Genomic DNA, 270,950 nt, shown 5'->3' with positions numbered 1-270,950 from the left:
CAATGCACTAAATACCTCGATCGAGGTATAAGCTCTGATCGCGGCTCTCGGCATAGCAGACCTCTCCACCAAAACTAAGCCAATTAGTATCAATCTTAGCACCTCTCCACCAATAATAATGAAGAGCAATCTAAGAGCAATCTAGTGGATGAGTTGAGGCTCTCTATAAGACACCACGTTTTGGTTCATTTCACCCATTCTTAGCCATTCTTGCCTCCTCATCACTTTGTCACACCTTCCATCCTACTTTCATTGAGAATGGGTTCTCAAAGCCGTAGAGCTAGTAGACGTGAAAGATGTAGGAACCCCCCCCCAAATCTCATTGACGAGGAGCGCAAACGGAAGGCTCGTGAGCGCAAGAGAGCCTCTAGAGCTCGAGCTCGCGCTGCCACCACTGATCCACCTCCAGCTCTACCTCTACATCCCACCTCCACCCCCACCCCCACCTCCATTGTCCCCCCATGCTCATCCGCTCCCCTACCTCTAGCCTCCGCCCTTCCCCTAGCCACCTACATTTTGGCCTCCACCTCTACCTCTTCCCCCTCCACCCTCCCCCCTCCCCCTCCCCCCGCTCCGCTTGGCGCCTCCCTTCCCCCGTCCACCCTACCATCTCCCATTGATCCCGTTGCCCCACCTTGCAGCAGCAGTGTTGCTTCACGACGTGACTTGCCGAAGTCCACTATCCGTCGTCGTGCTAGCAAGATTGTGCAGTCTTTTTTTTGTGACCTCACGCCAGCTTCGCAGTCTTCTCTTCTTACGTCCCTGATTGATCACCCTGACTTGGTAGAGTGTAGGAGGCTTGCTGGTCTTGGTGCACGTAGAGATAGGGTTGTATCTAGCGAGGTCCTTAGCAGTGTTCGACGTTCCTATGCTTCTATTAAGCATAGGAACTCCAGTGATGCCTTGGCAGCACGTCGTGCTATTGTGGCTGCCATTAGTAGACCTCATATGATAGGCCATGTGCGTACCGCTTCACGTCTTCTTCAGATTGCACCGCGCACATTGCGAGCAGGCATCATTAGGAGGCAGAGTCTAGAGGATAGTGAGACTGATGCTCTTTGGGCTTCGAGTGGTCGTGCACCTCGCTGCGATCGATTGTTGGATGATTCCACTAGGTCCTTCATACAACAGTTTTGGGAGGAGCATTGCAGAGCATCCCCGGTGTTCAAGAAGGCATTGCGGAAGAGGGTGTCACGCGGTGTGTACATTGAGCATGGTGCATGTTTTTTGGAGTGTACCCAGACTGAGTTGTACACTCAGTTTGTAGAGGCGCACCTGGAGTTCAAGATTGGGCAGAGGTCATTTGAGCGATGCAGGCCATGGTTTGTGCGATGCTCTCAGGAGCGTGACACATGCTGTTGTCGCTACCATGTGGATTTTGGATTGATGTATGACGTATTCCGTTCCCTTGATGGTCATAGGGGAGTGGTTCCTACTAGCCCTCGCGACTTCATTCATTCCATATTGTGTACACGAGATGGTGATGCCTTATTCCACTCCCTTGATTGTGTGGAAGGCACGTGTACTTTGTGTGGTGACTTTGCCAGAGTGCCACGAGTTGCACTAGATACTTGTGATGTGCAGATGGTTTGTTGGCAGCAGTATGAGTACTGTACCTTGACATTAGATGGTGGTGCACAGTCGAGGAGGTTGCAGCTTGTGGAAAAGGAGACACCACGTGTTGTATTCATTGACTGTTTTCGAGGGAAGCTGTACCGCTACATACGCCACTCGCACACTGCGAAATGGGAGGATCGTCAGTTTCGTGCATGTTTGAGGACATTTCCTATAGGGGTGGTTGTCTCAGTGGTGGACTTTGCGGAGAATTACACCTTTGCACCACAGCATGAGATCCAATCGGAGTATTATTTCTCCGAACAGGTGACGTGTGATTGAGTATTGATTTTTTCCCCGCCTCATTATATTGAATTATTTCAATAGTCATATTTTTTTTTCAATGCCATATTGCAGGTTGCTATATTTGTGCACATTAGCTATCGTCATGCACAGGCTCATGTGGATGGCATTGATAGCACCATGGACTCACGCATCATTGTGCGAGAGTATCACTTCTACATTAGTGATGATCGATCGCATGATGCCCATTTTGTGCAGCATTGCTTCACTTTGCATGATAGTTTCTTGAGGGATCATGGTGTCACATGGCAGCGGCGCTGGATTTGGTCAGACGGTTGCGGCGGTCAGTTCAAATCCGTTAGACAGTTTTATTGGTTCTGCAGATGGCACCGTGAGACAGGCATTCCGATCACATGGAGCTACTTCGAGACAGGGCACGGTAAGGGAGAGCACGATGGTGCAGGTGCTTGCGTGAAGCGTGCTTTGCGTCGATACCAGTTGCGTCACAGTGCCGATCGCTTCAAGGATGCACATGATGTGGTGCGGTGGTGCAGCCAGCACTTATCCACTAGTGCTACGTCCTCGTTTCAGTCGCGTGACGATAGGGTGGTGAGCCGGTATTTTTGGTGCGTGGACATTGGGAGTCTTGATCGGTCGAGGCCTTTCGATTGTCGTTCTGTGCCTGGCACTCTTGATTTCCATTCCATCAGGAGTGTAGGTGAGTCTCACCCTGCGATCTTTTCTCGACGGTTTGCATGTTTTTGCTCTGCATGCATTGATGATGATTGGGGAGGGTGCTCCATGATACCATGGGCCGATCCATGGGTACGGCGAGTGCTTTCTCCCTTCCAGCCTTGGGAGGAGATACATGATGATCAGGATGCGGGATTCAGTTCCTCTAGAGATTATGACCAGCTTACAGATATTTTGCGTATTGGTGATATCTTCGCGGTTATTGCTTCGGAGGGCAATGAGGAGGGTGTGGATTATTACTTGTTGCGATGCTCTATGCTGAAGAGTGTGCTGAATGAGGATACAGTGGATGGGCATGGGATGCACTTCAATGCTCATAGCATGATTGTCGGTGGCCACTATTTTCAGCAGATACAGAGGCGTGGTCGCTATATTGAGTTCCAGGAGTACATGGCAGATCAGGAGGCATACATGTATTCTCATCTTGTTGTTGGGATCAAGATTACTTTGAGTCGTGTTCGCACTCGCAAGGCGACGTCCACTCCACGATGGCGCCTTGCAGTGGCGGATCACGAGAGCATACTTGCAACTATTGGCATGAGAGCTGATCCTGAGGAGTAGCACATTACATATCTTATTTTTTGGGATCATCAGTTGATCAGATTGATTTTTATTGGGTATCACTAGTTGATTACACTTTTTTGTATTCGATATGTATTGGCTCACTGTGTGACCGTACCATTGTAATTTTCATGGACTCATATTTTGTATTTCACTATGATGGCTGTATACACGTTCATACACATCATTGTATTAGATTCTATTTTTAACATGATGTCCGATGTCTTCTCAATGGGATTTGTTGTGTTTGTAATACAAAAAATTATTTATTAGTAGTAATGTTGTAATTTGTTTTGTGCATTAGGACATTTTAAAAACGTGACTAAGAAAATAGCGCACGTACTAACGAAATACGCGTGTGGACTTGCTTGTTGGGGATGAAACTTTGCACGACTCTTAGGCCACCCTAGCCAATAGTCCACGCGAGATTTGGTCTGAATTGATTTGGTGTGCGCCACGTGGAAGGTACAATGCGTACATTTTTACAATCCCTACTAGCACTCGTGACTACGTATGAGCTATGGCGCATGTACTAACGAAATGCGCGTGTGGACTTATCTGTTGGGAATGAAACTTCGCACAACTCTTAGGCCACCCTAGACATACATCCACGCAAGATTTGTTCTCCAACTTATTTGGTATGCGCCACGTGGAAGGTATAATGCGTACATTTTTACAATCCCTACTAGCACGACTACGTGTGAGAAATGGCGCACGTACTAACCAAATATGCATGTGGACTTATCTGTTGGAGATTAAACTTTGCACGGCTCTTAGGTTACCGTAGACGTACATCCACGCAAGATTTGGTGCCCAACTGATTTGGTATGCGCCACGTGGAAGGTACAATGCGTACATTTTTGCAATCCCTACTAGCACGACTACGTATGAGCTATGGCGCATGTAATGAGGAAATACGCGTGTGGACTTATCTGTTGGAAATGAAACTTCGCACGACTCTTAGGCTACCGTAGGCGTACATCCACGCAAGATTTGGTGCCCAACTGATTTGGTATGCGCCACATGGAAGGACAGTTGCGTACATTTTTACAATCCCTACTAGCACTCGTGACTACGTATGAAAAATGACGCACGTACTAATGAAATACACACGTGGACTTATCTGTTGGGGACGAAACTTCACACGCCTCTTAAGCTACCCTAGATGTACATCCACACAAGATTTGGTCTCCAACTGATTTGGTATGCGCCACGTGGAAGGACAAATGCATACATTTTTACAATTTCTACTAGCACGACTAAACCCTAAACCCTAAACCCTGGACCCTAAATCCTAAACCCTGTTGGGCATGAAACTTCACACGCCTCTTAGGCTACCCTAGACGTACATCCACGCAAGATTTGGTCTCCAACTGATTTTGTTTGCGCCATGTAGAAGCAATCCCTACTAGCACGGCTAAACCCTAAACCCTAAACCCTAAACCCTGGACCCTAAATCCTAAACCCTGTTGGGGACGAAACTTCACACGCCTCTTAGGCTACCCTAGACGTACATCGACGCAAGATTTGGTCTCCAACTGATTTGGTTTGCGCCACGTAGAAGCAATCCCTACTAGCACGGCTAAACCCTAAACCCTAAACCCTAAACCCTGGACCCTAAATCCTAAACCCTGTTGGGGACGAAACTTCACACGCCTCTTAGGCTACCCTAGACGTACATCCACGTAAGATTTGGTCTCCAACTGATTTAGTTTGCGCCACGTAGAAGCAATCCCTACTAGCACGGCTAAACCCTAAACCCTAAACCCTAAACCCTGGACCCTAAATCCTAAACCCTGTTGGGGACGAAACTTCACACGCCTCTTAGGCTACCCTAGACGTACATCCACGCAAGATTTGGTCTCCAACTGATTTTGTTTGCGCCATGTAGAAGCAATCCCTACTAGCACGGCTAAGCCCTAAACCCTAAACCCTAAACCCTGGACCCTAAATCCTAAACCCTGTTGGGGACGAAACTTCACACGCCTCTTAGGCTACCCTAGACGTACATCCACGCAAGATTTGGTCTCCAACTGATTTAGTTTGCGCCACGTAGAAGCAATCCCTACTAGCACGGCTAAACCCTAAACCCTAAACCCTGGACCCTAAATCCTAAACCCTGTTGGGGACGAAACTTCACACGCCTCTTAGGCTACCCTAGACGTACATCCACGCAAGATTTGGTCTCCAACTGATTTGGTTTGCGCCACGTAGAAGCAATCCCTACTAGCACGGCTAAACCCCAAACCCTAAACCCTAAACCCTGGACCCTAAATCCTAAACCCTGTTGGGGACGAAACTTCACACGCCTCTTAGGCTACCCTAGACGTACATCGACGCAAGATTTGGTCTCCAACTGATTTGGTTTGCGCGACGTAGAAGCAATCCCTACTTGCACGACTACACGTTAGCGTACCACCAAAGTCAAAAGAAAATAGTAAAATTAAATTGTGGCCTAACATGTCACACCTTCCTTGTACTCCCATACATGAGTGGAGTTTAAAAGGGAGAAGTGGGATTGTTAATATGTGTATATTTTTTTGGTGCATAGCCTGTGCAACAACCCTTTCTTTTTACATAAACCAAATACCAACACTTTTCCTTATACCAACCGCCAATCCTTTCTCTTGTACATAAACCACTAAATGCAAAAGAAAATAGTGAAATAAAATGGTGGGCTAGCATGCTACACCTTCCTTGTATTCCCGTATACATGCATTAATTGCCAATTGTGTTGATTTCTCTTCTTTATGTTCATTATCTTTTATACATGCATAATAATTAGATTGGTGCATTGGCAAATGTCATATTAAGGAAATTGAAATAGTCCTTAGAAACTTGGAAGGCATATGCGATTGTGATTTGGAAGGCACATGTGATTGTGGTTCGAATATGACAAATAATTAGGTCTTGTTTTCTTTGATCACCAATTAGCACAAGTATTGTTAACAATAACAGACAAATTAAACACCGAGTCATAATAAATAATAGCAAAATCATGTAGAGGACAAGTCTAACTCCATTTTTGAAAAAAATCCCCTTAAAATTTATATTTTTTAAAAATTGTAGGGACAAAATATACGCTTCATGTCAATAATATTAAAAAACTAGAATTGTGAAAAAAGAATGCATAAAATATTACTTATATTTTATTGCAGAACCTAAAAATGTCTAGTATTACCATTTGCAAAAAGTATTCTCTCCTTTAATTTAAAAAACATGACAAATTGCAAAGGAGAAGAAACTGCTTCATTCAACTAAGAGAGTTGCTAGAGCTTTTTCTTTGAAATACCAATCGTTTTCTATGCAAGTGCCCATATCAAATTGAAAGTTGGTAAAATTGATGTTACTTTAATATCTAATTTCATTTGATGAAACAATTTTACATTGGGCTATGGCATTGTCCAAAAAAAGTAATTTTCTTTTTATACAAATTAGTTTATCAAATGGTTGAATTTCAACATATTTTGATATTAAGATCGGAAGGCTAGATTTGGAAGCATGAATATGACAATAGTTGTCTTTTTGAAAAATTGATGAAAATTTGGATTTTGAAACACACTTTATTGACAAACATGAATAGAATAAAATTTTTGTTTAAGAAATGAAAAACTTTTATCCGCAAAATAAAATTTTCATCCAAAATAATATGAATTTTGATATGTTTAATGTTTAATGTTTGCAATTAATGTTTAATGTTTACAATTACTTCACATGGCATTCTTTTTTGAATACCTTATGTATTAAACAAACTATAAACTGAGATAAACTGAGATAAACAAAGTGTGAAGAACATCATGAAAGTACGAAAATGCTCATACATCATAAAAGTGGGAACAATATCATGAAAGTACCAAAATGAATCTGTACATCATCATCATCATGCTACAAAAGTGCATCCCTATACAAGAAACGTGTGAAGCCTAAACAATCAATCTGAATCTGAATCTGATAACTCTACATATGATCCTCTAGTGGAACGCTGACGTGGCTCCTGTATGACTCGCTGCCCAACCGTCCGCTGTGTGCCCTCAGGCAATGCCGGCTCAGATGGGCCAGCCTCATCACCTGCATGAGATGGGCCAGCCTCATCCTGATGAGGAGGAGGGCATGCTGCACGCGCCACTGCTGCCATCTCTGCATCCCTCGCCTCCTCTATGTACGCGCGTCTCAGCTCCCATAGCCGTGCATCTGCGAATACTCGTGCCTCAAATCCAGCGCGAGTAATCGTCTCTACATGTGAAATACGCTGGTCTCGGCCCCGCCCTAGCTGCTGCTCCACCCACTGCTGCAATGATGTCTGCAGCTCTGCCTCTCGCTCAATCCGGCGTGCCTCCTCCGCTCGTGCCTCGTCACCTGGCATGAAGTCACCGTACGAAAAGCGGCGTGGAACGCATGATGCAACCACTGATGTATCCGCACCCTCCTGCATCAGCAATGCTCTCTGTGCCTCCTCCCTGTAGTGCTCTGTCAGGACTACATGGGCGAATGGATCAACAGCCTGACGATGACCAGGATATAGATCATCCATGCCCAGTCCTCTGTATGTCGCCACATCAATGTCGGCAAAGCATACCGGGCACACTGAACGTGCCACCATGTGGCGGGTCATGCAGTGGAGATGTGCGATGTGGCCGCACCCTAGACCAAACCACCCTACGGTGTCAAAGTCCTCGTGGCAGAGGACACAAGTGGAGGTAGGAAGCCTCACTACGACTGCTGCGTCTATCGGTGTCCTAGTCCGGCACATCTACAGGAGGAGCAGGGTATAGGGCCACACTGGGGTCGATCCTATGGCGCGACGGATCACGACTGATATGCCTCAACTGCAAGATATAGTGCTCTGCGCGATGGTATGCTATGCGTGTCCGAATCCTCTGCTCCTCCAAATCTGTCTGCAAGAGTCGTACGCGAGACTCCATCTCCTGACGCAAGAGTCGTACGCGAGACTCCATCTCCTGACGCAATAGATGTGCCTGCAATGCAAACATGTCGCGTACATGGTGAGAATTAACCAAAAAACTTTAGTTCAAAACATGCTACAAAAAAATAAACTAACATAATCAAAATAACTAACCTCATCCCTAGACTCGGCCAACACAGCCTCCAACTCTGCAATCCGTCTGTCTCGAGCCTCCAACTCGTGCTGAGGCGCCGTAGATGTGGGAGGTGGTGTAGATGTGGGACGCTCCATCGATGACCGAGGTGGGGGAGGTGGAATCGCAATAGATCTCGATAGGGCCGAGACCATGTGCTGCAAGGATGATGCCACTGAATGAACATCTCCCCTAATCTGTCCTCCCACCGCTCGCAGTGCCGGTGCAGGGATGGTGTGCAACTCTGGTCCCTCGCGTCGACGCCGAACACCTACAATCTGCCGCTCCTGGTGCCCCATCCTACCACGTCCCGCTCCTGATCCTGGACGGGTACTGAGGTAGTCCACCCGATGACCAAGGACAAACTCAGCATAAAGCTGCATGGCAAACGACCTCGCTATCTGGCGGTTGTGAGGCAACCGACCACCATTCGCAGCAAGATATCTCGGATAAATGTGTGCTGCTATGATGGGGTGCCTACACCGTAAAATATGCAAGGGGAGCCCTGATCGTGGTCGCTGGCCCTCGGTGTGACCATCCCAAAACATGTCGTCCAAGGCCTCCCTGTGATGTGACTCCCGCTCAAACAACTGTCGAATCGCTCTCCAAACCAAGCCACCACCAGTGATCTCCGCCTCGGCCTGTGCCTGAAAGCTATCCACAACATCCTCAACTGTCTCCAATCGACTCAGAGCCTCAATAACTGAATCCAGGCTCGCCACCAAGTGAGGGGGTGCCCTAGCATCCTGCAGTGCCCTCATCTCAGCTCTCAGCATCTCTATCTGCATACGAATAGTGGTGCTAGAACCTGTGCGCTGGCTGGCGCATGCACAAAAAAAACACATGGAAATTAATATTCTATTTGGGTAATGAAAATAATATTCTATTCAATATGACTTATAATCTATTTACGCAATGAAAACTATTTGTACGTACTCCTTGATGAGGTAGATCCTGTGCACCTACCGACCGGTAGATGGGCCAAATGTGTGGCTCAATATTAATCAATATTATTAATAATTCTTAATTTTGATTAGAATTTTTTCACTCTAGTCGTTGCATTTTAAAACTTAGATGTCTCAAGTATTTTCTCCTTATACGTTTCCCTTTTTTCACTTTTTATCCAATATGAAACTTTTCCACATGTGGTGTAAGGACCACATTGTCCACTAATGGCCCCTATACTAAGGACAGATAGTGGAGAGGTTTGGTTAATAAGACCTTCTTTGAATGCTTTACTGCCTTGGGTTTGCAATAGATATGGAGGAGATAGAAGGATACCTAATACATTACTTTGAACGATACACAAGCAAGGTGCATCTAGTATTTCTCGGACTACACATTAAAAATGAGAGCGGGTTCACACTACAAACCTTTTAAAGTGAGAACTTTGAGAAAATAATTAAGCCTTCTCAATATTATCTATTTTGGTTGGGCAATCCACCTCAACTACTGGCCATTCCTATAGATCATCACTTGGTTCAAGACATTTTGTATAAGACTCACTCGACTTCTAGTTGTAAAAATAGTTTTGGAATGAGATCATCCACATACGTAGCAACAACAAAGGGCACAAGATCCCTAGAAGAGGATTCAAAAACTTTGAAAATTAAATCCTTGGATGTCCCTATGCAATGGGAAGGGTTGCATACGATAACTAATGTTAATTTTGGTTGAGCTCAAGTAATAAGCGTCACCGTTGCCTATGGTTGGACTAGCAAGAAAGAGACCACCCTTGCTTACAATGAAACTAGCATATAATTCCTTGAGCATGTGGTTGACATTCCATGTGTGACATAGTTTCAACGAGGGAAAGGAGATATGTAGCATCCGCACTATTTTGGTTATGAGGTGGTTCACGTGATTATTGATACAAAGTCTTTTTGGGAAAACATCTTAGTCGTTTGTAAAAGACAAGATAAATGTTGTTAACATTAGTCATAGGTTTCCCTACGGTGCAAAAAGGGATGTATGTGTGCCACATGGCGAGCTGCCATGTAGCAAACAACATGGAATGGGATGCTTCAAATGTCGACTCTTGAAGGTTATGGAGTTCTCTCTCTCTTAAGTCTCTTATCTATGATCATTAAGGGATGATTAGGAGAGATTCAGTCATTAACAGGCTCTATTTGAACTTAGGTCTATAGTTGATCAAAACACTTGCATATATTAGCATGAATGTGGAATGAATATAGATCCACTAGAGTCCCATGTGCAATGAATGTTAGGTATTCTAGTTAAACTTTCAGTTTCTCTATGGCGTATTTCTTTCTTCTTATACATATAAGAGAAGTAGATGAATTATGGAACTAGACAACAAACATGATCAAAGTGCTAGATCTAAAGCATGCCATAGTGATAGCATAAGAATCTCAAACAGTTTATAGGCACAGACCGTAATATTCGAGTTCTTGAAGACCCATCCAAATATTCTCAATCTTGTAATATTCTTTTTTCAGTTATGCTAGAGTCTATGCATAACTTAGAAGAATTAGACATTTGCAACTCCATGTCTTCTTAAGGTCTAAGCCACTATTTCATGTCTTCTTAAGGGATATTGAAGATTTGGACTAAGCCACTATCTAGGCATTTCCAAGCTATAGCCTTATCATGCATGCTTAGTCTAATCAATCTATTGACTAATAGGGGACATATGCCTTCGACTTATTTCCTAGTAGAATCGATCCTTACTAATTGCCAAATAGTTAAAGGATGATTTATCATTAGTAATTTCCCAATATATTAGGGATGATTACCCAAGCTTAAACCTAGTTTCCTTCTAAAGAACTTGCTTGTCCCAAAGTGTCTAGTCAACTTCAAGCTTTGGTCACCAACCATGTCACTAGTCAATCTTTAATGTCCAACTCCAATAGTTGACTAGTAGGTTTATGTTTGTGTATTAATTCGATAAGTCGAGCGAGTCTTATACAAAATGTCTTATTAATTTGATAAGTCGAGCGAGTCTTGTGCCTCATTAAACGTTTTTTAAATTTAAAATTTTCACATTTTAAATTTTAAATTTTAAATGTCGTAATTCAAAAAAAATTAATAATTTACAAATGCATTTCAAATTTATAAATACTTAAAAATTATTCCTATGAACGTTTTTTATTTAATAGAAAGAGCTCTATTTAACAAAAAAAAATCTCATTTCACATTTTAAATAAAAAATGTCATAATTTACAAATTTCAAAAAAACATTAAAATGCATTATAAATTTTGAAATTTTTTATAATTTTCCTTATAAACTAAAATTTAATTAAATTCTACCAAAAAGAAAATGCTACATTAAAAAAACAGAAATATAGAACTCCTAATTCAAAAATTTTAAAAAAATTTACAAATGCATTTCAAAATTATAATATTTTATAATTATTAATATGAACGTTTTTTTAAAATACAATTTCATATAAAAAAGCTCTATTTTGAAAATACAATTTCATTTTCACATTTTAAATAAAAAATGTCATAATTCATAAATTTCAAAAAAACATTATATTGCATTTCAAATTTAGAAAATTTTTATTATTTCTCTTTTAACCTAAAATTTTTTATTTTTTCTCTTTTAAATTCTACCTCATAAAAAAAACAGAAATATTTAACATTTTCACATTTTTAATAAAAAAAGCCTCATTAAACGATTTTTAAATTTTAAAATTTCACATTTTAAATTATAAATGTCGTAATTTAAAAATTAAAAAATAAAATTTACAAATGCATTTGAAATTTATAAATATTTTATAATTATTAATATGAACTTTTTTTATTTACTAAAAAAGGCTCTATTTAAAAAAAATAATTAATTTTCACATTTTAAATAAAAAATCTCGTAATTTATAAATTTAAGAAAAACTAAATTTATAATGCATTTTATAATTTTTCTTATAAACTAAAATTTTAAATTACGTTTTTTAAAATTAAAATTTTCACATTTTAAATTATAAATGTCGTAATTTAATAATTAAAAAAAAAATTTTACAACTACATTTCAAATTTATAAATATTTTATAATTAACTGCAATCAACGTTTTTTTATTTACTAAAAAAAGCTCTATTTAAAAAAAAAATAATTAATTTTCACATTTTAAATAAAAAATCTCGTAATTTATAAATTTAAGAAAAACTAAATTTATAATGCATTTTATAATTTTTCTTATAAACTGAAATTTTAAATTACGTTTTTTAAAATTAAAATTTTCACATTTTAAATTATAAATGTCGTTATTTAAAAATTAAAAAAAAAAATTTCAACTACATTTCAAATTTATAAATATTTTATAATTAATAATATCAACGTTTTTTTATTTACTAAAAAAAGCTCTATTAAAAAAAAATTTTTAATTTTCACATTTTAAATAAAAAATCCCGTAATTCTTAAATTTCAGAAAAACATTAAAATTTCAGAAAAACATTAAAGTGCATTTTATAATTTTTCTTTTAAACTAAAATTAAATCAAATTCTACATAAAAGAAAATGCTACATAAAAGAAAATGCTACATAAAAGAAAATGCTACACAAAAGAAAATGCCAACCTGGACTCTCCCGCTCCTGCTCCGTCCATCTCCGTCGAACTCCGTTCGTCGCTCTCCGTCGCTCGCGCTCTTCTGTCGAAGTCCGGCAAATCCGAAATCGGTGAATGAGGCAGAGCTCGATCGAGGTATGTGGAATGAAGGGGGTCGCTCTCCTTTTATAATAAAAATTAGGGTTTACCTACCTCGATCGAGGTATTCTTTCCATGCGCATACATCACGGTACATATACCTCGATCGAGGTATTGGCATGCCACGATACCTCGATCGAGGTATTCTTGACATAACCATGCATCTCGTTGGCATGCCACAATACCTCGATCGAGGTATTCTTTCCATGCGCATACATCCCGGCACATATACCTCGATCGAGGTATGGCCATGCCACGATACCACGATCGAGGTATTGTGACATGCCCATACATCTCGGTACATCCACGTTGATGGAGGTTTTGACATGCCACGATACCTCGATCGTGGTGTGTTGGCGGAAACGGGATGCCAAGTCATGTGTCCACGATACCTCGATCGAGGTATGTCATCCGCCCTGTTGGCTGCCCTTTCGGATGGCACATACCTCGATCGAGGTATGCTGGACATGCCACGTGACCTCGATCGAGGTTGAGCTGGATGGCCACAATACCTCGACGAGGTAGATGTGGCATGTGTAGCTAGCCTGCCAGCAAACCTCGATCGAGGTACAGGCTCGGTTCGGCAAAAAAGCTAGGTACCTCGATCGAGGTATGGGCTAGGCTCGGTTGTGCTCGTGTGTGATTTTCATTGGAGCTTATACCTCGATCGAGGACCTCGATCGAGGTATAGGAGACCGAAGCAAAACCTTTGTATTTTCACTCGAGCGGGTGTCACACTCACCCGAAAGTGGTCCGGAAGTGGACACCCTTAGCTTGCTACCTCCCAGTAACGTAAAGGCAAAGAAAGGAAGATACCCACTGAGGAATAGAGGATTTGGAGCACATTATAGACCTTTTAGAGTAGAATTGTTTGGAATCAAAAGTGATTCTAGTGATGCCACATCTTAAAATTCCAAGTTTATTGAGGAGCACCAGCAGCTCAAGCAGAAGGGACCCGAGCAGCTCCCCTCATTCAAATCTTGCTCAAAGAGTGTAGTCCTGGGCAATTGTGCCCCTCAATGGGACCATGAGTGGGTGCGTGAAAAAAAGAGTTTGTCAGAGACACATCAACTCCACATCAACAATTTGTCCACTTCCATTTCCTAGTTGTAACTTTGTAATGATGGGCAGCAGAGATTACAGCTCCATTAACCCGCGGCATCATATCCAGGTCAGCAATAACTAAGACATCAAAGTCATTAAGTTTTTCTCTACAATGAAAAGTTGAATATCCTACATCAACATCGAAACATTAACTAAGATGGGTAAAAAAGTAAATATAATCAAGGATGAGAACCTTAGACATCAATGCTATGTTGCTTGTGACAAATATATCAAAACCTGTTGAAGGAGCAACCCAGTCAGAAGGATTCAAGTTCTCAATATTGTCATCTTCTAGGGAGGTTTGATTATGCATAAAGTGTATCATCCATTGCTTTGAAAACTTCATGATGTGAATGAATATTTCCTACTAATGCAATGTTGACTATTTCAGCATATGGGAAGTTCATGTAGAATTTTTAAAAATCTAACTTCCATCAAGAAAGGATAACAAAATCAATTGAAAAGCAATCAATATGTATCACATTTCCTTAACGTTTCATGGAGAGAGTTATGTAATAGATCAATATACATCATTAAAATCAACAATTGGATTTATTTAGATGCAATCAACTTCAAGGAATCATAATTGAAATTTATTCACATGCAATTAGCTTTCAATATGACAAGCAATTCATTATGAGGTCAAATTTGAAAAGGAAGATCAGTCCACAAAAGTCCCCGGAATACATCAAAAGCTTTTAAAGTAGCCAATGCCCACATGAGATTTTTAGCTTTCATTCTTTTTCAATTGATATCAATAGAAGGTGGTCAGATCTCAATAAGACAACATCGAGAATTGGTAAGTGATATACACGTCCACATCATCAAAAGACATAGCCATTTCATTTGCATGAATAATTTTTAGAAGATAAAATCAAGGTTGGGGTCAATGAATGAATGTTATACCATATGTCTAACTTGGCCACAATAGGATTAGGTCATCTTGTCCTTGATCCTCATCTTCAACAACTTACTTGCAACATAGGCTTGACTTATGCCAACCACACTTGTGGTTTTGCTAGAGCATTTCTCCTCATCAAGTCGTGAACACATAAGGTGCCAAGACACAAAGACCAATGCATCACATAGAATTAACAAATTTGGAATACAATAAGAGAAATACATAGAATCTTAACTCCATGAATATAGATTTTACATGAGAAAGTCTCCCTAACAAAATGAATGTTTTCAAAGGGGAAGTATGAAATACCAGCCATTCATCCCCATTCTCTACTTCTAGTAACAAAAAACTCAATCTCCATCTCAACGAGATGCAAGAATAACCTTGTTGAATCCTGAAAGTAAAGGGGTCTAATAACAAAGTGAAGGACTTGATGAAGCACATTAAGGTCAAAGAGAGCCTTTGGCCAAAGTATGAATCATTTGGACCATCCAAGAATGAAGTCTAGATGTAAGGAAGGCAATGCGCTAAGGTTTATTCTTGATATTTATGGCAGTTTAAGGCCAAAAAGCTCAAATAGCCCTTCGTACACTTCTTAGGTTGACCTGGCAGAATAATTTTAGCAACAATTGTATCTCCCCGCATTGACAAACAGTAATGACCAGTAGATACTCTTTACGGAGGGGGGAACCATTGCAACCCAAGCCTGCACAGGTGCAAGCACATTAGTTTGTGTGCCTTTCATTTCATTACATGCTTTCACACTGCCCTTGTATGTCCTTGTCACCCTTTTAGACTGTGCCAAGGTCATGTATCCTGCCCTTGTCCAAGAAAGTGTGCCAATAAGAGGTGACAGGGTTCGTGTCATGTTTGCAGATACTCAAGATATCCCTACCTCACGTGGATCAATACCTGGCAATAAAAATAGAATCATCTCAATAATCAAGGAGTATACCTGATGCGTATGTCAATGGAAGACACCATGAAGGAACCATGCCAAGTGTTTTGGCAAAGAAGTCAAGATCAAGTCCTAATCAAGTACCGAGGAAATCTACAACAAAGGTGGTTTTGGCAAAGAAGTCAAGATCAAGTCCTAATCAAGTACCGAGGAAATCTACAACAAAGGTGATTGAGCAACATCAGAGGCGAGATGCCCAACCTGGAGGGCATGCTAAGCATGTTTAAGGAGGAGGAGTCAGTGATTGTGGTGGTGATTATTGTTGTTGGCATGGAAAATCTACAACAAAGGTGATTGAGCAACATCATAGGCGAGATGCCCAACCTGGAGGGCATGCTAAGCATGTTTAAGCAGGAGGAGTCAATGATTGTGGTGGTGATTATTGTTGTTGGCATGGGTGTTTTCATTGCTATTACAAATAGTTGTGTGAATTATTAGCACGTGTGAGTGTGGCATTGAAATGGCTTGTGGAGGCATAGGCATTGTACTGAATAGATGATGGGTTGTTGAGAGTGTGAGTCTAGCAAAGGAATGGGTGTGTAGAGTTTGTGTTACGTCAACCATAATCACGGAAGGGTCATGACATGATTATGGTGAGGCGGGGAACCAGAGGGCTTGACAACACCTACTTTTTGGTGTGGCTACAAAGGCTTGGGTCTCGGCTTATACTTGGCTTAAGCATACGACGGGTGCAAAAGCGGAGCCCTCTCTAAGGTTCCTAGTGGGACACATGGCACCAGACAAGGAGACACTTGGCAAGTGTTGCGTTCAGGGGTGGATTCTAGAGGGAGCTCACAAAAGGTATGAAGGCAAGAGAAGGAGCTCACGTGAGGATCCGACGGTGGCTAGGTGGTGAATGAATCCAAGCCCTCCTTTGAGTTGTAACATTGGTATCAGAGACTCCTCATCTTTGTGATGATTCGTAAAGTTGCTGAAGTCGCAAGCCGCTCGGGTTACAAGCTTATTCTACCAACAAGCTTGGGAGTTGTTGTAGCTGATTGCCTGCGGTAAATAAATCTATGCTATTGTCACAACAAATTTAGCAACCCATAAAGCTTCCACTATATGCGCCATCGCCGTTGTTACGAGCTCCTGCATACACCATCTTCGAGCTCCTTGCGCTACTCGCGGCTCCTTTACATGCTCGGCTACTCCTTTGCGTTATTTCGATGCAGCTTCTCGTCGGCCGGCCCTTTGTCATATATGCTGCTGCTGCTCTGCACATCGTTGTCTGGCTTTCTTCCAATAACACAACCGAATGTCCATTCCGCGTTGTGAGCGATCCGTAGAGAAGAGCCGACTGCGTGGAATTTTTTTTAATGATCTCTTTTAGGGTGCCTCCTTGCTATAAGTGTTTGAACGGGCAATTCATTTGCATGCTGGCAAAGATTTGCGACCTTGATTACGAGAAGCAGAGAGAGCTTGTTTAGAAGCGAACGAGCTGTGTGGGAGCAAAAGCGTATGCCAATCGATTGAAGGAGCCTGTGACACTGATTTTCCAAGAGACGCGATGCGACACGAACTGTTGATTTGCCCGAGGAAAAGAAGGCAAGAGTACATGGCATTGCCGCTTTCAATGCAACCTCACAAATAAGGTCTATCAAGATAGAGATATGGAGAAGAGAATTATATACTCGTAGGTGTTGGTGTTTAGTCTTTCTAGCCTTAAGGTATAGACTGTTACGCTAGACAAACATTCTACTCTCTTGAGGTGAAGGAAGATATCGAGAAGGAAACTTTAGGTTCTATGGGAACACCTTGGGAGATGTGTTTCCTATACTTTGGACATCGGTGCAATTGAGTTGATGATTGTATGTTTCCTTGAAGAAGGGATTCCTTTCTTGCAGATGATTGTATGTTTCCTTGAAGAAGGGATTCCTTTCTTGTAGTGCGCTTCGCCATACAGTATAAACTTGATGTCCCCCAGTCCTTGTGATTGATAGGCCTTTTTTTGAATACTTCCTTCGTGATTTGCAGTGCTTGTTAGTCACTTTGGGACCTCTCAAGTCTTGCACCAATTGGTTAAGCTCACGGGGAGACCTATATATTTATTTATACTTCTATATAATCATATATAAAGATAGATAAATATTTCTAATAAATATATTAACATATAATATTTATATATATATATATATATGTGTGTGTGTATGTATACATATTATGTATATATATGTATACATAATATGTATACATATACATATATATATATATATATATATATAATATGTATACATATACATATATATATACATATACATATATATATATATATATATATATATTTATTTATATATATATAGTCTCTGTCTCTGTCTCTCTCTGTCTTTCTCTCTTAGAGAAATCAAAATTTAATATCTCTACATATATATATATACATATATTTATTTATTTAAATATAAATAAATACACATATTTATATATTTTTATATATGATCATATATAATGATAAATAATATTTATAATAAATATAATTTATATAAAAAATATATATATATATATAATATTATATCTATCTATGTATATATTTATTTATATTTATATAAATTCTATGTGTCATATATATATTCGTTTATATTTTTATATAATATATATAAATATAATATTCTCTCTCTCTCTCTCTCTCTCTCTCTCTCTCTCCCCTCCCCGCCACGTCATTTGGAGTCCTTGATTGATAGGCCTCCGTTTGAATACTTCCTCTTGCACCAATTGGTTAAGCTCATAGGGAGACAATTGTATAATACAAAATCTCTCTCTCTCTCTCTCTCTCTCTTTCTCAGAAATCAAAATTTTATATCTCTACATATATATATGTGTGTGTGTGTGTGTGTGTGTGTGTGAATATTTAAATATAAATAAATGCACATATTTACATATTTTTATATATGATCATATTTATAATAAATAATATTTAATATATATATATAAAATATTATATCTATCTATCTATGTATATATTTATTTATATTTATATAAATTCTATGTGTCATATATATATTTTTTAATCCTATATATTTGTTTATATTTTTATATAATCTTATGTAAAGATAAATAATTATATATAATATTTAGAGATATTTATATACTCTCTCTCTCTCTCTCTCTCTCTCTCTCTCTCTCTCTCTCTCTCAATTATTAATCTGCCATGTCGGCAAGTCTGTCTCCTCACCATGTCATCGATCAACTGCAACCCTAAGCTCACGAGGAGACAATTATATACAAAATCAATTTGTGTGTGTGTGTGTGTGTGTCTCTCTCTCTTAGAGAAATCAAAATTTTATATCTCTACATATATATATATATATACATATGAATATTTAAATATAAATAAACACACACATATTTATATATTTTTACATATGATCATATATAAAGATAAATAATATTTATAATAAATATAAATTATATAATATAATTTATTTGTAATATATATATATATATATATAGTATTCTCTCTCTTGTTAATCTGCCACCCTTGCGAGTCTACCTCCCTGCCACATCATCGATCATGCGATCTCCCTCGCGACGTGTGCCACATCACCTCAGTGGCACAATCCATCCTCTGCTTGCGTAGTCTATCCAACCCGCCAACTCAACATTGCTGTGAAATCCGTGGCCTCGCTGTCCACTCCGCAGCCTGCGTGACTTACTCTCCGCAGTCTGCGTGACTGCATGAATTCAATAATGCGTTGTCTACAGTTATGCTCTCTTATGGGAATTAATTATTGAATTTAGGTTAGATCCTTTGCGTGACTGCTCTACTCTCCGCAGTCTGCGGCTCTACTTTACTCTCTGCTCTCTAGCGTCTGCGATTGCGCGACTGGTAGTGTGGTTGGTAGGTGGACATGTGGCGCAAGATGGTATTGGGCGACATGACGGGGACACGTGGTGCAAGACGGTGCGACATCATTGTGGGATGACACATAGTCTCTTCTCCCTTCCAGTAGTTGCCACCTCTTCACGTTAGTTTGCCTCTCCTACACGTGGCATCACATCACAGCTCTCCTACCCAACCCTCCTCCAAAGCTTCCCTTGCCCACCACGTGGTGCAACCTTTGAATGTCACATGGATCCTCTCCTTAAAGAATAGTAAGAAGACACATCATTGAAGGTTTCTAAACCTTAGAAAAACCCGCGTCACACAGGGATTTTCTTCTCCTTTAAGGTCCCAAAACCCCCTTTACTTTCCAAAGGTTCTTTGCACCCACTCTCCCTCTCAAAGTTCATTATCCATAAGCTCCAAAACTCCTTAGCCTCGCCATAAATAAGGAAAGAAAACTAAAAGTAGAATTTCGAAGTTCGAGATCGAGGGAAGTGGAAGAAGTGGGATCAAAAGGATCGTGAAACTAAAGAAAGCGAGAAGTTGTGGGTGGAAGAAAGCATGAAGACTAATCCAAGACCATTGAACAAATACCACAGAAGTGAGCATTGCATTTTTCTCTCTAGTATAAAGCTTCTTGCGTTATGATTTTTGGAAAAATACGCATTTTTTATAATGACAACTCCAAAAAGAGATGAAATGGTTAGGGAGAGCGAAGAAAGGCTAGAAAAGGAAAAGCTATAGTTGGAGAGGAAATACATGAGGAAGTACATAATGAAACTCAGGAGGATAACGTGGAAATGGAAGACATAGAGTATGGTGATTATGGAAATCCGTATAGAGAATTCATTAAACTTGAAGCTTGAACACAAAACATGGAGACACAGTTAGGAACTATTAATGATACATTGAAGTCCCTAATTGAAGCCAAAACCAAGTTATCTAATTCTCAATGGAAAAATCACTACTTCTCCTAATCAAGCTGAGAGGTCCACCTCTTGACTTAGAGAAACCTCTAACATTCTTAAGGACTTGAAACCACTAATTTTCAATGGGGAGGAAGAGGAGCATAATAAACATGCGATTAATACTTTCTTGCAAAAATGGCAAGACTTCCATTGACTTAGGAATACCCCTTTTGAAAATCAATTCATGGAAGCAAGTCTTTCCCTTGGAAACAAAGCCCATAAATGGTGAGGTATTGGGTTGAGTTTGAACAAGCCTTCTTAAAAGAGTTTTTTACCAAAAAATAAATTAGAAAGAGCATGGAAGGCTTGGGACAATTGCACTATGGGTAAAAACACTCTAGTCTAGTATATAGCAAATTATAGGGAGGTAGTCCTTAAGCTGAAAGGAATTGATGAATTCCAAAAGATAAGGGGTTTCGTCAGAGGTCTCAAAGACACTTATAAGGTTGAGGTGAGAAGAAATTCTCCCAAAACCTTTGAAGAAGCAATTAAGTATGCCCAAATATATGACGATACAATGGGGAAATCCATAGTTGGAACTTGGAACAAATAGGTTTTGTTCCTAAGTTCAACAAATTTCCCAATTTAAAAAGGAACGGGAACTTTAAGAAAGAGGCTTCTTAGGCACCACCTAAGAAGCTTCAAACACAAAATTATCCTCTCTTGAAGAAAGAGGATTATGAAAGGGCAAGGTAGGAAAATATTTGCTTCAAATGTTTGGGCAAAGACCATGCTGCTTGTAACTACCCTAAAAATAAACAAGCGGGAGCTAAAGCCCCAAATAGACCTCCACAAAAACAAGTACATGCAGTGCAAGTGTTGCCACTTAATGATACTAAAAAGTACACTGAGGTAGAGGTCTATCATGAGGATAGCACCCACATGTTGTTAGAATATGAAGCCAAGTTGAGGCAGTGCGGTGTGTTCTAGTCTAGTGTGTCCTATGGATGCCATGTGTCACATTAGGAGCTATCCCATATGCATTGGTGTTCATATGTGTGTGTGTGCTCTATATAAGAGTCGTACTTTTCTATTGTCAAGTCAATCAAGTATCAAGGTACAAGCTCTTTGGTCTACATGTGAGTAGTCTCCTTTTGTTCATTTCTCCAGTCATTTCATTTCCATTTCATTATGTCTCCTTTTGAGTATCACTTCCTCTCTCCTTTTGAGTACTAAGTGTATTCAAAATGAAGAGTGTAAAAGGCCAAAGAGCATGCAGTGCAAACCAATACAATATGAATGTTATGCTTAAAGAAGGATGCAAGAGCTCATTCTCGACAAGGATATTTGCAGAGAAGAAAGAATGTATTGTGGAAGTGAATAACTGAACTACTAGAATTGTCACTTGTGACAAGGAAATCCAAGCCAAATTGTATGTGGGTAGCTTTTGTAGTTTGTAATTGAATACGCTACCAAGGGTAGTAGAGAGGAGGGACTACAAAAATGCCAAAATAGTCAAGGCTTTGCCTCCAAAGGGAAAGGACCAAGAAGCAACCAAATTCATAAAGGAAATGAAGGGATCCATGTTCAACAACATACTCCATGAAAATGGGAGATTCATCAAAGAGCCCACTAACAACTCCAAGGGGGAATCTATCTACTAGCAATGGCAAGACCAAAGGGTAAAGATCAAACTTTGCACTCGATGAACCAAACCAGACCTTTTTCTAGAGATCCTCTTATTCCCATCTCTTTAAGACTCTTGTTTGGCTCCTTCTTTTCTATCTATGATGGGTAGTTTTTGACAACTAGCTTCTCTTCTTCTTTGCTATGCACATCTAGAAGATTAGCTTTTTCTTTCTTTTGGGTTTCATAATGAACCTCTCCTTGATCACGATGCCTTGTTGTAGCAATTCATCATATGTCCTCACTAGAATCATGATTTCCATGTTCCTCAACTCTACACCATTGTTGAGGCCACTCACCAACTCTAAATAAGTGTTGTGTTGTCTTCAATGCTAGAAAATGTATTGGTGAGCCCCCTCATTTGGGCCGTAAAGTCATACACTAATTATGTTGACCTTTGAAATCACATATTCTTTGTTGACTTGTGTTGATAAAAACTTTTTAGGAAGGCTTTCTTCAATGCAATCCGTGTCATGAAATGACCATCAGGATACTATCAAACTACTCGATGGTTTTGTCTAAGACCATTGTGGGGAAGTACAAGGAGTAATCCTCCTCTATGTTGCATTGTAATATTGTTTTCATCCTGATGGAGCGCGACTATGAGGTCAAGGTTACATCACAAGAAAGACCCAACAAGATGAGGTGAATAACTTCTTTAAATTCCTAGCCTAATGAATCTAGTTCAAATTTTTGGATACATGTATACCAAAGTAGGTTGTTCAAAAAGCCATGAAGGAGGCAAAGGGAAGAAAAGGTAAATTTGGTGAATCTACTCACAATGAACATCAACAACCAAGTCAAGAAGTTGAAGGTAGGTAAATAATAGGTGTGCTAAGTCGGGATGCATCTTTACCTATTTGCACAAAGAGAAAAAGAAATCACATTGGAATAGCCACCTGCAAACAGGCAATGTTCTAGAGGACTTATTCATCAACAAGCCGCCTCAAGGGACATAAAGCCAGAGATAGTTCCAAAAGAAACAACACAAGTGCGATTAAATGAGAAGTGGTTGAAGAGATACAACATGCCTAAACAATTAGGGATGAGTGAGGATTATTCCCTTTAAGGAGAGCTAAGCGAGACTCCACTTGGCAAGTATCTGCCACCAAATATGTGGATCTCGTATGACAAAGAAGGCTTACCAATGATCCCTTGCATCACCGTCAAGTCTACTATGCAAGATCTCAAACAATAGAGTGACATATTTACAAATCTTTTGGCAAGTTATCAATTGTACATGTCCAAGTAAATGTACAATGCCTTGGCATAATGCAATTTGACCTACATGAAGCAAAGGCCAACTTGTAGAGACTTAAAGAAATTAAAGCATGAGATCATTGCAGTGACCTAAATAGAGGAAGAGAAGAATTGAGAAATTGGTAGGGCATGGGGGCAAACCCTAACCCTAACCCTAAGGGGTTCACATGTATATCTTCATGTTATTGTTCAATACAACTTAGTGTACAAGTAGCTATATCGTGTGCGCTCCTCTCTCTCTCCCTCTCTCACTTCTGCTATCATGGTGTTAGAGCAACCGTCAACAACTGTGCTCCATCTTCTCCACGTACCTTCAGCACCACAGCAAGACCCGGCCTTAACAACCAACCCTCCACAGAGGGTCGGCCCTCAGTAGACTCGCAGCTCCATGCCTCTACGTTAACAACCCTAGTGACATCCAACCAAACGGCTTCACTAGCCTCCAACAGCAAGGTAAGGCTTGACACCCATTGCTCCTACTATTGAACCATAGCCCAAACATGTTACTATGCAGAGCTCCATGCAACTCCATCCACGGGCTGACTACGGTGACTCCTTTCTCGATGCTACATCTCCAAAGAAGCAGCACAAATTACTCACAGCCAACATAGTAGGGAAACAACCAAAATTCCAGTAGCCAGCAATGCAACAACCTTCTCTTCTACTGCAGACCATCCACAAGAGAGACCAGACAAACTGCAACAATGTAGCTCCATCAGCTTTGCGCCAACCACCACTGAGCTTCAATGCTTGGCTCTTCAACGACGTGCAGGGGGTGACGACCAGCTCACAGGTATCCTTCAATGACCTCTACTAGAAGGCAGCTCCACAGATGTAACAACGGCAAGTAGCCAAACAACGAGCCACAACTATAACCCGCCAAGCTCCCAGCAGCTTGTGGACTCCAACGAACAGCTCACGCATGAGCTACAACGGGCAGCCTGCATGCAAACGGCTCTTCAGTGACCTCCTACGAGCTTCTCTGCCACATGACCTGCTAAGGCTCCCAATAGCCTCCTCGCTCCTCTGCCACAGCCTAGAGCTCAGACAACTCGAACAGCTAACGGGCCTTCAAAGCCCGGAGCGGTAGAAACTCACCAACACACGGATCACCCGTTGAGCCAACAGTGCTCTAGCCTCCGCACACCCGTGACCACAAATGCATGCATCAACGAGAACGGTTGCCATCTACATGCAGACCAAGACGCTCCTCAATGGGCATTCTTCATCAAATGGGCTCCTAGAGAAGCACAATCTTCTATAACAGCTCCACACAAGCCGATGTCGCCATAGCTTCTTCTACTTCTCCAAGGTCTCAAACCTTTGGAAAAAGACACGTGGCAGATAAGGCTCAACTTAACTCACGTTTAGTTAACCACGGTTAGGTGTGTTTGAACTTGTGTCAACCATGGTTAGGTGTATTTGATCTTGGGTCAACCAAGAGATATGGATGGTTAATTTAACTATGGTTTAGTCAACAGTGAATTAACCCAGGGACCTTGGGTCACATAAGGTGGGTGAGTCCAACCATGGTTGAGCTATTGGTCAATTTGGTGACATGTGGCAACCTCATCCCTTATAACCACATCATCTTGCAATGTAAGCTACCCGATCAACATGCCTAGTCAGCATGCCACATGGCAGAGCCTCCTTCTAGGCATAGTTGCCTCTTCATAGACACAGTTGTATTTTGCATGTCCCCCTCAATCTGCCACATCATCATGTGCCACCATCACCCCCACTTGTGATTAGAATCTGGCTATCCTTTTGAGGGCCATATCTTTTGATCCAGAGGGAATTTCACAGCGCTCCAAAAAGCAAAAGTGCTTGCCAGCTTGCACTCTACATACTTGTCACATCATATTCTATTTGCATAGGTTAGCATCATCAAATCCTCATCATCGGAACCACCTCCTGATCCATTGTAGCGTACCCAGCACTTAAAATGAATCAAGATAAGAGTCATTTGCTATATTTTGCACATCGACGTGTAGTCTAGCTGTACTAGCATCGCCATCTAGGAGATACAACTCCATCAAGCCAAGTCAGCCATTGCTGCATTACTAGATTAGTTACCACTGGCTTCAGTCCCCATGTCCCCATCGGATCTATCATCGGTGTACACACTTACACATCTGACATCGGATCAGTTCCCTTGGCATTTGGCTTTTAATGCCTCAGTGTGACACTTGGCACAGTCATCTCCATCTCGAATTCAAGATTGTTGCATGCATCTTGCACGCACATATGCCACCCATGTACAATCACATTTGTTTACTATCTTTGGCATTAGTTCTTGCATGCATACACATCATCCTTGTATAGCCTCTTGGCCACGCTTGACACTCGTTTGTTATCTTCATTTTGCAGGCTTGATCCTTGGCACACAACAATTCTCACATGACTTGGTTTTGACAGTTTAGCGCAAGCCCCCCAGTGGAAGCTCTCACATAGTGTTCTCATGGGTAGACACTCTCGTTCGATACATGGGTAAGCCTCTTGCACAGAGCACCAGACTGCCTCCATCATGGAGTTTCTCACATCATGTAGGTGATGATACACCAGTCATGACTCTGGACAAGATCTATGAGTGAAAAGAGAATCTTATTTGACCATTCATTGCGACAGGGTATGTACCAGTGTATGATGCCGACTCGAGCCTCATTGGTCTTGAGAGATCGGATGCAGATTCTCTACATGTTAGCATGGATTAGCCCGCAGTTTTTTATCATGCACATTCCTCGATAAGCCCTCATCATGAGGCACACTTCTCGATAAGCTTGCAGCATGAGGCGCATTCAGAGGCGCATTCAATAGTAAGCCCTCAGCACGAGGCATACTTGATGCTAAGTCCTCAGTTGAGGCAACCCCATCGACATCAACACAAACTGATTCTTATGATGCACAGGCATCATCTTTATGCATGGATCCAACTCCATTTACTATCGTTGCTAGTGTCTATGCCCCCAATGTGGAGGGGAGATTTTTGGAGGTGTCTCTGTTCTAGTTTGATAGGCAGTCACTGGTTAATTAGAGGTGACTGGGACTTTACGAAGGGGGGGACTGATAGATCTCACCCAGGGATTCTCCTCTTAGAGGGATGATTGGGAGAGACTTTGTCTTACCCATGGCTTGATCAACTATGCAAGTCTTGCATCAGACGATCTTGAAGCCTTTGTGTGGTCCAATAAAAGAAAAGGTGCGGAGTTCAGAGTTGGAAGGATTGATAGGATCTATGCGTCACAGGAGGGATGGTGGGTGAGAAGTTCATTCAAAGGGGAGTGCATGACTGGCATAGGGCTATCTGACCTCCTGCCAATTAAATGGCCATTTAGTCTGCCTCTGGTGCAATGTAGACCATTAGATATACCTTTCAAATTTAACAATAACGTTTTGAATTCAAAAATGTTCTCTTCTGTAGTAAGAAAGTCTTGGTGTGAATTCAAAAGAGACCAGACCAATGCCTGTCCGAACTGGGACCTTATAATTCGTTAGATGCATTTAAAAGCCAAAGAGCTTGAATGTGATTATAGAAGGGCAAGGAAGGATCTAGTTACTTCTCTGTCCTCTTGCGTGCAACAATTGCTTTGGTCAGCCTTGATGACACCCCTACTGAAAAACTCCTTGCAACCATCCTGGTTGAAACACAATCGGCAATGCAAGTTTGGGAATTAGAGGAAGCTGAAAAGGCATGCATCAGGAGCAGGCAACTACGTCTAGAGGTCAGGGATTTCTTGTCAGAGGTATTCTTCCAATTGGTTAAAAGGAAGCATCAGCACAAGATGATTGGCCATGTGCAGGATTCCTAAGGGAATTTGATCATTGAGTTTTGGAAGGTTGTAGAGACCTTCAGGATAGAGTTAAGTTCCATTGTGGGTGCAACGACAACGCTTGATGATCAACGGTCAGGTTGTCTCAAAGAAGTGCTATCTTGGTTGAATCCTAGGGTATCTGAGGTTCATCAAGCTATGCTAGCTAGGGACTTTACATTAGAGGAACTTGAAGATGCCCTCAAACAAATAAAGAGCGACCACTCCCTTGGACCAGACGGGTTAACTGTAGATTTTTTTTGAGAATTTTGGGATTTATTGGGTTGTGACCTTGTAGCAATGGCCGACGAGGTAGTTCCAAGAGGTTTACTTACAAAGGATGTTAATGTTGGGTTAGTTAAGCTCTTCCCCAAAAGGTAGAGCATGATCAAATTTGGTGATTTGAGACCAATCACAATGTTAAATGTCTCCTAAAAAATTATTGCAAAGGCCCTAGCAATTCGGGTGAGGGAAGTTTGCACGGCCATGGTGGATATAAAGCAAAACGGATTCGTTAAGGGCAGTGACATATTCGAAAACATTATGAACATGGCTACCGCAATGGATTATGCTTGTAACTCAGGTCAAAAGGTAGTGTTTTTTGGATTTGATCTTGATAAGGCGTATGATCAGGTTCATTGGGATTTTTTGCTAAAGGATTGAGCAGACTTGGGTTTGGCTCTAGAAGATGCTGGATGGTGTCATGCTTGTTTGGAAATGCTTCTTCCATCCTATGCCTCAATGGAGGTGTGGTTGGGAGATATGAGTTGAGAACGTATGCTAGGCAGGGGTGCCCACTGCATCCCCTCCTTTTTGCAGTTGGGACCATCCCTTTCATTAACATGCTTCAGTCAGTGATTGGAAATATAGGATCTCTGCAGTTGGGACCATCCACCTGGCTAAGTAATATGAATGTAGAATTCATCAGAAGGGGTGAGATAGCATGCTACTTGAGGTCACCAATTGGTTTGGGGGTGTTAATTCATCAATGCTTTGATTGGGTAATGGAAAATCTCAAGTCCAAGCTTTGTTTTTGGCATGGTCTAACCTTGGGGTGGAATGCAAGAGCTGTAATTTTATAGAATGTGTTAGCAGCTTCAACTACCTACATAGCTACACTCTAGCATTTCAAAAGGTCACATTGGACGGAGGTAGAAAGGCTTTTCTGCTCCTTTCTTAGGGTACAGGAGGGAGGTCATAAGAAGATGCATTCAATCCCCTAGCAAGCGCTTGGGGCTGTCCAAATCAGAGGGTGGTTTGGGGATCCTCGACATCTACACAAAGAATGTGGCTCTTATCTGCAAGTGGATACCTAAGCTATTCACAAGTACTTCACTGTGGGCTGTCATTGTGAAGTATTTCTTGGAAAAGGCTAAGGGTATCAGGGTAGGCAATTGGCCGAGCCCCACTTACATGGTATGACAAACTAATATATGAATTTCCTATTCGTATTGCTAGCTTTGCAAGGTTATTAGAAACCTGGAAGGTTAATGTGGCCAAGCTCTCTTGGAAAGGTAGAGGTGGTTTGAGAGCCTGGGCGCCAACTCAATATGTAATATGTTACTACCCTCGTCCAAAATCCAGGGTATGGGGGGACAAGCTCCATATATAATATGCATGGATTTCCTTAAAAGATTTCAAATATGCAAGGGAAAAATATGAAAATGTCATGGTCCCCCTCCCACAAAATATAAGGTATATACGTTGAAAAATATGCAAGATTTTAAGATTTGTACATATTTTTCATAATATCTGAAGCCCGAGGGGGGGGTCTTTTGGTTGAGGGGGGGTAAAATAAAAATTACACTAAAATATGAAAACCCATCTCCTTTTAAATTAATGTAACTTTTTCATGTGTTGCCCAAATTTTAAGGTGTAAAGACATATCTGAAGCTCTTTTAGTGTAGAACACAATCATGTTAATTTGAACAATTTCTACTCATGGCATATTTTTAAATTCATCTCATACCCAAGATTTTGATAGGTTTTCTTACTAAAGGGAGTTGGTGCTCCAGGTTTGAGAGGTGATGCGAGTTTTTTTGAAGGGATATGGTGGAGCAGGGTAGCACATCCCAATGGGAAACTTTTGCTTTACATGAACTTCGTAGGGCATGATATCTATTCAAGAAGGGGATCAAGATGTGGGATAATGTTTGGAATTCACTGGCTCCAAGCTGATTGGTATTCAATGGAATCATTGCATTTGCAATTTGCTCTAACTGATGGTGAAGCTGACTTACTACGTGGCATCCTGGAGCGTATTCCCAATGGCTGGCCCTCCAACTATTTGCTATTATAGGATAGGAGGGCCAGTCTCATCAATGGCAGTTTGTCAAAACATGCCTCAGTAAAGTCTCGGCTAGGGTGACCTACAGACGCCTACTCATCATTGTTTTTGCTGATTTGAATAAGAAGTGGACACTCCGCAAAACCCCGACTTGGTGGAGGAAGAGGCTGCATAGCATTTGGAGGGGTTGTGTGGGGGGTAAAGCCATATTTCTTCTTTCGAGATTGCTCTTTCAGTGGAAACCTATCAAAGGGAAGCTTGGCAAGCGGATCCCAGTTAACCCCGTGTGTCCAATATGTAGGAAGTCGATTGAATTTGTGCGTTACCTTTTTTGGCTCTATCCAGTAGTTCGGGAGGTTTGGCAGAAGGTGGTGGATGGGGTGATCCACAAGGTTGGCCTCATGTCCAAGTTTTGTAGTGGTGGCAGACCCCACTGTTGGGAGATCTTTCAGGTTTACCATCTACCTTGGCCACATGTTGGCCTCTTGTTAGAGAGGCGGTTTGTCAGGCAATGTGGGATCTACGCAACCATCTGATCTTTAAGCAGAGTATCTCTTTCATGAGCAAAGAGTCAACTATTTTGGTGGAACTTAAAGCTAATCTGAGGGACTTCAGCTTATTAGTTGGGCCCAAGGACAAAATGATCAGTAAAATTTGGTAGTTTTTACGGTAGGTAGCCTAGGGAGAAGTTTGGGTTTTCTTAGGTCTCCTTGAGCCACTTGCACCATTATTAGCCCTTGATCTTGGATTGATCCTAGGGCTAGAGTGTTTTCTAGAAAAAGCTAGCTTCTTCCTAAGGTCTAAAATTGAGCAACTATTGGAAAGCACGTTTGCTCGATGGATTTTCATAATGGATTTTGCATGTCTTTGGTGATCGATTTTGGCAAGAGGTTGATAGAGGTCGCAGAGCAAGTATGACACCAAGTTTTTGGCAAAAGAGTTGAAGGCCAATCTCTCAACGGCCTTGGAAGCTACAATCACAATACTTGGCATGAGTGATAAGGCATCCAGAGCTAATTGTTGAAGTGAAACTATGAACATATGGACAGAGGTCTCAATTGACAAATTGAGCGCCAAAGAAAATCATGCATATATGCAAGACTGGGAGGATGGGAAGATGAACAACTATGCCAGCCAAAGAATTCCAGGTGCAGTCTAGCATGTATGAAAATATGTTTCATGCTTCATACTGTAGGAAGATATGCTACAGCTCCTTGTGCTTGCGGTGTCACCACCTACAAATCTCCTCACGAATTTAGATGATCTAAAATTTCCTCATGAATTTAGATCTTCTAAGAAAAGCACCGAACGGGTGTCTAAGAGATTGTGGGATAAGGAAAAGTATTGAAGATGAAGGAAGCTGCTTTGGAACGGCCAAGGACCTTGCCGTTATGACCGCCAAGTCTGTCGAGCTTTTTGCACCGTGTAACGATTTTGGTGAGTCTGCTCCTCATAGTCTTTTGAAGCTTTCTCTTGATGGCTCATTTGCGCTTTGCTGATACTTACTGCTGATCACAATGCGATGATTTACCAGCTAGAATACAGTCGTCATCTCCTTGTGGATGTACCTCAACATCCCTGTTGTCCAACCAAAGATATTATTGTTGTTGCGTTCAAAGTTGCTTGCGATGCTTGTCAAAGCTGTTGAGCCACAAGGGACTTGTAACTGTTCCCCATATAGGGAAGACCTCACAAACTAGGTAAAATTAAGAAATTTCCTAGATAGAAGTAAGCATTCTAGTATGTCTATCTAGGCAATCTCATTCTCCACATAAAATGCAACCTCTATCTAGGAAAAGAGGTGGCCATCTAGGAAATTAGATGAGTGTGGTACCTAGGAAATCTCATTCTCTAGATAACAACTTATACCCCTATCTAGGAAAAGAGGTGGTGATCACCTAGGAAATTGAAAGAGTGGCATGTTTAATTACATTCCTTACATAGGTAAAGTTCTTTCATCAAGAAATTAAAGGGGTATTAGCAAGTTCCATCACATTTACTACATAGGAAATTCTTCTTGTCAATCTATAAAAACAAATGGCCACTTAATAAATAATGAAATACACATTTCTTATACATAAAAGCTTTTTTTTAATGTCAATATTAAATTTGACATATAAAAGATAACACAAATGGCTTTCTTATTGAAAAACATCATTGAGGGTTTTAAAATTTAGGTTGATTGCTTTAGTGCACATTAAATTGAGCCAAAATACATGGATGTTATAAAATGGCTTACTTGAGGCCAACCTAAAATATAAGGATATTACTATCACCATGCAAACATAAGTATTTATGCCAAAATTTACAAGCTTCTCTTTGCGGATGAGATAGAGTCATGTACAAGTATTGAAGCCACATACTGATGTAACAATATTTTAGGAGGCTTGAACCGCCCAATTTTGGTGCATAGGCCCTACATTCTAGATTGAAGTAAATATAAGAATGTTAATTGCAACATGAACGATGTAATTGGGACCAGAATTTGTAAGTCTCTCTTTGTGACTAAGATGGAAGGATGTTCAATATTTTTTCCAAATGGCCCAATTTCGGCATGTAGTTCTTACATGAGATGGAGCCATAATTCATGAATAATGTTACCATGGCCATGCACATGTATGTGATATGATGCATTCCTAAGAGCCTACTCACACTTGCTGCTGGCTAGTTCGATGAACCAAGTTTTGGATGACAAGCTGGATTGGTAGATAGTTCGTTGTTGTGCTTGGAGTACGTGCGGCCACACATACTTTACACTGTAGTAATTTCGTTAGGAATAGGTGGTGAAAAGACAGCTCACACCAATGGAAGGGCATACGTGGCAAGGACGTGCAACACTAGACCCATGCTATGGCATCTTGCTAGAGTATGGCCTCTACTCCGCTGGACCTCTACTCCATATGGCGCAAACTTCCAAATCGGTAGGTGTGGCCACTCTAGTATTGGACATACTTGTTGCCCTCCAGAAAAGGCACCACGGCTTGGCATCCTGGAGCAACATAGAGCGTGCAACCTCCTCCAGAAAATTTGCAACTTGCTGTCGACACCCACTTGCAACCTCTCCTTCCCCATTCCTCTCTTGCTCTCTTTCATCCACGACCACATGAAGTTGTCGCTACTGGACCTCACCATACAACACGGGCCTTTGTAATCTATCTCTAATTCCTATGTCAAGCCACGGAGATTGGAAATTGTCGAACCACTACATTCAATTCACACGTGGAGACGAGGCCAGATTTAATGAGATTTTCCTTTTGCCCATTTCTTTGTTCTAGGATTTGTGCACTCTTTTGTATGACAACCTGCAACAAGGTGACATCGCTTCCCCTATTGCATCCATAAGTGATATCTGCAGAGAAGCAAGTGGATGTGGGATTGCTACATCTTGCTAGTTGTTACCAAATGGTGGAGCTAAGTGATCACTTCGAGCTAGACAAGTCCACCATTACCAAGTGCACCCATAAGTTTGTCACACTGCACTTCTTTCACATCACTCCACCTCATTGCAGGCCAATGACTTTAGATGCTTGGGCTCAAGATATGCAAGGGTTCCAACAACAACTAGGTTTTCCATAAACACATTGAGTGTCCTGGTGGGGAGAGAGGTCCATATTAGTATGATCACAATGAGCGGTTCTCCATGTGCTTGTAGTCCATTGTGGTTAGTGAGATGAGGTCTTTGAATGTTCTTGCATGGTGGCTTGGCTCTAGCATCGGTGTCCGTATTTTTAAGAACTACTCCTTTTGCTTGGCTATTATGTGAGACATGTTGCTAGATGGTATTGATTTTGTTGATGGTGCTTTTCGCATTCAGGAGTACATCCTTGGAGATGGTGTATATGTACTTAGACCATGGTTCATCACTCCATATGATACCCCTAGCATAGACCTACAATGCAAGTTCAAAATCTATCTATCCTCTACCTACATTGTTGTGGAGTGTGCATTTGGTCGATTGAAAGGCCAATGGCATTATCTCAATAAGAACTTCCTAAATTTGAAGCCCAAGTTGGTTGCAAGGAGTATAGTGGCATGTTGCATAAATTACACAATCTGTTATCAAATGAAACAAATTGAATAGAACTCATCGACTGAACTATTTGAATGGTCCCAATTTGGGGCAGTCAGTGATCTTATCAAGTCACCCCACATGACTTTGTTGAAGGATCCCCCCTTTTGATGGGTGTATGCATGCTAGGAAGGAATACATGCAACTTGACAAATGATTCCGCTATGGTGGATGCATGAACTTATCAAAAGAGCTTATCAAATGATTCCATCATGGTGAATGCATGCAATGAAGGGACGCTTGGTGAACTTATCAAATAATCCCACTATGGTGGATGAATGCATGGAAGGGATACAACAACTTATCAAATGATCCCACATTGTTGTGGGTCTATGCAAGTGAAATAATTTGTGTCTAGATAGGTAACATGGCAATACCTCAATAAGAACTTTCTAAACCCGAAGCCCAAGTTGGTCACAAGGAGTATAGTGACATGCTGCATTTTGCACAAAATGCTTATCGTAGCTGGGGATGTGCCAGGAGATGAAGATTTCTCTAACGGACCACATGATGAAGATATATGCCATCGAGTAATTGAACCCATTGCTCATGTTCGTAGGGCTACAGTTCGAACAAGTGCACAACGAGATGCAAAATGAATGATCCCCTATTTTGATGGGTGTATGCATGCAACGAAGGAATACATGCAACTCAACAAATGATTCTACTACATGGTGGGTGCATGAACTTATCAAAAGATCTTATCAAATGATCCTACTACGGTGAATGCATGCAAGGAAGGGATCCATGACCTTATTAAATGATCCCACACATGCATGGGAGGGATACATGGACTTATGGTGGATGCATGCAATAGGAAGTTGCGATACATGAACTTATCGAATGATCCCACATTTTGGTGGGTCTATGCAAGGGAAATATGGGTGTATGGATCTGTGACATGAAGGTAAGTCCTGCATGAACTGTGACAATGAATTAAAATCAATATTCATTGAGTTTCCCTATTGGAGGGGCATGACATGTGGTGATAACTGGCACATTGTCATTGTTCATTGTGATTTGCGTTGCTTATTTTGGTTAAACTATAAATCCTATTTTGAATCAGTCACATCCACAAGCTTTTGAGAATATTGGACATTTTGAGCTTATAAATGCATTCGATTTGTGATTTTAGGTGGATTGCAAAAACATTTCTCCATCCTAACGTTGTTGCACCTTTTGAATACATATTCATCTGGGATGAAGATTTGGATGTGGAACAGTCGAGGAGTAATTTAAAGCTATGGATTTAAAGATTTGCCTACCATGATGGCAACTGAAATGCTTGACTAAATGCTAAATCTAGATGCAAGATAATACACTTAGAGCAATACTCCCAACCCCATCCTCCCCCCTGCCTTCTTCTTTTTGCCCCCTCAAGCCGCTCCCTTCTGTTGTAGTCACTCTCACTGCTTGCTCTCCCCTCGCAACCTCTCTACTTCCTTCCCCTTCGCTCCATAATAGTCTTAGCTACCCCTACTGTAGACACTCTCACTTCCTGTCAACTCTTAGCTTTTAGCATGTTCTCATCCCTATGTAGCAATTACAACCACCGGATCCAAATCATATGCCCCAACCATGGACCTAGCCCTCATCAGGCAACTTGTTCTCCTAGGTTCCAGGCTTGATGTGCCACCTTGGCAAAACTATTCCATGGGAATTTTGAAGGCTCAAACCATTGAACCGATATACCATTGAGTAAGATCTTCGAAGGGTTTTGTTTGATGGTACTTGGGTTGAAGGGGAAGGGTTAAAGGGGTAAAGGCAAAGGGTTAAAGGGTTTGTTTAATAGTACTTGGGTTGAGGGGGAAGGCTTAAAGGGGTAAAGGGGAAGGGTTAAAGGGTTTGTTTAATGGTAAGGGGCAAAGGGGAAGGGTTAAAGTATTTTGTTTAATGGTACTTGGTTAAAGGGTTTAGACAAATGGTGCTTGGGTTAAAGGGGAAGGTGCCAAAGTTACATTTTGGGGAAAAAAATCCCCCCAAAATATTTCCTCCTTCCTTCAAATGGCTCCTCAACGGAACAGAGCACGCCAAAGTCATACATATTGATTCAGTGGAGACCGCTAGCTTGTATCATGATTCTCACTACCAGAAACCATGCAGGCTTGCAATACTCTTGCCTTGTACTTGCAGCCTGCACCTTGCTTTGTACCTATTTGTCCCTTCCCTAGCTAGTGCGCAGGCGCTGTACATCAGCAACCCACGTTTGCTGCTGCTGCAAGCGCTGCACCATATTAGCTTGTATATTTGCATGGCGGCCCAGCAGCTCTGATTTTTTGGTGTCATTTTTTGTCTGGTCGGCCAGCAACTACACTACACTGTGCCCAAGCCAGTTCCGTTCACCCGACAATAAAAGGGTCTATACATGTGTACTAGCGCACCATTCGAAGCAGCTCGCGGGCATAGTAACATAAGGAGGAGAGCCCGTTGCCCATGACTCTATGAGCAGCTGCAGCTCCCAAGAGGATTGCGACATAAACATTGGGAGGATCGAAGCATTAGGGTACATTCTCAGGTCAACTCTCAATAGGTCGATTGCGACGCGGTTAGCTCACCTTGGGCAGCAATTTCCAGGTACTAATTCGATCCATTTACCAAGGAATGTTCCAGCATTAACCCCCATTTTCTATCCTAAAGTAATCCTATCTCTTAATATATATGCCTCCCATGCCACAAATCCTGTCAAAGATGTTGCCATAAATTTGTATATGCCTAAGCATGTTTTGCCTATGTCTATGCTTCTATATTTCTATAATATGCTTGTACATTTTTATTCTTCTATATTTATATAATTCTATATGCTTCTATATCTTTGCTTTATGTTTCTATATTTCTATAGGCTTCTATATCTTTATGTTTCTATTTAATGAATGCCATTGCGTGCCTTATTTTATGCTTGATGTTTATGCCTTATGCTTCTATGCGTGCCTATGCCTATACTTCTACACTTGCCTATGTTTCTATATGCGCTACTCTACGCTTGCTTATGTCTAGAGCTACATGCTTTATGTGAATGCTAGTATATGCTTTATGTGAATGCCTATTAAGTTTATGCTTTATGTGAATGCCTATTTGCCTATGCTTCTTTAGTCTATGCTTCTATGCCTATTTAATGAATGCTTTATGTGAATGTCTATGTCTATGCATCTATGTTTATGTATGCCTGTTTTATGCTTTATGCTTTATGGATCTACTCTTTAAATGTTTATGGATGCCTTCTTTATGCTTAATGCCTATGATTTAAGTTTATATATGTCTATGCATCTATGTTTATGTATGCCTGTCTCAATGCTTCTATATGTCTATATGCCAATGTGAATGCCTATATGCCTATGCTTGTTTGGAAATTATGCTTATGTGTAGGCATGCCTATGCTTCTATGCCTATCATGCTAAAGTAAACCTTTGCAATTACATGCATGCCTTTACTTTTCCTTAATTTTAAAGTAATTTTAAAATAGGCATGTATGCTAAGATCAAAAGAGTAGATTGGAACAAATTTAGTTTTAAAGTGTATATAAATATAAAGCTCATGTTTAATTCTACGATTGTTAGAATGCTTTTGTTTTTAAATGTATAATATAAAGCTCATGTTTAAAATCTTTATGCTTCTATTTATGCTTCTATGTGTTTTTATTTTAAATGTGTTTATACACGTTTATAAATGCTATGTCTCTATGCTTGTGATGGACTTTGTTGAGCTTATGTAAGTGTTTGTTCTCTAGGGCGTTTTATTTATAATTTCATGTGCCTTATTCCAGATGGCAACAGATGATAGCCTACGGAGATGTAGATACAATTATAGGTGTAGGCATTCGCCTCTTGGCTATCAAGATGTGAGCCGGAGGACGTATTATGTGCATTTGCAACAAGACTCCATTGGAAACTTACATGCATCAATTTTGAGGAATGTGAATGAGGAGAACTCTATTGACAATGATACTGTAGTGAATGAAGAACTCATTGAATCATCTAATTGACGGAGGCAGGTATGGTGTAGATGTGAAACTTATTACCATGGTGGCCGCTTGGTCGCTCCGTCAACTTATGCAAGGCATATACAAGTTGATGAGCGATTTGAAACTATTGCAAAAAATCTTGGTTTGCATGCTCCACACTTTAGCTTTTCTCGACCTGAAGAAGAGGAGAACAATGAGCCTATGCATCAGATGGAAGGGAACGATGAATTTACTAATATGCATGAACAGGATAGGTTGGATGATGAAGAGGATAACATGGATGCTTTAGGATAAGATAGCGATTTATCTCTCGCTGATAAAATCATACAAAGATTGATTGAGTTGCAAGCTGTTTAGGATGGACATCAAGCTTCAGTGGAGTTTCAAGATAGTATGCTTAAAATTCTATTTGGAGATATGGGTGGTCCTAGGTCTACAACACATGAAGGCGCAAAAAGATCAAGTCTGAGTAAACTATTGGTCCAACTTCCAGAAACATGGGATGGAAGTCTAAATGGAATAACTATTCCCACATGTTGGGAGCAATTAACTACTATGTTGACAAGGCTTGGAATGGTTGAATCAAAGAGATATAGAATATATCAAGGAAAAGAGGATTCCATACATGCTCCAATACTCTATCTACCAAGCAAAGAGGACGCTTATAGTGGTAACACTGTTGAATGCCAATGTAATAGAAATGTCACTGGAAAGACAAAATTAAAGCGTGATTGTTTAACATGTTGTGAGAAGTGTGAGAAATGTGCAGTGCCTAGAAAGGAAATGTTCTGTTTTGACTACATTTCGATTGGTGAACAATTGAAACTACTTACTAAAAGTAGATCTTTATGCCACGAATTATTGGAAATGTGGCGAAATAAAGACAAATGGTCGGTATCGAACAATTCTAATGAAAATATTAGAATTGATGAGTTTTGGGATGGTAGTAAATGTAAAAGTGTTAAAGAGTTTTGGGATCAAGAATTGGAGTTTGAGTTGCCATTGGTATGTGAGAAGGGGTATTGCAAACAAGCTTATACAGCATGGCCATCTTCACTCAAATCGGAAGCACTTTTGGAGGGTTGGAAAGAACGTGAGAAAATTTACAAATTTGTTTGCAAGGCTTGTCGAGCTTTGATACAAGGTCCCCAAAGACTCTATAAGGTAAATTTTTTACATATATACTATGTGTGGTCTCTAATTAATTTATGTTCGAGGATTCCACGTAATGTTGTACTCTAAATGTGTCTTTGTTTACATATACAGGGAGATCCACACAATTTTGCTCTCTTATTGCACTGGGATGGGTTCTAGACATCAAGAACAACCCAAAAGAATTGTGGCGTCGTCGAGATAAAGGTTCTCAATTGTGGAAAGAAGTCCATAATTGGAGCAATACCAGTCTTGTTTATTCCATTTAGTTGCAAAAAAATTATAGGAAGCTCAAGCAAACTCTTTCATGTTTTTATGAAACCTTTGATAGATGAATTAGAAAGTTTGTTCATACATGGAATTGATATAGATTTCAATTATCCAATGCCTTTAATTTTTGGGCATGATAGCTCTTTTTCCCAAACCTTCAAAGCACGTGCTATGCTTATGATGGTGACTGGTGATCATCTAGCTCAATGTAAGATTGGAGCTTTTAAAGATGGTGGCCAAGCTTTTTGTCGTAGAGACAAACCTACAGCTACTTTAGAATGTGAAGGATCGAGTCGATACCTTTATGACCAAAATAGATTCCAATTCAGATATGCTCCAGCCAAGAGGTCCACAAAAGATATGTTGAGAGACTTGCTTCTTGCAGAGCGAGCAAGCACTCAAACACAACGTGAAGACATTCTCAAAGAGGCTGGTCTTTCAGGTAGATCATGTCTATGGAGATTATATGATCTTTATGGGTTCGACTTATCTCTTGATCTTGTGTACGATTGTATGCACATACTAGCATTGAATATGTTTTCAAAGTACATGAGCTCTTTAATGAGAGATATCGATAATAGAGTGAAGAAAGAAATCGATGAAGCAACTCATAGAATGACATTGGCCACACCTTATTCCATTCGATATGGTCGATGGCCAAGGTTTCCTAGCAAGTATTTTGAGAGTTACAAGGCAGAGGAAACTCAAAAGTTTGTACAATGGTGTCTTCCTTATGTCCTGAGTGAAGTCCAAGGTATTCCTAAGAAATTCTATGATTTGGGTCTCTTGATCATAGATATTGCTCATGCCTTTTATAACTATACTAGAAGTAACAGCTGGTCTCAAGAAGACATAAACACTCTGAGGGTATTGCTTGCTTCTTGGAGAGAGAGATCAGAAGAGTGGATTGGAAGAAACTCAGCTCCATTAGAGCATGTTGCAGGTTTCGAAGAATTTCTTGATGATATTTTGTGACATGGTAGCCACGATGGGTTTTGGTGCTACATATATGAGCGTATGGTCTCAACATATGCTAGCATCAAAACAAGCAATAAAGACAATGAGATTTCATATGCAAACTATCATCGAACGAGATTTTTCACATGGGTCTTTCTACATATTCAAGAAGGTCTTTCTACATATTCAAGAAGATGCTGATAGGTTGTTTCCTCATCAAAGGATGTTGAAAGATTTTCATGGAGTTCTTTCAGTCCCAGATGGATATTTAGTGGACAGACATGGATGTTATGACTGTCCTCAATGGCATTCATTAGGATTAATACATGTATCATCCATTGAAAAAGCGAAACATTTATGGAGTTTAGCTACATTGCATGCGAAAGACTATCCTTGCCAAAGAGTCATTGGCCAAAAGGGTATTGTGATAGCAAGAAAGAAGCCAAAAGTTAGATACGTAACAAGTGAGGAAAGAAGGTATGTAGAGCAAAATCTTCAATTCGGGATTGAGAGAGTAACGAAATACAAGAAAATTATGTTTAAGGGTGAGGTTTATAAGATTGAAGATAAGGTTATCGTAAAGTCTGAAGAGGATGCAACATTAGTCTCTAGTGTGGGACACTGGAAAGCATGTATAGCATCATTTTTTTCCTTTCAGCATAATGGTGACATGCAACTATTCTTTGGAGCACACTACTATAGGCAACGCATTGTTGTTGAAAGAGGATATGAAAGATTAGATGTTGATGGCACCACTGGCATGAGTGTCCTATAAAATGCATATTTGCCATACACCTAGAATTGTATAAGGCCAATTAGTTCTTTATTGCATAAGTTTATTCCTCTACAGCATGGAGGTGGTATCATTGCATATGAGACAAAAGATTTAGGATTGAGAACACGTTTAATCCAGCTTGGTTGCATTGGATGTATTCCTCCTTGGCTAGAGGAGAATGATATTGTTTTATTGAAGTCTTATCTTGATACAATATGCTCACCAAATGATAGTGCCTCTAAAGTCTTATCTTGATACAATATGCTCACCAAATGATGAGTAAAGATGCAAGTTTCCTTGGACTCATGGATTCCATGGTTAGTTCAATTAAAGGTATGCCATTTTTTGTTGGATTTGTGTTATGCATTTGGAGAAAGAAGGGGTTAAACATATAGAGAAGGTGCTACGTGGTTGATGAATGCATGGCATGTATTCACTGCATTTAGAGAAAGAACGGGCTGATTTTGTAAGCATGTATGTTATGCATTTGGAGAAAAAAGGTGGTTGAATTTATAGCATGTATGTTTTTGCCTTTAGATGTAAGGCAGGGGGTTGAATATATGGGAGAAGGGGGCTGAATTTACGGCATGTATGTTTATGCTTTTGGATGTAAGGGAGGGGGCTGAATTTATGCATTTGGATTTAAGGGAGAAGGCTGAATTTACGCATTTGGATTGAGTTTGGATTTAAGGGAGAAGGCTGAATTTTTGGGTGAAGAGAACTGTTTTATGAATTTATGGGCTATATTCATTGCATTTAGAGAAAGAAGGGGCTGATTTGTAAGCATGTATGTTATGCACTTGGAGAATCTAGGTGGCTGAATTTATATCATGTATGTTTTTGCCTTTGGATGTAAGGGAGGGGGCTAAATTTATGGGAGCAAGAGGCTAAATTTATGGCATGTATGTTTATGCATTTGGATGTAAGGGAGGGTGCTGGATTTATGGGAGAAGGGGGTTTAATTTATGGCATGTGTGTTTTCCATTTGGAGAATGCATGTGGCTGACTTTATGGCACGTATGTTATGCACTTAGAGAAAGAAGGTGGCTGAATTTCTGGCATTTATGTTTTTGCCTTTGGATGTAAGAGGGGGGGCTGAATTTATGGCATGTATGTTTTTGCATTTGGATATGAGAGAGGGGGCTGAATTTATGGCATGTATGTTTTTTATATAGGGAAAATGCCTATGGGAGATGCATCAAAGGATGTGTCCTTCAAAGAGAACAAGGAGCATCTCTCTTTGCAAGATAAATCTCAAGTTTCTGTTCCTCTGATCTCAGGGGCAAGTTTTACACCTACATATGATGAGGTGTTTAAACCACCCAAAATGAATAGTAGGGATAAGAACAAGCTATGTGGGAAAGAGCTCCTAGAAAAGTGCTTTAGAGATCAACATTCTCTATTGTTAGAAAACTACCATTGTGTACGAAGGTGGTTCGAGGGAATAGAGACTGTTATAGATCTACGGCATAAAAAGGAAGAACAACAGCATATTAAAGGCATCATCCATGAGCGTCATCATGAAATAGTGCCTCTAAAGTTTAGTGGAGTTGAACATAGCTGGAAAGAGGAAGATATATACAGGTAGTGGATCTCCTCAAAGCAGTCTAGTGGGAAATACTCGAAGAAGAGGACCCTTGTACATAATGTGAGTTGGCCTTTCAATTTTGTGATATTTTATAAAATTGTATATTTGTAATATAGATATGATCTAGTCAATGTATTCTACTGTGTTTCAAAGGACGAAATGAGCAAAGTTCAGAGAAATCTAGAGCTTGAAGCAACTAGTCCTTATATTGACAAGTCTCCACATAATTCAATTTCAAAGAAGGTATGTTCAATACATTTAATGGTTCTCTAGCATGAAGTAAAAATTTGTATTTATTTGCATAATTTGTGTCACTTCTTACTTGGATTATTTAACTCTTTAGCAGTCTATTGGAGATTCTATTTCTATTAGAGGGAAATTTCATGAATAGGGATATTCAACATCTCAGGCTGTTGACGCATTTGAAAGATATGTTTTTTCAAGAAAAATTAAGAATATCGTATACCAATTGAACTAAATTCTCATTCCTTTGGATTTCAAAATGATATATAAGAGTTTAATAAAATTTTGTATGTCTATTTGAAACTTTCTAGAGAAATATGGAGCCTCAAGCAACTACTCCTTGTATTGACGAGTCTCCATGTAATCCAATTTCAGAGAAGGTATGTTTATATTAATACCTTGAATGGTTCTCTACTTTTAGTAAAAAATTATACTTATTCGTGTAATTTATGTGACATCTTACTTGGATTATTTAATTCATTGGCAGTCTATTGGAAATTCAGTTTCTATTGGAGGAGAATTTTATGGACAAGGATGTCCAACATCTGAGGTTGTTGAAGCTTTTCCAATAAAAGATATGTTTTTTATTTTATAAAGAATATAAAATGTTTTCTTTAATAAAATTATATGTTCTTTTGTGTAGATAGATAAGTTCATGGCGAAGAGATTCGAAGGGTTTGAGTATTATCACTCTGATCAGGTGTGTAAGTTTCAATCATGAGTTGTCTTCTATTTTGAAAAAGTATTATTAACCATTCAGTTATTCACAATTCATCTATCTTGAATATTTTATATCAGGATTCTTATGGTGAAGCGAATGCTGATATGAATGAGATGACATTTTCTAAGATGCTTCATGGTGACATCACTACAAATGAAGATAAGGTATGAATTGCCTTTATCTTTTAGATATGCTTATGATTGAAGCTATTTTCTTTGATTTGATTGTGTATTTATAATGTCACATCTATCAACATCTTCTTTTTAGACAAGTTTTAATTTAATTTTGTCATATTTTTAGGATCCAATATGAAATGTGATTAATTCTACGAATTAAATGTCTAGAAAAAGTGAACGAAAGAGAAAGGTAAAGGTTTTCGTTTATGCAATACCCTTTAAAAGTAAAGCAAGTACTTTGTATGCTTGTATTCTTTACATAATTCTTTCCGATGGCATTAACACTACTTGTTGTTTATCATTCATAGGTGAGTGAAAAAATGAGAGATCACTTAGAACAGAAGACTGTGCAAAGAAGTGATAAATCCCAAGGAAAGAGATGCAAGGTATTCTTATATTTAGAATTTATTTTCTATGATTTGAAGTCTTTATACCTTGATTTTAATCTCAATTTTTTATTTGAATTAGAACTTAAAAGATATTCAAGGTACAGACATGGATGTAACTATGATTCAAGCGAGTATAAAAGAGTATGTAACAGCCTTTTACATTAGACTTGATTATTTAAATCATTTGCTTCGAATTTGTTAATATATTGTCACTTGTTTTGTTATTATGCCCTCAGGAGGATGACATTTCAGAAGAAAATATGGAGACGATACTTTTGAAATACATGGGAGTCCACACAATTCATGATATGTACTTTTCCTTAAAAAGTACATATGTGAAGCTTAAAAAGATGGAGAGTAGCTTCAAACAGTACTCTACAGACATCAAGAAACTAGCCAGTAACATTATGAAAAGGGACATTGTGCATTGGCTTATTGAAAGTCAAAAAGTCAGATTCATGGAAAAATCTGATGTGCTTAGTTTAGAAGATATAGAGATTTTGATATGACATTTAGCTTGATTCAAACAAGTCTTTAAAGATGTTATGTAGAGCTCTTTTAGCTCTCTTTGGTTGTCTTATATTTCTTATAGTAGAAGTTTTTTGCTTTTTCTTTTGAATATTGTAATAACGAATGGACTTTTTACCTTCTTATTATTTGTAGAAATATTGAAGAGAACTCCATAATCTTTTTGATGGTTTTGTTGAATCTTAGTGTAGATAATGTGAGTTAAGGTAATTATAGTAACAATTGCTTGTTGCTCTAGGTACTTTAAAAGTTCAAATTGCTACATATAAAAATGTGAAACATGAGCGCTTCATTTCTTAAATGATAGAACTTAGACAAAATCACTTATTTCGAGTTCTCCCTATAGAGTCCCTATATAGGGAAATAGAAGATTCTCAATATTGTTTACTAGTTCATAACCAAAAGTTTGCAAACTATGAAAAATGGGGCATTTTCTAGTTTGTCTTACAAAGAAAAAGAGGATTCTCTATATCATTTACTAGACTATAACTAGGAAGTGTGCAAACTAGGGAAAATGGAACATTTCCTAGTTAGACTATGTAGGGAATTACTAATGAATTTCACTATCTAGGAAAATTTTCCTATATGATGAAATTCTCTAATGATTCCCTGCATTGACTTGCATAGGGAATTTTTTGATTGATTCCCTAGATAAGGTAACTAGGAAGTGTTCCATTTTCTCTAGTTTGCACACTTACTAGTTATGTTCATTTCAAACTAGTAAATGATATAGAGAATCCTCTCCTTTTCCTATACAGAGAATGTCTCAAAGTTCCTTGTGAGCGACTTTTGTCAAGCCCTCTCGATTGTGCAGCTATCGATGAAACAAGAATTCTTTGTGGCATTGATACTGAAGCTCTATCTCCCATTGTGCAACTCTCGATACAATGATTGTTGTCCGTGCTCACGACGAGATCATCAGCCAAACGACTGATGCAAAGTTCCTCCTCATCCTTCACAGTCGAAGATAGCTTCGATGCTGCTATTGTGGAGGGTGCGGTGATGCAAATCGTAAGAACTTGAAGCAAGCTTGCGGTTTCCTATGCTGATGTTGCAAGAGGGTGGTAGCCCCAAATAGTGTCAAGAGAGTCAGGCCATGCTCAGGACGAAGAGCACAATTGCTTAGCAAAAAAGATGATCAATCAAAAGAGAGCGGCACATTGGCAAACTTGTGGAGTCGCTTAGCTAAGTGCGATTCATTCAAGTTTTTGTTGTTGCACTGACTTACTGATAAAAATGAGTTGTATGAGGTTATAGACAAGGATTCAGCCTTTGCCTTCATCGACTTAACTAGAAATATATAAATATATATGTTCTCTTCCATCGCTACAATTCAAGGTCGGCTGGTCTACTGCTGAAAAGAAAGTGCAAGATCTTATTTATCTTCGATGGAGGTTTGTGCCTATTGGCATTGGAGCGAAGTTTGTGTCTGACCTTTTTGCAAATCCCTTCGTTCTGTAAGCTTTTGCACCAAGCGGTTATGAATTTTGGAGTTTTTGCTTGATTCCTGCATGTGATTCTAATTTTTGGATCACATAAATTTGTTACTACTCATAATCATCCTTTTAGAAGCTCAGAGAACAAGTTTTTGCTGTCAAAGTTCGTGCGCATGTCCATTAATTTGAGTTTCGGTTCAGTGAAAAAGCTGGACAGCTTTTTGCTTCTCTGATTTCAATTGAGAGAAAAATTAAATCATGGGAATGCCAAACTAATAGCACTCCGGCTTTTCACAAATAAATCACATGCTGGACACTACATCTTTTGTACAAATCAATCATCGGATGGAGCTAGCTCAAATAACATAGTTGCTCGGATTTTCTTTCTAGTATCGTGTATGCTTTTGTCCCGGTGATTGCCGATCCGGCGTCTGGCTTGCTGAATCAGAAAGTAGGTTGGAGGCTATGTTTCCTAGCATTTGCTTCTATTATGGACTCCTCGAATTGAGAGCAGAAGGATTGCGACTTTGGAATAACGTTCTTGAGGGGACTGTTTAATGGAGCTATGGTGAAGAGGATATTGTTGATGTCACTTTGATTTTGAGACAGGTCGATCTTATAAGCTGGAAGTTACAATGATTTAGTGCTTGATCACGAGCTGCAATTTGATGTTCTTGTCCGCCATGGTGCTGGGCCATAATTCGTTGTGTTGTGGCTATGCATTTTTCAGTAGCTGATTTGGCAAGGGGAGGTTTATTTTCCATAGTTTGGTCAGCTTCAGAATTGAATCCCAACACACTGAATAAAGATGGGAACTTGGAAAGGCCAACACAGACCTCTTAGGGGAAGTAGACCCATGTGAGCAGAAGGATGATGCAAAGCTTTACGACGACAACGAGAATACTAATCTTTCCAAAAATGAGAGCTAGGGTGATCCCCATGAACAGAGGCATATGGATCTTGGCAAACTGCGACCCCGAAACACCATCCATGTGATGATAGATAAGGTAAGGTAAGATGGATTGCAATCGAGAGGTAGCAAACATACTGTGCTGAGGATTTGGCCGGTGGGGAAGGACATGGAGCGGTGCAAGATGGCATGTAGGAGGGTGAGGCAGAAGGACTAGGCAGTGCAGAGGCCAATGAAGGCGACGGTGAGTGCACGGAGGAGGACAGAGATGCTACTACCAAAGGCGAGGCAAGAGTAAGTGCGGAGGAAGGCGCCATAGCCAGTTTGGTCGATACCAATGAAAATCCATTGCAAATCTGACAAATGATGACCACGTATACTTCTTCTTCCAGAGCTTCTATGGCAACCATGGATGACAAGTAGCAGTAGTTGTGGCCTCCGCCAAGTCTCAAGGGCACCTCCTACACTCTACTCAATCCTCTGTCCTCAACTTCTTACGTAGTTTGTAAATCTCCCTTTGACATCGCCACCCAATTAGCTCCACAACAAGCTCACGATGAGTCCAAGAGCAAAGAAATCAACAAAAGATGATGACAATTTGAATTGCACCTTGTGCAGCACTTGCGGGATTTTCGACGAATCGATTATGACTATGACTATTGGCATTCAATTAATATGCCAGTATCTTATCCATTCGCGATAATTAATATTCTTGGCACTTATATTCTCGGTGCACAAGGGCGGGCCCCTTGCCTCGAATTATGACTCTTTGGGCAAGATCGAAAGATATCGATACCTTTATTTATATGATTGTAGTCCATGTGACAATATTGTATAGACTGCAAGCAGTATTAGTTATGAGCTCTTGTCAGCGTCACCTTATTCAGGTATTTGTTGGGCTTCAACTTGCAAAACACACAAATAATATGGCCAAGTCAATAATAAATCACCACCCTTGACATTTATAGGGGTGATTGGGTCCTAATGGACCCTGTGTCATGTCTCATGTGCACATTTTTACTCATTTCCTTTTTTCCTTTAAAAGTTTCATAAAATGCTACGATCCAAGTTCAATTTCGTACAACGTAGGTCTAAGGGCTCCATGCCCAATGTCGACCACCTTTTGTATTTTGGGCGTTTTTCTCTGAGGCCTTGCCCCCCTCCCTGATATATTTGGCTCTTTTTATTCATTTTAAAAAAAAACATGCAACTGTTTGATATGAAAAATGTGACTATGTATGACTGATATAGATAATTTTTATTGATTGATGCACTTACTTTCGTTTCTATCCCATAAGTCTTACAATGAGAGAGACAAAGACCAGGTTCTCCACGACCCGTTAATCATAACATGAGAAGGTCTACAGACTCAGAGAGACCATGTAGTCCACAAAACGCTGAAAGTTTTGAGAGAGACCATGTAGTTCTATTATGGAGTGGTCGAATTGAGAGCAGGAGGATTGAGACTTTGGAATAACGTTCTTGAAGGGACTGTTTAATGGAGCTATGGTGAAGAGGATATTGTTGATGTCACTTTGATTTTGAGACAGGTCGATCTTATAAGCTGGAAGTTACAATGATTCAGTGCTTAATCGTGAGCCACAATTTGATGTTCTTGTCCGCCATGGTGTTGGGCCATAATTCATTGTGTTGTGGCTATGCGTTTTTCAGTAGCTCCTCCCTTTTTCTATTGGGAAGACAGATTTGGCAAGGGGAGGTTCATTTTCCATAGTCTGGTCAGTTTCAAAAATGGATCCCGACACACTGAATAAAGATGGGAACTTGGAAGGGCAAACACAGACCTCATAGGGGGAGTAGACCCATGTGAGCAGAAGGACGATGCAAAGCTTTACGATGAGGACGAGAATACCAATCGTTCCAAAAATGAGAGCTAGGGTGATCCCCATGAACAGAGGCATATGGATCTGTGGCAAACTGCAACCCCGAAACACCGTCCATGTGATGATAGATAAGGTAAGGTAAGGTGGATTGCAATCGAGAGGTAGCAAACATACTGTGCTGAGGATTTGGCCGATGGGGAAGGACATGGGGCGATGCAAGATGGCATGTAGGAGGGTGAGGTAGAAGGACTGGGTAGTGCGGAGGCCAATGAAGGTGACGGTGAGTGCACAGAGGAGGACAAAGATGCTACTACTGAAGGCGAGGCAAGAGTAAGTGCGGAGGAAGGCGCCATAGCCAATTTGGTTGATACCAATGAAAATCCATTACAAATCTGGCAAATGACGACCATGTAAACTTCTTCTTTCAGAGCTTCTATGGCGACCATGGATGATAAGTAGCAGTAGTTGTGGCCTCCGCCAGGTCTCAAGGGCACCTCCTGCACTCTGCTAAATCCTCTGTCCTCAACTTCTTATGTAGTTTGTAAATCTCCCTTTGACATCGCCACCCAATCACCTCCGCAACAAGCTCACGATGAGTCTAAGAGTAAAGAAATCAACAAAAGATGACGACAATTTGAATTCCACCTTGTGCGGCACTTGCGGGATTTTCGGTGAATCAATTATGACTATGACTATTGGCATTCAAGTAATATGCCAGTATCTTATCCATTCGTGAGACTTATTCTCGGCGCTAATATTCTTAGCACTTATATTCTCAGTGCACAGGGAAGGGCCCGTTCCCTCGAATTATAACTCTTTGGGGAAGGAAGCGCACCACCTCCCTGCCCACACTATGTGATTATAATAATTATATATTATATATTATCATACAAATATTTTCAATTGCTCATCCATTCAAAATTTCTTGTTTTTAATTTGAATTCTTACAAGATTCCTTGGTTTTGATGCATGTTCTCGATGCGAGGAAGTAAGGAAAACCAAGCTGGATGCAAGATCGAACGATATCAATACCTTTATTTATATGATTGTAGTCCATGTGACAATATTGTATATACTGCAAGCAGTATCAGTTATGAGCTCTTGTCAGCGGCACCTTATTCAGGTATTTGTTGGGCTTCAACTCGCAAAACGCACAAACAATATGGCCAAGTCAATAATAAATCACCACCCCTAACATTTATAGGGATGATTGGGTCCTAATGGACCCTCTGTCATGTCTCATTTGCACATTTTTACTCATTTCCTTTTTTCCTTTAAAAGTTTCATAAAATGCTACGATCCAAGTTCAATTTCGAGTCAATAGTTACGAGCTCGATGACGGAAAGGCTACCTACCGCAACCTAGTTTCCTTTTGTTGGGGTAAATCTATTGAGTACAGCGTAGGACCAAGGGCTCCATGCCCAATGTCGACCACCTTTTGTATTTTGGGCGTTTTTCTCGGAGGCCTCGCCCCCCTCCTTGATATATTGGGCTCTTTTTATTTATTTTAAAAAAAAACATGTAATTGTTTGATAACTATGTATGACTGATATAGATAATTTTTATTGATTGATGCACTTACTTTCGTTTCTATCCCATAAGTCTTACAATGAGAGAGACAGAGACCAGGTTCTCCACGACCCATTAATCATACCATGAGAAGGTCTACAGACTCAGAGAGACCATGTAGTCCACAAAACGCTGAAAGTTTTGAGAGGAGCTGCCTTCCTTGTGGTGGGCAGCTTTCATGGCGACTGCACCCAAGCTTTGAGCCCTCTGCCTCACCACCCTCCCCTTCTCTGCCTGCATCAGCTCTCTCACCTTCTCCTCTACCTCTCCCTTGCCTACAAAGCCTCCTTCAACCGTCTCCAAGCGTAGCCCAACTTTCCACCCCTCCACTACACACTTGCAATTCATCTTCTGATCCGAAAAGTATGCCCAGCACAACAGCGGTACCCCCGCTGCTACGCCCTCCAGCGTCGAGTTCCAGCCGCAGTGGGTTAGAAATCCGCCCACTGAAGGATGTCGCAGCACCTTCAGCTGCGGTGCCCACGACACGAAGCTGGCTCGGCCTTTCGTTCTCTTCAGAAAGCTCTCGGGCAGTACCGCAGCATTGCCGTTGATGAGGTCCTTGCGAAGCACCCAGAGGAATGGCTGCCCGCTTGCCTCTAGGCCCTCAGCGAACTCAAGAAACTGTTCCGGAGAGATGACCGCAATGCTACCAAACGAGACATAAAGAACAGACGCCGGGAGCTTAGTGTCTAGCCATTTCAAGCAGTCCTCTCTCTCATGAGGAGAGGTCTCTGATAAAGGCTCGAAGAATTCAAGCGGTAGAAGTGGGCCGACTGGTAAAATGTTGTGCTCCTTCGGCAAAGCTTCAATCGTTTTAGCCTCGAGTTCGTAAAAGGTGCTCAACAGAACCCATTCAGCTGCTTCAATTCGTCGGAAAGGACTCGCAAGGAGGTTGAACATGATGTCAGTCGGATCAGAGCATTGTAGAAACGGGTTGATCTCGTGTTGCTCCAGTGGTGGTATTCCGGGGACACAAGTGATGAGACCATTCGCATCTGGCACAAGAACGATCAAATTATCAAGAGACGAATCCATTGCCGCAGGTGTGATCCACGTATAAGAAAAACTACCAGCAAAAGAATTACCTTCTGAAGGACGGCATCCCCGAGCTGCTTGTTCCATTAGCGTGTAGCTGGCAGCCGACTGAGTCCAGAAAGCAACGTAGGGAATGGAGAACGTGGTGGCGACATCTTGGGCAAAGAGCAGGAAGGTATCGCTGATGATGCAAGTGACGGGGCAATGACCAGCTTGGGAAGTGCGCAAGAATGCTTCGAAGGGCAACTTCATGCCGTCGGTGTAGGCGATTGATGAGCGGACAAACTCGGGCACGGAGGTGGTGGAGCGGGAGGGGGGAGGGGGGAGGCCATGAGGGAGGGAGACGAGGGTGAAGGGAAGGGAAGGGGGGACGGATAAGGACTGTCGTTGGGCGTCGAGCTCGGTGAGGACGAAGGAGACAGTGATGTCTGTGCGGGCAAGGGCGAGGGCGAGGTGCAGCAAGGGGTTGAGGTGCCCTGCGCCTGGGAACGCCACCACCAACGCATGAGGCTTGCCCATTTCTTCTTCACACTTACTCTCTCTCTCTCTCTCTCTCCCTTCTTTAGAGGCTTTTGTTGTAGCACTGCTCTTCTTCTAGCTCTCAACTCAAACTCTTCACCGCCTTGCCTCTCTGGCTACGCATCCCAAGACCGTTGAACTCATCAAATACGTCAAGACAAAGAAGAACAATATGAACGACCTTTCTCATTGAGAAGGCCTCCTAATTCTACTCAAATACGTCAAGACAAAGAAGAGCAAGATGAACTACTTTTGTCATTGAGAAGTCCTCCCCAAAATGTAAAATCACACATTTTATCATTGAGAAGGTCTCACATGACCTTGGCATAAGCGAAAAGCCAAATTGAGAATCCTAGATTAGAGCAACTTTGTGGAACCAAGAAGTACCCTATCAGAGCAAAGGCTTCATTGATCCATAGCACGAGAAGTGCGCAAGCCAGCAAGGAAAGCTATGAATGGGGAAAATGTGAAAGAAAGCGGTACAAGAACGAGTGGAAATATTTTTCCTTCCACAAACAAAAAAAAGTGCAAGCAAATCCGAAGAAGAAAAGCGGAGTGGCATAGAAAACGAGCAAACAAAAAAGTCGTCAAAAAGAAGTTAAGACAGCGCAACGCACAGAACAGTTGAAACTCAGCGCCGACCGGCCGAAATTGCATCAAAGCATCTGGCATGCATGTTATCTTTTTCGATTGTGAGTTTCGAAAGATTGTGCATATATGTGTGTATAGCTTTCGTTGTGGTTTTTAGGATTTATAGGTTCCTGATCAATTCTCGTTGTAGTGGCATTAGAGCAAAGGCTTTGTTGATCTGTAGCACGGGAAGTGCGCGGGTTTGCAAGAAAAGCCATGAGCAAGGAAAACATGAAAGAAAGCGATACAAGAATGACGTGAAATATTTCACCTTCCACAAACAGAAGAAAGCACAACCAAATCCAAAGAAGAAAAACAGAGCGGCACACAAAATGAGCCAAAAAAAATCGTAAAAAAGAAGTTAAGATTGTGCAGCGAAGAAGAAAAGTGGAGTGGCACAGAAAACGAGCAATAAAACAATCATAAAAAAAGAAGTTAAGACTACGCAACGAAGAGAATAGTCAAAACTCAGCGCTGACCGGTCAAAGCTCCACTAAAAGGCAGTGAGACCAAGGCATAGTCCTTGGCATACCTAGCACCATTGGTTTTAACAATTGTGACTATCCACTAGGTCAAGTCACTTTGTTGTTCTATGCTCCATAATATTCGAACATAAAGATATCGTTCAAGGGAAAAACTATAAGCAAGGGAGAAACCCAAAGGATTTTGGAAGCGGACAAGCAGGTGTTTATAAGAGCAAGACACAAACTACAAGTGCTATTGGACACGAGCTTTGCTTTGTACGGGCTTTGTACTTTGCAACGTGAACACATTTGTAAATGTACTCATTGGATTTGTTTGGGGCTGAGTGGCCACAAAGTACCTAACAAATAGCTACTTTCAAGCTTGGGAACCGAATCTCGAGATAAGTCTTGTGTCTGTGTGTATTTACTTTCATAGTGATTTTTCTTTCTTGCACTGTGCACAATTCTAACTATGTCGGGAAGGCATATTCTATCATAAATAGGTCATCCTGAAGACCTACATCATATCGAGGATGTGGGAAATGATCACTGCTAACTACAGATAAGTCCAATACTAGAGAAACTTACTGAGGAAGGGTGGCAAGCACTCTATCACCATGAGAAGCGACTTTGTCAAGACACTGAAGATTTTAGCAGAGGCATGTTTTCGAATCCTTCTCAATACCAATCAATTTTGACATTGGATGCATCAAAGAAGGATAAGGGTGGAGCAATACTAGTGACCTTCAATGGTCAAAACTTTGCTTCCTGCCTAGCAACTAGCTACTCATTTACTCTTCATGCAAAAGTTGGCATATTGTTGCTGGTATAGAGAAGAAGCCGAAGGAGCACTCTCATGATGCAGATAAAATGCTTTAGAACGTGAGTACTTCCACCACCTTGATGTGAAAGCCACAACACCAGAGAATTGGCAAACACTAGAAGCTTTATTCCGATTTCGCATGAAGCACTCGAAGTCGAATCTCAAACAAGATTTATTTGATCTCCAAATAAATAAATTTAAGACACTGGGTGTGTTTCTAAACTGCATCCAAGCTCTTCTAAGGCAGTTGAGTGATGTAAGAGCGTGAGTTGAGGATGAAGATAAGAAGGCTATCTTGCTTAGAAGTTTACCTATGGAATAGTTTGGTGAAATAGTTTGGAATTTACATCTTGTTAATGATCTGGAGTTCCTAGACTATGGGAATGCTCTTAAGTGAGGAGAAGCATACCTGCTTGTCTATTTACGATTCAAGAGCTTACTTGGCTATCGACAAGAAGAAGAGAATTGTTCGAGACACTCGACTACCTTTAAAGGGAATCTAGGTGTATCATGACATGAAGGACCAAGAAGCAATACCGACCAAATCCATAAAGGAAATGAAGGGATCCATGTTCAACAACATGCACCATGAAAATGGGAGATTCATCGAGGATTCATCAAAGAGCCCACTAACAACTCCAATGGGGAATCTATCTAGCAATGGCAAGACCAAAGGGTAAAGATCAAATTTCAAAAGTAAATAGGACAAGAGGGTGGCAATCCTTGTTTTAATTTGCAAACATTTTCATGAGATCATGAGAATGAAAACAATATTGCAATGCAACATAGAGGAGGATCATTGCTCCTTGTATTTCCCCACAATTCTCATAGAAAAAACCATCGAGTAGTTTGACAGTATCCTGATGGTCATTTCATGACATGAATTGCTCAACATAATTAGTGACTTTACGGCCCAAATGTAGGGGCTCACCAATACATTTTCTAGCATTTTAGAGTTGGTGAGTGGCCTCAACAATGGTGTAGAGTTGAGGAACATGGAAATCATGAGTCTAGGGAGGGCATATGATGAATTGCTACACAAGGCATTGTGATCAAGGAGAGGTTCATTATGCAACCCAAAATAAAGAAAAAGCTAATCTTTTGGATGTGCATAGCAAAGAAGAAGAGAAGCTAGTTTGTCACAAAATACACATCATAGATAGAAAAGGAGCTAAACAAGAGTCTCAAAGAGATGGGAATAAGAGGATCTCTAGACAAAGGACTAGTTTGGTGCATCGAGTGCAAAGTGGATGGGCATACCAACAAGGAGTGTCAGCCAAGATGAGATTACAACATATACAATCATTCAGGCCATGCAACCAAAGATTGCTAGTTCAACAAAAGCAAATGGTCCACAAAGGTCCATTAGGTAGAAAGGGAGGGGAAAAGGCTCTATAGAACAAGAAATCCAACTTGTTTAAATTTAGTCTTTGCCATCCTTGCCCCGCCCTCCCCTTTTATCTTTTAATGTTTTCTTTAGGGAGTTCTTATGCAAAACTGGAAATTGCGAGTTCAAATGCTTCATAGAGAACATCTTTCTCCTAAGATGAGAGCAAAGTAATGTAAGTTTGAAAAAAAAAAAAAAATGGTTCTTATGCATATTTAAGCATATTGATATTTGTTTTGAAAAATTTAATCTATGCACAAGAACATGTTAAATGGCCCTTGTAAGCGAGAACAAATGGATGGATAAAACATAAGCTAGTATGTTTATCTAGTGAGCACTTAGCATAAAATGGAATGATTGGGCCTTAGTGCATGTGCTGGCTCAAGATGGGGAGAGGATGGGTTCATTATTCCCACTTCAAACCCATTTTCAAACCATCTAGAAAAAGAGTGAAATATGGCACACTTTTTTCCGTCTTGAACACGGGGAGCCTCTATACTTGAAGCGGGTGTATGAAATGCCTAGTCACTAGAAATAGGAAGGTGCTAATCTAATAAGCCCCCATAGTTGTAGATGAATAGAAACGAAACCTAAGGAGAAAGTAGCCCGCCTCCCATGGCTAATAGTTGAAATAGTGAACCTTATCTTGGACGTGTAATGGGTTGAATTCTCGTATGTTAATAAAGAAACTTTTAAATTTCAAGTGATCTTGGACTACATCTTGGAGGCACTGCAGAATTGTTGAAGCGGAATTGTGCTACAAGTGAGGGCTGACTGCCCAGCCTCACCCGGAGTTATTATCAAAGAAAGCTGCCAAAAATAGTCATCTTCCTCATACAGGAAGAGGCCAAAATTGTTAATTGTGTTGGATATGGTAGATTGGAGCAGTTGTGCGCTTCCAGAATTCTTAAACGGATGGGGCTTTGTTCTTCTTCTTCTTCTTTTGATCAGATTGATATGAAGCTTCTCACAGCCCGAATCCATAAGGAAAAAGAGGAACGTAGTGCTTGTCTCCCACGTTCATGGGTACCTGATCCGCTCTCTTGGAGATTGGGCTGAGGGCTGGGCCGTGGTGGTGTTGCTTGGTTGCTAGGCAATTGATGGTCCAGTGGATTGCATTTGCAGGGGCTACTGAGAGATATTCTAAAGGGAGCCTAATAGTATAGAGATTCTTTATTGGTCCATCCCTGTTTGTTGGTATGCCCTATGGACCGCTTCAGTGTGTAGCTCAAGGAAATTTGCTACTCATCATGGAGTCCACTCTTGCCTTACTCTTGAATAACCTTGCCCTTCTGTAGCTCTTTTGCCTTTTAATTTTCATTTTCCCTCTATTCTGCATGTGCCGCATGCATTTTTTATGCCTCCTTTTTCGCCTTTTCTTTCTCCTACTGCTCCATGTATTCCTTGTATTCTTTTTCTTCCTTGGCCTCTTCTGCCATCTTGGTCTTGGCTGCATCCTCTGGCCTTATCCTTGGTTTACTTTGTTGGCATATGGCTGTGGTACCTTATCTTCTGTGGTGGCTATAAGATTATCAAGGGCTCCTAGGATGTACTCTTTGGCGGCCAAGCCCAATGCTCCACGAGGGAAGTCCCTCTCCCCCATCATGTGAGAAATAATTGACATTAACAACATTGGGTTTTTAATTTTATTCTTGTGGTGGTTATAGAAGTTTTCGAGTGCTTTTACAAAGAACATTGCCAGTTTGTGGGCTGGTGTTGGTGCAAATGGGCCAATAGATTCGGTGTGACATTGCTAGGATGATCCATCATCTCCACCTTGGTTAAGAATTGGGGGGCTCAAGAAGGCCTTCCCAATGTGGGAATCTGGATGGTGTCAAAGGGGATTCTACCTCTATGCTTCTTTGTGGTATAATCCACCACCCCTTGTAGCTTCGCAGGCATATTATTGATATTCTTATATTCTTCTGCTACCACCGAAATTCTATAGGCATCTCACACCATGTCGATATTGAGGTGGTGCTGAGTGATCTAGACCTCCTTGTTGTTACGGAGGATGAAGGTAATGTCCATTGCTACATTGTAGTTATCTACAAACTCTATAATCAATTACATGTCAATGCAATATGGCAATAGGTCAACCAAGTTATGCAGTCCAAGTGCTTGTAGGTGAGCCTGGACCTCAGGATCTCAAAGGGCTTCATAGCATGCTGCCGTGTGGTAATATAACAAATATTCTCCTATGGTACGAACTTGTATTTGGCCCGGTCGCCTAGCTCTTTAAGCCACTCTGCACCCAGAGGAGAGTGTGTTGTTTAGAAGATAGCATACTCACTATCTATGGTAGGTTCCTTGGCCTCATTTGTCCTTTTTTTTAAAACTCCGATGACCACCTGCTAACTCTAACCTCATCCTTGAGTCCTTCTGCATTGACATGGTGTGGGGGCTAAAGGCCACTGTGCTTCAATCCCTATTGTTTACAATACTCAAACACACACATATATATATGACATAGAAGATTAGGGTGTTCTGCACCCACCAAAACTTGTGTGGCTCTCTCTTCTAGCCCTCCCTCTCACCTTCTTCCGTTCTACTTCCATTGTTCAGATCTCTCAACTTGTATCAAGTTGAGAGATCTTGTGTGGCTCTCTCTTTTGGCTCTCCCTCTCTCTCACCTTCTTCTATTCTGCTTCCGTTGGTATCAAGTTGAGAGATCTCTACAGGCAACCTCATTAAACGCTGCGTTAAAGATAACGAGACAGCATTATAGATAACGACACACCGCGATGCTATTGTAACATTTGGTTAGTTGCCGCTGTGTTAATGGGATCTACATGAACATAGCATTATGGCTATCTCCACGGCATCACATCAGGTTCATCACGCCGTGCGTTGTGTGTCATCGCCCATGTGTTGCATTAGCTAATACTACGGGTGCTATGTTGAATTTATTATTACATGGGAGTTGACTTTTTATTACAATGTGGGTAGATGGCTGATAAATGCCAATTGGTAGTGTCATGGTTAGGTGAATTATTGCAACGCCCGTCGTGTTATATCGCAATGTCCCACTACTATAACCAATTACAACATATGCTGCATTAACATTATTGCAATGGCTTCTCTGCATAGTTCGTCGACGGGAGTTTGATGATGTTTTTGATGATTTTGAAATTCTGTGCAAGGTTTATGAGCTTCTAAGAGTTCTATACTAGCTACTCTACCTATTGAAACCAAAAACAATAACAAAGAACACTTTTGGGGGCAAAAATGGAAAGTTTTCAATGATGTGTAGTTTCGGACTTCTTGAGAACTCGAAATTCACCCAAAAGCATCATTTCACAATGTTTTTCTTGGGATTTTCTTACATAACACCTTAGCATTCCTCTAAGCTAGCTTCAATTAAGATTTAACAACACGAAACACCAAGCAACAACTCACCTTCAAAAATAACTTTTCTTCTTTCTTCTCAACCACGCCCTATTCTCCAAAAACAACACTCCTAGTTAAGCTAGAAAGCATTGGGCAATGGGTAATAACGGAAGAAGACAAAACACACTAAAGCATACTTGGATATACCCAAAATCGAAGCAAAAAGTGTGTAGTCTCACGATGGATCACGTGTCATGGGGATGTTGCCGCCAATACACCGGTGAGTCCATGGATGCTTTCACGGGTCGATATAACCCAGAGATGGTGGTAACGAGGAATCGTGGCCACAAGAGGGAGGGGGATGGGAATGAAGGGGGAGAGAGGGGGAGAGAGTGGAAAGAAGGGGAAGCTGGGGGGAGAGAAGAAGAGGGAGTGCAATCACAAAGGGGCAACAAGGAAATAAGAGAACACTCTAACAACTCATAGAGAGAAAGAGAGTTTGTATTCCAAAAGTGCAAACAACAAGAGAGAAAGAGAGCTTGTCTAAAGTGCATTGCCATGTCTTTTCTTTACTTGAGATGATTTAATAGTGACCTTACATCTTCCTCATTGATTGCTTTGGCATGTCCTTACACCTTTCTCATTGATTCATTTTTTATACTGATCATCATATGCCAAGTTCTTGATTTCTTTATTTGCAACACGAAGTCACTCTTCTTGGCCCAAGGGGAAATAGCTTCCTAGGTTCCTTATTATCACTATTATCTTCATTTCACCTTTTTCTATAATTAATTGGTGGGAGTTTTGCCTTTTCCAACAGAAATATCAATAGCTTGTTGCATCAAACAGAAATATCAATAGCTTGTTGCATCAATGTTCTAGTCAGATTCATGATCTCCATCAATTTGAAATCTAGATGTAGGCCACTTGATAGACAAATTCTAATTGTTATCATCAATTTTCTTACTAAGCTAACTATCCTCATTCTAAAGAGACAAAGTCATACATTGTTCTCGCTTGCTTGTTTTGAGATTGTTTAGCCATGTTCTTATATCTTCCTCAATTTATTTTTGGTAGATCCTCAAGAAGGCATCCTTCATTTGATCCCGTCCTTCAAAGTTAAATTCTATGTCTCATTGAACTACTACTGTTGTCATATAGTTCATGTAAATGTCCTCCTAGTTGTTGTCATATACAAAGCACTTCTATAGAAGCTTTAAAGGAGGCTGAAGGGGATGTTCTTCATCCCATAGTCCTTGGAATGTCAAAAGTATAAGCACTAGTGGCTGCATTACTCCACAAACCTCTAAGATCAACTTTAATCCTTAATACCATCCTTATTGCTATAGTGTTCTTGAGTTCCTTTCTTCTCTCTCTCAATTTCTGTCCTCTTTGGCCTTCCTAATGGAAGGTACTCCTCTATTGGTCTTCTCCTACCACTCAATCTAATTGATCTTGTTCAAGCTTCTTAAGCCTCATAGGGGAGGTTCCTTTTGTGGTCTTTTCTTACCACTAGTTAGTCATCCTAGGATCCTTTAGGGTCTTTACGTGCTTGTCTTCTCCAAACTTGTACATCTTTTAGATGCTTGCTTTTGTAATCTAGCTTATATGAGTAGAATTAATAAGAGCTTATTAGGTTCTCATATCACCTCCCAATTTCCCTTCTCATGCCCTTCGAGGTCCTTCTCATGCCCTCTTTTGGATCCTTAGGTTGTATTTGGGTTTATAGCTTACTCTTGTTGGCTCTCCTACTCAAGCAAGACTGCATCCTTCGGAGGATCTTGAAACACGACTATCAAACAAAGTCTATTTTCCCTCTTTCCATTTGCTCATTGCTCATGGATAAAATGAGCTAGCAATCATTATTATTTTTTAATGTCTCACTCACTCAACCCTCACCCAATCCCTAGTGGCTAATGATCGAACACACGCACACCCTACACTCACCCACATGTTCAACTACCAAGCCACTACTCTGGCCCTAAGCTAGCAATCTTTAAACTGTATTAGTGTGCTTTTCCATCCATACCTTGTCCTTTAAGCGAGTTGATATTAGAAGTTTGTAAAACAATATATGTTAACTATGCATAAAGTGTAGATAAGAAATAAAAAATAAGTTGCTTGGTAGCTTGTTTCACGAGTTTAGATCATTATATATGGTAACTTAGGAGGAAGTGTGAGCAGCAAGTGCAAGGGACTATACACGCAATAGATTCCTTGACTCATGAATGTATTAAATCATTTATGTGTACATCATATCGAGCCAACTCTTGACTAGAGCGGCAACTAGTCGGATTCGATGTCCCCCTATCACCAAGCTACATCATGGATACAAACTTTTTAGGTTGTAATGTTGGCCATGGTCTCCCAATTGCTGTCTCAAGCATGTCTCTGAGAAAACTAATCTTTTGGATCTACCATCTGGCCTCTTCGTCCATCCCATTTTCAATGTAAAGTTTAGCCTTTGTTTTTGGTGGAATAAAAAGTTTAGCCTTTGTGTCCCTCTCCCCTCGTCTCACATGATCTTAGTCCCTTTTAGCCTTTCCTTACCCCTTTTTGCTCACTTGTCAATCCATACCTTGTCCTTTAAGAGAGCTATATTGGAAGTTTGAAAAACAATATAAAGTGTACATAAGAAAGAAGTTGCTTGGTTGGTTGTTTCACGAGGTTGGATCATTATATATGGTAACTTAGGAGCAAGTGTAAGCAACAAGTGCAAGGGACTATACATGCAATAGATTCCTTGACCATGAATGTATAAAATGCTTGCATGTCATAAATGCTACTTATTAGTCTTCTTGAAACCCTCCATACCTCATTCCTAGATGGAGGACAAAGTGTACATGATATCGAGCCAACTGTTGACTAGAGTGGCAACTAGTCCAATTGGATGTCCCCCTACCACCCAAGGTACATCATGGATATAAATGTTTAGGTTGTAATGTTGGCCATGGTCTCCCAACTGTTGTCTCAAGCACGTCTTTGAGAATAGGATATACCATCTGACCTCTTCCTCCATGCTATTTTCAATGTGAAGTTTAGCCTTCTCCCCTGTTCTCTCAAATTATCTCACCCCTCGACATTATTCCTCACTTTCAACTACCTCTTGACACGGATACCTTGCTGGAGGTAAAATCAAGAGCACTTAAACAAGGCCATGAGACTTCTACCTTCTAGGTAAGAAGGGCATGTTGCCCTCACAAGCGGTTTGGTTGGACCATGACTTAACTTTCCAAGAAGATTCCCCACCTACTTGATGCTATGGAAAGCATTAAGCATGGGAAGGGAGAAAATGATGATAGTCACATTTCCAAGTGACCATCTCTTTGAGTGCCTACTTACTCCATTTAATTGACTTTGCATAGCATTAGTATCCATTTAGTTCACCAAGTGTGTGTTTTATTGGTTGAAGCATGCCTTGTTAAAGCTATTAACGACAACTAGGAAGTAATATTTGTTATTTCAAATGTATCATTACTTTTGAGCTAGCCCTTTAATAAGTATCCAAGCCATCAACAAGCTGCAAGTGTTGGAAATCTATGGAACCTTGTGTGAGGTTTGACTTACCAGCCTAAAATATATTTTTGGAGTATCTTTGTTGTTCTTTACTTCTGTCTATTACTCCAAATTTAAGTTTTAATAAAAGAATCCTATGGACACATGGCACATAAGGTTATATCTACTTGAGTACTTTCCATTGGTTCAAAGTCCCTGCTACATCAAGCTATATGCCAACTCACCTTGTAGCCATTGGTTGCGTATTTCAAGCCACCATTGAGTCTAGTGTCTAGAGCATAGTATCTCTCTAGTAGAATAAGTATACTGCCATACCACATACCATTTAAACATTCGAAATGGTGTGAAGTATAATTTCAATGTTTCTTCCTTTCACACGTTCTTTGCCATTCAAATTTAGTATTCATGATATACAAGATTAGTTTCTCTTGAAAGATGGTAACTGTTAATGAGCATAATGTGTCGTGTGATTGAAATGTGAATGTGGTTATTATTCAAATTAACGTTCGTGAAGGATTAATTGCTAGAGACATAATCCTTGAGTCATCGTAAGTCTGCTAGTTCAAGTTCATTGACACAAATTTTCCCTTACCAATGCCAACCGAGATGGGGGAATGCAATAACCTGGACACTCAAGGTAGTAGGTAGGTGCATACTTTTGTGTGTGTGTGTGTGTGTGTGTTTGGGTTCGCTACTGGGCACTATGGACTTTATCGACATACAAGAATTGTAAAGTCTTTGGTGATCCTACTTTCTCTCTGTTTGGCTTTTTTAGGCGTTCTCTGCAGTAATCTTTCTTTGATTGCTTGCAGACCCGCTGCATAGATCATGAGGTCTTTTTGGCATATACTGAAATTTTCAGTTGATGTAATTGTAGCACCTTATTTTGAGGTTGCTACTCAGATAATATCATCAATCAAAGATTTCACCCAAAAAAAAGTGAGAGAGAGAGCGAGAGAGTCTGTCTGTGATAAAAATAATCGCTTGAAAGCTTACAAATATATACATGTAATCATTATACACCCCGTCGTCAACAAGACATTACTAGGGAAATTTACACTTACAGTTGAACAAGGATTCTTCCCTCCCTAAATGACGCTTTTGCAAACCCCTTTTCAGCATTAATGGGTCCCTCGTGATCGACCTTTTACTATATGCTCCCACCCAATCATGCGCTGACACATTGTGCATTTCAAATGCTCGTTATTTTTTGTGTTTTGAGATGACAAGAGTTCTGCATGAAATTTAGCTGAGCAGGTTGATTGTGCAGCTTGAACTGACACTGCCCAGCTGTTTTGAACCTGAGAAGTTGCATATTCACCTGACTCAGAGTTTACTTGCACCCAATCAACAGTAGAGTTCTCCACAATTCTTCTGAATTTCTCCCAAGCCAGCGCTTGTTCTTCCTGTGTAAGCTTCTCATCTTCTCTGTCTACCAAGAGAGTCTCGTGCTGATGAATTCTAACAATCCACCTGTAAAAACAATTAAATTGTGCTGCATTATGGTATTTGTTGTTGAGCTGTAATGAGTTCATTAATTGGTCAAGCGTACTAATTAACGAATTATGTACCATGTCCTGTTTAACAATAAACCGACAATCATCACTGTGGAAAACACTATCATTACAAAAGCAGCATAGAATAGAACAGTGGAGGAACAAGTTAAGAACAGCAATCGCATGGCAGGAAACTTATTCAAACACCTTGTAACACGACCTTTCGATATTCATTTAAATACCAAGGTGTCCTTCAGGTTTCAAATTGTAGACGAGGTCAAAAACATACGACCGCTGCAGCTCCTCCCCGTCGTGCACCCTCCCTCCCTGCTGCCTTTCCCCACCGACCTCTAGCTGTCTCTCCCCACCCTTTGCTCACCCTGCTCTCTCCCCTTGCTGCCTCTCCCTTCCGCCTTGCTCTCACACTCCCCGCCCTGCTTGCTCTCCCCCCTGCAGTCTGCTTCTTCCCCCCGCTGCCCCTCCCCTTTAGTCTTTTGCTTGCTAACCCGCCCCCTACCCTCTGCTCTCAGCCCCCTCCACTTCTTTTTGTCTCCCTCTCAGCCCCTCCACTCCTCTCATCCCTTCGCCTCCCCTCTCTCTCCCCTCCTCTCAGCCCTTCCCGCCCCCCCCCCCCCTCTCCCTTCTTAGCCTCTCTCTTCAGTGTCTCCTCTCTCTCCTTGTACTTTTCCAAAAGACGAGTTGCTGCTGGTTCAAAACGTGTCGCGTTTGAGAGCTCCACCACACTCTTTGCGCACATCCATGTGCCCCACCTCTCCAGGTCACAAGCAGATAGGGACTGCATGCTTGCTGCATTACCTTCATACCCCTGGCCTTTCCGATGCTCGATTATGGGACAAGGTTTCTTTCCGGTGGCTTTTTTCTCTCTTGGAGCTAGAAGCACAGCGCTCCAAGCTAGTCAATGGTTCCAAGAGGATCTTCCTCGCACCTTTCACGTTGAATTTCGACCTTGTAGAGGAGGACAAATGGGTCACGTCACCTTCCACAGGTTTATCGCCGATTCCTCATCAAGATTAGAGCTTCTTTTGGGCTGGTTAGAGAGATCTCAATGTTAGGGTCATCGTGTCTGACCTAACATTTCAAATGACCACATTATGCTCTAGCACTGCGATGGCTCTCTTTTTCATCAAAGAGTCGAATTCTGGGCAGGTAAGATTAGTGTCGGATTTGCAAGACTTTGGGCATTTTGCTAGAGATCGGCCAAAGAAAAAGAAAAGGCCCAAGAAGTTTTTTGGTGTGGCCCCTCCTCGTAACGCTCCTTTGGCACCTATTGCACGTCCAACATCAACTGCAAGTCTCGCACTTGCTGCCCCCGTTGGGTTTCTATTTCTCCTATCACTCCTCTCGGGCCCAGTCGGTACAACAGGGGGACAAGATGATGAAGCAGTTCTTTCATACCACTGGGCACCAATCGGCAAGCACACAATTGTAGCGTCTACGGGATCCGCAGGGCATCATGCACACTAATCCGCAGGAGATTTCAGACCTGACCAAAAGTTTTTACAGCCATCTCTTTCAGATGGAGAGGATGACTCCAGATTGTATTGTGGGCCGTGAGTTAGTTTGGGATCATGTTCCGATGGTAGACTCGCAAGATTTGTGCAGGAGTCTGGAGAAGCCTTTCACAGATGAGGAGCTTTGGGAAGCCCTCAAGGCTCTCCCAACCCAGAAGTGTCTTGGCACGGATGGCTTTGAATCTGGCCTTCTTCCGGAACTTCTGGGAGATCGTCTCCACCCCTTTCCGCCTAGCCTGCCAGGAGACCTTCGACACGGGCTCCCTTCCTCAGTCCCTGAGCAGAGGGTGGATTTGTTTGATCTTGAAAGGGGGAGAGACATCGGGCAATGGAGACCGATCACTTAGCTTGATATTGCATACAAGATCCTCGCCAAGGTCTTGAGTTCGCGGTTACGGCCCCGTCTTACTTGCTATTGCTGAAGTCCCAATGTAATGGGTAGCCTGTATCTGCTTTCTGAAAACAGTATTTCTTCTATTGATGACATTTGATTCTCAGTTCCTCCTACTTTACAAATTGCTATCGATTGGAATCAGCACTGGCAGAGGATACATATTCTTCGCTGAAATCTGAGCCTAGGAATCGATAGGCAGTAATTCCACTGTAACACATGAGGATTGGGATTAGGTACAAGCAGGAGGTTGATGAAACAATTTAGCTCTAGGATGTTTTCAATTTCTGCTGGCACTTCAAAACAAGATACTAGATCTTCTGATTTGACAGGTGGCTGGGATGAACTATGAACCTCAGGACTGGAACTATCCAAAACCCTCTTACAGAGCCTCAATTTTAAGTGACAATGGATAGTAAAAAGTCACAACCTCATATATAAGGCAAATAAATTAGCTAGACCCATGTAGCAATATGCAAGTATAGTCTCTCAAATGTAATTTGGTGTTTGACTTGGTACAAAAGCAGATGGAGGTTTCAAGTCATAGAAAACCGTCAGATTTTCATAATGCCGAAATCTGTATTTTTGCTCTGCTATTGCAATAAGTGGACCCTATAAGAGTGAATGCAAAACCAATATTGTATAACACAAGTGTCACTATCTTACTTGGGACGATGGTCGATCAAAAGGCTGGTCATAATATCATCTTCAGGTGCCTCGTGATTAGAAACATCAAAGCTAGCCAAAGATGTGCTCTGATGGTTTTCCATTTGAAGAGGGGTCGATCCTGCCATTTCTGGTCCCACCTGCCCCTCTACAGAGTCGATGGCATTGCTAAAAGGAAGATCCATATTGTCATCATCAAGTTTGAAAAGCACTTTGAGCTCCTCCATCTTTGAGTGTCGACTAACTTGCTGCTCATCAAGCACCCTTGCAGCCAAGCCTTCCTTTGCCACCTGTTCAACAATTCAAATAGATCTACCTTTAAGAGTTCTCACCCTTCAATTTATGATAATGTGAGCCCGACAAGAAAATTACTGCTTGCCTGTCGTTTGTAAATTTTTTCCTCTGCTGTCCCATATGCCAATAATCTGTACACGACGACTGGCCTTTTCTGTCCAAACCTGCAGAAAGGCAGATGAAAACAGTATTCACACATTCAGACTTACACTGTGCTTGAGAGTATTTTACATATATAGAGAATACAACCTCTCACAAAAGAAAATAATTAATAGCATTACACACCCTTTGTTTACAAATTGAATGTATTGGGGACAGTCAGCTCCAGCCTTTGAGACAAGAGCTCAGGTCTATATATACTTTCATAGTGAATACAAAATATCCAATTGTACGGAAAAAACAATAAGAAGGAAAATTGGGGGGATAGGAAGGGGGTTGGGGCCTTGGGGGTGCGGCACACACATTTATACACACACCTCATAGGCCTGCAAGGCTTCCCAAAGACATTCTTTGTTTCTTTCTCTTTAGAGGTGGGGCAGCCATGGAGCACCGCAACAAAGCACTTAGCCTAGCACATAAACTAGCTCAACAAATACTCACAGAATAGAAAGCTTTGTAGTGATTTCATACACTGGATGTAACTGACCACTATTTGTCTAATAGTGGTCACTAGTCCCATAGAACCTACTGGCTCTCAAGAGGACTTTAATACAATCGTATCATGTCAAGAGGAGGAGGAAAGTCAAATAGACAGCCCATGACAGTGTCGGGGCCTTGAGAAAAGTGCACAAAGTAGAATACAAATGGCTGTGTGGAATTGCAATGGAGCCCTCTGGTCTGATCTTTTGGGTTTCTCTGAAACATAGACTGACAGAGATGTGATCTTTTACACAGAGACCCGTGAGAGCCCAGAGAGGGGACTGCCTATTGTGACAGGGTACATAAAGGAGGGAATCAGTCCATAGAAAAGAGACAAGGAGAGACAGCGGCATACGAGGATCAGGGAGGGGTGGCAGTCCTTTTCAGGCCACACTTGAGGCCCTACATATCTGTCATAGGAACGAGGAACACACACAGCACATGTGGGTACAGATTCAGCCACCTGGTGCATGCCCGATTTTCTTTGCAGTATGCTACTTCCCTCTAGATACATCCATCATCGTACGCACATGAGGTTGCCAGAGAGGGCCATAGCCCATAGGAGACGAGATCTGATGATGTTCTGGAGTTCTCCAGACGGGGGAATTCTACTTTTGGGTGACTTCAATACACGTACAGGGGTTGACTTTGAGGCTGATCACCTCAGAGTGCCAGAGATAGATCCGGCTGAGCTTGGGATTACGAGACGATCAGATGATGCACCAAATGTTACTGCAAATGGTCGACATCTACTAGATATGGGTGCAGTTCACAATCTGATTATTTGTAACGATCTTCTCAGATGGCCGTTGTCAGGGGGGCTCACCTGTTTCCCACATGGAGGGGGATCGAGTACAGTGGACTACCTTTTGGGATCCCCAATTTTTGTCACATATAAACGATCTCAATGTACCCACCCCCCCACTACGTGCTGACCATTCCTATCTGACTTTCAACCTTTCGACCCCCATGCTGGCCATTGGGCAAAGCCCACCAGCCTCCACGGGTCCATGTACACTTTGACCATGCCCTTGACACAGTATACATGAGTCACCTGCCAGAATATCTTGGGGACTATGCAGATCTTGCCCATGCCTTAGACACTCTAGTATCATTGGTTCAGGATGCTGCAGTCAGATCTTTCCCCACCTCACGCTCCCTTGCAAGGAGGATGCCCCAGAACCCATGATTCGATGATGAGTGCCGAGAGATGAGATCCTATGTTACACGGGAGGAGGCTGTGGGGCGTCTTACGAGAACTGCGGCACAGATACTACGTCGAGTGACTCGTCAGAAGAGACAAGTTTTTCTCTCACATTGCATGGATGGGGTGATTAGGTCTTTTCGAGGGAAAGATCCCACCTTTGCATGGGGGCTCCTCTGTGAGGGTAAGTCACCCATCCCTATCACTGATGTAGGAGTTTGGCACACATATGCGACCTCGCTCTATGATGTCAAGATGCAGACACCGCTGTGGAGTTGTCTTCATTACCCAAGCCCACCACATCCTCTTTGTTCAATACATAGAATGTACGGACTGCATTACATCAACTGCACACCCAGAAAGCCATGGACCATGAGGGGTTGAGGACAGAATACTTTGCACATGGCCAAGCGATCCTGGATCTGATCCTAGCATAAATGTTTAACCATATGGTATATCGTGGCTTCCCTCCTACCTAGAGCACCACTACCATTGTGCCGATACACAAAGCAAGAGACCCAATGGATACGGGAAACTACTGCATGCTCATGATAGGGCATACACTAGCCGAGATATATGGATCAGTGTTAGAGTGAGAGATCAATTCCTATATTGAGGCACATGGGCAGGGAGCACTAGGACAGGCAGGTTTTCAGCGACATCACTCCACCCTGGATCACATTTTTACCTTACAAGCGGTCATTGAGGAGGTGAGGTCCAAATCCCAGAAAGTCTATGCGTGCTTCGTAGACTTTCGAAAGGCTTTTGACACAGTTCCATGAGACCAATTGATACCGAAGCTTCAGGAGATGGGGATACAAGAGGACATGATCTGGGGTGTGATGAGCCTATATGAGTCTGTCATAGGGAGGGTACATTCACCTAGAGGTCTATCAGATTGGGTCGAGAGCACGATCGGGGTGAAGCAAGGATGCCCACTCTCTCCACCTCTCTTTGGGCTCTACATTGACGAGATCACAACATTCATTGACAGCTTGTGAGGAGAGGGATCCCTACTTGCACATTTGATGATACAAATCTTACTATATGCCATCTTGTGAGGAGAGGGATCCCTACTTGAAGTATGCAGATGACATAGTTCTCATCTCCTCCTCTGCAGCAGGTTTACAACATAATCTTGAGGCTCTAGAGGTATTTTACACAGAGAGAGACCTGACGGTTAACCTTAGCAAGACCAAGGTTATGATTTTCAACACTTCACGAGCAGTACTTTGGCGGCACAGCTTCACGTATCGCGGGGAGCCAGTGGAGATAGTACATACTTATACATATCTTGGAGGAATTTTCGTAGGGCCTATCTTGACGATGACACATGCAACTAGGGCACGACTCACACGAGGACAAGGAGCCTTAGAGACTGTGCTTCCAGGCACACTTCCAAGATCCCCCGACGAAGGGGCAGCTTTTTGATACACTAGTGAGACCGATAGCCATGTACGCAGCACTCGTTTGGGGATGTGACTTACCGGCATCTGAGTGGCACAGATTTGGAGACTACATGTCATGGAGTCCAGGATAATCAGGAGTAAGCCATCGGTTCCTCACCAAATCATACAGGCTGAGTTCACTATAACACCATTGCAGATTGATGTCATCTTCCAAACAATTCTACACAGGATGTGGGAGATTACCGAGACTAGCACTAGAGCCATCCAGACGGCTAGCTGAGAGCGGGATCACCACAACTTGGTATGCACATATCTCCAAATGGTTTTGGTCTCAGGGCATTCAGATGGACCGTCTCCCCCCCTTTCAGCATAGTCTGGACTCCCCATCCCTCCAGATCCCACGACATGAGAGCAAACGCATCATACGGTTGGATCTACTTCAGCTACATACCTCACGGACTTGGGGAGGGAATCGGGAGTTTCCTACCAAGATCCTGTTTTATCGGGACCATTTCTTGAGGATATCAGGCGATTGCACTGATCATCAGGCCCCAGTATCTGGAGGACAGGCGAGTTACCAGAGGAAAGATGCGAGTCTCGTCTCACCAACTGAGAATCGAGGCATGGAGAGCTGCAGGCACACCTAGAGAGAAGCGGATTTGCAAGATATGCACATTGGTAGTAGTGGAGACGGAGGAGCACTCCTTATGCATTTGCCCTGAGATCCAAGGACACTACCAATGCTTCTACCAGGAGGGGTGTGGGTTCATACGACTCTCCCGATTGATCCACTTCCATGATCAAATGTGTGTCGGCCTCTTTCTGATGGACATACGGCGGCTCAGGGAGACTTTGCTACACCATATCAGGCAGCAAGAGGAGACAGTACCACAGGATACTAATCGAGTACAAAGATATGTCACCGATTTTTATGCCTTTGAGTCAGCCCTGAGACACATCGGAGTAGAGGATGAGGAGATCGCTAACATGAGAGCAGACTAGACCACAGGGTAGAGGAGAGGGCGCCACAAAGGAGGACCACAGCATGCACAATAGAGGTTCTGCCCACCACCGCCTTACTCAGAGGAGACCGACCAACCCAAGGTGTCACCCTTGATGCTGCCCACCGGATACAAAGATCCCGAAGACCACGACCCCCGCCACGACAACAGGCAGCTCGACAGCTACAGATATGTGACATCCTTGCTTCCTATTGGAGAGATACAACGACTCCTGGATATGTCATCGAAGCTTTCACACTACCCATTGGAGTTTCTGAGTCTTTGAGATCATTAGCTTGGTCTAGCATTCTCAGCAAGGGCCTTAGAGAGCCCTTTGCTTCAGCCCATGGTAGCTGGTTGAGCCACTTGGTTGAGGCCTCCCGAAGCTGTCTTACTCTCTCACCTACAATCGATGCCTCAGGACACCGAGCTAGACCGAGCACAGACACGCGTCATTGGTTTTTACTCATCTGAGCCAGCACCAGATGAGATCGAGGGGGAGGATCTTGAGAAGACGAGAGCACTATGGATCAGCAGTGAGACCCGTCACCAGGACGTAGCTGGACGACAGACGCAGAGACCACACACGACAAATGGGCACGCACGATTGAGGTTCGATAAATCTCATCCCTCCTCAGAGGGGACCACCAGAGATGAGGCATTACTCTTGATGTAGCCCATCGGATACAGAGATCCAAAAGAGCGCGCCCCCCACCACCACAGGAGACAGCCCGACAAACAAAAATATGTGAGCTCTTTGCATCACATAAGAGGGCAATCAAGGAACTAGGTTATATAGAGCCTCCACATGTCTTGGAGCTCTGGTTCTGAGCCGTACTTGATTGCTCTTTTTTCCTAAAATTATTTTGTACTAACTTTTTGCATTCTTAGCACTTAGCACTCAGCAAGGGCCTTAGTGAGCCCTTTGTCTTCAAGAGCCCTGTATTAATATGAGATCCGAGGCCGCTATCACTCTTCGAAGATGGTTTTGGTCCTCTCCCGATTCCTCTCCTATCCTAATTAAGGATGCCTAGCTGCCTTCATCCATAAGATAGTTAGGCACGGAGAGTGCTTACTTAAAGCTTCGACTCGTGTGCTTGCTCCCACGCTCACCGCACCTTCAGTGGTATCAGATCTCCTAGGAATTGCTATCCTGCCCCCGGACCTACATTGGTCCCTGCTCCCAGCTCGAGTTACGCCCCCATCCGTACAGTTCGTACGACTGTACGGATGCCCGTACAGGTCACGTGCTTTGCTCGTTTATGCCTCGCATATTCCGTCAACTGCCCTTCTACTTGCAGTCTAGTGCCATCCGTACAGTGGTACATGCGTCGTACAACTATACTTGCATCATACTACCATACCTGCATACATACCTACGTCGTACAATTGTACTTGCATCATACAAATTGTACTTGCAAACGTACCTGCCTCCATACAACCGTACCTACAGACTTACTTGCTTCCGTACACACGTACCTACCTTCCGTACAGGCGCACTTGCCTCCGTACAAGAGTACCTACAGGTGTACCTCCATGCGTACAGCTTGTACCTGCTTCGGACGTTCCGTACAGGTTTCACACGTGCGAATCTATCTATAGGTTCCGTACCTATTAAGGCATTGGCTGTGAACCAAGTTCTTGGTTCTTGCTTACTACATCCTTTTTTGGGTCTCACTGCAGTCAGCTTGTACCTGCTTCGGGCATTCCGTACAGGTTTCACACGTGCGAATCTATCTACAAGTTCCGTACCTATTTAGGCATTGTCTATGAACCAAGTTCTTGGTTCTTGCTTACTATACCCTTTTTTGAGTCTCACTACAGTCATCTACAGACATTTGCAGTTTTGGGACTTTTGCAGGACATTGGCAAATTTGGGATTTTCAGTTCATTTCCCTTGTTTTGGTTGCAACTTCTTGCAAGACATTGGAGGTTTGGGATTTGGATTGCAATTTCTTGTTCAGATTACAAGACTTTGGGTCACATTTGCAGGACAATGGGTCAGATTGCAAGACATTGGGTCACATTTGCAAAATCTCAGCAAAATTTGGGGCTTTTCTGTATTTGCCCTCTTTCTAGCTTTTTTGCCCTCATTACATTTGGGGCTTTTGCCAGATTTGCTGATTTTTGCAGTAGTCATTGCCTGACACAATCACATTTCGGTCAAATTTGCATTTGCCCTTTGATTTGGGCCGAAAATTTGCAGAACATTTACTTGCAGACATTTGCTGTCATTTTTTGGACAGCCAGCTCTTTGCAGTGATAGCCTTGAGGCTTTTGTGTTTTCAGGTCATTTCTTTTTAGGGTATCCCATTTGCAATGGCTGGCAACAATCATGATCTATTTGGCATTCTTCGTGAAGATGATAAGTTGGATGGCACCAACTATCCAATGTGGTCTTATCTCATGAAACATATTCTTGTTGCAAGGCATTTTTGGAATATTGTTTCTGGGGTTGATCTGAGGCCAGCTAATGCTACAGTGGCTACCCCTACTACTGCTGGTCCCTCTACAGAGGATACCCCTCCTGATGCTTTATCCTCTAGCACCCCTGCTGCTGCTCCAACTCGGGAACAAACAAGATGGGATGCAAGAGATGCAAATGCACAATCCTGTATTGCTTTATCATGCAAGAGAATCATTATTCCACACATCCGGTCTTGCAAGATAGCAAAGCATGCTTGGGACAAATTGGCTTCTCTTTATCAGATTCCCAATGAGGCACGTGTTGCATATTTAAGTAAATTGCAGGAAGTCAGTATGAATGAACGTGACTCTATGTGTCAGTACCACATTGAATGGACTGCCAGATACATATCAAGGGTTTGCTACAACCCTTCAATTAGTGGCCATGGGTAATGCAGACTACTGCTCTTTTGATCATCTAGTCACTTTGTTTTTACAGCAAAGTGAATACGAGCAAAGTCGTGCTAATAGGCAAGCTATTATTCCTGATCATGCATTTGCTTCACAGCAGACAGGAAAAGGCAAGGCTTCCAAGCCTATGGGCAAGCCTAAATATGCGCCTAACAGTGGCAATTCCTCCAATGCATCTAAAAATACAGCAGATAAGTCAAAGAAGAAAAGATGCAACTATTGTCGCAAGCGAGGGCATGAAATTTCAGAATGCAGGAAGCGCATTGCTTCGGAGAAAAAGAACGCAAGATTGACAGTTAATGCCTCACATACTATTGAGTCCCACGAGCCAGCAGATGCCTTACATGCACATGCTCTCCAAGATGATTGGGCATGGGCTATCCATTGCTCCTTTGATCCCTCCCAAGTTGATGCATTCTTTACTGCTAATGATGCTCAGTCTTGGTATTTTGATAGTTGTGCTTCCAAGCACGTCACATCTTGCAAATAGTTGTTTCATTCCTTAGCTAATGCACCTCGAGGAGGGACTGTCACATGTGCTAACAATGCTTCCTATGCTGTAAAAGCAATTGGAGATGTACAGCTCACATCCATTTCAAGCCATCCTGTCACTTTGACTAATTTTCTTTTTGTGCCCGGAATTGAAGTCAACTTGATTTCAATTTCAGCAATTGCCACTTCAGGTTTCAGAGTGATTTTTGATGGATACAGATGCCTAGTATATGATCTTCGTGATGACAATGCCATAGTTCTCACTGGCACTTTGAAAAAGGGGCTTTATCACCTTGATGATCACTCAGCTGCACTCTCTATTGAAGCATTTGCTATTTCAGATTCTTTTTTTTTTTTCCGAAAAAACAGTGCTAATTATATTACTTTGAGAACAAGATACAAGGGGTCAGCTTATAGCTGACGGCTGCGGTCACAAATCGGACACAGCCCTAAAAGGTAGCAAAATAGAAAACCATCCTCTCACGGAGGGAGAAAACGAGTATGAACGAACAGCCATCGGGGTGGTGAGTAGTGCCACCGAAGGCCCTGCGTAGTCTGCTCGAAGAAGAGGCCCTGTGTGTCCCAAGTCCGGAGGAAGCGTCTCCGCTTCTCCTGACCGGCCCGGGAGTCTCCCTGAATCTGGTCCCACTGGCCTCTGAGGGTATGGATAATCTCACTCCAAATCTCCGCCATGATCTGGGCAGTCGATAAGGAGGTGCCACCGAGGATCTGCGCGCAGCGCGAGGTCCAGATGTGCCACCCTGTAATGCTGCTAATAATCTCCCATACTGGCTGCCTCTCCCGAACTCCTGTGTCAGCCTCTGCTAGGTGCTGTGGGATACCCTCGAGCGGTCCCCACGTGCCCTGTGTGACAAGGAAAGTGGGGTCCTGCTGACATGCCTCAAAAAAGTGATGAAGACCAGGTGCGGTGCTGCACCAACAGAACGCGCCCCAAGTGATCAATCCTAGCTCTGGTGCTGCGCGAGTAAGAATCCCAAAAGTCCACCTCCACACTTCCTGGGCGCGAGTGCAGCTCCACAGGCAGTGCTTTGGTGTCTCCTCATCCGCATGGCAAATCTGGCAACATCCGTCCTGGCCTATCTACCTCAGCCAGCTCCCCACTGGAAGACCTTTGTGGGCAAGAAGCCACAGGAAGTATGAGATCTTCCGTGGCCGCCAACTCTCCCACAAGGCCTTCCAGAATGCCTGTAAAAAGAACCTGGAAAGACCCTGTGCGTACCAGCTGGGTCGCTGGGTGGGGGGGCGGCTCTGCATCCTCCCGAGAACTCGCCTGCCCAAAGTCGTACTGTAGGCGAAGAAAGAGGTCGGCCCCTGACCTGTCACAATCTCTGGCCACCACCACTCTCCTGGATCCCAATCAAGCTCTGCCAAGGCCCGCCCCTCCCAAAGCCAAAGACGCCAGAGCTGCACCTGGTCCTGCTCGATGCTAGGGTCGGTATGCCAGACCTTCCCCAAGAGGCCTACGACCCGAACCCTCTGCCACGGGAGTAGGGGGTCGATGAGCGCACCCTCTGTCCTGAGTCGTCCCTCCCCAGAAACCGCGAAGAAGGAAATAGAAGAGTCATCCAAACGTCCTGCGATCACCAGTGGAATGCCACGGGGGGTGAACTGTCCCAGCCATCGGGTGTCACCAGGCATGATGATCTGGGGCTCAGGTGGGGCCAACCAAGCCGCTGGGATCGCTCCGTCGATCTCCATGCGTCTCGCCTGGGCTCCACGTGCACCTCCAGCTGCGTCTGCAAGATCTGTCATCTCTAGATGTCTGTACGTATCCCTCCAAACACGCAGGGATCGGGCTGGGCCCCTCATCCAACCGTCCCACCTGATATGTGATCTCTCCCCCAACTGAAGGCCCTCGGCATCTCTGACCTGACTGTTCCAGATAAGCGGCTGGCGATCGATCTCCTCCTGACAGCTGGGAGGGGACTGAATGAGACTGAGACGGAGCCGCCTCCAGACCATGAGGAGGCTACGAACTAGAGGGGAACGGGGCTGAGTGAGCGGGGCGGAGGTGAAGATCCACCTGAAGGACGGTAGCCAATCTCCACCTCGGCGCGGGACACGAGCCGACTCCCTGCTGAAGTAGCATCTTCCACGTCTGCCCCCCTGGGGTCAAACCGCGAATGACAAGCTTGCCTAACAAGGCCTGACTCTGAAGCTCTGGATCAATGACCCCCAGGCCACCCTCAGCCTGCGGAAGAATGACTGTCTGCCACGCAACCCTGGCTCTGATATCTCTATGACCATCCTCCCCAGACCAAAGGAAGTTCCGAACCAACCTCCTGAGCTGTGCCACGCTGGATCTCGAGAAGCACCAGCAGGAAGCCACATACCAAGCCGTGGCTAGGAGGACCTGGTTGACTACCAAGGCACGACCTGCAAGAGAGAGCTTAGCAGTGCTCCAGAAAGCCAGCTTCCGTCGGATGGAATCTAGCACCGGGAGAAACTGCTGAGCTGGTGTGATGTCTAGGCCAACCTGGAAGCCAAGGTATCTAGCTGTCTGTCCACGTGGAATCCATCTGAAGCCCAAAAATCGCCCCCACTGAGAACACGCCCCAGGGTCTGTGAGAAAACCAACGGATTTGTTCCAATTGATTTTCGCCCCAGCGGCCGAGCAGAAAACCTCCAGGGCCATCTGCACCCTCTCTAGCATCCGCTCGTCGTCCTGGACATAAAGGGCTGTATCATCTGCGTACTCCGAGTCCAAGAGCTCCGTGTCCTCCCGGAGTGGAAGGCGAATACCCCTGAGCCCTGTGGACCTCGCCCGAAGGTAGTAAGTCATGGCCTCGGCGAAGAAGAGAAACAAGTAAGGAGCCAGGGGGCAGCCCTGACGTACTGATCTCTCCAAGCTAAAGCGCTCGCCCAACCTGCCTCCAATGATGACTCTGCTAGACGCTGTCCTGTACAAAGCTGAGATACCCTGAATCCAACCTGCCGGGAAACCTAGCCGCTCCAGAGTCCCCTTCAAAAAGGACCAATCCACGCGATCGTAGGCCTTCTCGAAATCGAGAAGTAGAATGGCAAGGTGTGATCCGCTGTGCTGAGCCCACTCCGCCGCCTCTGAAAAGGTGAAGACGTTATCCAGGATACTGCGATCCTGGACAAAGCCTGTCTGAGTGTCATGGACGAGGTCTGAAAGTAGAGGCCGAACTCTGGCACTGATCATCTTGGCGAGGATTTTGTAGGCAGAGGTAAGGAGAGTGATCGGACGCCACTGGCGAATCTCCTGTCTATCTCCTCCCTTCGGGATGAGGCAAATCAGTCCCGAGGAGAGGCTCTCTGGCATCCGACCGCTGCTGAAAATCCCCTGCAGAGCTGCAAGGAGGGGCTGATGGATCTGGTCCCAGAAGGAGGTGAAGAAAGCTCGGGATAGCCCATCCTCACCTGGGCACTTCTGACCATCAATAGCCATCAAGGCCTCCAACATCTCATCCGAGGTGAAAGGCGCCAACAACGTCGCCTGCATGCTAGGCTGGACCAGGGATGGAATGTGCCTCCACACCTCCTCACGGGCACGACTGGCACGAGGGGCAAGCGGCTCCTGCTGGAAGAGGGTCCTGTAAAAGTCCGTGGCCAACCCCAGGACCTCCCCTGGATCCGTAACGATGTGACCATCCGCTGTCCTGAGACTCCGAAGCTGATCACCTGCAGCTCTCTGGCCATGCGTCCTAAAGAACTCCCTGCACATCCGGTCACCCTTTCGGGCCCAAAAGGAGCGAGAGGCGTGAAAGGAAAACTCGGAACGACGCTGGAATGTCTCCTCCAGGAGGGCTCTGGCTCGAAGGGCCTGGATCCGCAGCTCCTCCGAACCCGGGGAAGCCTGCTGGAGTCGCTGAATGGAGGCGAGGTCCCTCCGAAGAGCTCTCTCTCTGCCCCACCAATCCTGTCGAACCTGTAAAGCTGCGAGCTGGCAGATCTGGCTAGACTCCTGCAGAGCCTGTGCGACTGAGTCTACCAGATCCACGCCCTCCCCCCAATCTCTGTCCCAAAGACTGCATATGCTGCTGCGCACGTCCACCCTCGAGAAGATGGAGTCGGGAATCCTGCATGATCGGGAGGGGAGGGTCTGGGCTGCCGAATCTAAGGAAAGGAGCACAGGCGCATGATCGGAGAGTGTCGTCCCTGGAACTATACCCGCCTGGCCGCCTCTGCTGATGGCCCAGTCACTGACATAAAATCTATCAAGCCTCTCCAGGAGTCTGCCTCCTTCCCTGCGGAAGCCCCAAGAGAAGTCCAGGCTCCCGTGCCAACGCCGGAAGGACGGGTCTCTCCAACTGTCCCTCCCTCCCGTCTCGAAGATGAAAGAGTCCCAAGCTGACTGCTCTGCCTGAGCCATACCTGTGAACTCCGGGCCTCTGCCCTGCTGGTCCTCCAGGGTCTCCAGGTTGTTGAAGTCTAACGACCAATCACTGCAGGCTGAAGTTCCTGCCGCAAAATGAGCTTCCTGGGACCACGGGTGCCAGAGGAGTGAAACCCGTTCACATTCCAGGATACGAGGTGTAAGCTCATGGAGAGGGATGGGTGGCTGCGAACAACTGTCTGCTCGCGGTCGAAGTCGAAGAAGAACCAGACGTATCGGAATGGAGGCGCTGCCGCTTATGAGAAGGTTTGGAGGGGGAGACGGGGTCGTCCTGCCCGTTCTTCAACACCTTCAGCAAAGGCGAGAGGCCTTTGGTGCCATGAGCAAATGCTTTCTCGAGCCAGCTCGAGATCTCTGAAGAGGTCATCCCGTAGAAGGTTCGGAGTTTCTGCTGGGACCAAGCTCTGACATCCTGGGGGAGAGGCCATGACAGGGGAGGTCGGAGGATCACTATCAGTCGGAAGCGTTTGGCGGCGCAACGCCACCGCAAGCGCACGTCGCCCTCGGACCACTGAGTCTCGAGGAGCTGCCCACCGGACGGGCCTATCCAGAAACACACCTGGGCGTGCGTCTGCTCTCTGAGAGCCTCCCAAACCGAGTCGTCTGTCCAGGTCTCGGTGCCATCACTGAGGAACGTGAAAGCGAAGCTAGGGCCATCCCTGGGAGCCAAGGCACCAATCCTCCCATCCGCCCCTTTGCGGAGCAGGAAAATACTGATGTCGAGACAAGCCGGGAAGGTCCCAAGGTCGGCCACATCCAGGTAGTCCCAGGGGCCAGATCTGTAGAAGTCTTGCGGAAGCTCTCTCTCATGGAGCTGAGACCCAACTGAGTCTACCACTGAGGGGCTAGCGGGAAGGGAAGCCTGCTCCACCGGTGGTGTAGACTCCGGGTGTCCTGCCAGCGAGGGGGGAGGGGGAGGAGGCTGAGGGATAGGCAGCTCTGACTCCACGGAGGCGACTGGCGGAGGAGGTGGAGGAGGTGGAGCGGGGGCTGCACACGGCTGGGAAGCCGGTGGTGCAGCTAACTCTGAGGGAGAGGCGAGGGGGACCAGGGGGGGGGGGATGGGGGTGCAGCTGGAGCTGGGGCTGAGAGGGAGGAAGAGAAGACTGAGGAAGAGAAGGCGGGGGCTGAAACTGCGGGTCGGGCGACGGGGGGGGGGGGGGAGACTGGGGAGGGGGCTGGGGCGGGGAGGAAAGGGGCGGGGGAACGGGAGAGAGGGGGAACTGAGGCTGTGGAGGGCGGGCTGCCGTCGAAGAAGAAGCTCTCCCAGACCCCTGGGGCGGCTGCTTGACAGGTCTCTGGGGTGCTGCTGCAGGAAGGGTAACCTCTGCCTCCTTGCCTTTATCCGAAGTCTTCTTGTTCTTTCCCCTTTTCCTTTTAACCTCGGTCCAACCGCCCACTACCTCTGGACCCGACTCCTGCTGTCTCGGCTCCTCCTGACGTGGCTGTCCAGGGGGTGGGGGTGGGGGCGGAGGGGTCGGGGGCGGGGGAGGTCGAGACGAGCTGGCGAAACGTGGACAAGCAGCCGCCAAGTGCCCAAAGCCGTGGCACCGCAGGCACTGACCTGGCTGTCCGGTGACTATCATGCTCTGGGTGATGCTGCCGGCACCTGTCACAATCTCGATCACAGCAGGGAGAGTCGCAGGATCCGCCACCGCCACTCGGACTCGGGGGGCTCCTGCCGTGGTCACCGCGTCGGCAAAGGTGTCGTGCATAACCCAGCCAAAATGGGAGCCCAAGTCCCTGACAATCGGGCGCAACTCTGCAGCAAGCCCTGAAAAAACAAGTGTCACTGGGTGTCGAGGTATGCGGAACCGAGCATCAAACTCCGCTGCGCTGAATCCACGGTACCACGGGACTATCATGATAATCTTCCCATCCACCGAGGTGGGGGAACTGGCAATCAGGTTGCTCGCAGCTTTCTCAGTGGAGAGTTTGAGCCAGAAGATGCCCCTTCCCATAAGGGCCACCTCCTCAATATGGCCATCCTCTAGCAGGAGAGTGGACTGGAGCCAGTCCCTGATGGCTAACCTGGAGGGGGAGTGACCAATGACTCTACCGTAAACAAAGGTACGCGCAAAGTCAATGGCAACCTCCTGAACACGAGATGACTGTCGCTCTGTCAGGATAACGCGGTAGGCATCTGGAGAGGGAGGGTCCGACTGGGCCTCCGGATCCGGGCAGGGGGCCGCCATACCGCCAAGACTAACTGCAAGCTTCCGATGGGGAGTATGAACAGGCTGCCACCCCAAAAAGGGGGGACGAAGCGGGAGGTGGAGCCTGGGGGTGAGGCGGTCGAGGCGAGGTGAGGGGGCGGGGGGGGTTGGAGCGGAGGGCGGGGTGAAGGGATCGGGGTGCGGGGAAAAACGGGGGGGCGCGGGAGGGCGGGGGGGGTGGCGGGGACGGAGAGGTAAAGCGGGGGGCGGGGAGAGCGGAATGGAGGCGGGGGGGCGGGTGAGGTGAGAGGGGACGGCGGGTGAGGCAGAGCGGGGGAGGGAGGGGGTGAGGCGAAGCGAGGGGGGGGGAGGGGTGAAGCGAGGTGGGGCGGAGGGGGGCGGAGTGGATGAGAGCGGAGGGGGGGTGAGAGGGCGACTGAGACGAGGGGAAGGGGGGGGGTGGAGGCGTAAGGAGGGGGCGGCGAGGGTGAGGTGAGAAGGAGCGGGGGAGAAGGGGGGAGTAGAGGCGAAGGGAGGGGGCGGCGGGGGTGAGGGGAGATGGAGCGGCGCGGCGGGGCGGGGCGGGAGAACAGTGAGGGGGGCGGGTTGGAGCGGAGCGGCGGGCGAGAGAGAGCAACGAGGGGGGGGGCGAGAGCGAGGCGAGGCGAGGGGAGGGGCGCAGCGAGGTGACCGGCGGGTGAGGGGGAGGGGGGGCGGGGGGCGAGGGCGGAGGGGGAGGGAAGGGAGCGGAGGTGGTCGCGGCGGGGGGAGGAGCTAAGGGGAGGTAGAGCGAGCGGCGGTAGGGAGGGGAAGCTCACAGGAGCGAAAGCTATTTCAGATTCACAGCTTGCTGAAATCATCTTTGGCATGAGAGAATGGGTCATCTCAATTATAGAGCTCTTGCCAAGTTACATTCACAAGGCATGGCAAATGACTACCTCAAACTCACACAGTTTCCAAACATGTGTGTGAGGGTTGTCTTTTGGGTAAGATGCATCGGTTTCCTTTTCAAAAGAATTGTCCAAAATTCTCACAAAGGAAATTACAGCTAGTGCACAGTGATGTCTGTGGCCCAATGAGGACAAATGCCATTGGAGGGTACAAATATTTCATGACTCTAATTGATGACTTCACAAGATATTGCTGGGTATATGCTTTAAAAGCTAAATCTGAAGTGTTCTCATGCTTTCAAAGGTGGCTGAATATGGTTGAGAATGAATCAGGAGACAAGCTTGTCACCCTCAACACAGATAGGGGGGAAGAGTGAATGTCAAAGGAGTTTGATGCATTTTTGTCTTCACGGGGCATTGTTCACTCATGCACTACTCCTTACGCTCAGCAGCATAACCATGTTCATGAAAGGAAGAACATGTCCACTATGGAGATGGCCAGATGCATGCTTAAGGCCAAGTCCTTGCCCAATAAATTTTGATTTGATGCAGTGATGTGTGCCAACTATGTGCTGAATAGATCAGCTACAAGGGCATTGAGGACTGTTACACCTTATGAAGCATGGAAACGCAAGAAGCCTTCACTTTCACACATGAGAGTTTTTGGGTCTCTTGCATATGTTCATGTACCATCTCAGCTGAGACATAAGCTTGATGACATGGCACTCAAATGCATATTTATTGGTTCTAGCCAGGAGAGCAAAGGGTATCGGTTGTATCAACCAAATACTGGGAAGATTATTGTCAGTAGAGATGTAATCTTTGCTAACCATTCGGCTTCTCCTCTTGTGGACTGCAAAGCTAAGCCAGAAGTTGACATGTTTGATGCCTTTGACTCTTGGTTATCTCTGCTTCCCTCAGAGGGGGACTTTGACCCATAGTTAGGGGAAACGGAAACGGGGAAACGGGGAACGGAAACGGAAACGGAAACGTTTCGGGATTTCTGGGAGGGCTGAAACGGGGAAACGCCACGTCAGCAAGGGAGGGGAGTAGATGATGATGGAGGGCTGAAGCAGGCTGCAGGAGAGAAAGGAGAGGAAAGGAGTGAATGGGGCTGAAGGAGGGCTGGAAAACCTTGAGGATGGAGAGAGTATGAGGCTGAAGGAGCCTGGAGACCAAAATCAAAAGCAAAAAGACAAAAAATGTGATTTTGGAGACCTAGCAGCCTATGTTGTTTGAAACGGCACGTTTCAGGGCTCTGAAACGCGTTTCAGACTGGCTGAAACGTTTCAGCCAGCCGTTTCAGGGTCCTGAAACGTTTCAGACCCTGAAACGCGTTTTAGAAACGGGGCTTCTCTGAAACGGCGTTTCAGGCCTGGCTGGGCTCTGAAACGCGTTTCAGCATAACTGTGCTTTGACCAGCAATGATCAGCTAGTACCCCATGCTGATTTGCAGGCTTCTCTTCCAGCACAAAATGATCCCACTATTCATGATGCAGTGATTGAAGAAAGAGCTGTCAATAGACAGCAAAGGTAAGTTCACAGATGGCTTCTTGACACATTGAGGGACACCAAACAAGATCAACCTCTTGCTGCCCGGACAAGATTAGGGAATAGATAGATGCATGGTCACATTCTTGAGTTTGCCCTCCTTACTATAGCTTGCAATGAAGAGCGTGCCATAAAGATGCTTTTGACAACAAAGGTGGATGGATGCAATGAGAGCTAAGCTGCAATCTATTGCCAAAAATGACACATGGGAATTAGTAGATCTCCCTCCTGGCAAGCATGCCATTGGTACCCAGTGGGTCTACAAGTTAAAAAGGAAATCTGATGGCAACATAGATCGACACAAAGCCCGTCTTGTTGCAAAAGGGTATGCCCAACAAGGCATTGACTTTGAGGAGATTTTTTCTCCCACTTCCAAGATTACTACTATTAGATGTGTTATTGCCATTGCAGCCCATCACCATTGGCAAGTGCACCAGCTTGACATCAAGACTGCCTTTCTTCATGGGGATCTGCAGGAAGAAGTTTATGTGACATAACCTCCTGGCTTTGAGGTTGTTGGTTCGGAAAACAAGGTATGCCAGCTGAGAAAAGCCCTTTATGGTTTGAACCAGGCACCCAGGCCATGGTATGCCAAAATTCATGCACACTTACTATCCCTTCGTTTTTAGAATAGCCCCTTAGAGCCCAATCTTTATGTCTGTGGGAGTGGCTCTGATTTTTTAGTGCTGATTTTATATGCGGATGATATGCTGATTACGGGCCCCGATACTCAGCATATTGCAACTTTCAAGGCTGATTTGGAGCAAGATTTTGAAATGTCCGATATGGGACAGTTGCACTATTATTTGGGCATTCAGTTTGCTCATGTTGAGGGGGATACATGATGTCACAGTCCAAGTATATTGGACAGCTCCTTGATCGTTTTCAGTTTGAGGATTGCAAGCCAATCTCTACTCCAGTGGACCCTGGCTTCAAATTTTCAGCTCATGATGGGAGCCCACCATGTGATATCACTCTTTACCAACAGGCTGTTGGATGTCTCATTTACTTATGCCCAGTTCACAGCATTGGCAGGCAGTGAAGAGAGTCTTCAGATATCTCAGAGGCACTCAGAATTTAGCCCTCTTCTATGGTGATCAGGATTCACTTACCGTGCATGCTTACACGGATAGTGACTGGGCAGGTTGTTCCGACACCAGAGTGTCACATACCGGCAAATTTTTTTTGCTTGGCAGTTCATGTATCTCTTGGCTCAACAAAAAGCAACCAGCAGTTGCCACGTCCAGCTGTAAGGCTGAGTATAGGGCATCCTTCACCGCTACAATAGAGTGTGTCTGGCTTTGACAATTACTTGCAGATCTTGGTATTCGCCAGACATCCTCGACTATGGTCTACACTGACAACCAGAGTGCTTTGGCCATTGCGTGTAATCCAGTGTTTCATGCGCGTACCAAGCACATTGAAGTTCACTATCATTATGTTCGAGAGCGGTTGTCAGCAGGAGACAGAGAGTTGCCCTATCTTCCCACAGATGACAACATAGCAGATATGTTTACAAAGGCACTTCCTCGTCCCAAGTTCGAAGTCTTTCGACATGCTTTACACTTGGTTACCTTTGTTACATGATCTGACATACCTTGTACATTCATAGGTGGCTATACCCTTTTGAATGACCAGAAAATACCAAGTATTCTGAGTCGTTTCCTGAATACTTCAACCCATACCATGGAGGGGGGTTTGTAGGCCATCTTCTCCCAATCGTATTGATGCCCTCTGGGCCCTGGTATCTGCCATGTAGCTTTAGTTATTGGCACTTAGGTCACCTAGTACTTTTAGTATCTTATGACACCTAGTACTAGTGGTACCACTAGGACACTAGGTCCTAGGGTTCATTCAATTTCCTCTCAGTAATCTCAGTCAATTTAGTGAGATCTTTCAAGGTGGTTGGGTTGAACATTTCAACCTAATACCTCACTTTCAGGGTTAGGGTTGCTAAATACTTCTTCCTTCTATCATTCTCACTCTTCTCAGGTAACTCTAAAGAGAGTTTCCAAACCAAGCTGTAAATTCAGCGTTGCTCTCGTTATCAAATTGCCTGAACCTTTCCCAGCGGAAGGTCAATTCTTCTTCATGCCTCGAAGGCATAAAACTGGCCTTAAGTTGCTCTACGAATTTGGACCATTGAAGAATAGGCTCTTTTCTCGCTTGTGATAAGGACCACCACATCAAAGCATCCTTCTGTAGATGTAGTGTAGAGTTGGTGGTACTTATCCGACTCCCGCTTTGCTTGTGTCAAAAAACCACTTCAAATTACCTCTTCTTCCTTCTCTTTTAGGCTTTTCTTCTTGTATTTCTGCTGTAAACTGGTGTGATCCGTTTGGGCTACTTATTTTGAGTGGATTGAAGCTCTACATACCGTTATGGCGGTACTTGATGGGTGGATCACCCCGTTAAAATCTTGTTCCGATCCGACTTAAGAGGGGGGGGGGGCTGTCATCCCGTTCCCCGTCCAAATACCCAAAAAATCAGTAGAAGCCCTTACCTCAGAGACTCTAGAATCCAAAGATTGCAGGGTTCCGGAAACTCCTTGCTCCCCGTGACTCCTTGCGAGATGACAATCTGTAGGTGCGTCGCACTTTGCTGCCAGCCTTCTCCAAGGTGCTTCTACGCCACCCGGCCTTCATGCACAACCGGCGTGTGTCGTGACTTTCCTTCCGTCCCCGCCTTTCCTCACATGCCCTTCTTGGGTGCCTCTTCTCTGCTGCGTTTTTTGTGCGGGCTTCTCCCGCACATCGCTGCCTTGTACAGTTCCCTTTTTGCACGTTCTTCTTCTACATTGAGGTTTCCTGTCCGTACCTCTGTCTCACAAGCTTTCACCTTCCACCCCGCACGTTCTCCTGCTGTCCCAGTCGTGGATTGTTGCTGCTCTAATACCAAATGTGAAGAAACATCCTTCTCAAGTATGCAAATGTGTGCAATGCATGCAGAATTTTGAATGCTGATTTACCCTCCAATGGGGAAGAGCGCCCTCGTGAGAGTACTTGTTTCTATTTCGACCTACATGCAAGGTGGGAGAGAGATGGCGGATGAATGCAAGGTGAATAAACAATGCTACGTGAGATTCACAATGAAAGGGTGATACCCTTTCATAAATGTCCCTTGAGATCACTCAAGTTCCATCTTCCCATTTACACCTACCCTTAGCCTATGACCCATGCATCTACCATTCAATGCACCTTAATGCACCCTTCCCTTCCTATTGCCCCTAGGACCTAGAGACATGTGTGCACATTTTAATTAATAGAATAAGTGTCACATGTCCAAATTCAGTGCCATCTAAAGCAGTGGCTCCAGCTCCACTAGTCCTAACTACTGAGATGATCCAACATAACAAATCAGTCGGTGTCCATCATAAATACAAATACATGTTACATCATTGGCGTATAATCTATAGTAATGTTCTAATGTCTACTGATCACGGATTAGTGATTCATCTTGTCATGACAACGTTCATGCCCCATTTGAGGCACCCTCATTAGAGCCTCACAGCGTTAGGCTACCTATGATGCCCACAGGTTCATCCCATAAAGCAGAGCATGGGGGGCAACGGTAGATCTCAAAACAGGACCTCCGATGGGACCCACACAGAGCTCATATTACTCATGGATGATACATGACGACTCTTTATGCACATTCAGAGTATTTTCTACATCTACTTTCAGCTTCATATTACTTTAGATCTCTAGAGGTGTCCTAAACACCTCTAGTTTACCCACCTAAACTGTTTCTTCCTGATGTAACTCAAATTTGTCCTCATAGGACTTTCCGCATTGAAACGATAAGGACTTTCCGCATTGAAACGAGTCCTACAGGTTACCAGGCAGGATGTACTTTCTCCCAAATGCTGAAACAAGATTTTATGAGCTTTATTACATAGGCATTTCAGTTTTACCTAATAAAATAACCCACCATAACACATACGGTTTTAATGCATGATTAGTTGTATAAGAACAGTTCATTTTCTCTACGTGCACAAAGGATTTTTTTTCTCTATGCAAAAGCCAAACACATTTGCATGTCACTAATAAAAATAATAAAAATAATAATGCGCATCGGATGCAAAAGCAAGTAATAAAGGTTCACAAGCAGTTGTAGCTTGAATGAAGAGATTTTGGACGTTCTATAAACAGACCTCCATGCTCGAAATAATGCTTGTATATCATGTGTTGGGTTCCAAGATCCATCAATGATTACAACTCGGTTAGCAGCTTGCAGATTGATGCCTAATGATCCAGCTCTTGTAGAAATCAGAACGCATTGAACTTTTGAATTGCTACTGTCATTGAACTGTTTGACCAGTCTTTGCCTTTCCTTTGCCTTAGTTTGCCCATCAAGTCTAGTAAGAGAAGACAAGAAGCACATCCAAAAAGAGAGATCAGATGCATCATTTTATATGCTTTTAGAATACCGGCTGTTCTATTTGCACAAATTAGCTAGCACATATAAATAATGCTGTTGATTATCAGCTTCTTGAATCCAGCTATTTTCTTCCAACAGTGTAATTTTTTGGGGGATATTTTGCATCATAATCACACTGGAAGTTCAAGAAAGAAGCTGCATGCTATATTTTCTGCAAATATAAAAGGAGGTGGCCAAATGATAAAGCCTGAATCTTGAAGTATGGCCATGATTGCTTGACACATTTAATGCAGAAATGCAGCCTCAGAATTTCAAGCTGAGACGTGAACAAAGCCATCCATTTTACCCACAATTCCATCAAGCCTATAGATCTTTACACTGCATGGTCAGCTCTCACTAAATAAAGGGCAATGACCCACTGCTTACCTAATCTCCCTACCACACCGGTCCTCCACCACTGCAGCAAGCCGAGCATGTGGACCTCTGAAGGGTCTCTGAAACTGCCAAAGTCCCACAGCAAGTGAAAGCCTGCTATAGCAATGTGAAAACCTTCTCAATTATGCCAGCTCATCTTGGCCACCGAAGCCACATGATACCTCTTCAATAAGTGGTGTGCCCTCTTGCAGTTGGCAGCTGAGCCTCCACCAACACGGCTGTGTCATCAACATGGCTGTGTCATCCTAAAGATCCTTATCATGTCACCATCGGAAGCCGCATCCCCAGCACCCCTTCCTCTTAGAAACTAAGAAAGCAGCCCAAGCCTCATAAACAAGACTGAGCATGAAAGAGAGGCTTCCTCCCTTGTGTGGGGGATACTAGCATCGAACTCCAGCCGTCGAGACAACTCCTCTAATCCAACGAGTTGGGATCCAGACTCCTCAGTAGACCCTCCTGAAATGTCCAATCCACCATGTTGTAAGCCTCCTCGAAAACCACAAGTAGGATCAATAGCCAAGACTAATCAATGGCCTCCCAAAGAATAAAGAAGATGTTTCCATGCATGCGCCCCCCACTCTGCCCTAGGGCTGTCCCCCCCCCTTCCTTTCCTTCACTCTGCCCTGCTCAGCCACCCCATGCCGCCCCCCCTTCCTTTCCCAACCTGGCTAAAAAGGGGTCTCGTCCACAAATCTCATCGTGGATTGGGCAACAGAAGATAAAGTGCTCCTCTGACTCCACCCCATGGCGCTCACACAATGTGTAGATACAACTCTCTCTGGGTATCCCCTTTGCTCGCCTGCTCTCGATACAGAGTCGGTGCAATGGCCCACGTAACCGTCCAAGGGGATCCTAAGTGAATGTGGTAGATGGATCTGGGTTTACCCCAGTGGGATGATGAAACCCTCCCCTTCCTTTCCCAACCTGGCTAAAAAGGGGTCTCGTCCACAAATCTCATCGTGGATTGGGCAACAGAAGATAAAGTGCTCCTCTGACTCCACCCCATGGCGCTCACACAATGTGTAGATACAACTCTCTCTGGGTATCCCCTTTGCTCGCCTGCTCTCGATACAGAGTCGGTGCAATGGCCCACGTAACCGTCCAAGGGGATCCTAAGTGAATGTGGTAGATGGATCTGGGTTTACCCCAGTGGGATGATGAAACCCTCTGCTGAAATGTGCAAGTAGTGGTTCAAATAGAAAATGAGCTTCACAGTAAGCTCTGCATGTGCTAGCCAGGTCTTGAATGTGTGTAGCTACAGGAGGTCTTTCCAGATGATTGGGTTTAATTCATTGCCCCGGAACGGGACAAATGGAGCGTCAATGCTGTACTAGAAGGGTGGCAGCCTATCTATATGAAAACCCAATCTCTCAAACCACCCACATGTGCGTTGTGTAACATCTCTGACACCCTGAGCTGCTAATGCCATAGAAGATGCTAGTGCCAACCGAGGTAGCCTGCGTCGCCCTGTGGTACATGAGTCATCAGCGCGTACGCGGTAGAGGTAAGTGATAGTCTGGAATGCCGCATCTAACTGCAGTGGGGATGCCCAGAACCCAGCCTGAATGATCAGATGAGGGACAGTTGGCTTACTACGTATCATTCGTGATAGTAGGAGAACCTGTAATCTTTCCACTCGAGTCCACTATGTGTCGGAGAGGTTTGGTCCCCAACAAGTGCTAGCATACATGCCCGCACGTCGGACCAAGGAGTCGAAAAGAAGAACCTTCGTTCGCGGGTCATGAAAGTGCAATTGGAAGCATTGTTTCTCAAGTCAGGCCATGGAGGCATAACCTGTACTCGGGCGAGCCTACATCGCCGGTCTCATCGTGAAAATAGATCCAAAGAACAGAACTCTCACTCTCAAGTATGTGTATGATGAAACCATCTCAACTGGTGGCTCGTCAAAAGCTAACTGTTGTCTGTGTGCAACTGCTCTAGAGGTGTCGAAGATCATAACCCTGGTTTTACCCAGGTTGTCCAAGTCATGGGACTCAAAAAGCCAGTAGTGCGTGTAGATGTCTCTGGAGCCCTCAACGGACGAGGATAAGAGCACCACATCATCAGCGTACAAAAGAATTTGGAGCAAGTAACCAGCTCCTCCTAGCGTCCTCATGAAAGACTTAAGCTCGTCTATGTAGAGGCCAAACAAGGTCAGTGAAAGTGAACAACATTGTTTGACCCCAATGGTGCTCATGATATCGTCTGTCCATTAGCCCCCCATATGAACCCTGCCAAAAACCATCTCATAAAGTGCCATAGCAGCCCAAACTATCTCCATCCCATACCCTAGCTCCTATAACCGCCTGATGAGGCGTGCTCGAGGTACTGTATCGAAGGCTTTGCGGAAATCCATCAGATATGCCTTGGTATGGCCTAAAAGCTACTAAGACTTGGAAGATACAAAGGATAAGATGAAAAGTAAAAAGACTCCTACATTTCAGAGGCTCTTACAAAACAAGGCCTAGAAGTCTTTCCATCAGGTCAACCGTCATAGAGTTTGCTAGAGTGAGCAATGGTCAAATCAATGTTTGATTCAAAATTAAACACTAGTTTTACATGCAAATTAAAAGTTAAACAACAAATTAACTTTGAGTTTCGATAAGCTTAGAAACAACTTTTCAATTATTTAAAAAGCACCCAGACCCTATTTTATAAGCCTACTCTAATTTAAGCAAAGCTTGCTTTTCCTGCAAACTGACGCAAAACTCTGGCAGTCACCTTCATTCTACACCTGGTTGATTGCGACTTGCCTGTAAAATATCTCTTGCTTGCTCTCTAGCCTTCCCTTGCATGCACAGCTTCTACATCAAAGCTAGATGCAAATCAACTTACCTACTTACTGTCACCTGCAATTTCAGTAAAGACATTGCTTCACCAAAACCTCTACCCACATCCTCTGGATGTTCCTAGGATTCTGTGCAAGCCCCTGCTAAAAAATCCAAAATTTGACCTTCCAAATGAAACTACAATTTGTATCTGATTCAGGCCTTAAAATTTCAAACTGCAAATCTCCTCCTTCACATGCCAATCTGCTACAGTTATCTGAAAAATACAGATCAGACCACAACATACTGTGCACGTGTTTTTGTTTACACTTAGAAATATGTGGATGTTTAACTTTCCTAGAAGTTGCCCCTTCCCTAATATACCCTCTCTCTCTCTCTCTCTCTCTCTCTATATATATATATATATATATATATGTATGTATGAGAGCGAGAGAGAGACACGCACACGCACACACACTCTGTGTGTGTGTGTGTGTGTGTGTGCTTCCTATGCCACAGCATTGTGATGCCTTCACTTGTCAAATTTGGGTTGATCATGCTTTCACACATTCGGATCATGCTCCTCTTTGGTTGAGGCTTTCCTTACATGAATTTCCCACTGACAGATTGCCTTGCCGAAGGCTTTGGCTGATTAATAATAGTTATCTGGAGCATGCTGACTTTAAAGCCTTGGTCTCTGATGCTATTCAGCCTCTCTCTCGTCAGATACACATTGGTTTGGATTATGCTTGGCAGGCTTTTGTTGCTCGGATGCAAGCAGTTATTTGAGATTATGGCAAATCCTATATGCAAGCCACAAGAGAGACTGTAGCACATGCCAAATTTACATGTCAGAGTTTGACTGAGCTTGCTCATCTTCACCCTTTGTCTTCAGAGGAAAGCATGCTCTTATGTCAGGCTCAATTCTCTCTTCAATCTAATGATCGCAGAAAGCTTGCTAAATGGGAAACTCGATCCAGACAACAGTCATTTTTGGATAAAGGCTGCTCTTCCAAGCAATTTTGTAAGAGTTTACACTACAAAAGATAGGCTGCCAATATCTGTCGGATCTGGATGCCTGATGATTCTTGGTCAACATCTCGTTCAGAGCTTGCTGATTTATATGTGCAGCACTTCTCCACTCATTTTGGGCATCTGGATACTCTTTCTCGTCGGGTCGTGTCTGCACGTCAGCTTCTTTTGCAGCATGTTCATCCAATTCTGTCTGATGCTGAAGCTTTGGAACTTGAACATCCCTTCATTGAAAGGGAATTGTCTGATGCACTGAGATCCTGTGGCAGATGGAAATCTCCAGGATGGGATGGTCTCACTGTTGAATTTTTTCTTGCATTCTGGGATCTTCTTAAATTCACCTTGCTGCAAATGGTAAATACAGCATGGCAAAATCAATAGATGCCTTTGTCATGGAAAAAGGGTCTTCTCAAGCTGATTCCAAAAAATCAGCTATGTGATTCACTGGGTGATTGGAGGCCAATCACACTCACGCCATTCATTTACAAGATCATTGCCAAAATGGTGGTTGATTGGATTAAAGGTTATTTGCATGATGGGTTGCATCCCTCCCAATATGGCTTTGTTCCACGTCGCCATATCACAGATAACATTGCCAATGCTTATATTGGGATTGAATATGCCAAATACACGCAGCACGATGTTCTACTCTTGCAGGTAGATATTGCAAAAGCCTTTGACACAGTTCAATGGGATTTCATCTCGCAAACTATGTGAGCTTTGGGGTTTGGACATAAAATGCAGCAGGTTATTTACTGGCTTTACAGAGATAGCAATGCGGCTTGCATTATCTCTGGGGATATCTCTGATGAGTGGACTCTTCGTTGTTCGGTCCGTAAGGGATGCCCTCTTAGTGCTTTACTGTACGCCATTGCTACTCATCCTATGCTGCAATATATTGATCATCTTGTGGCTACAGGATCACTTCATGGCTTGGAATTGGATGCTAATCGCAGCATGGTTGCTCAAGCTTATGCTGATGATTCTTTCTTTACCCCGAAGAATACGCCCCATGATCTTGGTGCCTTGATGCAGGCCCTCTCTATTTATGGTTTGGCAGCTGGTCTTCATGTTAATTTTCAGAAGTCTAAGCTGCTCCCTTTGCATTCCAAAGCCTGGCATAGTCTATTATGGCTAGGGGATATCATTCCACCCACTCAGTTTGTTCGTCATCTTGGTTACCCTTTGGGGTGGGAACTCACTCGCCGACAACAAACTGATTGGGTTTTGGCTAAGCTTCGAAAAAAGCTTGAGTATTGGAAACTGGTAACCTGGCCTTTGCACGTTTGTCTTCGAATAGTGTGAAACCCAAGGTTGAGGCAAAAGGATTTTATACAATGCAGATACAGTAATCTGAGACAGCCTCAAAGGATTCTCGAGAAGTCAAAGTCCAATCTTCCAGTCGGTCCTGGAGTTCCAAAGGAGGAATCAGAACAAAGGGCGAAAGCATAGAAGTAATCAAGAAGCAAGCAGGAGACAAAAGGGCATCTAGGCAAAGTGCCATCAGTGCAGCCAAAAAAGAAATCCCAGTGATCGAGTTGCCAATGACCAAACGCAGAAATATTGATATGAGTGACCAGAGTCCTAATCATAAGAGCCCAAGCCTCATCACCTTGCAGAAATTGCAGCAACATTTTCTCCCTGTGGGCAAGAATATGCGCATGAATATCCATGATGTTCAATCCACCATGCATCTTGGGAGAACAAATGTGATGCATCGAAAGCAGCCTGAGCCTTTTTCTGCCATGTTTGGATCGCCAGGCGAGTTCCATAAAGACAGACATGAAAGATGTAAGATCTGCCTTAGTGAACATGATCAATGGCAAGTAAAATTGAATATATGCCACAAGGATGGACTAGAGAGAGGTGATTCCGTTTGGCGAATGCATCGCCCAGCCAATTGGTGGAGGAAAGATTACAGCAACTTTGGGCCTATAAAGTACCGCTTCGGCAACAGGTTTTCTTTTGGCAAGTTCTTTTGGGAGTGTTTCCATCTGGACAGCTCTTAGCTCATCGACACATTGCTCCTGCACTTTGCCATAGATGTTCTGCTTCTTCGGAGACTGTGCCTCACTTGTTTTGGCATTGTCCGTGCTCTCGCGAGTTTTTTGATCTGCTTCGACAGCACCTGCGAGCGAGATTCCCATCTGTTCCATTTGGAAAGTTATTCTGGCTATTTGGGTTTCATCCATCCAGACCGAAGTTTCATCTTTTCTTCGTTTGGGTTCGCTACTGGGCACTATGGACTTTATGGACATATAGGAATTGTAAAGTCTTTGGTGATCCTACTTTCTCTCTGTTTGGCTTTTTTAGGCGTTCTGTGCAGCAATCTTTCTTTAATTGCTTGCAGACCCGCTGCATAGATCATGAGGTCTTTTTGGCATATACTGAAATTTTCAGTTGATGTAATTGTAGAACCTTTCTTTGAGGTTACTACTCATATAATATAATCAATCAATGATTTCACCCAAAAAAAAAAGCGTGTGCTTCCTATGTCTTCGGCCTCTCCATCTCAAGTAAAGGGAAAAATTTTGAAAGAAGGATGGCAAACTCCTCGCAAAGTTCTCTCTCCTAGGAGACCTCTACCATCCAAGACTTGGAATGGTGCATCTTCACAGGCCAAGACACCAGCTGAAAACTCTGGCATTGGCTTGACTTGGGCTGCAATCACTGCAAATCATACCCTCTTCCCAGAAGAGGATGTTGTTGCTCTGTTTTCTTCCCCTGAGGCTGATTCTGCTTCTCAAGGCAGAGGTCCAGACATTGAGGTGGAGATGAAGACATAGTAAGTTTGTTTTTTGATGTAAATAACTGTACCATATCTATCAATATGCTTGACCACATCAAATCCGTTGCACTCAATGTACAGGGTTTGTGTGATCGTAGAAAGTGGAAGCTTGTGTGGATGTATATCAAACAATTGCAGCCATAAATAGTGGCTTTGCAGGAACATAATCAGCACATGTATGCTCGTCACACAGGACATTTTGCTGGTTATGATATTTTCTATCCTGCAGAGCACTCTTTCTTTGGAGTGGCTTTCTTGGTGAGGCATGATTTTCAGCCCGTTGTGGCTCTCAATGATCGCCATGGTAGATGGATTATTATGTAATGCCTGGTTCAAGGAGAAATATTTCAATTTGCATCGGTTTATGCTCCTCAATCTTCCAATGATCGAGCGTCGATATGGGATGCCATGCATAATTATCCGTGGAGACACTATGCATTCATCTGTGGTGATTTCAACAATGCTCCGCAACCAGGAGATAATACTTTGGGCCACACTCATATGTTGGCTTTTGAACAGCAGGCATGGTCTGACGTTTTGGTTCAGCTGCGTTTGGTGGATCTCTAGAAGGAATTACAGCCCACACTTCCAGGCTATACCTTTCAACACAATGCTCAATCTTCCTATTAGTCACGCCTAGACAAATGGTATCAGGTTGATCCGCAGCATTGTGATGCCTTTACTTGTCAACTTTGGGTTGATCATGCCTTCACGTATTCTGATCATGCACCTCTTTGGTTGAGGCTCTCCATGCATGACTTTCCTGATGACAGATTGCCTCGCAGAAGGCTTTTGTTGTGGTGAATAACAATTATCTGGAACATGCTGATTTTAAAGCTATGGTTTCTGATGCCATTCAGCCTCTCTCTTCTCAGATGCTTTTTTATCTGGATTATGCATGGTAGGCTTTTGTTGCTCGAATGCAAGCTATGATTCAGGATTATGGTAAATCATTTATGCGAGCCACACGGGAGACCGTTATGCATGCTAAACTCAATTGTCAAAGTCTGACTAAACTTAGTCACCTTCGGCCTTTGTCTTCTGATGAAAGCATGCACTTATGTCAAGCCAAATTTTGTCTCCAATCAAATGATCAAAGAAAGCTTGCTAAATGGGAAACCCAATCTTGACAAAGGGCTTTTTTGGATAAAGGCTGCTCTTCGAACCAATTTTTCAAAAGTTTGCATTACAAACGACAGGTTGCAAATATTTGTCGGGTCCGGATGCCTCATGGTTCTTGGTCTTCATCTCGCTTTGAGCTTGTTGCTTTTTGTGTGCAGCACTTCTCCTCCCATTTTGGGCATGTGGACTTTCCTTCTCTTGAGATTTTGTATGCATGTCAGCTTCTTTTACAGCATGTCCATCCCTCCTTTCTCAAGCTCACGCTTTGGAGCTGGAAGTTCCCTTCATTGAAAGGGAATTGTCGGATGCAGTTAAATCCTGTGGTAGATGGAAATCTCCAGGATGGAATGGCCTCACTGTTGAATTCTTTCTTGCTTTCTGGGATCGCCTCAAATCCCCTCTGCTGCAAATGGCTAATTCAACTTGGGAAAATCAGCAAATGCCCCTGTCATGGAAAAAGGGACTAGTAAAGCTCCTTTCTAAGAAGCAGATGTCTGATTTTATCACTAATTGGAGACCAATCACGCTCATGCAAGTCATTTACAAGATCATAGCTAAAATCCTTGTTGACCGTATCAACGGCTATCTGCATGATGGGCTGCATCCTTCTCAATATGGTTTTGTTCCTTGCAGGCAAATATTGGACAATATTGCCAATGCTTATGTTGGGATTGAATATGCCAAGTACACGCAACAGGATATTTTGCTCTTATAGATTGACATTGCCAAAGCTTTTGACAAAGTTCAATGGGAGTTCATCTCACAAACAATGCGATCCTTGGGCTTTGGAATAACAATGCCATAGGTTATTTATTGGCTCTACAGGATACCAATGCTGCTTGTATTCTTTCTAGAGACATGTCTGAAGAATGGACTCTTCGTAGTTCAGTTCGTCAGGGCTGCCCCCTTAGTGCATTATTGTATGCTATTGCTACTCATCCTATGCTGCAATACATTGATCATCTAGTGGCTACAGATTCTCTCCATGGTTTGGAACTGGATGAAAATCGCAGCATGGTTGCTCACGCCTATGCTGATGATTCTTTTTTTACTCCAAGGAATACTCCACCTAATCTTTCTGCTTTGATGCAAGCCTTTTCAGTTTATGGTTTAGCAGTTGGCCTTCATGTTAACTTTCAAAAGTCTAAGCTGCTCCCATTGCATGTTAAAGACTGGCACAGTCTCTTATGGCCACCCACTCGGTTAGTTCGACACCTTGGTTATCCTTTGGACTGGGGACTTACTCGTCGATAGCAAATTGATTGGGTTCTAATCAAGCTTCGGAACAAGCTTGAATATTGGAAACTCGCAACCTGGCCTTTACATGTTCACCTCCGAATAGTGCAGTCCATATTGGTGGCATACATTCAATTCTATTTGCCTTTGATCATGTTCACCAAGGCAGATCTTGATTCCTTTATGTATGTCATTATGGAGATCTTTTGGCATTCCAAACATGGCAAAAAAAGTCTCAGACTGCTTTCGGTGCATCGAATTTGTTTCCCTAAAATGCATGGAGGTTTGAATATCACTAATATCCAGGTGCACATCCTTGCTCACAGAGGAAAAATGTTGCTGCAATTTCTAAAAGGTGATCAGCCCTAAGCTCTCATGATTCAATCTCTGGTCACACATATCCACTCAGTGGGATTTCTTGTTTGGATGCATTGATGGCACTTTGCATGGCTGCCCTATGATCTACAACTTGCTTCTTGACTGGAAGCATATTCTGTCTCACTTGGAATGGCATGGTCGACAGTCTCTGATGGGTAATTATTTGCGGGCTGAAAGTGTTATGCTCTAGCCGAGATAGCATGACCTCGGATAGATCGGTGGGCATTTTCCCTTGGATGACCAACTTTTATAATAGTTAATGTGCGTAATTGAAATGGTCAAGAGAAGTAACTGCCAAGGTCCTAGGTGAGGGTGGAATGGCATTGACTAGGTAGTTCTGAGTGCTAAGGCCTAGGTGCACCTAAATGTGCAATAATGCCAAGGGGCAAGTGGTTTTTAATGTGCCCCGAGAGAGGGGTAAAAAGGTGCACCAAGTGGAGAGGCTAAAATGATGACATTTGGCAAGGAGAACTATCTAGGGAAATGAGGGTCTCATGGATAAGCATGAAAGAAATATAGAATGTAATCTGACGATCTGCGATCCATGAGAGTTTGGCTGGGTGGAACAACAATAATGCCATCGCCCGTGAGCTGAGCTAAGGTAGAAACAGAAAATCAGGCTAGAGAGATAAAGTTGTTTAACAGTTGGTATCAGAGCTCAAGGTAAGGGTAGCGACGTGAGCGTCAAGCAGATCGACGCGGGTCTATACAAACAGATCGATGGAAGCCCGTGAGGCGTTGACGAAGAGGAAAGCATCGATGGCGTTCCGGATGGTCAACGTGAAAGGCTAGTGGAGGTCCTGTAACGCGCTGAAATGCGATTGGTCTATGAATCGTGGGCGCTGGACTATTGCGATGGAGGTCGTCAAGGTTGACGATGTTTTCCCAAGCGGATCTTGAGCGCAGGGGACGTAGCGCAGGTGGGCTACCGTGGCTTATGAAGCATTTAAATTAATGGACGGCTGAATTTGGGACAACGTAGCGGTTCGGCAGTCGATGGGAAAGAAAACCAGACGGGTTTTCTAAATTGAGATTGGATCGCATTTGGACGAGGATTAGCGCAGGGTGGTTGTAGGTAGACTCGCAAACCGTGAGTTCGTTGTTGGAGCCTCGCTGCATCTAAGAGCCAAGTTGGGTCGCACCTACGAATAGCTGGAGCATAACATTAGTCAACAAGCCTGTTAGCATAAATGGAGTATGTTGTGAACGATTGACGCTGAGCAGCCGGGATCGTTGCGAAACAACCAAGGAGCCCTTTCTTTCCATGCAGTTTTTTTTTGTTTTCATATGGTCATGCTATTTCTGTACCGTAGAAAAGAAAAAAAAAAACCAGGAAAGCAGAACAGAAGTGAAGGGTGTATATATTGGTTATTTGGGTTTTAGAAAAGACTGAAAAAAAAAAAAAAAAACCCCATCTTCCATTGTGGAACTATGGAGGCAGAAGGGCAGAATTCTAGGGTGAATCCTAGTGAGTCTAGAGTGCAGTCTACACAACAGATGTCACATCATGCAACACCTACTCTGATTGGTAGGATTTCGATATTAGAAGATGCTTTACAACAGATTATGAACCAGCAGCTTCAAGTGAATGCTGGTCAAAATGAGATCAGGGAGATGGTGCAAGCCTTGTCGGCTAGACCGTCTAGAATTGATAAGGGCAAAGCTCCAGCAGAGCCAAAGCCCAGTATACATTCATTAGAGCGCGCAAGGGTCAAAGTGCCCAATATCGCTAATTATAGACCGGAGAAGTACGCTGGTCGGATGACCTAGCGCAGCTATGATGTGATCGAGGTTTAGTTACACAAGTGGGAAGAAGCCTTCGCCATTTGTGAAATTAGATCCGATCTAAAGAAAATCCGCGAGGCCACCCACCTATTTATTGAGGCAGCGGACAGATGGTGGATAAAGCAACAGAAGGATCAAGTTGCTCCAACCACCTGGGAAGGGTTTAAAGCTGAATTCAAGAAACACTTTCTTCCACCTGATGAAGAATCCCGAGCTTGGGATGCTTATAGAAATCTTCGTCAAAGGAGTCTGCCAGTGGCAGAGCACACTGACAAATTCAGGGAATGTGTAATGAAAATAACAGACCCTCTCCCTATGTCGGTTCAGTTAAAAGACTATATCTATGGACTGAACGACAAAATTAAAATGGAAGTTCGAGCTAAATATGTGACTACACTAGATGAATCTATAGCAGTAGCCCTGAACTATGAGGATGCCAGAGGTAGATCTGGTGGATTTATGCAAGCAGGTTCACAACCACAATTCTAGATGCAAGGTCAAGTCTGACAGAACTCCAAAAGATGAGTTTCATCACTCATCCAAAAGCAATTGGATTTGTTCCAATTAATATCCAACCCGCCAGTCCTTCGCTTCGCTGCGCTCAGCAAAGGTTTAACCTTTGAGCTCGTTCTTCGAGCCTTGCTTTTTTTCCTTGCACCTGCCGCAATGCCAAAAAAATCCAACGCCGTCCTGAATGATGTCAGTGTCTATGGAGTGGCATCCAAAAAACAGCCGTACAATCTTCCAACTCACTGTCTAAGAGTTCATCTTCCTGCCTCAATGGAAGTCTAAGCCCTATAATATCAGCTTGAGCTTTCTATTCATGGAGGGATTGCAGTGAAACTGTGGAGATCTAGGTTCGGGGCTGACCCTACTTGTCCTACTTGCCACTTAGCAGTTGAGTCAGTATAGCATTGTCTTTGGGAGTGCAGAAAAGCAAGGACGATCTGGAAAGGTGTTGCTAGGATTTTCAGCATCTTTCATACATGACCTTTCTATAGGACTTGGGAGTCAGTAGCATGGTTATCTCTTACTAGCCCCCAAGTGTTCTTCAAGGGGCATGATCCAGATCCAGCTTTCATTGTATGGCGACACTCAATGAAGTCTTGTTCCCTCCAAGATGTTCCCTTCACTCCTTTCAGAGCTGCTCACGCCTCAGTAGACACATCATGGGAGATCTGGCTAGCATTGCAGCTTGGCATATTTGGAGAACCAGGTGTACAGAGGCGATGGAGGGTACCCAGGTTCACCCCTCTCAGACTATGGCCAGTATTTGGACCGACACAGTACACACTCTGATGACCATCTGGGCAAGCATGCAAGGATCCTCTAGAGCAGCCACTGCCAAGAGAGTTACTTTTTTTAGAGTTTGGAGAGGATCTCCTTTCTTCTCTGAGTCTTCCTCAGGGTTGAGGTGGCACTTTCAGCCTCCGCCTTGGATTTTTATCAGCTCCTTTTGAGCTGTTTTCCCCTCATGCATAGCATGATGTATTCCCGCATTTGAGCTTGCTCTCGCGGTTTTCAATCATACTTAATGAAGTAATTTTCTTGAAAAAAAGAAAGAATCTTACTCTCTTACAGTTAATAATGTGGCTATGTGAAGTGCCTCTTATTAGGCTGAAACGAGGTCTTTTTGCTGGCACTTTCTTTGAGTGCACAAAATTTGGGCATATGGCTTTGCAGTGCCCTTTGGTTCTACATGAAATGCCTCCAGATGCCATGCTTCCTCAAGTGCCAAACAAGGATGCGCCTGGCCCTTGTGCATGTGAGTGAAAAGACTAATAATTCCTCCATCTTCAGAACTAAATTGGAAATTTGCAATATAGATCATAGCCTAGTCATGTTGTCCTGGAATTGCCAAGCGAACATGATTAGCCTCGGGATACTTTATATTTCCCATCATTCTTGATTGGTGGGAGGGAGTCTCTCTTGTCCTCTATATCCAGTGTACTTCATTCTAGGGAATTTCGTGTTTGTCTATATGATTGTTAGTGTTGAAATTTATTGTCCAATTTACAAAGGTCTAAGTTGAAATTGATCAAGTATTTGCAAGGATTTTACACCATTTGTGGCCCCGTCTAGTTTTGGATTCTGTTTTCTAATCCTGCAATTCATTTCCACAAAAATTTGTCATTTGACTAATCAGCCTCAAGGCCTGAGCTCATCATATGCGTGTAGAAAGCTATATCCATCTTAATTACCAGCATCTATTGTTTATTTTCAGAATTGTACAGAACCAATTTTCTGTACAGATCTCACTATGCTAAATCCTTAGTCTACTCTTTTGGTTTGCAGTAATAGATCAGCTTTTAATGTCACATACCACTTCGTTAATCAGAGTCACACAAGCCGAAAAAGTAAATCCAGCTCAAAGAGATCACATAGTGTCAATAAGCTCACAAGCAGAGAAAGTCTGTGTATACCTATACCACTCCTTATCTCGTCTCCAGTTTCCATTCTTCCCTTTCGGGCGTGGCATCTTTGCTAGAAAGGTCTCGATAAGATTCAAAGTTGGTATGCTTTGACTAAACACTAAAGCCTTTTCCCCTCTTGCTGAACTCATAGTCAAAATATCCACCAAAAGCACCAGCTTTCCACTATTTTCCAAGACTCCATGCTGTGTATCACTTATTAGGTCACTACACCAGTCGAGGCTATTGATCTGCATGAAGATGACATATAGGTGAGTTTACCTTCCCTATGTCAAAAATAATAGGCAAGAAAACAAAAGAAGCAGAAAATGACACATACCTCATTCATACCATCCAGTTCCTTCTTCCTAAAACCATGTTGACAATTTCTTCTATCTGCAACAAAACCAGTACAGCACAGACCATAACATTAGCTCCTATTCTGCTGTTAACCTTTAAAAACTCAATAATCTTCAATGACAGAATTATATCAAAACAAAACAAAAAGGGTCCTGAAGCAATTGAGTTTTCAGGGAAATTAGATGCTTCAAATTTTATCAAACAGGCAAGATCAGATATGAAATACTATGTAGCCTTGCAGCAATTGAGTCCTTTTAGGGCAACTAGGTGCTTCATATTGTATCAAACTAGCAGGAATATTTCTGGACTATTGCACTTAATGCATACCAAAAGTAAGTGAGCTCATATTGTCGTGGATTTCATCAAAGGACAGCCCTATACAGGCAAGTACGTATGTGGTGTTCAACACAATCACCAAACAATCCCATTTCCATTTGAACAAGACATAATAGTCAGCATCTCAAAATGCCTGCATGTCAATGATCGTGTGTCCAAGCACTATGGACTTCCTTACGAAATTTTCAGCGACAAGTATGCAAAAAAAAAAAAAAAAGAACAGGCACCATACTCACTCCAAGTACAGCATATGGTGGAAATTTGGAACCAAAATTTCACACACAGCCTATGTCAGTCCCTCTCTCAAATAAGAACAGTAAGCGTGCACAGTGAACAGATTTGGCCAGTTGAATAGCAAAACTCACTATATCTTTCAACCAAAATTGAGTTCATTCTTACACGTCTTGTTGCTTGCATACAAAACTGTAGACATATGCTTACAACATGGCTCAGCCTAGCTGCTAGACACTTGAGCATCTACTAACACTGTCGCAGCAGCCAACTTTCTAACAACATGACTAACACAGTCACGCCTACAGCACGACTCTCATTGAAGACACTAACTTGTAAACCCCCAAACATGGCTGAGAAGATTGTCTCGCAGCTCAACCCCTCCACAATCATATGTCTCTGCCAAGACCTTGCATGCGCTTCTCATCGCCACGTTGCACATGCATGGCAACCTCTTAACCTACCTTTGATTCATAGTTGCACGAAACTCTGTTTCTTGCGGCTGAAACGGAAACGTAAACACCAGCCATTTCCAAAACAACCAAACAGCGTTTCTAGTTGCCTTGTTTTTCTTAATTTAAAATTCTTTTTTTTAATTGCGCTTTTCTAAAACACCCTCCAGCCTCTCCTCCTCTACCCTCTCCATTCTCCTACTCTAGCCTCTCCACTCCCATACCCTCTCCATCCTCCTACTCTAGCCTCCCCACTCTCCTGTCCTCTCCACTCGTCTACACTAGCCTCTACACTCTCCTACCCCAGCCTCTCCATCCTCCTGCTCCTCCTCATTCTCTTGTTGTCCCTCCTCTTTCTCTGCATACTCTCTCTCATCCTCCCGAGTCCCCATACTCTCCCCCCCCCCCCCTCCTCATACTCTTCCTCCTCCTCCTCCTCCTCCTCCTCCTCCTCCTCTTCCTCCTCTCCATCTCCTCCTTGATTCCTCCTCCTCCTACTCCTCATACTCTCCCTTCCCCCTCTCCTCATTAATTTATTATTACACATAAGTTGTACCATATTGCCGTTTATCGTTTTGCCGTTTCGGCTCAGCTTGGAAACTCCGTTTTCGGCGTTTATGCCGTTTCCATTTCGACATCCAACTATGCTTAGGTTCCCCATATGAGGGTTACATTTCTAACAATTCCCACCTTAAGCTGAGTAGGGGAACAAAACATGCTGCTGCTGAGCTACCCACACAAAGCAAAGATCTATCATCAAAACTAGTAACACAAAATTCCCCACAAAGGGCCAGATATAAAGTGAAATATCTTGAGCTACCCACACAGGGCTGAGCTCTAAATATGAAATGTGACCACCTACACAGGGCAGGGCCAGCAAGAAAATTTGACCACCCATACAAGAAAGGCTGACAAAAAAATTCGACCACCCACACAGGGCAAGGCCGACATAAAAAACTGAAAATCACTTGAAATTTTTAAGAAGTGTAATCCCTGTCATCCAAAGATTCATCAGCAACCACCAAGCTTGTAAAATCTTCAGCTGTGGGTGCTTCTTGCCCTGGTTTCTTTGCACTGCGCATGGTCTTCTTGTGGCAATAATTTGCTAGGTGAACTTCTTTCCCGCAGTACTCACAAACAAGTTTGATCTTGCTATTACTGTTCTTTGCCTTCTCTTCATGCTTTACTGCATATGCTAGTTCTCCTCCAGGAATTATTGCTCAGACCGACGTTCTACACTCAGAAGCATTGTAACGATGTCATTAAAATCCATGCTTTTTGAACATACCCACAGTATTGTGACCAGTCTTCATCCTTGACTCTCGAAAGAACGATTGCTTTTGTGTCTTCCTCCTCCACTCTAGAACCAAGTGCATGCAATTGCTTCAGAACAGCTTGCATTCAATTGAGATGTGTGCCCGAACCTGCCCCTTCAGCCATGTGTAAACCAAATGGTTCTTGCTTTGACAACAATCTTTGAACACTTAACTTTGCTCCAAATAAGGCCTTGAGAATATTCCAGTTCTCTCCTTTGTCTTTGATACCTTAACATATGAAAATAATGAGGTCCTAAAGCTTTGCCAAGCAGGTCGAGGGTCTTTTCATTCTTCTACTCCGAGGACGATATCTTCTCTATCACTTTGATATTGACCTTCAACCAAGGAGCTCTGCCAATGACAAAGGCGGTTGCAAGCTTCACAATACGGAATAGCTGCAACCTTAACCGAATAGCTGCAAAGGAGCCAAAACAGACCTTCCACCCTGCTCGACCAACTCCACACAAGAAACCACAAGCCTGGCCAGCTCCACAACTAGTCGCAGCCAAGCAGGCCAGCTCCACAACTATTCACAGCCAAGCAGGCGAGCTCCCAATGCAACCCCAATTGTGGGGTTGGCAAGCAAGAGTAGTCCACGACCAAGAACAAGTCCAAACGGCTGACACAAACTGCTAGAACACCTCCAAAGGGAAGTATTGCCAGCTGAATGCTGCCAGGAGGAAGCGCGACATGCAAGAGAACTGGAAGCAACTGTCAACAAGGGCATGCCACATTTGAACAGCTACCACAACCATTGGAACGGCCACAGCGAGGCGACCAAAACTGAGGGAAGGGGGGCAGAACGGAAGGCTGAGGGCTTGAGGTGAAAGGAGGGCAATGGTGTATGAGTGGTGAAGAGACACAGCCGTTCAAGCATCTGAACCATTGCAGATAGAAAGGTCCCCAAAGTCCACTGAGCACTCCATAGCAAATTGAAGGGCCCAGGTCATAAACAATCACCGCGAAGTCACAAGGAGCCAATAAGAGTTTAACGCACTGAAACATATGGACCTATACCACATTTCACTAGACACTTATACCCATGGCATGGCCCAAGCTAATGAATACACCCAACAATTACACCAACCACATATACCTAGATGAATCCGGGAACATTCCCAAACTCATCCTTTAAAAAGACAACATAGTGCAGTTTCAATCTCATGATAGTCGCTCACAAGGTTGAAAACCATAAACTCCATCATGCATAGCAAGGACTAGCTACTATGACATCCCCACTGACGTCATCAGCGCCCAACAGTGGGTGTAGACCATAGTATAAAAATATGCTCTCACATATACAAATCCACACACCCACACATACTTGAGCATCCATTTATACAAAGTCTTCGTACTGAGTTTCTGTCGGCACTCCGGAGGTGAAGGGCAGACTCAGCCATGATGAAGGCTAGCACTAAAGGAGAAGGCTAATCAAAAGGTAGTCCAAAATATTTCATTCAAGCTACAACTGCTTGTGAAGTCTAAACATTTTCATTTTAGTCTCTCCCCAACGAGCATCTAAATCTAAATCTAGCTGATAGGGCAACGCACCATTTAAGATAGAAAGAATTATCACAATTACACCAACCACAAATTAACACATAATAACAGAGCATAAATAATAACAATAATTTTATTTTTCGCATCTCAAAACCACAACCTTCACTAAGGCCTACCCATGGCAGGCCAAAAGTCTATTAATGTCCACAAAAGACCAATAGGTCTACTCAACAACAAAAAACCACCAGATACATCCACTCAAGAAGGGCACAAGGCACCTCCAAGGAGTGCATAAAGCCTCCTAGTTAATTTTTTTCCAAAAAAAGGAACCTTCTATTAATGCTTGAAAAACCTCATAGAAAACACTGGGCCCAAACGTGCTGATCATGGAAAAAAACCGGGATAAAGGCTAAAAGAAGAAAACCCAGCCTGTTCCAAAGAAACCCAACTCACTGCCTAGGGAATCTCTAGTACAGCGGCTAACAGCCAGGTGGGGGGACTATACAACCAGCGAATCCCTTAGAGTGAAATTGTAGAAAAGTCCTGCAGGCCAAGCCTTGCAGAAACGTGTGCGCCTCGTGACAATCGCCCTAGAGCTCGGGGTCCCACGCTCCGAGGTGGAGCATAGGGTAGATGATATCTTCACAGATGGCGACCAAGGTAGTCGAGGGTAGAACCGGATGCTCACCCATCGCCAGACTACAACGAGCAACCCAAATGTTCCACGCCGTGATACTGGCTACTACCTCCCGCCATCCTCTGGAGGGGAATGAGGATACGGGATATCAGGAGGGACCACCTCATGGAGCTCTATCCGCTGAATGCTATGACCCTATATCCAGTAAACTAGAGAGGCCTCATAAATCTGGAACACGTGACCTCCCTCAGTGAACAAGGCCACCAACCCCAAGGTCTAGTCCCTCTGCAGGCTATGCATTTGGGTCATAATCCTAAGGGCTCCCATCCATATCCTCATTGCGCTATGACAGCTCCATAGGCAGTTAGGGATCGTCTCACGAAATGCAACAAAATAGCAGTGACATTGCCCCTCCACCGGCCAGCCTCTGTAGGCGGTCAACCAAAAGAAGTAGGAGATCTTCCTCAGCTACAAACTGGACCATAGACGTGTCCAAAACCTGGAGCGTACCTCCTGGGGTACCGTCTCCGCCACCCAATGCCTCTCCCTCGAAGGAGTCCAAGTCAAAGAGTCCATCTGAAGCCTCCTGCCAATCCAAGTGGTATAGGAAAAGAAGGGCACCTCGTCCACCTGCTCGGTGACGCTAATCCTAGAAGGCCAAAACCACTCTCGCGGATCCCACTGGACCTCCCTCAGGGGCTCACCTTCCCAAAGCCAAAGACGACATCTGCGGGGATCGTGCTCTAGGATGCTGGGAGGATCGAAGTGCCACTTCTTTCCCAGTCGACCCACAACTCTGATCATATGTCAATGAATCCCATCCAGACTCCAGTCCATCTTTGAGTCTCTCTCAATGAGTGCCTGAAGTTGGCCTCCACGCCGCCCTACACGTAAGAAGCTAGGCTGAGTGCTGCCTTGCTGAATCAGCATCCTCAAGGGTACGCCAATCCAAGAGAACTGACCCAACCATCTGCTGTCCATCCACATGCGGAGTCCCTCCCACCAAGGCTCAGTGAGGGCTAGGTAAATCTCCCTCATCCATTGCCTTGTCCCTCGCTTAAACGTCGCCTCTGCCTCCATGGGTAATTTGCTCCATCTGCCAAAGGAGCAGGTCAGGCCACTGTCCCACTGTGCCCATGCAATGTGAGTGGCTGCCTGGGCATATGTCCATCCTGATCCCTCATCTCCGAGTGCCAAATGAGGGACTGATGCTCGAACTCCTCACTGCAACAGGGTTGAGCACGAAGCAGGCCCCTACTAATCTCTACTAGACCCTATGGAGGCTCCTTATCATGGGGGAACCCTTCCTTGTAAGGAGGGCCTCTGAAAAGATCCATCTGTGTGAATGCTGCCACTTCCCCTAGTGCGTGGAGTGTTTCTGAGAAGCCCTCGCTACAAGAGAAGCTTGCAAGGCTCCCAAGCGTGAGGCTGCGGACAACTAACTTGCCCAAGAGGGCTCTACTCTGTATCTCCAGATCAATGATACCCAAGCCTCACAATGCCTGCGGCATGATCACCGTCTGTGAAGCGACCCGAGCTCTGGTATTCCTCATGCCGTCCGATCCTGCCCAAAGAAAATTCATAACCAAACATCGGAACTGTCCAATGCACCCTCTGTGAAAACGCCGGCAAGAGGCAATGTACCAAGCCGTGGCAAGAAGGACCTCGTTTGCCACTAAGGCACAGCCCACTAGGGAGAGTCTGGACAAGCTCTAGTAGAGAGCTTGCGCCGTACAGTCTTGAGGACCGGGGTTGATCTGTTGCTCTGCTGTGATATCAATACCCACCTGGCATCTGATGTATCTCGCTATCTAGCCCCGCTGTATCTAGCAGAAGCCAAAGGCACTCCCCACTCTCGGATCTCCTATGTACCTCAAAGCCTGTGAAGAAACCGATGGATTTTGTTCAGTTGATCTGTGCACCCAAGGCCTCACAGTAGATAGCCAGGGCTCGCCAAGCTCACTGTGATGCCCTCTAGGTACAAGGCTGTGTCATCTGCAAACTCACAGTCTAGCAACTCCTCCTCCTGTCTGATTGGGAGCCTCAACCCTATGAGGACCGCCACCTGCGATCTCAAGTAGAGAAAAGGCCTCGCCCGAGTGTCCACCGACAAGCATCTGACTAAAGCTCCCCGCATAAAGCACAGAGACTCCTCTAATCCATCTGTCCCAACCTCTACATAGAACCCTCCAGAAAAGACCATTTCACCATGTTCTCAAAATCCAAGATAAGGTTGGAAAAAAGCTGTGACCCCCCCCTAGCCCAATCCACTAACTCCGAGAAAGTGAAAATGTTGTCCAAGATGCTACGCTCTTGAACAAAACCGATATGCGTGTCATGGATGATGTCGGTGAGATGAGGCCGCAGCCGCGAACTCAAGACCTTAGCACGGATCTTGTATAAGGTGTCGAGCAGGGTGATCGGTCTCCACTATCGAATGTTTCACCTATCTCCCCCTTTCAAGATCAAACAAATCCACCCCCTGCTCAGGGATTGAGGAAGGGAGCTCGTGTCAAAGATCTCCTGGTAGGCTAAGCGAAAACGGGTGGAAATGATCTCCCAAAAATTTCGGACGAAGGCCCCAGTCAAGCCATCTTCACCAGGACACTTCTGGATCGAGAGGGCCTTGAGGGCTTCCCAGAGCTCCTCATCTGTAAAAGGCTCCTCCAGACTCATGCACAACTCCCATGAGACTACCGTCGAGACGTGGTCTCAAACTAGCTCACAAGCCACAAGGCAAACTAGAGTCACTGTCTCCACCTGAAAGAGCTGGCTGTAGAAAACTATGGTCGATGCCATGCGGATCCCGTAAACATTGTAGCTGTGCACCTACCGATCGAGGCCCGGTGCTCTGAAAGAACAGCTTTGTCATCATCTCCCCCTACTGTACCCAACGGGCTCGGGTGGAGTGGTAGAAGAACTCAACCGACCAAACCTCCGTGCCTTGGAGCTCAAGGCGCGCGCTCTCATATTTGTTACTAAGCCACTGGGATCCAGGGCCCTACTCCCTGAACCTCTCTATCGAGGTGAGCTCTCAGAAGTGCACGCTAGCGCTCCTAAAGAGCGCTCGTCCGTCTAAGGGCGTGAGACTGCAACTCCTCACTGCTCCTCTGAAACGCATCTGCCACCCTTGAAGCCCAGACCTCGTAGGGTGCTCACTCTGGCTGCTGCCAAATCTCTACCATAATGTGTTAAACCTCCTCATGCTGCTAGAGGTCCTCTGGAATGTGGACCCCCTTTTGGGGAACACCTCGACGGGGCTGCTCTAGGTAGAGTATTGTTGGAGAGTGGTCTAACATCATGGTGCCTGCTAGAATCCTTGTAGAGCTGCCTCTGTGGAGTGTCCAGGGGCCAGTCCCCAACGTATAAGTGATCAGGCCTCTCAAGCAGTCCATCGTGTCTCCTTTGGCCGAATGAGAAGAGGAGGCTGCCATGTATCCTGATGAACCTTAACTCTCGCCACATGTCTCTGCCACTAATCGTGAAGATGAGTTGCTCCCACATGCTCCCCTCTGCTGCTTGCATTCATCTCAAAAAAGGAGGCACCACCCTGCTTGTCCTCCCCAAACTCCAGGTTGTTGAAGTCTCCTCCAACAATCCAGGGTCAACATCTGACAAACACTCTCTCAGCCTCCTCCAAAAGGCAAAAAGGTGCTATTTGCACGCTGGGGGATACACATTCAGGATCCCAATCTTGGACTCTCCCAACCTCACTCCCATCCAAACTGCCCGCCCTGATCGTAGACCTCTGGGCCACGGCTTGGGAGATCGAGATGCAAAACTCTCCGCTCCGTCATAAGGCAAGAGACCACACCTCCGGGCCTCTCGCACGAAGAAGGTGGTGTTGCCGTCTAGTGTCTAATGCTAAGAACATGTGCTGCTGTATCAAAAGGAAATCCATTGCTCGCCCTAACAACTGCCCTTTCCAACTCCTGCCGAAGGAATCAAGTACTGTGGCTAAAAACGTGCACGATCATGGAATCCGTGCACGTCCAACTCACTATGGTCCAACTCATGAGGACAAGGAAGCAAGAAACAAGGCTCGCCTGTGGGTGGGTGCCTATTCAAGAAAAACTGCCTTTTGTGGCTTTGAGGGGAGGTAGAAGGGAAAATAGTTCGTATCTGTACGAGCATACCGGCTCTCTACCAATCTTATGTGTCCACTCTAACATGAAGGAAGCGTCCACTCCAATGTCTCCGCACACTTCTGGAGTGGCTAGTAGTGTGTTGGATCAATCCTTGCCTTAGGCGGCAAATCTGATAACCCCTACCGGCAAACCTTATGCTACGCATTGCCCTGGGCTCATGGAGGCTGTGGCTCTATGGAGGTGTCTCGATTAAGTTTTTGCAGTGGGACCCTGGGGAATGGGAGTGGATAGATGAAGGGCACCAAGAGAAGGGCATCCCCTTCTTTCGTTACACGGTCAGTAATGCCAAGAAATTCCAGCTCAGCTGTAGGGGTTGGAGGCCCACCAAAGCTCCTCATTGGGAGAATTTTCAGATTTCTGCAAACTTTCAGAAAAGTTTTTGGCAGAGGCTCTGGAAATCCCACCAGAATAGAAAAATCATCTCTCTTCTTTTGGCTTTCTATTCATGGTGGGATAGCAGTGAACCAATGGAGATCCAGGTTCGGGGCTGACCCTACTTGCCCTCGTTGCCTTTCTGCTTCGGAGACAGTACAGCACTGCCTTTGGGATTGCAGACAGGCGAGAATCATATGGAAGGGGATTGCAAGACTTTTCAGCACTTTTGTTCGCCTCCGCTTCTATATGACCTAGGGATCAGTGGCTTGGCTCACTCTTTCACGGCCCCAGGTTTTCTTTGAGAGACATGACTCGTCTTGGGCTCTTCACATCCGACGACACCTTGTGGAGTTGTGCTCTCTAGACGATGTTCCAGCCACTCTCTTCAGGGTTGCTCATTCCTCGGTTGACACTCCATGGGAGGTTTTAGCTAGCATTGCAGCATGGCACATTTGGAGAGCCAGATGCACATAGGCTTTGGAGGGGTCTCAGGTTCACCCTTCTCAGACCTTGGCCAATACTTGGATACAGTACACACTCTGATGGCCATATGGGCGACCATGCAAGGATCCTCTCGAGCAGCCTCCTCCAAGAGAGTTACTTTTCTCAGGGATTGGAGAGACTCTCCCTTCCTTGATGAGACTTCTCAGGGTTGGGTTGGCATTTTCAGCCTCAGCCTTGGTTTCTTTCTACCTCATTCTCCCAAGGTGGTTTTTTATTACATGCTTAGCATGTTGTATTTCCGCACAGAGCTTGCTCTAGTGTGTTTCTTTCTTACTTGATAGAAGTTTCTTTTTTGGGGGGGGGGAAAAAAAAACCACAAATTCCCTTCTCCCGAGTGAAGCTCAATTAGAAGTTCACTTCAGCACCATGGAAGTGCCAAAGATCTAGTCCCAGTGGACCCATCCAATCGTCCATCATGCATGAGATCTGATCCCCCATCATGGCATCAAATACACCGGGGATCTACTTCTCCAACCCTGTGGAGGCGAACTGAATCTCCAAACTTGATGTGTATGGGAGCTCACTACGTTGATCGAACCCCCTTTCCGAGGCTACAAGATCATGAGCGTCACCTCCAGTGGTAGAGGGTAAGAGTCTGGGATCTCCACGTAATTCCAAGGCCCAAAAAGTCTCTCAGAAGAGGATGCCCAAGTTGAAAAATGAGAGTTGTTGATCGGAAGGACAAGCCCCTTCCCTCTGAGAATGGAGGGGGACAGGCCACTCAGACGAGGAAGCGCAGAGGGATGTGGCCGTGCCTTGCCTACTCGCAGGGGAGTCGGGGCATGTTTGATAGGGGGGGGGAGGGAGGGGAGGCTAAAGAAGCTACTATGGAGGGGAAGGCCGAGGCTGAGGGAGGGGGGGACAAGAGAAGGGAGAGGGGGGTGGGTGGTGAGGATGACCATAGCAGGAGTAGCGAGGGGGGGAGGACGAAGGGGGAGCTTAAGAGGAGGGGGAGCGCGTGGGAAGGGAGAGGGGTCCGAAGGGAGAAGGGGGGGAAGGAATACAGGCAGTCACAGGCCTGTTGATCAGGCACACCTGGGCTCTGAATCCCCGTCTCCTCAACTACTATCGGGCTACCCTCCGCAGCTTCTGCCATCGCAGCATCCGGAGCTCCTCAACCACACTGCTAACGCAAGGGTGACTGTGGTTGGTGTACCTTCACGGATGGAGGATCTCCAACCAAGGGGGGGAACCAAGGCAAGGAAGGGTGGGCTCCTCTGGCTGGTCCTCCGCACGTCTCTCTCTCTCTCTCTCTCTCTCTCTCTCTCTCTCTCTCTCTCTCTCTCTCTCTCTTTACCGTAGCACCCGCGACGGAAGTGGAAATGCTAAAGAAAAGATAGGTTGATCAGACCCCAGCACTTTCCAACCCGCTGAGTTCTACCTACCATGATATACACTTTGATCGTCATCACTCACCTACTTACTCTAGCCCTTTGTACATACTTCTCGCCTACATTAACTTCATACCCCTATTGAGAATCGTGCTGCCCTAGTCACCCGCTCACTACACGAGGCTGCTCTTCACGCTTTCCCTCACCCCACCCGCTCCACCCGCCCACCACCCCCTAGGACCATAACCTGTAATAGCTGGTAAGATGATGAGTGCAAGGCTTTATGCCGCCAGCTTAGATTCGAAACCAAAACCAATCTTCTGAGCAAACCAGAGCCGCTACACGAGTACCGTTGACTGGTATGCAGAAAGAAACGAGACTTTGTTTGCTAGAACAAGGAGGAGCTACTTAACATTTTGTTCGGTAAGAACTCTAGGGACTTTTGGCGGAGATTTCTAGAGGGACGGTCCCCCTCACCACTCACTAACACTCAGGTGTCGTTTGATTATGCACACACACTCTATGATATCCCAAATCAGCCAGTCCCTAATCTCTCACATATGCCACGCCCCACATCGTGCACCCTCTTCACTAGGAGGGGAGTAAAGCTGTAATGAAACTTCATAATGGCCGAGCAAAGGATCATGGCAATCCATGCTAGGGGCCAGATTTGTTGGATACAGAGTGGGCCACGGTGAAGCGGCTATAGGTTCTCATGTTATCAAGGATGATCCATGGTAAGTCATCCGTTCCTCACCAGATCATTCGGGCGGAGTTTGGGTCACCCCCATTACAGCTAGATGCTGCATTTCAAGTCATCACGTATCTGTACCGAGTCAGGGAGTATGGGGATTACACCTCTGGGCGTGGCAAGCTACCATGGCTAGCACTGTCCTCTTCTATGGACTTGCAGCAGGAGGAGACCAGAGGTGCTGGTATGCACGCACAAAAAGATGGTTTCAGGGACTGAGGCTCCACATGGACAGACTACCTCCATTCCAGTACAGTATGGATGCTCCGTTTTCTCCCCTCCTATCACATCAGGTCAACCAGCTTATCCGTGAGGATCTATTACAGCTACACACACTCCGGGCCTGGGCCCGAGTGATCTTCCAGTGAAGTTGGGCTTCTACAAAGATCACTTCATACATATCACAGCGGAGGGTACACTCAGATTCACTTGCCCCACTCACTGAGGATCTCTCTTGGGCAATTCCGGGTCTCTTCACATAGACTTTGTATCGAGAGCGACAAAGCAGAGCAACTACCTAGGAGAGGTGCATATGCACTTTGTGTGACATGCAGGAGGTTGAGACAGAGGAGCACTTCATCTTCAAGTGTCCTGTTTACTATGAGATCCGCGGACGTTTCTACTGCCTCTTCAGAGACAGCTATGGGGTTTTTGCCAGATTCATCTCCTACCCAGACCAGCGATGTTTCGCAAGCTTCGTTCATAAGGCACTCAGACACCGCGAAAGGATACTTTGAGCATGGAAACAGGAGCATACTTTTTCCTTGGTTGATCCCTCTCAGAGCTCTATCACAGAGTGATTTCTAGCCATATCACATGGACACCCACGGCACGAGTGCTCGACATGACCAAGACCCGGAGCCTGTAACCCGACAGCTCAGACAGAGGGTTGACACACAGATCACACTTGGGGACATCCCCTCCATTTTTAGAGTCAGGTCTGGCCCGACGGGGGTCACAGTAGCCCTGGTTAGACGCAGAGCTATGACCAAGAGACATGCCATCGCTACACATTTGAGTGACCGACAGCACTCTATCGCCGATTTCATCCCCCCATTGCCTCATCCATCCTGATGTCTTGATGATGATGATGATGATGATGATGATGATGATGATGAGATAGTCGACTACCAACATGACATGACTATGTTGTACTTAGGATGTTGTACTTAGGATTTAGTACTAACATTCTACATTTTTTGCATTTGCATTGGTGTGGATGCTCGTTTAGTAGCTCTACCAGCACAGCTCGTTTGTACCACATTTTTCACAGTCTCATAGACCCATCGGTCTTCTGAAGAATTTAATAAACTCTCTCTCTCTCTCGGACGTTAATATATCTTTCTTTCTTTCTTTCTCCCCCCCTTGCATCTATCTCTTCCTACGTCTATCCCGTTTCCTGCAGCGCTTTTGAGCAAATTTACTTCGTTTCTTTTTATTTTTTCCCACCTAGGTCCACTCTCCCTCTAAAGGTGTCACCGAGGGGGTTTGGTATTCCTGCTGCTCCTGTCTAAGAGGGTGTTGGGCACTGGCCTGCTGACTTTGCCGATCCTACGGGGGTGGAGGGGAGGACTCTGTCCCTGACCACGAGGACAATTGCGGGCTAGATGGCCCATCCGCCTGCAACGAAGACACTGGCTGGTAAACCGGAGATCTTCACTCTCTAACGGAGTGTACCCCCCTCGAGAGTCTCGAGAAGGATCAACTCTAGGAGGGACTCTAAGCTCTCAATCGCCAATCTGATCCTAGGGACCCCATCATTTGCTACCATTGAATTTGCGAAATCTCTAGCACCATGCCAAACGCTCTGCCAATGGAGGGAAGGATGGCTTTGTACTCCTTTGGAAGCCTCAGGAAGCAGAGCATCATTGGGAGTCGGGGAACATGGTGTGTCGTGTCCATGTCCTCCACTGTGAAGCCATGCTACCAAGGGAAGAGATACACCAGCTACCAAGGGAAGAGATACACCACGTGCGGGCCAAGGAGGATGCGGCTCTGCTCCACAAGTGTCAAGGCGACAGCACGAGAGCTCAGCTGGATGAGGAGGCTGAGGCGGGAGCTCAGGAGCAGCAACAGGGATCTGCCGAGCCTCTCCCAGCGACTCCTAGTTATTATAAGGTACCTACATTGCAGTCTGAAATAGTAAGACAATTCTGGCCACATAATACTTGGGACTGCCGACTTAATCAGTCAAAGGTCTCAAAAAACGAGTCTTCCTCCTTGTTCAAGCAAACGGGAAGACCCCCAATCCCGATTTTAAAAGCATTATCATGCCTGGCCTCATGCTCCTTCATCTCTTATTTGACTTTCGTATCCACCTCTACAGTAACCTCTGTCTTTATGCACTGAAAGTCTGCATTAATCATATCCTTGACTGTAGAAACCACCTGAGGGCTAGGGGGAGATGTCTTGCATGTTTGTATTACCTCATCTATCACAGTTTCCTTCCGGGGCCCTTCCACATCTTGGAGACCTGATTACCTTGCTACTAAACATAAGTTAAGCTCTCAAATTTCTTGCTGTAACTGAAAAAACTGTTTTTGGATCCAGTAATGAAAAGATTTCACCCCTGATATGTTTTGCATATGGACTAGGCGTGTGGCAGAATAAGAGATTCTACTCAGTGAGGGGAGATCAGCCCAATTCAGGGTTGGGGAGCCAACTAGAGAGGCTGTAGGGGGAAATCAGAAGTGGACGGAGTTGATGAAGCAGAGGGAGCTGCAGCATGAAATATCAGATTCTTAAGACTGCTATGTATTTTTACACAATTCATTAAATACTAATAAAAATAGTCTTCGGCTGGTAACATGGCAAAAGACATTGCAGTTCTTAATAACCAACAGCACAAAGGCTTGCAATGCGTAACTCTGGATTTGTATCCTACCTTCCCTCTTGGAATCATAAATTGCATCATCGCTTGATATCCCCTCTTCATCTTCACAGATAAGATCATCCAGACTATCTTCACTAGGCATATCCCTCTCTCCTTTTGCAACCAAAAGCAAATCTGGATGATTCCAGACCTGGACAGTGATAATTTATTGAGCATAGAAAAGCTTGAACTGGGGAAGAGCACAAAAAATTATGAAGACAATGTGATGTGTTACCTTTGCTAAAGCATGGTAAGTATTGAAAAGAGATTTGCGGGATCTTATCACTGAAGAGCCTTGTTCATTTGATAGCCAGAAAAGTTGAATAAACCTGTTGTAAAGTGCCCGCTGCAATGGCGAAAGCCTTACAGATATGACATAAATATATTTCGGGGGTAGCTCTTTCTCAACTACACTTGCCCCCTTCCTTTGTACAAAACCTGTTAGCTGTTTATGTAGAACATGGGTTCGCTCCTTCATGCACCTAACATCATACTCTGTAGAATCAGCATGCTGGCCATTCTCGATTGGATTCTGGAACCTGGCAAAACGAAACACATGTATCAGTGCACAAATTAATATAAGAAACTCAAACAAAAGGATTTGAGAACAATCATAGAGTGCATTTTCTCTTGCTACTATAAACTTATCAGGGTTTTAACTGTATGCTTGTTAGCTCTTTTACAGTAGATCCTTCATAATCATTCATGATAAGATTATTGTCTATTTTCCCCCTCACAAAGACATATCATAATCCAATAAACCAGTAAAAGGAGCCTCCAAGAAGCCAACAAGCCAAGAAGCAAGGATAGCATGAGGTTCACCGATTTTTAAAATCTTGAGGCCTTCCCAGAAATCCCTCTCTGACAAAATCCACCATCTGCTCCACAGGAAAATGACTTTAGCGCGCAATTCTCCATAGAGAAAAATTCGGGCAATCCCATCATAAAGGGAAATGAACATATAAGTCTTACACAATAATATTCCATTAGATTATTCTGTAGAGGTGACCCTGTCAAAGCTATTCGCCTTTGAGTTTTGACTTGTTTCAAAGCCTGAGTAATATCTGCCTTTTTGTTCTTTATCATGTGTGCCTCATCACAAACAAGTATATCTGGTCCTGGATTCTGAAAACCACAACCAACAAGAAATTACCATAATGCAAATTTATCACTCAACCAAATCTTAAGAGTTGTATGCATTAACTTATGAAACTGCTTTTCTACGCTGGAAGTTAAAGTTATCTAGTGGTCCTTCGAATGGTAGGGCATGGGCATTGGAAAAACAACTATGAACACTTTTGACACTTTTGTCACCAGGATTGTGTACACAAATAGAAGCAACAGGATATCCACATTCAGACAACCACATCAAAAAAAAAATCTCAGCTTCATCCCCCCCCCCCCCCCCCCAAAACACACACACACACAAAAAGAAACCACTTCCAACGGCCTACATAATTGTACCAAAGAGAATAGAAAAAGGACTGAAGTCAAAGCACTCAAAAACTCTGGCATGTACATTAAGAGATGTAGAAGAGATGTAGTAGGGCAATTTCTTTTGAAAAGTGGTTTTCCCGCCAGGCCGTAGAGTTGGATCCATCACTAAAGATATTTAAAGCTTCATCAAATCTCCATTTTCAAAAGGGTTCTCCACTCTCCTGCATGCTAATCTCAACTAAGAAGTCTTGCCCTTCTCCCCTTCCATGTGCAAGTTCAATCCCCAGCTGCATAGAGTTGGCAGTCTGTCCACTAAGAAGCTAATTGCCTCAACCCAGGTCATCATGCATGAATAGAAACACTCAATAAGGGTTCATTCCATTAAAGCTACAAAATTGTCACACAAATTCCCAGTTTAGTGCTGGTTGTCACAACATTAGTTTTCAACATGTAAGGAAGTGCAAGATGTGATGTATGCACCAGTTTCTAGAGAAAACATATACAGTTACCAAAGACAAATGATTACCCGCAACTAAATCAAACCACGGTTCATCCATCCACAGCATAATGCAATGGGAGACCATATGATGACTGCTTAGGAAATACATCCAGAAAATCATGCTTAATACATTGTATTAACTATTTTCATGACTGACATTTTCAGAAGAACCATTGTACACTTCAGCATTCAATGTAAAAAGTTAAGAATTATTACAATCATAAACATCATAAAAATGAAAAGCTTCTTTCAAATACTGACCAAACTGAACTTATACATTGTATTCAACCCAACTGCAGTTACAAAAGCTGGCCACGAAATGTCAATATCATTGTATATGATAAAAAGATACTTATTGAGAACAAATGATGTGACATGAGTCCTCATCCTTATCATAAAACCACTCTTTTCCCAGATTGCATCATACTGATCCAAGTTCATCAAATGAGACTTCAAAAATGCACGATAACCCGAACTTGGGGCTCAAAGTTTGGAGCAATATTGTCCCAAATTTCCAACTTCCGCCCTCCACATAGTTAACGACATACCAATAATCACTTACTTTGGTTGGAATTTGAGCTTCTGCACCAAAGAACAATCAATGAAATTGTGAGCTGATCCATTATCATACAGGGTTCCTTTTTGGGTTCTTGTAAGGACTTCGGATTGCTGGTCTATAGAGCATTTTGATCCTCCCCCCTTCTTCGGGCCCTAGGGTTCGTTCCTTGGCTCTCTCTTTCGGGGCCTCAGGTCTTGTACAAGAGAAATCGGTTTGACGATATTAAGTTGAATCAGGCTCTATAGATGTCGTTCCCCACTTTCCTTATAGACTTGCACAAGCCTCGCTGGGGATACTTTTTGGGAGATTCTACATGCAGATTGGCTAGCATTTGGACAGATATTGTACACTTGATGGCCATTTGGATGGGGTGTTCCCCAGGATGTCCAACAAGAAGACTACTCAGGGAGTGATTCCCCATTTTTCTCGGAGTCCACAACAAGTCACTTTCAGCCTCAACCTTGGTGCTCTCCCTATTACTTGCCCACTTAAGGTGTTTTGTGCTCATGCCTCGCATGATGTATTTCAGCCAGGGGCTTGTTCTTGAGGTATTTTTCATACTTAATATAAGTCTTTTCATTGGGGGGAAAAAAACAGGAACCGTAAACTCTTATAGATCCGATTACATGGACTAAATCATTAAACCCAAAAATCGAGGTACTAAACCTACCCATAACATTAACTATCGCTCGCATGTAATACATGAGAAAATTCATTCGTTACTTGAAACCTCCAAAAATTTGCTTCAAGATGGGACATCATGAGCTAGATGGATGGGTCGCATGTACTTGTAGCATAAGTTACTATTTGCACTTGGCCATCTTTGTTTGCTCTACTTTTGGATGCTTGAAGGTTGTAGCAGGATTCACAGATGTAGTAGGAATATGAAATGCTACGGTCCCTTGAAACTTTACTTTCTATCCGAGTGTGATAGGTAGGGCTAATAATCCTCGTGGCTAAGAAGGCGGTAGCTAGTGTCTAGAGGAGGTCTAGGATGAGTTATCAAAGCCCAACTAGATATGGGGATGTGGCTATATATGTGGCTTAGCTCTCACTATTTAGGAATCGATCTTCCTAATTCCTCAGTGACCATAGGGTCTACTATTGGCAATCTTAAGTCCTCACAACCACCTCTGGTAAAGCACGTAACTAGAGACAACATAAGGTTTGATAACAGATGACATACAATAGCCAAACACCAAGCTCACCTCCCAGCCATAGTCCCTGAGATATGCCAGATCACCCATGTGCTGAAGGTCTAGGGTTCCACTCTCAAGATCTAGTTGGCTATAGGAAGCCACAGTGTTCCACACGACTATAAAACCACCAAGAGAGTCTCGTGCCACTCCCAAACTCAAACCACCAAGAGAGTCTCGTGCCACTCCCAAACTCTATAGGCTGTCGCTGTGGAGCCCAGTATCCAGCAAGATTGATCCCCGAATAATGAGAGTTAGGCCACAGTTCACTTAGGTAGCCACATCCCCAACATCTATACTTAGCCCTCCCTACTTATTACGCCTGGGTCAGATACTTATTTATTTTCAACTCTAATACTTTGTGTTATTACTGTTGCTCAGGTGTTAGTCTATGTGGCCAAAAGCAGCCAATGCTCATCTTGACCCTGCTTTAGCATGATCCTTCATACAATAATACCCACTTGTATTATTGTTGTTCCATAGTGCTCACAACTCACAAGCCCTTACATAGTGAGCTGAGAAGTTTCTGAGGTGTCCGCTTGTGGTACTTTTTTGCACAATTAATTAGCCCCTTGGTGGCTTTATATAGACTTACCTCAAAACAGGGACCCACATCCTTGGCCCTCCACCCTGTTGTATCTATTTTATTTTTCATTTCTGTTTTTGTCCTGTACGATTTGAACGTGCTGGCCTCCAACGTGGTGCAATTTTTTTAAAGGCCAAACGTTTGCTTCAATTTCTTGAAGAGAGAATTATGAATGAGATTGAAACCTATAATAAAGGCCAATGTCAGTGCTATTCCAATTTTGAGCAAGGCAGTGCAAATTCAAAATAAGAAGTGATTTCTGCATCAGGATCCATTCAACATAACCAACAGATGCTGGAACAGAGCAATTGAGCATTCTATGAAAGGCAAAAAGTTTCTTTTCAACCATGCACCTTATATTAAGTTCAACCTACAGAATGAACAGATTCACAAAGAAAAAGAGTAGGATGGGAAAAATAAACAAGCTCAACAATTGTACCCTGAGGAAGTTTTATCTGTACATGTCCTGCACGATACAATAATGGAAGCTCAAGCACTCAAAATACCTGTAAAGCCGTGCAAATCGTCTCCTTAACTGAAACCTTTTTTACATGTTTACCCACAGACAATAACCGGAAAGCTGTATAACCGATCATCATTATTCCGCCAGTTTTCTGCCAGTTACTCAGCAAATCTACTCTTCTGTTCCTGTAGCAGTATGTATAGTCAGTTGTCTCAGAAGATATAATCAGCATATTCAATGATCCAAATAAGCATCATATATACAGAACAGAGCTACAAATATTTTAAGACACATTTGACATTAAATGCCCGCAATTTATCAAACAGTTTGAAGTTTGGAAGGTCTGAGAAAACAACCCTGCCAGCATTAAGAAACTGAAGTTTCCCCTTTCATCTATTTAGATATTGCTTAAAAGTATTGCACCTTAAACATTAGCACCAAAACACAACTTTTTATGTAAATACTAAACAGGCGTATTTGACAGTAATACCACGTCTATAATTTTCATGATTTTAACAACTGCATGCACGTTTTGTGTTAACTATTAGTGTAATGATATTTCTCGTTTGAATGGCATATAGTCAGATACCAAAGCACCTGCTAAGTTCATCAAGAATGTAAACACGTAGTGGCTTCATTTCTGGTGGGCTCCACTTCTCAAACTCATCCGGCCAATTATGTAGAACGTTGACAGGTGTAACAATCAAGGCTGTTCTTAAACCCAAGTGTTTCCTCTTCAAAACTGTGTACAAGAAAGCAATGACCTGTGCATAAGATCCAATTCACCAAAAGAAAAAAGATGTTGATTAGCAGAGGCATGCAAATTGCCACCAGGTTGCATACTTCAGGCACTGTTTAGACATCAAACTGACATGGGATTCAAATACAACGTTAAATTTAAATGATAAGTGCATTCGCCTCTCACTAATGGACTGAATAAACAAGGGTAAAAATTTTGCAGTATGAGGAACGTTGGTATGAACGAACCTCCAGATGGTTACGTTCGCAAGGCATGCCCCCATCTTGCAATTGACATAGCAGGAGATACATCAGATTATCCAGGACGATCTATGGTAGGTACACATCCGTCGGACATGGATCTCTCCCTTGCAGCCACTCACAACCAAGATGACCTTCTATGGTAGATATACATCAGCTCCTCACGACCAAGATGACCTTGTTGGAAAGACTCATGAACTACGGAGTTAGTTCACTCCGGCATGCCACTAAGGTGTCCTATAGAAATCATTTCCTCCACCTCACTGCGGGTCATTTCATTCATCCATCAAGACACTTGTAGATTCAACTATCGCATGTAGATAGCCATGGGCCAACTTCAAACATCATCTCACAACCTCCACATTAAGACTCAAGGAGAAATCGAGGCCACAAGATCCCACCATGAGCTGAGACTATGCACCCTATGCGATTTGCAAAAGGTGGAGACCAAGGAGCACCTACTCATGAGATGCACTTCGTTATACTTTACCCAATCTGCATCATGCACAGTCTTTTCTGCTACATGTGATAGCAGGGTTTGGATGTCCCGGATGACAGCAACATGGGGAGCTAGGTTGGGGTTTTCGAAAGTTTGTCATGGAGGAGGGCATTCCATTTTTAATCTGTTTGAAAAAAAAGAACCAAATACAGGCATATAAAACACATTACAAATCATATCAGGGCACTCATTCAAGATATGTAAAAGATATGTGGGAGATACCACTATGTGTATGAGCATGGGTTTCAAGACATATGACTGGTCACTAACTATCTAGATCAGAAATGAGCCGCTCTCTTTGTCAAGCACCCTCATGTGACCAGCACACAACCAAGACCACAAATAACAACGCATCACAAACTAATTCTTCAAAAGAGATGAGCCCACTGTCACCACAATCTAAATGTCCTAAGTCAAAGTACAGTTGACCATTTATTTGATCATAATTAAAGAGTTTTCATATGTGTTAATTATGGTCAAAGAGTTCTTTTAATGGTCAAAGAATTGACTACGGTCAAAGATACTTGACTCTGGTCAAGTAAACCTGACTTCGGTGGGGGAGACTTGGTTTATTACCAAGAGGGTTAACTACCGTTAACCAGAGAACTACAGAGCTGCAGAGTGTTGACTTCGGTCAACCAAACTTGGCATACGCCAAGACGGTTAACTACGGTTAACCAAGATGTGCCAACTTCGGTTGGAGAGTTGTGCCAACTTCGGTTGGAGAGACTTGACTATAATTAAGGCGCCTCGACCCTTGGTCAAAGCCCTTAATTATGATCAAGAGTGTTGAATTCGGTCAACAAGAGAATATATATATTTATTTATATTTGTTATGTGTGCACATGTGTTCAGTGGGGACGCCCACCGTGACTAGCATTAGTCCACAGTGTATTATTTGCATGCAAAGCGCTAACAATTAATGGGTGCCATGGTGGTGCGCTTTAATTAATTGTTGCAGGTACTAGGAAGAGTTATTTTCCTAAGCGCTACGGGAGCCTACCAAGAATCTAGGAGGCGGTTCGCATGACCAAGTGCTTCGAAGACTCCAAAGTTGCCTTTAGTGGCTAAAGTAGAAATTGACAAGTGGCTTGTTGCCAAGAAGGGGAGCCTTAGAGCTCATGTGATGATTCATTTTACGTTTGGATTTATGAATGTACAGCTTCTACCCTAAACTCATGTACTCAGTTTTCTCTCAAGTAATAAAAACCTTCGGGGGGGTCCAGCCCGACAATTGTCCTGGGCCCTAGTGTATCTGTTGAGAGAGGGGGAGAGGGAGAGAAAAGAGAGTGACTTTGCTGTCCTTTATGAGTAACATTTCGTAGAGAAACAAGAGTGAGAGGTTTTTCATGCTTTCGGGATTCCATTCGTATCAGAGCGATGGCTCATAGCCTTTCAAGCTGTGACGATCTAGGAGACAAGGAGGAAAAGAAACCAAAGACCCATCGTGACCATGTAAAGCATCATGTCCGTGAAGGTAACAAGCGCGGTCACGAGGTGTTTGCAGGCGATGCGAGCGTCCTTTCCAAGAACTGGCTCTAGCGTTGGGAGATCACAGGGAGCTAAAGAGCCATCATACATTCCAGGCTTGGCAAAAGAAATGAAGAAGGAGATCTTGACGGGATGCCTAACATCGCACATCTGACGGAACACAATAGGCGTTAAGAGGGTTGTAGGAGTGAACGTTGCTCATGGACGATGGACAGAGCGATAGATTTATTGTGTTTTCTTTGTCGTGATGGAGATTCGTCATTTATGGTTAGGCGTGAAGAAGGTGCGATAGAGTGGACCCTGTAGACGGAGACTTTTGCCGGGTTTCGTATTCGCGCGACGCTGACGAATGTGCAAGGAATTCAAAGAGCGAGGTAAATATGTCAAGTTTATGACCTACAATGGACAGTATGGTCATACAGACAAAGCATTGCAGTTCATCAAACAGTTTGATGTTGCATTCGGTACAGAAAAGTTTTCAGAATCCTCCAAGTTGAGAATGGTTAGTTTGCACTTGACAGCGACAGCTAGTGCATGGTGGAGTGCACAGACCACAGATGGGTCAGCCCTAAAAAAGTGGAAGGACTTCAAGAAAGCCTTCTACCAGCAGTTTATGCCTAAACAGTTTAGAGATCATGTTCTTCAAGATTGGGACACTTTGCATATGGATGCAGGAGATACAGTGGATGTGTACAACCAAAAGTTTTGGGATGCTTATTTGCAGGTTGCACCTTTCAAAAAGATCTCCAAAATAACTAAATGAGAAAGTACAGAGTAGGTCTCAGTCTATGAATCCAGGCAGTAGTGAATGCTTTGGGGGCAAAGAACATTCAAGACCTTATCCATTCAACTTCAGTAGCTAGTCTTGTGCCGTTACAAGATCCATCCACACTGCTATCCTTGCATGCCGGACGTCCTGAAAGAAAGAAAGCTGATTTTTCAAAATCAAAAAAGAAAGAGTATCCCAAGGTTGAAAAGAAAGGGTTTCAGCCTCAGAAGCCGAGGGGTACTCAGTTTTCAAAGCCATATAAAGGCAAATCCCCATTTACTCCTGAACAAATAGCTGAATTCTGTAGAGATGGGAAATGCTTTAAGTGTGGGAAAGAGGGGCATATGGCTGCCCAATGCCCTAAGAAGCCTTCGGGTTCTAAGGAGCAGAAAAAGCCACAAGTACCACCGAGGCCGATGGTGGGAGCAGTCCCAAATGTTTTGGGGAGTACCTTAAACCCAAAGGAAAAAGAGCTTTTGCTATCATGGGGAAAGATAAGAGATCAGCAAGCATTAATCCTATTTGATCCAGGGTCTACAGACAATTTCATATCTGAAGATTCAGCCCTGAGATTAGGGATAAAAACTAAAGAACTAGGCAGAGCTCTTGATGCTAATCAAATGTTCCAGGGGAACCCAGTGCAAGTTACTCCTTTGATTGGAAAGCTTCGTGTCCATGCGCAGAGCTATGTAGATCAAGAGGACTTCTTAATCTCTCCTCTCAAGCAGCATGATGTTGTACTTGGTACACCGTGGTTCCATCGAAAGGAAGTAACAATAGAATACCCTAAGAGGGTACTAAGTTTTATCCATAGGGGGGAAAACCAGTTGCCAGGAATAAAGGGGAAACTATCCCCATTGTATCTGATGTTACATGTAGTAAAAGCAATAAAGTCTGCAATTTCCGCGTACATCATTTTTGTAAAAGAAAAAGAGAATGATATGCATGCTGAAATGAATGATGCAGACAAAGATAAATTTCAGTTTCTTGTAAACTTTAAAGATTGCTTTTTAGATGCTTTGCCAGGGGAGTTACCCCCAAAGAGACCAAAAGATCATCAGATAGAGTTAATGCCTGGTAGTGAGACACCAAATAGACCACCTTATAGAGTCAGTGCGACTCAAAGAGAGGAGATTATGGCCTAGGTACAGGACTTGCTGTCCAAAGGGTTGATTCAGCCCAACTCGTCTCCTTTTTGGCCGAGGTACAGGACTTGCTGTCCAAAGGGTTGATTCAGCCCAACTCGTCTCCTTTTTGCTCACCAGTACTTTTAGTACAGAAGAAAGATCGTTCTTTTTGAATGTGCATTGATTATCGTGCATTGAATAAGATGACCATCAAAAATAGATTTCCGATACCCCGCATAGATGATGTGCTTCATCAACTAAGAGGAGCAACAGTCTTCAGCAGGATAAACTTGAAAAGTGGCTATCATCAAGTCAGAATACAACCGCAAGATGTGCATAAGACAGCTTTTCGCACTACATTCGGGTTGTATGAATACTTAGTGATGCCTTTTGGGTTGGCAAATGCTCCAGCCACATTCAATAGAATGATGGATCGCATCTTCCGAAAGTACAGGCATTTCACGGGTACTTTCTTTCATGATATCCTAGTCTTTTCAAAGACAGAAGAAGAGCAGAGGGAACATCTTCCTTTGGTATTTCAAGAACTTCAAATCATCAACTTTTCGCCAATAGCAAGAAAAGTGAATTCTTTTTGGAAGAGATCCATTATCTGGGGCATATAATATCCAAGAATGGGATACAGATGGATCCAGCAAAGATCCGAGCTATCCAACAATGGCCTAAGTTGAAAACTGTGCATGAAGTCTATAGTTTTTTGGGACTTTACTCCTATTACAAGAGATTCATCAGGCATTTTGTTGATATCGCAGCTCCATTACATGACCTTACTAAGAAAAATGCAGCCTTCACATGGGGAATATCACAGAAGAAAGCATTCAATACACTCAAGGAGAAGTTGACTACAGAGCCTATTCTTATAGTCCCAGATCTTTATCAACCTTTTGATGTTGATTGCGATGCTCGTGGAGAGTGTGTTCGGCTGCATTACATCAGAATGGACATGTAGTAGCATACGAGAGCCGAAGATTGTGTGATGCTGAAAGATATCTGGGAATCTATGAGAAAGAGTTATTGGTTGTAGTTCATGCTGTGAACACATGGAAGCATTACCTTTTGGGTGCAGATTTTACTGTTAAAACAGATCACCAAAGCCTAAGATATTTTTTAACTGAGACAAAACTTTCCGAGAAGCATATGAAATGGGCAAATATGCTGTCAATGTATCATTTTCAGATTGTCCATACCCCAGGAATTTGGAACAGAGTGGCTTATGCCTTGTCCCGAAGACCCCAGCTCAACAATGTGACTATTGCTTATCATCAGGACCTGGAAGCCATGAGGGAGCAATCTGCTAATGATGCAGATTTTGGCGAGATTTTACAGCAAATGCAAGAGGGGCAGTCCACCAGTCATTATTCCCTGAAAGATGGGTATCTAATGAAAGATGACTCCCTATGCATCACCCAGGAGATGAGGAAAAAGATTTTGGAGGAATGCCATGCACCTCCGTATGCTGGACATAGAGGAATTACAGCAACAACTCTAGCACTAGAGACGTATTTCTTTTGGCCAGGGATGCGAAAAGATATACATCAGTTTGTTACTGAATGCCTTACGTGTCACAAAGTGAAGTATGGTAAACGGAAGGTACCTGGCCTACTTATGCCTCTTCCCATGCCTCAGGCACCGTGGGAAAGTATTACAATGGACTTTATTTTTTATTTGCCAAGATCAAAGTCAGGGAATGATGGGATTTGGACTATCATTGATAGATTAAACAAGCTCGCTCATTTCATTCCGGTTTGCAAAACCATAAAGGCAGATCATATGGCTAAGCTTTTCATGGCACAAATCTTTAAGCACCATGGTATGCCTAAGTCCATTGTCAGTGATCAAGATCCCAGAATGACCAGTCTATTCTAAAGAGCTTTATTTGATAATATGGGGACGAATTTGAATTTTTCTTCTTCTTTCCATCCCCAGATAGATGGTCAAAGCGAACTAGCAAATTCTACAGCATTGGATATGCTGAAATGCTACGTGGGTGACCAAGGTTCAGACTGGGAAAAAAACCTACCATTGGTAGAGTTTGCTTACAATAATACAGTACACAGCTCTACAGGGAAAGCCCCCTTTGAGGTCATCTATGGAAAGGTGATTCTGCCACCTATCCTCAGGACCAAGGACAAAATATTTGCAGCTGATCAGTTTGTGAGAGACCTCCACACAGCTTTCAGCCAAGTCCAGACAGCAATCGAAAAGTCTCAAGAGAAACATAAAAGAGCTGCAGATAAGCATAGGAGACAGTTAGATCTCAAGGTACGGAATTGGGTACTTTTAAAATTCGAGAAAGCTAGGCTCCGTAAGTTTAAAGGCAAACAGAAAGTGTATGCAAAGTTATCTCCCAGATACTATGGCCCTTTCACGGTTACCGAAAGAATAAATGAGGTTGCATACAGGTTAGCATTGCCAGAGCATTGGAGGATTCACAATGCATTCCATGTGAGTTTTCTAAAGAAATTCCAGGGTCCAGAGCCTACAGAGCCAGTATCAAAAGATCCACCAGAAGTGGATGAGCTGGAGGAGGTCCTTCAGCCAGAGAAGATTGTGTACCATCCTGTACACAAAGGCTCTCAGGGCAAGGAGTTTTACAAGTATCTTGTAAAATTCAAGAATTATACGGCATTAGATGCCAAGTGGATGGATGAAGACATGTTATCCGATCATCCACAGCTTTTAGATGTTTACAAGAAAGCTTTTCAGTTAAGGTCAACTGAATAGAAGCCAAGGGGATGTCACCACAATGTAAATATCCTAAGTCAAAGTACAGTTGACCATTTATTTAATCATATTTAAAGAGTTTTATATGCGTTAATTATAGAGTTCTTTTAATGGTCAAAGAATTGACTACGATCAAAGATACTTGACTCTGGTCAAGTAAACCTGACCTCGGTCGAGGAGACTTGGTTCATTACCAAGAGGGTTAACTACGGTTAACCAGAGAACTACAGAGCTGACTACGGCCAGAGAGTGTTGACTTCGGTCAACGAGACTTGGCATACGCCAAGAGGGTTAACTACGGTTAACCAAGATGTGCCAACTTCAGTTGGAGAGACTTGACTATAATTAAGGTGCCTCGACCCTTGGTCAAAGCCCTCAATTATGATCAAGAGCGTTGACTTCGGTCAACCAGAGTTTTTTTTTTTTTTTTAATGTGTGCACATGTGTTCAGTGGGGACGCCCACCGTGACTAGAATTAGTCCACAGTGTATTATTTGCATGCAAAGCGCTAACAATTAAAGGGTGCCATGGTGGTGCGCTTAAATTAATTGTTGCAGGGACTAGGAAGAGTTATTTTCCTAAGCGCTACGGAAGCCTACCAAGAGTCTAGGAGGCGGTTCGCGTGACCAAGTGCTTCGAAGACTCCAAAGTTGCCTTTAGTGGCATGTAATTAGGAAAGTAAAGTAGAAACTGACAAGTGGCTTGTTGCCAAGAAGGGGAGCCTTAGAGCTCATGTAATGATTCATTTTACGCTTGGATTTATGAATGTACAGCTTCTACACTGAACTCATGTACTCAGTTTTCTCTCAAGTAATAAAAACCTTCAGGGGGGTCCAGCCCGACGATTGTCCTAGGCCCTAGTGTATATGTTGAGAGAGGGAGAGAGGAAGAGAAAAGAGAGTGCCTTTGCTGTCCTTTACGAGTGACATTTTGTAGAGAAACAAGAGCGAGAGGTTTTTCATGCTTTCGGGATTCCACCCACACTCAGTGGCCACCACAAAGCACGGGATCCTGAGCTAGCTCTTCCACATGCCAGACCCACATTAGGACATCTATTGGCACAACAAGCAGATTTCCTATTCAAGGTACCCTATTTGCAGCCTCACGAAGACACACCATCTCATGTCCTCCGAGAGTTGGACCTACAAACAAGTGAAAACCATAAACTCTATCACGCACAGCAAGGACTAGCTACTATGACATCCCCACTGACATCATCAGCGCCCAACAGTGGGTGTAGACCATAGTATAAAAATATGCTCTCACAATACAAATCCATCTTCAGTCCCTCATGATAGAACAACATAGAGTGTTTCTGCTACTCATCGTCAGCCCACTTCTCAACTGATCTAGCACATTTCTCCTACACGTGAGACACATGGCATATCACATTTATAGCCTCAACCACAAGGTTACATGACTCCATAAGAAGCTCACCTCAATTTACACCACCACGTGGAGTTAGTCTCGTGCGGTGGACCAACAAGATAGTCGCCATGCAATCACCTATGAAGGAGACTATTAGGTGGGTGGGCCTTGCAAAATGGGAGCCCACAAAGGCCACCGTTTCAGCCACTATACTTGAGCAATAGCAAAGAGCCAACACGGCTCTCAACATCAGAGTCCAAGCGATCCCATGCACGTCCCCCACTTCCTCCCCATTTGCGGATGCCACTAGATTTGAGACAATCACCCTAAGGTCCAAGAACATGGCATTGAGGAAGCCTAGCACATAGGTCATGACGCTACTCAAGATCACCCTTGGCCATCCATTTTAGTGAAACTCAAGCCTGCCTTGCAGCACTATGGAAACGTACAGTACTCAACCACCACCACCCCATTCACATGGATAAGATTTCACACCTCTATAGGTAGAGGAGAGACATACCCTCCTACAACAGCGGGATGTGCCCATAGCAAGGGAAAGTCGGCAATACGATATTGAGTGTAAGGCATTACGTCGCCAACTCAAATTCAAAACCAAGCATCTTTCAAGTGTCACAAAGACTATGCGAAAGTATCGCCATTTGCTACACTAAAAGAAGCAGGCATTCAGCTACCAAAACATAATCAACCTCTTTAACAGCAACTCCAAAGACTTGTTTCTTGAAAGACTCTCACCATCTGCACCCTTTGGTACTCCTATGCACGTACACTACATGACATTTCTCCCCAGTTGTCCCCGACCTCTCACAGCTACCTCGTCCAACTCTTGGGCATTGCTCACCATCGGTGACATCTGACCCGCAACCCTGAAACTACATACCGGTCGAGACAAAGATCACATTGCATATGGACTCAATATCTAAGCCTCAATCTTGGCAAAGCTTTTCAATGAAGCGGTTTGCACTCCTCACCCCTAGACCCTTAATACCATCATGCATATCCACGAGGTAGGGGATCCCATGAGCTTGGAACACTATAAGACCATAATTTGGGCATGTCATGTCCAATATCTATGTCTCCGTACTCGACACGTAGGTTGGCCAATTTGCTAAGCGTAAGGGACTCAAGAGATGCTAAACAGGCAATCTTTCGTATTGATCACGAGACTGTGGACGTGCCTCTCATAAAATAGCTGAGGACCTGAAAGGAAAAGCCAAGTAACTAAACCCCAGGTCATGAAGAAAGAGTGGTGGACAATGGTGCTGAAGATCCTAGCAATCCCTTTCCAAATAATTCTCCACCATGAATAGAAAAGCCAAAAGAATAGAGTGATTTTTCTATTCTTGTGGGATTGAGTCTCTTCCAAAAGATTTTCTGCAACCAGCTGAAATCTGACATTTCTTCCAACGAGGAGCTCTGGAGGGTTTCCAGCCTTTGCAATTGATCTAAAACTTCCTTGCATTACTTACAATATACGAAAGAAAGGGAGGCTCTTCTCTCGATGAGCTAGATACATTCATCGAGACACTAAGAGGCATAGGCTCTAGCTAGATTCTTGGTTCATATTCTCTTCTATGCAGACGATGTGGTCTTTCTTCTTTTGCTAAGGGTCTCCAACGACATCACACTGTACTTCAGATGTTTGGTGGGACAGATGACTTGAAGGTCAACCTTGGTAAAACCAAGGTTATGATCTTGAACACATCCAAGGTAGTCATGCATTGACATCAAGTCACTTTGGACAGGTTGCTAGTAGAGATGGTTGCGTCCTTACATATCTAGGAGAGCTTTCTCCAGCTCAAGCTTAACAATGAGACCAGTTATGAAGGCCGGATCGAGCAAAGGCTATGCCACACTTGCCACGCTCAAGTGCTAGTGCTACTCTTATTTCCACATTCCCAAGACGAAGTCTCTTCTCTTTACTCTTTGATCAGCTCCCAGCGAGTATGTATGGCATGCCTTGGGGCCCCGACCAATCAAAGATAAAATTGGGCTCGGCTTTAGGTTTTACTTCTTGCATGAATGATCCACAGTAAGCCTCTGATTTTACACTAAATTCTCCTAGCTGAATTCAGAGCCCCCCCCCCCCCCCCCCCCTCCACCTTGGCGTAGGCTTTCAAGTGATCAAATATCTCCATCGACTAAGGAGGTTCAACAAATCTTGGATTTGGGGGCCGTGTTAGGCTTATGGTCGATTCTGTGAGGGTAGCCACCAAGATACCAAGGCTGCCAGATGGGCATTTCTTCAGCTCGAGGCAGTTGGGGACCGAGAGATTAATGGGGCCTTCGTATGGTTGAGAGCTAGAGGATCGAGTAGTCAGCCATTTGGGCAAGGTATGGACCATTGACCCGATTCCGGTCTTGGCAAGGCACGAGGGAATGTGGTGGTGTCTTTGGTTATGGGAGGGACAACCTCTTTAGGAGCTGCGGTGGGGTTTGAGGGTGTGGTTTTGGCTTGCACGAGTAGGGCACTCGGATAGGGTGGAGAAGGTGCCCTTCTGTTGAATGTACACCTGCACTTGGGTGCAAGGTGGCAACTTGCTACATCGACAAGTGCAAGTAGATCCCTAATCTAGGCGATTTTGTCGTATGCCGTGACCCAATTGTGAGCCCTAGTCCAAGGACAATTAGGCACGAGCTACGTAGGTCTATCTCTCAAGCCTTAGATCAGTCCTTGTTCACTAGTACCCACAGGAGAACTCAATAGGTTAGTGTTTCCATCTTAGGGTTTAGCTAGGTCTAGGTGTCAGCCTAGGGTAGGAGCCAAGAAGGGCCCCTAGGGCTGGACTAAGTAAAGGGGACAGCAGTAGTCAAGGTAGCAGCCCCAGAAGGGCCCCCCCTGAGGCAGCTCCTAGCAAAGGAGAAAGGGCTGGGGAGGGCACCTTTTATAGGCTACCCTTCTCCCCTCCCTAGACAGGTTAAGGGCTGGCTTCAATGGCCCAACTAGCCAACCAAGCCCTACAGCCCCCTATAAAAAGGGGGTCCAACTCGCAATTCAGCCGCCTCCTCCAATCCACAGCAGCCTCTAGCCCCTCCAGAGTTCCCTGCAGGACAGCAGCAAACTCAGCAGCCCTTTGGTGATTCCAGGAAGGTGCCTACGCAGCACCATAGCCCAGGTTCTGTTTCAGCAGCTTTCTTTTCTAGTTTTCAGCTCTTTCTTGGCTCTATTCTCAGCTCTCTTTAGCTCCACATCTCTCAGCTTTCACACAGTTTCTGAAGCTCCAAATCTCTCAGTTTTCCGTCCTCCATTAACCTCTCTCACTCACGCAGCACTGCTACATGCCCGGGGACAGCACAAGGTTCTTCTATAGCCTTGCACAGTGGTCTACATCGATGGTGTGGGCAGCATTGGACTTTGTCGAGATTGGGTTATTTCTCAAGCATTCGTGGGTCAGCTCTCACTGTCAAAGGGTCATCCTCAAACTTACATCCCAAGCTCTCTGAAGGAGAGTGTTTATAGTTCTCCAAGTATAAAGCAAATTCTTCCCTCCTTGGGAAAGGGGGCCCTAAGTGGGTACAAGGACCCAATCTGGTGTCGTCTACATTTCTCTAACCCTAAACCTGTGCATACGCATGTGCCTCAAAATACGGTTTAAAGAAGGTCTCACGTGCATTAACCGTTGCATGTTACACCTCCTTCTAGAGAGGATACTGGGTTCAGCAGCAGGCTCCCCAAGAGACTATCTCCGGATTTTGCTCACGCTCCTGGACAAGTCGCAGACCACAAAAGATTTCTTACTTCTTCTAGATGGTGGCCCATGGAGTTGCCCATTGGAGAGGATTTGGATGGGGTCCTTCCGGATGGTTGCAAGGACACAGAGGATGCAGCGTGACTTCACTTGGGGGGTGGCTGCCTTTCTGACGGAGGGAGGCCATGCCTTCTCCATCGATCCGGTCTCTCCAACATACAGGATTCAGGGTAAGCGGGTCTTACGGATGGAGGCAAATGATGCATTACCTCCTTCCCTTGCCAGAGGATAGCTTTGGAAGATGGTATCCAGCATCACTGCTTAGCACAACTGGGTTGCCCGCTGCAGTTTTGTGATGGGAGGCCACCAGGTTCCCCACCATATAACTCAGCCAAAGCATATGTGAGACACATCCGGCTTTCGCAACCAAAGGTCACATGCATATGATATGAGGATTCATTCTTCGTACCAAATACACCAACTCTCCCATGCATATGTGAGATAAATCCACACTTTCATAGCCGAAGGTCACAAGCATACTGATATGAAGATTGTATTATTCAACCACATACACCAACCAAAAGACTAAGTTTCTACTGCCTCTATTGAGGTAAGGGGCATAATGTCAGAACGAAAGAGCAGTCCTAACAATCTTGGGCAAATGTACCACAAAAATCAAAAGTCATAACAATCTTGGGCAAATGTACCGCAACAATGAAAAGCATTTTTAAAAAAGGACTTTTAATAAACCAAAACTTGAACCCAGTTTCATCACAGACCAGACGCTGTTTCTTTTCAGATGCAGCAGACAGTACTTTACTACAGCCGCAACACACTTGTTAAAACCATGATATACAACTTTTCTTGTTGACATTGAAGAATATTTCAATCTAGTAATCTACCAATATCCTCTCAAATCATAAAACGAATGCAGCACATAAAAAAGTTTCATGCTTACTTGCAGTGTTTTGCCAAGGCCCATGCTGTGAGCAAGAATACAACCATTTCCTGGATCTCCTGACTTCACTTTCTTTAAAGATTCGATGCAATTCTCCCACATAAACCGCACTCCTTCAATCTACAAGAATTCCTGGTTAGTTTCACAAAAACTAATTTTCGTCATGTTTAGCAGTAAGACCTTCTTTTGACCTTCCTGTATTATAAATGCTTTGCTAAAGGGTTAGCCTCATTAAACAAGTATCACACTACTTAGAATGCACAGACCATCGTCATCTCCTAGACTCCACTTGGGAGATCATTCCAGTCTTACAAATGGCAGATTTGGAGACCCAATGCACAGAGGCTTCCAGTCAGTTTAAGGGATCTGGCAAGATATTGTACACACCCTCATGGACACTTGGAACAGGATTCATGGCTCCTTTGGTGCTGCATTGGCTAGAAGAGCTTCCTTCAGGAGAGAGTGGGATCATGGTGAATTCTTCATGTATACACCCACAGCACAGCACCATCGTGGCAATTCCACTATCTGGATTGGTTACACCAGCCTCATTCCTATTCCGCATGACTTGGTATGAGGTGTTCACACGATCTTATTATGTCTCAATGTATTTTGGTCATACTTAATAGACATTCACCTTCCCCCCCCCCCCCCCCCCCCCCAACAAAAAAAACAACAACAACAACAATAACAAAAAAGAGTCACTACAAAACACGTTTTGGTGGGTAGCAGCCATCAGCACATTTCTAGGGAAAAATATTTTGCCCAAACAAGCTGAAACTCCATACAGCTGGCAAAAGCTTAAGTACTCTCTCTCTCTCTCTCTCTCTCTCTCTCTCTCTCTCTCTCCATACAGCTGGCAAAAGCTCTGCCCCCTCCTCTCCTGCTCCGCCCGCTAGCCTCCCCTCCCGCTCCTGCAGCCCCGCCCTTGCTGCTCTGCCCCTGCCCTCCACCCTTCTCTGCCCGCACAGCTCCTCCTCCGGTGCTGCTCTCCTGCCCTCCACTCCTGCTCCCCGCCGGTGCCTCAGCCTGCAGCTCCCGCTGCTCCCCGCACCCCTCCACCTGCGCTGCTCCTCCTCCCTCCTGTGCTGCTCCCTCTGCCTCCCGCGCTCCTACCTCCTCCCGCGCTGTGCTGCAGCTGCTGCAGCTCCCTCCTCATCCCGCAGCTCCCTTCTCCACCACTCCGCTCCTGCTCCTTCCTCCACTTCCCCCGTTTGCAGCTCCGCTTGCTGCTCCCCCCCGCGTCCTTCTCTCCCCCACTTCTACTCCACCCCAGCCCCTCCGCCTGCAGCTCCCTCCCTCCTCGTCTAGCCTCGCCAGCAGCTCCTCCTTCTCCGCTTACACTTAGCCCCCTTGGGGGTTCCTCCCATCATTTGGGGGGGGGGGGGGGTACATGCTCCCACCCTACAGTAAGACTAGGACCTACACCGAACACGGGTCTATCTATCAAACGAAATGGGGAAAGGTGGCAAGGATACGGATAAAGCTGCCAGAAACAAACACAACTGAAACTCGAAGATGTGAACACACACTACAACCACAATGGACTCGGAGTGGACAGCAAGGCAAAGGCAGGACCCACCTCTGCCTCAGCTTCAATCACAGCTTCAGCTTCAGTCTCAGCCTCGGTCTCAGCTACATCCTCATCTTCAGCCTCAGCGCCATCCTCAGCTTCAGCTTCAGTCTCAGCCTCGGTCTCAGCTACATCCTCATCTTCAGCCTCAGCGCCATCCTCAGCTTCAGCTTCAGCGTCGTCAGCTCTAGTTCCAGTTTCAGATACACTTTCAGTTCCACTTACGCCTACAGTTACAGCTACTGCCTCTGACACACCCCTACCCATGACATCGATTGCTCCACCCTCCCCTAGAATAGAGGGATTGCCTCTGCCACCATCTCTCCCTTCTTCTCCCACTACAGTTCTCTCTCCGATTATGACACCTACTTTGGAGGGGTCATACACTGTCCCACACTACTCGACCTTTCTCTCCCCTCTGCCTCTCAGTCAGCCCATGCTCCCACACCCCGTTGGGATCGCCTCCTCCAGGTCACTATCGTCTCCGTATCGCACCCATCTTACCCGGTCATCACCCAGCCTCTAGTCTCATCCTCACATTTTCAGGCCACAGTCCTTTCAGTTTCCGTTAGAGCATGGATGAGCTGACCAATCAAAGACTTGGGAGTACTTGCTGATGGAGGTCCAAAGCATTCGAGAGCGCGAGAAGGAGATGTCACACTTCGCACAGGAGCAAACACGCTTCACCAGGGAGCAGGCACGTCTCATACAAGAGCAGTCTCAAGTTATCCGAGTCCAGCCTGATCTTATTCAGGGGCTCAGACAAGAGATCTCACAGCTCCGACAGGAGGTCACTGCCATACGTACAGTCCCAGGGAGCACCCTGGTTGTGGAGGCACAGATTGCAAGCATGCAATATGCCATCGAGGAGACGTCCAAATGGGTTGACGTAGCCAAACGGGAACCTACAAGGGTAACCCTTCGGCTACCCTCCTAGAGTAACGGGAGAGCCAGCAAGGCTCTCAACATTAGAGTATGTGGGATTCCCCGCACTGAGGCTACACCGATGGCAGATCAGCAGGCCTTTGTGACCACTACCCTAGGGGCGACTGAGCACAGGATTGAGAGAGCATGGCGAGTTGGGAGGGACCCCAACCGAGAGCAACCACTAATCATACGGTTCCATGACGCCCAGGCACAACTTTCGGCTTTACGTCGTAGGTCAACCTTACGAGACCAGCCAGCGATCTCCATGGATGAGGACCTCACTCCACTACAGGTTGAGGAGAGGCGTTTTCTATTGCAACAGTGAGATCAGGCCCGCAAGGAGGGAAAGTGGGCAATAGTACGAGATGGACGACTCCTTACAAGCCCCCATTGGGCACCCACCTCTCCTACCGCATAGGAAGGCGAAGTCTATGAGACCCAGACATCCGAGACCCTATCCTGTACCATCTGGAAACTTCTCGCAATCCTATATAGGTCACGACAGTCTTTTACATGAGACGAGGGATACATGACGGGTTCGAGGGTCAAGAGGAGTCGTAGTCCTTTACAGATCCACACTTTTGGGGGCCATCTCAGTGGAGCAGAGAGATCCACACTCTAGGTTTCTCTGGATCCAAATTCGACACATGGATAGCCGGGATTTGTTTATTGCAATTTGCTACTTCCCCCTCGAGACCACCCGCTTTGCCAGAGATACTCAAGGGGAGGATGAGACATCCCCATTCGCTGCTCTTTGCCAGTCCATTGTTGACTTCTCTAGCCGTAGCAAAGTCCTCCTAGTTGGGGACTTCAACGCGAGGACAAGGGCTCGTTAGGCACCACTTCTCGACTTCATGGATGATTCCACTCTACTACCAGACATTGACCTTGAGGAGGCAGAACCCAGGTCTACCACGAGTTTCAGCTGACAGACGAGGACCGCTCACATCTTATGGGCAGGCAATTTTAGACCTCGGCAGGATGCATGATCTTATTATCTATAAAGATCTTGACAGATGGCCCGCATCAGGTGGCTTCACTTGCTTTCTGCATGGGGGAGGTTGCAGTGTTGTGGACTACATCATGGGATCCCCTGCCTTCACATCTCACATCATTGACTTTACCGTAGCACCTCTCCCTCCAGGGGCTAATCACACCTATCTTTTCTTTAGCATTTCTACCCCCCGCCACACAGCACTTTCTACCCCGTTGAGCTCTTACTCCACCTACCATGATATACGCTTTGATCGTGATCACTCACCTACTTACTATGGCTGTCTGTACATACTTCTCGCATACACTGACTTTATATCCCTATTAGAGAATCGCGCTGCCCTAGTCACTCGCTCACTACACGAGATTGCTCTTCACGCCTTCCCCCATACCACCCGCTCCACCCGCCCACCACCACCTGGAACAATACCCTATAATAGCTGGTACGATGATGAGTATAAGGCTTTACGACATCGACTGAAATTCGAAGCAAAAAACAACCTTCCGGGCGAACTAGAGACGCTACGCGAGTACCGTCGTCTAATACACAGGAAGAAACTGGACTTTGTGCGTCGGAACGAGGAGGAGCTACTGAACATTATGTTCAGTAAAACCTCTAAGGACTTCTGGAAGAGATTTCTAGATGGACGATCCCCCCCTCCCTCACTTACACTCAGGTGTGGACCGATAATGCACGCACGCTCTATGATATTCCAAATCAACCAGCAGCCCCTAACCTATCACATATGCTACGCCCCCCATCCTACATCCTTTTCACTAGGGGGGGAGTAAAAGATGCCGTAATGAAACTTCATAATGGCCCAATGAAGGATCATGAGGGACTATGCACTGAGTTCATTGGATATGCGATTAACCTCCCAGCCCTGATCTTAGCCAAGCTATTTAATGAAGCCGTTTGCTTAGGGTTCCCATGCACCTGGACCATCAACACTATCTCACCCATCCACAAGGCAGGGGATCCCAAGAACTCGGAGAACTATAGGACCATTATGATTGGACATGTCATGTCCAAGATTTATGCATCAGTACTTGATTCCGAGGTCAGCAGATTTGCGGAGTGTCGAGGACTCAGAGTAGCGGGACAGGCCGGTTTCAGGTGGGATCATGGGACCATGGTCCCTATTCTCACGCTTAGATGTATCATCAAGGAGGCAAGGGCACAAAAGCAAAGGGTTTACTCTTGCTTTGTCGATTTCCGCAAGGCATTTAGCATCGTTCCGAGAGCCCGCCTCATACAACGCCTATAAGATTTGGGTTATGACTAGGAGATCATTTAAGCTGCCATGGCACTTTATGAGCGAGTTTCAGGCAGAGTCCAAACAAGATCTGCATGGACAGACAACATCATGAGCACTATAGGGATCAAAGAAGGGTGCCCATTATCACCTACCTTGTTTGGCCTCTACATCGACGAGTGATGCAGGCACAGGGTGGGGTAGGTTGCTGCCTCGCGAGCACGCTGATCCAGATATTACTTTACGCACATGACGTGGCTCTCTTGTTCTCCTTAGTAGAGGGGCTCCAGAGACACCTTGACACACTACAGTCCTTTTGTGAGTCTCATGATTTGAAGGTCAACTTGGGTTTAACCAAGGTTATGATCTTCAATACATCTCGAGCCGTTATGCGAGATGAGCATTTCACATTTGATGGGTCCCCTGTTAGGATAGTTTCATCATAAACTTACCTTGGGGTTGTCTTTTCCGGACCCATCTTCACCATGAGACCTGCGATGCGTGCACGCCTGGGCAAAGGATATGCTTCATTGGCTAGGCTAGAGAGACAACGCTTTCTCTCTCACTTTCAGGATCCACGGACCAAAGGGTTGCTCTTTGACTCCTTGGTCCGCCCAGTAGGGATGTATGGCGGTCCATGCTGGGGACCAAACTTGTCGGATATACAGAGTGGGCCCGGGTGGAGCGGCTACAGGTTCTCATGTTATCACATATGATCGTGGTAAGCAGTCGGTCCCTCACCAGATCATTCAAGCAGAGTTTGGGTCACCCCCATTACAGCTAGATGCCGCATTTCAAGGAGTATGGGGATTACACATCCGGACGTAGCAAGATACCATGGCTAGCATTGTCCTCTTCTATGGCACTTGCAGCAAGGGGGGACCAGAGGTGCTGGTATGCACGCACAAAGAGATGGTTTGCAAGACTCTGGCTCCACATGGACAGACTGTATCCTTTCCAGTACAGCATGGATGCTCCTTTTTCTCCCCTCCTATTACACGAGGTCAACCAAGTTATGCGTGAGCATCTACTACAGCTACACACATTCCGGACCTGGTTGGGCCCGAGTGATCTTCCAGTGAAGCTGGGCTTCTACAGAGATCACTTCTTACATATCACAACAGAGGGTTTTTTTGATTCACTAGGATACACGCAGATTCACCTACCCCACTCGCTCAGGATCTCTCTTGGGCAATTCCGAGTCTCTTCACACAGACTTCGTATTGAGAGCGACAGAGCGAAGCAATTACCCAAGAAGAGGCGGATATGCACACTATGTGACATGCAGGGGATTGAGACAGAGGAGCATTTCATCTTCAGGTGTCGTGTCTACTATGAGATCCGAGGGTGTTTCTACTGCCTCTTCAGAGATAGTTATGGAGTTTTGACCGTTTCCTCTCCTACCCAGACTAGCGATGTTTGGCTGCTTTCATTCATGAGGTGCACAGACACCGCGATAGGATACTCCGAGCGCGAGGACAGGGGCAGACTTCCTCCTCGACTGATACTTCTCAGAGCTCTATCACGAAGTTCTTCCAGCCAGATCACATAGACCCCCAAGGCGAGGCCTCGACATGACCGTAACTCGGAGCCTGTGACCCGACAGCTCAGACAGAGGGTTGACTCACAGATCATACTTGGGGACATCCCCTCCTTGTTTAGGGTCGGAGCCCAACCGACACGGGTCACAGTGGCCCTGGTCAGACGCAGAGCTACAACCAGGAGACATACCAAGACTCCACCCTTGGGGGGGCGACAGCGCTCTATTGCTGACCTCATGCCTCCACTTCCACAGCCCCATCCATCATGATGTCCTATTGCTATTGATGATGATGATGATGGTTATGATGATGTCGATGTTTATGCTGAGATTGATATATATATATATACAGTCAAGATATGACTATGTTGTACTTAGGATTTAGTACTGTCATTTTGCATTTTCTGCATTGGTATGGATGCTCGTTTAGTAGCTCCACTACCACAACTCATTGTATCAGGTTTCTCAGTCTCATACACCCATCGGTCTTCTGAAGACTTTAATAAACTCTCTCTCTCTCTCTCTCTCTCTCTCTCTCTCTCCGCCTTGGAGCTCCTCCCCGCCATGCTGCTCCCTCCCTCCCCACCTTGGAGCTCCTCCCCGCCCTGCTGGTCCTCCTCACCACGCTGCATCACCCTGCCACTCCGCCGCACCATGCTCCAACTCCAGCTCCCCGCCATGCTCCACCTCCCCGCCATGCCTCAGCTCCCCTCCTCTCTAACCTTGCTTGGCTCCGACCTGCTCGCCCAGCCAGCCTCCCCGCTCGCGCCCTCTCCCCGTCTGCTCCTCTGCTGCTGCCTGCCCTGCTGCTTTCACCCCCCCCCCTCACACTATCGTGCTGCTCCCTTCCCCGCACCGCTTGCTTGCTCTCTTCCCCGCTCCCGCTTGCTTGTTTCCTCCCTTCCTCGCCATTGCTGCACTTCTGCCCCGCCCCGCCATTACTGCGACATTGCCCACCACGGAGGCCCATAGCAGCTACTTGCTTCTTGCGAAGCAGCCTTGGGCTGCAAAACACCACGATTGAGCTTGGTAGCCAACCCCCCCCCTTTCCCCCCTCAGCCCTCGTAATCTATGCCAAGAAGACTATCTGAAGACTATCAAATCAAGAAGTGGTGACACTATGGAGACAAAGGAGAGCTCACCCGACCAGAAAACAAGGGGTGACAAGGACCGGAGGTATAGCCTCATCTGGACGAAGGCGGAGAAAATAGAAGACGCGAGCGCCAAGGCTTGCATATCAACACTTTAGGAAATATGCAAAATGCAAGACGCAGAAATTGAAGGACTACGCAAGAAGCTGAGAGAGACTAGAGAACACGAGCTCTCAAACCTTCAAGCCCAAATGCACGATGAAATGAAGAAATGGCAAGAGGAGATGCAAAACAAATGGACATGTGAGAAAGGTAAAATGATGCAGGACATTACTCGTGCTTTGGGTGAAAAAAACAGTATTTGACCTCAAAAATTGAGACATTGGGAGCCCATGTTGATGCCCTCCAAAGTGAGAATGACAAACTGAAGGCAAGTGCTCATTGGGAAGAAGGGGAGTTTCAGACACCTTTTAATGAGGAGCTGAACACCATTAAAGAGCAAATGCAGCAGCCAAGAATGCGAAGGGGACGTCAGAGGAAGGGTACAAGATCATTGATATGCTGAAATCAGAAAATGAAGAAATCAAAAAGGAAATGGCGGCTTTGCAAACAACGGTACAAGGGAAACACACCGAGTTCACACAACAAATTACAAAAGGGAAGGCTGATATGCTTGCATGGAAAGATGTACTCAAGAAAGACAACACAAAAGAAAAGGGAGCTCATTTCTGAAACAATAGAGGAAGAGAAACGACGGGACAGCAAGAGTTTGAATGTGCTGTTCAAAGGCCTAACTGTAGGTGATAGCCCCACATCAAATGCCAAAATCCTCTTTCACAAGATGGGAGTAAACCTCACTTGTGAATCAGCCTAGAGAGTGGGTAAAACAGATGCACCAACGAGGCCTTTGGTTGTAAAGCTGCGAACAGCTACAGATAGATCCACCCTTATGAGTACACGGGCAGCACTGAAGGGGACCAAGATCTTTCTAGATGAAGATCTCACACTCCTACAGTAGGAACACAGAAGGGAAAGTGATCATTCGAGAGAGGGTAGAAAAAGAAGTACTAGATGCAGCAGGAGAAGGGGACAGCACATGACGGTGTCTGAACGATGGGGCAAGTATGCAAAACAAATTGAGGATGGCAGAGTGGAATTGTAATGGCACCCTACGGTCCGACCAGGGGGGTTCTTGGAGACATACCATAACAGAGATGTGATCTTCTACACCGAGACACATGAGAGCCCAAAGAGAGGGCTACCCACATTGACACGATACACATGGGAATCTGCCCACAGGAAGGAATTGAGGAGGGAAAGTGGGGTACGAGGATTCAGAGGTGTGGCTGTTCTTTTCAGTTCACATTTGAGGCCACTCCTTTCTATGAGGAGGAGCATGCACGACACATGTGGATTTGGGTCCAGTTACCAGACACACAGCCGACTTTCATTGTAATATGTTACTTTCCCCCAGACACATCATCCTATGCACGAGAAGTCACCACTAACGGGCATAGTCCATATGAGACTATTCATGATCATATCACGGAGTTCTCCAAACACGGGGACACTCTCCTCCTTGGTGACTTCAATGCACATACTGGGAACAGACAGGTGGGCCTATTAGATTTCAATGAGGATTCCCTCATAGTACTGGAGATGGATGCAGCAGAGTTCGAGATCGTGAGGCAATCAGCAAATTCAGATGCACCAATGACAGCGTATTGGAGACATTTACTCTAGCTCGGGGCCATGCATGACTTGATCATATATAGCGGTCTCCGAAGATGGACATCATCTAGCAGACTCACCTATTTCCCATATGAAGGGGGGAGTAGTACGGTAGACTACCTGCTCGGCCCACTAGCATTGGCCCCACGGATAGATGATTTTATTGTGCCGCCCCCCTCCCCGCTTAGAGCCGACCACTCATATCTCACTTTCTGTATATCGGTCGCCATGCCAACCATGAGGAGGGCCCCCCAATCACCCACTCGTGTTCAAATCCATTTTAACCGTGCTCTTGACCCGGTGTACATAAGCCACCTAGCCTCTGAGCTTCCAGTACTACTTGGTGATGGGATGGACCTCGCAAATGCATCAAACACTCTTATATCGATGATACAGGATGTTGGCGTCAGATCCTTTCCCACGACACGATTTGCACGTGTTTCAAATGGGAAGATGCCCCAAAATCCATGGTTTGATGATGAGTGCAGAGAGATGAGAGCCCACCTTAAACGTGAGATAGCACTGGAACATTTGACTCTGCCAGAGGCACACCGGATCTCACGCCGAGTGACATGACGTAAGAAGCGGGCTTTCCTCATGCACAAGATAGATGAGGTGATCAGTTCTCTTCGCGGAGGAGATCCTACCACGAGAGGGGGACTCCTATCAGAAGGGAAGTCACACATTCCCATCACAAATCCCGCAGTCTGGGACACATAATCTTGCTCTCTGTATGATGTCCCAAGTCAAGCACCACCTGATATGTCCTCTATGCCCAGACCCACCACATGTCATCTGTTTACTTCACAAAATATACAAGCTGCCCTTCTTCGGGTTCATAACCGACGATCACCAGATCATGAGGGGCTATGCACTGAGAACTTTGCGCATGGGCAAGAGATCTGACCCTGATATTAGCACAATTGTTCAATCATGCCGTACGCCATGGCTTCCCACCTACTTGGAGCACCACCACCATAGTACCGATACACAAGACAAGTGATCCCATGGACACTGGATGCTATTAAGATTGGCCACACTTTGGCTAAGATACATAAATCGGTCCTAGAGAGGGAGAACAGCAGCCAAACAGAGGGTCATGGACAGCAGGCATTTGGGCAGGCAAGATTTTGAAGACAGCACTCCACCCTAGATCACATTTTCACCCTGAGGGCTATTATTGAGGAGGCGAAGTCAAGGCATCAGCATGTCTACACTTATTTCGTAGACTCTCGTAAGCCATTTGACACGATCCCACGCTCTCGCTTGATCAGGAGGTTACATGAGTTGCAGCTCCCAAATTGATGGGAGCAAGGAGCGGAAGCAAGAGGGAGATGGAGAAAGGTGAGAGAGCAAAAGAGAGAACACAAGTTTGTGGGAAGCAAAAGTCTTCAATGTGACTTCCCTTATTGCCTTTTATACAAAGAATAGATAAGGTGATGACGTGGCATTATAAGTACCACTTATACAAGGGATAGCACATTATGCCTTTATCCCCAACAATCTCCCACTTAAAGGCAATGTGCCCAAAAAGAGGAAGAAGTGTACATAGAAAACATATACACAAAATACAAGAGAATCTCAATCATGAGAAACTCAGCCAACATCCATCTGTACTCTGCAATGTGCAAAGCGTTGCGGGTTGAGACTCTTGGTTAAAAGATCTGCAGGATTGTCATCAGTGTGCACTTTGACAAGCTGAATACGCTTATCCTCAAGCACCTCTCTGATAAAATAATATTTCACCTCGATGTGTTTCGTTTTGGCATGAAACACAGGATTACGTGCTAGCTGAATAGCACTCTGACTATCACAATGCAAAATAGGAACCTCTCCTGATAAACCAATATCTCTCACTAGACCAGATAACCATATGGCTTCTTTGCACGCCTCTGTGGCTGCAACATATTTTGGCTCTGTGGTAGATAAAGCAATGCATTTCTGCAACCGAGAGATCCATGAAATAGCACCACCACCTAAGGTGAAAACATATCATATAGTAGACTTTCTTTGGTCTACACAGCCTACAAAATCTGAGTCTGTGAACCCATGAAGAAGCAAGTCTTTCTTCCCCAAGCATATGCACACATGCATTGTGCCCTTAAGATATCTCATGATACCTTTCACGGCTTCCCAATGCTTCTTGCCAGGTGTTGCCATGTATCTACTGACAACTCCCACTGCAAAGGCAATATCTGAACGAGTGGCCACCATTGCATACATGAGACTACCAACCGCGGATGCATAAGGAATCTTGGCCATTTCAGCCCTCTCATCGTCTGACTGTGGGCTGTCTTTCTGACTGAGTTTCACATATGGAGGCAATGGAGTACCAAGAATCTTTCCTCCCTCCATATTGAAACGCTGCAAAACCTTGCCAACGTATTCCTTCTGAGACAAATAGAGCAATTTCGGATTTCTTTCCCGTATGATGCGCATCCCTAAAATGTGATTTGCATCACCAAGATCCTTCATATCAAATGTCTTATGCAGTCCCATCTTCAATGCATCGATCTCATACCGAGATTTGCCTGCAATAAGCATGTCATCAACATAAATGATGAGCAAAATAAGGCTACCATCCTTTGCTTTCTTGGTATAGAGACAGTGATCAACATCACTTCTCCTAAACCACTGAGATTGCATGAAAGTATGGAATTTGAAGTACCACTCCCTTGGAGCCTGCTTCAACCCATATAAGCTCTTTTTCAGCTTGCATACCAACTTTTCTTTGCCTTCACTGACAAACCCTTCTGGCTGTACCATATCAATCTCCTCATGAAGATCACCATGGAGAAATGCAGTCTTGACATCCATCTGACACAAGTCCATATCTTCATGTGCAACCAATGCCAAAACAGCCCTCAATGTTGTCATTTTCACCACAGGAGAAAAAATTTCATCAAAGTCAATGCCCTTCTGTTGCTTGAACCCCTTGGCAACCAATCTTGCCTTGTATTTGTTCTCAGCATTAGGAGTGACCTTGATCTCATAAACCCATTTGCATGGTAAGGCATTCTTTCCAGTTGGTAGTTTCACCAAATCCCATGTTTTATTTTTTATAAAAGAATCCATTTTTGAATGCATGGCCTTCTCCCACTTTCTCTTATCATGCCTTCTCATTGCTTCCTGATAACATGAAGGCTCACTACAATCTGTCAGCATGACAAAATCAGCCACGTAGTTCTGTCCTGGAACAAAAACCTATCAGGAGGTTTGGAGACTCTGATGGATCTTCTTACCCAATCATCTTGATTGGCTGGCTGTTCAGCCTGCATATCAGCCATATTATGTGGCTGTGCCACCTCCTCTGGCTGTCCTACATCACACAGATGTGGCTCTATCTGTGGCATATCAAAGGCAATTTGATTGGGCTGATTCTCAGCCTCTATTCCCTGCACATTAGGGACATTTGCAGCAGCACCTTGCTGCATATTATTGGGCATATTTTGCTGTCTATTCACAATGATTTCTTCAAAGACAACCTTCATATTTTCTGATTTTTGAGTGGGTTGCCTGTGCATGCTTTCCTCATGAAAAATCACATCATTACTATCACCATATCCAATAAAGATGCATCTATTTGACTTTAGTTGGAGTTTGATGCGCTGCTCTTTTCGTACGTGCACATACGCATCACAGCCAAACACTCTCAAGTGTTTATATGAGGGTGGCTTGCCATACCACTGTTCCTCACGTACTTTACCATCCAACCGATTATTCGGTGACCTGTTGATGACATGAATGACTGTTTGAACAGCCTCTGCCCAAAAACCATGGGGTAAGGCAGCATGAGACAGCATACTACGGACTCTATCTTGAATAGTCCGATTTGTTCGCTCTACAACTCCATTCTGTGGAGGATTATGAGGGCTTGTGAGTTCCCTCTTTATCCCTTTCATGTCACAAAATTCCTGAAATATTTTGGAGACATATTCTCCTCCATTATCAGAGCGTAAGCATTTCAACTTCTTGCCTGTCTGATTTTCAACCAAGGCAACAAACTTTTGAAATGCACCAAAAACTTCTTCCTTACTCTTGATGAAATAGACCCACACTTTCCTTGTGGCATCATCTATAAATGTAACAAAGTATTCATGACCACCCATAGACAACTGAGACATTTGACATACATCACTACGTACCAAATCTAAGGGTCTCAATATTTGTTGCAATGTCACTTTATGTGGTGACTGTGAATGCTTACCAAAAATGCAATGCTCACAATGCTTAAATTCCGAAAATTTCAGAGACGGTAAATAACCCAATTGAGATAGTACTTGCATTCCTTTAGCACTCATGGGTCCTAACCGGCCATGCCACAATGAAACCTTTGGCACCTCAGTTACGGCAACCACATGATTCTTTACATCAGAAACATGCAAAGTATACAAAGTATCACACTTGTACCCCTTTGCAATGACTCTGGCTCCCTTGGTTATCTTCCACCTACTATTACCAAACACAGTGTAGTAGCCTTGATCATCCAATTGACCAGTACTAACCAAGTTCTTTTTCAGATTTGGCACATGCCTAACATCATGAAGTATAAAATGTGTGCCATCAGAAAATGCAAGTTTCACATCTCCAATCCCTGCAATAGAGCATGCATAATTGTTTCCAAGATGCACAACACCCTCTAAACCACCATTATATGAGCAAAACCACTCCCTGTGTGGTGTCACATGAAAGGAAGCACCTGAATCAATGATCCAAGTGGTCATGTCACCGTCTTCTTCTGTGACCAAAGCATGTGCATCAAGTGATGAAACAAACAAAATGTCATCCTCACTCTCATGAGTGACTGCATTTACCTCTTCAATCTTCACCCCACTATTACTACTCTCTACTTGCTTGCCTTTATCATATTTGGCATCCTGATTGTTGTTGTTGCTCTTTTTCTGCTCTCTTTTCAGCTTAAAGCAATCTTTCTTCATGTGCTCCTTTTTGCCAAAATGAAAACATTCAATATCCTTCTTAGGACGTGACTTACTGCGGGATCTGTTCCTTTGGTTGTCATTGCCTCTATTCTGAGGTCTTCCTCTTGTGTTAAGGGCAGTGGAAGACTTACTTGAAGAATTGTTCTTCTTGTTCATCTCCTCCATGAGAAGCTGACTCTCAACATCTGCATAAATAAGAATAGGATTTGAATTGCTCAAAGCTGTTCTGAAAATATCCCAGCTATCAAGAAGAGTGCAAAGCAAGAATGGTGCTTTAAACTCATCATCGATGTTGAATTTCTGATTTGCCAACTGCTTGATGATACAGTTGAACTCATTGAGGTGCACACTCATAGTTGTGCCCTCCATCCTAAGATCCATGAGCTTCTTGAGCCAATAAACCTTGCTTGCTGCACTTTGTTGAGCATACAAATCTTCCAACCTTTTCCACATATCCCATGCAGTGTTCTCATTTTCAACATTAAATAGAAGCACATCTGAAATAGAAAGCATGATTGTAGAATGTGCCAATTCATCAACACTTTCCCAATCATCACCTGATATATTTGCCGGCCTCACTCCCTTTTCCTTGATAGGACGGGCTTGATGCTTTTGAAGAAGCACATTATAGCACTGCTTTTGCCAAATGGCTAAATTGTGTGCTCCTTCCAACTTCTTGATGTTAAGAAGTGAACCACCTTCACTCACACTTGAAGCCAAATCTCAGCAAATAAAAAATCAGCAAAGGAAATTAAAAAAGCCTGTAAAATCTGTCCTCTACTGGAGAGAACTTGCAGCCACTATATATTCCAACTTTGAATGCATAAACAGTACCAAAACTGTAATTAAATTCCTGCACTGATATAACTCCAAAACTGAGTGAAATATGCCTGCAAAACTGAGTGTAACTCACTCAAAATTCTGTCCCAACTTGTGACAAAGATAGAGGCATCCAAAACTCAGAGAAACTGTCCCAAAATGACAGTAAAAACAGTCATAAATCTGCAGTAAACAATATTCTTGTTTTTCTCAACACAAAGGCATCCAAAATTGGCATCCAAGACACTATTCCAGTGTCACAAAAATTGCTGAGCACTTGTGCACCAAAAGCCCCAATTTCTGAGATCAAAAGTCAAACTTTGACTACCACAAATGTGCACAACCCAAGCATAAAGGAAATCAGTACCACTTTTGCAACAATGTCAATGCATCCAAGTGCTCCAAGCACTACTTCACAAATGCATAACCTTTGGCATCAAGCTCAAGGAATATTCTTGGAATATTCTGAATTCTTTGAGATTCCCTCTTCCCATGTGTCCCAATTTCTTGCTTCAATGTGCAAGAGCAAGCCTTCCAATGCATAAAATTGCAAAAGCCCCAAATTTCTGTGCCTTATCCACTGCCACGTGTCACTTTCTGACAGGCTGAACCCTAAAAGTGATGATAACTCTGCACCACGAAGGCGAAATTCAACCAAACTTGGTAGACAGTGTCCCTTCAAGTAGGCGATCACTTTTATGATGTCAAATCAGCAGTAGAATGTGCGAAATCCACAGATCTGCAACTTGCCCTGTGGCTGGAAACTGAAAATCAGCAAGAACTTCGCAACGGGCAGTCAAAATCCAACTAAACTTGGCAGGATTCCTCTATAGGTGTAGGCAACCAGATTTAGTGCAAAAACTGGAGGAAAAACCCCAAAATGACAGACGAAATTCAGCTCTTGTGTGGCTGAAAACTGTCACCCAGCATAAACAGCACCAGATCTGACCAAATGTGATCCAACTGGAAAGTGTCCTTGTCCACTTTCTTTTGTCGATCGACTACACGGAGAGGGCTTGCTCCTGGCTGACCTGATGGTGCAGATATTGTTGTATGCTGATGACATGGTCCTCATATCATCCTCAGCAGGAGGGCTGCTGAAACATCTAGAGACTCTGGAGATGTTCTGCAAGGAGAGAGACTTGACAGTTAACCTTGGGAAGACCAAGGTTATGGTCTTCAACACCTCGCAAGCAGCGTCCCGTCATCATAGTTTCACATACCGTGGCAGAGCCTATGCAAATAGTGCAATCCTACACATATTTGGGGATAGTGTTCACTGGACCAGGTTTCACGATGATCCATGCGAGTACACCACGACTGATGCTTCTAGGCACACTTCCAAGACCCCCCGACAAAGGGCTGGCTCTTTGACACACTGGTGAGACCGACTGCCATGTACGCAGCACCTTTTTGGGGGAGTGATTTTTCAGCAACGGAGTGGAAGAGATTTGAGAGATTGCAAGTGACCATGGAATCCAGGATGATTCAGAGTAAACCCTCAGTCCCCCATCAGATTATACAGGCAGAGTTCGCCCACTCACTGACACTCAAGTCTGGCATAATTATGCACGCACGCTTTATGATATCCCACATCAGCCAGCTCTTAACCTCTCACACATACCCGCCCCACATCTTGCACACTCTTCACTACCAGGGGGGGTAAAGGATGCCGTGATGAAACTTAATAATGGCCGAATGAAAGATCATGAGGGCCTATGCACTAAATTCATTGCATATGGGATTAATCTCCTAGCCCCGATCTTAGCAAATCTCTTTAATGAAACTGTTTGTTTGGGCTTCCCACGCACCTGGATTGTTAACACTATCTCACCCATCCACAAGGCATGGCATCCCATGAGCCCAGAGAACTACAGGACCATTGTGATCGGACATGTCATGTCCAAGATTTATGCATCAGTGCTTGATTCTGAGGTTAGTCGATTTGCAGAGATGTAGGGACCTAGAGCAAATGAACAGGTTGGATTCCGACGTGATCATGGGACCATGGATCACATTCTTACATTTAGGCATATCATTGAGGCGGCAAGGGCACAAAAACAGAGGGTTTCTTGTTGCTTTGTGGACTTCCACAAAGCCTTTGACACGATTCCGGCAGCCCGCCTCATCAGGCATCTGCAGCACTTGGCTTATGACCAACAGATCATTTGCGCTGTCATGGCAATTTACGAGAGGGTCTTAGGCAAAGTTCGGATAGGGTCCGGATGGACAGATGAGATCACGAGTACTATTGGGGTCAAACAAGGGTGTCCTTTATCACCAACCCTCTTTGGCCTATATATTGATGAGCTTGAGACAGTTATGCAGACACTGGGCGGGGATGGATGCTCTATCGTTGGAACTCTGATTCAAATCTTGTTATACGCAGATGACGTGGCACTCTTATCTGCCTCTGCAAAGGGTCTCCAGAGACACCTAGATGCCCTACAGCCCTTTTGTGGTTCCCATGAAACCTTGATAAAACCAAGGTCATGATCTTCAACACATCCCAATTCGACGGGTAGCCGCTTGAGGTTGTTTCGTTATATACATATCTAGGGGTTCTCTTCTCTAGACCTAGCTTTACTATGAGACCGGCGATGCAACCGACTGAGCAGGGGATACGCTTCATTGGCCAGATTAGAGAGGCAGTGCTTCTGCTCACATTTTCAGGACCCGCGGACCAATGGCTTGCTTTTTGACTCCTTGGTCCGCCCAGCGGGGATGTATGACAGCCCTAGTTATGGGCCGGATCTGTCAGATATAGAGTGGGGCTCAAGTGGAGCACCTACAAGTTCTCATGCTATCACGGATAATTCGCAATAAGCCGTCAGTTCCTCACCGGATCATTTTGGATGAGTTTGGGTCATCTCCACTACAACTTAATGCAACATTAAAGTTATCACCTACCTATATCGGGTCGGGGATATGGAGATTGCAATTCTGGACGCAACAGATTACTGTGGCTAGCATTGTCCTCCTCTATGGCATTATCAGCAGCAGGTGATCAGAGATGCTGGTTTGCACGCAAAGAGAGATGGTTTGAGGGACTGGGACTCCATATAGATAGACTCCCCCCCTTCCAGTATAGCATTGACGCACTTTTTTCCCTAACCTGTCTCATGAGGTCAACCACGTCATTCGTGAGGATCTTTTGAGCTTGACACATTCAGAACCTGGTTGGGACCGAGCGAGCTTCCAATGAAGCTCAACTTCTACGAGGATCATTGTTTACATATCACAGCGGAGGATTTTATCGAGCCACCAAGATATACGCAGATCCACCTAGCTCATTCATTGAGGATCTCTATTGGGGAGTTTCGGGTCTCTTAACATAGACTTCGCATCGAGAGTGGCAGGGCCAAGGGTTTGTCCAGGGAGAGGTGCATATACATATTATGTGACATCCAGGAGATTGAGTCGGAGGAGTAGTATACTATGAGATCTGAGGATGCTTCTATTGCCGCTTCAGAGACAGTTCTAGGGTATTGTCCCGCTTTCTCTCCGTTCCAAAAACAAAATGCTTGGCCGCCTTCATTCACAAGGCAGTCAAACACCGCGAGCATCTACTTCGATTATGGAGACAGGAGCAGACCTCCTTGATAGACTCTTTTCAGATTTCGATCACTGAATTCTTCCATCCAAACCATGCAGGCTCCCACACCGCAAGGCTCCACCATGATCATGACACACAGCCAACAACACGACAGCTCAGACAGAGGGTTGATGCACAGATTACGCTTGGGGATATTTCTTCTCTATTCAGAGTTCCAGCTCCACCGGCAAGGGTCATTGTAGCCCTTATCAGAGCTATGACCAGGAGACGACATAGGACCTCGTCTGTGGACAGCTGCTAGCACTCTATCTCTAACTTTAGGCCCTCACTACGTCATCCCCCTCGACGCTCTGATGATGAGGATGTTAGTGTTGTGTAGGCGATCATCATTCTAACATGATTATGTAGCACTCAACACTTATCATTCTGACATGACTATGTAGCACTCAGCACTTATCATTTGCATTCTGCATTGGAGTGGATGCTCGTTTAGTAGCTCCACCCACACAACTTGTTTGTATCACAACCTCATAGACCCATGGATATTTCGAAGACTTTAATAATCTCTCTCCCTCCCTCCCTCCCTCTCTCTCTCTCTCTCCCTTTCGAAGACTTTAATAAGACATGCCAAGAGAGAGCATAATATGCCAATTATGTGACCAGGGTATGCCAGAAACAGAAGAACACATGGTAATGATATGCCCTTACTATGCACACATTAGGAAAAAGTTCAGCTCTCTTCTTGAGGGACATAACAGAATGGCTGATTTGCCACATAAGGCGTCACCCTCAGCTTTAGGAACATTTGTATCTAAGCTTTTCAAGCACAGAAACTCACCTAGACATAAAGATAGTTTCTCTTATTACTTCCAAAAGATCTCGGAGCACGGTCTTGTCATCAGACCTTAGTAACTTGAGGACAGGAGAGTTTCACATGCACTGAGGATTGCCATTGGGGTCAGTTGCGAGTCTCATCGCATCAGCTACGGAGAGAGTTGCAGGCATACCCAGAGAGCAGAGGATTTGCATACTATGCCAAATGGGGGAGATCGAGACGGAGAAACATTTTCTATGTGTTTGCCCAGTCTACTATGAGATCCGAGGATGATATCATTGCCTCTTTCAAGAGGGACAGGATTTTGGCCCACTCACACGGTTGATACATTTTCACGATCAGGTCTGTGTTTGGCTCTATCTGTATGAGATGCACCAACAGAGAGACACACTGATGCGACAGGCCAGAAAGCAACATGGGCTGATGCCACAGGTCACCATTGACCTTTGTCACATACTTTTATGCATCTGAGTCAATTGCCAGCGTAGCCGAGGGAGAGGAGCTTGATGAGATGAGAGCATCATGGATCAACAGTAGGAGTGCCCACCACGATGTGGCTAGACGTGGGACACACACTCCACGTGCGACACGGAGAGAGCCCACAGTACACACAATCGAGATCTGGTCTATCTCGTCCCTTCTGAGAGGCGACCGCCAGAGATGAGGCATCACCCTTGACATAGCACACCGGATCCAGAGATCGAGGAGACCACACCCTCCCCCACGTCGCGAGACAACTCGACCGACAGATATACGAGAGCTTCTCACATCTCATCAAAGTGCCACCAGGTCACCTAGATATATGGAACCTGAGCACATACTAGGAGTGCTAGCCCTGAGCGCCTGACACGCTCTTGTTACTTTGCTACTCTAGTATTTTGTTCACTAGCTGAGCATAGTAGCGTTTTAGCTTTTGCTTTCAGTTTTTCAGCTTTTAGTTCTCAGCAAGGGTCTTAGTGAACCCTTTGCTCCAGCCCCCAGTGGCTTGTATGAGGTACTTCTTGGATCCGCACTTTGTCTCATAGACCCGCAAGGCCTCTTGCAGACGTTAATCTCTCTCTCTCTCTCTCTCTCTCTCTCTCTGCAAGAGGCCTTGCGGGTCTAGATTAACGTCTGCAAGAGGCCTTGCGGGTCTAAACTAGCTGAGGGTGGGGCAGACACATGGTATGCACGTATATTCACATGGTTTCCCGAACACGGGATTCAGATGGACAGCCTCCCCCCCCTTTCAGTATAGTTTGGATGCCCCCCCTCAGTCGATCCCGCGAGATGAGATTAGGTGCAGACCCAAGTGTACAGCCAAATGCTATGGCCGTGATGCAAACTCAGATGGCTTCTGTGTTGTAAGTTTTAACTCAGCTCACTCAGAGCTTTGCTGAGATTGTACATAATCCAGCTCTAATGCTGAGGGCAGAGGCACAGCCCATACAGGATCCACAAATGCATGTGGGACAGCCACTACCAGAGCCATAGACACCAGTGGTACAGCCACACACAGAGGCAAGGACCAAATGGGAATGAGCATGGTAGCAATGCTCAGAATGTGCAGCGGCAGCAAGCCCAACCACAGTATGTGGTTCAGCCAACTCACTTTGGAGGAGGATCTATATTTCAGGCCATGACCTCACAGCCAGCCCCACATTATTTGTATGCTAATGTGGGAATACAGCCTGGAATGCACAGAGGCAACATACAGTCCCTACCTGCTTCACATACCTTAACATGTGAAGGATTGGCCATTGTAGCATCAATGTGGCCATGGTTAATCCTTGAAAAGATGCTCAAAGTTGCATACAAAATGAAATTGCTAAAGGGTTGCATAGTGAATCAAAGTTTCAAGTAAAGGTTATCTGTGTTGGGTGATTCAAGGATTCAAATACTTTTGGATGTAGAAACTAAATGAAGAAGTGGTGCCAAAACAAGAACATATATTTGGAATAATATGAGGTATGCACAGCAGTAGAACAAGGTATACACAGGAGGTAAGATCCTAACCATGCTTCTCGCACAAGCCAGGGTACCCTTGTAGATGCTACTTATGATTCCATTTACCAGATTCCAATTGACCCCAGCAAAGAAAGACACTTCTAGCAACGTTCTCAAAAAAGAGCATGCTGACAACCACTAGTTTCCAGGGAATTTGTCATGCAGCATTATTAAATTTATTTGATTTCCCTTTCTGGAAATGATGAAACATCTTAGTAGTAAAAAAGTGTGACATAGGTATAAATACATCACCGACCAAGTGAGCAGGCATTTTTAGAAACCTTCCCGTATATATATACCTTTGTAAGAGTAGAATATATCCAATCGTACAAATTCAGATTTTTGTATAGCCTAACAGACACTATACCAAAATCTAAACATCACACTCAGGTAAAGGCATCACATAAAGCAAAGTGGAACAGATTTTTGTGTGTTCCACTTTGCTTTTTGTGTCCATGTAGACATGTCCACATCTTGAGTATCTTAACATTTCAGTGTTACCTATCCACCCAGAAATACACATGTCCACCCACGAGAATCACACACCACCACACAAAAAGGTGTCAGTGGGAACAAACCTGATGGGGCTTCAAAAATTTTGAGATCCCAAGAGGGATTAATACTTCCTCCTCATCTGCATCCCTTGCAACATTCACCACACACTCTTGTAGTGTAGAACTAATTGCCATAGAACTGCTGGTGCTTGCCATAGCAGACTCTCGCAGCCTATCCAGTCGCTCCTTCCGCTCCTATTTAGTCAATTAATACACAAATTGGCTTTAACTTATCAAATTAGTATTTTAAGAAACAACATACTTGACAACTGGCCCACAAGCAAACATTTACAGCCCATCTGCAGGCTACATGGTAGACTCGGTTGACGAAACATAAATGCAATTCTAAGCCTTACTATGGGCACACCAAGTTTTAATCTTTAAACTTCAAATCAAGGATTGACCCTTGAGGTACAAGCATGGCAGACTGGAAATTTGGACAGCCAAGTCACAGGCAATCCACAACAAGCATATCATCTTGTTTAAAACTGACTGTGTCTTTAAGGTAGACAATTGTTAAAAACTGGAGAAATGGAGAGTTTTTTTCACGCAATGCTCCACCAAAGAGAAAGGGTTCTACTAGCTGGCATACCAGGGTAAACTTGTCAAATGTAAACCTAACAAAACCAAATACAAGTTAGAGATAGAAGAAGGGATGAATCTCTAGTCCATAATGGGAACAGGTGCAGCGCAGAATTGTTTTATCCTAGTATCTAACTTCTTTAAAATTCCTAAAGCGAGATTCAAAATACGTTGTGCAGCAGCTTTCATAAACATTGTGCAAGCACAAGTTCTGGAAAGCAATGCATGCCATAAGAACTTTCATAACTGAAAATCACTGTAAATAAACACCGTCATAGCAATTTTCATTTTGTCACACAACTTGCTTTGTACAGGCTATTAGCTTGACAAAGTTCCTTTAAATCCCCAGATGTTGTAACAAGGGAGTATACTGTCATTAAAAGTGTCTACTCACAAATCGTCAGCCCATCATCCATCAGCAATGGTGTACTTAGTAAGTTGTACTGATGGTAGTATGTGGTAAGGATGGTTTTTTATACAAGCAAGAGTGTTCTTTTCCCTTCATCGATGCTATTCTTTCTCCAATCGGAAAGGCAGCATGAGCATCATTTAATCAGCATTTAAAGGGATCATGAGTATAGCTTAATCAGCATTTAAAGCCTTAGAAACAAGATTCAGCATCATTGCCAATACATTATACAATATATATCTGGGAAACAAATGGATGTAATGTGTGCACATTTTGCAAAATAAAACATTTTATCGAGGTCATTTCCAATCCAAATCACCAGAATCCACGCATTATTAACATTATCTGGGAAACAAATGAATCTAATGTGCAAAACAAAACATTTATCAAGGTCGTTTCCAATCCAAATCACCAGAATTTCCACGCATTTTTAGCCCTTTATTAGCAATTCATATAAACCTTCTGCACCCGCACATCTGCGAGTGTAACAGACCATCACAGACTGCAAATGTATCCACCTGATTTATTTATTATTTGCCTGATGATTGCATGGTTTTCACCGATAAGCTTGTGTTGTATGTGTTTGTAAATGTCAACATGACATTAACGTTTCCTTGCTATGTCAGAAGGCTCATGCATAGGAAGTGGATTGTGTTTGATAGGATTGATCAAATGGTAAACCCAAGAGGAATCTTGTAAGCAACCAGAATATATACCTAGATGAATCCAGGAACATTCCCAAACTCATCCTCTAAAAACACAACATAGTGCAGTTTCAATCTCACGAGAGTCACTCTTGTAAGCGACCAAAATAGGCCACATGTCAAACCAGTGTGCACCGAGTATGAGGACTCCCACAGCTCTGTCCCTCCTCCATATCCCAACAAAACTCAGCGGGACAACAGGACCTATCAACACTCCATTACATCCAATGACTATGTCATTACAGTATTGCATATGGGACTAAAGTCCACGTGGAGCACAGTGCTGTAAAGAGGCATTTTAGCCTCCAAAGTCACCAATTTACAAGCCATGAGGGGAAAGGGACAATGCACCAACAATCAGGCAAAGTTCGCCATCCACAACAAAGGTAGTCTACACAACAAACAAGGGTCATGCGAGGCAGCAATCGGAAGGCCAGGCCAACCAATTGCATGGGGTAGTCATCCCGAAGTGCAGCCACCAAAGTGCTGCCAGTGAGCAGTCACAAACCAAAGCTCACACCACATCAAACAGCCAGCCAGACAACCGGGCACCATATGAAGTCTACAATGTGCACAGGGTTGCAGTCCAAATAGTCACCAGAATCATAACGGCTCTGATGCCATGTAAGCGACCAGAATAGGCCGCGTATCAAACCAGAGTGCACCTGGTACGAGGGGTCCCACACCTGCACCCCAAGCCACCTCCACATGCCAACAAAAGCCAGCAGGACAACAGGAGCATTTATCACCACTTCATTGTATCCAATGACTACATCATTACATATTGCATATGAGACTAAAGTCCCCCGATGTGTAATGCAGCACAGCGCTGGAAAGAGGTATTTTAGCCTCCAAAGTCAGCAATTTACAAGCCACAAGGGACGAAGGAAATGCGCTTACAAATAGTACCCTTTCCTGAGTAAGCTTTTGGCTTGTGTGTGCACTTTCCACCCTCCAAAAGGGCTTGTAGCCAGTGATTGGCATTTCCATTTGCAGCAATTCATTGTGTCTGTGTGCATCCTACCTATGGAAGTGTGTAGACACTTCAGATTACAAGGCCTCCACCACCATGTTTTCTTTCATGGTGTCAGAGCCATCCTATTAGACCTGTGTATCGCCACCTTGGGCAGTCACCTAACAAAAGGCACACACACAGGCTGAGCAATTCAGTCTAGAGGGTTTGTTTGAGTATGCGTGTGCTTTCTAAGTTAGAAATGTATTTTTGACTCTTTGTAGGAAACAATACATAAGTGTAAAGGACCATTTAGCTTTTTACGTTTTAAATAAGAGTGAGAGTGAGAGTGAGAGTGAGAGAGAGAGAGAGAGAGAGCGAGCGAGAGAGAGCGATATTCCAGTTTTTTGGAAGATTTTGTTTCTTGACTTGCTTGTTTATTTTTGCTTAGTCACCTACTTCCTTTCTTCTTTATTTCTTGTTTTCTTTCTCTTATGTTTATTTGACGTATTTTAGTAAGCATTGGGTTTGCCCAAGAGTCTCCGCGGGTCTTTAGAAACCCAGTATAGCTGCTTATGCTTGGGCACTGATGACGACATGAGTGTTGCTTTGCTTGCTAAGTATGTCTTCCTTTTGTTTTTCTTAAAAGTGTTTGTTTACCTCTTTTTTCTTCTCTTTCATATTCTCTTTTATTTTCTCTTTTATTTTCTGTGTAGATTTTTTATCTTTAGAACAACAAAAAATCTAAATTTGTATGATTGGACTTATTCTAGCCTTACAAAGGTATATATATATAGAGGGCACTTCAGTCTAGAAGGTGTCCACAAATGCGTCTTCACGGTATCAGAGCCATCCTATTAGGCCTGTGAATCCTCACCTTGGACGGTCACCTAACAGATGGCACACACACAGGCAGAGCCTGAGTACTCAAGCTCCTCAGTAAGCCTCGGCCCTCAGTAAGAAGAAGAGCCTATGCCTTAGTGCAAAGAAGGCCTAGGCAGCTCTAGGTGGAGGCAAGCTCTCTCCAATCACTGCAGAGAGAAAAGATCTTCTGTAGCACATGACCTAGAAGACCAGCAGCAAAGGACCTGATTCCTGCATAAGATCTCTGCTGGAGAAGAGACCTGCAAATGGTGAGCAGATGTTCAGAGAAGTAACACCTGCTGTATCAGACATCGACTTGAGGTAAAAACTCTGAAATGGATGAACATTATCAGAGAGAGCTAATACGACGCAACAGAGCTGGGAAAATCCTTGTGGCGGGCAGTGACATCCTCTCTGCCCTTCTGTGCTGAATCAGGCGAGTCGTGATCATGACCTGTAAGTGACACCTATCTGCAACTACATTGACATAGCGCAACCAGCAAATGCTGGCAATGCTTTTCCCCCACAATTGATATCTGCAAGGAAACAAACGGCAGCTATCTGCATCGATCCGCTGACCTACATACAAAGACAAGAAGGATCTGAAAAGGCGCGAACACCACCAGCGGCAAACCATCGCCACAAAGAAGCTATCGCAGCCTCAACTGCCCCAACCTGCAACATCAAGCAAAGAGTGGTTGTCTGTTGCAATCAAAAGAAATCATGAGCGTGAGGCCACAAATCAAAGATCATGAACGATCAATCGGCATCACAATCTAAGCAATCAGCAATTTGAACGGAGTTGACAATATCAAAGTGCTATGAATCAGCGGTGACCTATAAGAAGATACATCAGCAGTGGACATCGATATAGGGCAGATCACAGGAGCAAAGCAGAAGACCTGCATCGACAAAACTTAAGGAGAAAGCTGCCATAGCACAAAGAAATCAGAGGTTTTCAAGGTAGACGTTGACCAAAATTATTTCAACAAAATCCCATTTTCACCACCAACGAAACTTGACGAAAATCTGTTACAGGTCTTTAAAGTCTGGTCTTTTAACAGATTTAAGCATCTGAGATCACCTTAAGGGCCTACACAGGGTGTCCCTTCTGTTTTTTCTGGCTATAAGGCCATACCATCCTCACCTTCAAGTATTCCCCCCTCTCCTCGCCATTTGGAGGCCCGTTTTGCACTATTTCAAAATCCATAAGCGCCTCGCATTGAGGGCTTACAAAGACACATATTGATTGTGTATCCGCCTCATCATCGAGAACCAACCTCTTGTACCATATACCCTAGTTCATTGCTTGTCGAACTGCCATTTGTAATTCATGGGCCCTGCTTTACCCAATGACCCTCCTCATAGAGAACTACCCTCGTGTAATCATCTCACACCCTGATATCCTCTTAAGGGTTTATGATAGCCAGTATATCTTCTCACACTAAGAGACGTGATTACAATGGCCAAGAGATCCTCTCACACCAAGAGAAGAGCACCGGCTGCTTGGAGGTGGTTTTGGGTTTGAGGGGGAGCATCATCATCATTCATGGTCAACTTCAATTAGAGGTAAGGGCTTAGGCCTTATTTGGTAGTTAATTCAACTGTGCTTTAATTAGAAGGTCTCAATCGTTTTCGTAGGTGTCTTTACTTTTACTTGATTGATCTATCCGATTAAAGCACACATCGCACTCACATAATCTTTGCGACCTTTGCGATACACCAATTAAGATACAATCAGACAGGGATGTCCCCTTCCAAAAAATGCCATGGTGCCTTAGTCATAAAAGGAAGTTGAGCAAGCTTAGAATGAAAGGGGGCCAAAATATGAAGGACCATGTAAATCAGCTCAAAGACCAAATAGATCTTTAAGCAATGCATGGTGAGAAGATGCCTAATCAACCTACAATTAATATTCTTCTTAAGAGTCTTCAAGACTCGTGGGATAATTTTTTCACCACGCTCTCTTACAAAGTGCATTCTCGCTCATGATCTCAGCTCCATGGTTACCTCATCACTAAACAAACCAAAAGGCAGAAAAAGAAGTTAGGTAATAGGGATAATACAACCTTTATGGCTAAAAATAGAAGACAAAGTCAAAAACCCCCATGCAATCCTAAACCAAAGGATGACTTTACTTCACAATGTCAGAATGATAATAAAGATCATCATGACCTTGCTTTTACAACGGGAAACCTCGACACTTTGCTTCTAGGTGTCAAAATAAAATTGCAAATATGGCTAAACGCGGGTCTGAAGCTAGTGGTAAAGGCACCACTAGTATAGCTATGTTCCAAACTAGTAATTTGAGAAAGCCTTAAGTATGCCAAAACCAAATAAGACTTGCTAAGCTGATGAGTCATGGATTAATTACTTCGAAGCCTCCAATCATTTCATTCCGCACAAGGAGTATTCCTCTCAGTTAGAGAGAGGTTATAGTGACCATCTAGAACTAGCAAACTCCAACTTAATAAAATTAAGGGTATTGGTAAGCTATATTGCATCAGCTCCACAAATAAAAAGCCCAGGATCATGAGCAACTATAGACTGAGCACTTTGCACATGGACAGGAGGTCTTGGCCTCGATCTTGGCACAGATGTTCAATCATGCTATATGCCACGGCTTCCCCCTACTTGGAGTGACACCAAATGTGTACTATTCCAAGCAATTAATAAAGAGAATATATTTGACTTCTACCAAAGAGCACTATCTTTGACCCTTGGCCATGGTCAAGGTAGGTTGACTATGATCAACCTAGGCCACGAGGCTGAGAGAGAGAAAGACTTTCCACATGTAAATTCTACCTGGCAATCCTCACGTGGTAGAAGTCGAGCACAAGTGTCACCACAATGTAAATATCCTAAGTCAAAGTACAGTTGACCATTTATTTGATCATAATTAAAGAGTTTTATATGTGTTAATTATGGTCAAAGAATTGACTACGGTCAAAGACACTTGACTCTAGTCAAGTAAACCTGACTTCGGTCGGGGAGACTTGGTTTATTACCAAGAGGATTAACCACGGTTAACCAAGATGTGCCAAGTTCGGTTGGAGAGACTTGACTATAATTAAGGCGCCTCGACCCTTGGTCAAAGCCTCTTAATTATAATCAAAAGTGTTGACTCCGATCAACCAAAGAATAAATATATTTTTTTAGATTTGTTATGTGTGCACATGTATTCAGTGGGAACGCCCACCGTGACTAGAACTAGTCCACAATGTGTTGTTTGCATGCAAAGCGCTAACAATTAATGGGTGCCATGGTGGTGCGCTTTAATTAATTGTTGCAAGTACTAGGAAGAGTTATTTTCCTAAGCGCTACGAGAGCCTAACAAGCATCTAGGAGGCGGTTCGCGTGACCAAGTGCTTCGAAGACTCCAGAGTTGCCCTTAGTGGCATGTAATAGGACTTAGTCTAGATTTTAGACAAGCGGCATGTTGCCAATTTGAAATGAGCTTGAAGCTCTTGTAATATGGATTCACGTTGGATTTTGTATTAGGCAGCTCTACGATGAACTCTTGTAACAGATTCTCTCTTAAAGAAATAAAATACCTTCGCGGGGGTCCAGCCCGACATGTTGTCTTGGACCCTGTGAGAAGGGGAGAGAGCAAAGTGAGAGCAAGAGCAGGAGAGTAAGAGAGCTGAAAACGATAGTTGCAATTAGATGAGTGTTGTACAACTGAATAAAGTGATAGGTTTTGTCTAAGTGACAAAACCTTATCCTTCACTAACCATAGTTAGTGAACTAACTGTGCTTAGGGAAAAAAATCTCTAAGTGAGGGAAAAGTGCCCCTAACCTACTTATTACATTACATTGGTCACTGCTAAATTATAGCAATAATTCTAACACCCCCCTGCAGTGCCAATGTCATGTACAAGGAAATGATCAATCACCAAAAGGAGATAAGTTCAGGGCATTGCGAAATGCCTCAAACTTTTCACGTGGAAGTGCTTTGGTAAAAATGTATGCAACATTGTCATGTGTTGACACATAGATCATGCTGATCTCTCCTGCATGCAACTTCTCTCTGACGTAGTGATAGTGAACCTCAATGTGCTTCGTGCGAGCATGAAACACAGGATTCTTTGCCACTGCAATAGCACTCTAACTATCAGTGAGAATTGAAGAAGGACCCTTCAATGAAAGATGAAGATCAGCAAATAAACGATGCAGCCAAACACATTCAACTGTCGCTGTGAAAGCTGCCCTGTACTTAGCTTCACATGAAGAGGTAGCCACTGTAGATTGTTTCTTGCTCAACCAAAAAATACAAGCTTTACCCAAAAAGAAACAATTGCCACTTGTGGACTGCCTAGTGTCATAATCTCCAGCCCAATCTGAGTCACTGTAGGCATGCATCTGCAAGTCACCCCCCCTGGGAAACATCAAGCCAAAAGACTTGGTACCTTGCAAATAACGGAAGATGCATTTTACAGCCTGCCAATGCATAGTCTTTGGGCTGTGCATATATCTGCTCACCTGAGAAACTGCAAACTGAATATCAAGTCCTGTATTGCAGAGATAAATGAGGCATCCAACAGCCTGACTATAGAGTGTGACATCAAATGATTCACCTGCTTCATTCATTGTAAGCTTCAGCCCCGGCTCCATGGGAGTAGCTATGGGCTTACAATCCTGCATGTTGAATCTATCCAAGAGTTTTTGCACATACTTGGATTGAGACATACCGATGCCCCTTTGCTCTTGAGTGAACTGGATCCCCAAATAAAAGTGTAGCAGCCCCAAATCTGACATGTCAAAAGTGGTCTGCAATTCAGCTTTAAAATCTGCAATATTATCTTCATTTGACCCTATGAGTAGTAAGTCATCTACATAAAGAATGATGACTAAAATATCCCTCCCATCCTTCTTGATGTAGAGGGTGCTTTCAATTGGACTGTTGTGCAGCCCCTTGCTGGTCAGAAAGGTCAGAAAGGCATGAATCTTTACATACCATGCACGTGGGGCCTGTTTCAACCCATACAAAGCTTTATTTAGCTTGCATACCTGAAGTGCATTTCCTGAAATTTCAAAGCCTGGAGGTTGTTTGACATAAACCTCTTCCAACAAGTCTCCATTAAGGAAGGCTGTTTTTATGTCCAACGAATGAACATTCCACTGAAAATTTGCAGCCATTGCGATAACTGACCGAATGGTTGTCATTCTGGATGTAGGAGCAAAAGTCTCCTCATAGTCTATGCCCTTTTTCTGAGCATATCCTTTTGCGACCAGCCTTGCCTTGTACCTGTCAATGGTGCCATCTGGCTTTCTTTTAACTTTGAAAACCCACCGTGTACCTATGGCATGTTTACCTAGTGGCAAATCAACAACTTCCCATGTCTGATTTTTTTGAATGGACTACAACTCATCGTGCATGGCATTCATCCAATGCACATTATCCTGTGCCTCTTCAAATGTCTCATGTTCCTCCTCATCAAGAAGAGTACCTGCATAAGCTGATTCAACTGAAAGAGCACCTCCCCCATGCCTTACTGCACTCCGAGTTCTGCCAGGTAATGGAGCATCAATTTTACTCTCCCTGAGAGTCTGTAACAGCCAATTTGGGACTGTTTTTGCTGCATGTATATCTGCAATTTCTTGCTGAACAACCTCTTCCACGGCTTGCGGAGGTGGTATGACATCCTATAGCTAGATTGGAGCATGTGGAGGTATCTGAAAATTCTGATTTTCATCAGATATATCAGCAGGGGAACCCAAGGCAATGGGTAGTAACCCCTCAAAGACATCACCGGAAGAAGAAGGCATATCAAATTCAGCTTGAGTGTGAGCTGAATTTTCTGAAAATATTACATCTCTACTGACAATAATCTTGCGTGTGACAGGATTGTAGAGACGGTAGCCCTTGCTCTCTGCACTGCACCCAACAAAAATGCATTTGATTGCCTTATCAGACAATTTATGCCGAAACTCAACAGGCACATGAGCATATGCAAGGCATCCAAAGACACGGAAATGATCCACAGAAAGCTTTCTCCCTTGCCAAACTTCATAGGGAGTCTTGGTCTTTAAAGCTTTTGTGGGTGCCCGATTCAAACATAATTGGCACACATGAGACCTTCAAGCCAAAATTTGTGAGGCAATTTTTTGCTTTTTAGCATACATCTATCCATCTCCATAAGAGTACGATTTTTCCTCTCACCTTTGCCATTTTGCTGAGGAGTTAGCCTCACTGTAAGCTGATGTACAATGCCCTTGTCTTTCCAAAAAGCATCAAAATCTGCAGACAAGTACTCCCCTCCTCTATCTGTGCGTAATGTCTGTATCTTGAGTCCGGATCATGCCATAACTCCGCATTCTACATAGCAGCAGGAGTGGAAACTGCAAGAGCATGTGCTGGCCTTTTCTCATACATGTCAAGCTGAAAAAGACCATGCAACAAAGTGCCAGACAATCTCAAGGCATAGTCATGCTCTCTATCATGGATTGCACACTTGTCATCTTCAAAAATGACCTGAAATCCAGCTCTGTTAAGAGTGGACACTGAAAGTAGATTTTTTGTGATACCAGGCACATACAAGACATCAGAAATTCTCAATGTTGAGCCATCAATGGCTGTAAGTTCAACTTCTCCTGTACCACGGACTGAATAGGAGGAGTTGTTGGCACATGTGACCTTTTTACCTGTTGTGACCTTTTTACCAACAGGTGGTGGATGCAGAGATGTGAAGAGACACTTCCTAAAAGTGATATGCTTTGAGGCACCGCTGTCAAAATACCATGTATTATGTGTCTCATTGATACTGAAAGCTGATGCATCCTTGGAAGAATCATAACTGCATGTCAGAAAAGCATAAGTGTCATCATTACAAGTAGCTGTACTATCCCGAGCAGCCAACTGAGAGTCTGAAATGCAAGACAAGAAGGCATAGTCGTGCTCCACAAAGTTGGCTGTAGCTTGCTCATTGTCAGATGCATGAGGAGCTGAATCTGAGACAGCCATACCGGAGCTGTTTTTCTTTTCTTTTGCAAGCCTTTTCTTGCATTCTCCAATGTAGTGACCTGGCTTTTTGCAGTAATGACATATTCCCTTCTTCTTGGGCTTACCTGCATCACCCTTAGCCTTTTGAGAAGGCTGTCCTGAACCACTGGAAGGCTGATTTGCTGAAGTCTTTGCCTGTCCCTTTACTTTAGGCTTGAATTTTGAGAGCATGGCATGTTCACCTGCTCGTGAAGCCATGTTTTTCCTGGTCTGCTCTTCCTGCAGCAGAAGTCCTATCAACTCGTGAAAAGTGAGAGGATTTGCACCCCCCCTCAACGACAAATTCAGCGAGGTATGAAAGCTGAGATAAGACTCAGGAAGAGAATTCAGAGTAGTGGTAATCATCTCTGAATCAGGAATGATCTCATGCAGCTGTACCCTGTGCACGACCACTGCCTCCTCCTTGTTGGGGAGGGGTATTAGGTGCCACATTTGCTGGCCGGAACTCATCCCCACTTACATAGTCCCATAAATTACGAGAAATCAGAATATTGCGTACCATAAAACTCCAGAGGGAGTAGTTGGTACCATCCAGCTTATCCTCTTGTGAGAGACCACTGAAACCGAAATCATTCTGATTTTGTTGGGCCATGTCTGAGAAAGAAAATACAGCAAATGCAAATCTGAATTCCCTTGCTGGGAATGGAGTGCACAATCCCAAAAAACACAGCCAAACACTGGCTAAAGATGCAACTCAAATCTCTGTAATGTCTCTGTCAGTAATCTACCAGAGCATCCAATTTCTCCCAAAACCTGCCAAAAGCGCTTCAAAACACTCACAGAAAGGCAGTGTGAACTGAAACCTGTCAAATTGCTCTCCCAACACAAAAGCCCCAACTTGTGGCTTGAAATTGCAACCAGAAAAGGGCAAATGGTCTGAAAGCCCCAAATGTTGCACAAATTGCTCTCTATCTGCAAAAGCCCCAAATTTCACTGCGAAATTGTAGTGTAATTGCAAAAGCCCCAAATGTTGAGGTGAAATTGAGTTGAAATTGGGGCAAATCCAAGAAAAGCCCCAAATTTTGCAAAATGCCCAATTCAAATAATATGCTCAAATCTGCCCAAAAAAACTGCTCTGCCAAACAATGGCTTCCTGCAAAGTGTACCTGCCAAAAAACATCTGCAAGATTCACCTGCAAGTAAGAAAACTTGCAGAATGTACAAACACCAAATGTGTATTGAGCAGGTACAGTCGTACGGACGGCACCCTGCAAATGTACAATAAATGTACAGTGGAGTACACTATACGATCAGTGCTGACGCAGATGGGATACGGGCAGTGGCAGTGAGCTTGTACGGACAATCTACATACGGACTGTCAGTGAGCTAGTACAGAATGCGCCTGTAGTACTGACGACTTGGAACAGTATGGAACAACCTGCGATTGGACTGTACGGTTGTACAGAATCCGTACAGTCGTACGGCTTGAACAGAATAGCAACAAAAAGGTACGGGTTGTACAGCATCTGGTGCAGGAGCTGGTACGAGCATCGCAAGTACAATACGGGCTGTACGATATCTGATGCAAGAGCTGGTACGGGCATCGCAAGTACAGTACGAGCTGTACGGAATCAGTCCGTACAGATTGTACGGAAGACGAGCTGTTGGAAGACGAGAGCTGGAGGCGAATGTGCAGTAGGAGCAAAAGCAGGAAGAACCTGCTCTGATACCAAATGTGAGAAGGGGAGAGAGCAAAGTGAGAGCAAGAGCAGGAGAGTGAGCGAGCTGAAAACGATAGTTGCAATTAGATGAGTGTTGTACAACTGAATAGAGTGATAGGTTTTGTCTAAGTGACAAAACCTTATCCTTCACTGACCATCGTTAGTGAACTAACTGTGGTTAGGGGGAAAAAAGTGCCCCTAGCCTACTTATTACATTACATTGGTCACTGCTAAATTATAGCAATAATTCTAACAGGCCCTAGCTGTGTGTGTAGAGAGAGAGAGCTCTTATGAGTGTTTCTGCAGTAAATTATGAGCGTGAGGTTCCACGAGAGAGCTAGCGATTGCATAAAGAAATGAGAGTGTCTCTGCTGTATTTTACGACTAAGGTTGCATTGGTATCAGAGCCTGGTCTCATAGTTTTCCCAAACTGTGACGATCCAAGTGCAAGAGAGTTTCTCGAGATGATAAGTGACGCTTGGGAGAGTAGCGTGATTTTGATCGGTGGTTAGCTGAAGAGCCCTGCAGGCCAAGAACCGAGATGCAGTTTTGCACCCAACGTATTAGCAATGAGCAGCTACCTTGCTGAAGGAGTACACGTGTCATATTAGTAAGCTATTGCGTGAAAAGTAAGGCGCAGGTGTTTGTCTATCTCGAGCGCTAATTGGGCGTCGTGATTACTGCAAATGCTGTGCATATCACAAGCGTTGGGCCTGTGCCTACTGATCGGGATTATGCTACTGGAAGCCTCTTGCAAGCACCAGCAATTATCACGCAGAGGGAGACGCCCTCTCGCGTAATGACTTTTTCATTGCCTCCGCCAGCGGTATCCGAAGATGACTACAGATCTGCGCCTCGCTTAGTTCCGATCGCATTAATTATTTTCAAAGTCCCGTGTGAAAATCTGTAGACGAATGGCGGAGACACCGACGGGCGCTGACGGACAAATTGAGGCACCCAAATGGGTGCGATGCGCGACGCCGTAGGAAAAAAAAATCCGTCGCCCGTATTCAGCCCAAGGATTTGGTGGTGGCAGGCGCTGACGTGGCAGGCATGTGCAGTGATGACATGGCAACACATGTGGCAGCCAGCTCAGCAGATGCCGTGGCAAGACACGTGGCAAGCTGATGTGGCAGACCAATGGTTAAGTTAACTCTGGTTAGTTAACCCTGGTCAGGTTCAGTTAGTTGGTCTAACCAAGTCAGACTGGTTAGACAAACCAGGTTTGGCCAACTAACCTTGGCTGTAGTTAACCAAACCATAGCTGGTTAACTAGACTACAGTGGGTTGAGTTCAGTTGGGAGCCAACCAAACCAGACCACAACTAGTCTGGTTAGTGTAACCAGCCGGTTACCCATCCAATTACTGTCCCCCCCCCAAGAAAAAAAAAGACAGTTGCAAAGACTGTTTCTGCCAGCAGTCTTCACCTATCTAAGAGAGTATTTACTGTCAGAAAAGCAGCAGAAACACAGTATAATCAGAGATTTGCAGAAAAAGAATATGCATGCCTTTGTGCTCAGGAAAAGATGAGTCAGATGCATTCTGAATGCTTTTTGCAATGGCCAAAAAAGGGGCAATATAGTTATTGATGCCTTGGCAACTTTGTGGGTATATGCCTTGAGTTGACATCCCGGTACTGGCATAAGTTGTGAATGCAAGACACCTCTTATTGAGGTAATTTTTCCCTTTGAAAAGCAAAGACAGCGTTCATCAGTTGGATACACAGTGTGTGTGAGAAACTTGCAGATCTCAGACGAGTTGTAAGAAAATGGCTCAATCACCTATCTAGTAGGATTCACAGGTAGGGATGTACATCCAAGACAGAGAAGTGTGCAGCAAACTCAGCAAGAATTTGAGTAGATGGTACGCACTCGTATACAAGAGATGGAAAATCTCAGAAAGGATCCAAGGGCTCAGCATTTGTTTCAAGCAGAAGCTATGCCTAATGCAGATATGATGTGCCAATGCCAGAGGCACACTCTCGTGTACAGCCAGAGAAAGAGAGATCTCATAGGGGACGGTCTCATAGCAAGAAGAGATCGAGGCATCATCACCGATCTCCTAGTCCATCACCGATCTCCTAGTCCATCACCGTCTACCTCGAGTTCGACTTCTGTATCTTCTTCTTTATCATATAAACCATCAAGGAAAAGAAGGAAACACAAGAAGTCCAGGAAGAGTAAGTCTTCCAGAGAGACCAAGGAATTCAAAGAGGGAGGTAAATCTATCAGGTTTACGACCTACAATGGACAGTATGGTCATACAGACAAAGCATTGTAGTTCATCAAGCAGTTTGATGCTGCATTCGGTACAGAAAAGTTTTCAGAATCCTCCAAGTTAAGAATGGTCAGTTTGCACTTGACAGCGACAGCTAGTTTGCATGGTGGAGTGCACAGACCACAGATGGGTCAGGCCCAAAGAAGTGGAAAGACTTCAAGAAAGCCTTCTACCAACAATTTATGCCTAAACAGTTTAGAGATCATGTTCTTCAAGATTGGGACAGTTTGCATATGGATGCAGGAGATACAGTGGATGTGTACAACCAAAAGTTTTGGGATGCTTATTTTCACGTTGCACCTTTCAAAAAGATCTCCAAAGGAACCCAAATGAGAAGTACAGAGCAGGTCTCAGTCCAAGAATCTAGGCAGTAGTGAATGCTTTGGGGGCAAAGAACATTCAAGACCTTATGCATTCAGCTTCAGTAGCTAGTCTTGTGCCGTTACAAGATCCATCCACGGTACTATCCTTGCATGCAGAACGTGCCGAAAGAAAGAAAACTGATTTTTCAAAATCAGAAAAGAAAGAGTATCCCAAGGTTGAAAAGAAAGGGTTTCAGCCTCAGAAGCCGAGGGGTACTCGGTTTTCGAAGTCATATAAAGGCAAATCTCCATTCACCACTGAACAGATAGCTGAATTCCGTAGAGATGGGAAATGCTTCAACTGCGGCAAAGAGGGGCATGTGGCTGCCCAGTGCCCAGAAAAGCCTTCAACTTCGAAGGGAAAAGAGGCAGAGAAGCCACGGGGACCGCAAAAGCCAATAGCAGGAGGAATTCCTGACATACTGGGTCATGTTTCAGAAGAACGAGAATTGCTGCTATCATGGGACAAAGTCAGAGACCGGCAAGGGCTAATTTTATTTGATCCAGGGGCTACTGATAATTTCATATCACAGGACCTTGTTGGAGATAAGTGCACACTAAGTGTACTATTTCCTAGTCTACATTTGTCTAAGTCTAAGTCTAGTCTTTATGTCTTGAGTGTGTGCCATGTGGCACTTCTACAATTATCCCATAAGCACTCTTGCTTTATGTCTTGTACTTTGGCCCATATATTCAATGGGTCACATCATTCTAATCTATCAGTCTAGCTTGTGTCTTGTCTACACTCTTCTCAAGGTATTTCTAGTCTTTCAGTCTTGTTATTTCATTTCCAGTTTCTAGTTCTAGTTCTTGCTTCCATATTCCAACATGGTATCAGAGCTAGGTTGATCCCTCTTCTTCCTCTTCTCTCCCCTCAAGTCTGCCTTTTCTCAGATCTCTCTCCCGCTGCAGATCTGCACTCCCTCTTCACATTTTCCCCTCTTTCTGCCCCGCCATTGCGCTCCAGATCTACGCGACAGATCTGTGTGTTTCTGCTCCAGATCTGCGCCAGATCTGCGCATCATTTCTGCCAGATCTGAGCTCCAGATCTGTGCAAACCTGCTGTCACATCTGCACCCGCTCCTGCTGTCGCTCCTGACAGATCAGCGCCGTCTGTACAGGCGTCCGTACTCCGCTGTGACCGTACGCCGTCTGTACTTCGACGTCGTCCGTACGTACCTGCACCCGTTGTACCAGTGCTGTACCTGCACCCGTTGTACCAGTTCAGGTGGCCTCTACTGCTGCAGATCTGCCTGCCATTTCTGTCCTGATTTCGTGAGCTGAAGGAGCTGCCCACGACTTTCTGAAGCTGCTGCCCGTACCTTTTCTGTTCGAAATAAAGGAGGAGCTGAAGCTTTTTTATCTCTGCCCAACCTGCATTCAGTTCTGCATTCAGTTCTTGCTAAGGTACTGTACATTGTCTCTTTCAGTTTGCTGAGCAGTCCTTTTTAATCCTCATATCTGCAAACTGCTGGTTCCTCCTACTTCGATGGGCTGTCATATGCTATGGCCCTGACAAAGTGGTGAGAGAACCGGCTTCTGGGATCTCTTCCTCTCATTTATTTTCTGCAATATTGTAAGGGAATAGACACTGCCCTTGCATCCTAGCAAGAGGTAAGACCTTCCCACATGGCATCTTCCTCTCATTCTCTCATATCTATCGACAAATTCAATGGGTCCAACTTTCATACTTGGCAGATCAAAATCAAGTGCCATCTTATGAAAGAAGGCCTTTGGGACATTGTTCACCGTGATGCTCCCGAAGGTCCATCTGAGCAAGTTGTTGCTGCCAAGAACGACAAAGCCTATGCTATCATATTGCTCGGCCTTGGAGATGATTACATTCATCACATCTCCGACATACAGTCTGCTCCTCAAGCATGGATCACTTTGGACACTCTTTTTGGAGCCCGATCTAAAAACTCTAAGATTGCACTTATGATCTCATTCTTTGATCTACATATGCAGGAAGGAGCTACTATAGCCTCTCATGTCAATTATCTTCGCAGTCTTATGGTTCAGCTTGCGTCAGTCAAGTCTCCCATCTCCGAAGATATTGCTATTGCTGTGCTTCTCAAAAGCTTACCCGACTCCTATGCTACTCTTGTCACTACCTTCAAGTATCATAATAATCCTTCTCTTGAGGGTATCATCAATGCTCTCCAAGAGGAAGAAAGAACTCAACAACGAAAGGTAACTGACACTGCATTTTTAGCAAAGAAAGGAAGTTCTAAGGTAAGAAAGCCTTGCACCCATTGTAGCAAAACTAATCATGTGGAGAAGGACTGTTTCAAGGCTCATCCATGCACCATTTGTGGCCGTGATAATCACCGGGAGAGGGACTGCTACTCCAAAACCTCTACATCAGCTCCTGTATCTACCTCAGCCCATGTTGCTGCAACATCTCCATCAGCTGATCCTGCTGTTCCTTCCTCACATGATGAGAAGTGGGCTTTCTGATTACTTCTATGTTTTGTCTACCACCTTGACCACCGATGATGTAGGTCAAGGGGTTCTAGTGTCTTGGTCTTTCTATTTGTCTACAATCAGTCTTCTGTCTATCTAGTCTTGTCTGTCTGTCTATTTGTCTATCAATCTGACTGTGTTTTAGATCCATCTTGTCCTTACCCTTGTGGACCCATATGAGGATATCACTTGAGGAGGGGTGTCTCAGGATCATTTGTCTGTCATGTTTTCTATCTTGTCTATCAGTCTATCAGTCTGTCTTCTAGTCTTGTCTTTCTGTCTTACTCCTAGTGTCCACTTAAGGAGGGTGTTGGAGATAAGTGCACACTAAGTGTACTATTTCCTAGTCTACATTTGTCTAAGTCTAAGTCTAGTCTTTATGTCTTGAGTGTGTGCCATGTGGCACTTCTACAATTATCCCATAAGCACTCTTGCTTTATGTCTTGTACTTTGGCCCATATATTCAATGGGTCACATCATTCTAATCTATCAGTCTAGCTTGTGTCTTGTCTACACTCTTCTCAAGGTATTTCTAGTCTTTCAGTCTTGTTATTTCATTTCCAGTTTCTAGTTCTAGTTCTTGCTTCCATATTCCAACAGACCTAGCCCTGAGGCTGGGAATAAAGACGGAGGAGTTGGGCAGGGCTTTGGATACCGATCAGATGTTCTGTGGGAATCATGTGCCAGTCACTCCCTTGATAGGGAAGCTCTGTCTTCATGTACAGAGTTATGTGGATCAGGAAGACTTCTTCATTTCTCCACTGAAACATCATGATGTAGTCTTGGGAATGCCTTGGTTTCATCGCAAGGCAGTGAAGTTGACTCTTCCTGAGAGAGTGCTAGAGTTTGTGCATAGGGGAAAAAGCTAGCGTTTAGTTGCCAGGAATAAAGGGGAGACTATCCCCATTGTATCTAATGTTACATGTGGTAAAGCAATAAAGTATGCAATTCCCGCGTACATGGTTTTTGTAAAAGAAAAAGAGAATGATATGCATGCTGAATGATGCAAACAAAGATAAGTTTCAGTTTCTTGTAAACTTTAAAGATTGCTTTTCCGATGCTTTGCCAGGGGAGTTACCCCCAGAGAGACCAGAAGATCAGTTAATGCCTGGTAGCGAGCATGATTGCATCCGTACGCGTACGGTCAGTTTTTCCGTACGGCCATACGTACGGACGTCCGTACGGATTTCCGTACGTGACTTTTTTTGGGGGTTAAAAAATCGGGATGCGTACCTTATATTGTTGCTGGGCTGCGATGTTCAAAATTGGAATCCAGATTCCGTACGACATCCTTGCGAAGGCTTCCGTACTGTTCACCGTCGACCGACGCTCTGCTTGCAGGCTGGCCGCTGCACACCGACCATTGCTGCCTCAAGAGCCTATGTAGGCTGACGTTTGCTTCTATTTAGGCAGGCTGCAGCCCTTTGCCCTCTTCTAAGCTTCTTCTGCACCTTGCTCAGTGCTGCCCTCTTCTTCAGTCCCGACTCCCGAGTCCCCTCAGCCCTTCACTCTTCTAAGCTCTTCAATTTGCCCTCTTCTTCAGCACCTTGCTGCCCTCTATTTAGACAGCCCTTTGCCCTCTTATACTTGCTTTGGAGGTGAGTGGTCACCTTACAGTTGCAGCCCGCAGCTTGCCTCTACGCTCTACCTGCTCCAAGTGTCAAGGTGAATGCAATGGCTGCTTATTTTTCCTGTTTTGCAGCAAGTGCTCTCTCTTTAGTTGATGCCATCTAACAGGGCAGCCTGCAAGGACTTCAAGCCCTCTTTGGAAATTGTTCCTTTGCCCAATGCCTTATTTGCCCTCTTTTGCAAATTTGCAGCTTGCAGATCTACAAATGGGAAGACAAAAAGGACGAGAATGGGAATTTGTAGAGGCCTTGAAGCCTTTGGGGAAGGGCCAATTCACTTGTAAATGTAAATATTGCCCTCATTCATGGGATGGAGGACCGACCCGTATAAGGGCACATTTTCTTGGGCTCACAGGCTTGGGGGTTGACAAGTGTACTGCTCCTCCTGAAAATGTGAAAGATACTTGTCGAAGATTGCAGGCAAAGGTGGCCCTAAAAGCTGCTGCAAAACAGCTTGTTGAAGATGTGGCTGATTTGGGAGATGCCTCAGTGAGTGGTACTGCAAGTGGAAATGCATCTGGCAGTGCATATGAGCCAAAGCAAAAGAAGTTGAAGACGTCAAAGGGAACCTTGGAAAAGGCATGGGAGTCACAAGCACGGAAGGATGCATACATTGCTCTCCGTCGTTTTTTCTTTGCACAGGATATTCCTCATTGGAAGGTGAGGAGCCCTTATTTTTTGGAGATGGTTCGTGCCATTGGCCAAGTTGGGCCTACCTTCAAGCCTCCATCCTACAATGTTTTGCGCACAACGGAGCTAACTAATGAAGCAGTATGCATAGATCAAGAGATGCTACAGTTTCGGGATAAGTGGAAAAAACATGGCTGCACCATAACTTGTGATGGTTGGTCTGACACTCGACGCCGGCCTATAATCAATATTATGGTCTCATGCATATATGGTTCAGCCTTCTTGAAGTCCGTGGACACAAGTAGTATAAGTCAGGGGAGTACATCTTTGGGATACTGAAAGATGCCATTCTTGATGTTGGGGCTGAAAATGTGGTGCAGGTGTGTATGGACAATGCATCTAACTGTGTGCGGGTAGGAGAATTGGTGGAGGAAGAGTGGCCTCACATTTTCTATACTAGATGCACATGCCATTGCCTTGACCTCTTGTTTGAGGACATTGGAAAGCTTCCATGGATAAAGCCAGTGTTGGTACATGCTAACATGATTGTGACATTTGTTACCCGGAAACACACCGTGTTAGCAATGTATAGAAAATTCAGCAAGAAGGAATTGGTGAAGCCAGCACAAACACGGTTTGCTTACATGTTTATCATGTTAGCAAACTTGTTGGATGAGAGGGTATACAATGGATTGCGTCGCATGGTTGTCAGTGATGAGTATTGCAAGAAAAGGTGTCACGCACTGTGAAAGCACAACAGGTGTCTTCTATTATATTGGGTGCTTCATTTTGGCAAGATGCAAGACTCATTGTGAAGCTTTGTGCACCTATTTTGAAGATCCTTCGCCTGGCTGATAGGGAAGGGGCTACCATGGGACTTGTATATGAACTCACTGATCGGATGGTCGAGAAGATGGCAACTATTGATGGGATTGAATCCTCAAAGCTGGCTGATGTTAGAGCCTTATGTGTTGACAGGTGGAATATGATGCATTCTCCATTGCATGCGGCAGCGTTTGTTCTCCATCCTATTTGGAGAGAGAAAAATCCAGATAGTGACAAGGAGGTGCACGATGGGTGGATGGATGCCATAGAGCGGTACACCAAGTATGATGTTGACAGCCAAGGCACCTTATGTGATGAGTTGGATATTTACAAATCCATGTGAGGCACATTTGCTCGTGCGATTGCAAAGGATGAAAAGAGAATGCACCAAGGGGTGAAATGGTGGGAGACATTTGGGGCTCACACACCAAATTTACAGCGGTTAGCTCTTCGAGTGCTCTCGCAAGGCACATGTGCTTCTCCTTGTGAGAGGAATTGGAGCACATTCTCTCTTATCCATACTAAAAGAAGGAATAGGCTGCTTCCAAAGAATACCGAGAAATTAGTATACATCCATACTAATTTACGTCTCATTTCCAAAATCAAGGAAAGGGGATTTGAGAAGATAGAAGTGACCCTAGAATGATCAACAAGGAGAAGGATGATGATAGGCTGCTAGCGAGGCAAGCAGATACAGAGGGAGAAGACATTGCAGCCCCTATTGTTACACTTACAGGAACGATGGATGTTGCTGCAGCTTCAAGCAGCTCTAGTCTTTTGGAGTTCCATGGCGAGGCAGATGAGGATGATGGTGATGAGGAGGAGGAGGAGGATGAGGAGGGTGCAGGCATTGATGCAGATGATGATGAGGATGAGGATGAGCAAGAGGATGAGAATGAAGATGCAGCTTGAGGCTGTGGCACACTGGCAGCCTTTTCTTTATGATGTTTTGCCTTTCATGTTTTGGTGTAGTTACTAATACGGTGTACCTACTTCCTTTGAAGTTTGATCATGATGTTTTGGACCTTTTGAAATTTGGTGTAGTATTGATTATTGATCTATGATCTATGATTCCATCTATGATGTATCAAAATCTAGAATCCAGATGACTACAGTCTCTGGAGGCTGGAGTCTTTCATGAATGAAGAATCACGATTCACGACTCATGACTCATGATTGACGACTTTAAAATTAATACAATTATACAAGTTTCAAGTTTCAGTTTAATACCTCTGTGTCAATTTAATGTGTACAATGATCAATGATCAATCTATATTTTTCTGAAATTTTTTGGATAAAACTAGGGTCACGTATGTTTCAGCCCCAAGGGCTGAACCATACTCCAATCATACTTCCGTACTCGTATGACGTATGCGTATGGTAACGTATGAAAAAAACTATGGTAGCGAGCCACCCAATAGGCCCCCATACAAGGTTAGTGCAACTCAGCGAGAAGAGATTATGACTCAGGTGCAGGACTTGTTGTCCAAGGGGTTGATTCAGCCCAGTTCTTCTCCTTTTTGTTCCCTTGTACTGCTAGTACAGAAGAAAGATGGCTCATTCCGTATGTGCGTCGATTACCGTGCACTGAACAAAATGACCATCAAGAATAGATTCCCTATTCCATGCATTGATGATGTGCTGGATCAGTTAAATGGAGCTTCAGTTTTCAGCAGGATAGACTTAAAGAGTGGCTATCACCAAGTGAGGATACAGCCTTAGGATGTGCACAAGACGGCGTTCTGCACTACTTTTGGGTTGTATGAATATCTGGTGATGCCTTTTGGATTGATCAATGCCCCAGCTACCTTCAATAGAATGATGGATCGTATCTTCCGACCCTACAGACAGTTCGCTGGTACCTTCTTCAATGACATAATTGTCTTTTCTAACTCCGAAGAAGAGCACAAGGAACATCTTGCTATAGTTTTTCAAGAGCTGAGAAATCATCAGCTCTATGCAAACAGCAAGAAAAGTGAATTCTTCCTAGAAGAAATCCATTATTTGGGGCATATAATATCCAAGAATGGGATACAGATGGGTCCAGCAAAGATTCGTGCCATTCAGGAATGGCCAGAGCTGAAAACTGTGCATGAAGTTCGAAGTTTCCTAGGCCTGTGTTCTTACTACAGAAGGTTTATCAGGCATTTTGCGGATATAGCCGCTCCACTCCACGATCTTACTAAGAAAAATGCAGCTTTCAGGTGGGGAATTCCTCAAAAGACAGCTTTCACCACACTCAAGGAGAGGCTGACTACAGAGCCAATCTTAATCATTCCAGATTTGTATCAACCATTTGATGTGGATTGTGATGCTTGTGGGGAATGTGTTGGGGCTGCATTGCATCAGAATGGTCATGTAGTGGCTTATGAGAGCAGAAGACTCCGGCATGCAGAGAGATATCTGGGAATCTATGAGAAAGAGTTATTGGTTGTAATTCATGCCATCCATACATGGAAGCACTATCTTTTGGGTGCAGATTTTACTGTTAAAACAGATCACCAAAGTCTGAGATACTTTTTGACTCAGACCAAGCTTTCCGAGAAGCATATGAAATGGGCAAACATGTTGTCAATGTACCATTTTCAGATTCTCCATACCCCACGAATTCGGAACAGAGTGGCAGATGCCTTGTCCAGAAGACCCCAGGTCAATAATGTGACTATTGCCTATCATCAGGACCTAGAAGGCATGAGGGAACAATATGCTAATGATGCAAATTTCGGTGAGATTTTACAGCAAATGCAAGAGGGGCAATCCACCAGTCACTATTCCCTCAAAGATGGGTATCTAATGAAAGATGATTGCCTATGCATCACCCAGGAGATGAGGAAAAAGATTTTGGAGGAATGCCTTGCACCACCCTATGCTGGACACAGAGGAATTACAGCAACAACTCTAGCACTAGAGAGGTATTTCTTTTGGCCAGGGATGCGGAAAGATATACATCAGTTTGTTACTGAATGCCTTACGTGTCAGAAAGTGAAGTATGATAGACGGAAGGCACCTCGCCTACTTATGCCTCTTCCCGTGCCTCAAACACCATGGGAAAGTATTACAATGGACTTTATTTTTTATTTGCCAAGATCAAAGTCAGGGAATGGTGAGATTTGGACTATCATTGATAGATTCAGCAAGCAAGCTCATTTCATTCCGGTTCGCAAAACCATAAAGGCAGATCATATGGCTAAGCTTTTCATGGCACAGATCATTAAGCACCATGGTATGCCTAAGTCCATTGTCAGTGATCGCGATCCCAGAATGACCAGTCTATTCTGGAGAGCTTTATTTGATAACATGGGAAAAATCTGAATTTTCTTCTTCTTTCCATCCCCAGACAGATGGTCAAAGTGAAGTAGCAAATTCTACAACATTGGATATGCTGAAATGCTATGTGGGTGACCAAGGTTCATACTGGGAAAAGTACCTACCATTGGTAGAATTTGCTTACAATAATACAGTGCACAGCTCTACAAGGAAAGCCCCCTTTGAGGTCATTTATGGAAAGGTGATTTTGCCACCTATCCTCAGGACCAAGGATGAAATATTTGCAGCTGATCAGTTTGTGAGAGACCTGCAGACAGCTTACAGCCAAGTCCAGACAGCAATCGAAAGGTCTCAAGAGAAACATAAAAGAGCTGCAGATAAGCATAGGAGACAATTAGATCTCAAGGAAGGGGATTGGGTACTTTTGAAGTTTGAAAAAGCTAGGCTCCGCAAGTTTAAAGGCAAACAGAAAGTGTATGCAAAGTTATCTCCCAGATACTATGGCCCTTTCAGGGTTACAGAAAGAATAAATGAGGTTGCATACAGGTTATCATTGCCAGAGCATTTGAGGATTCACAATGCATTCCATGTGAGTCGGGGCTACAGAGCCAATATCAGAGGATCCACCGGAAGTGGATGAGTTGGAGGAGGTCCTTCAGCCAGAGCAAATTGTGTAGCATATTGTACGCAAAGGCCCTCAGAGCAAGGAGTTTTGCAAGTATCTTGTAAAATTCAAGAATTATATGGCATTAGATGCCAAGTGGATGGACGAAGACATGCTATCCGATCATCCACAGCTTTTGGATGTTTACAAGGAAGCTTTTCAGTTGAGGTCAACTGAATAGAAGCAGAGGGGATGTCACCACAATGTAAATATGTACAGTTGACCATTACTCTGGTTGGAGAGACTTGACTATAATTAAGGCGCCTCGACCCTTGGTTAAAGCCTCTTAATTATAATCAAGAGTGTTGACTCCGATCAACCAAAGAATAAATATGTTTTTTTATATTTGTTATGTGTGCACATGTATTCAGTGGGGATGCCCACCGTGACTAGAACTAGTCCACAATGTGTTGTTTGCATGCAAAGCGCTAACAATTAATGGGTGCCATGGTGGTGCGCTTTAATTAATTGTTGTAGGTACTAGGAAGAGTTATTTTCCTAAGCGCTACGGGAGCCTAACAAGCATCTAGGAGGCAGTTCGCGTGACCAAGTGCTTCGAAGACTCCAGAGTTGCCCTTAGTGGCATGTTATAGGACTTAGTCTAGATTTTAGACAAGTGGCATGTTGCCAATTTGAAATGAGCTTGAAGCTCTTGTAATATGGATTCACATTGGATTTTGTATTAGGCAGCTCTACGCTGAACTCTTGTAACAGATTCTCTCTTAAAGAAATAAAATACTTTCGCGGGGGTCCAGCCCGACATGTGGTCCTGGGCCCTAGCTGTGTGGAGAGAGAGAGAGAGAGAGAGCTCTTATGAGTGTTTCTGCAGTAAATTATGAGCGTGAGATTCCACGAGAGAGCTAGCGATTGCATAAAGAAATGAGAGTGTCTCTGCTGTATTTTACGACTGAGGTTACAACAAGGGCGGGAAAGCAGCATGACTCTTCATCATACGGAGAAGCAGGCTGCTAAACATTATTCGACCTTGAAACACGCCCCCATCTTTGCAGAAGAATTGGAGAATTTTTTTTGTCGAGGGTGTGAGATGGGAGTGAGAGAGAAAGAGAGAGCACACCGACACACAAGTAGACACAAGAGTGTGGGGATAATGAAGTATGTGTGTCCCTCCCCTAGCACACAGTCAACCTTTTATATCAATGGATAAGGTTACAACACTAAGTACACCGTACTTAGTGTACTTAACAATAAAAGTACTAACTGTACTTAAGTGTACTAACTGTACTGGGGTGGCCATAGTGCCTTTACCCCAACAACCTCCCACTTAAAGGCAATATGCCCTCAAGTAAATGGAGTACAAGGCCAAAATGAGGCTCAACCTATACCCATCAACTGTCGGCAATGTGCAAACCGCTCTGCAGGCAAGCCTTTTGTCAACAAATCTGCTGGATTGTCATCCGTGTGAATCTTGACAAGCTGAATCAGCTTATCATCTATTACCTCCCTGATGAAGTGATACTTCACATCAATGTGCTTTGTCTTTGCATGAAAGACAGGATTGTGTGCCAACTGAATAGCACTCTGACTGTCACAATGCAACAATGGAATATCACCTGTAATGCCCAAGTCTCCCACTAGCCGAGATAGCCATAAGGCCTCCTTGCATGCCTCTTTGGCTGCAATATATTCAGCTTCCGTGGTAGACAGGGCTATGCACTGCTGCATCCTTGACATCCATGACACTGCACCTCCAGTGAATGTATAAACATAACCGGTAGTAGACTTCCGGTTATCTGGATGACCAGCAAAATCTGAATCCACATAACCATGCACCTTTGCATCCAGCTTGCCAAAGCATATGCACAACTCCTGTGTGCCCTTCAGGTATCTCATGATACCTTTCACTGCATTCCAATGCTTCTTGCCTGGATTTGCCATATATCTGCTAACCACTCCCACTGCAAACGCAATATCAGGTATGGTAGCAACCATGGCATACATGAGACTGCCACAAGCTGAAGCATACGGAATCTTGGCCATTTCAGCCCTATCAGCATCTGACTGTGGGCTATCCATTGCACTGAGTTTCACATATGGAGGCAATGGAGAACTAAGGGTCTTCCCCCCCTCCATATGAAACCTCTGCAATACTTTGCCAATATATTCAGTCTGAGACAAATACAACAAACGCTGTCCCCTGTCTCTCCGTATCCGCATTCCCAATATGTGATTTGCATCACCAAGGTCCTTCATATCAAAGGTCTCATGCAATCTTTTCTTAAGGTCATCAAGCTCCTTACGAGCTTTACCAGCAATAAGCATGTCATCCACATATAAAATGAGAATGATTAAGCTGCCATTTGCAGCCCTTTTGGTATATAGGCAGTGATCGACATCACTTCTCCTGAAACCTTGGGACTTCATGAAGGTATCAAATTTCTTATACCACTCCCTTGGTGCCTGTTTCAGCCCATAAAGGCTCTTCTTAAGCTTGCATACAAGTGACTCCTTGCCCTTGACTGCAAATCCCTCTGGCTGCTGCATGTAGATCTCCTCATGAAGATCACCGTGAAGAAAGGCTGTCTTCACATCCATTTGGCATAATTCCAAATTCTCACATGCAACCAAAGCAAGTACAATCCTGAGTGTGGTCATCTTAACCACTGGAGAAAAGATCTCATCAAAATCGACACCATACTCCTGCTTAAAGCCCTTGGCAACCAACCTGGCTTTATACCTTGGCTTAGCTCCAAGTGTGACTTTCAATCTATACACCCACTTGCATGGCAGTACTTTCATGCCCTTAGGCAACTGCACCAATTCCCAAGTACCATTTTTATGGAGACTGCCCATTTCAGACTTCATGGCTAGTTCCCATAGCCTTTTATCATGCATTTGCACGGCTTCCTTGTAACAGGAAGGTTCTCCACAGTCTGTAAGCATAATAAAATCTGCCCTTGGAACAAATCTGTCTAGCTGCCTCATTTGTCGAGTGGACCTTCGGACCCATTGGTCTTGCTGTCCAGCTTGCTGCTCACCTAAAACAGGTGGCTGTTCCAGTAGATCAGGCTGCAGAATTATGCCTGGGAGATCTTCCAAAGGTGGCATATCCTGTAGGACATCTTCCGCCACTGCGGGCTGTCCATTTGGACCTGCTGCAGCATCATGCATTGGCTGATTACGCTGCTGTTGTGGCTGATTTGCAGCCTGCTGTACAGGATGTCCCCAGTCATCAATGTCAACCTCTGAAGCATCAGAAGGCTTATCTGCTGCCTTAAACATACATGACTCATCAAATAAGACATCATTGCTGCGTATTAGCTTCTTATTCACAGGATCCCATAGGCGGTAACCCATCTCACCACTGTCACCATATCCAAGAAAAATGCATTTAAGAGACTTAGGATCAAGCTTGCTGCGATCTTCTCTGCGTATATGCACGTACGCAGTGCAGCCAAAGACCCTCAAGTGCTTATAGGAAGGAGGTTTTCCTGTCCAAAGCTCCTCTGGCACTCTGCCATCTAGTATTTTATTCGGTGACCTATTGATGAGGTGTACTGCTGTTTTTACAGCCTCAGCCCAAAATCCATGAGGTAAAGCAGCATGTGACATCATAGAGCGGGACTTTTCCTGTATGGTTCTATTCATACGCTCTGCAGTGCCATTCTGCGCTGGACTGTAAGGAGCAGGGAGTTCCCTTTTAATACCTCTAGCATCACAAAATGCATTGAATGCATTAGATATATACTCCCCACCGTTATCTGACCGCAAAACCTTCAGTGTTTTGCCTGTTTGGTTCTCAACCAAAGCAAGCCATTTCTGGAACACTGGAAAGACATCACTCTTCAATCGAAGAGGATACACCCACACCTTCCTTGTGGAATCATCTATAAATGTGACAAAGTACCGTGCACCTCCAAGTGAAGGACTAGGCATCTCACACACATCTGTATGCACAAGCTCAAGTTGAGCATCTTTATGTCCTAATCTCCTCTTATGAGGACACTGTAATTGTCTACCATATATGCAGTGCTCACAAAACTTTAAATCAGAAAATTTCAGAGACAGTAAGTAGCCAAGGCGAGCCAATTGCTCCATTCCACTTATGCTCATATGTCCCATCCGGCTATGCCACATAGAAATATTCGGCAGCTCGGTGGCATGAATATCAGTATGATTACATACTTTAGCATGAAGAGTATACATCGTGTCAACCTTAGAACCTCCGGCAACAACCAGGGCACCTTTGGTGACCTTCCGGAAACCAGACCAAAGCTGGTCACAAAACCTTCGTCATCCAACATACCAGTAGAAATCAAATTTTTCTTGACTTCGGGTACATGCCTGACATTGTGAAGCATAAGCTGAGTACCATCAGCAAATACAAGCCTGACATCTCCAACACCGACAATACTGCATGCATGATTATCCCCTAGAAACACAACTCCATTACTACCTGCTGCATACCTGACAAACAACTCTCTGTAAGGTGTAACATGGAATGAGGCACCTGAGTCAATGATCCAAGAGTGCATGTCTGCAAAATCTCCTGCATGGAGAGAATGAGCATCCAAAGTAGAGAGAAATAGAACCTCTCCCTCACTGTCATAACCGTGTGTAGAATGAAGCTCTTCAATCTTCACACTGCTCTTGCCCTTGCTTACTGGTACAATTGCCTTTGCAGCTGACGCATCAGTGTCCTTGGCTTTGTCTCTCTTATCATTTTTCAGTTTAAAGCACTGCTTTTTGGTATGTCCCATTTTGCCACAGTAGTAGCACTCAACATCTTTGTTGGAGCGGGATTTGCTCCTGCCTTTTCCCCTTTCCTTGGATTTGCCTCTTTGCTGACTTCTCCCCCTTGCATTCAAGGCATTGTTAGGCTTTACTACATCTTGAGCTTTCAGCTTCTGCTCTTCTTGCAAAATCAGCCCTGTGATATCTGAAAAACTTATGAAAGTGTTTGCATTTGTTACAGCTGTGGTGAATGTATCCCAACTTTCAGGAAGAGAGATCAAGAGTGCCATACCCTTGGTTTCCTCATCCACCACATACTTCTGATTCGCAAGTTGAGTAACAATTGAATTAAACTCATTGAGATGTGCATCCATGGAGATCCCTTCCTTCATCTTCAGATTGAAGAACTTGCGCAAACAATATATCTTTGTGGCTACACTTTGCTGCTCATATGTGTCCTGTAGCTTTTTCCACACACCCCAGGCTGTTTTTTCACCGTCCACATTCCAAACAACACTCTCATGGAGTGACAATTCAATTATGGACTTTGCTGACACATCGGCCAGTGCCCAAGCATCATCAGATGTGCCAGTGGGCTTCACACCTTTGTGTACAGTGGGATTAGCACATTCAGGACCATCTTTTTCCACATCGGGTAGTTAGCAGCACCCTGCAACTTCTTAATATTAAGAAGAGAGGACTCCGAGGATGAAGCCATTACAATCAGCAAGAAAATATAACCCACACTTGGGTGCCTGACTCCCTGCAAACCAAGTGCACACAGGCACTTGAACTGTGCTCAAAAAATTTAATTCCTGCAGCGGAACAACAGGAACTGTACCTGCAAATGTTTCTCCCAATTAAACAGAGAATTATAACTGTTTACTGCTTGCTGCAGTATCCGAACAGCAACTGTGTTTGCATCATTAAATGCACTGTTGTACAATCAGCAGTACTCTGATATTAAAGCAGCATCTGCCCTGCAATTACAGTGAAAAACAGCAGTGTATTTTGCACTCTGTACTTCTGTACAGTGACTGTAATCAGCCCCACAGTTGACACAGAACAGTACCTGACTGTACCAGAAGGTACAGAATCAGTAAATGACTGTTTGACTGTTCAAACCTGTCAACTTCAAGCTTCAAGATACCACTAAAACTGTATAACACAGTTTAGAGTAGGATTTAGGCAAAAGCCCCTTGACTGGAAGAAAAATTCTCAGAATTTGAATGCATTTACCGCTTCACTGACCACTGTAAGGCATTTAATTGCTTCCCCCAGCACTGATATGCATCCAATTGCAAAACCCCCAATTTGACTGCCACATTCAGTGCTCAAGTCTACAATGTAGTGCTCAATGCATCTTCCACTGTCCCGTAGGTCAACAAATGCATACGAATCCTGCAAGAATCAACTCCAAATAGGAGGATAAACGCAATGCGTGCGTATACAAGCCAATACTTGGCACTGGCTACAAAAGCCCCTTGATTCTGCAATTCGATGTTGAGGATTTCCTCACACAATAGGCATGGACTGTTATCTGCTTCCCCCAATACCAGTAATGCTCACAATGAGCTCGAAGGCTGCACCTGTACCTGTAACACTGCCGGAGCAGTTGGTGAACTCCTGGCGGGAGCTCGTAGGCCTGGCGGGCTGCTGGCAGGTTGCTCGCCTGCGTGGCGAGCTGACGGCGGACTGCTGAAGGTGTCGCCTGTGAGGCGACTTGGCGGCGCTGCTGAAAGCGTCGCCTGTGTGGCGACTTGGCGGCCCGCTGAAGGCGTCGCCTGTGTGGCGACTTGGCGGCCCGCTAAAGGCGTCGCCTGGCTGGGCGACGCTGGCCGCGTTTGCTGGCGTCGCTGGTGGCGCTGGCTGGCGTCGCTGCCTGCTAGCGCTGGCAGCGCTGGATGCTGCCGGCCCTGCTGAAGCAGCAGATCGCTGCTGCTGGCGGCGAAATGCAGCAGCTTAGGCTGCTGCTGCTAGCGTTTGAAGGCGCTGATGCTGGCGAGCTCCACAGGACGATGCTGCTGCTGCTGGACGAATGGGAGGGAGATGTGCAGGCTCAGGCTCTGATACCACTTGTGAGGTGGGAGTGAGAGAGAAAGAGAGAGCACATCGACACACAAGTAGACACAAGAGTGTGGGGATAATGAAGTATGTGTGTCCCTCCCCTAGCACACAGTCAACCTTTTATATCAATGGATAAGGTTACAACACTAAGTACACCGTACTTAGTGTACTTAACAATAAAAGTACTAACTGTACTTAAGTGTACTAACTGTACTGGGGTGGCCATAGTGCCTTTACCCCAACAGAGGGGAAGCATCTTCTTTCTAGTGGAAAAGTTCAGAAACAGAAAGCTAAAGGGCACAGCTAAGAGAAGCGCACTAATTGATGAAGGGCAGAGGCCACAGCTCATGTTGCTGAGAGGTAATAATTACAACTACAACTAGTTTGTGGCCTAGGATGCGAGGATGTGCATCAAGATGGGCTATGAACCCAAAGAGATGACCATAACGTGTTCTTCAACGCCAACCTCAACTTTGCCACAAGGAGGCACGTCACAATCAAGGGGCTTAAGGGAAAACACAAAAGGCCCTACGGTTCATATGTCAATTTGCTGTGGTCTTTGGTTCAAAAACTATCAAGAAGCATCTAAGCTGAGAATGGTGAGTCTGCATCTTACAATCACAGCTAATGCGTAGTAGAGTGCCCAATCTGTGGAATCTGGATGGACTTGTCCCCAAGACATGGAAAAGATTCAAGAATATATTCTATAGGCAGTTCCTTACCAAATATTTTCTAGATGAGGTACACATAGCCTGGGAGGGCCTCCGCATGGAAGCATGGGAGACGATTGATGTTTACAATCAAAAATTTTGGAATGCTTACATCCAAGTCACGCATTTTTAGGAGATCTTGAATAAGGTGCAGCTTTGTGAGAACAGGGCAGGTTTACCACCTACAGTCAGGGTCATTGTCACCATCCTACCTAATACCAAGATACAAGACTTGAAGCATTCAGCTTCGGTAGCAGTACTTATGCGTATGAAGGATCCACCCTCTTCCTCAAAGGCACTGGCAAAGACATATCGGAAGATAGCTTTGGTGCCACCTCACCTAGAAATGAAGAATTCAGCACCTACACCCTTTCTATGGAGGGACTTTCAGTAAAAGAGACCCAGGGGAGACCAAAAACCTTACAAGGGTAGAAGCTGCTACAAGCCTGAGCAAATTGAGACCTTCCGAAAGGAAGGCAAGTGTTTTCGACGTGGAAAAGAGGGGCATGTGGCTGCCCAGTGTCCCAAAAGACGTACGGTCCAGGGAGCAGAGAAGACCAAACGAGCCACCTAGACCTATGGCCAGAGATATCCCCAATGTATTGGGGAGAGAGACCAATCCAAAGGCCAAAGAACTTTGCCTCTCTTGGTGTGAAGTGAGGGATTAGAATGTGTTGATTCTCTTTGATCCAACGACTACAAATAATTTCATTTTCGAAGAGCTAGCCTTACGGCTTGGGATTAAGACAGAAGAGTTGGGAAGAGCTTTGGATGTGAATCAAATGTTTCAAGAAGATGTCGTTCCTGTCACCCCTATCATGAGAAGCTCTGAATCCATGTATAGGACTATGTAGACGTAGCATGCAAGTTTTTCCTACTTACGTATCTTTTGGCACTTGCTACAGTAGGGGTTGGTTGGGTGGAACATAGTTGTGCCTACGCCCGTGATTTGCAAGAAAAGTTGGCGTTAATGGTTTAGCCGTATCATTTGGTATCAGAGCTTTATGTTGATTTTGATCATGATACTCTGAAACATTTTTGTAAACAACCTGACTTGAGAGGCCGCAAAGCTAGGTGGGCAGAACTCATGCAGGAGTTTAACTTGACGATTCGGTGCCGAAGACGGAAGGATAATAAGGCATATCAGAGCATCAGGTCACGAAGGTGCAGGAAGGCTTGGCCAGCGAGCTCTCTGTGTAATGAAAGTTTATGAACCTCTACCTCAGTCAGTCTAGGGAAAAGATTTTATCTTTAGACTGAATGATCGGATCAAGATGGAAGTTCGGGCTAAGTATGCAAACACGTTAAATGAAATAATTGCCATAGCCCTGAAGTATGAGGATGCCAAAGGGAACAGACCAAGTGGGTTTATGCAGGTTGGGACTCGGTATGAGTACCCGAAGAAAACTGGGTTTAAGAAGAAGTGGATTAGCAAAGGAAGTGCCTCACAGCCTAGTGGTCAAGCCAAGCAGGCGAAGCCAATTGAGACTCCTAAACCAAGTACCACCATTGGAGTAAAAATAAAAGTAACACCAAAGGGCTGTAGGATGCCTCATTTTCATTTGTGCAATACACGGCCCAATATTCAGCTTGAAGTATCACAGGTGAGCAGATATATGAACAGCCCAAAGGCAGCACATTGGCAGGCTGTAAAACGCATCTTTCGTTACTCGCAAGGCAAAAAGTCTTATAGCTTGATGTTTCCCAGGGGGAGTGACTTGCAGATGCATGCGTACAGTGACTCGGATTGGGCTGGAGATATGACACTAGGCAGTCCACAAGTGGTAATTGTTTCTTTTTGGGACATGCTTGCATTTCTTGGCTAAGTAAGAAACAATCTACTGTGGCTACTTCCTCATGTGAAGCTGAGTACAGGGCAGCTTTCATAGAAGCTACACCACTTACTTGCTGATCTTCACCTTTCATTGGAGGGTCCTTCTCCAATTCTCACTGATAGTCAGAGTGCTATAGCAATTGCAAAGAATTATTTCTTTCATGCTCACACGAAGCACATTGAGGTTTATTATCATTATGTCAGAGAGAAGTTACATGCAAGGGAGATCAGTATGATCTATGTGTCAACACATGACAATGTTGCAGACATCTTCACCAAAGCACTTCTACATGAAAAGTTTGAGGCATTTCGCAGAGCCCTTAATTTATCTCCTTTTGGTGATTGATCATTTCCTTGTACATCATCACATTGGCACTGCAAGGGGGGTGTTAGAATTATTGCCATATTCTAGGCAGTGACCAATGTAATGTAATAAGTGGGTTAGGGGCACTTTTCCCTCACTGGAGGTTTTTCCCCCTAACTATAGTTCGTGGTTAGGATAAGGTTTATTCACTTAGACAAAACCTTTTCTTCTTTGTAGTTGTTCATTCTCTGTTCAACTCACGTTTTGCTCCAACTCTCTTGCTTCCTTCTTTTTCCTTCGATATCTATAGCGTGTCAAAGAAAACGAAGACTACACTTCAGAATGTCGTAGACTACCATGATTAGCCCTATCCTCGTCTATGGCCCTAGCAGCCGTGCAGGCGACCAGAGATGCTGGTATGCACATACAAACGGGTGGTTTGAGAGATTGGAGCTTCACATGGATAGTCTCACTCCCTTCCAGTACAGCATTGATGCATCGTTTCTCCCACTTGGGTATCATAAGGCTCACCATGTCATACGTGAGGACGTCCTGTTGCAGCTACACACCTTCCGGACCCAGTGTACTATGAGATCCGAGGGCGCTGCTTCTGTCTCTTCAGAGATAGCTCCAAGATACTATCCCACTTTCTCTCTTTTCGCGCGAAGATGGGAGCACATCAAATGTAACCTCCGGATTTTCGAGAGGAAGAGTATTACTACCCAACATGGATCTTCAGGCCATACATTATTTGCTACATTTGCCGTCCCTTCAACAGCATTTGCTTCAGTTCTTTCCAAGGTTTTTCTCAGTGGTTGCCAAGGCACAGCTCTCATTTCTGAAACTTTAATTTCTGCCCTACACTCCTGGTATTTTCCAGCTGCCTTCAGCCCCTCTTCTCTGCTTTCCTTTCCCCCTTCTAACGACAGACAGATCCTCCAATGGTTTAAGTAGGCCTTCCACCCTTGATTGACGAATGGCTTCCAATTCAGTCAATCCATGTACACTCCCACCAGCTGCCAGAACGTGTATCTTCTCAAAAGACGAGCTGCAACAGTTGCAAAAGGATGTGGAGCTGAGAGCTCAACCACAATTTTTGCACTCATCATGGGTCTCACCCTTCCCGGACGCAGGCTAGGGACTGGATGCTAATGGCTTTATCTTTGGACCTCGCCATTCACCTCAATGACGTTTGACTTTGGGACGAAATTTCTCTCAGGTGGCTTTTGATGCTCATGGAGCTCAACCACCGTGCTGAGTGCCACCCCATTAGCACTTGGTTCCAGGAAAATTTTTCTCAAACCCTTCTCTCTTGGATTTGACCCAATAGAGGAGGACAAGCACATGACATCTCTCTTTATTAGATTTCCAGGTCTGCCACAAGTGTATCATTAGCTCCTCGCAATGATTGTAGCTTGCTTTGCAGTGGTTGCCGAGATCCCACCCCCTCCCTGGTTTGCCTTCTTCAGCTGCTGCAGAGGCAACCGGATCAGATGGGATTCCTAGAGGGTCATTGTCCCTGACCCTAACATATCTGATGACCACATCATGCTCAAGCATCTGGATGGATCACTCTTTCACCAAAGAGTCGGAGCAGCGTCCGAATGGATCACTCTTTCGCCAAAGTCGAGATAGCGCGCAGGCAAGACCAGTGTCATATTTGCAGGACCTATGGACACTTTGCCAAAGATTGCCTTGAAAAGAAGAAAAGACACAAGAAAGCTTCTGGCACGGCTTCTACTCGACCTCGCCCTTCAGTACCGCCACCGATTGTACGTCCTGCTTCTGACGCCCCTCGTCGGGTCCCAGTTACAGTGAGAAGGGTTTCCACACCACCACATACACACCAAGTGGGACCACGACATACACTTTGATCACAACCTCTCACCAAAATACTCCGCATGGCTCTATATATTGCTCACTTACATTGACCACATACCCCTCTAGAGGAACGTGCCGCTCTCATTAGCCGTTCACTGCACAAGGCTGCCCTTCACACTTTCACGTACACCGCACGCTCTACTCGTCCACCGCCTCTTGGTTCTATGCCATGCAACAGCTGGTACGATGACGAGTGTAAGGCTTTTCGCCACCAACTCTGATTTGAGACCAAGCATGGCCTCCCAAGCGAAACAAGCACGCTACACGAGTACAGTCGTCTAGTTCGCCGGAAGAAACAAGCGTTGATCCGTCGAAACAAGAAGGAATTATTGAACACTTTGCTTAGCAAAAACTCCAAGGACTTTTGGCGGGGCTTCCTTTAACAGTGGCCCCCCTCACCACTCACTGATACCTAGCTTTGGCACAATTACACCCGCACATTATATGATATCCCTAATCAGCCCACCCTGGACCTTTTGTCCATACCACGACCTACCTCCTGCACTCTATTCAGTAAGGGGGGTGTCAAGTACACAGTAAAGAAGCTTCATAATGACCGAGCGAAAGATCATGAGGGTTTATGCAGTGAGTCTGTTGCATACAGGATTGACATCCTAGCCCTGCTGATCCCAGCAAAGCTCTTCAATGAGGTAGGTTGCCTCTCTTTCCCACACACGTGGATCCTTGACACCATCACACCTATTCACAAGGCAGGGGATCCCATGAGCCCAGAAAACTACAGGACCATCATGATCGGGCATGTCATGTCCAAGATATATGCCTCAATACTTGACACGAAGGTCAACCACTTTGCAGAGATGCAGGGACTCAGTGCAGAGGGGAAGGCAGAGTAGGCCAGGGCACAGAAGCAGAGGGTCTATTGCTGCTTTGTGAATTTCCGTAAAGCCTTTACAGTGCCACAAGCATGCCTCATTAGGCGGTTACAAGAGTTAGGTTATGGCCAGGACATTGTCTAGGCTGTTATGGCATTACGAGAGGGTCTCCGATAGGGTTCAGACAGGCAGTAGGTGGACGAATCAGATCATGAGCACCATTGGGGTCAAACAATGCTGCTCGCTTTCTCCGACCTTATTTGGCCTTTATATAGATGAGCTTGAGTCCTTTATGGGGACCCTAGGGGGAGCTGGATGCTCTCTTGCCGGCTCCTCGCTCCAGATTCTATTATATGATGACAACGTGGTACTTTTATCTTCCTCTGCAATGAGGTTCCAAAGACACCTAGATGCACTACTGGCTTTTTGTGAGTCCCATGACTTGAAGGTCAACCTTGGTAAAACCAAGATCATGATCTTCAACACGTCCTAGGCAGCTCTGCCGAGAGAGCAGTTACTTTTGATGGATTGCTGTTTGAGATTGTCTTGTCATACAAATACTTGGGATTCTATTCTCTAGCCCTATCTTCACGATGAGACTCACAATGCAAGCCCGCCTACTTTCCATTCTTCTCTCCTCCTCTCTCCCATTCCATTATCCCTTCTACCTCTCTCTCCTCCTTCCCAGTCCATTCTCCCTCATTTCCCTCCTCTCTCTCATTTTGTTCTCCTAATCTCCCCTCTTCCTCCTCTCTTTTCTACTCCCTCCTCTCTCCTATTCCATTCCCCCTTCTTTCCTCTCTCCCATTCCCTCCCCCTCCCCCACCCGCTCCACCCGCCCACCACCTCCTGAGACCGTACCCTGTAATAGATGGTACGATGATGAGTGTAAGGCTTTACGCCGTCAACTCAAATTCGAAACAAAAAACAGCCTTCCGAGCGAACCAAAGACGATACGCGAGTACCCCTGTCTGGTATGTAGGAAGAAACTTGACTTCATACGTCGGAACGAGAAGGAGCTATTGAACATTCTGTTCAATAACAACTCTAAGGACTTCTGGCAGAGATTTCTAGAGGGACGGTCCCTCCCACCACTCACTGACACTCAGGTGTGATCTGATTATGCACGCACGCTCTATAATATCCCAAATCAGCCAGCCCCTAACTTATCACATATGCCACGCCCCACATCCTGCACCCTCTTCACTAAGGGGGGGGGGGGGTAAAGGATGCCGTAATGAAACTTCATAATGACCGAGCGAAGGATCATGAGGGACTATGCACTGAGTTCATTGCATATGGGATTAACCTCCTAGCCCCGATCTTAGCCAAGCTATTTTATGAAGCCGTTTGCTTGGGGTTTCCACGCACCTGGAGCATCAACACTATCTCACCCATCCACACACCAGGGGATCCCATGAACCCCGAGAACTACAGGACCATTATGATTGGACATGTCATGTCCAAGATTTATGCATCAGTACTTGATTCTGAGGTCAGCAAATTTGTGGAGTATCAAGGACTAAGAACAGCGGGACAGGCCAGTTTTAGGGGGTATCATGGGACCATGGACCACATACTCGCGCTCAGATGTATCATCGAGGAGGAGGGCACGAAAGCAGAGGGTTTAATGTTGCTTTGTGGATTTCTCCAAGGCATTTGACACCGTTGCGAAAGCCCACCTCATACGACGCCTAACATGATCTGGGTTACGACCAGGAGATCATTTGGGCGATCATGGCACTTTAAGAGCGAGTCTCAGGCAGAGTCCGGACAGGATCTGGATCGACAGACGAGATCATGAGCGGGGTCAAACAAGAGTGCCCATTATCACCCACCTTGTTTGGCCTCTACATCGACGAGCTCGAGACAGTGATGCAGGCATAGGGTGGGGTAGGCTGCTCTCTCGCGGGCACACTGATCCGGATATTACTTTATGCAGATGACGTGGCTCTCTTGTCTTCCTCAACAGAGGGGCTCTAGAGACACTTGGATGCACTACAATCCTTTTGTGAGTCTCATGATTTGAAGGTCAACTTGGGTAAAACCAAGCTTATGGTCTTCAAAACATCTCGAGTCGTCATGCGCGATGAGCATTCACATTTGATGGGTCCCCTGTTGAGGTAGTTTCATCATACACTTATCTAGGGGTCATCCTTTAATTGGAATGAAGACAGCCAGTAGCTGTCAGCACTACTATTGTCCGTGTACATTTCTTAGGCATTTCTTTAAGCAACACAAGCAATTATACTGAAATCCAACAACCCATAGTAGATTCATATATAAAAATCCATTATCACTATAGACCATTACCAATACCAAGGGATCCTTTCTCATTTAAGTATATCCTGATATGTAATCTCGACAATTAGACTCCTGGAACTGCCATCTTGTGTTTAAGCCACTATAAGAATTGGCATTACCTTTTCGAGCGCTTGTTTCATTTTTGTTGATTCTTCAAGTTCATCGTCGTCAATTATTCGTCGTAGCCTTTTCCGTCTCTTTTCTTTCCTTCTGTGGTCCATAGATCACGCTAACAAACTTGAGAAATGTTGGAGACTTTAATTTTATTGTTTTAAACAAGGATATCTACAAAGAAACTAACTAGCTTGAGAGAACACAAGAAAGTCTATAAAGAAATCAATAAATTCAAAACATACAATGGAACAGTAAAATGTCTCCCTCCCTATAATTTTCATCTGGTTCATGGAATTAATATAGTCTTCACAAGCAGTTGTAGCTTGAATGAAGAAAATGTGGACTTTGATTACCCTCCTCCTTTAGTGCTAGCCTTTGTCATGCCCTTCACCTTCGGAGTGCCAATAGAAACTTTGTATGAAGACCTTTGTATACATGAATGCTCAAGTATGTGTGGGTGTGTGGATTTGTATGTGTGAGAGAATATGTTTATGATATGGTCTACACCCACTGTTGGGCGCTGATCACGTCAGACTGTGGGGATGTCATAGTAGCTAGTCCTTGCTATGCGTGATGGAGTTTATAGTTTCAACCTTATGAGTGTCTATTATGAGATTGAAACTGCACACTGTGTTTTGTTTTTAGAGGATCAGTTTGGGCATATTATGCTTCAGCAAAAGAGTCTAAACTGCACAGAAGGTCAAACTGTCATGCCGTGTGCATCAAACTATCTTATAGAAAAATATGTGGGTACTTAGCATACTATGCATAATTTCCTGCAGCCCTGTGTCCCCTTTTCTCAAGCTGTTCTGTGGCTGATGTTCTTTGATTGATGTATGGCCTGTTATTCTAGAGGAAAGAGTATGCTTCTACAGCTAGCAGCAGTTGACTGTCTTAAAGATGGTATTTGTAGTTAATTCCTTTAATCCTAATGTGCCTTGTAGAGGTCTCGAGTGACCAGATCTACCTCTAAAGGGAGATAGGCATTCATGCCACTCACACACATGCTTACTTGTTTTGTATTTATACATATACGTGTACCTATGCAGCTGAAGAATTTTGTTAGCTCACAATGCTTAAGATTTTTGAAGGACCACCTACAAAATCTTCCACCCATCCTTCATGAGATGCATGCCTCATTCAATACCTATAGTGACTTACAAAGTAACATTCACACATGGTAGCAGTCATTTCTCGTGCTAGCTCTAAAATTGGCTCACTTGGAGTGTGCAAGCACCTACCTGACCCAAGGGTTCCCAGAGCTAGGGTCATCCTAATGAACCCTAACATATCCGATGACCACATCATGCTCTAGCGTCTAGATAGCTCTCTTTTTCGGTAGAGAGTTGAGATTGTGGGCATGTAGGATAACTACAATCACTTGCTCTCTCATGGAACCTCACGCTCATAATTTACTGCAGAAACACTCTCATGAGAGCTCTCTTTCTCCCTCTCTCTCTCCCTCTCTCTACACACAGCTAGGGCCCAAGACAACATGTCGGGCTGGACCCCCCCAACGTGAATTATTATTACAAGAGCTTCAAGCTCATTTCAAATTCGCAACATGCCACTTGTCTAAAATCTAGACTAAGTCCTAATACATGCCACTAAGGGCAACTCTGGAGTCTTTGAAGCACCTAGTCACACGAGCCACCTCCTAGATGCTTGTTAGGCTCTGTAGTGCTTCGGGAAAATAACCCTTCTAGTACCTGCAACAATTAATTAAAGCGCACCACCATGGCACCCATTAATTGTTAGCACTTTCCATGCAAATAACACACTGTGGACTAATTCTAGTCACGGTGGGCGTCCCCACTGAACACATGTGCACATATAGCAAATATATATAAATATCTTTATTCTCTGGTTGACCGGAGTCAACACTCTTGATTATAATTAAGGAGCTTTAACCAAGGATCGAGGCGCCTTAATTATAATCAAGTCTCTCCAACCGAAGTTGGCACAACTCTCCAACCGAAGTTGACACATCTTGGTTAACCGTAGTTAATCCTCTTGGCGCATGCCAAGTCTCGTTGACTGAAGTCAACACTCTCTGACCGTAGTCAGCTCTGTGGTTCTCTAGTTAACCACAGTTAATCCTCTTGGTAATAAACCAAGTCTCCCCGACCAAAGTCAGGCTTACTTGACCAGAGTCAAGTATCTTTGACTGTAATCAATTCTTTGACCATAATTAACACATATAAAAACTCTTTAATTATGATCAGATAAATGGTCAGCTATACTTTGACTTAGGATATTTACATTGTGGTGACATCCCCTCGGCTTCTTTTCTGTTGACCTCAACTGAAAAGCTTCCTTGTAAACATCAAAAAGCTATGGATGATCGGACAACATGTCTTCATCCATCCACTTGGCATCCAATGCCGTATAATTCTTGAGTTTTACACTTTGCGTACAGTATGGTACACAATCTGCTCTGGCTGGAGGACCTCCTCCGACTCGTCCACTTTTGGTGGATCCTATGATATTGGCTCTGTAGGCTCTCGCCCCTGGAATTTCTTTAGAAGACTCACATGGAATGCATTGTGAATCCTCCAATGCTCTGGCAATGCCAACCTGTATGCAACCTCATTTATTCTTTCTGTAACCCTGAAAGGGCCACAGTACCTGAAAGATAACTTTGCATACACTTTCTGTTTACCTTTAAGCTTGCAGAGCCTAGCTTTCTCAAACATTAAAAGTACCCAATCCCCTTCCTTGAGATTTAACTATCTCCTATGCTTATCTGCAGCTCTTTTATGCTTCTCTTGGACCTTTCAATTGCTGTCTGGACTTGGTTGTAAGTTGTCTGGAGGTCTCTCACAAACTGATCAGCTACAAATATTTCATTCTTGGTCCTCAGAATAGGTGGCAGAATCACCTTCCCATAAATGACCTCAAAGGGAGCTTTCCCTGTAGAGCTGTGTACTATATTATTGTAAGCAAACTCTACCAATGGTAGGTACTTTTCCCAGTCTGAACCTTGGTCACCCACGTAGCATTTCAACATATCCAATGATGTAGAATTTGCTACTTCACTTTGACCATCTGTCTGCGGATGGAAAGAAGAAGAAAAATTCAGATTCGTCCCCATATTATCAAATAAAGCTCTCCAGAATAGACTAGTCATTCTGGAATCTCGATCACTGACAATGGACTTAGGCATACCATGGTGCTTAAAGATCTGTGCCATAAAAAGCTTAGCCATATGATCTGCCTTCATGGTTTTGCGAACCAGAATGAAATGAGCTTGCTTACTGAATCTATCAATGATAGTCCAAATCCCATCATTCCCTGACTTTGATCTTGGCAAATCAAAAATGAAGTCCATTGCAATACTTTCCCGCAAAGCCTAAGGCACGGGAAGAGGCATAAGTAGGCCACATGCCTTCCGCCTATCATACTTCACTTTCTGACACATAAGGCATTCAGTAACAAACTGATGTATATCTTTCCGCATCCCTGGCCAAAAGAAATACCTCTCTAGTGCTTGAGTTGTTGCTGTAATTCCTCTATGTCCAGCATATGGAGGTGCATGGCATTCCTCCAAAATCTTTTTCCTCATCTCTTGGGTGATGCATAGGCAATCATCTTTCATTAAATACCCATCTTTCAAGGAATAGTGACTGGTGGATTGCCCCTCTTGCATTTGCTGTAAAATCTCACCAAAATCTGCATCATTAGCATATTGCTCCCTCATATCTTCCGGGTCCTGATGATAAGCAATAGTCACATTGTTGACCTGGGGTCTTCGAGACAAAGCATCTGCTACTTTGTTCCGAACTCCTGGAGTATGGGCAATCTTAAAATGATACATTGACAGCATATTTGTCCATTTCATATGCTGCTCGAAAAGCTTTGTCTGAGTCAAAAAGTATCTCAGACTTTGGTGATCTGTCTTAACTATAAAATCTGCACCCAAAAGATAATGCTTCCATCTATGGATGGCATGAATTACAGCCAATAACTCTTTCTCATAGATTCCCAGATATCTCTCTGCATCCCGGAATCTCCTGCTCTCGTAGGCCACTACATGACCATTCTAATGCAATGCAGCCCCAACACATTCCCCACAAGCATCACAATCCACATCAAATGGCTGATACAAATCTGGAACTATTAAGATTGGCTCTGTAGTCAGCCTCTCTTTGAGTGTGGTAAAGGCTGTCTTTTGAGGAGTTCCCCATCTGAAAGTTGCATTTTTCTTAGTAAGATCGTAGAGTGGAGTGGCTATATCCGCAAAAATCTTCTGTAGTAAGAACACACGCCTAGGAAACTTTGAACTTCATGTACAGTTTTCAGCTCTGGCCATTCCTGAATGGCACGGATCTTTGCTGGATCCATCCGCATCTCATCTTTGGATATTATATGCCCCAAGTAATGGATTTCTTCCAGGAAGAATTCACTTTTTTTGCTGTTTGCATATAGCTGATGATTTCTCAGCTCTTGAAACACTATAGCAAGATGTTCCTTGTGCTCTTCTTTGAACTTAAAAAAGACAATTATGTCATCGAAGAAGGTACCAGTGAATTGTCTGTAGGGTCGGAAGATACGATCCACCATCCTATTGAAAGTAGCTGAAGCATTTGTCAGTCTAAAAGGCATCACCAAATATTCATACAACCCAAAAGTAGTGCAGAACGTTGTCTTGTGCACATCCTGAGGCTGTATCCTCACTTGGTGATAGCCACTCTTTAAGTCTATCCTGCTGAAAACTGAAGCTCCATTTAACTCATCCACCACATCATCAATGCGCGGAATAGGGAATCTAGATGGTCATTTTGTTCAGTGCGCGGTAATCGACGCACATACGGAATGAGCCATCTTTCTTCTGTACTAGCAATACACGGAAACAAAAAGGAGAAGAACTGGGCTGAATCAACCCCTTGGACAACAAGTCCTGCATAATCTCCTCGCTGAGTTGCACTAACTCTGTATGGGGGCCTATTGGGTGGCCCGCTGCTAGGAATGAGTTCTATGCCATGATCCTCAGGTCTCTCAAGGGGTAGCTCCCCTGGCAAAGCGTCAATAAAACAATCTTTAAAATTTTCAAGAAACTGAAATTTATTCTGATCTGCCTCACTTATTTCAGCATGCATTTCCACATCTCTCTCTTTTACAAAAATCATGTAAGCTGAAACTACAGACTTTGTTTCTTTTCCAACAGAACTATTTGATACAATGGGAATAGTTTCCCCTCTATTCCTAGCAACCGCACGATGTACTTTGCCCCTATGTACAAACTCCAGCACTCTTTCAAGAAGAGTCAACTTCACTACCTTGCGATGAAACCAAGGCATACCCAAGACTACATCATGATGTTTCAGTGGAGAAATGAAGAAGTCTTCATGATCCACATAACTCTGTACATGAAGACGGAGCTTCCCTATCAAGGGAGTGACTGGCACAAGGTTCCCACAGAACATCTGATCGGCATCCAGAGCCTTGCCCAACTCCTCTGTCTTTAATCCTAGCCTCACGGCTAGATCCTCTGATATAAAGTTATCAGTAGCCCCTGGATCAAATAAAATCAGCGCTTGCTGGTCTCTGACTTTTTCCCAAGATAGCAACAATTCTCGTTCCTCTGGGTTTGAAACATGACCCAGTATGTCAGGAATTCCTCCTGCCATTGGCTTTTGCGGTCCCCATGGCTTCTCTACCTCTTTTCCTTCGAAGTTGAAGGCTTTTCTGGGCACTGGGCAGCCACATGCCCCGCTTTGCCGCACCTGAAGCATTTACCCTCTTTCCTAAAGTTTCAATCTGTTCAGGGGTAAACTGTTATCTTCCCTTATAGGGCTTTTGCACCATGTTTTCCCTCGACTTTTGAGGCTGAAATCCCCTCTTCTGAGCCTTGGGAAACTCTCTTGTTTCAAACTTGGGGGTCGCTGGCTTTTTATCCCCCAGTAACCCTGCCTGTAGTGATGGCACACCAATAGGATCCTACATGTACATGAGACTATAAGATCTGATATTTCTTTAATATCTTTGGTGTTCACTTGGGCCTGTATCTTTGGAGTGAGTCCTGCCCTGTACTTAGTCTTGTCAAAAATGTTCTTGAAAGACGAAACCTGCAAGTACGCATCCCAAAATTTCTGGTTGGAAGACTCAACTATATCTTGTGCTTCCATATGAATGCTCTCCCAACCCAGAAGGACATGATCCCAAAACTGTTTGGGAATAAACTGTTTATAGAAAGCTTTCTTGAAGTCCTTCCATTTCCTAGGGACTACATAGTTGGTTGTTTTAGCTATCCACCATGCACTGGCTGTACAGTCAAGTGTAAACCAACCATAAGAAGCTTTGAGGACTCACTGAACTTTTCCAGGCTAAAGGCAGCATCAAACTGCCTTATGAACTGCATAGCCTTTTTAGCTTGGCCATACTGGCCATTGTAAGTGGCAAATCTTACTAACTTCCCACCGTCCTTGAAATCTTTAGTCTCTGCCTTCTTGCTGGACTTCTTCTTCTTCTTTTTCTTCTTTAACTCTGAAGACCCCGAAGGAGGAGGTGATGTCGAGGATGAAGAGGTAGAGCTAGAAGATGAAGATGAACTAAATGAACTGTGATGATGCTTCGCCGCCTTCTTCTTGGGAAGAGGTCTCTGTTGGGTCGGGCGTCGTGTCAACATCTTCCAACGACCTTCTGTGATGCTGCCCCTGCGTCGATGGTCATAGCTCACATGAAGACATCACTGGTCATCGATGCTTCTACGATGCCTTCGTGCGTGGGCTTCCGTCAATTGTAAGCTCTTTGGAGTCTTCCATAGATGCAGTCTCTGAGCCCGTGCGCTAGGTGGAAACACCAAAATAGTGCCAAAACCTTGCGCACCTTCACCGATTGCTGAAACCTTATGCTCGTCTGCAGAGCTCAAGGTGTCATGTTGTTTTACGCCTTCTCTACAAATTGCTATTGCACTCAGCAATTAACGAGACAATTCCTTCTATGATCTAGAATCGTCACCTCTTCGAAAAAAGGTTGAACCGCGCTCTGATACCAATGCAATCGCTTGCTCTCTCATGGAACCTCACGCTCATAATTTACTGCAGAAACACTCATGAGAGCTCTCTTTCTCCCTCTCTCTACACACAGCTAGCGCCCAGGACAACATGTCAGGCTGAGCCCCCCCCAAGGTATTTTATTTCTTGAAGAGAGAATCTGTTACAAAGAGTTCAACGTGGAGCTGTGTGATACAAAATCCAACGTGAATCAATATTACAAGAGCTTCAAGCTCATTTCAAATTGGCAACATGCCACTTGTCTAAAGCCTCCATCCTGTTATTTCTCAATTTGTTTCTAAGTGGTATTGTTTCAATTTAAGTGGTTGGAAATGTTGCAATGTGGCTGTGAGTAATGAATATGCAATGCAAGTTATGGTCTACTGCCCTTTAGGAAACTAAAGGCCGGTTACAATCAACCATATCGTTGACTTCGGGGCCATATAGGCCACCCCTTTGTACATTCTCTTTATCCATTTGTGTTCCTTTAGCTTGTTGTTTACTCCCTTGCATTCCACTCCGTTTCCAATGCTTCCCGCACCCAACAGTGGTACCAGAGCCGGTTCTCTTGTTCCTACCTACCTCCCCTCGTGCTCAACCATAGCTCCTACCTGCCATTTTGCTCCAACTCAGTCTGGCGCCTCATTTCATGGCCAGAATTCTGTTTTCTGAACAGAAAAAACAGTCCAATTGCTGTTTTTTAACTTTTTGAGGTCCAATTTCGACGCTTTTCAAAATTTTTGAGCTGCCCGCATATAAACGGCCCTATCTCGCACCATTTCGACCAAAAAAAACTGTCCCTTTAGTTGTACGGACAAACGTCCATATGGACACGTGCGCAACGGTGCCAAGAATCATACGACCAGTCAAAAGTTGATTTCAAGCATTTTTGGGCTGCTCAGATCTGGACTCTTTTCAGTCATTCGGGCCTTCTGCTCCAACCTGCTCTAGCACCATTTGGCTGGGATTTTCCCCCTCTTGACTCAGATCTGCCTGGTACAATTGGATTTAAAGCTTTTCACCCTCTATTACATCACATTTGCACACATTGCAATGACATTGAGATGATTTTGCTCTAGAAATTGGGGCTTTTGTGTCACATTTGCAGATTTTACAGTGACAATTGCTCCTTTTGGTCATATTTTAGGGCTTTTGCAGTATTTTCTCTATTTTGACTCCATTTCAACTCCGACTTGGGGTTTTTGGATCTATTGGGCACTCCAATGAATACTTTCTTTCCTCATTGAGTTTGTCCCCGAGCAATTATCAGGAGCCCATTTGACCTTGGAAAGTACTTGTTTCCAATCGAGTATCAAAGCACTAGAGAAAGGACACACACACACACAAACACACACACACACACTTTTTTTTTTTTTTTGGGTACACACACACACACACACACACACACACACACACATATTTTTAAAATAGTGAAATTCATGTAGCTTTATATTACAAAAAGACTGTCTCCAAAGTAGAGATCAAATGTCTATGAGGTGAGGCTGCAATCGTAAACTCAAGACCTTGGCTAAGATCTTGCAAGAAATGTCCAAAGTGATAGGTCGCCACTAACCCTCTCTCGCCCCTTCGGGATCAAATAAATGTTGCTGAGGGACCGAGGAAAGGATCCCGAATCGAAGATCTCTTTGAAAAGCCATCCGAAGGGGGGCGTGGATGTGATCCGAAAAGCACCTAAAGAAGGACGTTGTCAATCCAACTTCCCCCACGCACTTTTGGGGCGGGAGGATCTTGAGGGCCTCTTGGAGCTCCTCACTGTGAACGGCGCCTCCAATGCACTGCACATACTTTGAGAGATGACAAGCGGGCGTTGGATCTAGACTGCCGGGTTGCAAGGACTTTGAAGTCCGCATACATCTGTCCACTCTCGTCCCTTATTTGTTGAAGCCGTGTCCTTCCGAGTGAGGGCCAATGCTTTAGAAGAGCTGTGTAGTCATCTCGTCTCCCTATTGTACCCTCCAAGCCAAAGAAGAGTGATAGGAGAACTCCACTTCATGGATTGTTGTGTCCTAGAGGTTGAGCCTCGCGCTTTCGCAATGGTTTGTGAGCCACTGCGAGATTGTGGTCCATCTACTCTCAAGAAGACTCTTATGCTATCGCCAAGTCTCAACCATGGCCCACTGCATCTCCTTCTCTTGGAGCAGAGCATCAGGAATACGAACTCCTATCTGGGCCCTATGACGAGGATGCTCTAAGTAATCACTGTAGGGGAGTGATCGAACATTGTAATGCCTGCCAAATACCCATGATGCATTGCACGGTCTCCTACATAGAACCTGTCAAGGCCCTCTAGAAGGTCATCGTGCCTCCTCTAGACCGAAAGAGAAATGGAGGCCACCAAGAAGTTTGGAGAACTCTGCCTTTCTTCACGGATCCCGTCCATTGATCGTGAAGATAAACAACTCCCACGTGCTCCTCTATGATGCGAGCATCTATGAGAAAGAAGCTTCGCCGTGCTTGTACTCCTCAAACTCTAGGTTGTTGAAGTCCCCTTCAACAATCCAAGAGTCAACATCTGGGAGACTTTCCGTTATCCGTCTCCAAAAGGCAAGATGGTATTGTCTACAAGCAAGGGCGTACATGTTTAGGATCCCGATCCTGATACTCACCCAACCGAAGATCCATCCAAACCAATTGCCTTGCGATAAGCTCACCCTGATCAAACACATCTGGGGCTGCTGCTTGAGAGAGAAATGAAAACCCCTCCACTCCTGCGTACTCCGGGGTACTGAATCTATTTCGCCTCAAAAGCAGGCGACGTTAGCAACGGATATTAGATGATAAGAAAATATGCTCTTGAATGAATAGAAAATCAATTGCTTGATCTACCATAGCCCTCTGCAAGTCCTCATGAAGTATCAGTTGTTGGGGCTACTGCTACACACGATCATGGAGCCTGTACATGTTCCAACTCACCATGGTCCAACTCAGGAGGAAGGGGGGTGGAGTACAAGGCCCTCTTGTGGATGGCAGCCTCACGACAACCGTGGGTTTTTGTGAATCCGCAGGGGGTTTGGAAGGAGAATAGACCTCGTTTGTACAATAGCACTCAGAGGCATGATAGGCTCGATGCCTACCTTCACAGCCCACTGCATCATAAAGGAAACATTTGCCTTGAGCCATCTAGCACACTGCTGTAATGACCAATGTGTAATCTGAGAAAGATGAACAACTACTGCTAGACCCAATCCATGTCTGTATAGTGCTGAGAAACCCAACTGGTAAATGGCGGTGTTCCCATGAGTAATCCACAACTCCCTACCCTGGGGTCCCAGCCACTCCTTTATCATATGGAACATCCTATCCCTCATCATGAGATCAAGTAGTATTAGAGTGAGCCCCAAAAGAGGTGGGAGGAGGAGCAAATCACCCCCGCCCCAATGGAACCCCCTTTTTGGGATTATCACGCACTAAACAAGATGACCATCAAGAATAGATTCCCAATTCCCTGCATAGATGATGTGCTAGAGATTGGATCAGCTCAATGGAGCTTCATTTTCAGCTGGATAGATTTGAAAAGTGGTTACCACCATGTTCGCATACAATCACAGGGGACGTGCACAAGATAGTGTTCCACACTACTTTTGGTCTGTATGAATACTTGGTAATGCCATTCGGGTTGACAAATGCCCATGCTATCTTTAAGCGAATGATGGATCGGATCTTTTGTTCATACAGGCAGTCATTGGGATCTTTTTCGATGACATCATAGTCTTTTCCAAGTCCGAAGAAGAGCACAAGGAACACCTTGCTACTGTCTTCCAAGAGCTGCGTAATTATCAGCTCTATGCCAATAGCAAGAAAAGTGAATTTTTGAAGAGATCCATTGTCTCGAGCACATCATTTCTAAGAATGGAATTCAGATGGATCTTGCTAAGATTCAAGCTTTTCAAGAATGGCTTGAGTTGAAAAGTGTTCATGAAGTAAGTAGCTTTCTACTACAGAAGGTGTTTATCAGGCACTTCACTAATATAGCTGTCCCACTTCATGACTTGACTAAAAAGAATGAGCCTTCAGATGGCATAAGCCACAAAGGACAGCATTCAATACACTCAAAAGCAAGCTAACTACATAACCAATTTTGGTAGTCCCCAATTTGTACAAGCCTTTTTTATTCTTGCGGAGAATGCGTTGGGGCTTCACTTCATCAGAATGGTTATGTAATGGCTTGTGAAAACTAGAGACTACGGGATGTTGAGAGAGATCTGGGAATCTATGAGAAAGAATTGTTAGATGTGATTCTTGCCATTAATACTTGGAAGCACTATCTCTTGGGTGTGCAGATTTTGCTGTAAAGACTCACCACCGAAATCTGAGATACTCTTCGACACCAACTAAACTCAAAGAGAAGCATATGAAATGCGCAAATATGCTTTATGATTTTCAGATTGTCCATACACTAGGAGCTCAGAAAAGACTGGCTGATGCTTTGTCTCAAAGACCCAAGGTCATTAATGTGACCATTTCCTATCACATGGATCTCGAAGAGATGAGGGAGCACTACGCCAGTGACCGAGACTTTGGTGAAATATTGCAGCAAATGCAGGAGGGGCAGTCTTCAAGTCAGTATTCCTTGAAATAGGGTTATTTAATGAAGGATGACTGCCTATTCATCACTTGAGATATGAGGCAAAAGATTTTGGAAGAATGCCATGCATCTCCATATGCTGGGCATTGAGGAATTGCAGCTACCACTCAGTCTTTAGAGGTATTTTTATTGGCCAGCTATGCTTAAAGAGATGCACGAGTTTGTTACGAAATGCCTTGTCAAAATGTCAAATATGATAGACGGAAGGCACCTAGCGTACTAATGCCTCTTTGTGTTTCTCAGGCACCATGGGAAAGTGTAGCAATGGACTTGACCTTATGATCAAAGTCAGGGAGTGATAAATATGGACTATCATTGATGATCATATGGCCAAGGTTTTTATGGCACAGATCTTTCAGCACGATGATATGCCAAAGTCCATTGTCAGTGTTGACCAAGACCCCAGAATGACTAGCCTATTCTGGAGAGCCTCATTTGATAATATGGGGACGAATCTGAAGTTTTAATCTTCTTTCCATCCCCAGACAAATGGTCAAAGTGAAGTAGCGAATTTAATAGTGTTAGATCTTTCAACGTGGCTGACCAAAAATTAGATTGGGAAAAGTACCTTCCACTTGTGGAGTTTGCATACAATAACACAATTCATGCCTCACGGGTAAAGCCCTGTTTGAGGTCATTTATGGAAAGGTGATCCTGCTACCAATTGTGAGGACCAAAGACGAGATTTTTGCAGTTGCTCAATATGTTAGAGATCTCCAAATAGTATTCAGCCAAGTTCGGGCAGCAAAGGAGATATCTCAAGAGAAGCACAAGAAAGCTTAAGATAAGCACATGAGATAGCTAGATCTCAAGAAAGGGGATTGGGTACTTTTGAAGTTTTTCAGATGAGATTAATGAGGTTTCATATAGATTGGAACTGCTAGAGCATTGGAAGATTCACAATGCCTTTCGTGTGAGTCTTCTAAAGAAATATCAATAGAGCCTATAATGGAAGATCCACGAGAAGTGAAAGAACTGGAGGAGATCCTCCAGCCAGAATAGATTGTGTACCATACGGTACGCGAAGGGCCACAAGACGGCATTTTACAAGTACCTTGTCAAGTTCAAGAATTACTCGGCATTGAACGCCAGATGGATGCATAAAGACGTGATGTCTGATTATCCACAAGTTTTGGATATTTATAAAGAGGCTTTTCAGTTGAGGTCAACTGAATAGAAGCCTAGGGGATGTCACCAAGCTGTAAATATTCCAAGTCAAATGTTGAGTTGACCTTTGATTTGACCATAATTATGAGTTTTTGATTTTTTTAAATTATGGTGAAAGAGTTCTTTTAATTGGTCAAAGAACGTTGACTCCGGTCAAGTAAGCCCGACTCCGGTCAGAAGGATTTGGCTTACGCCAAGAGGGTTGACTTTAGTCAATCAATCTGTTCCAACGTCGGTTGGAGAGACTTGGCTTTAATTAAGGCTCCTTGACTCTTGGTCAAAGCTCTTAATTATAGTCAAAGAGGTTGACCCCGGTCAACCAGAGAATTATTAAGTGATTGTGCGCATTGGTTTGCTTGGTGGGGATGCCCACAGAGACTAGGATTAGTCTAAAGTTTTATCTTGCATGCAAAAGCTAACAGTTAATGGCTGCCATATAGTATGCTTCATTAAATTGTTGCAAGTAGCAAGAGGGGTGAAAATGCCCTATTCTCATGGAGCTAAGAGAGAGCTTCACCAAAGGCTTATGACCATGGGTGTTGGAAGTGTCACGATCTGTGACGTATTCCTTTCTCTATTTCTAGACTTATGGATGGTTTGAGGAATGGACACTTGTGAAAGGGTATGCCCTTTCGACGCGACACTTCCTATGAGGCACAACCCTTCACAAGAGACATTCTATTGAAGAGACATTTCTATTGTTATGTTCTCTCTCATCAAGGGTCACACCCTTTACAAGGGATATACACCTCTTCATGCACATACCCTTTGGAGTACACACCTCTTCATGCACACACACTTTGGAGTACACACCTTTTCATGTGTGACTCTTCACTCTCTATATAAGAGAGGCCCAATTGTATGGATGACACACAACAGATACCCTACAGACATTCAAGCAATACAATTATTCCTTGTTCTCTGCTATCTCAGTCTCCTTTCTGTTCCTTAGCACATTTCTAAATATAGTAAATCTAGGATTTCTTACAATGGTATCAGAGCAAAATTCGCTCCTGCCTGTAGGAAATGCCCCCCACCTTCTAGCGCCGATCTGATACATCTTTTCCGCTAGAAGGATATCCGTGCACATTGTGCATGGAAGAGATGGAGAGGATGAGCATAAAAATTTTTCGCGCCAACCCTGCCTAAAGTCATCTATGGCCTCTCCATCTCCCACACATCACGAGTTGATGTGAATGGACACGACAAAAATCGTGTCTTTACAGGTGCTTGGGCTGTCCCAAAACCAAGGGACGCACCTTTTCCACCATCGGACTCACCTTTTAATGAAGAGTCTCGACTCCTCACTCAAGGGACACACCCCATCGTGGACAAAAGGACACACCTATTCATGTAGGGACACACCCCTTCATGAAAAGGTGCACCTATTCCAAGGGTCACACCCCTTCGAATAGGCACACCTTTTAGGCACCAAGCACCTATAAAAGGGTACCTAGAGGGGTTAAAATGGAAAACCCAGCCCCAAACCTTAGGTTTACCCTAACTACCCTAGGGTTAAATAAACCCACCTTTTAATTTTTGGGCAACCAACCAACCTGGGCAGCCACCAACGAAAAAGGGATGCACCCTTTGACATTCCGTACGGATATGCATGCAGGTTCGCCTCCACCGTACGGATTTCCACGCAGCAGCAGCCCTCAGCCTTCGCCATTCCGCTGTCAGCCCACGCAGGGTCTGCCCTCAGCCCTCGCCACTTCGCTGCCCGCCTCAGCCCTCGCCATCTCACTGCCAGCCCGCACAGGTTCGCTGCCTGCCTTGGCCTCGCCATCTCGCTGCCAGCCCACGCCATCTTGCTGCAGCCTTCATGCGCCATCACGCTGCCAGCCATGCCACTTTCGCTGCCAGCCCCTCGCCTTTTTCGCTGCCAGATTCCTTGCCCTTGCAGCCCCGCTGGTTTTGCAGCCCTGCTCCTTTCCAGCCTGCAACATGAGCACAGCACCAGCCTGCCCTTCGGTCGCAAAACAGCCTGCAAACAGATTTTCGCCATGGCAGCAGCAGCCTGGTGCGCCAGCCCCTATTTCGATCCAGCAGCCTGGTGCGCCAGCCCCTTGCAGCCCCGCTGGTTTTGCAGCCCTGCTCCTTTCCAGCCTGCAACATGAGCACAGCACCAGCCCGCCCTTCGGTCGCAAAACAGCCTGCAAACAGATTTTCGCCATGGCAGCAGCAGCCTGGTGCACCAGCCCCTATTTCGATCCAGAATCGGGTACCTGCAGCCTGTTGCGCCATTGATAACCTGCTCTCCTTGGTTCGCTACATTTTCCTGCCAGATCAGCAGCAGTTTTCAGCCTCCTATCGCGATGAAGCCAGCCTGTTAAATACCAGGCCCAGATCTGTGATCTTCTACGCAACAATTTGGCAGATTAAATCATTACCAGGTGGAGTCTTTCCATTCTGCTTTTAAGGATTCTCTTGTCATTATCAAATTACAGCAAATGAAAGACGCTCCCTTAAAGCATGGAAACCCCTGGTACTTCACCCAGCATTTCAAGGACACCTCAGGCATCATCTACCACACAATATCGTGTTCAGATTGCACAACCAGCCCATTTCGGAGCTTTTGCATCATGGGTCTTCTGTGTCACGTGCCCTCCTAGTGATTTGGACCACATCCTATATCTTCTACGTGAGGCACCTCAGTTACATTACTTCCTCAGCACAGTCCATGTTGTGTTCCACGAGACACGAAGATACCCAGAACCCGATATTCCTCAAGAGTTTGCTGTCCATCTTTGGAGAGAATTTTACCCCTCACCTTCGGCATCCCCAGGGTACTCTCCACCTCCTTCAGCTCCCAGATATCGTCCTATACAGGTTGTACCTTCTCCAAGACAGTATTTACACTCTGAAGGCACTCCTTCTCTTGGATATCCTCCACTTCCGACAGCAGCTCCTTATCCCTTCTCAGATCCGTGGACTCTACAACCTACTCATGTCCTCTCACGAGCAGTAACACCACTTTCGGCATCACCAGTGTTACCTCAGACAGGACCTTCTTTACCAGACTTCCACGGGTGGTTCCATCCTGCCTCGCTTGACCCCTCTAACATGAGCAACCTCAGGGAGCAGCCCGAATCCTCTTCCACGAATGGTACAAACTAGAGCACAAGTTCGCACTTTTCTCACAGGGATCTCCGATATGTCGCAACGCTCGCGTGAAGCCTCTCCAGAGATCAAAGACTCAAGTCTAAAAAAGACCCCTGAAGTCAACGTACAAGGCGAATCACTATTGCAACTTCAAATTTCCCAGCTTCAAGACAGCATCTCCGACTTGGTCCAGAAAGTCCAACAACTTCAAGATTATCGCAGTACCACACATACAGAGGATGACGTGACGCAACCAGACGACTATGCGGATTCATTCCCACCAGAGGTAGAAAACAATGAACTACGTGCCCTCTACCGTTTACTTCAAGCTTCCAAAACTAAAAGACTTGACATCAAACTTCCGGAAGCCTACACTGGTCAACGCAATCGCCGAACAGTTGACCAATGGCTCGCAAAAATGCGCATGTATTTTGATACTGTTGACCTCACTGAAGGCAAAAAGATCGCCTTGGCAGCCTCCCTCCTCAAGGATACTGCTTTTCTATGGTGGCAAAGACGCTTAAAGGACGGCAAAAGTGTGTTAACATGGGAACGTTTTGAACACGTGCTCCGTAAGCAGTTCATACCTGCCAATGCGGACTTCCAAGCACGTTTAAATCTCCGACAGTTGGAGCAAACAGGCTCCCTGTCTTCCTACATCTCTCAGTTCACCACATTGGTGCTGGAGATTGATGGTTTAACTGAGGATGATCGCCTTCATGCTTTCATCTCAGGCCTAAATCCCTCGTTACGCATTGATGTCCTTAAAGCAAACATCACCACCACAGCTGGCGCTATTGCTTACGCAGAGCGCATTACAAATTTCCAAAACACAGGGAAGCAGAGTGCTAATCGCACACAGAACTCTACTATGGCCAAAGGTACTCGCCCTCAAGATAACACCAAGTTTCCAAAAAACTCCGGTAATCAAGGTCAACGACAGTCTCAAGATCCCCAGAAGACTCAGAAATCATATGCTGGATTCCAACAGAAGCACTCCTCCAAGGATCGCGCCTCTTCTTCTTCACAAAGTCATTACCGACATCCCCAACATAAAGGTGCGGCCACTGATAAGAAGAACAACTCCAACACAAAAGGACTTTGTACCATCTGTACAGGCGACCATAGATGGTTCGATTGTCCCAAGCGACCAAAGCAAAATTCCAATATGGAACCTAGCACTTCCCAAAGAGAAGATGCTACCCCAGCACAAGACAAGAAAGGCAAAGCTGTTCGAATCGCAAATACCATCCACCTGAGCCATCCACCTGAGCCTTGCCAGCAACCCCGAACCTTCCCTGGCCACTCAAGTACTTTGTGTTCAAGGATCGATTCGTGGAACAACGATCACTATCCTCATCGACAGTGGCTGCTCTCATAACTTCCTAGCTAGTTCTATGGTCGACAAACTTCGGTTGACCACCAGTCCTAGTCTCATGGACTATCAGATTGAACTCGCAAATGGAACCACTTTCTTGTGCAACACCAGGATCGAAAACTTGTCTTTTCGCATCCAACATTATACGGACAAGTTGAACCTTCGACATCATGTCTCTTTCTCGATATGATGTCATACTTGGACAACAGTGGCTCTACAACTATGATCCATCAATCAGTTTTCGCAGCCATACGATCCAGTTTGTCCACCACGGAAAACTTATTGAGCTAATTGGTTCTAGGGACTCTCCTTCAACCCCAGTTGCCTCTGCCCTACAAGTAAAGAAGTGGGTTCGTAAACGTCAAGTAAAGACTTCACTTCTGTTGGTTACGGCAATAGAGGAGATACCAACTAAGGATCCTCCTGAATACCTCAATCAATCTTTTTTCCAGCCCTACCTGGATATTTTTCCACAGGAATTGCCAAAGCAGTTACCACCTCGACGACCAGTGGATCACCCAATCGAACTTATTCCTGGCAGTAATCCACCGTCGAAACCTCCTTATCGGGTTTCTTACACTCAAAATGAAGAAATCCAAAGACAGGTCACCGAACTAGTCGACAAAGGTCACATTCGGCCCAATCGCAGCCCTTTCGAATCTCCTGTACTACTTGTGGAAAAAAAGAATAAGTCAATGCGCCTCTGCATCGACTACCGAGCCCTCAACAAGCTCACTATCAAAAACAAGTATCCATTGCCTCGCATCGATGACCTCTTCGATCAACTTCTACATGCAACACAATTCTCAAAGATTGATCTTCATTCAGGTTATCATCAACTTCGCATACGAGAAGGCGATGAGTACAAGATAACTTTTCGAACAAAGTATGGACACTATGAATGTTTGGTCATGTCCTTTGGGTTAAACAATGCCCCGGCCACATTCATGACACTCATGAACGACATCTTCAGGCCTTTCCTCGATAAGTTTGTCATCGTTTACCTCGACGTTTTCAGCAGATCCCTACAAGAGCACAAACAACATCTTCACCAAGTTTTTGAAGTTCTCCGCGCAAATTCTCTCTACATCAACATTGAGAAGAGTGAGTTCTTCAAAACCCAACTTGAATATTTGGGACATGTTATTTCCGCTCAAGGCATCTCTGTGGATCCCAAGAAGGTCGAGGTAATCCGAAACTGGCCTACTCCTAAGGATGTTCATGATGTCCGCTCTTTTCTTGGATTGGCAAACTTCTACCATACAAAGGTCTATCAGTTTTCCAAAGTCGCAGCTCCTATGTCTGAATTAATAAAAAGCACAGCAGTTTTTCAGTGGCTTCCCGAAACAGAGTATAGTTTCCAAGAACTCAAGCAAGCACTCACTACCACACCAGTGATGGCTATTGCTGACCCAAACCTTCCATTTGAGGTCATGACCGACGCTTCCGACATCGCTACAGGAGCAGTCTTGATGCAAGAAGGCAGAGTTATTGCTTTTGACAGCCATAAACATTCTGATATCCAAACCCGATACCTAGTTTATGATAAGGAGTTTCTTGCCGTTGTACATGCTTATCGCTCTTGGAAACATTATCTCATGGGAGCCGACTCTGTGGTCAAGACAGACCATCACTCTTTAAAGTATATCTTTACTCAGCCAGTCATGAACGCTCGACAAGCGCACTGGGTTGAGTTTCTGGCCAACTTTCACATGACCATTGAGTACATTCCAGGACTAGTTGCAGATGCTCTCAGCAGGTTACCTCTAGCATCAGCTATGGTAATCTCTACATTATCTGTGGATGTTCTGAATTCATTCAAAGGGAAGTATTTCAATGATAAAGACTTCGGCACAGCAGTACAGGTTCTTTCAAAAGATCAACCTTCGACTTCCGAACAAAAGATTTTCTCTTCCTATTCTTATACGGACGACCTTCTGTATTATCAAGATCGCGTCTGTGTACCACATGACAAGGATGTTCGACGTCTTTTGTTAAAAGAGCATCATGTAGTTCCTTATGCCGCCCATCCAGGCCTCAGATGAAAAGCGATGTCATCAAAATGGTTACATCTTGCTTATCTTGTCAACAAATGAAAGCAAGCCGACGACTTCCAATAGGACTTCTTCAGCCTCTTCCAGTTCCAACTGAAAGGTGGGAAAGTATTTCCATGGATTTCATTACAACACTACCACAATCCTCCAGAGGTAACACTCAGATTATGGTAATTGTTGATCGATTGTCCAAAATGGCACACTTTGTTGCTTGCAAAAGCAGTGCACAGGCTCTGGACATAGCCAAACTCTTCATACAACACATCTTTCGACACCGTGGCTTGCCCAAGAATATCATACCGACAGAGATCCTAAGTTTACCAATCACTTTTGGATTTCACTGTTCGAATCTTTGGGTACAACTCTACTGTTCAGTTCAGCCTACCACCCAGAATCAGATGGCCAGACTGAAAGAGTCAACCAAGTTCTGGAAGAAATGCTTCGACATTATATTCAGTCACGCCTAGCAGCTTGGGAAGAGTATCTACCACTTCTTGAGTTTGCTTATAATAACTCTTTCCATAGTGCCATCAGCATGACTCCATTCCAAGCAGCTTATGGACACACTACTCCGATTGTACCAATGAATTTTGTACTTCAACATCGAGTGGCCCTAGCTGATCAACTAGTTCAAGAAATGCAAGACATTCTACTTCAAGTCAGGGATCATATGCGAAAAGCGCAAGAGCGGTATCAACGGTCTACCAACAAACATGGACGTCACCTGGAATTTGACAATGGTGACATGGTGCTATTATTTCTAGCCCCACATCGCTATAAGACGGTTAAGTCTGTGTTTCCTAAGTTGCGACCAAGATACTATGGACCTTTCCGGATCGTCAAGAAAAATTCACCTTTAAGTTACAAATTGGAATTACCACCATCATGGGGTAAAATACATCCAACATTTCATATTTCTTGGCTAAAGACGTACATTCCAGGCGATGAAGCAGTTCCTCCTGCAGGTGATTATGTCCGAGAAATCAAAGACGATTATGTTCTCCTTATTCCTGAGCGTATTCTGGACCATCGACAGCGAGAGACTCGACATCAACTTATCACGGAATTCCTTGTTCTTTGGCGAGATCTGGACGATTCCGACGCTACTTGGCAATCTGATGAAGACTTACAGCAGTACCCTGACATTTTACATCAGTATTTTCAGAATTTACAGTGATATTTTCTACATCAGTTCATTATCTCCACCAGGGTCTTATTTTGAGTGGGAGGGGATGTCACGATCTGTGACGTATTCCTTTTTCTATTTCTAGACTTATGGATGGTTTGATGAATGGACACTTGTGGAAGGGTATGCCCTTTCGACAGGACACTTCCTATGAGGCACAACCCTTTCCCTTTCAACGGGACACTTCCTATGAGGCACCACCCTTCACAACAGACATTCTATTGAAGAGACATTTCTATTGTTATGTACCCTCTCATCAAGGGTCACACCCTTTACAAGGGATACACACCTCTTCATGCACATACCCTTTGGAGTATACACCTCTTCATGCACACACACTTTGGAGTACACACCTTTTCATGTGTGACTCTTCACTCTCTATATAAGAGAGGCCCAATTGTATGGATGACACACAACAAATACCCTACAGACATTCAAGCAATACAATTATTCCTTGTTCTCTGCTATCTCAGTCTCCTTTCTGTTCCTTAGCACATTTCTAAATATAGTAAATCTAGGATTTCTTACAGGAAGGTCCCAAAATGACCAACCCATGGCATGCGTTTAGATAGTAGCTAGAGTTTTGATGCTTGGCACTTGCTAAGATAGAGAGATCATCTTGTAATGGGGATGACACACAACAAATACCCTACAGACATTCAAGCAATACAATTATTCCTTGTTCTCTGCTATCTCAGTCTCCTTTCTGTTCCTTAGCACATTTCTAAATATAGTAAATCTAGGATTTCTTACAGGAAGGTCCCAAAATGACCAACCCATGGCATGAGTTTAGATAGTAGCTAGAGTTTTGATGCTTGGCACTTGCTAAGATAGAGAGATCATCTCTTGTAATCTTAATGATTCACGTATGAAAATCAGCCTGCAGATGTTGGTTGCGAGATTTTGTAACAAATAATTTCTCACGTAATAAAGACCTTTCCAGAGGGGTCCAGCCTGTTGGTTCTGGGCCCTAGTACTATGCGTGCACGCGCGCACGCACACAGATTTTATTAGTCTTCAGAAGACCGATGGGTCTATGAGATTGAAAGAAAACCTGATACAAATCACAGTAAGGGTGGAGCTACTGAAACGAGCATCGTCACTTGTGCTGAATCCTAAGTCTGATCATACATAATCAAATACATCTGGATGTAACAATGGAAAGAAAAAGATTGGAGCGGAGCGGAATCCTTCGTATGTCATGTCGCCCTGGCTGGTGCATAGCCGGTAATGGGATGCTGGTGCCCGTCAAGGGGTGCCGTGCGTCTTGGTCTCCTGGACAAGGCTCGACGCAAGACTAGAGCCACCGTGATTCCCGTGGGACGTATCTTGAGTCTAAACAATGACGAGGGATGCCCCAGAGTGATCTGTGTCCCCTCGATGTCTCGTGTGTCGTGCTGCGATCGTCAGGTCGGGGTCTCTGTCACGTCTGCGGTTAGAGACTGGAGGATCAATGTCACTCGATGGGAAGAACTCTGTGATCCTGCTCTGAAAGGTGTCTGATGATGTGGCCAAGCCCCGTTGCTTGGGTAAGTACTCTCTGTGTCGGACCCCCTCGTGAATGAAGGCCGTGAGGCATCTCTGATCTGGGTAGGCGAGGAATTTAGAAAGGAGCCTAGAGCCGTCTCTGAAGAGGCAATGGTAGCGACCTCGGATCTCAAAGTACACTGGGCACCCGAAAATAAAATGCTCCTCCAACTCGACCTCCTGACAGTCGCACAATATGCATAAGCAATGCTCCCTAGGAATCCCCTCTGCTCTGTCGCTCTCTATGCGGAGGCGGTGTGATGATACCCGAAACTGTCCGATGGAAATCCGTAGTGAGTGAGGCATATGAAGCTGAGTGTACCCCGGTGGTGTGATGAATCCTTCCTCCGAAATACGAAGATAGTAATCTCCGTGGAAACTCAGCTTCATTGGAAGCTCCCTCGGCTCCAACCAGGTCCTAAAGGTGTGTAGCTGCAGGAGATCCTCTCGAATGACCTGGTTGGTGTGTGGCCCGATCGGGATGGTAGGTGGGAGTACCGAAGGGGCATCTAAACTATATTGAAAAGGAGGTATCCTATCGATGTGAAACCCTAGTCTCACAAACCATCTGTGAGTCTGTCTCCCTCTGCTGCCGACCTCATGGAGGAATCGAGAGCCAACCATGGCAACCTCTGTCTCCCTGATGTGCAGTCCCCATATGATCTAACCCGGTGTAGATATGTGATGGTCTGAAAGGCTGCATCTAGCTGGAGTGGAGAAGCACCAAACTCGGCTTGAATGATGTGATGTGGTACAGACGGTTTCCCCTGGATCATCCGTGAGAACATGAGGATCTGCAAGCACTCCACCAGTGTCCACTCTATCTTTGACATGTCAGGCCCCCAACAAGAGCTGCCATACATACCAGCTAGTCGGACCAAGGAGTCGAAGAGAAGAGCCTTGGTCCGAGGGTCCTGGAAGTGGGAGTAGCCGAACCAGTGAGGCGTATCCCCTACTCAGTCTGGCTTGCATCGCTAGTCTCATCGTGAAGATCGGGCCGGTGAAAATGACCCCCAAGTAAGTGTATGAGGATACGATCTCAACTGGTGACCCACCGAAAGTGAAAGTGAATTGCTTCCGTTGCATGTTTGCTTGAGAGATGTTAAAGATCATGACCTTGGTCTTGCCAAGGTCGACCTCCAAATCATGGGATAAACAAAAAGCCTGCAGTACATCCAGGTGTCGCTGGAGCCCCTCCAGTGTGGACGACAAGAGTGCCACGTCATCTGCATAAAGAAGAATCCTAATGATGATCTCGACAAGTGAGCAACCGGTCCCTCTGAACGCCCCCATGAAAGTCTTAAGCTCATCGATGTAGAGGCCAAACAGGGTGGGTGATAAGGAACAACCTTGTTTGACCCCTATGGTACTCAAGCTCTCGTCTGTCCAACCTGCGCCTATCCAAACTCGGCCTGAGACTCTCATAAAGTGCCACGATTGCCCAGATGGTCTCCTGATCAAATCCCAGTGTCTGTAGGCGTGTGATGAGACGAGCTCGAGGTACTGTGTCAAAGGCTTTGCAGAAATCCACAAAGCAGCAATATACCCTTTCCTTCCGTGAATGACACTCCTGAGTGTGAGTATGTACTCCATAGTCCCATGGTCTCGCCTGAATCCGGCCTGAGCCTCTACTCTGAGCCCTCTCATCTCTGCGAACAGGCTGACTGATGCATTGAATACAGCTGCATAGATCTTGGACATCACATGTCGAATCATGATAGTCTTGTAGTTACTCGGGTCCATGGGATCCCCTGCCTTGTGGATGGGGGTGATGGTGTTGAGTGTCCAAGTGCCGGGGAAGCCAAGGCAAACAGCGTCATTGAATAGCTGTCAATCGCTACGATATTGTGTAGACAAAGAAAGAAAGAAAGAAAGAAAGATATATTAACGTTCGCAGGAGGCCTTGCAGGCCTATGGGATAAAGTACGGAATCAAGTGACTGATACTGACCACTGTGGGCCGGGGCAAAGGTGCTCACTAAAGCCCTTGCTAAGTACTAAAGTGCTATACTAGTACCAAACAGCAAAAAAGTAGTAAAATAGCATGAGGGTGGCATGAAAAATATCAACTGCTCAGAGCTAAAGTCCTGAGTGCATGAACCGGTTCCACGTATCGAGGCTCCATGGTGGCTCTCTGATGAGATGCAAAGAGCTCACGTATCTACATCTGTCGGGATGTCTCCCGTGGTGGTGGAGGGCGTGGTCTCCTCGATCTCTGGATCCGATGGGCTATGTCAAGGGTGACGCCTCGCAATGATGCATGTGGAAAGAGCCATGAAAAGGGAATGCAAGAGAAGAAAGGTGCACAAGTAGGTACAAACTATGCTCTATACACTGAGGATAATCCATTACAACAGTGGGCAAACATGGCCCTATTGATAGGCTGGGGGAGCCTCTGATCAGCTGTCTGGCCAGGCTGACTGGCCTGGTGAGCTGTCGGCTGCTGGTCAGCTGGCTCAAACAGCTGGTAGGCCGGTAGGTTGGCCTGACTGCCAGTCCTCAGTTAGCTGGCCACATCTAGCTCATAGCCTTACAACCAGCTCATGTATCCAGCCCCCACATCCATCCGCTGTGCCCTGGCAAAGCCCCCCAACTACGACAGAAAAACCAGGGAGATGAGAGAGAAAACTACCATCCTTGGGCAGGCACACTCACAATAACAGCCCTCACTCCCTATGGTACAGACGGGGGATGAACAGAATTCTAACAACCCTTTGCCAACAACATGCAATGGTGGATTTATAATGCATCTATGGACAGCGTCTTTCAGCCTTCTTTCAAGTTTGCAACGCCTCTTGTTAGATTATAACTGAGGTCTAGCATGTACAGCTTCTGATACGTGTACTTGTGCCCTCATTGGTATGCTGAACCCTATGACGTGTTCCCATATTGAAAATTAATCTTTGTTACCAATTTAAGACAACAATTCTCAGGATACTGAGAGGCAATATCGTGAATGTGATCTTCTTCATATCAAAGGCACTGATGCAGTATATAAGAACATTCATCAACACTGCAACAGACAAACGTCCTATTTGAACAAAGTGAGTTTGACTGAAACTAACATTATTTGCTTCACAGTTTACAGACTAACTTTAATCGCATACAATATATACTATTTATTCTAAGTGCCGCATGAGATTAAATGTTTGTAGCCCATAGATTTGAATGAACAATTCCTACCCATTGCTGAAGTCAGAACACTCGGCGTCACTGGACAAATTGTCTCCCAAACCTTGTATTAGGCCAAATTCAGTTGCCTTTCTGAAGCGTTCCATTAAAGTCCTCAAAGGTCCTGGATTACAACAGTAACAAGCCCATTCTTCCATATGCCGAATCCTCTGCACTTCCTCGTCCCCAAAATTTAAGGATATGCAAGGTTGACAAAAGACCTTTTCACAGCAGTCACACATGACAACATCGCCACCATTTCCACACCAACAGCATTCATTTTCTGATCCATTTATGTCCTGTGACAAAACAAAGTCCGCAAGATCCATTTGTGTCCTCTGAAAAAGAACTGCAATTTCTATATGATTTGTGGCATGTGAGTACTGGAAAAGGTACCTTGGTAAAGGGACTACTCTGATAGAAGTTCTTGCATGGCTTACATATAGCAATGTCAAAACGAGGATGCTTGTGCACATCATGAGAGCTTAATTTATCTCCACAAACTATGCACATGAATCTGTCCCCATCCTCTTCAACATCTCCAAGCACTTCCTCCCCAACATGAGATAGACCTGCAGTCTGCAAACCATTTCTAGTTTCCGCACTTTTACGACCAGTAAACACAGATTCATCATCAATCCTGTTCTTTAAGCTTGGCATATTTGATCCACTGCAGAGATTATTCGGCATATCCATACTCACTTTTCCCTCGAAAACATCATCACCAGATGTTGCAGGAAGTAACAGCACAGCCTGATTTTGCCCCCAGACTGGTTGTTTTCTTTCTTCCAACACTTGATCTTCATCACTGTCAATGTTAATGACTACTTTATTTCCCTTTTGCTGATGATCTTCAGAAACTTCATGGTTTCTGGATCTTTTCAAATGTGTTTTTGGGGTTTCGCAATCAAGACAGTCAGAATAGTCGAAGTTTATATCACTGAGAAGAGGCTTGCACCCATCACGACCATATACTAGAGCCTTTCCACCGTCCAATAAATTCTCTACAGGATCTTGCAAAACACTGTTGGCAAACAATGCAGTTGCAGTATCAACATCACCTGCAGAATCCTGAATAGATGTTTGCAAGTGGCAGACTGTGCCACCCTGAAGTAAACTTGGAGTGCATGAATCATCTTGATTTTTCTCCCCACCAGCAGCTTTAGACTGCAACCAAAGTAATTATGTGAATTCAGATACAAATTTTACAGAAGCCACATCAGCATGATCCAAGATAAGCTCCTAATACGAATAGAAACAATTGCAACCAAAAAGAAAAAGGAAAAAGAAAACCGCAGCTGCACCCTTAGTTTGAGGACCATGGTAAGTCTCTAGAGTCTATATAAACTGGCAATGACTCTCGCTACCTTATAGATGCTCTATAAAAGTCTTGGCTGCAGCATGAGCAAATGTGGTTGATTACTTATTCTTTTTCTTTTTACTTCAAACTGTTACAAATTGTTATATGACATTATCAGAGCTCGAATGACAAGCTGGGAAGGCAGTCCAACATCTTAAGCCTTCTCAAATATGATTTTTAACCACTCTCTTACAGAAGGCTGATTACACTTCCTGTCGGCCTATCTTCTAACACATGACGAAAGGTACAGCTCAAAGCCAAAAATTTAAAAAGGCGTGGAAGACCTTGAAACAGTGTTTCTTGTGAGAGCAACCATTCTTCTGACACCAGGAAAGGATAGACCGATGAAAACAATGAAATCTGCTTGGCCTTACCACAACCTTGATTAAAAGACGGGTAGTACCTGCTCAAGTCCAGAAGCTACATCGGAAGAGCTATGGATCTTTGTTTTTCTCACAGCTCTTTTTGATTTAAAAATAACCCTTTGCATCAATCTAGCTTTCTTGATGTCATCTTCTTCTTCGACCTGAAAATAATTTTATAAGGGTCAAGTGCCAATAGACATCAACTAAATTCTACAGCCTGAAGACGAGCCTAGACCTTCAGTGACATCTCTCCTTACCTTTTTCATATTTTTCTTTTGTTGTTCTGTAAGCCCAACTTCTTTTTCTGCTGCCAAAGCTGCAGCGATAAAAGGATCCTTGATACATTTCTCAAGATCTGCTATCTCCTCAACCTGCCACACCCAGAAACAGAACTCTATCACATTGACTGGCAACTTTCAGATGCACAATGCCTTTTTATCTTTCCAATGGAATGACACACAAAACAGAACGCAAATCCACGTACTTGGTCAGCCCCAGGTAAGCCAAGGAGAGATGCTTGCTGGGGTGTAGCAGCCAAATAGACAGAGGCCCAGGCGTCAGTACCAAAACCAGTTAATTTCCCTGCATCTGCTTCATTTCCAAGTAGAACATCCAAGGATTCCCATCCCTCTGCACTCTGGTTTACTGCATCAGCTCCTTCAATTTGTGAGAACTTCCTCTCCAAAAACCCACTTGCTCCTTCTTCCATAAATTTTCCATGGTGTCTGCATGCAAGGCAAAACACTAAGGCATCACTGCCATCTGTTCATACAGAGACAGGGCTAGAAGGCAAGCAGACAGCTAGAAGGTATTCATAAGAGTTCAGGGTATAAGGGTCCCATCTTTTTACATATACATCACTTTATTTGTACGAGTACATAAGTTCTTCAATCACCTTTTTACGGGCCTCAGAGATTCTAAGTCCTTTTCAGCCTTCCTGACAGCATCAGCAGCTTCTTCACTGGCATGGAGACCAGCCCAATGTGTTCTTTTCTTCCAAGCCGCAGTTGTACAACCTTGAGGTGCTTGCTTCTCTATCCATTTAAAAAGATCTGGAAGGTCTATCCCAGCATCATCCAGACGCTCCTACCCACATGCAATTATTAGAGCAGAAATAGTCCCGGACGGAAGCTAATGTTCTAAAGACCGGTATTCGCTTCCCTCCACTTTGATCTTAAAATTTTGTAACCCGCACCTTGCATAAATTTTGAAAGACTTTGGAGTAAGACTAGCATTTAAAATATGTACAGCCAGAAACTTTAATTTAAAAAACCCTTCTTGTAGCTAGTTCTCACCTGTAAAAGGGCACTCTTATCCTCTAAATCATCAAGTTCGTCTACCCACTGACCCACGTATGTGGAAATTTCTTCTTCCACTGCCACATCTAGCTGCTTGTTGAAAATCATAAGATCAATACATATTAACCAATATCACATATTTCAACTCTCCAAATCCACAACAAGGGTAACGCCAATGATATGACCTAAATAACATTCAACTACCTCCAATCCAGAAAGCTTGTTGTGAAGTTCTGCCTTTACTTCATCTTTGAGAACAGCAAGAGACTCTTCCTCGAGAAGTTCTTGAGCTTCAGCTGCCTACAATAATTTTCATGCGATACAGATGAGCTAAACAGCAATCACGAAGTTATTACGAAACACTTACATGACCTAAGCAAAGAAAGCATAATAAGAAATATATATTTAGATGAATCCAAGAACATGCACAAACTCATCCTCTAAAAACACAACATATAGTGCAAGTTCAATCCCATGACAGTTACAACTCACAAGGTTGAAAACCAAAAAAACTCCATCGCGTATAGCAAAGACTAGCTCCTATGACATCCCCACCGATGACAATGGTGGGTATGGACTATATTATAAACACATGCTCTGACCCATACATAACGGCACACCCACACATACTCTAAGCATCTATATATACAAAGGTCTTCGAACTCAGTTTCTGTCAGCACTCCGGAAGTGAAGGCAAACTCGGCCATGATAAAGGCTAGCACTAAAAAGAGACAGCTAATCAAAAAAGTAGTCCACATTCTCTTCATTCAAGCTACAACTGCTTGTAAAAACTATAGTATTTCATTTTAGTCCCTCCCAAATGAGCATTCTAAGCAAAAATGCTTAGAAAAGATAGCTGATATGTAATGCACCACTTAAGTTGGAAATAATTTATCACAATACCAGCAAGCAGCATATATATACAATCTTGGACTGTCTTCAAGCTCATGTACTAGAGTCTCCGGTGCACAAACACCTTGTGACTGATGAAGCCGATCAAGTTCCGCCGGTTTAACAAATCAGTGCTCAACTTGTTAGAAATCGACCAACAGAGGGTATGCACAGCGGAAGACTGATAGAATAGCCCAGGAGCTCACCCTGTGTGGTGTGGGGTGGAATTACAAACTTCTTAAACTTATGTGCATAGCATAGGTTGTCAGACTCAATGAGCCAGTATGAGGCATACCCTCTACTCAAGCGTGCCTGCATCGCGGGTCTCATAGTGAAGCTCGGTCCAGAGAAGATAACCCCAAGATAAGTGTATGATGAAACTATCTCAACAGATGACCCCGCAAATGTGAACTACTCCTGACGCATGATGGCTCGAGATGTATTGAAGATCATGACCTTGGTTTTACCCAGGTTGACCTTCAAATCATGAGACTCACAAAAGGACTGTAGTGCGTCTAGGTGTCTCTGAAGCCCCTCTGCTGAGGAAGACAAGAGAGCCACATCATCTGCATAAAGCAAAATCTGGATCAGCGTGCCTGCAAGAGAGCAACCTACACCCCCCTATGTCTGCATCACTGTCTCAAGCTCGTCAATGTAGAGGCCAAACAAGGTAGGCGACAAAGGACACCCTTGTAGACTCCCTGCCCTTCTGCGCCTCCTGCCAGGCTAGATCCAAGGACTTTTGCCCTCGCCACCTTTCCTGCACATGGTCGCTATCTGAGACAACTTCTGGAGTCCCCTCTCTCTCTCTTTCTCTCTGGGCATCTTCTGCCCTAGGTCTCCCTCCGCCATGCTCTCCTCATATGGGGCTTACAGATGGAAAGGTGACCTTTCCAACACAACTTCCCTAGTGAGTTTCCACCCCTATTGGCTACTACATCCCCATTGACCATCGATGTTGTCTATGGGGCGCATGTATTCCCCAATCTTTGCATCAAACATCTTCAGAGAAGATCGGTGTCAAGCATGCAAGGGAACTCCTTGCTTTGCAATCCATAGCATGCACACAATGAAGATACTAGAGATAGGGTAGCCACTAGAGATAGGGTAGTGTAAGTCGCCCCACACTACTACCGTATCTCTCCACATGTATCCACGAGCCGAAGTATCTACATTGTATAATATTTGGGTGGTCATAGGGGAGGAGATGCTAGTCATCCCTCAATCTCTTTGATTAATAGACTTCACGACATGAAATTTGCATGACCGCTAATATGGCAAAGACTTATATCTAGATGAATCCAAGAACACGCCCAAACTCATCCTCTAAAAACACAACAAATAGTGCAGTTTCAATTTCACTACAGTCATTTACAAGGTTGAAAACCATAAGCTCCATCACACATAGGAGCGAGTAGGTACTATGACAAGAAAGATTGCTTTACCTTACTCTCAACTTGCAAAAGCTGATCAATTAAATCTTGAATTTCTTCGTCTGTCAGTTGAACCTGCATTTGATAAAGAGTTCATAAACTGCCACAAGCAGATCAAAGCCCTTCACTGACTACAGCAAAACAGAGGGCATAAGACTGCAAATCTGAATTATGAGATCTCTTACCTCTGTGTTCCCCTCCTGCTCAGAAAAAGAATAAGCATCTTCATCAAAATCACTACCTCCATCTGATTCTTCAGTACTTTCCAATTCTTCATTCTCTTCATCCATATCCTGATCTAACTCTCCTCTGTCAATGTTGTAGACTGAATTAACCTATAACCATCATAGGAAACTTATCACAACCGATCTTTAGAGTTATCTGCTTGTTTGATGACCGAAATAGCTCCAGACAACATGAAAGTCCATAAGCAGAATAATCACAATCAACGGAAGGTGTCTAAACTCAACTAAAATGACCACGAAAAAAAATTTTGATTCCAAAATTTTGACAATTTAGATCAGTAACACACCAGCGAAAAATTCCCAACCTGTTTCAAGGTACAAAGAAAGCATGCAATGATGGCATGGAATCTTTAAAGGCTTCATGTAATTTGTATGAAATTATTGTTTCATCAATCTTTTCACAATTGTCGCCATAATCTCTCATTTACTTGTTTCTGGGGAAAACAACGATTCCTAGATTGTCATGATGCTTTTTTGTCTTGTTGCAATGGTATTGATAGCAGTGCTTCAGCAGGGTGCACTATTGGTAATCCTTTTAGTCTATAAGAATCTAAGATAGTAGTCTTTTCTTTACACCTTCATGCCCTCAAGCAAATGCTTTGCCTGGCAGACAAGAATCATGATAACTTCAACACAGAATCATACACACAGGTGAGGATGCAGTACACGAACACTTGAAATTAAAAGGCCACAACGATTTTGTTTTCATGATTAATATTCTGAACCTGTTGTTTTTGTGTAGGTTCATACTATAAGGATCAAAAGCATGTGTTTGTTGCACGGTGAGCCATGCAAATTTCAAGTTTAGTGTCCACCTAGTACCCAGACACAATGTGCAGCTTGGCATTGGTACCAAACATTTTCACAAAAGCTTGCTTTAATTCTCGTATGCCATTATTTCAAAATGGCGCACACTGTTGCACCAGAGAGGTCCACGCTCAAGGGCTGGACAACTCAATTCAACTTGGGCAATTTTGAGCTGCTCACGCTCCTCCATCACTGCCTTCCCTCTTCCTCCTCCCCCTCCGTGCCTCTCCTGCCTCCCTCATTACCCTTCCACGGCCCTCCTTGCTTCACCTCGCCTCCTCAAGGAGATCTTCGACTCAGCTTTTGGTGACTGGCGAGGCCTTTTTCCCTTTGTGACATCCCATACTTTGGCTGGAAATTCCTTCAATCAGAGGTGGCGGTTGCCCTTTCCCTTTATCCTTTCCCTCTTCCGCCTCTTTTCCTTTTTGCAGCGGTGGTTATTTGCCTTATATTGGAGAGGAAGTTCTTGGCAGTGAGCCTTGTCTAGCCAGAGGGGCTCTCATGGGAGCACCCTCGAATCCCACTGCCCTTAAGGTCCTTCTCTTCCCAAAAGATAAGAAACAGGTGCAACATGCAGTTCAATCATTGCAGGACAATGCAGTGATAGGCAGGATCGTGGGCCTCACACCTACGAGGCGACTGGTGCGTGCCTGGATCCAGCGAGCTTGGCACTGGAGGGTGATCGCATTCAGGAGGTCACCATCTATGGAAGGGGCATCTTTCTCCTTCAGCTGTGCTCTCCGGATACCACCCTAACCCTTGTGGAGTGGAGCCCGATCTTCCTCGGCCCTCACTTGGTGTATCTTTTCCCGTGGTACCATGGATTCAACGTAGAGGATATGGACACGACACATCGCATCCCCCGCTTTCCCGGGCTCCCAAGAGAGTATAGGGGTATCCTCCCATCCATTGGTCGAGCTTTTGGCACAGTGTTGGAGTCCCCACCGGCCACAGCAACTGCGGTTGTAGCGGAGGACGGGGTCCCCAGACTCTCGCTAGTGGAGAAGTGACTAGAGTCACTCCCAAGGAGATCTACTTCAGAGGGTAGAGATCTAGACGGGGGGAAGCTACGTCAAAGGGTAGAGATCTCAAGGCTTCCGGGCTAGTGCCTTCGATGTAGATTGATGGGGCACATGGCACAAGATTGCCCTAGAGGTCAGACACACGAGCCCCCCCCAAACAACAGAGGCACCACAGCCCACAAAGTACACCACAGGCAATGGGACCTCAGCGGGCTTATAGCCAACAGCACCAGCATCAACAACATCAATAGCACGAGCCCCATACCCCTTGAGGTGGAGCCATCAGAGGGGAGGTGGACCAAACTTGGGAAGAAAAAGAAAAAGCGAAGAAAGCAAGGCGAGCAGAATCGCTAAAGAAAGGCAAAGGCGAAGGAGAACTTGTGGGCAGAGAGCGAGGCTACTTCCCAGGCGCACGATGTCCACACAAGGAGCACTCCCTAAACGCACCCTCAGACGCTAATGGATGATACTTCTTCGACCTTCCGAAGGATCCTCAGGGGACTGGGGCCCAAGGTACACAGGTTCAGCAGCAGGCTGCGGGATACTCCAAGGTTCCGGTGTCAGCTGCCCCATATACCAGGCCCCTACCACCCAAGGTAGAGGCCGCAGGACCACAGAAGCCGGTGCAACAAAGGGGCACTAGAGTTACAATAGGTTCGTCGATAGCCTCTTCGGTGAGCCGTCCTCCCCTGCCTATTCTCTCCCCTCCACCCACCCCCCTCCCTCGCATCCTCCATCCCCTCCACCCACCCCCCTCCCTCGCATCCTCCGTCCCCTCCACCCACCCCCCTCCCTCGCATCCTCCGTCCCCTCCACCCCACCTCCCGCTGTAGCATCCATCACCCCTCTCCCTCACCCACCCCCTCCCGCTCCCCTTTCTGTCATAGCAACCCCTTCCTCCTCCTCTGCCTCCTCCACCCCCAACTCCTCCTCTAGGCAAGAGGTGGCCTCTCAGCCCGTGTTCTTTATGTTCCGTCTCTCGGCTTTCATCTCCTTTCGGTTCATCGGATTTGTCAAAACAATATGAAGGTCGAGTTTGAAGCGGCCTCTGTTACCATCCGCGATCGTGCTACCGGACAGCCGGTTTGGACCGGCCATTCTACCAATGGTATCTACAAGCTTGTCGCCCTTCCCTCCCTTACAGGCACCTCCCTTGGCGACCTTTGGCACTATCGGTTTGGTCATCTACACATTGATGCTCTCCATCGTGCATTCCGTGACCAGCTTGTCCTCGGCCTCCCTAACGTCGGCACTCGCCAAGGTCTCTGTCCCTCTTGTATATTGGGCAAACAACATCGCGAGCCGTTCGCCCGTCATGCCTCTCGCCGTGCCACCGTTCCGCTTGGTCTTGTTCACCTCGACCTATGCGGCCCTATGCAGGTTATGTCACGGGGGGGAGCCTCGTACTACATGCTCCTTGTTTATGACTTCAGTCGCTATTCTTGGATCTATTTTCTTTCCCACAAGGATCTAGCTTTCAGTCGTTTCCAAACCCGGCTGGCCCTGGTCGAGAAAGAATCCAACCACTCGCTCAAAATTCTTCGTGCTGATAAGGGTGGTGAGTTCACCTCTCTCGAGTTTGATCGGTTCTTAAGTAATGGTGTCAAACGGGAATTTGCCAACACAGGTACCCCTTCTGATAATGGCGTGGTTGAACGTAAACATCGTACCGGCGTTGAAATGGCTCGGACAATGCTGACTCACAGTCAGCTCCCTCAGTCCCTCTGGGCTGAGGCCATGATGATAGCGATCCATACTCTTAACCGCTCTCCGACATCAACGGTTCCAGGCATGACCCCTTATCAGGCTTACTATGGATCTAAGCCCGATGTTTCCCATTTTCGGGTATTTGGCTGTGATGCTTATGTTCATAATCCTAAATCTGATCGTGGAAAGCTTGATCCTAAGTCCCACGAGCTCTTGTTCGTAGGCTACAACTCCGTCTCCACTGGATATCGCCTATATGATCCTCGCCGCCGCATTATCTCCGTGAGCAGGGATGTCCTTTTCGACGAGCAGGTCCTTCCGCCATCCTCCGACTCTCCTCCTGTTCTTGGAGATCCGTCCGATGCCCCGGAGCCCTCTATCCCTCCACCTGCCTCGTCCCCCGTTACATCACCTCCTATTCTCTCTCCTCCGCCTCCTTCTCCGGCTCCACCCTCGTCTGCTCCTCCCTTGGAACCCCGCTCGGTACGTGTTCCGCGATGGCTCATTGATACTCTCCGCTCCTCCGGTCTTGAGGATCCCTACTCCGAACCACACCCTGATGATGGGCCTCGTCGCTCTCATCGCCACCCCCCACCGTCCTCTTCTGATCCCCTCCATGTCAATTACGCCCTTATGTCTCGCATCCTCGCCACTCGCGAGCCCACTACCGTTCCTCAGGCTCTGGCCCAGCCTCATTGGAAACAGGCTATGGAAGCGGAAATTCATGCTCTTCTTCGGAACCATACCTCGGACCTTGTTCCTCGTCCCTCACACCGTTCCGTAATCGGTGTCCGGTGGATATTCAAAACAAAGTACGCCTCCGATGGTTCTATCGACAAGTATAAAGCTCGGCTGGTGGCTAAAGGCTATGCCCAACGACCCGGCATCGACTATGGGGAGACCTTTGCACCTACCGCCCGGATGAGCACCATCCGAACAATCCTTGCTCTTGCGGCCCACCATCAGTGGCCCATTTTTCAAATGGACGTCAAATCTGCGTTTTTGAATGGTGATCTTCAAGAAGAGGTATATGTGGATCAGCCACCCGGCTTCATTGATTCTCATTCTCCTTCCATGGTCTGTCGCCTTCGCAAGGCCCTCTACGGTCTCAAGCAAGCTCCTAGGGCCTGGAATCAACGTATTGATACCTTCTTCTGCCGCCAAGGGCTTCATCGCTCTCTGGCTGATCCCAATCTTTATCTCTTTCATGAAGGACAGCTTCATACCTTCATCATTCTTTATGTGGATGATCTGATTCTTACTGGGAGTCATACCAATCATATCCTTGCCATTAAAGTTGCTCTTCAAACTGAATTTGAGATGACGGATATGGGCCTCCTCCATTTTTTCTTGGGTCTTGAGATTTGACAGACCAAGAGGGGGTATTTTGTCTCTCAGCAGCGCTATGTTCACGAGCTCCTCGAAACTTTCCACATGGCTGACTGTCGGCCCATCACTTCTCCCATGGATCCCAACTCTAAACTCTCTGCTTCTGGGTCCACTACTTATCATGATGCCTCCCTCTACCGCCAGCTTGTTGGTTCTCTTATCTGGCTACTTAACACTCGACTGGATCTCGGCTTCTCTGTCGGCACCCTCAGTACCTTTATGCAAACCCCTTCGCTTTCTCATTGGCAGGCTGCTCGACGTCTCCTCCGCTATCTTCAGAGGACCTCTACTTTCGGGCTCCTATATACTGCCGGTGGCTCCTCTCCTTCCCCGCTCACTCTCCGAGGTTGGAGTGACTCTGATTGGGCTGGCGACCCCGATTCTCGCCGCTCTACCACGGGCTATATTTTCTCCTTTGGCTCTGCGGCTATCTCCTGGTCCAGTAAACGACAACCCACGGTCGCCCTATCCTCCACCGAGGCTGAGTATCGTGCTATGTGTAGTGCCACCTGTGAGGCTGTGTGGCTTCGGCGCCTTCTTCTCGATTGTGGTTTTCAGCAACACACTCCTACCACACTTTTTTGTGACAATCAAAGCTGTATCGCCCTTGCTCGCAATCCGGTTTTCCATGCTCGGACAAAACACATCGAAATTCAGTACCACTACACTCGAGAGAAGGTTCTTGACGGTACCATTTTGCTCCTCTTCAGCACCACTACCGACAACGTCGCCGACATTTTTACCAAACCTGTTTCCTCTCCCCTTCTCCAGCGTCATGCCAGCTCTCTGGGTCTTGTGCCACACCCTGGAGCTGAGAGGGGGTGTTGAGACTGACATCTCCAGGCCTCCACAGGGCGCACACCAGCTCCCACGCAACAGGGCCGAAGCAGGGGGACAGAGGGGGTAGACCAGGCCGACCAGGTCCTGGCCGACCAGCTGGTCGGCCCAGTTGGCTGACCGACCAAGCTGGTCGGTCTAGGCCAACTAGACCGACCCTCTGGCCTTCCCTATATAAGGCCCTCCCCCTCCTCATTTCACTCACCCACTCCAACAGCTCCTCAGGGCTCCAGTTATCGCCTGCTCCTGGCCGTCCCTACCTGAGCCCCTTAGCTGCCCTGTTGGCTGCCCACGCTCCCTCTGCAGATCCCTCATTCTTTCCCAGGCTCCTGCCTCCTCGCTCCGGGCTCCTCCAGTCTCCTCGTTCCCAGGCTCCTGCCTCCTCGCTTCAGGCTCCTCTAGCCTCCTCGTTCCCAGGCTCCTGCCTCCTCGCTTCAGGCTCCTCCAGCCTCCGTGCTCTCAGGCTGCAGCCTCCTTGTGCCCTTATCCTCTGCTCCAGTTCAGCCCCTTCTGCAGCTCCTGTTTCTCATCCTGTTCAGGACTCCTTGTATTACAGTTGCTGCCCTGGTTTATGGGCTGAGTTACAGCAGATCTGTTTGTGGCACATCTTGTTGTCTCTGTGTGATTCTGTAGCTTCAATTTGCTTGCATCTTCCGCTGCCACTTTTAATAGTTTGAGTATGGGTCTATGGTGCCAAGGTATAAATTTATTGTTCAAGTACTAGGCCCAAAGTGAAGAAATGAGTCATCAGCTAGTGGGGCAAATTAAGCTCGCTATGAAAGCAACAAAACCTTCCATGGACATGAAAGAAAGGCGAGAGTGAGCTGCATTCACAGTTCTTCTTTTGGACCTCTGAACACTAATGCCCTTGATATGTATGCATTTCTTTCAATAAGTAAACTTCCCAGAGGTTTTCTGAAACTTCAGGCAACGTGTTGTAAGCACAATGCAGAAGCCATACCCTCCAATTGCAAACTACCTTCAACCTCATGCATAGCCGTACCAAAGTACAGTTCCACTCTTAAAAGTCCAAAAAATCTTCCAATCTTAAAAGAAATTGAGTCATCAGCTAGTGGGACAAATTAAGCTGGCTATGAAAGCAACAAAACCTTCCATGGACATGAAAGAAAGGCGAGAGTGAGCTGCATTGACAGTTCTTCTTTAGGACCTCTGAACACTAATGTCCTTGATATGTATGCATTTCTTTTAATAAGTAAACTTCCCAGAGGTTTTCTGAAACTTCAGGCAACGTGTTGTAAGCACAATGCAAAAGCCATGCCCTCCACTTGCAAACTACCTTCAACCTCATGCATAGCCGTACCAAAGTACAGTTCCACTCTTAAAAGTCCAAAAAATCTACACTGAAAATAAAAGAGAAAAAGAAAGAGAAGAAAAAAGAGGTAACAAAAAAATTTAAAAACAGAAGGAAGACATGGACGAAGCCTAGATTGAGCATATCCATGAGCCCAAACGGGGCTGAGATGAGTGGCCTATGTGTGGCCTTATATAGTCGGCCCCAGGAAGGGGTCCATCCAGTCAGCAAGGAGGCCCCTATTGGGGTGGGCCAGCATTCTGGCCAGGTCGGTCCGGATCTGCAGAGACAGACTTGCCCTCTCCTCTATTAAGTACCCTTTGGGGCCATTGTCTCAATCTTCAGGTAACCACTCAAGCCCCTCACAGGGGCATGCCACAGAGACAGAGAGTTGTAGGGGCTTGTGTCCTATTTTGCCACTCAGTTTAGCACAGCTTTTGAAAGCAATCAGGGCAGCCATGACACTGTCCACTTGTGCACGTGGAGCTTGAGAAATACCTTTTGTATCAGCCCATATCCAGGTATGGTGGAGGGTGGCTACAGGTCATGATACTCCCCCACATTACTCATAGTAAACCCTCAGCTCAACACTAGTGACTAGACCATGCAGGCAGAGATTGGAGCATCCCCTTTTAAGTTGGATCAAACCTTCCACATGATCAAATGGATACAAATGGTCATGGACATGGATGCCAACAGGCTACCTGCTTTGGCATTATTTTCCTTCTGGCTCGTTTGAGAGGGAAGCGAGAGATGTTGGTCTACACGAGTCACAAAATGTTACTCCAGATCAGTCTAAGATGGACAGATTATCCCTCTTCAAGTACAACCTGGATGCCAACTATGCGTCTCCACACACACGAAAAAATCGGATCATCCAGTGTTCAAAATCATGCAGAGAAACGTAATTACCCAGTCAGATTTCAATTATTCCACTTGAATTAATTACTCGATCACATTAGAAATTTAGAAATTCACCACATCATCATTCACATTCAAAGAACCCATAACATAATGATAGATTTCTTGAAATTCAACATGTATAATCAATCCGCATCTCCCAACATCATTGTTGGCATTCCAGGAGCCAATCCGCTTACTCCCGCAACCCACTCCCTTGAGAAGATACAGTGCCCATATTGCCTTGTGTGTGGTCAGGATATTTTCTTGACGATTCATAACCTTGCAAGAGGAAAATCTCCCTTTTAGGCAAAAGAAGAGAGAGAGAGAGAGAGGGAGAGAGAGAGGTCCTTTCTGAGCTTCCTCTTTCAAGAGTAAAAGATCAGTGGCTATCCCGTAGGCAAGTGTGAAGTTTTCAGCTTTGTCCAAGAGTAGCAATACACACACTGCAGTTTTGGAGCAATAGATAGCAGCACTTCAACAACTTGAAAAAGGAGAGGGTTGCCCCTGTAATGTGTAATTGTATGTGGTACTACATGGAGTGAGCTGCCAGCATTAAAAAACGCCATCAAGGGCCAGCTTTTGCCCAGAAATAATACTCTAACTTCGGCATGTGCAACTATATGGAGTAGCATACTCTTGCAGCTGTTGGAATTGACTTGCTTGGCCCACAAGCCATGTACACCAAAATAAGACCAAGTGGTCCAAGAAGCAAGTTCACAGCAAATTACAACCACAATGAAAAAAAGTGATCTACATGACAGCCACAATCCACGACACCACTCTACAGAATACCTCCGCAATCAGTAAACTCCAGCCTATAGACAACCCTAATCGCAATTAGATGCACTCTCATGTCACTCCACATGTAGGCAACCGGGGGGCGGACGTGCCTACAGCCCTGGGCTGCTATCTATGAGCAAAACTCAACATCTAGAGACTCCTGCACCTGCCTACTCCCTCCCTGGTCGCATGCCTTCTAGGGCTTTATCAGTGGCTTCAAGTGGTGGATTGGTACAATGAGGCCCAATTGACTCTATTTATGGGAGGGAGTTGGCTGCCTTCTCCCCCCCTAGGTATGGGCTGACTGGCCAATCAACCGGCAACCAACCTTGTAGAGGGCTGAGCTACCGACCCCACAAAGGCCCACCCAGGCCCTAACGCCCAACCCAAATCATGCATCAGCCAGCCTCTATAAGTCCAACTGATCTTTGGATATGCCTGAAACCCACGTGGCTGAATATGCCCCTGGTCTGGACATTTATGTAGGCCTTGACCTGCCTATAAACCCCTACAAAGTCCATTCATCCAGCTATTCCTGGCTGGGCTCATTGCTGCCCTGTGCCAACCAAACCTAAGCCAATTCTGCTACGACACATGGCATCTGAATATGCTGCCCGCATTGCGGCCAATTATGTGGCCTACCTGGCAGCCAACCACAGCTGCAGATCTGCCCAGGTGGCAGGCTTATCTGCTGCTGTCTATGTGTGCTGCCCTCTTGGCAGCCCAGACCTCCACATGGATCTGCAAGGTGTATGCATCCATGGGGTCCTGACTCCCTTGTGGCTCAGGATTCTGGACAATGGTATTGATCGTCCAGGAAATGGGGCAGCCGTGTGATCAGAGCGAGTATTCCCAAACCATGGGTCAGGAGTTCTCTTGAAGACATTCATGATCCTTGGCCTTGCAGTTCTGTAATTTGTTGCTGGCCTCTTTCAGGCCTGTTGGGGTGAAGAGTGTGGAGCTGATATGGCCAGGGATGTGTCCAGATTGGGTGTAGGCTGCTAGGGATGTCTTAGAGGGTGTCGTCAACTTAGGCCTTTCAAAGTCTATGATCCTGGATATGATAGTTTAGAGTTAGTGCTGTACGAGTTCCTTAGTCATGTGCACATTGTCAAATTAAGAACTTGTATGCACTTCCCTTGCTTTTGCAAGCCAAGTGTTGCCAACAAAAGGATATATTTCCAAACCCTTTCTCGCAATCTCAGCATGTACTTCTAGTCGGCTGCCACAAGCTTTCAATTTGCTGCGATTCCCTACCTACGACTTAAGCAATGCAGATGCTTCCACAATGCAACCCGACGTTGGACAAGGGAATGAACTAGAAATATGTGAGCAACGTAGCATGCATACGCTAGATAAATCAAGTTCTCAATCGAACGCAGCTGGAGGTGTCCGTTCCAAAGAAGTGAATGCTCCAGCCCCGGTTCTCCGCTTGAGCTCATTGATCTCCGTTTTTTTTTTGGGTCTAGACACTAACACTAATATCGAGGGTTTCTATCCCAATCCATTACCCTACAATTTCTCAATCACCGCAACCGGGCTCTCCCGAATCGTTCCTAGTTCAACAATGCCTCGTGGGATCCATGTGCCCTCCTGCTTAGGATTTGCTAAACGTGAGGCACTACGATCTCATAAGCAAGCTTGCAATCTTTTACGAATTGCGTAAATGCATCTACCTGCTTCCAGATTCTGTTTTTGGACTCCAAGAGGATTCACTCCCCGTGAATGAGTGTGTACAAAGCCTCCGCGCAATGAGCAGATGTCTGAACAGTCGGCGAAGTTGCTGGCGGGAAAGGGCGGGCTTTTATGTAGTCTCTTTGGGGTCCGTTTGTGAGTGTGTGTGTGTGTGGGTGTGTGGGGGTGTGCCTCAAATGATAGAAAGAAGTGTGTCCTCCATGAAGGTGATATAAGGCATTTTACACTCGCTTAGACCGAGTTGCTAGAAAGTGTGCTTGTGTATGTGCCGGAGCCCTAGGGGCGCTATTGGCACTTTCAATTTCGATACAACCCCCAAACATAAGGTTGTTTATCTTGATCACCCCATATGAGGGCGTTTTTTGGCAACTTTCAATTTCAGTACAACCCAAAAAAAGAAGGATTGTTTACCCACCGCCAAACGGTCCCCAAGTGCAACCCAATGTGTGGGCATCCATAAAGAGTCTTGGATAGTCTGAACACCAGCTCCACATCATGGGCTTTCAAAAATTGAGCACCCACCCATGGGCACCCTCTTTACACACGCCTCAACGATCGCTCAAGAATGGTTTAGTAATTAAAAGAAACTGCCAATGATTTACGGGACCCTGAAAACGCAATGTGATTGGCAGATTTGAAGAATGCCCACCGTTAGACAACCAAGCTTGGCTGCTCACGAAAGGGCTTGAAGAGGCCAAGACGTGGAATCCACGTAGGAGTGAAAGGTTTGATCATAGGCAGTGTGTGTGTGACAAGATGCTCTCCCATCATTAAAAAGCACACCTCCTATTGGTTCAAAAGGTCGCCCAACGATGGGTGCCTCTCAGTGTATAAACAACCTAAGAGGAGTGTGTCCTCCATGAGGGTGCCTCAAACAATGTAAGAGGGTTGTCTTTATACTATGCAATAGACGCTTGGGGTATCCTTGAGGTGGACTCGACTTAGAACCTCCTTCCTAGCCTTGGAATGGACAACTTGTAGGTGTTATGAGAAGGATCAATAGGATCTCTTACATCATGAGGGTTTTGTGAGGAAGCTTGGCAAACCTTGATGTTACAATGAGTGTGGGCCTTCGTGTGCTTCTGTCCAAGCTTCATAAGTCCCTGTCCCATCTACCCTTATGTTTATTAGTAAGCTTGATGTCATTCGTCACATTAAAGCTAAAACAATTCCATGTCCATTGGTACCAATTACTTTCTTTCTCTTTTAAAGTACAGATTATGTTATGCGCCAAGTCATCTTAACAAGAACCTACTAATATTTTATGCACCAAGTCATCTTAACAAGAACCTACTAATATTTTATGCGCCAAGTCATCTTAACAAGAACCTACTAATATTTTACACTATGAAGTCCATTCTTCGAGCATGGCTACTTTTCAAGAACTTTCCAAATGAGTACCCATTTTGAAATAGTGGCTTCTTTTGAAGTGCTTTTTTCATATGAGTACTAATTTTGTAAAGTTTTGACTTCATCTCGAGTAGCATTCCCAATGCACAAATTGCATCTATATTTCAACTTCGCAAAAGTTCTTAAAGTACATATTTCAAGAAGTTTACTTTTTGAAGTATTTTTTACACGTTGTTAAGAGATATAAGATTATTAAACCCCCTTGAATCCCAATTGTAATACAAGCTTTTGTTAAAAACTTTAGCCAATCTTTGGTCATTACAATTGGAAATAGATCCATGAAAAGATGAAGGCCTTCACTCGACTACTATATTTCCACAAAAAAAAAGTTGGGTTCTCCACAAATATTCAACATGCAATATTTTATACTAGTCATGCAACTTTCATTTCCTTCCAATGTGAATGCCATTTACAGTGAGAGAACATCCTTGTAAAAAGTCATTGACCATCAATGGTTCTTTCTACTTATGCACTTTCCTTCTTATAATTTTCCAAGAGCATTTAGTAGATCCATTCTCACTCTCCAAAGGCCATGGCTCCTTAGTGGTTCATTTAAATCTAGCTTTTTAACATTAGTGGCTTTTATATCATTTCACCTCTTTTTTAGTGTTTTTTAATTAAATTTGAGAGAGAGGCATTTTGGCCATAATTTTATCGTTTTTGCATTGTAGTGTTGTTTCTTTTCATGCTTTTTTGTTTTTCATTCTCTAGTCCGAAATCATGTTCCAGTAATAAGCATGCCTACATTGTTTTCCATGAAGAATGTAGATATTAGAAGCTCAAAGTCTTTTTAGAAACCATCAAGCTTGTTGTACTAGCTTTTGTTTTTTTCAACTTGAGATATTATCTCCATGATATCATAATATTTTGACATTGTTTATGTCTTTTGTAGGTATCATGTCGAACAAACAAACTTTCGGAGAAATCCGTGTCTTTGGAAAGCCCACATCGGAGGATGCTTCCACTAGGATCCAAAAGATAAGGGTGGAAAAGAAAGGCACCAAGGAACCAAATAAAAGTGCCAAGGATCCAAGTCTTGAGGTGCAACAGCTTCAATAGATTTATGATGTTCCTGCTCCATTTGATGAAGGTTCGTTGCAAATTCAAAAAGTATGGGACATAGCGGAAGTACACAATAACATTGATTCAAAATGGACCATCAAAGTTGACACTGATACGGAAGAGATGACTTTGTTGCTTCTAAAGACACTTCCCACTGGAAGATCAGTTTTTAAGCCAATAATAAAGATTAAAGATATCGCAAGAAGTGAGTCCAACGAGGAATGTGTTGAAATGCTTGGGATTGATAACAATAAGAAATCTATTGTTTGTATTGTTATGAAAGAGAAGTTCTCTTTGAAAGCTGTTACTCCGCCTTTTGTAGCAGAACAATTAAAACAAATCAAAGAGGAAGGGAAGGTTAGTTACTATCCATAAGTATTTTCTAATTTTCTTTATTTATGTAATTTCTTTTGAATACTATGAGAGATTCAATTTTGTTTTGTGTGTCCAATATCTTATTTATCACTTGACAAATCAAATTGTGGAGGTTGATGAAATAATCGAGGAGATGGAGGTATCAACTTCCAATAGTGATTATGAGGAGCATACAGAGGAAGGTTATGAAGAAGATACCGCAACATCACCAATCAAACCAAGAGGCTCTTCAAAGTCAAAAGGAAAGGGATCTTCTCGTGTTGAAGCTCAAAATTTTGGCTCTAATACACAAGGACTAAGAACTCCCACAGGTTCACGTGGATTGAGAGCACCTTCTCTTTCAGGTCATCATGGATTGAGTGCACCCCCAAGTGGGCATGGTTTGAGTGCATCGCTCCCAAAAAAACGACCTCTATTGGCTGCAAGTGCGTTTCCTCTTGAGTCTTATGAGGATGTTGTCGAGGAGACTCCATCTATTGCACAAGGGAAAAAATGGAGTAAACCGGGATCAAAGGCTCCAAGGAGAGTAAAACCATTGGATATCATTGAAATCCCAACCAGAGTTGAGCTGCAAGTACTAGGAGCTAACATTGGAGATGGCATCTCAGATACATAACAAAATAGAGTCCGAGCAAAGGTACAACGAGATAACCTTGTGGATCGACAGACTTTCTTCATGCACATTGATCATGTTATTAGACCTCCTATTGATCCTAGGGCCATTTGAGGTGCGAAAAATACATCCTTTCCATATTGAGAATTTGAAGTCATGAATGAAGGACAATCCGCATGCACAAGTTGTGAACTACATTGTGCTTGTGGATCCAAAAGATTATCCAAACAAGGCATCTTTTGATCATCAGAAAGCAAATGATTATAACTACTTTGTTCTTGGAGGCTCCCATTCAATAGAGGCAAAAAGGTAGTTGAATATTGAGTTTCCACACAACTCTCATTACAAGACATGTAATTGTACAGTTTATGCTAGTTTGATTGATTCGGAGGCAAACTTACTGGCTTTTGATCACAATAATGACAATGAGTATAGGAAGTCCATGTCTTGGATAGAATGGGTTCGTTTCTATCATAATGAGTTCATTACAAAACTCAATAAGGATCGTTCTTTGATCACTCCAGAGTTTCGCTTGTCTTTGTTGAATGAGACTGGGATTTCGGCAATAATTAAAGATCTGTCAAGGCCAAGCGACAACTTTCGATCATGGGACAGGATGTTTCAAATTGCATTTTGAAGTGGAGAAGTTTGGGATTTGATAAATGCAATTTTTTCCTAGTGGGAGAATTTTGAAATCAAAGGGTAGAAAAAACATATATAAAGGAGTCAAGAAAGAGACCCAGACCTTGAAGGCATTCCCTGAAGAAATTCGAGCCACAGCATGGAAGAGCATGCAGGGAACTAAAGATGAGATTCTAATTAAGTCTGTGCTTGGTAGAGTGGTGTCTGGGGATCTCTCTTTGGATGAAATGGGCAATGAATTTGATGAGTAAGTAAACTTCTCTCTTTTGCATCATGTCTCTCCTTGATTTTACATTAGTCTCTTTACAAATAATGTTTCAATAGAGGATTTCAGCTATCAAGTCGACCAAGTGGAACAGGATCCTTGGTACATAAGTGAGAAGAATTTTACATGTGTTTTCAATTTAGGCATAAAATAAACATGAGAATACAAGAAGCAATGATCTGGCAATTGAACATGCCAGATTGGATGCTATTCGGGAGGAGTATCTAGAGAGTAGTAGGATGGAGAGCTTGGCTCCATATTTCAATGTATTCAAAAGCATGGTTTGTCAAATTTGGTATACATATTCTAATGGAATTTTTCTTTCGAATTGTAGATTTGAATGTTTAAAATATGGAACTGTTATTTTGACAACAACCTTCAGAAAAGAGGCAAGAAGGGATCTAAAGTAGTATGATGCCTACAAGCTTTAAGCAATTGATTGACCGGGCTACAAAAGAAAAAGAGCATCAAACTTGATAACCATCTATCACTCTTAGTGATGACATGTTAGAGTCTGACAGGGGGGAAAACCATCCAACAAACTTTTATCGTGTGCTCAACGGAGATTGCAATGAATTGTCGAAGATAGTTCCAAAGAATGAGTACACGTTGGTCATTGTAGACATACCATACAGATTTAATATTCCCGGATCCACCTTTGATGAGGTCCCTTACAAAGCAAAGGAACTAATGAGTCTTCTTGACCAGTTCATGTGAATTACGTCGGCAATCTTTGGCGTGTCGTAATTTTTCATTGACTTGCAGTCTAGGGCAGTGATGAGTGTCATCAATGATAAATGTGTTGGACGTGACCACCTTTATTGGTGAGTGCAGTAATGAAATGCAAAGATTTTTTTGGGTCAATTATTATTGTTATAATCGTGTTTTCTTTTGATAAATTTAAAACTTATTTTTATTGCATGTCATAGGATGAAACCCAATGTGAGACAAATGAAAGGACATCGATTCACATCTGCTACAGAAAACATTTCAATTGGGTATTGGTTTGTGGATGGAAAAAAAAATATTGGTCACATCAATTTTCCCTCATTTGCTCCATTTACTCCTGATCATTTCATTATTCCAGCTGTGATGAAGAAGCTTAGGCATGTGACCATGATCAAGAGTTACAAAGGAAAGACCCTGGGATTACTAATGCCTTTGCCTATTCCTATGCAACCCTGGGAACAAATATCCATGGATTTCATAGCAAATTTTCCTACTACAGTGAATCAAAATGATATGATATGGACGATAGTAGATCGCTTTAGTAAGCAAGCTTATTTCATCCCATGCAAGAAGACTTTAACAGCTCGGCAAGCTACACACTTATTCATCAAGCATATCTTTGTTCATCATGGCTTGCCAAAGATTATAGTGTCTGATCGATTTCGAAGTTTTGCAATAATTTTTGGACTGCATTACATAGCCAAAACTTTGAAAGGTCATAAGTTTTGATGCATAACTAGAGTTGAGTTCAAAAAGGAAAATTACTTAGGATTTCAAAATCTTTCTACTCATGTGCTCAAATTTTAGATTTGGCAACAAATTAAAGGTACAAAGTTTTAGGCGCATGTATGGGAATGATGATGCAAGAAAATTTAAAAGAGGTGTGTGCTCTCTCTCTCTCTCTCTCTCTCTCTCTCTCTCTCTCTCTCTCTCTCTCTCTCTCTCTCTGCATTTTGACTTTTGGAAAAAGCTTGACACTTGGAAAACAACTTGCCACATGGCATTTGGATGATTGAAATGCCACATGGTAGTCTTTTTAAATTGTATAAAGTAACTTTTTTGGGGTGTTTTTTTAAAGGTTGTGTATATGTGTTTGGTGAAAGTATTTAAGAAGGCAAACTTACTTGGATTGCCTTCAACTGGTAGGATCAAACGTATAGTCATGCTTGTTGGCAGCCTGCATGGATGCCATGTGTCCCAAGGACACTATTGAGTGCAAAAGATCCCAATTCCCCCACCTCCTAGCCACACACACCTCTTCTCCCCGAAAAGGTATCGAGAGGGATGAGAGAGAGAGGGGAAATCAAGACAATATATCCAAGGCCACTAAGGCCACATTATTGTTGATGGGATTTTATCCCACCAATGCCACATGTCCTATACTATAATAGTTGCTCTAATAAACCACACTCCCCTTAGCTCAATCACAGGGTGAAGGACACCACCTCCAAGACTCCCTTATGGACAAACCCTAGTGCAAACAAACGTGACCAATTGGTCAAACCTAACAAAGACCAAACCACACAAGGCTAGGCCAATCAAATGTAGGCCCCACCAAATGCCACGTGGGTAGCATGATTGCCAAAGGCTACATGAGGGAACACACATGTTAGGCAGTTATCAAGAACTATCACCCTTGCTAACACACACAAATCGAGTTCCACTTCAAAGTCACTACACAGAACACGATAGTTTGTCTGCCATAGTCACACAATTATCATGTGTCGCTCATGATGGCTACCCAAAAATATACCACGGTCCTGTGGCAGCAAGGAACACCTAATCTGATACCATGTTGGTAGCATGCATGGCTACCACGTGTCCCAAGGACAACGCCAATTGCAGGGGGTCCCAATCCCCTACCTCCTAGCCACATATGCCTCTATCTACCCTCAAAAGGCCCCAGGAGGGATGAGAGAGAGAGGGGTTAAAAGCCAATACATCTAAGGCCATTAGGGCCACATTCATGCTTATGGGATTAAATCCTACCAATGCCATGAGTCCTACAGTGCAACACCCAAAAACCATGCTCCAGTTAGCTCAATCGACAGGGGAATGCCACCACCTCCAACAATTCCTACTTGCATAATTGATCAAGATAATACTTATAAACCATTCCAATCTATTAAGCAAAATGGTTATGACCCTTCTCTTGCAATTATGTCTGTGTGTGTGTGTGTGTGTGAGAGAGAGAGAGGGGGGGTGGGGGGAGATGGGAAGAGATAGGGAGAGTCATGGAGGGATATGGGTAGAGAGAGAGAGAGAGAGAGAGAGAGAGAGAGAGAGAGAGAGAGAGGGAGGGGGGGCAGGGAGGGAGGGAGAGAGGGAGGGGGGGAGAGAGAGAGAGAGAGAGAGAGAGGGGGGGGGGAGAGAGAGAGAGAGAGAGAGAGAGAGAGAGAGAGAAAGAGAGAGAGAGAGAGAGAGAGAGAGAAGGGGGGATGTGAAAGGGGGACGAGTGGATAGAGGGGAGTAGAGAAGAAGAGAGAGTACAGGCGTGATTAAAGAGCTAGAAACAGATGTTCAAAGAGATAAGAGATAAGAGAGAAGAGAGAAGAGAGAAGAGAGAGAATACACTCGCCATTTTTGGGCAATCTCGCCAAAAGATGCTCGCCAAAAAACATCCCTTGAGAAATTGCATGATCAAGCAAAACGCCAACTCAGACACGGAAAATGATTTTAACGGGATTTAGTGAAATAGCTACCTATCTGCATATGCCAAATATCTTCCCAAGATAGATAAAATGAATGGAGACATCCAAGTGTACATAAAAATCATCCAAATAAATAGCAATAAACTCTGTCATGTAGTCCTTACTGTTTCTAGAATAAACCTTTGGAGAGTGGATGGTGCATTTCTATTCCCAAATGGTGCGACTTTTGTGGCATAAACACTGCATGTGGTAATAGAAGCAGTTTTAGTTGGATCATCAGGTGCCATAAATATTTGATTATAGCCACTATAGCCATCCATAAATGAGTAAAGCTCATGTCTTGCAACTTGGTCAAGTAGGCCATCTATGGATGGAATAGGAAACAAATTTGGTACGGTTTGGGCATTCACACTTTGAGTTCTCCATTCTCCTTGGGTATTACCACAATGGGAAATAGCCAGTCAGTTCTATCAATCACATAAATGAATCTTGCGTGAATGACATTATTCATTGGGATTTGAGACCGAGTTACTACATTAACATCAACTGAGTTTGGGAGTTTTGCCAATATGAGCTAGCATCCGGGATCCACTACCCGTCTTTCCATATTCCTTCTTAGTAATTTTAGATGCTCTTGCCAAAATTGGCACTCAAACCTTGGTGTAATCACCATTGCAAAAATTAACACCAAACTTGTGAAGGACCTTGATTCTTGTCCTTACCATTCTTTCCTTTACCCTTAGCTTGCTTGGGTTTTGGTGGTGATGCTTCCTAAGCCTTAGACTCAGGTTTGACCTAGTTCACATCTAGAGTCCTCTTCCTTGCATACCAACAGTTGGACTCATCATGACCATATTTGGTGCAAGTTCCATAGTCCTTAAACTTGTAATCATCCTCTGTATGTCCCTTCTTAGAGCACTTATTTCACCATTTTACATCCTAACTTAGTTTCTCTTAGAAACCCATCTTGTTCAGGGCTTTCTTCAACGTTAAGTTCAACTTGTTTGGTTTTATTGAGTTTAGCTTGTTTGGTTTTGTAGAGGCATCCTCTTCGTCACTTGCCTCAACCTTTTTGTTAGACTTTTCTTGACAAGTTTGCTCTTTTCTAGTGCAATAGCTCGGTTGAATAGTGCTTCATTTGTTTTTTTTTGATTGACTATTCCTAGAGACCTATTAAAGGTTGATTTGAGCCCTATTTGAGCACAACCTGTAATCAATCATGCATGCAGTGACTTGTCATTTGATGGTGTGCCAAGTTGCTTAATCAAAGCCACACTCTTAGCAAAAATTGCTAGATAGACTCATGCTCTTTTTCCTTTAAGGCATTGAGCTTAGTATTCATGTCTTCTGCATTAATTTCCTATTTAAACCTCTTGAGAAAAGCTTTTGATATTTGCTGCTAGCTTTAAAATAACCAAATGGAAATTGGCTAAACCAACGTTGCACTATCTTGGTCAGTTAACAAGGGAACAATTTATATATTGTTCTTTTGTTAATGTGACAAACTCATAGAAATCTCTACAAATAACTAGATGGTTCTTGATCTTCAATTCATTTGAGCCTATAGTCTTTGGCCCTGGGGATGTTAGCTAGAACATACAATTTGTGCACGTTGCCTAGAATCTTTGGCTTTTGGATATTTGGGGTTCAAACTCCCTGAGTTTAAGATGTACTCCTTCTATCTGCATGTTGCCTCCAATCATTCGCCTTGGGGTATTTGGGGATCAAACTCCCTGAGCTTATCCGTTGAAGTAGACCATGTAGCCTGATCACTCCAATCACTGATTACCCTGCATTCAACGACTATACTCTGTGGATGTTAACATGACCCCCTTCCTATTGCTGATCCATCCTTGGATCAGCCATGCTGGAGGAGGTCGGTGGTGAGGACTATTTGTAGGACTGCATAGTGGTCTAGTTGTCATGGAGTGAGGTGAGTGAGGTACAAGTGATACCATTAAAAATGGGTGGCATGCATATCCTCGTATGTGCGGATGTGAAGTCCGTGGAGATTGCAGATGTGGAGGTAGAGACGGAAGTCTTGGAATTGCGTAGGACTGATGTTAGGATTGAAGACAACCTGGTTGTACAGATTGTGGAGGCAATCGTCGATGGAGTGGTTGTGGGTAGGGAGATTGCAGAGGAATAAGAGGAGGAGGTGGTTGAAGTGGACCGCTGCTACAATGGTGGGATCTGGAATTGCTGAGATGTTGAATGATTGGAGGCGGAAGCAAAATCCCTCCTGAGTCATCTCTTTGGGGAAGTTGTACTTTGGAAAGTTGGGATATCTACCTCTACCATATAGGATCCAATGACTGCTTGAGGCCCGCCAATGGTGGTGTGGATGAAACATACAACATATTTGGGTCCTTCTACTAGAGTTCTCTGAATTTGGCCCTAGGCCATCGTTGTTCCATTGGCATATATAGTGGGTGGATATGAATTGTGTGAGGGAGCGCACCTCAAGGATTTCATAGAGATGGAGGTGGCAGCCCTTGAGTTGGCACTTCCAATGATGCATAAGCGCACTGTCTGGCAGCTCCTAAAATGATTGCAAGTCCTACCACCATTGAACATATTTAGGGGGGGAGGTAGGCGGGGATGGCAGAGCATCGTCATCTACAATGGGAATCGGCTCCAACTTTGCTATGCCTATTGGCGTTGTTGCTTTGGCTTCCTATACAAAATGGGTGGCCTTGAGCAGCGTGTTGAAGGCTGCATTAGGAAGGTCAATTAGAGCTGTAGAAGAGATGGACGAGATGTCCCATGTTGTGATGTGGTTCTGCTAGAGGCATTAGACAAATAAGTGTTGTCTGAGGGAGGGGAGGTTGGGTGCCTTGTTGGGTGGGATCTAGAGGAGGTGGTGGTGGAATTTTAGCAGGAGGGGCTGTAGTATTAAAGAGGACGATGGATTTGTGGCCTTCTTCCTTGAGGTATGCTACATGAATTGTTTCAAAATTGCTCACCAAGGACTCAAGCGAGTCTTAGAGAGCTTGTAGCACCCTATTGAAGATGATTTTTATGCCGAGGGGGTTATAGGTGGTGGACTGGAATGCCACAAGGTGCCCTTGAGATTGGATTGTAGAGGCTTGGCTGTAGGTCTACATCCAATTAATGTCTACTTGTAGACTTTCAGGTGTGTAGACCCATGGTGTGAGTTCCTCGGGCTTTGCAATTTGCATCACTTCATCGTTTGTTTGATAATTAAGGGACTCCATGATGATGCGGAACCAAGCTTGCAAATAGAGGAGGATGGGATGGGCAACTAGAGTTTGGAGATCGGAGGGGCGGAGGAGAGATAGAGAAGTGGTTTGGATATCTAAGGAGAAGTATGACATGGTTAAGATGGTTTGGAGGGTGTTAGGAGGAAGTGGAGTTGTGAGATCTATGTGGAAGATGAGGTTTTGTGCATGGAGTGCATCGAAGTGCATTTGGAGGGTCTGGGGGATGGTGCATGGTGCAAGTGTGTATGTGGCAAATTGTGCAGAGACCTCCCCTGTACATCCGAAACTCCTATTGCTCCTAGTCTTCCAATCCTGACTCCTCTGATTGGATGGGGGCATGCTGGTGTTTGTTTTCTGCTTGGATGGAAACTGTAAGTTCCTTTTCTTATGCCAAGAGATCTTGTAGGGTTTGTATCTATCATTCCTAGTGCTCGTGTTCGGGCGTACTGCACCTCTGCCTATGATTTTTGTTCCAGTGTTGTTCGTAGGCCTGACTCTACCTTGTTGACCTGGTCCATGAGTGTTTGAACCAGGGATTTGCTTGTGTGGTGAGGTCGTCTTTGACATTTGTAAGAGCAAGCTCGAGCTCCTCAGCTTTCACACAGTACTCCTTCGCTCTTTGTACTACTACTTGGCTCGTGCCTTGGGCTGCAACCATTACGGATTGGCTGTCATGTGCAGAGAGCTGTGACGCTTGTTTTTGCCTCCTCTACAAAATTGTGCATGTGACCTATGGGAGCTATGCCATAACTTCAAAGAGGTGCTATTCCATCAGGCTCGCACTCTCGATAATTGCTTGGCCAACATGTGGCTATAGCCACTTGGTGCCCTATATTGGGGTGCGCTGCAAAACTGTAAGGCCTCTGTTAGGCCTGCCCATGGAGAGGAAGAGGTGCCGATGGTGGCGAAGAATGTGGTCTCTTGGGGGGTTATGGAGACTGAGACGTAGGGCATAGCGGGGGTGGTTAGCATGTCTCTGGCTTCTAGATGGATGCCAATGGTGATTGTTTTTGTTGTAACTTGGGGAGAGAGGAGAGCTTCATCATGGAGGTGAGTGAGAACACGTGAGATATTCAAATGGGTGTTCTATTCATTGTGAGAGGGAAGTCCCTCTTTTATAGAAATGGAGAGAGGGTGTCCTAAATCAATGGCACCTCTCCTACATCAATGGAGGTAACTCCTTAATCATAGGAACTCCACAATCTTTGCATTACATCATCACCTGTGTCATGGTCTATGGCACTAAGTGTGCCTCTCCTACACACACACACACACACAACCATATGACTTCTAGTGGATGCACACATGCACCTAGCAAGCCCTTGATCACACATATCCCAACATATCCCCCCTCAAGGGTGTGCCTCATGCTATGTCAAGGATACATCTAGTCACATAGTTTCTCATGCCATCTCATGGTGGTCAAGGATAAATCTATGGCTAGGATCTCATGCTAGCAAAGGTGTCCAAGGGTCAAGGTTTACAAAAATGAGATAGACCAAACATATATCACATGGCCTACATCATATGCTAACCAGAGGTGATTTACAAAGACTATATGGATTAAAGCAAAACCATGACATTCTTTTTGGAGTACTAATCCAGGTAGAGAACCTCAAAATTGACTACGTGACCAAGTGATGACCACACTTCAAAATATTGGACTCTAGACAGCCCAATCTGACAGCCCAATCTGACAAAATTTGATTCTTCATTTGACTCTAGACAGCCCAATCTGACAAAATTTGATTCTTCATTTGTTGATGGAGTTCTCTCTTCAACCAGATTTTCTTTGTTGTTAATGTTGCTCTTTTTCACAAGATATGCTTCATTGTCTTTGGAGTTGTTGTTCTTCATGGAATAACAAACTCCCTTTTTCAATTGTAGCCAAAGGAACTTAATAAGCAAGGTATATTTGAAGCATTTCCCTTGTGCACTGTGTGAAGATGATCCCAAGCTTCATGTGAAGTTTCAAAGCCATCAATGTGGTGAATGTATGAGTCACTTAATCCCAAAGCAATGATAGCAAGAGCCTTCATGTTGGAACTTGGGGAGAGAGGAGAGCTTCATCATGGAGGTGAGTGAGAACACATGAGATATTCAAATGGGTGTTCTATTCATTGTGAGAGGGAAGTCCCTCTTTTATAGAAATGGAGAGAGGGTGTCCGAAATCAGTGGCACCTCTCCTACATCAATGGAGGTAACTCCTAAATCATAGGAACTCCACAATCTTTGCATTACATTATCACCTTGTCATGGTCTATGGCACTAAGTGTGCTTCCCCTACACATACACACACAACGATATGATTGCTAGTGGATGCACACATGCACCTAGCAAGCCCTTGATCACACATATCCCAACAGTTTCGTCACCTTGGAGGTCTTCGATGAGGATGGGCTCCTCCTGAATCCATTTGTCCTTGTTTTGAGAATCCGCTTGCTGGAGTCGTAGTTGTTGGTGCATGAATTCTTGCATCTGGCAGTCCTCATATTGTGCGAGCAACTGACTTGGGTCTGGTTGCATAAGATTGGTCAAAGTGGCATTGGACGTTGTCTTGACTCACTTGGGCTTGACCTCTATTTCTTTGGGCTCTATCTGCACTAGTCCTGTGGTGGATTTTTCGGCCAACCTGAAGCCGACTGGTGGATGCTGCTGTTGCAAGTAGTAGAGGATTGGCATGTATAGCATGGGGTTGCCGATTACCTCCCCACATGTCTTGAGGTTCGTCCCTCATTTGGCTACAGAATTAGTCTGTCCAGTTTGTACCTTGGGGCTCCACCAAGCGTAGTAGGATGTTGGGTATGATAGATAGATGGTGGTCTATGTCCTTAACTTACATGAGCTATTGCAAGGCTCTTGTCGGCCTTTCCACCTTTGGCTTCTGGCGGTCATAGTGACAGACCTTGCTGAGGGTGTCCAACTTCTTCATGGAGTACTTCTCACCGATGACCGGTAGGGCGAAGGCTGCACATACCACATCTTTATTGATGATCAGGTAGTGGTGGGCATTGCCTGCTGCATCTTGCAGGATGCCAATGTTGGTGTTGCTATTGTATGCCTGGAGGAATTTTGTGAATAGCTTCATGTCCAAGTCGGCCACTTTGTTCAGGTCCAACAACTCTGATCGCCTCCTCCACCTCTGGCTGCTTTAGTGCTGCATAGGTGACCACGGTATGGTAGTGGAGGGTGTAGTCATGATCCTCATAGGCAAAGCGTGAATGCACAATGCATGCATCCAATTCTTGGATCCATGTTTTTCCAAGTGATGAGTGTGATTGGGAGTGCATGACCTTGTATTTGCCTGCTGTTGGAGCCGAGGTGTGCTTTCTTGATCTTGAGGGAGGTGTACCCACTACTGTTGTACCCTCTTGAGTGGCCTACTTGTTGGACACTTCTTCTTCCCCTTGCAAATCTTCAATGGGGATCATGGAAGGCATGTAGATCGTGGTAGATGTAGTGCTTTGGGAATTTGAGGGGCCGGTGGCTTGTGGGATAGGGAGGGGGTGGAGTCCCAAGTCCACTTTGAACTCGAAGAATGCGTGTTCGGGATCCATCGAAAAGAGGGATGGTAGTTGAGTGATGAGGGAGTTGGTGGATGAGGAAGAGTGGGAGGACATAGACAAGCTATTCTGAATGGCAGTGGAAGAGGGCAGGAGGCTGGGAGCATTTTGGGCAAATTTTGCAAGAGTGTGGGGGCAATTGCTATGGCGACGACCCGACAAGATAAGGCTTGTTTATATAGATTTTGCATCTCAAGATCTTTCTATGGCAATGGTCGGCAGGGTGGTAGGTCACGACAATCAATGGGTTAGTCGATGGCGATGGTCGATGTGATATGAAGAGAACCCGATTGGTGCAATACGGGATGGCAACGGTGGGTGTGATTTGACGATGGCAACGATTGGTGTGATTTGATGATGGCGATGGTTGGTGGGATACTTCTTGGGCGGCGACCGGTGTGATTTGGCGATGGCGACAGTCGGCAAGATACTTATTTGGCAATGGCACGCAGGATATGCGATGGCTACAGTCGATGGGATACTCCTTGGGTTGCAATGATCGATGTGATCTAGCAATGGCGATGGTCGGCGGGATACTTCTTTGGCAAGGACCGACACGATACGTGATGGCGACAGTTAGTGGGATTTTGTGAGGGCGATGATTGGTAGGATACTTCTATGGCAACGACCGGTGGGATACGTGATGGCGATGGTTGGTGGAATACTCCTTGGGCGATGGTGACCGATGTGATTTGGCAATGGCGATGGTGACGGTCAGCGGGATACTTCTTTGGCAATGACCGGTGCAATACTAACTGTGTAAAGAAGTGAAAGGAAGAGAGAGAGAGAGAGAGAGAGAGAGAGAGAGAGAGAGAGAGAGAGAGAGAGAGAGAGAGAGAGAGAGAGAGAGAGAGAGAGAGAGGGGTGTGAAGGTGGGGTGTGAGAGAGAGTGAGTAGAGTGCATTTGTGCGATGCAGGATGATTGTGAGGCCAACGTGCGAGATGGTGAACAAATGCAAAAATGGACGTACTGACTCTAATCACCTAGTGCTGACCATGGATGTGTATGATTATGATGAATGCGGTGTGGGCGGGCGCTGTGCTGCTGCATAGCATGTTAAAAGCCATGTAGAGTAAGTGTCCAGCTTGTTTTTTACCTTGGATGCTAGAGGCACATTGGCGTTGGGCTTAGTTGTTGCGACGTGGTCTGTCTCCTTGGGGAAAGTGGGTTCTTGTGAGTCCGCCCTTGGTGTAGACCCTTGCTTTTGTGAGTAGGTCGGTACCGTTGGAGGGGGTAAGTTTGCAATTAGTTTTGAGGGATCGCTTTTAGAGGGAGGTTCTTGTGTAACACCTCGTAGGGGAGGGGTCGGTCCTTGCGCTGCTCCCTAGTTGTCCTTGGCAAGATTTGCATTGAGTCGGACCATTTGTGCTAATAGTGCATGCTCGGTACTTGGGGGCTGGCCTGCTTTGTTCGGTCCATTGGTAGGTTCTTGTGGTGCTATATCTCAGGGGGACACAAGGTCTTGTGTTGTTGCCATCGAAACCTTCACGGCTTGCCCCCTGGACTTCGAGACCCAATGACCTTCTTGCCTTGGCTGCCCAAGTGGTTGGTGTTGACTGAGCTATTGGGGGCAGTGGATGAGGTGGATTGGAGCTTAGGGCTTGAACCACGAGTTGGCGGTGTGGTCTTCTTCTTGGAATGGATGGTTTTGGAAGAGATGTCCCTAAGGCGACTGGGGCCTTCTATGCTGTGTGGACTTCCTCTGGGCATCGGGCCCGATTGAAGTGTCGTTGGGAGCAGAGGATAGCCTCTTGTACTTGGTGTTCACGAATTTCCTGAGTAGAGGAAAGTGGCGGTGGCAGAGCGGGCAATGGCACCGGTTTACCACTACGGCTAGCTCTCTTTTCCCTTCGAGGTGGGACTTTTGTTGGGGTATTGGAGGTGGCTGGGGCTTTTGGTTCGCCCTCTTGTGTAACTTCGCTATCGTGGGCCGGTGAGGGTGGAATTAAAGAAGCAGGACTTGGTCCACATAGTGGGATTACCACTGTTTAGCCACCATTTGTGAGGGAAGCAATCCGGGCACCAGTCGATTTGATAGTTCATGGCGTAGGAGCAGGTTCTTTCCAATATAATGTGTTAGTCAGTTGCTTCTGTGGGGAGAACATAAAATTGTATATCCTCTTCCTAGCGAACAACCTTTAGACTTTAAATTCACAAAACCCAAAGTTTGTAAGAGTTGGCTGTTTATAGCTCTTATTGAAGCGATGGTGAGGGTTAGGGGTACCTATAGCTTTTCCCATACCTCACGAGAGATGTTGTGGCTTGCCCCTGGATCCACGAGTGCTTTGATGCGTATGCATAAAATCTGTAGTTGAATAAGAAACCTAGCTGGCTCCACTATTAGCTCATCCATTAGTTGCATTTGTTCAGTCTTTGCCTTAAGCAGTGTCATTTGCTTACACTGTCAGAGCTTCACGTTATGGATTCTGGCTTCCTCGATGGCATGGGGCTTCATCCTGGCCACCTCGGCCTTGAGTTCTTTTTCTCTATGCACGGCTTAAAGGGTGGAGAGAGCGAGTGGCCTGTAGTAACTTTTTAATTTGCTTGATAGCGAAAGTGAGAGAGGGAGAGAGAGAGGAGTGCACACGATATAGCTACTTGTACACTAAGTATATTGACAATGAAACATGAAGATATACATGTGAACCCCTTAGGGTTAGGGTTAGGGTTTGCCCCTATGCCCTATGTGGATAGTGCAATTTACACTATCTTTAACACCCCCTCTTAAATTGCACTGGGTAAGTAGAGGGTGCATGTACAAGACCTTTTTATGGATTTCGTTTGGTGCATAAGCTAGCATCCAAAACTGAAAAGAAAACTAAAAAGAAATCAGAGTAGTATGTGTGTATGTGAGCATAGTGACTACATAGCGGAAGCATGTACAATGAGTAAAACTTACGTGGTCCTGTACAAGATGTAGATTTTCCCCTCTTAAGTTGTGGGTCATACTTCGCCTTTGGGAACGAAACCTAGAAAATAGGCCGAAAGGGAGAGGAAGGAAATATGCAAAAAGTAAAGTCCACCTGGATCAAAGACTGGTCGATCAAAAGATGACTACGTGAATAACAGTGTGTATGGCTGCGTACTGAACATGTCAAAGCTGAACATGTCATGAGTCACCATGGGCTGTGTAGCTACTCTATGGAAGAGGCATCCGGATGTGAGGCTAGTCGATGTAGCGATGGAGATGTGATTCGGCAGGTTGTGACATACAAGAGTGTCACCAACCCAAAAGAACTAACATCAATGTGAGAGGTTTGTTGTAGTAATGTAATCTGTATCGGATGATGCAGGGTCAAAGAAGACTGCATAGTTAGTGTCAACAGAGTGATCTAGGGACTGAAAATCTGGGGCCAAAGGTGCAAGTGTGATACACTGCTCTGCTGATGAAGAGGCCTGTACAAATGACAAGGTATAGGAACCTGTCCAACTTGTATGCTCAACTGTCATGAGCTAGAGGTCGTCTGCTACGTGCATGGCTACACATCCATCGGCATGGGATGTAGCATCCATCATAGGCTCGTCGAGAAGGAGCTGACAGTATAAAGGCCTAGAAGCCTAAAATACAATTGAAAGTGCATAAGATGTCCTTGAGGTGAATGAGGTGCTGAATGTTGTTGTAGGGACTGATCTGGAATCCTGGTCCAACTGCTGATGTGCATCAAGTATGGACTGTATACAACAGCCATAAGTGCATGATGAAACACTGAGTCTCCCCAGATTGCGCTATGGCTGAACCTAATGATGTCCATTGCTCTGGGGCAAGACCGCAATGATGCGTGAGAATCCTCATATTGAGGAATGATCTGTTGACTGAAAGAGGTGGTGATCACTGGATCCAAGGGTGCGATGCGGCATGAGTGAGTCGATGTTGAAATGTCTTGAAGACTGATTTGTTGATCTAAAGTGCTGAAGGGAATTGAGCCCATGGTATGCTTTATGTGAAAGGTGAAAGCATCAGTCATGGATGCTGGAATGGAATCACCTGAAGAGTTGAATGCACTGGGGCATATATCTCTGCATGCGGCAAAAGATGTGAGTGCCTCGTATTGAGGACTTACCTGCTGTAAATCTGCACGATCTCTGAACTCCTGCTGAGTATTTGCATCTGTGGCAAGAGATGGGAGTCAGATCCATGCATAAGGGTGATGGCTGTACATCACTGAAATCAGAATGAGCTGATGTAGATGGGACTGCCTGGTATTGAGGACTTACCATCAAATATGCCTTGTGCTGAGGGCTTACTATCAAATATGCATTGTGTTGAGGGCTTACTGTTGAATGTGCCTCATGCTGAGGGCTTACCAAGAAGTGTGCCTCATGCTCAGGGCTTACCGCAGAATGTGCATGATCAAAATCTGCGGGCTGATCCATGTTAACATCTAAAGCATCTACGTCTACATTTGATATGTCAAGGCCAATGAGGCTTGAGTTTGCATCGTAGACTGGTACGTACCCTATGGCAATGAATGGTCGAAGTAGGTTCTCTTTCCACTCACAGATCTCATCCGAAGTCATGATTAGTGTATCATCAGCTGTGTGATGAGAATAACTCCATGCTAGAGGCGGTCTAGTGCTCTATGCAAGAGGCTTACTCGAGTATTGGTGAGAGTATCTACCCATGAGAACACTGTGGGAGAGCTACCACTGGGGGGCTTACGCTAAAAGGTCGTAACCAAGTTATGTGAGAACAACTGTGTGTGCCAAGGATCAAGCCTGTAAAATGAAGATGACAACTAACTGTTAGGCATAGCCAAGAGGCTATACAAGGCTAATGTATGTGTAGGAACCAATGCCAAAAAAAGTCAACAAATGTGACTGTACATGGGTGGCATGTGTGCATGCAAAGGTGCAATAATCCTGAATCCGAGAAGGAAGATCACTGCCAAGTGTCACTCTGAGGTGATGAAGTGCCAAATGCCAAGAATATTGAGTTGGTCAGATGTATGAGTGCGTACACTGATGATAGATCTGAAGGGATTGATGCCAGTGGGAACTAGTCGAGTAATGTGGCAATGGCCTACTTGGCTTGGTGGAGTTGGATCTCCTCTATGGCTTTGCTAGTCTACAGCTAGACTATTCATCGAATCACAAAATGCACCAAATGAATTTTATCTTCATTCATTTTAAGTGTTGGGTGCACCGCAATGGATCAGGAGGTGGTTTCGATGATGAGGAATCAATGGTGACTTGCAGAAATGTTAGATGGAAGATCTAAGGTACTCAACATGTAGAGAGTGAGCTAGCGAGCATTTTTGCTTTTTGGATCACCTCCAAATTCCCCTTGGATCAAAAGTTATGGCTCCTAGAGGGATAGCCAAAATTTGATCCAAGAAGGGGGTCCAAAAATGATGATGTGGCTATGGAGGTCACATACAGTGTGCTATATGGCACTGTGCTTAGAAGGCACATGGTGACTGCACATGCTGACTGGGTAGGCTGAGACGTCACCTGCTAACATTGCAGGCTTACTGTGTTGCTACACTTAGGTTAACCATGGTCAGAGACCTGACCAGGGTTACTGTAACCCGGATGACATGGCAATCTAGGTCAGGGTGCTAATGTGGGACAGGAATGAGTTTTGTCTTGCTGACATGGCCGCCTACCACGTGTTTGCTTCTTGACCACACCTAGGTGAGCGGTTACCATGGAGATAAGAAGGCCACTGAATCTTTGGAAGGATCGACGGAATCATGAAGATTCTGTCTCCATCTTGCAGATTTTCATCTTTGTTTGTGGCTTGTCATTGGCGTTTGTAGTCATTGACACAAACTTTGCTGAGGTGTTTGGAGCATTAGGGCTCACTAGTCGGCTTTGGAGCCACTGAGAGTAGGGGCTGCCATAGCTGTCATGATGAAGTTTACATAGTTCCGCGGCTTGGTTGTTCTGTTGTGCATGAAGGCTTATTGGAGGAAGCCGTGAGAGCTTGGTGCTCGTTGCTACGTGCACTGGAGGTGCCGTTTCTTATAAAAGCGATTGAGGACCCCTGTGGAGTTCGTTGCAGGAGCCGCGGGTCGTGATGTTGTTTGCAGTTAGTCGGGCTATTGGAATGGAGTGCCACGCATTGCTTAAGGTGTCCTTGAGGATGGAGACATGGCTGATGGTGGTGCTATGAGGAAGAGCTGGAAGCCTGCTACGTGCACATTAGAGAGTGCTTTCCATCATTGTGGACTCACTGATAGAGCCGCTATGGTCACTCCAACTTACTCATGATAAGTTGGAGGCGCATGCTATGGGCTGAGTGCTGTGGAGGCTTTGGAGCAGTGGAGCCTTGTGCTTGAATCAAGTGTGGAGGCCGTAAGGGAGATCAAGCATTGGACTAGAGCTTGCAAGATGTCGCTTTAATGCGGGGTGGCCATGGAATCTTATGTAGAGCTGTGGAGGAGTTGTTGTAGAGGTCACGATAGTCCACCACCATGAAGGAGTCCATTGATTGAGATGTCTACCTGCATACAAGTCGTTGAGGCCGTAGAGGCTGGAGTCCACCACCATGAAGGAGTCCATTGATTGAGATGTCTACCTGCATACAAGTCGTTGAGGCCGTAGAGGCTGGAGCTCACATTTGCTGCAAGAGTCTGTCGTTGATGCTATGCTGGCTTGAGCCGTCCGTGGAAGCGTTGGCTTCCGTTGAAGCTATTGAGGTGTACTTGTTGGTCGTGGAGGCTCATAGGTGGTTGGGAGCCTTAAAGTCATTGCAGAGCTGGGTGGCTGAGGAAGATACATGGGCGCTTAACTGCTTGTGGTCATTGTTGGAGCCGTGTAGAGGCTTGCTGCTCAAGACAGTCGGCTAGTGCTTGCAGCTTGTTGAAGCAGCCATGTAGCATTCGTTGCTTAGGCCACATGCATAGGTGAGAGCAGTTGACCAACTCCAGCTCGAAAAGGCTCACAAGTTCACCAGTGGTGATGGCATGGGCAGCCTTGATGGCACCCACTATAGAGAAGGCCGAACAGCTTCTGCACTACCCTGGTCTTTAACATGCGTCACGGCTCCCTTCTCCCTCTAATCTACAGAGGAGGGCATGGCATGACAAAATATGAAGAGGGGAGAGGAGAAGAGTGGAGATGAGGAGAGAGGGCACAGCTAGAGAGCACACCACAAATGACTAACTGTACACTAGAATTAGTTGAAAAAATAGAATATATACAACCCCCTTTAGGGTTAGGGTTAGGGGATCTAACCCTTTCCTTTATAGCACTCTATAAGGTTAGTGCTATGCACATATGATCACGTGATGGTGCTATGCACACATGATCACATGATGTTGAGCGTGAACTCTCAACACCTTCCCTCAAGATCAACATCATGAAGTAGGCCTTCCCTCAAGATGATGATTCTGGGGAATCGAAGAAGGGAGCATTACATTCCATCACACCCCTTTAATGGGAATGTCCTTCCTCTGCATCAAACCAAGAGCTAGTCGGTGTTTCTCGAATAGCTCTTTACCGAGTGGTTTGGTAAAGATATCTGCAACATTTTCTTTGCTATCACAATGCTGCAGTGTGATGTCACCAAGTAACACTCTTTCTCTGATGAAGTGCTCTCTGACATCAATGTGCTTTGTCCTGGAGTGATATACTGGATTTTTGGCCAATGCTTGAGCCGATTGATTATCACAGTATATTATTGTTGGCTTTGACTCATCAAAGTAATCTGTTTCTGACAATAGTCTTCTGAGCCATATAGCCTCACATGCACCTGTAGTGAGTGCCCTATATTCTGCTTCAGTCGAAGACAAAGAAACAGTTGGCTGTTTGTTTGACAACCATGATATAGCACCTTGACCAAGGAAAAATGCATATCCCTGTGTCGATCTCCTGGTCTCATGATCTCTAGCATAGTCACTGTCACAGTATCCATGCAACCGTGGATGACTTCCTCTGTATTCTATCCCAAATTGTCTTGTACCTCTGATGTATCTCAAGACTCTTTTGGCTGCATTCCAGTGAGACTGTTTTGGATTTGCCATAAACTGTGCTAGTGAGCTTACTGCATAACAAATATCTGGCCGTGTGATTGTCAGATATATAAGAGATCCAATGAGTTGCCTGTAGTATCTGTCATTGACTGTAGGCTTTTCTGAATCTTCAGTAAGTTTCAAACTCTGTTCCATGGGAGTGGCTGCAATCTTGCAATCTGCCATATGAAACTTCTTCAGGAGACTGCCAACATATTTGAGCTGACTCATAAATGTGCTATCTGAATCTCTCCAGAACTCAATTCCAAGACAATAGTGCATAAGTCCAAGATCTTTCATGTCGAACTCTGCAGATAAGTCTTGTTTTAGCTTTCTGATGAAGCTATCCTTGCTTCCTGTCACAATCAGATCATCTACGTACAAAAGTGCAATAGTAATATCTTCCCCTTGAACTTTGTAGTAGAGAGTATGATCTGCATTGGACTTCATGTATCCCAGATCAGCAAAATATTTGTCAATTCTGCTGTACCAACTTCTGGGTGCTTGCTTTAAGCCATAGAGACTTTTCTTGAGATGGCAAACCTTGTTCTCCTGTCCTGGTTCAACATAACCGGCTGGTTGTTGCATGTAGACTTCCTCGTCTAGATAACCATTGAGAAATGCATTCTTGACATCGAGCTGATACACATTCCATTTTTTGAGTGTCGCTAGTGATATCAAGAACCGTATGGAATCCATCTTTGCTACTGGAGCATAAGTCTCATCATAATCTTGGCCATATTGTTGTGCAAATCCTTTTGCAACTAATCTGGCTTTGTATCTCTGAATACTGCCATCTGGATTGTACTTCACTTTGTATACCCATTTGTTGGCTATGGCCTTCTTTCCTGGTGGAAGGCCGCATAATTCCCAAGTGTTGTTTTTATACAAAGCATCCATTTCTTCATTCATAGCAGTTTGCCATTCTGGCTTATCTACTGCGTCTTCGAAGTACACTGGCTCTTCTGTAGGCATGATGGTAGTCATAAGAGCATAGTTGGTGGTTTCCACCTGAATTGCTTTGCCTTTCTGAGCATATGTCAATCTGGCTGGTGGTCTGCTTTCCCTAGTAGACCGTCTGAGCTGCTGTGACGCTGATTGGGGTGTTGCTGGCAATTCCTGCTCTTCTTCATCAACCTGTTCTGTAGATGACTGTGAAGTCGATGCTTCTATCTCCTGTGTAGGTGAGGTTTTCCATTATGATTCCTCATCGAAGATTACATCTCTGGAGATAATGACTTTGCGGTTGATGGGATCATACAATTTGTATGCTTTACTTTCTTCACTGTAGCCAACCATGATGCATTTGCGTGACTTCGCATCCAATTTTCTGCGATGATCATCATGTATGTGGGCATATGCTATGCAACCAAATATGCGGAGATGCCCAATGCGTGGCTTGTGTCCAGTGAATGCTTCACAAGGAGTCATACCTTGTATCGGTTCGGTAGGAAGCCGATTAAGCAAGTAGTTAGCTGTAGCTATTGCTTCTGCCCAATACTGATTCGGAAGATGCTTTTCACTAAGCATTGCTCTAGCACTGTCTGCTAAAGTCCCATTCTTCCTTTCAGCTATTGCATTTTGCTAAGGAGTATCTGCACATGTGAATTGTCTTCGAATGCCGTGAGTTTTGCAAAAGTTCATGAAGGCTGAAGACATGTATTCACCTCCTCTATCTGATCTCATGACCTTAATCTTTCTGCCTGTTTGGTTTTCTACCATGGCTTTGAATTCTTGAAATCTGGCAAACACTTTAGATTTCTCTTTCAGAAAGTAGACCCAACAATATCTACTGTAGTCGTCGATGAAGGTCAAGTAATAAAGTGAACCATTGATGCTGCGGGTCTGGGCATAACCCCATACATCTGTATGAATCAAATCAAGAATACCTCGTGCACGAGAGGTACTTCTAACAAAGTTGGTTCGCTTTTGTTTGCCGAAGCAGCATGCTTCACAAACTTTTCCAAGAAACTGTAGCTTCGGAATCCCAATTGCCATATTTTGATTCCTTAGATCTAACAACTACTTGAAGTTGACATGACCATATCTCTTATGCCATTTTGCAGATAGTGGCATCTGTTGCATTTGAGCTGACATGGCATGTTTATCTGGTACTGTAGCTAGCATCTTGTATAAGCGGCCTTCCTTGACACCTTTTGCTACTAGCTGACCTCTTTTGGATTTGTCTCTGATAGTGCATTCATCACCGTCGAAGATGACTTTGTAGTTGTGTTCCATCATTTGACCTACTGACAAAAGGTTCTTGCTGAGCTTCGGAACATAGAGCACATCTTTGACTAATCCTTTTGTACCAGTGAAATTGTTCATAGGGATAACACCTGTCCCTTGAACCGGATTCGGTGTATTGTCTGCTGTGTAGATGACATTATTTTGACCTTCTAATGGTTTCATTTCTGTGAACCATTCCTGATGATTTGTCATATGAGATGATGCACCGCTGTCGATGTACCAAGGATCCTGTTCCACTTGGTCGACTTGATAACTGAAATCTTCTTTGGGATTGAAATCAGTGTCTAGGTGCATTGTATCAGTCTGATGCAATTCCTCACTTGCAAGAAACATATTGCCATGTTCATTTGCAAAATGACTGTGACTAGAATGTCCACCACGATGATTTCCTCTTCCTCGGGAATTCCCTCGATTACTGCTGGATTGACCGCCTTGGTCATACTGCTTCTTGCGGCAATCTCTTTCATAGTGTCCAAACTTGTGACAATAGTTGCATTGAATGTTTGACACATTGGTGGATGCATTCCCTCGTCCTTGGAATCTTCCTCGGTTGGAATGATTTCCTCTTTGCTGATTTTGATGTTGCTGAGGATGCTGCTGATGCTGATTCTGATTTTGATTTTGTTGATGATGATGACCACTTTTCTGATATGATCTACCTCTGTTTCTGCCTTTGCCTCTGCTTCTGTCTGAAGCTGTGAATGCCTGATCATTAGAATGACTTTACGTGCTTGAATGGCCTGAGTCCTGAGTTCTTCACCAAGTAGAACTGACTGAAGTTCTTCAAGTGTTGGAATTTGCCGTTGGATGGCAATACTTTGGACCAGATTCTCATATCCTTCTCCTAGTCCATTCAGGATTACTTGAACCATTTCTGCGGGATTCATAGTCTCTCCTGCTGCTGCAAGTTGATTGTTGTAGTCTTTGATGCGGAGTACATAAGCATGACCGGTTTCACTGCTGTTGCGGAAACTCTGGTTGATCTGGCAGTATGGACTATTTTATGAGGCTGGGGTTCAGATACAGTTGCATGGATACACTGATGCTGATTGGGCTGGTAGTATTTCTGATAGACGATCTACCAATGGATATGTGTTCTCTTTTGGGAGTGCTGCAGTCACTTGGAGCAGCAAGAAACAGCCTACAGTTGCCTTGTCGAGCACAGAGGCTGAGTACAGGGGTGCACATGGGGAGTGGGAGGGTGGGGGCATGGGGGGTGGGGGGCATGGGGAGTGGGAGGGGGGGGGGGGGCATGGGGGTTGGGGGGGGGGGGGGCATGGGGGGTGGGGTACGCGACATGCGCGCAAGGGGGGGGGGGGGGCATGGTGGGTGGGGGGGGGCATGGGGGTTTGGGGGGGGGCATGGGGAGGGGGGGGGGGGGGGGGGCATGAGGGATGGGGGTGGGGGGGGGTACGCGACATGCGCACAAGGGGGGGGGGGCATGGGGAGTGGGAGGGGGGGAGGGTGAGAATCCTGGATGTGTTCTTGGACTCGTAGAGAGCTGCGAACATATCCCATGCTTCTTTTGATGTCTTGACTGTGTTGAGTTGTCCTAGCATGACATCTTGCACATTCTGCTTGATCAGGTGATAGGCATACTTGTCTTTCTTATCCCATTCTGCTTGAGCTTGGGCAATGGCAGGATCTGCTACTGGTGCGGAAACTGTTTGTGTAGATGTAGATCCCGATGTAGATCCCGTTGCTGGTGCGGTGACAACAGATGGAGTAGAGCTACTGGTGGCTGGATCTGCCAATGGTCTAGGTATGGATCCATCAACATACTCCCATTTGTCCTGAAGCACAAGAATGGTCTCCATTCGGTATTTCCATGTACCGTAATTGGAGTTGTCTAACTTAGCAGATGCCTCCAGATTGAGGTTGCTAGTCGACATGGTGCAAGCAATGTACTCAAAAAGTGTCCTGGAAAACTCTGTATGAATCAACTGCAAAGACACTGAAGATGCCAAGTGAAATCTCTGTACCGTCGGTGAAGATAGAACTGCAGTAAATAAGATCTGACCTGTGTTACAAGGCTTGTGGCAATGATGCCGGGAATAGCCAAGAGGCTTTACAAGGCTGAAAAATGATGTGCACGATGCTGTGAGATAGCCAAATCGGCTTTACAATGGTGGCATGTGTGTGTGAAATCAAGTGCTATCTGCCCACTGAATCAATCTGCAATGCCTCTGAACTCTGAAGTTTGCTCACTGAACTGATGAACGTAAGGTTTCAGGTAATGCAATGATGTGAAATCGGATGTGAGCATATGGACTGACTCCGAGTAGGTACTAGTCGGGAATTTCGGGCATGGCTTAGATTGGCAACTTGGGGAATTCAAAGCGTCCCCTCTATGGCGATCTAGTCTACTCTGATCTAGATCTAAACCAACCGTCGATCGATGAAAGAGCAGCAAATAATTCCTTTTCCTTTGTTCTTTTTAAGTGCTGGGTCAGATGCGTCGATGTAGAGGCAAATGTGCGTGAAGGAAGTGGTTTTGTCGGCGAGGCTTAAATGTGAGTGTAACTTGCGCCGAAATGTGCGCGTGATGTAACGAGCGCGTAGAGCACGAAAAATCGAGCGACTTTCCTTTTTGGAGCAACCTCAAATTCTTCCTGGATCAAGAGATATGACTTGATCTAGGTGGAGGGGCAAAAGGAGTGCAAATGGTGCTCAATGATGATGTGTCACTGTGAGTCACATGCAGTGATGATGTGGCACTGTGCTTAGCAAGAGGTGTGCCAGTGAAGCTCTGTGCTGAGGTGGTAGGAGTGTGCACATGCAGTGTGTGCACAGTGTGCCTGGCAAGGGACTGTGCCTGCAGAGGGTCAGACTGCTGAGGTGGCAGTGCTGAGGTGTCACTGATGATGTGGCCTGCTGACGTGGCCAGATGATGTGGCAGTTGACATGGCAGTGATGATGTGGCAGCTGACGTGGCAGTGATGATGTGGCAGCTGACATGGCAGAGGTGATGTGGCAACTGACGTGGCAAAGGTGATGTGGCAGCTGACGTGGCAAAGGTAACGTGGCAAAGGTGATGTGGCAGCTGACGTGGCAAAGGTGATGTGTCAGCTGACATGGCAGATAAGATAGGTACACGTGGCACTTTCGGGTGCCTGATGATGTGGCAATTGGAGGTAAGGGTTGCCATGTGGCAAAATGCTATCTGCCACGTGTCGAAACGCGAGGCACCGGAATCTACCCAAGATTCTGACGAAGATGCCGATTCCGTCCGTGATTCCATCGCGTGAGCGTTGGAGGCCGTCGGCGTTGCGGGTTGGCGCTATAAGCAGAAGCTTGGCACTTCACCCTGTTGTGCGTTGCATCGCCGTAGATGAGCCAGGTCGGGAGTGAGTGCAGAGCGGGAGCTACAATTCGGGCGTGGAGACCTTAGAGCTCCGTTTAGGCAGTCGAGCGTGGAGCCGAGGCGCTATGCTGGAGACGGAGCCTTGTCGCAGGTTGGAGCCCTTGGCCAGCATCACCTGGCCATGTTAATACCTTGTGTACATGAAGCCTTGGAGAGCAGTGACTGGGCAACCAGAAAGGGGGCTGCTGAAACACTAAGTCGTATTGCCGCCAATTTTGAGTCTCAATTAGCTTGCTTCAAGTCTACGACTCTTCGTGCGCTGGAATCCTGCCGATTTGACAAGGTGAAACAGGCGACCTTGTTGACGGAAGGATTTACTAGCAGACTCGATTAAAGGCACTGAAGCCATTGTGTAGTTCGAGGAGCTCAAGCAACGTTTGCAGCGCCATTGCCATCGCCATAGCCTCTCCTCTTCAAGCTCTTCAAGCTCTCCCCTTTATCAGCGCTCATGGCCTCCCCGGTCGACGTTGCTTCGGCCATCGAGGCCCTCCCCGACCGCCGGGAGCGGCTTCACAAGGCCTTCTCTGAGCTTGAGAGCAAGAAGAATTCTCTCAACAAGATCGCCGGGAACTGATAAGACGTTGATGAATATCTCAAGGAGATCGAGAAGAGTCTGCGCAAGACTCTGGAAGAGTACAACGCCAAGGAGAAGGCCTTAGAGGCCAAGATAAGCGAGGCTCAGGCCGCTCTGGAGAAGAGAGACGTGGAGGTCTCTGCCAGGGAGCAGGCTTCGCTAGCCCGCGTGCAGGCTCTCTGTTGATGAAGAGCTGCTTTGGCGGATCGATGACGAGCTAGGAAGCTATGTAGAGCCGTCATTGTAGAAGCTTGTAGGAGCTAGGCACCTATCTTGTTGCAAGTGCTTGCAGCATGGAGTTGGAGCTTGCCTCAGGGGCTTTTTGATAGGGACGGCCGTCGAAGGAGCTTTGTTGGAGAGGCTTAGCTTCTTTCTCTTTCTCACAAATCTCTCAAAACCTCTCTCTCAAAGACTAAGATCTAGATCTCTCTCTCTCTCATAAGAAGCTCTCAAAGAACTCACTAAGTCTCTCAACAAATCTATTGCAAAACAAAGAAGAATCTCAATGAACGGAAATTTCTATCATCAACGGAATGAAGGAATGCTCACTCAACGGAAGTTTCTCTCAAATGGACGGAAATTTCTCTCAACGGAAGTGAAGGGAAGGATCTCACAATCACTCAAGAGAACTCTCAATCTCACAATCTCTCTCACACTCTCAAGAAACTCAATGTCTCATCGGAAGACAAGGGAGCTCTGATACCATGACAAAATATGAAGAGGGGAGAGGAGAAGAGTGGAGATGAGGAGAGAGGGCACAGCTAGAGAGCACACCACAAATGACTAACTGTACACTAGAATTAGTTGAAAAAATAGAATATATACAAACCCCTTTAGGGTTAGGGTTAGGGGATCTAACCCTTTCCTTTATAGCACTCTATAAGGTTAGTGCTATGCACATATGATCACGTGATGGTGCTATGCACACATGATCACATGATGTTGAGCGTGAACTCTCAACATGGCATTGCTATTGCAAACTGCCCCAAAGTCTCGGAGTTTGTTGTTGCTATTGCTGTGCTCCTTTGTAATTTATGGTTGGCTGTGGCTTCTAGTTGTTGAAGCCCAAGGAGATTGGTCATTTGTGCTTGCCTTGCTGCCCTCGTTGATGCTATAATTATGCTGCAAGGAACCCATTATAGGCGGTCGAATGTTGGCTAAGTTGCTTACCGTGAAGCTTTGGTTGGAGTTTATAGTAGAGGTACTAGCTTGCAACTGTTTTGAGTCGAAGAAGTGGAATCTCTCTATGTCTGAAGAAATCTCTCAAAGAAACCTTATAGAAAATATCCATGAACCTCACAAGAGAACTCAAGAAAGGAGGAACACCAAAAAGAACATATCTTAAGCTCCAAAACTCGAAATTGTAAGCTTTCTACCTCAAATCGAAGATGAGGAAAAGCTCTACATGAAGAGCTGAAGAAATTGTGAAGATGCCTCAATGAGAGGGCTTGTGCCTTGATGGAAGCAAGGGCTTGTGTGCCTTGATGAAGCAAGGGCTTGACTCTCTCTCGAACAGAAATCTCTCTCGATGGAAGATGCCTCATGGAAGGAGGGCTTGACACTCACGAAGGGAGTGGAGCACCATCGGCTCTGATACTATGATAGCGGAAGTGAGAGAGGGAGAGAGAGAGGAGTGCACATGATATAGCTACCTATACACACTGTGTATTGACAATGAAACATGAAGATATACATGTGAACCCCTTAGGGTTAGGGTTAGGGTTCGGCCCTATGCCCTATGTGGATAGTGGGACATGACCCTTGGGGGGTGATCTCAACCACACAATACGGACCCATACCTTGGTACTTTAGCTTGCGTTTGGTATTACGCTTGTATTACCGATGCTGTATAGGAGTGCCAAATCTCCTTTTGCCAGGTCCTTGTTCTTGAGGTTGCAGTCGAACCACTTTTTACATCAGGACTTTTCTACCTAGAGAGAGTAGGCTACATGCAACCTTATCTCTTCTAACCTTTCGAGGTCAATTAGCCGTTCTGCTAACACGTTCTTCGTGATTCTTTCCTTAATGATAAGACGAAGGCTAGGCACTACATACTCCATTGGCATCACTGCCTTCACCCCAAAGGCTAGGCTAAAGGGGGTGCAGTGCTGGCCACTTTTTAGAATGTCATGTAGGCCCATAACACTGCTATGAGCTTATGCTCCGAGTTGGTAAGACTGGCTTCTACCATACATGTGATTATCTTACAACACGTTTTATTGGAGCTCTCGGCTCAGCCATTTACCCTAGGGTAGTATGGCGTTGACTTCCTATGTATGATCATAAACTCATTAGTTAGGATTGCTATCGTTTTGTTGAGGAAATGAGTTCCTCGGTCGCTAACTAACTCCAATGGACATCCAAACCGCGTGATGACTTGTTCCTATAAGAATTTGGTAGTGGATCTTGCATCGGCCTTCACCGTGGCTCTTCCTTCTACCCACTTGGTGAAGTAATCAGTGGCCAGGATGATGTATCTGGCCCCAGTTCCCTTAGCTGCTGGGCTTATGGGTCCAATGAAATCAATGCCCCATTTTTTGAAGGGTTGATCGGTCAGGATTCCGATCAAGGGCATCATGTCTACCTTGTGTGGGATTTGGATACGTTGGCAGGGGTCGCATCGTTTGATGAATTCGGCCATGTCTTTGAAGAGTGTTGGCCACCAAAGGCTAGCTTACAACGCTTTACGTGCTGTAATATCAATGGAAAAATGACCTCCTATGATGCCCAAGTGGGCTTCTTCCACCACATCGATGTATTCGTGTTCGCACACACATCTTCGTAGGATGCGATTCTTGCCCTTGTAGTATAGTTGGCCTGCTATAGGTGATATGGCACGGCATCCTTAATTAGTTTGCAGGCTCTATCCTTCTTAAGGGGTTGGCCCAGGGGTAATCCATTTGCCAAGTACTGGCCGATTTCGAGTGTCCATTTGGGATGATGTCGAGGAAGAAGAGAGAAGCATCTAGGAGATCATCTTCTACTCCCATTGGGGCTTCATTGTTTGGGATTCAGTCAGCCAGGACATGGATTTTCCCTTTAAATATGATTGTGAAGTCGAACTCTAGAAGGATTAACATCCACCTGGTGATGCATCCAGTCATGCAGGGTTTGTTGACCAAGTATAGCAATGCTTGGTGGTCCACGAAGAAGACAAACTTGTTAGCCAACAAGTAGTGCCTAAACTTCTTGACTGCATAGACCATGGCGAGACCTTCCCTCTCGGTTGTTGTGTAGTTAACCTCGACCTTGTTTAGTTGTCGGCTCGCAAAGTATATTGAGTAATCTAGATTATGCTCCCCGAGTTGGGCTAACACACACCCGATGGCAAAGTTGGAGGCATCAATATGGACGTGGAATAGTAAATTCTAGTTGGGAGACCTCAACCCTGGTGCAGTGGCTAGAGCTAGTTTGAGGGTTTCGAAGGATGTTTGGCATTCCTCGGTCCCACTCAAAGGATACTAGCAATTTGTATAATGGGCAGGCTATGTTCGCATAGAACAAGATGAATCTCCTGTAATAGCCTATGTGGCCAGTAAATCGTTGGACTCCCTTGGCATTGGTGGGGGGTGGTAACTCCAAGATGAGTTTGATTTTATTATATTCCGTAGAGATTCCATTCTGGGACACTATGTGGCCCAGGATGACACCATGTTTGACCCAAAACTAGCACTTAAGGGGATTGAGGGATATGCGGTATAAGCGGCATTTCTCGAGGACGACCTCAGGTGGTCATCCCACTTTGAGTTCATGCAGATGTCATCCAAGAAGACTTCCACAAAGTCTCTTAGATACTCTTTGAACATGTTCCGTGAATGGCAAAGGGTAGTGGTCACGTCTAGTGGCAGCATTAACCTTTTTCAAATCCACACATACTGTAATTTTTCCATAGGACTATGATGATGGGTGATAGCCAATCCTTATGATCAATCTCATAGATGAATCTCGCATCTATGATTTTCTAGATTTCTTCCCTCACTATGAGTGCATATTTGGGATTCATAGGGTAGGGGCGTTGACGTACTAGCCTAGCATTGTCTAGCATGGGGATTGTGTGCTGCACTACTTCGGCAGGCACCCCTTTCATGTATGTGTACTTCGAGTCCTTGTACTCTTGTAGGAGAGCTATTGAGGCATTCTCCTCATTACAAATGAGATCATCGGAGACGAATATGGGTTGGAGGTCCTGCCCTTATGGGGCTAGGTTTACCTCCTTGACCGGGCTGGCCCGTCATACCCTTGAGAGCATCTGTCCTCTCGAGACCTTTTGGCCTGTTGGTATAAGATCTTGCGATCCTGAATCATGTAGGCCTTGTAATGGGTTGGTACCTGCCGTAGGTCCTCTTTTTCTTTAGTTTCCTCCTTTATTTCTGTCAGGGAGGTGGTCCTTTTGGCCTTAGCCATGCTTGCCTTAGATGTGCTTTTGGATACCGGGGGTTTGGGACTTGAAGGGGGCTCTTCCATTGCGCTTATAGAGCCGACGGGGGAAGTTATCTTACTCACCCTGGTTCCCCAATTGGAGGAGAATTCCTAGTGAGCAGTCGTGGCTTACCTCTTATGGTTTGAGCATCTTAAACATTTTCAGGGGAACCATTTAGGTCAGACCCTCAAGCTCTAGAGTGGTGATCTGAAACCTTACTCTTTTTGGGATATCTATATTGGCTAAGATGTGCATCCACTTCTGCGAGAAATCTGACTTGGGAAGAGGTGCATACTAGAAGTCATCAAACTCCCTCTTCCTTGTCATAGGGTTGGAATAGCTTCATGGACATGGTTCGGGCAGTGGTGTCGAATTTTGCGGCAAAGATGTGTCCTGACAGTGGGTGGGCCTTGTAGGTGTGCAAGTCCACCCTCATGGTTTGCTCCTTGTGCTGCAAGTAGATGTTATCATTGTGCCAGTCATGCATGAGTCTGGACATTTGCAAGAAGGGCCTACATAGGATAGCTTCATATCCCGGCTGTCGAGTGAAGTCCATGACTACGAACCTGACGGGGTACGTGAATTCAGATACCTTAATGTTTATGCTAGCAGGAACTCCTAAGGGTTTGCTCGAGTGCGGGGTTTCCCCATTTCACCCATTCCTTGGTGTAGACACTCACTCCCACTCTCCCATCTAGGATGGCTTCAACCTTCTGGTTTTGATAGACTATGGGGATAGCGGCGTTCGTGTCATCACCCTTGAAGTATTGGCCTAGCTTGTTGATGGGAACCTTTGGTAGGTTTTGATTCTTTTCTGGCATTGATTGGTTGGGCTTAGGGCTGGCAGGGACTAGTGGTAAGAGGTTCATCCAATTGGATAGATCATGCCATAGGATGGGATTTCCTCTTAGCAAGGAAGCGATTGGAATTTTTACCTCTGTTGATAGGAAGGCAACCAACCCGGCACTATCGCAGGGTTCTTGTGAAGCTTCTTCTTCCATGGGCAACAGGTCCTTGAAGCTATATAGGTCTCCTTCCTCCTAGAGGTTTTGCGACACCGGGTCTTCCTGGAACATCTTTTGCATCAGATCTGGAGCTTCTAACTGCTCGAAGCTGAGGTGTTCCTCTTCTTCCACTCTCTCTGGGACCTTGAGCAATTTCACCCCTTGGTAGCCCATAAGGTGGGCTGGATGAATAGTATTCGACGCTCTGTTGGCCTTTAGTTGATGCTCGAACTTCTCTTGGCAATCCCGTACCAAGATTTGGGCATCTTTTACGTATTGCTTTTCTAGGACTGGGTCAGGATAGG

At 44.7% G+C, this 270,950-nt stretch overlaps 2 protein-coding genes and 1 pseudogene across 2 annotated transcripts; 1 reads left to right on the top strand and 2 right to left on the bottom strand.

Annotated features, from left to right (window-relative positions):
- Positions 1-50,252: 50,252 nt before the first annotated feature.
- LOC147903320 (UDP-glycosyltransferase 85A2-like) lies at positions 50,253-51,839 on the bottom strand. The gene is made up of 2 exons (XM_087372920.1): positions 51,332-51,839; positions 50,253-51,241 (listed from the first exon to the last, which is right to left on the bottom strand). The coding sequence occupies exons 1-2, from the start codon at positions 51,798-51,800 to the stop codon at positions 50,340-50,342; spliced, it is 1,371 nt and encodes a 456-aa protein (XP_087229046.1). The 5' UTR covers positions 51,801-51,839; the 3' UTR covers positions 50,253-50,339.
- Positions 51,840-62,939: 11,100 nt separating this feature from the next.
- Positions 62,940-236,797, bottom strand: ATRX (P-loop containing nucleoside triphosphate hydrolases superfamily protein). The gene is made up of 26 exons (XM_087373082.1): positions 236,525-236,797; positions 226,032-226,181; positions 225,859-225,921; positions 223,727-223,822; positions 223,520-223,612; positions 223,120-223,310; positions 222,709-222,949; positions 222,482-222,595; positions 222,263-222,385; positions 220,896-221,666; positions 220,512-220,798; positions 195,317-195,407; positions 156,303-156,473; positions 134,478-134,597; positions 121,415-121,581; positions 120,861-121,002; positions 117,050-117,202; positions 116,900-116,955; positions 116,313-116,616; positions 116,090-116,228; positions 101,605-101,660; positions 101,277-101,515; positions 87,083-87,286; positions 66,415-66,493; positions 66,036-66,325; positions 62,940-63,423 (listed from the first exon to the last, which is right to left on the bottom strand). Exons 2-26 carry the CDS (start codon positions 226,134-226,136, stop codon positions 63,072-63,074), a joined length of 4,647 nt encoding a protein of 1,548 aa, XP_087229208.1. The 5' UTR covers positions 226,137-226,181; positions 236,525-236,797; the 3' UTR covers positions 62,940-63,071.
- Positions 175,379-186,225, top strand: LOC147903319 (uncharacterized; annotated as a pseudogene).
- Positions 236,798-270,950: the final 34,153 nt, after the last annotated feature.

This window comes from Dipteris shenzhenensis, chromosome 3 (assembly GCF_047967505.1).
Source record: "Dipteris shenzhenensis isolate YYH24624 ecotype China chromosome 3, Dip_SZ_1.0, whole genome shotgun sequence".
NCBI lineage: Eukaryota > Viridiplantae > Streptophyta > Polypodiopsida > Gleicheniales > Dipteridaceae > Dipteris > Dipteris shenzhenensis.
The sequence above is the reverse complement of the archived record's forward strand: the minus strand, read 5'-3'. Positions and strand labels throughout refer to the sequence as shown.

Excerpts from the sequence above, each read along its gene's own strand:
- ATRX (XM_087373082.1), bottom strand. The coding sequence starts at position 226,136 with ATGGATGAAGAGAATGAAGAATTGGAAAGTACTGAAGAATCAGATGGA. Across the intron at positions 195,408-220,511 it reads TGTTCTGACTTCAGCAATGG|AAGGAAAGAAAAGAGACGGA; the intron begins GTAGGAATTGTT and ends TATGGACCACAG. Across the intron at positions 121,003-121,414 it reads ATTCTTGATGAACTTAGCAG|GAACAGAAGAGTAGATTTGC; the intron begins GTGCTTTGGTAT and ends ATACTGCTACAG.
- LOC147903320 (XM_087372920.1), bottom strand. The coding sequence starts at position 51,800 with ATGGGCAAGCCTCATGCGTTGGTGGTGGCGTTCCCAGGCGCAGGGCAC. Across the intron at positions 51,242-51,331 it reads GGGATGCCGTCCTTCAGAAG|ATGCGAATGGTCTCATCACT; the intron begins GTAATTCTTTTG and ends TTCTTGTGCCAG.